At 36.7% G+C, this 248554-nt stretch overlaps 27 protein-coding genes and 5 long non-coding RNA genes across 44 annotated transcripts; 18 read left to right on the forward strand and 14 right to left on the reverse strand.

Annotated features, from left to right (window-relative positions):
• The first annotated feature begins 4536 nt into the window (after window positions 1–4536).
• LOC143452012 (uncharacterized) lies at window positions 4537–9681 on the forward strand. Its single transcript, XM_076952820.1, has 10 exons — window positions 4537–4741; window positions 5033–5266; window positions 5721–5996; window positions 7240–7462; window positions 7821–7938; window positions 8013–8172; window positions 8385–8522; window positions 8656–8759; window positions 8933–9054; window positions 9284–9681. Exons 1-10 carry the CDS (start codon window positions 4687–4689, stop codon window positions 9360–9362), a joined length of 1509 nt encoding a protein of 502 aa, XP_076808935.1. The 5' UTR covers window positions 4537–4686; the 3' UTR covers window positions 9363–9681.
• A 1226-nt stretch (window positions 9682–10907) lies between these two features.
• Window positions 10908–17432, forward strand: LOC143452520 (cleavage and polyadenylation specificity factor subunit 4-like). Its single transcript, XM_076953524.1, has 9 exons — window positions 10908–11035; window positions 13366–13476; window positions 14618–14821; window positions 14978–15073; window positions 15457–15550; window positions 15706–15811; window positions 16109–16186; window positions 16603–16740; window positions 17009–17432. Exons 2-9 carry the CDS (start codon window positions 13374–13376, stop codon window positions 17102–17104), a joined length of 915 nt encoding a protein of 304 aa, XP_076809639.1. The 5' UTR covers window positions 10908–11035; window positions 13366–13373; the 3' UTR covers window positions 17105–17432.
• A 114-nt stretch (window positions 17433–17546) lies between these two features.
• Window positions 17547–25736, reverse strand: LOC143452008 (P-selectin-like). 2 transcript variants are annotated; one of them, XM_076952815.1, is made up of 17 exons: window positions 25528–25736; window positions 25223–25308; window positions 25038–25139; window positions 24268–24385; window positions 23903–24040; window positions 23480–23609; window positions 22917–23029; window positions 22560–22748; window positions 22156–22353; window positions 20543–20740; window positions 19971–20162; window positions 19689–19871; window positions 19344–19455; window positions 19124–19199; window positions 18922–18997; window positions 18513–18676; window positions 17547–17920 (listed from the first exon to the last, which is right to left on the reverse strand). In XM_076952815.1, exons 1-17 carry the CDS (start codon window positions 25577–25579, stop codon window positions 17723–17725), a joined length of 2325 nt encoding a protein of 774 aa, XP_076808930.1. In that variant the 5' UTR covers window positions 25580–25736; the 3' UTR covers window positions 17547–17722. The 2 variants fall into 2 exon arrangements, with proteins under 2 accessions (XP_076808930.1, XP_076808931.1); XM_076952816.1 differs by lacking the exon at window positions 18513–18676.
• Window positions 25737–26406: 670 nt separating this feature from the next.
• Window positions 26407–28196, forward strand: LOC143452937 (uncharacterized). Of its 2 annotated transcripts, none has more exons than XR_013115121.1 (3): window positions 26407–26564; window positions 27668–27794; window positions 27945–28196. It is a non-coding gene; the product is annotated as an uncharacterized LOC143452937 (long non-coding RNA). The 2 variants fall into 2 exon arrangements; XR_013115122.1 differs by lacking the exon at window positions 26407–26564 and adding an exon at window positions 27074–27435.
• Window positions 28197–28822: 626 nt separating this feature from the next.
• LOC143452940 (uncharacterized) lies at window positions 28823–33953 on the reverse strand. Its single transcript, XM_076954098.1, has 8 exons — window positions 32570–33953; window positions 32332–32435; window positions 31742–32049; window positions 31267–31397; window positions 30960–31062; window positions 30110–30327; window positions 29588–29674; window positions 28823–29359 (listed from the first exon to the last, which is right to left on the reverse strand). The coding sequence occupies exons 1-8, from the start codon at window positions 32581–32583 to the stop codon at window positions 29260–29262; spliced, it is 1065 nt and encodes a 354-aa protein (XP_076810213.1). The 5' UTR covers window positions 32584–33953; the 3' UTR covers window positions 28823–29259.
• An 848-nt stretch (window positions 33954–34801) lies between these two features.
• Window positions 34802–42321, forward strand: LOC143452938 (uncharacterized). The gene is made up of 2 exons (XM_076954095.1): window positions 34802–34845; window positions 38189–42321. The coding sequence occupies exon 2, from the start codon at window positions 38222–38224 to the stop codon at window positions 39773–39775; it is 1554 nt and encodes a 517-aa protein (XP_076810210.1). The 5' UTR covers window positions 34802–34845; window positions 38189–38221; the 3' UTR covers window positions 39776–42321.
• LOC143452939 (uncharacterized) lies at window positions 40346–44897 on the reverse strand. The gene is made up of 8 exons (XM_076954097.1): window positions 44145–44897; window positions 43902–44005; window positions 43320–43627; window positions 42842–42972; window positions 42534–42636; window positions 42101–42318; window positions 41551–41637; window positions 40346–40843 (listed from the first exon to the last, which is right to left on the reverse strand). The coding sequence occupies exons 1-8, from the start codon at window positions 44156–44158 to the stop codon at window positions 40744–40746; spliced, it is 1065 nt and encodes a 354-aa protein (XP_076810212.1). The 5' UTR covers window positions 44159–44897; the 3' UTR covers window positions 40346–40743.
• Window positions 44898–45621: 724 nt separating this feature from the next.
• Window positions 45622–57621, forward strand: LOC143452947 (uncharacterized). 4 transcript variants are annotated; one of them, XR_013115126.1, is made up of 3 exons: window positions 45622–45911; window positions 51618–51746; window positions 51972–52320. It is a non-coding gene; the product is annotated as an uncharacterized LOC143452947 (long non-coding RNA). The 4 variants fall into 4 exon arrangements; XR_013115123.1 differs by lacking the exons at window positions 51618–51746; window positions 51972–52320 and adding an exon at window positions 57228–57621; XR_013115124.1 differs by having other exon boundaries at window positions 51618–52320.
• Window positions 48211–52702, reverse strand: LOC143452941 (uncharacterized). Its single transcript, XM_076954099.1, has 8 exons — window positions 52433–52702; window positions 52195–52298; window positions 51068–51375; window positions 50596–50726; window positions 50296–50398; window positions 49492–49709; window positions 48969–49055; window positions 48211–48742 (listed from the first exon to the last, which is right to left on the reverse strand). The coding sequence occupies exons 1-8, from the start codon at window positions 52444–52446 to the stop codon at window positions 48643–48645; spliced, it is 1065 nt and encodes a 354-aa protein (XP_076810214.1). The 5' UTR covers window positions 52447–52702; the 3' UTR covers window positions 48211–48642.
• LOC143452944 (glutathione S-transferase omega-1-like) lies at window positions 52379–115039 on the forward strand. 2 transcript variants are annotated; one of them, XM_076954103.1, is made up of 5 exons: window positions 52379–52391; window positions 112979–113064; window positions 113275–113383; window positions 113510–113729; window positions 114253–115039. In XM_076954103.1, the coding sequence occupies exons 2-5, from the start codon at window positions 113028–113030 to the stop codon at window positions 114604–114606; spliced, it is 720 nt and encodes a 239-aa protein (XP_076810218.1). In that variant the 5' UTR covers window positions 52379–52391; window positions 112979–113027; the 3' UTR covers window positions 114607–115039. The 2 variants fall into 2 exon arrangements, with proteins under 2 accessions (XP_076810218.1, XP_076810217.1); XM_076954102.1 differs by lacking the exon at window positions 52379–52391 and having other exon boundaries at window positions 112907–113064.
• LOC143452942 (ras-related protein Rab-10-like) lies at window positions 53826–56686 on the reverse strand. The gene is made up of 7 exons (XM_076954100.1): window positions 56556–56686; window positions 56273–56398; window positions 56075–56135; window positions 55662–55800; window positions 55286–55375; window positions 54846–54959; window positions 53826–54650 (listed from the first exon to the last, which is right to left on the reverse strand). The coding sequence occupies exons 1-7, from the start codon at window positions 56626–56628 to the stop codon at window positions 54414–54416; spliced, it is 840 nt and encodes a 279-aa protein (XP_076810215.1). The 5' UTR covers window positions 56629–56686; the 3' UTR covers window positions 53826–54413.
• LOC143453346 (uncharacterized) lies at window positions 57750–64181 on the forward strand. The gene is made up of 3 exons (XM_076954640.1): window positions 57750–57787; window positions 59941–63626; window positions 63845–64181. The coding sequence occupies exons 1-2, from the start codon at window positions 57765–57767 to the stop codon at window positions 62339–62341; spliced, it is 2424 nt and encodes an 807-aa protein (XP_076810755.1). The 5' UTR covers window positions 57750–57764; the 3' UTR covers window positions 62342–63626; window positions 63845–64181.
• On the forward strand, window positions 69295–72171 carry LOC143451890 (CD209 antigen-like protein D). 2 transcript variants are annotated; one of them, XM_076952658.1, is made up of 5 exons: window positions 69295–69711; window positions 69777–69897; window positions 70517–70591; window positions 71138–71273; window positions 71559–72171. In XM_076952658.1, the coding sequence occupies exons 1-5, from the start codon at window positions 69634–69636 to the stop codon at window positions 71830–71832; spliced, it is 684 nt and encodes a 227-aa protein (XP_076808773.1). In that variant the 5' UTR covers window positions 69295–69633; the 3' UTR covers window positions 71833–72171. The 2 variants fall into 2 exon arrangements, with proteins under 2 accessions (XP_076808773.1, XP_076808774.1); XM_076952659.1 differs by having other exon boundaries at window positions 69296–69666.
• Window positions 76233–80106, forward strand: LOC143452598 (plasmanylethanolamine desaturase 1-like). The gene is made up of 5 exons (XM_076953633.1): window positions 76233–76490; window positions 76616–76735; window positions 77102–77338; window positions 77470–77662; window positions 79011–80106. Exons 1-5 carry the CDS (start codon window positions 76325–76327, stop codon window positions 79150–79152), a joined length of 858 nt encoding a protein of 285 aa, XP_076809748.1. The 5' UTR covers window positions 76233–76324; the 3' UTR covers window positions 79153–80106.
• Window positions 81739–84411, forward strand: LOC143452022 (plasmanylethanolamine desaturase 1-like). 2 transcript variants are annotated; one of them, XM_076952834.1, is made up of 6 exons: window positions 81739–82098; window positions 82462–82542; window positions 82823–82942; window positions 83082–83315; window positions 83644–83836; window positions 83953–84411. In XM_076952834.1, the coding sequence occupies exons 2-6, from the start codon at window positions 82488–82490 to the stop codon at window positions 84092–84094; spliced, it is 744 nt and encodes a 247-aa protein (XP_076808949.1). In that variant the 5' UTR covers window positions 81739–82098; window positions 82462–82487; the 3' UTR covers window positions 84095–84411. The 2 variants fall into 2 exon arrangements, with proteins under 2 accessions (XP_076808949.1, XP_076808950.1); XM_076952835.1 differs by lacking the exon at window positions 82823–82942.
• On the reverse strand, window positions 91327–96532 carry LOC143452715 (contactin-associated protein-like 4). The gene is made up of 6 exons (XM_076953768.1): window positions 95635–96532; window positions 95284–95365; window positions 94982–95113; window positions 94654–94805; window positions 93441–93570; window positions 91327–92439 (listed from the first exon to the last, which is right to left on the reverse strand). Exons 1-6 carry the CDS (start codon window positions 95860–95862, stop codon window positions 92249–92251), a joined length of 915 nt encoding a protein of 304 aa, XP_076809883.1. The 5' UTR covers window positions 95863–96532; the 3' UTR covers window positions 91327–92248.
• On the reverse strand, window positions 98006–101812 carry LOC143452000 (contactin-associated protein-like 4). The gene is made up of 6 exons (XM_076952800.1): window positions 101535–101812; window positions 101294–101375; window positions 100984–101115; window positions 100656–100807; window positions 99866–100004; window positions 98006–99021 (listed from the first exon to the last, which is right to left on the reverse strand). The coding sequence occupies exons 1-6, from the start codon at window positions 101760–101762 to the stop codon at window positions 98831–98833; spliced, it is 924 nt and encodes a 307-aa protein (XP_076808915.1). The 5' UTR covers window positions 101763–101812; the 3' UTR covers window positions 98006–98830.
• On the reverse strand, window positions 104005–106987 carry LOC143452714 (contactin-associated protein-like 4). The gene is made up of 6 exons (XM_076953767.1): window positions 106685–106987; window positions 106450–106531; window positions 106139–106270; window positions 105628–105779; window positions 105208–105343; window positions 104005–104884 (listed from the first exon to the last, which is right to left on the reverse strand). Exons 1-6 carry the CDS (start codon window positions 106910–106912, stop codon window positions 104694–104696), a joined length of 921 nt encoding a protein of 306 aa, XP_076809882.1. The 5' UTR covers window positions 106913–106987; the 3' UTR covers window positions 104005–104693.
• Window positions 108195–110520, reverse strand: LOC143452943 (glutathione S-transferase omega-1-like). The gene is made up of 4 exons (XM_076954101.1): window positions 110274–110520; window positions 109748–109856; window positions 108943–109162; window positions 108195–108746 (listed from the first exon to the last, which is right to left on the reverse strand). Exons 1-4 carry the CDS (start codon window positions 110308–110310, stop codon window positions 108339–108341), a joined length of 774 nt encoding a protein of 257 aa, XP_076810216.1. The 5' UTR covers window positions 110311–110520; the 3' UTR covers window positions 108195–108338.
• Window positions 115040–115043: 4 nt separating the features above from the next.
• Window positions 115044–116194, forward strand: LOC143452945 (glutathione S-transferase omega-1-like). Its single transcript, XM_076954104.1, has 3 exons — window positions 115044–115180; window positions 115302–115521; window positions 115617–116194. The coding sequence occupies exons 1-3, from the start codon at window positions 115062–115064 to the stop codon at window positions 115968–115970; spliced, it is 693 nt and encodes a 230-aa protein (XP_076810219.1). The 5' UTR covers window positions 115044–115061; the 3' UTR covers window positions 115971–116194.
• Window positions 116195–116530: 336 nt separating this feature from the next.
• LOC143451470 (lethal(2) giant larvae protein homolog 1-like) lies at window positions 116531–133406 on the reverse strand. Of its 2 annotated transcripts, XM_076952046.1 has the most exons (26): window positions 130141–133406; window positions 129625–129722; window positions 129415–129496; window positions 129076–129203; window positions 128807–128953; window positions 128415–128577; window positions 127980–128100; window positions 127381–127432; window positions 126997–127151; window positions 126376–126593; window positions 125673–125765; window positions 125245–125373; window positions 125066–125170; window positions 124547–124691; window positions 124210–124337; window positions 123698–123895; window positions 123152–123320; window positions 122928–123044; window positions 122563–122734; window positions 122071–122240; window positions 121625–121741; window positions 120356–120528; window positions 119826–119988; window positions 119190–119301; window positions 118204–118257; window positions 116531–118023 (listed from the first exon to the last, which is right to left on the reverse strand). In XM_076952046.1, exons 1-25 carry the CDS (start codon window positions 130219–130221, stop codon window positions 118212–118214), a joined length of 3282 nt encoding a protein of 1093 aa, XP_076808161.1. In that variant the 5' UTR covers window positions 130222–133406; the 3' UTR covers window positions 116531–118023; window positions 118204–118211. The 2 variants fall into 2 exon arrangements, with proteins under 2 accessions (XP_076808161.1, XP_076808162.1); XM_076952047.1 differs by lacking the exon at window positions 119190–119301.
• Window positions 133407–134301: 895 nt separating this feature from the next.
• Window positions 134302–139833, forward strand: LOC143451819 (contactin-associated protein-like 4). Its single transcript, XM_076952563.1, has 7 exons — window positions 134302–134579; window positions 134653–134753; window positions 136162–136363; window positions 136526–136660; window positions 137673–137824; window positions 138100–138241; window positions 138398–139833. Exons 1-7 carry the CDS (start codon window positions 134450–134452, stop codon window positions 138586–138588), a joined length of 1053 nt encoding a protein of 350 aa, XP_076808678.1. The 5' UTR covers window positions 134302–134449; the 3' UTR covers window positions 138589–139833.
• On the forward strand, window positions 139833–140264 carry LOC143452973 (EF-hand calcium-binding domain-containing protein 10-like). Its single transcript, XM_076954127.1, has one exon. The coding sequence runs from the start codon at window positions 139833–139835 to the stop codon at window positions 140262–140264; it is 432 nt and encodes a 143-aa protein (XP_076810242.1).
• Window positions 140265–142794: 2530 nt separating this feature from the next.
• On the reverse strand, window positions 142795–146738 carry LOC143451818 (glycine--tRNA ligase-like). The gene has a single exon (XM_076952562.1). The coding sequence runs from the start codon at window positions 145460–145462 to the stop codon at window positions 143270–143272; it is 2193 nt and encodes a 730-aa protein (XP_076808677.1). The 5' UTR covers window positions 145463–146738; the 3' UTR covers window positions 142795–143269.
• A 2621-nt stretch (window positions 146739–149359) lies between these two features.
• Window positions 149360–152229, forward strand: LOC143452418 (phosducin-like protein). Its single transcript, XM_076953380.1, has 3 exons — window positions 149360–149915; window positions 150677–150802; window positions 151099–152229. The coding sequence occupies exons 1-3, from the start codon at window positions 149466–149468 to the stop codon at window positions 151381–151383; spliced, it is 861 nt and encodes a 286-aa protein (XP_076809495.1). The 5' UTR covers window positions 149360–149465; the 3' UTR covers window positions 151384–152229.
• A 90-nt stretch (window positions 152230–152319) lies between these two features.
• LOC143452419 (vacuolar ATPase assembly protein VMA22-like) lies at window positions 152320–154263 on the forward strand. Its single transcript, XM_076953381.1, has 3 exons — window positions 152320–152538; window positions 152823–153079; window positions 153810–154263. Exons 1-3 carry the CDS (start codon window positions 152324–152326, stop codon window positions 153950–153952), a joined length of 615 nt encoding a protein of 204 aa, XP_076809496.1. The 5' UTR covers window positions 152320–152323; the 3' UTR covers window positions 153953–154263.
• A 7409-nt stretch (window positions 154264–161672) lies between these two features.
• On the reverse strand, window positions 161673–214017 carry LOC143451437 (hydrocephalus-inducing protein homolog). 3 transcript variants are annotated; one of them, XM_076951978.1, is made up of 93 exons: window positions 213777–214017; window positions 213553–213678; window positions 213322–213441; window positions 212979–213056; window positions 212572–212828; window positions 211962–212086; window positions 211526–211727; window positions 210825–211008; window positions 210371–210589; window positions 209909–210138; window positions 209553–209695; window positions 209106–209224; window positions 208783–208941; window positions 208509–208622; window positions 208142–208306; window positions 207306–207458; window positions 206889–206992; window positions 206315–206591; window positions 206015–206127; window positions 205560–205818; window positions 205146–205334; window positions 204723–204883; window positions 204106–204409; window positions 203665–203889; window positions 203251–203351; window positions 202966–203074; window positions 202469–202684; window positions 201938–202168; window positions 201532–201683; window positions 201163–201299; window positions 200471–200607; window positions 199884–200078; window positions 199525–199674; window positions 199010–199249; window positions 198669–198834; window positions 198369–198475; window positions 198126–198204; window positions 197834–197983; window positions 197477–197577; window positions 196826–196939; window positions 196282–196423; window positions 195782–195915; window positions 188836–188976; window positions 188341–188524; window positions 185896–186037; window positions 185484–185626; window positions 184880–185027; window positions 184389–184618; window positions 184022–184200; window positions 183507–183650; window positions 182987–183213; window positions 182584–182823; window positions 181979–182269; window positions 180817–180976; window positions 180156–180314; window positions 179702–179914; window positions 178993–179192; window positions 178629–178731; window positions 178092–178220; window positions 177798–177923; window positions 177469–177580; window positions 176865–177031; window positions 176273–176443; window positions 175596–175706; window positions 174996–175169; window positions 174473–174682; window positions 174103–174265; window positions 173730–173899; window positions 173231–173519; window positions 173018–173130; window positions 172730–172825; window positions 172184–172344; window positions 171792–171929; window positions 171438–171602; window positions 170833–171057; window positions 170593–170731; window positions 170187–170352; window positions 169754–169901; window positions 169168–169375; window positions 168382–168639; window positions 167827–167996; window positions 167476–167674; window positions 166861–167130; window positions 166391–166560; window positions 166019–166073; window positions 165495–165659; window positions 164953–165162; window positions 164487–164650; window positions 164010–164160; window positions 163648–163878; window positions 163128–163352; window positions 162422–162706; window positions 161673–162045 (listed from the first exon to the last, which is right to left on the reverse strand). In XM_076951978.1, exons 1-93 carry the CDS (start codon window positions 213933–213935, stop codon window positions 161839–161841), a joined length of 15891 nt encoding a protein of 5296 aa, XP_076808093.1. In that variant the 5' UTR covers window positions 213936–214017; the 3' UTR covers window positions 161673–161838. The 3 variants fall into 3 exon arrangements, with proteins under 3 accessions (XP_076808093.1, XP_076808092.1, XP_076808094.1); XM_076951977.1 differs by having other exon boundaries at window positions 184880–185063; XM_076951979.1 differs by lacking the exon at window positions 196826–196939 and having other exon boundaries at window positions 184880–185063.
• Window positions 214018–218580: 4563 nt separating this feature from the next.
• Window positions 218581–221270, reverse strand: LOC143451591 (uncharacterized). Its single transcript, XR_013114881.1, has 3 exons — window positions 221136–221270; window positions 220443–220522; window positions 218581–220310 (listed from the first exon to the last, which is right to left on the reverse strand). It is a non-coding gene; the product is annotated as an uncharacterized LOC143451591 (long non-coding RNA).
• LOC143451590 (uncharacterized) lies at window positions 220307–221721 on the forward strand. Of its 2 annotated transcripts, none has more exons than XR_013114879.1 (3): window positions 220307–220955; window positions 221126–221472; window positions 221584–221721. It is a non-coding gene; the product is annotated as an uncharacterized LOC143451590 (long non-coding RNA). The 2 variants fall into 2 exon arrangements; XR_013114880.1 differs by having other exon boundaries at window positions 220307–220570; window positions 220715–221472.
• Window positions 221722–224527: 2806 nt separating this feature from the next.
• LOC143451955 (uncharacterized) lies at window positions 224528–231948 on the forward strand. Its single transcript, XM_076952743.1, has 15 exons — window positions 224528–224764; window positions 224938–225164; window positions 225551–225784; window positions 226990–227107; window positions 227529–227661; window positions 227865–227970; window positions 228308–228387; window positions 228566–228635; window positions 228725–228837; window positions 229026–229199; window positions 229510–229626; window positions 229778–229888; window positions 230253–230393; window positions 230661–230787; window positions 231718–231948. The coding sequence occupies exons 1-15, from the start codon at window positions 224665–224667 to the stop codon at window positions 231901–231903; spliced, it is 2037 nt and encodes a 678-aa protein (XP_076808858.1). The 5' UTR covers window positions 224528–224664; the 3' UTR covers window positions 231904–231948.
• Window positions 231949–233378: 1430 nt separating this feature from the next.
• On the reverse strand, window positions 233379–236373 carry LOC143452686 (uncharacterized). Its single transcript, XR_013115087.1, has 2 exons — window positions 235688–236373; window positions 233379–234699 (listed from the first exon to the last, which is right to left on the reverse strand). It is a non-coding gene; the product is annotated as an uncharacterized LOC143452686 (long non-coding RNA).
• A 3737-nt stretch (window positions 236374–240110) lies between these two features.
• Window positions 240111–242633, forward strand: LOC143452685 (uncharacterized). Its single transcript, XM_076953738.1, has 6 exons — window positions 240111–240427; window positions 240551–240690; window positions 240971–241090; window positions 241168–241366; window positions 241506–241626; window positions 242051–242633. Exons 1-5 carry the CDS (start codon window positions 240358–240360, stop codon window positions 241610–241612), a joined length of 636 nt encoding a protein of 211 aa, XP_076809853.1. The 5' UTR covers window positions 240111–240357; the 3' UTR covers window positions 241613–241626; window positions 242051–242633.
• Window positions 242634–248554: the final 5921 nt, after the last annotated feature.

The following is a 248554-nucleotide window of genomic DNA, read 5'->3' on the forward strand; positions in this document are numbered from 1 at the left end:
GTTTATTTTTTAACTACTGTATATGTATAGGTTGTACTTGTCTTATCCTTAATATTGTAATAAAGTAGATAGTAAAAAGACTGTAAAATGCGGTTTTAAGTCTAAATTCTGGAGTAAACAAGTCCATTAAATTTCGCAGCCGGTACACATTTTGTAAAACCTTGACCCATAAAGAATATTTTGATAACAGAGTTTTAACAGTAGGCACGTAAATCTTCATTGACATCTTGCGACAAAAAGTTTTCAAGAAATTAACCGTAAGTGACCGCCGTGAGAAACAACGCGCCGGTAAGTCTTCGCTTCGTGTGTGGGCCATTATTGGTGGAAAACTTGAATGCAAATCTGGGAGTGCTGAATTAATTGCATTTTCGTATTTGATGATGACGTCCACACTATGCTGACGCATTCATCATCACTCACTAATTGGCCTCCTAATCCTTGCATGCCTTGTGGCGCTTTCATCTTGTCTTAGCAAGGTTTGCAACTCGATTGACAAATGGCGCCGCCACTGTCACCGCAGTGATGACAAGGATTATACCTGTCAACCCTGTTTACACTTGAAGTATGAAAGCTACAGACAACGCCGTTTATGTGTGATGTGATAACCCCTATTTAGTCAGCTGGTAATGTTTCAATGCCTGTTAAATCCAGACAGTTGGACGAAAAAGTGAAAGATAAAAATTTCAAACTTGAAGTGTCCCGTCTTGGAGACTGCAGATGCTACAGTAGACTCCCATGTAAAACGTGCTATAAATAGGTTAGCGAAGTTTGTTGTCTGCTATCTCCCCTGACAAGTTGTATTGTTGATTAATGACTGTCATACCATTAATCTTAAATAGTCTGTTATTTACTTTTCAGTAATCGTTTAAACTGAATCCTAAATCATCTTTAAAGTGGTTTATGGCAACGTCGCAAAATGGCGCACTAGTATGTGCGCAGAACGACAAAAAGTTAACGCTTCGACATCAGGTGGAATAAAACTTTTTAGCAGTTGTTACGTAAGGTGGTGAGGCCGCAGCACAAAGTTTAAGCATCGAGGGTTTTATAACTGACCACATTGCATGATAGAAATATAGTAATTCAAAGTTTAGTATCATCTTTATCTTAGTATATTTTCGTCTTTTGTATCACCGCAATATGATAATACAAGCCAAGTTATTAGCAAAAACCTTTAACTTGAATTGGGCTTGTGGTTGTTGGCAGCATAGATTTGTGATAAAAATATTTCAAAATTATTTTGTGTTTTGCCTACAGTATGTACTTAATTCTTATTATTGACAAATTTCAAATTATATTTTGTTAACTCTTAATTTATTGTTTTGCTGATAACAACTTGCGGCAAAAAGCTTGGTCAAATAATATTTGAGAAAAATTTGTTTGTGATTATAAACTAAAAGACGTTTTTTTATGTCTATGTTAAGGTGAGTAAACAAATAAAAAAAGGTATTTTCGAAGTCGCATAAACTTGCAGATAAAATAATTTGTAAACAAACTTTTGTATATCTTTAAAAACGTCAACAAGGGTGTATAAAGAAGTCTAAATAAAAGTTTAACTTTTAAGAAAAATATTCTTGTATAAATTTTTCATTGGTATGAGCTATTGAGATTTTTTGAGCTTAAGACAATAAGCTCTAGTGACATATTAAATATCATATGGAACTGACGACAGCAGAATAACATCGAGTTTTATTTACATTTGTTTATGACAGTTACTTACCGGTATGAAGCTGGTTACCGGTTCCCGGGTTACATATTTTCTTGATCAATCAAAATCGAGGAACATCTTGACATAATAATAACGTAAAGAATACATATGTATACTATATATAGTATATATATACATAGTATCTGATTAAGAAACCACATGACCAATAACCAATATCATGTTTTGAATAAGCAACCAGGTTCACATGGGCCAGTTAATTGTAGCTGACATACAATTAACCCCGTCCTATTAAGAACATTTTCAACACTTGCAGCCTTGCATGGCTTGTGGAAAGTTGCAACCATAGTTGGGCAGTACCGTGGTACTTTTTCAGTACCGATACCGGTACCGTCAGTACTTTTGCAAAAAAGTACCGAATCTCTGTACCGAATTACTTTTTTCAAGAATGTTCAGTCGGTCCCGGTACTCGGTACTTTTCGCGTGATTATTTCAAAATTTTAACAAGTATGTTTTCAGAAATACGACTTAATTAATCCTTAATACTGATTTTACCATCTGTTGATCTTTTTTAATCTAGAAATGTCAATTAAAAATGCAAACGATTAACGTCACATATGTTTTGACCTGGAGTAACTTTTACCGGGGGCATAATAGTGGAAAAACATTGCATTTGCAGCAACATCTTTTACACAAATAGCACCGGTACCGAGTACCGACAAAGTACCGAACTACTTTTTAAAATTAATACTAAATACCGGAACCGTCGGTATATTTTTTGCCAAGTACTGGTACCGTTACCGACGATACATTAAAAGTACCGACCGCCCACGTCTGGTGTTAATATATGTAAGACGAAGGTTGTAAAGCATTGTTTTACTTTAGTTTGGGCATAGTTTAGTTCGTTTTGCGTTTTTATTATCAAGCTTCAACAAAAAGATTTTAAAGTGTCTTGATACTCTATGTCTCTATGATATAGTGTGTTGTGGATCTAACAAAGAATAACATCAAGTAACTCTCAGAGTAAATTTTCCTTTCTCCAAGAGTGGTTTTTTAGTTACTAGGCGTATATAAAGATATACGTTTATTTATCTATAACTCATAAAGGTGTGGCGGATAGATAAAAGGCCTTCCCAAAATGTCAGAAAGCTCTTTAATGACGTAAAAATAGCATAGTGTTACGTCAGCAAAATCCCTGGTGGTCATACCAATACCTACTCTTTATGCATAAGGTCGCAGACGCTATAAAGGCGGTGGCGTAGTACAGACGTCGCTGCCATAAACACGTCGACGCGCAGGCGTTGATAAACTTGCGGTTGAATAGTTCACAGAGTTTCTGCTCAGGCAGGAGTGTTTTCGGGAAAGAAATCTCACTTTTGAACGCCGCAAAGTTTTCAACGTTTTTGGCGGTGTTACGGGGGTGCGATTCTCATGGAAAAAAAACGTTAAACGATAGAACAGCATCGGGATACAAAAACGCCAGTGCAGCCTTAACGTGCTGTGAAATGGAGCAATATTAAGTTGGCGTTTGAGACAAGTGTAGACAAGAAAAAGCATGATAAATTCTGACGCAGAAGGCCTACCTAACAGAATATTTAAGTTTTTTCAGTGTTATGGTGTTCACAGTAGAAGTATTATCCTAATAGAATACATTGCATTCTATATAATTTTATATAACTCGTATAACATATAACATTGTGTTATCATGAAAGTATTTATGCGCAATTTGACATGTTCCTATCCAAACGCTGCCGAAACAAACGAGTTAATACACGCCTTGTGTTGTGCAGGTCATCACTTTTCGTAGTGATTTTAGCAAAGGTTGTCTGCAAAGGTTTATAAAGTTGGAAAGTTGCAAAGATTATATCTCTTTTACCATTGCTATAATTTCACTTTACTAGAATTATTACGTCATATTTCTTTTCGAAAATTGTTCTAGTAAAAAACATGTAGTCTCGTTCGGAAGAACAATTCTAGAACAACTAACTAAAAGAACTAAAGAACAACTAACTCCAAAGCCTTTAAAGTTTTTAAAAGTGAGACAGATACTGAATAAGTTGTGGCAAGAAATCAAAGTACCTCTCGAATAACAACGGCTGTATCATGAAACTTAAATAATTGGAAAATCTAAATTCGGGAAATACTTTAAAAAAAAATCAAAAAATTAAAATAAATATGTGACAATCGGAACTTACACAGAAGCTAGCTCGTTAACCGTGGCACGAACGATGAGGAATCATCGTCGGGTTTAGGTCGTGGGAAGACTTTTTTCAGTCCGAGGGTAAACATCTTGCACAACTCTAGAAGCTTTGGAAATAGATGAACTCTATCGAAGCAAACTAACCGCATTAAGCTTTCTGCTTATAACTTTTAATTCTTTTCAATATTGATATTTTACTCGTATATGTTATGCACCGCTAATCAGATATAATTTCGTCATACGGTCCATTAGCTGGGCTTCAAAGAGCTCGATTACCACATTAGCATTTTGAGCCTATAGACTGCTTTTGACACGGGACACTACGTACAAAATCTATGCTCTGTCTTGCAATAGTCACACAAATCCATAACAGTCATGGCCCGTTATAGAAAGTATCAATTTTTCTCCATATTTTTATGATGTGTAGCTCCTGTGATTCATGCTTAAAACGTGTGAATAACAGCGAATCGTTTGTAAAGAAGTTAAAACAAAATATTTGTGATATTTTAATTGTTCTTTTGATTTTTGTCGTTGTCAGGGTAGACAAAGAAGACCAATTTGGCAATGCGAACGAAGGCGTTTAAAATCTTTGTGATTTTAAGCTTTTATTCTGTGGGTTTAAATATTGACCAAGCTTTTGTGAATTTAATGAATTGTTCTTTAATCTTTAAATACACTATTTTAATGTTTCAGTCAAGTCTGCTTTGTCGTATTTGCTCAAAAAAGTCAACAGCCTTAAATTCTTGCTTTAAGTAAGACAATTGTTGAGGCGGCGTCTTTCACGGAATAAAACTGAATTCATGTACAAGTTGTTCTTTTCAACATGAAACTCTTATCCAAGATCTTTGTTATTGCCGGAATATTTTACTCATGTCGAGGTTTGTTGTGGAATTTTACGGTTGGATGTCCTGGATGTTAGGAATGTTCAAAATATTTGCTTTATGACGTACCGTTATCAATTTGAAATACCCTTATAGTTAGTCTTGTTTTGCTTAGATTAGCGTTTTTACGCAATAGGTAGGACCGTTTTAGCAATTTGTTTTTAAATTTAAGAAAGTAAGCACACACTACAATTCAGATTTTCGCGTTAAAACTTAAATTTTTGGCCAAACATGGCTACTAACATAAATATTATAAAACCAAACTCAAATTTGAAATATAATGTCTAGCCAAACGTAAAAGAGACGAATGCACGGAATGGTCATGTGACTATGGGGCCGAATGTTTGATGACATCATCGCTGGTGCGAAGGTGCGTGTGCCCGGACATGCCCTGCTCAGTGGAGGATCAGGAAGCGGAGCTTTGCAGCACTGAGGGAGTCACCTACGTGAACGCTTGCCAAGTGAGGAAGAGAATGTGCGAGCTCCAACGGTGGATTGAGATCCAGCATGTTGGCTCCTGTGGTGAGATGTCTGTCGAATTTTTGTCTTTAAACTTGACATCTCTGTCTGGCTTTGACTCCTCGACACGTATTTCAGATCTGGCTTTTAAATGAAACGGTTTCCGCAAGTTTTTCTCCTTCGCGACGCTTCCAACGCTTTGTTAAATGAAATGCAAATCTGCACACACATGTAATCGTGACTACGACAAGTCACCGCTTGCGACTGATAACTTGTGTCTGTTTTTGGTGACGTTACCACTACAAATGACGTCATGCTGTCCTATTGGCGCCCCTCCTAATCTCTCTTCCGCAACTTAAACTTTTCGCAAATTTGAAATTGTATTTGATGGGGCGCTGTATATTTTCGTTTGTGCAATTCGTAGTTTGTGCGATTGTGCATTCGTTGAGGAAAATCCTGAGGTGTGGGATCCTGTGATCTTTTGTAAAACTGATTTAAATCTCTCTTTGTATCGCAGGAGTTGAAAGATGCGAAGATCGGTGGGATTGTCTCTTCGACGGCGATTGCATTAACGGGGAGTGCGTGTGTGTACCTTGCAGGGACGTGCTGGACCGCAAGGTGTATTATTTGGGAGAATACGCAAACACCGACGGGGCGGATAGGGCACTGAAGCACACTTCGGTTTGTGGGTCCGACGGGATTACATACGAGTCGGAATGCCATATGCGATACCACGCTTGTATGGCGAAGACCATTGTAGTTCCGGCCAAAATGGGCGTATGCCATAACAAAAGTAAGTCGTATATGGGGATTTAATATCTTACTAAAACCACATAAAAATAGGCTTGTCACTCTTTTCTCTAAAAACATATTACATTTATGGCCACTTTTGATAGCTTTGATGTATTTGTTTTACCTATATATCGTCATATGGGTTGATTTAAAAGTGTGGGAGCATTAACCTCTTAAATCAGGTTCGGTAGAACCATGCGTACCTGTCAGCTATGACGTTTCGTGGGTAGGCCTATGTCCTTTCTCAAAGTAGAATTCGAGTATGACGTACGAACGACAGGTGTTCATACTCATACTTCGCTAAGAACATGGCATGAATTATTACATATTAGCTGCCGAGACTTGCACACCTGGTCTCATGCTGATAGTTGTGTTACTTTTGCTCCTATACTTAAGCAAATGTTAATTTCCGTGTAGGTCGTTAAAGATTTGGAACCGGTTCCTCGTAACTGCGAGCTAATGTAAATACCGGAACGATCAAGAAAAAATGTTCGCTGTGTGGCGATCAAATGTCAAATTAGTATGACTATATTACAGCCAGGGTCACACCTATTTGCTTACTGGGCCGCAAGGTCATTTAAAGCGGTCGTATCAAACCGGTGTATGTAAACAGAGTTTACGTTTTGTTTGTAGGAGGTATGTTGCACGAGTCGTTTTCAGTTCGAAGAAGTAAACGGATCAAAAAATAATGAACATTGCAGGATGTAAAATTGCGGGCTTGGTGTTTACTGTGTGTAGACGCCGAAATACGTATAGGCCTATTTATGTTGTGCTTATTCTGTACAATTTGGAAAATTTTTGCAGTGAACCTACACGTTATCGGATAAAAAATACTCTTGAACGAGACATAAACATTAGACCAACCCCGAGTGATTCGTCTGTTTAAAATGGGACCACACACAGACCACACACCCTTTCGCGCGTTTAACCAAAATTATTTCAACCAGCGCAGTAGACTTTTTTATTGTCAGTTTTCGTCAATAGTTCCTATATCAACCGTTATAAATCTTTTGTGTAGGGTTCATTAAATGCCACATGCTGGAAAACTGTTAAACACATTTCATAGCTTTGTCAATAGATGAAGTTTGCTTTCTCTAGACATTGTGTATAGAAGTTTTAGAAAAAATTCATAATTTTGTTGAAAGCCAATCTAGTTACATTCTTTCACAATTATAACTTTCTTAGATGCAACAGACCAATAGTGCATCATATAACTCAAACGAAACAAAATCTGCAAATTTTAGACGACAGATCTCCTGAGGTCGAAGAGCTTTCTCACATCTCGCTTCCCGCAAACAACGTCCTCCCAAGGTCGGTTGTGAGTAAGAGGTACCCGGATTGCGCCCAAGTCCATTTCCAACAGTGCGTGTCTAAACGTCATCCACGGCTCCGCTATATGGGAACATATCAAGTCGTCTCTAACATGGAATATCTGGAAAGTCCAGTGTACAAGTTACTCTATGAAGGGTAAGGGGTCAGGCGACGGTTTTGGATATGACATCAACTAACTTGAACTTGTTCTTTTTCCACTTAATAAAGGCAAAATGTTAGTTCATGTACGGTTCAACACATTCCTGCAAATACGATGTTTACTCGATTTTAAGCAGCGGCTTAGGAAGTTTTCCTTATATTCATTTTGCGGATTACATTCAAGGGCGGCTTACTTTTTTTTAGCAAACGGAATTGTTGTTTGACAGAATAGAGTACATTAATTGCAAAGGCTTACTGTGCCTTATGTTTCAGTGCTACTTACTGTACTATTATACATGTGGCTTACAATCAATTATAATACAGTATAGTTTCAGTAATTGTTTTATTTTGACAGATCAACCGGCGATAGGTCCTGGGAGAATCGTGTGCGCAGAAATAGCAAAACTCCTGTGTACCTTTCCAGAATGGTTACTAAACGGCATCCGAAGGGATCGTGGGTTGTAGGTTCAAAGGTAACCTGCTAACTTGTTTAAGATTAAGATATCTATGATTTCAATTAAAACACTTCACCATTTCTGCGGCACAGATTGGAAGCGGAAAGGGTTGGCTTGGGAACGCGGACGGAGCGCTGCTCCCCCAGGACGTCTCCCACGTTTGGAAGTCGACCACTAAGGGTGCAAACATGACTTGGGTAAAAGAACCATCCGTATCCTTGCATTGCGGCCCGCCTCCTCAACCGAATATTGGTAACTATGAACATTTACTGAGAACGCTCTTCATGAATAATCCCTAGTCTTTTTGTCAATTTAAACATTATATGTTGTTAACAATGATTGTCGCGGTAATGTTGACAATTGAAGCTAATTTGCATTGTTGTTGCATCTTGATACATCAGCAAGGCCCTTGTTCTTGCCCAAAGCGTTTTTAGAATATTTTACCAGAAAATTTCTTTTTAAAGAATGCGTTGAAGCTTACGAATTTGATAAGAAGGGAAAATCCAACTGGCAGAATGTGGTACCCAGGACTCCCTTGTTTGTATTGAAGGTGACGCAATCGTTCAGAAACAAGAGAAGGAAAAAAGTTCGAAAAATCAGAGGTATGCGAGATTTACTGACCTCTGCTGAAGTGGATTTGCTCATTCTAACGTTCATTATTATAGAAAACCGTATAACACATGTGCACAGTTTTGCCGATCATGTTTGCCTTTATCGGTTTGCTGTTTGTTGCAGTTGAAGTTATTGCGAAACGAAAGACGCATCGCTTTGTTTCTTACATTTTAAAACTTTCCAACAACAGGGCCTCATGCGGCTTGCCAAGTCTAATGGGTGCGAAGGTAAATTTGCTTTAAACACAACAACGAGCATAACTGTAAGCCTCAGTGTGCTGTACAAAAACGCATGCAATTTAGCTCTGTTGCGTCATCACGTGGTAATAATTTTCTTAATTGCCATACGCTTTGAAAAGAGCTGCTTTTGAAAGATAAGCCACTGGGAGTTTTTGATTCAGAGTAAAAAACTACACATGGTGAAATGCGAAGGAGCGGTCATTATAAGAGAAGATAAAAAGAAGAAAATGATGAAAGCAGCGATACGCTTCACTGCTCCGCTATACGGGTGTATTGACGTCAGGTACCTTACAATACATTTTCCTTCACATTAAACTTTTACCCAACAACATCATCCAGTTGTTTTGATGTATACTTTCTAGCGTTTAACATGTCTCTTGGTCTTAAAAAGAAGGTTACCGTACTTACTCTGTCTTCTCTGAATGAGTAAATATCAAAATTGTCCTTTTGTTGTATCAATTGTTGGAAACTATTCCTTGGTTATTGAAACCAAATATTTCGTATGTTCACAGTGCTGCCATTTTGTCTTCCCGCTACTATGCTTACCAGGACGACAGTCTTGTCAAAAGAATTTGCTCCGAAGAACTTTAACAAAGCATGGTGTTTAAATTTGCTACATGCACAACTCAATTAAGCCGTCGTGGTAATAACGATTTGCGCAAGTTGCAGATGAGCAATGACGAAATGATGCGTAGTGCACATATCTTCGACAGCAAAAACACAAGAGCACGTTTTCGTTTCAACGTGCGGCTGTTTTTAGGCTATATTTTGTTTGTTTTTGCCATTGTGTTTAAAAGTTCAAGTTGTTTTTTATTTGAAATGTGCTTTGCTTTTCAACTCCGCAAACTTGTAATTAACTATGCTTGTCTTGATTTTGTATGAGTAGAAGCTGCTTCCAGTTTAATTTTGTAGTATAGGGACATATTTAGAATAAAAACTTGAGATTAGACTAGGTTGAATAACATAATAAATATTAAGTTTAGATAATTACGAGGGTTGTTTACAAAAGTATTCAAGTGTAACACCAGTGTAAATTAGTGCATCACAGGCTACTTGACTAAATTTGACAGAAATAGGTTAAAGAAAACTCGTTTTTATAGTAACTACTTGACTAACTCTGCCCAGAATGATTTTACTCTCTGGCAAGTATATACAGTAGTTTCTGGCTCGGGAAAGAAATATCAACAATTTAGGCTACAAGTTACTATAAACCATCCTAGTTTGCAACAAATAAAAATTGAAATTAGAAATAGGTATATGTGGCCCTTTTCAAATTGTGCATGACTCAAGATTCACTACATTAATGGACGTACACCTTTAAGTAATTAACGTGCCACACGTACTTGCGCCAGTTACGCCAGTTGAACGGGGAACAGATCAACCGAGTGATTTTTTGTCAATATGGCTTTAGAGTCTAGAGTACACAAAAAAATGTTGTTCAGGTTGATTTGTTATCATTGCTAAAACAGTTATTCAGTTTTTTACTTTATTCAATAAATAAATTTTATTTTGATTTTATATAATTGATCAACAAGGATCGATGCATTACAAGACCTTGCAGCACAGTCTTAAAATAATTAATCAGTATAGCTGGCTTAAGTTATTGCAAGACAAAATGTTATTCTTTCAGAGAAATTACGCCTCGAAATGAATACTTAAGTTATTGGTAAATGTTATTTAGGCAGTTGACAGCTACTGCACAAAGCCTAGCTCGGTAACCTGTGCTCTAGCGATGAGGTACCATGGTCTGGTTAAAGTCGTGCAAAGACTTTCCTCAGTCGGAGGATAAAGATTGTCATATCATACCATATTATATTATTGATTAACTGCAGACTTTTTAATGTGTAATTGAAAAATATTTTACATTAGCACTTACTACGCAAGTCGCAAGTAGCCTACACCGTTTCAATTCACCAGTTAAGCGGTCAACGCTTAACCTAAATGTTTTTATGTGAAAATAAAAATTGCTAAGTGTTATTTCATATAAGTTAAACAATCTAAATTTCTAAATTAAGTTTCTCTGCCTTAGTTGATTAGATAATAAGTTAAAGATATCTTTATAGCGATAAAATGCAAAAAAGAATTTTTTTCACAATAATTGTTTAATAATTTTTAGTAAATGTTTTAAATTCATTTGTTTAGGTTGAACATTTTTCATAAGGCTATAACAGCTCCTGCTTTCACGAGCTATACGAAACATCTAACTTCATAAAAAAAATAACAAAATCAAGAGCACGCAAAAGGCAAAACTCAAGAATCGTGAAGTGAGCATGTTTCTTGAATTTGCGTGCAAACCTTATGCTAGAATTGTGCAACATGTGATCTTGTTTATTTTCTTAAACTTCATTTGGTTGGTAATCCTGATTACAACATTGTGTTACATTAATAATTCTACGATACGTTACGTAAGCCTGGCGTTGTGCATTTAACCTTCAAGCCATGTCCTTCTGCCCTTGGTAGCATAATCAATTTGCAATCAGTATAGGCTCGGCTCGGTTCGGTCTGTATTTCATGGTAGGATTCGCCGAAATCTCGTGTGTGCACACGCGCTAACTCAAGTGTACAGGTGTGCAACGGTCAGTCAGGTGTGCACCTATTCTATGTTTTCCCGGTGCATTTCGTAGCTAGCACAGCTTGTAGCTGGGCTGGGCCTGTAAATTTATCAATCTGTCTCTAGACTGAATAAATTCTCATCTAATGTTCGGTTAATCGTGTCCGCTCAATAGATGAAAAGACAGCTTTGCTTATTCTTAGATGATTTTAAACAACAATTTCGCTCTGGTGATTGTGACTTTTACCTGTACTCAGCTATGATAATGTCCTTAATGTTGTAGGCATTGGACTCGCCCGCCACTAGATAATATCCAAACAGTTAAGATTAACCTACTGTCCATGTTCAATTATATATACAAATAAGCTGCATTAACTTTTCATTTGTGGTCCCTTTTTAAACTGCAACGTTGTAGAAAGTTTCACGTTGGTGGGTACCACAAATGCAAGGTCGCAGCATAAGATTAGATACGATTAGAACGGAAAGTTTTAGCCATTTGGCGGCTGTTTAATTTTACAAACCAGTGTGCAGGTAGTTTGAATTTGAGTTAAAATTTATGTTGGGTGTGCAGCTGCCATGAAATACAGACCGAAACCATCACAGACTGCAACAAGCCAACAGACAGACAGATAAAGGATAAGTGTGTCATGTGGAACGCATAGCAGCTGCACCCACGAGCTTTTCAAGTGTGTGCTTGTTGCGTCTGCACCCGATTGTCAACTTTTAGGCTGGGAAAAGACCAGACTGCAGAGTATGGCTGTTTTCAGCAAGATTTTGGGTGCCCCAAACCACCAAAAATTACAAGTGTGGTGAGCAAAAATGCTTGGATGCAATAGAAGTGTGCAATTACACAGTTTGACTTATTCTTGAAAAATTAAATCAATTGGAAATTGAGTGCACATTGCACAGAATTTCTTTCCAAGTCATTATGTATAAAATAATGCACCTTAAGTGCAGCATTTAAGCTCATTAAAAGCAGCATTTAGTACTCATATGCCAAACTCTGCAGTCTGGGAGAAAGGTGCCTAAATAAATAAGTTACATTCTGATTGGAATTTATATACTGTAAATAAACAAAAAACTGAAGCAGCAGTCCGACAGTGCACGCTCTTACACTCCTAGTGTAAAATGAGGAACCTGAACGCACTAGGATCATCAACATGCACGCCAATTTATAATAAATAAACAAAGAAAATTCAGTTGTTTAAACGCCATTAGGCCTATATAATAAGTGTCTTTGCACGCCAAAATATGTGTCTTTGCCCACATGATCCTACGTATGGAAAGTTTGTATGATGAGCTGGAGATCTCCGGCATAGCGAAAGAAAAAAAATCATTACGCCTCTGGTGTAAATATCAGCTTCAGCCTTTCTAGCATGGTGTCACAAAATCGTGTCACAAGAAACAAGCATGCAAAATTTGCAAGTGCCATGCAAACCAACGGCTTTCTTATTGACTCCATTCATCACACTGAGAATCAGGCTAGGCCTAGTTGCGGTGGAAAATAATTAGTTTTAATAGTGGGGAGGCGTAAAACATAGACCCTAATTTTTTGGCATAAATCTCCTTGTACTAAAATGCAAGCTTTCCATACAGGCTCATGATTTTTTGTCGAAAACTGTCGTATTTTCCAGTTGGGACTTGCACCCAGTTTTTAGCATCTGCACAACAAGTTTTGGTGTGACACCATCACCATGCACCTACAGATTAAAGCTTGAATTTGTGCTTAAAAGATAAAACCTTACGTTGTTTGTTTTGTAGGAGTGTGCTTGAAAAAGTTAGATAGTTTTCGTGCTAGAATGTGTCACACTCTCTACCAAAGCAGTGTAGCACGCACAGTTTGTGAGGTCAATATTCTGTCTGAAGTCTGAACGTACTATGACATAAGCTATACTGCAGCCAGTCTTTGCCTTGTCATGCTTCCAGTTGCAGGCTTATAGTCTACAACTGACAATTAGTGACTTATTGTGGTATCTAACTCGTAAATCATACTCCACTCTAAACTTACGAGATTTTGTTTATCTATTTTTATTATTTTATTAGAACAAAACATGCAGGAGGTGGTGGCCAATTTGGATCATGTGAAATTTGAGTTGGAATATGCAATTGAGCAGCAAATTGGAGTACAACCTTTACCATTCACTGGCATGGACAGTAAGTAGCATATAACGTTACTGCTTGTTGTTACCTTCGTTATTTTGGTTTCAGACCTTTTTGTGTCAGCATTATATTATACAATGTACTGGTGCAAAGATGTTAGAGAGTGATTTAAATATGTTATTTTTAAATGTCATGCGCACTGAAATTATGTCAGCTTACTTTAAACTTATTTTTATGTTTATAGTCAATGAATTGTTCTTATTATATATAGGCCTATACCATTTAAATGTATGTGGCAGCTGCAATTCATTGCTTTCTTGTATATATATTTATATATATATATATATATATATGTATATATCTTGTATATATATGTATATATATTTGTTGTGCCAAAACAAATCGAGTGACTTAAAATGACAAAAATCTTAGTAATATACCATGGACCACGGTGTACATGACAGTGAAAGCTCAGTATGTTGACTTTGCTTCATTCAAACTATTGGTAACTGACTAGCTCAAAATTTGGTAACTAATCCAATTGGCGAAATTGACTGTGTTTAGGTGTTTGTATGAAAGTCACAAAATAGTGCTCAGCATTATGAGGTTTTTTGTTACTGTTTTGGGCACTTGCGATTGTGTACGCTGCCAACGTAATATGACTTTATCATCCTGTCTGAGTTTGTTCGAAAGACATCTCTCAGCATTTCACTTGGATGTTAAACTGTTTTTGTACTGTCACCTATCGGGCCTTGCATTATATAGCAACAGTTGTTCTGTAATCTCGGCATGTAAACTACTGTTTGACTTTGCCTTATCCGTTGGTTGATATGATTGAGTTATCTCTACTGTTTCTGTGAGGGCTATATATATAGTTCTTATGAGTTTTGAGTATAAATTTATGATCATACAATTTTATATATATTGGCTTTGAAAGCAGCCCAATAAATGTTCAACTATGCAAGAAACAAAGAAGAAAAAATTTTCAACTTTGAGTTGTCTCAATGCAGGAATTGCCTAGTTTTCTTAGAAAGTGTGGAGTGGAGTGGTGTTCAAGTTAATGTTATGTTTATACAAAAATTATTTAGTCTGGATTGATTTGGCATAACAAAGTATTCAGATATATTGTCATAATATTGTTTTCGTTGTAAAACTTGCGTAATTAATTTCTCGTATCTTATGCAACAACTTACAGAATCAGGTGCGCCCATCTGTCATTTTTTCAAGTTAAGCGTCTGCCAACGAGGAGCTAACTGTCCGTTTCGTCATGTAGTTGGAGACAAGTCAGTTGTGTGCAAGCACTGGCTGCGTGGACTGTGCAAGAAAGGGGATCAGTGCGAGTTTCTTCACGAATACGACATGAGCAAGATGCCAGAATGTTATTTTTACGCTAGATTCGGTAACTAACTGTATTTTCTGGTAATTAAACTAGTTACATAAAAGCAAAGATGCTGCTTGTATATATGTTAGACCTATTTTGCTTTTAGTATAGAGGCTGTTAGTTAGTGTCTACCAACCAAATTTTATCACCAAATCTCATATGTGCTATATACAGGTCGTTGCGACAACAAGGATTGTCAATACCAACACATTGACCCTGCTGATAAAATAAAGGACTGTCCGTGGTATGACCGAGGCTTCTGTAAGCATGGTAATTGCTGCTAATTTTACCATATATATCTCATGCTATCAATTTAAAGGAACTGTTAAAAGTTATTTATATATATATATGTTTATATACATCGTGCAGCATCACGGTTTGGATTTTCCATAAATCATTGTTTAGGATTGGCAGAAGCTTTGTTGTAGTGCAGCAATCATGCTGGCACCATAAAAATTAAAAAATTAGTTTCAGGAATTTTTTTATGTAGGTTCTGTGAATAGAAAATAATTAAGAAATAGAAATCACACTAATTTAAACTTTTAAACAAATGACTTTAGGTGGCAAAAATGTATAAATGATAAAATTATATATTGCTAATATTATCAATCAAAAATGTACTTTTTTAGAATGTATCTTTTTTTTGAAAACAGGAGCAATGTGTAAGCATAGACATCGAAGAAAGATCATGTGTATGAACTACCTCGTTGGATTTTGTCCTGAAGGTTCAAAGTGCAAATTTGCACAGTATGTTTCTTTTACCATAAATATTTCTTGCACTATTTCTTTGTTTTTATTCTAACAAGTAACGTTAACCATTGCACATTGTCGCAGTCATTCATGGTCTTATTAAATGAGTGTCTCGAGTCTCCTTCACGCTTAACCATTGTACTTTATTTTAGCCCTCCTTGGGAACTACCAACTATAGAAAACAAGGGTGTAAAGTGTTTGGTTTGTTCAGAATTTGGTCATCGAGCAAATGCGTGTCCCCGCCATCATAACAAATATGTGAGTATTTTTGGTTACAAGTAATCACTGCGATTAGTAATAATTGTTACGCACATTTAGAGATTCAATAACGTTATGAAGTTAATTTCATGTCAACTTTATGTTTAACTCAAAGCTGATAGGAGCCGCTACATTACTTCGAGTTATGCAAAATTTGAGTTTTAACAACTTCGTGTAATTTAGTTTGCTCAATAGCCATTTGGTGTGACCCACTACATTGTTTCAAGCTATTCAAAATTTGAGTTAAATAAAGCGTAGGTTTTCAACTGATAGAATTCCCTTCTTACAATCTCATAGGAATCCAACGCAGATGCTATGGCAATCGGCGCACCTTCACTAGTCAAGTCATCGCCTCTACAAGTGAATGTATCCAAGGCAAGTATTGTTTCGTTTCTCTGGCCATTTTACGTGATAGATTTAATGAAGTTTACTGTTAGAGCAGGTCTGCTTTTGTGGCCTGCAGGCGCACACAAACAGTTTTTGCCTCCCTCGTTGATGTAATTGAATCTAATTGTATGTGGCGGTTGGCGATTAATGCCATGAGGTTTTTCCAATTTAGACTGTCAACAGGGAGGAAATAAATAATGTAGCCGATTTGACGAGCCAATGCTTTTTTATCAGAAATTTGACATGATTATTTGCAGCCCGCCAAGGCATAAGAATAATGTAACACACTTTTGGGCACCCTTATGCCAGAGCATGTATGTTTTGTGTACTTGTACCAACGACAGGAAAGCAGCAGTTTTCCCCGATAGTTTCTCGCAATAAATTTACCTGTTTATTTCTTACAGTTGGTAGATGAACTTTTCCAGCAGCGGAATAATCGCATGCAAGTAGCGGGTATGCCGCGCATGGACACAAGCAAACCTCCAAACGTTCCATTCAAGCCTCCAGTTTCTCGAGACCTAAGCCACATAACCTGCTTCCGAGTACGTGAACCGCTATAAATAATAAAACTGATAAAAATAAACTGATCCATAGAGTGGCCCGGTTTAGTTTTAGAATCAAGATGTTGGTAGTTCCAACTCATACTTAAAACGAATACAAGAGTTAAAACAGTAGGAAACTGTTCGGCTGTGACTAACGAAATGTTTTCTACTGTTCTATCTCTCGTTTTTGTTCGAAATATCCGGTTCTGTTTCCTATTTGTATTACAGTATGATTTCTTATGCGGCTGTTATTATCTGTTTATTGTAGTGCGGACAGAAGGGCCACTACGCGAGCAGATGCTTGGAAGGTGGCGGAATATTTTCCTCGTTGCCGTTCCGCCCCGCTTCTATCGGACCGTCTTAATAAGACTACCTCTTAGTGTCTTACACCCGAACGACAGTTGTTAGTCTTTCTGAGACGTGCAAGCACGTTTTTCTTGGATGGTTGAACTGTCCTACATATATTTTGACCGTTGCGCTGGAATCAACCTGCCAAGGCGTCATTTTTCCTGTTCTTTGTGATCGCAAATGTTGCTGCGGATGTTTCTTGTGCTATTTGCGGTTTTTCATTCTGTGTCCTTACCACCGCAATATGCTCCTTTAAGCACGAACCTCGATTTTTTCATGGGTTTTGCCGTTTGTTGGTCCAACTTGATGGAGCTTACGCAAATAAAGAAAGTATTTGCAAAGTGTCTGGTTTCTATCGTGTCAAATACTCTTGTGCTTATTCCTGCTCACTGTTTGTGTGCGGTCTGTGGATTTCTAAAGATGTTTGAAATCAATCAAATCAATCCGACAACTTATGATATTTCAAACGCAGTACGATTTGTTTTATCATTAGTGTCAATTACTTTGACAATATTTAACGATTAAAGTTAAGAGAGATGCACGAAACGACCGCAAACAACACCACAAAGCAATAGAAAAAATTGCTGCGTAAAATCCGACGTCAAATATTTTGTCCACCATCGTAAAAGTGATCTTAGTCGTGGTCATGCATCACGTGGTCACACGGATTTCCGCAAATCTTCTCCGTAACTTTGGCGGAAACCTCATCCGTCAAAGCCTCAAACCCGCCCACAATCGCATCATCAATAATGTTTTCGCTTCTGCCGGCGATCTGAGCAACTTGGTTTAAGTCCAGTCTTCCACGAGGCGGTGAAATAGGAACAACGTACACCTGTGAAACCAAAATGTCTTTGTGATCACCGGTCGGATAAGCCTCTCCTGTTTTTAAACAATTTGGGTGGTCGTAGCCTAATTACGTAGCACGAGACAAGCTACATTGGGTAAAAAGTGCGAGACGGGCAACAAAATAGATAATTTAAATGTTTTATGTGGATGAATATGTTAAAACTGGGAACGTTTTCTAAAGGAACTACTTTTACTGACCAACTTCTTGCAGGGTTGTAAACTATAAGTCGTACTTGGCTTTTCGGGTCAAGTTTGGGCTTAAGTTTGAAAGAAAATTCGGGCGAGAATTTATACTCAGACTCTCCCACATTTGCCTCGTATTCGCACATTCTTTTAACGAATGTGCAAAGTGCTATAAACTCTTGCAGGGAGTAAAGCACAACTTAGACAAAGATGACAGTCAAAGGATGGAGTTAAAAGATGACTTTTGATTTATTCAGTAAATTTAACTTACGGGATTAGAATAAATTTTCGGGTTTGGATTTGTTTTACGGGTTAAAAATACAAAGTCCCATTAAGCCACGATTACAACTCTGATTCGATACAACAGGCCTACTCTTTACTCGGTCGTATCGTACCAATGCTCCTGTTTCCCGGAGAATTCTGGAAGGTTCTTGGACGTCATCCTGGGACTTACCATCAGTGATTATAATCACCACATTTTTTACTTTTTCTCTGTCTCCATTTTCAGGCGTCAACATCACCTCGTGTACATGAGTGATAGCATTCCCGGTACGGGTTCCTATATAAACGCCAGATAACAGACTTTACCGCAACGCTCTCAATAGAATATGCTAGGCTAGCTCTCATGTAGTATTGTTTTAGTATAACTATAACCGACTTTTTAACTTACTTCTTATGACTCATGTTGTACCAAAGATAACCGTTTTACAAAAAAAAGATAAAAGTATAGGATAAGTTATGTAGCCTGAGCTACTTTAATGAAAAACGCAAATAAACAGACAAAATGATAAATCAGACTTTTACCTGATCCATCGTACGGGATTTTGTCGAAGGCTTCAGTAAAAGCAGCTCTGCTGTCTGGAAAGTCGTTTAGAAAGATCTGAAAAAAAGATCGAGATTTTTCAACAAAATCTGAAAAAAAAGCTATAGTTTGCAGGTTCATAGGCTATCGTGACTGCTGAAATGCACTTTGAGTTGTGTAGATCTGTTGTGTTTAAGCTTGTACCTGTGTGTCTTCGTCTACTACCGCGTTGAAACGGAACGCACCAATGTAGCTAGCTTCGGGAGATACTTCAAATTTTCTGCAAAGGAAAATAGTAGAAGGTCATTCAGCACTGCCACCAAATTTGTCTGCTTTAGTGCGACGTCATGAAACCTAAACAATTGGTATGGTATGATAAATGATATGATGTTATGTGACATGGTACGATAAATATGAAACTTGCGAAAGAAATCCGCGGACAAATGTCTTTATCTTGACCCAGTTATCTGCTCCGAGTGAAGACGAAGAATCGAGTACAACAACGATGTCCATAGCAGCGTATGGAGGGCAGCTCCCTTCAGTAAAATATGAAAAGTGTCACTAATTTTGACGACGATGGCTTGGCAACTATTCTTAAGATTACAAACCTTATAAAGGAAATTTTACTTCTGATTAAGTCCAGGATAACTTAATTAAATATTTCTAGTATGTTGGTGGCCAGTTTACTATTTTTGCAATCGCTACGGCCGCTTTATTCAAATTTTACTTGAAGCAGCAGTGACTTTACGACACTATTGAACTTTCTTACTTGCGCAACAAGGCGTTGCCGGATCCCATTGCGAACTGTTTTGGCAAACATTGCTTAATGTATTTGCCGGGTAAAGATTGTAGGAATCTGAGCAAGAAAACGAGCACATGGAATCCGGATAATCAAGGTCCGAGCAGATAACCTCGCCATGGGGTAGAGACAACTGATTTGGGCAAGTTATACCTGGGAGGAGAACGAACGGTGCGTTAACAGTCAGGGTGAACGACAAGAACACTGCAAAACGCTATAAAACGAGTCTCAGTATTTTGGTGATGTGCTTACGTTCGCAAACCGGTACTAGGCTATCCCAAGTCACTGAATAAGCCGCATTTTCTGCACATTTGCTGTAAAGCGACCCAACTCTTCTGTACAAGTCGTCGCAGGCAAACTCACATATTGACCCCAAGAACGCGTCATCGCTACAAACAGTGCGTCCGTTGGTTGGTATCCCGGGTCCAGGAGGACAAACCTTACCTGGCGAATACAAGAAATGCAAACAAAAGCTGAAGTTGATTTGCTTAAAAATTGCTGAACTCTACTCGACTGAAATAGTTGAGTCGTACGCCACATTAGCACCTTCACCACTTGTTAATGGTCTTTAATTGGATGTTTTTGAGTAGCATATATAATTAAATAATGTCCCTATTCCCGGAGATAACTTCTAATTATCCTACTTGTTTTCGAAAATTACTTTTGGCTATATAAGTTATTAAAAACGGAAAATTACTGTAGTACAGTAGGCTACGTTTGTACACCTTTGGTTAATAATCTTGTTGCATGTCATGTCATGTATAAATTTAAACCATTACAATTGATTTGGTCTCAAACTAAGCTATAACTTGTCCTCAACTTACGTCGGCAAATAGGGGCCGGTCCACTCCACTGTCCAGCGGCGCCCCCTCGCGGATCATCTTCACAGACGCACTCTGAATCTCCCAATAAATCGTAGCCTTCGTTGCAGTGGAATTTGCACATGCTCCCGTAAAACCGCCCGTTTGTGCAAGTAACGTGTCCGTTGTCAGGAGGCGTGTGAGGAAGAAAACAGGTGATAACTGAAAAGAGAAAGATGACGTCGTGAAAGTGGTCCTCTAGAGTCTAGAACTAGCTGAGGTAATTAAAAGACGACCAAAACCAAATATCATCAGAAGGATAAGGATGGGATATTATTTTAGGACTTATTTCAATGTTATACATACTGTATATATACTAAGGATGGGCCAATACGAACCCAAACACGAATAGATTCGCCGAATATCGCCTTTATGGAAGATTCGGGCGAACACGAATACCAACAATGGCGAAACCGAATACAATACTACTTATAAATTTACTGACTTTCGTAAAAAATGATGATCTAGTTTCCCGACAAAGCTAAACTAAAGTCATCAGTACTTACAATGAAGGTCGTTTTCCAAACGATTTTGCTTTTTCGATTGTTTTTTAAACACTATTTTTCGAAAGAAAGCGAATTGTTTATCGATTATGTCATTTTACAAGCAAGACTGGACAACTTTTGGAGGAAATTTTATTGTTTGGTTGTAATACGAATAGATTCGGGATTCGTTCGTGTTAACCTTCATGATGTTCGGGTTCGCACGAACCCGAATAATCTTTCTCGCGTCACATCCCTAATACAGGGTGGGTCAGAAAAACCTACCACATTTCAAACTAGGAAAAAGAGACAAAATTTATAAACAATCAAAACATTTATTGTCTCATCTCAAAGTCAAAAGGTTACCATTTGATGTAATTTTGTTTTAATTATTCCATCCTGTAGGTGGTGCCCTCGAGATGTAGATGGCGCCCTCGAGGCCTTCCAGGTGGCTTTCGAATTAGTGCTGGACCCGTAGCTCTGAAATTTTTGACCCAGAGCATTACAGATTTTCGATTGGGTCCAGAGTCGTTACGGTTTAGTTTGAAATGAGTCTTAAAATTTCTTAGCGTTCGAGTCACAGATTCCCCATTTCTAATGAAACCTTCCACAATAAATGCGCGGTGTTGGCACGGCACGCCAGTCCAGTCCATTTTACATACAGATACAAAATTTTTAAAAATTGCACAAAACATTATTTACTTATAAAAACTAAAATTTGAAACACAAATTGTAAGTCCTTTGCTGCAAAATTTCAATTCAACCTCCTGTCAGACTGCTACAGCTTTGGTACAGTAACAATTTGAAATGTGGTAGGTTTTTCTGACCCACCCTGTATATACACATATATCTATATCGGACTCGCAAATCTCAAGCTGTCAAATCTTTATTCTATGAAAGCGTAAATCTTTAGCTTCAGCTCCAAAGCTTTATTTTTAGCTTATCTTAAACCCAATGAAAATTTTTGATTTTATAATCAAGATTAAAATCTGCTCTGAAACAAGCAAGGTTTAATTTTTGTAATTTTCTCTCTGGTCAGAATAGCCTATGGCAATCGGCACTTCAAAATCATCACGAAATCTGTTAATGTCTTACTTTGGCAGGTTGCAGGACGATGGCTCCATATGCCGGTGATATCATCATTTCCGTCATCGAAACACACGGTTAGCGGGGAGCCGACTAATCCAAATCCTTCATTGCAAGTAAACCTGCATCTGCTTCTCAAGAAATTCACCTTACTGCACTCAATGCTACCGTTTTCAGGATTGGTGTATTCTGGCTGGCACCTAATAGCTACAAGTCAGATAGTAGTGTTGAAATTTTAACCCTCCTTTGAGTAAGATTACATTTTAAGAAACAAATATACTAAGTTATTAGTAAGTTATTTATGATTCGTATAACTAAACAAACGTTCAAACCTCCCCAGAGGTTGGGGATCGTTACTTATAACAAACTACAAGTTTAAAAAACGTTCGATTAGCTTCTAAAGTCAAGTTCACCTTGGCATACCGGAGGAGTCTGAAGCCATACACCAACACCGTTGTTATCGACGCATAGTGTGCTGACATTTCCAATGGGGGCGTAGTTGGGGTCACAGCTGAAATCACATCGACTTCCTAGTCGTTCGTTATCCGAGCAAATTGCTCTTCCGTTCGCTGGATCTACTTGGACGGGCGCGCATTTGATTTCTAAAACATTAAAGAAACCATGAAGTTATGTCTTGAAACTGTCGCCTAATATCGGAGAATCATCAAAGATGTGTTTTAGCATAACGTGAAAACATCATTACGGCTTCAAACCGTGTTAAGCCTTGACGGAACAAATAGTAACTGCAAAGATGGACCACGATCAAATACCTTCACAAACCGGGGCTGGCGAAGACCATTTTCCTTTAGAATCCCCGTTGTTATCATCTCTGCAGACAGATGTTCGAAGCCCGACCAAAGTATATCCGGGTTTGCATGAAAATCTGATGAAATTAGCGTGTTAGAGTGTAAACGCTTAACAGTGCAGTCAATTATGTTCATTTATTTAGATTGTACGTCACATGCAATCTCCCCGGCGTTTAAGGCATAAACGTGCCCATGCTGCACGTGTGTAGCCTTATAGTTATAATTACGCATGGCTACTGTATCTGCATGTACGTTTAAATCTGCGGCGTAGGCCTATCTTCACAGACCAACTTACTCAAATCAGTATGTTTTGCTCATACGCTTAACAGACAATAAACTTCAGCAAAATGTGCGCTCAAATTTATTTGTCAACTTCCACCACTTAGCAAAGCTAGGCGTAACTGAAGTTTAATTCAAAGAACGCAATAAGCGTACCTATATGAGCGAAGAAGGATTTGGGTTTAATTGCAGCTATGCTTGACTGTGCTTTAGGCTACATTAGAGTTGATGGCAAGTAGGCGACTCACGTGCATTGGCTGGATTCCAAGTTGTGCTTTGTACACTGCACTTCTGCGTTAACAGGCGCTGTATGTGATGGAAGGCATCTGAGAATTGGTTTGCAAACCGGTGCTTTGGCGTCCCAAGTTTCGCTGGGCACTTCAAAACACGTACGGCTAGTAAAACTGGGCTACTAACAGGAATCTAAACTTAGATGTAGTTCTAGGTAGGCCAAGAGACAATACTAAGGTTGTGCGAATTATGTTTCACACCGTTTCAAGGTAATCAGTATAGAAATTAAACTTATTGTTTTCGAAGTATGGAATATTACATATGATGCAGATTTTACAAAATTAAAACACAAATTTTACAAAGCCAAGATATCTAACATTCAATCAACCAAGAAGTCAGTCAGTTTCGCAAAAAGTTTACGGTTAACCACAGTTACTTACTGCAAGTTGACGTGTCGCTGCCTTCAAGATTAAATCCCTTGTCACAACGGAAATGGCAGATACTTCCAACTTTGTTCTCATCAACGCATTGCATTTGACCATTACGTGGAATGTTGTGCGATGGTTCGCATCTATGGGCTGGGAAGCAAAGAATATCTACTGTGTAGGGACTGTAGGCTATAGTATAGCGGTTAAAAGACAGTAAAAAATAAGGTTATAATAATCATAACATAAAAAGCGGTGTAATAAAGTTAGTCATAGTTGGTATCCAAGAATAGCAATTGTGTGCTTATAGGAAGTAAGTTAAAAACAATAATTCGCAAGACATAGCAGTTGCCAGCAACTGCTTTTTGGAGAAGCTTTACCGATGCCCCAGCAGTTCAGTCCTTCTCTGTTGCATTCATCCGTTTGACAGCAGCATCTACAAACTGAAGATGGAGGCTTCAAGTTGCATTGCATTGGTAACCAAGCCTCGCCTACATTCTGCAAGCCACAAACACAGACTGTTATATGCCTTACATACAGAGGTGGGCAGTCGATACTTTGAAAGTACCGTCGGTATTGGTACCGGTACTTTTTGTGTAAAAGACGCTGCTGCAAATGCAATATTTGCCGTTATTATGCCCCCGGTAAAGGTTACTCTAGGTCAAAATGTATGTGACGTTAATCGCTTTCAATTTTACTTGACATTTCTAGATTAAAAAAGAGTAACATATGCTAAAATTAGTATTAAGGATTAATTAACATGTATTTTTGGAAACATACCTGTTAAAATTTTGAAATAATCACGTGAAAAGTACCGAGTACCGGGACCGATTGGAATTTCTTCAAAAAAGTAATTCGGTACAGAGATTCGGTACTTTTTCACTAAAGTACCGACGGTATCGGTACTGCCCACCTTTGCCTATAAATCTTGCAAAAAGGTGATAGCCTATAGGTTGCTAAAGATATGCTAAAGCTTGGTGCCACTTATATCCGGCAACTTTGTACTTTAGTCAACAATTGGGCTGCGCCAACTGACTCAATCAGTCGTTAGACTGTAACCTACGCCCTGGTTTTGAAACTTTTGTACCTCTTGGACATAGACTGGAGTAAAATCTAATGAAAGGAGCACACGTGACGGTTACAACTTAACCTGTTCGAAGTTGTTTTGACAAGCTTTGGTCTGCTTGCAACGTTTGGTTATCATGTATTTTCTGCCCCAACCGCCATGACGTAATTCGATCTGACAAGAATTCTAGGGAAAATAAATTGCAGAGTTTTTTCCTCGTGACAGGGTCAAAGGACAAGTGTAACCTTACCTTAGTTGCAATCATTTACCTCATTGGCGTTGCATATTTGAAGATTTCCCTCCTTTACGCAATCCTCGTGAGTAAACACGTTGTCGCATTCCCAGCATTTCAAACCTAAAACGCTCGAATTGTTTTAAAATTGATTTTAAAATTTAAAAATTGATAGCTGGTGCTCTTTGCAAAGGCAGAAATTTTTATCTTTTAGCCTACTGATATGTTTTAGGTCACTTGTATTACATCATTGGCGGTATTTTAATGAGTTAGCTAAGCAATATTTAGTTAAACAAAAAATGTATTCTATAACGCAGAAGCTTACATATATTCAAACCTCACCCTTTGTAAGAGACATGCGAATCACAAGCAAAACAACGTAAGAAAAATTCATTTCAGCTTTAACCACAACTCTCAACCGCTCGAACAATAATGCAGCTCACAGTTGCACTTGTTGTTGTGGTTCTCTAACTCCATACCCAACGTTATATATCATGATTTACAGGCTTTTGCATTTATTACCAAAGTTTCGTTCTCTCGAGGGCAAGGCTTCGTCTTTTACCAGGTATAAAAATGCTGAAACCATTAATTTTATAAGCATCTGTCTATGTCTCTGTAACAAATTGCAAAAGTTCGACGTGTGTTTATTAGTATGGCATCTAAATAGCGTCTATAAGATTTGTGATTTATGATTTAAAAGCTGACTACGATTTATTGGAGGTGCTAGCGTTCTAAGGAAGATGCGTCATAAACTAAGATACAAACGTTTTCAATTGTCTGCTTGTTTCTAGCATGTCAGTCGAAAGCACGGTTTTCATTTCCAAATTATACGCCCTACTGTATATTGCGGTGTTTGTTTTTCGCCAACTGTTTCTGTGAAAATGCAGCAGACCATTTACCGACGATTTATCACACTCATGCAACAGCATTATAAATCACACGAATTCCCTAACTCAAAATATTTGTCGATGAAGTGTCAAAAATACAGATCAAATAGGGTAGTGTAAGTACTTACAGCAAGAAATATTTCATTTCTTGCCTTTTTGGTTTGAAAAAATTTTCTCGACTTAAGCGGCGTTAAATTTGCTGCAAAAGACTAATTTCTTTCTGGCTTTAACTTATCTTTTACGCCATTTTGAGCCAGGTTTAAACCCAGACCACCGAAAAATGTAACTATTTCATGAATATTTATGGTACGTGTCCCAGTCGGAAATTATACCAGATTATGTATGGCCAATTGATCACTTATGTCTGATTATAACAGATTATGTATGTAATATGTTTGTTCGTAAGAAAGAGTTACATAATCTTACATATATCGTAGTTTATCATAAACAGCCCATCGATGGTTCATGGTACCTTTCTAAACCTTGCCTCAAGTAAGAATTTCTTGCATAATGTTGGTATAAAAATCGAAATTTTTTATGTACGTTTTATCAAAAATATTGGATTGTTATTTACGTATCCTTTTACCAAACTTGAAAGACGTTATTTCTGCATGTCACTGAAAGCCTACCAGGTAATTGGAAGCAATTAATTGTATATGGACTATAGATGATTACCAACATTGTAGGTGTGAAAATTGTAGGCTATAATATGATAATGATCACACAGTAGGTACTGTATTGTAATGATAATTGTGGTGGTTCGATATTACAATAAGTGGCGATAAAATGCAAGGCGCAAGTAGAACAATTAACCGGTTAACTTAATTATAAATTATTATTATAAGATGGAATGTACATTTTCAAAATTTTATGTAAAAACGCAAAATTGTTCCTTTTGGAATCATTTGTAGTTATAAAACCTAACTCACTGCCACGCTTTCAACAGCTTGTACACAATATTCGTTTTCAACATGGCGACCAAATCGCAAACCTTTGTAGTTGTTCTCTTTACGCCGAAGAGTTTCTACGTCATCACTCTACCCATAGTTCTACCGATAAGGTTTTTCCCTTGACCAATCGCGTGGCATTGATTTATTTCGCGCTTTTTTTTACGAAATCTAGCCTCATGGGAATTCTTTTTCTTTGTCTTGAATTCCTGTCCTTAGATCTGATGAGCCCGTGAGGCCGTGACTTGTTTGCTAGTGATAGTTAGCGCTATTCCTATAGTGCTTGTTAGTTAACCCCTAGTTCTTTTGTGTTAGCCTAGCACATCAGTTTAATCCCAGCCAATTTAGTATGAATTGGAAGTTGAAAAAAAAATTGGAAGTTATTTAGCTGCAATGTATTGTAGCCTATCAGTCAAGTGAGTACGTAGGCCTAAGTATTAATTGTTGTGTATGACTATACGCAGGTAATACAAATATTGTTTAGTTGGCATTACTGAGACATTTTTGTGAGGTTTTGTAATCTTGTAGCATGTAACTCGCTAACAGGAGAAACAAAACATCACAGAAATATCATTTTACCCGAAGCAAACCTTTTTGTGTAAACTCATTTAGATTAACGAGACTTACCTGTTCCATTATTTTTATTAGGTTTGTATGAAAAGTGCTGCCGATTAGCGTATACTACGCAGCAGTGCTCAACCAGTGAGCCAGATGCTGAGGAATGTAACCAAAATGCAAGATCACTATCAAGTCTTGTACGAACTGATGATGAAAGGTAAATACTCTTCCATTTACTGTTATCATTGCTGAAAATTGCTGGCATTCATTCTTGGTTCGTGTGTGTTTATTGTAGATGTTTGAAAATGTGAAATTTTTTAGTCTATGTTAAACCTAATGTCAATGTTTAACACCAGTTTGTATTTAGTGGAGTCGGAGATTGGGATGGTGGGAGGGAAAAGAGGGCTGCAGCTTTGACAATATCCTAAAGACCAAAAGAGCCGCATTAGAGTGTCACATTTCTCACGTTTTGTCTGAGGACGATCGAATCTTGCAGCAGTGGGGAAGAAATACACACTCACCTATAAAGAATTCTTATTTTATCTTCGTTTCATTTTCTAATTTCCTGCGTTCTTGCTTTTGTCAAGTAAAACTCTCAATAAATATCATTTAAAACGTATACGTTGCATTAAGCCGCAAATGATCGTAGCTATTAGTAATGTTACTGAAAGGGTTTTATGTCAGGTAAAGACTAGGCCCAGAGAAAAATATAAGATAATTTTTCTCAGGCTCTTGCATGGTTATATAAGGCTTATGATCGGTCGCCATACTTGGCCCAAGCATTGCCCATTGTCAAATTTCCTGACCTCTTTCTAACATATATCTCTGGCTGTTGAATGGCGGACGTACCTTGGGCCAACTTTGTTCTTAACATGTGCGGTAGATATCACATAGTAAGGCCAAAGATAAATTTCTGACTGGGGTAGGTCGCGCTCAATGAAATAGGCGCAGCTTTGACTAACGGCAAGCATCCTTAATACCTGAAGGCGTTGCCATGATGCTCACCGAAACCGAACTCTGTCTACTCAACTCAAAAAGCCTGGAAGCGAATTATCGTGTGGACTGATGCCTCCCTCACAGGCCTTGTTGATGCAGCAGAACACACTTCGCGACTGGAGTAGTCGCAATTTTACTTTCTGTAATATTTTCAGCTAATTTGTTTTTCAGATATTGGGGTAAAGATTTTAGGTTCCTGTACGGTTCACTGTATACACAAACAATAATCTATAAAAATTCAACAAGAGATGTCTTCGCAAACACTGTATTTAAAATGTCACCAATGTTTGAATATGATTTAATGAGCCAATCACCAAATTTTCACAAATAAGCAAATCACTTCTAACATTTACGTTACGCTGATGTGAGGTTAATCTGAAATTGCAATGATTTATATAAAGAGGTTTCATATTTGCACAAGAGCGATAAAAAAAACGGAACATGACGAAATGAGATAATTTTCTACTGGAATTGCACATTAGGTTATTGCAAAGTAAATTTCACCAACAAACTTCTATAAGTGCCATAACAAACATCACAACTGCATAAACAAAACATACCCTACTAAAATCAATACACAACAGAAATCGTTATTGTACGGATCAATTTCCAGTAATATAAATTTTGATTGAATAATTAATCATTACTCAAGTAAGTGCTCTTTGAAAGGATGCCTGTAAATTGTCTTATCCCAAGTTGACGTCATTTTCGTTCTCGGAAAGCTTTTCACGGTACCTGCGAACATCCACGCCTTCCCAGTTGGCATTGTTGAGTGGTTTAAAAAACCTTGGAAAAAATAGGGAATTAGTTTTTTCCAAAAACATTGCAAGTGTTACAACACAAATCAATAAGAAAATATCATTATCATCACATGCTTTAAAACACAAGTATTCGGATATGTTGTGTATTAATCATTTCACGTCAATATGTTTTTTCTTCAGGTTACCATATTCAAAGAAATAATTTTGTGGTCCACTCTAATTGCTTTGAACAAGGATGTAAAGGGAAACTTACTTGTCCATAACCTCATCCGAAACTTTTCGTTCATGGTCAGTGATGCCGTGTTTCAAAACTTCCAAGTTGGTGAGAAGATTTTTCATGCTGTGAATAAGACAGCAAAATTAACCTTTGAAAAGATTTATCAAACGATTTATGCATTTGGTAAAGACAAACCGTTTTTCTTTAGTACTTTTCCTCCCTGGATTAATTTAAACATAACATGACCACAATCAATTAGTCAACAAACATACAGAGTTGTGAATTTTTAGTTACAACACTCTCAACCAACAAACCATATCACCAAGAAAAGAAATGCAAATGTTATTATAAGAGTAGGAAAATGTTTGAAGTTAACACACAGGTTAAGCAGTTTAACTTATATCTAGGCACAGGCTGCGGTGTGGAATCAAATACCAGTAATTTTTCTGAAACCTTAGATCCAGACTATGAACGTAAACGATCATACGACGCTGATATAAGGGCAGCGTATTATGTTAATGTCCACGTTTTTAACCTTTAATCACAAGGACAGATTACCTGGCAGTTCCTATTAAGGTGGTATGTATCCCAGGTTGTTCGAGAGAAAAACGTGTTGCAATTTTTGCGATATCAACATCCTTACTTTGGCAGAACTCAGCTGCTTGTCTGCAAACTGATCGAATATTTTCTCCGGCACGATGCCACTTAGCAGGTCCTCGATTAGTGAGTAATCCCATTGATAAAATGGAGGCATTGATCACACCAACACCTTTAGACTGTGGGAAATATAGATTTCAGTTCAAAAGTTTGTCTGCTATGAAAGTAAGTAATGTTACGCTTAAACAAGAAAACTAGTGTATTAAAAATACAATATGACCTGTGTATACAGTCGAATCCGGTTAATTGCGTAGACAATTTGCCAAGCCTTTTTATGCGATTAAATAAATTATGCGTTTATGCGGAAGTACAAAGTCCACTTGTTGTCTTACTTGACGTGCGAAGCTGGTGACGTGTAAAAACGTTAACACGCAAAACACTAACGTTTATTGTATATCGCGATCATCCTTTCATTCAAACACGCAAAACACACTGACGTTTATTGTTTAATCAAGAAGAATACTGCGCGATTGTTGTTTGTTTAATTTTTATTTGCATACTTTCTTGCATTTGTGTTTCTAAACCAGTGGTTCCCAAACTTTATCTACTCGCGTACCATTTTTTTGGTTCATGCAGCGTTCTCGTACCACCTACAACTGCAATTAACTACAGATTGCAATTAACCGGATTTGACAGTAGTATGATCACACACTATAGGGCCTATAGCCTACATTCAATGCAGAAAACAGTACTGGTAACAGATTAAAACTTGAGAAATGCAAACTAGTTCAATAATAAAGATACATCATACTTGAAAATAAGGAATGTATTCGCCCAATGAATTGTCGTTCATTGATGCATGGCAATATGTAAGGACGGTGTCGATCTTCACTGGTGATTTTTCCAGAACAGTTCTTATTTGAAAAAAATGAGATTATTTATCTGGATGTTTATTTTTTAGATAACAGATATGCAGATTATACGTTTAATATGTGAAAAATTTCAAAATTGTGTCACAGTAATTATCGTTTTCAGAAAGATTGAAACAGTACCTTCCAAATAAATAAGAAAGTTATAGAACTTCGTAACAATAATAGCATAAAAAATATGGTAAAAACCTAAAATTTTCCATAGGATATCCTGTTATTCCAATATGCCGAACTTTTCCAGCATCTTTCACTTTTTGCAATGCGGGAAGAGTTTCATTAATTACGATGTCAAGACTTGGAGCAAATTCCATGTCGTGAATCTGTGTAGAATTTTCAACTTTATGACTACACCATTATACCAAAATGCAAGATAAAATATATACAGTATACTGCTGCAATAAGCCTTAAAACATCAATCATCAAAAATCTGAAATACCTGGAAATTATTTATGATATATATACGATCTAGAAGTTCTTGTTTCTAATGGTACACGTCATATTTACGATATTATGGTTGTAGTATCAGTATGTAATTATGTATTGGCAGAATTTTCGTGAACATTTTAGCAAATGTATAAATGTAATTGACTTAATGGAATGAAAAGATATGCAATAATTAGAGTTGTTAAAAGCTGAAGGTCAACACATTTTTGTGGAAACATACCTGAATTGTATCAATATATTCCACGCCCAAATGATTTAAACTTTCATCTACTGACTGAATCACTCTCTCGGCACGAAAATCAAACATTTTCGACGTTTCTGGTAGATAGCGACCCACTTTGGTATTGAGGTAATATGCTTGTCTTGGGAATTTTGGTAAAATCATCCCAAGAACTTTTTCGCTTTTTGTGTGTCCATACCATGGGGCTGTATCAATCATATTAATACCAAGCTGGATTGCTTTTTCTACAACTTGGACAGATTCTTGATCATCAGTTGCGCGATATACACTTCCAATTGCAGAACCACCTAAAGCAGTATACGTTTCACTTTCATATTTTCAGAGATACCCTTCATTGACTTATAGTATTGAGTGAATATATATATATCAGAATCAGCATCTAGGCTATGTGTAGGTTTTTGCAATTTTTCACTACATATAGCACTAAGAATAAAATAGATCAAAAAGTAGAGGTAAAACCTGAAGTATTTCATTTAAAAACTTGACTGTGTTTTGTGAAGAAGAGTTACTTAAATTGTACATTAATGCACATATCACATGTGAGCACTGTTCTAAAAGCTTAAACATACCAAATGTCATTGAAGATACAATCATATCGGTTTTCCCAAGCTGGGTGTATTTCATCTTCGACAAATCCTTTACATCATGAAAGCCTTCCACAAAAGTTGGAGGTCTGGTTAATGCAAAAGTGTAGTAACTGTCAATCAATATATTTACACTGATAAAGACAAATTCTTTAACCTGTTTGCAGCAATCTTTTATCGTTTCACATTGTGTATGGTTTAATTTTTATTAGCTTCAACTCACAAGTTGGATGACATCTTTTATTAACTTCTGTAAGCTTTTGATGTAAGGAAATACCAAACAGTGATCACCAATCACCTGAGGCGATGAACTGATTCAAATGTAGGAGTTTATGAAAAAGTGATCCCAACTGTCAAGACAAAATTTATAATAAGACAAAACCGAAACCAAATCGTTTATGAAAAACTTACTAGCAAAATAATCTCCGAAACTTTTATGAAACTATACTTTGCAATTCTGGATCAAGAGCTACTTATATCATACACTTATCTAGCTTTTGATTACTAACAATCTAGACACACATGATTTCTTGTGGCACACACAATGTTCTGGTTCAGGGATGTCCAACCTGCGGCCCGCGGGCCACATTGCGGCCAGCCTGAGATTTTTGTGCGGCCCGCTAGTCATTTTCACTCCAAAAGTATGTACTTTATATACCCATTTTTCTTGAAATTTTATAGGTACTGCGGCCCATTGAATTATTTCAAGTGACAATGTGGCCCACTATAATAAAAGGTTGGACATCCCTGTCTAGTTGATCTTGTATGTTTCAATCAATTAGAAACCTGCTTTTGGCAGAGCTACCAACGCAGCAAAATAACTGTCTTTTAGTTTAAAGTTACTTATAATTAATCAAAAGTGTATTTCTCGTCAGAACTAGTCAACTAGCCATTCCATTTTAAACATTTATTGAGCTCCCACAAAAGTATTCAATTGCTCTTTACTTCCATCTCTGTTTTAGTCTCATCAAGCGAAAAAACAACAGGACGAAACCTGAAGGTAAATCCGAATGCATTGTACTTAAAATCACCACTTGTAACCTGTACAATTTTGCTTTCATGGCAGTGAAACAGTTAACATTGCACTATACTATAACGCTTTTCATTTAACTTATCATACAACTTTTTGAAGTAGAAGATATTACAATGCATTAGATCGCAAAACATTATACAACGTCAGCAAACTAGTAGTTAAAACTTAAAAGGTAAACAAAACATCAGCGTTTAGGCCATAGTTCATTACAATCAATGATTAGCATGGAAAAAAATCCTTTTGGTAGAATTCACTAACATGAAAAGTCGAGAAGAACAAGGTAATAATTTCGATTAATTACAATTTGGTTAACCAAGTAGCTTCTTGAAGTTAGATGACAACAACCTTTTTAAACTTATCAAAATGTATTTTCTGTTTACAGTAGTCAAACTTTCAGTCTAAAAATTATATATTCATATTCAAAAAACTTGTTTCAAATAATCGTAGCAAACCGTCACGAGTTTAACAATGAAAAGATAGTCTTACTAAAAGAATTTTTGCAGCCGTTTAAGCAAGCGTTTTCCTGCAAATTGATTAAACAGACTTTCTAATCTTAAGTTTGCAAAACATTAACACGAACTAACCATTAAAATAAACCCGAAACGTGACAGGAAACTAAGTCAGCATATGATTAATTAAAATTAGTTTGTGTATTACTTGTGTCGAGTATTACACAACAAACTCGTCTGTCATAAAGACCGCACACTGGCGGCTATTGTTAGAATATGAGCGAGGACGATTGGTGGTTGATAACTTGTTTTGCTTCTGCTTCAATGATATGAGTTCTCATTTCTCAAAGAGCGTGATTATGCTGTTAGTTGCTTAATTCTGTCTATACAAATTGCTAAATAATAAAGTTCCCATTTTATTTATTATAAGACACAAAGGCTTTCACCTTTTGGCAAAGATTACTGAATGTTACATTGTGCTTGCTAACATGTGAGAACGGTAAAAAGGTTAAAAAGGAAAGATTGCACACATTACATCGGTAGGCCTATATATATGTGGCAAACCAGTTCAAGCGAGGTAATTTATTTGAACGTCAGTAAAGAGAATTCAAGTCCGGTCAACAACTGCATTGCAATATCTCAAAATAAAATTCAAGCATTTCGAAAAATAACTCCTGACTCGTGACGTAACCGTCACAGGGCTATAGCATACCAAAGAAGAAGCTTGGATTAGAAGGATTAGAGCATCCTAATCAAATCTAATCCAATCTAATAGCTTATCATTAAACAAAAAACACGTTACAGCAAAGAGTTTTTGTTTGATAATAATAATCATAACAACATATAAGAGGATGTCTATGAAAGTTACCGCCAAAATGTAACAAATAAAGCTTAGCAGCCCTGCACAGGTAACCATGACAACGACTGTTTTCTTCTGATTCATGCAGGTCATGGGAGCCAATACATCACTAACTCAGAATGCAAAATCGACTGGAAAAAAGAAGAGCTGATGAACAGGTACCGGTATGAGTTTGTTTTACGTAGACTAGCCTTTTTGCCTAACGATAGTACCGTATAATAGCATAATAGCAAAGCAATTAGGCCTAGTACTGTATCACTGATATTACAGACCGATTTTAACAAGGGGGCACCTTTGCTAAAACTTAGCCTTGAGGTCCGCTTAGTCTTAATCCACCCTTGAATCGAAAGAACGTTAATAATGCTGACTGAAAACCTTGATTAGGTCATGACGATTGACACAGCCATTTATCGTTGATCTAAAAACCAATGCAAAATTGATGTTTTAATAGCTTTGTGATCTTGTGGTGGTGTCCATTTCTAAGTGGTTTTGAAAACATCAAATTACAATTCAATTTGCCGAAAAACTGTCATTAATCCAAGCTCTCTTGCAAGATAAAACATCAAGTAATTAGCTAATATGGAAAAACAGGTTACTTCACTTTAGATAGATAACGCAGCGTTGCAACCAGTTGTTGAACATAGGCAAGTAAATTTCGAAAAAGAACATGTAAAATTTAATTTATTTTGGGATGTATTGAAATTAGATTTAAATTTTAGAAAAATATTCAGGTTAGGTTACGGCTTCTCTTTTATATGCTTCAAGATAACGGTAGGTTAACAAAGAACCGAAAAAAGGGATAGAAAGTTAATTGTGTTTTGGTTAAACACAACTCATAAGTAAGAAGCTTGAAGTGCTAAGTTGCATCTGATTTTTTTAGAAAATGAGAAAACGATTAAAAAACCACCAGACAATATAACAAACCATTTGGGAAGAAATAGGACTTAGACTGTCTCAAAACCTGTTTTAATTACAGTTTAGGTTTTTGTTCCAAACTAACTTTCCTTAGATCATTTCCATATTTGTGCACAGCACTCGTGATGCTACAGAAACAATGAACATAAATCTTATTTCGAAGCGTTTTCGTATATAGACTCGACAACCAAGAACCTCTTTGTCGACTGCGTTTATCTGCTGTTTGTTCTCATTACTATTTCAGAACTTGTCCATTGACGGATTAATTTCGAAAGACTAACAGTTCAGACTCAACGTGACTTCCTATCCCACTTTGAGATTCTTATTTTGCAAGTACAGTCGAATCCGCTTAATTCGGACACTGGATAACCCGGACAACCGCTTTATTCGGCCAAAATGCTCGGGAACGGAACAAAAGTAAAAATTGAACGTAAAAAACTCTCGTTAATTCGAACAATTCTCCGCTTAATTCGGACACAGGTTCGCAATTCCTATAGTTAGGTTATGACACAATAAACAGTGTTTCGTCCGTTTTAACACAAGATGCAATTGCATTATGAGTGATTATGGTGAAACAATGACGATCGATGCAGTAACAATCGACAATGAACTGATATAAGGCTGTGCCAGCTTCATAGTCGCTTTTACTTCGGTACAATTGCGTCCATCTTGTAAAACAGAATGGTACAGAAAAGTTTTGCAGAAAAAGTGAAATTGCTCACTAAAGTAAACGAAGAAAAAAATAAAGACGCTTCCTTGACAGTTAGGCAGTTAGCTGGGTTGGTGGGGATATCAAAATACAGTATACAGATATACAGTATTTGTTGAATCGTTTGGTATCGAAATACTGTACAATACAACTAACCTGAAGGTATAACTCTTGTGCTTTTTGTGCGATCAGTGCCAATTACTGCAGTATAGCGCAGCTGCAATTCATTTATTACGCAACACAACAGTATTTTAAATGCGTTGTCTGCCTTTACGCATAACCATGAAACGAACAATTAATTTTCCGCTTAATTCAGACAAAGCCGTTTCTCCGCTTAATTCGGCCAAAAGTAAGCGGAACCAAAGTGTCCGAATTAAGCGGAGTCGACTGTATAGTAAAAAAAAGCTAACTATGAAAATGCTTGCACATACAATATATCAAAAAGTATCACTGTCTCAAACTTTTCCAACGCAATAAAAACAACTATCTCTTCATTTCATTTGTAAGATCGATATTGTAAGACCCCGAAATAAAACGAGTTCGGTTTATAACGCCTCTCGTCAATTGTGATGGCTCCGATAAATTTCGTCTAACGATTTCGCGATAAACAAGAGACAGGTCAAACAACACGAAATGGTAAATTAAATCTTTGCCTCCGAGGAATTGAGTGAAACTGCTGGGCTGAAATTAAATTGAAGATGCATGCGCACTACTGCCGTTGATAAAATTGAAAATTGAAAAAATTTGCCCGGCTTAAAGCGGCATTTACACTTGTTTCAAAAGACTAATTTCTTTATAGCTTTAACTTGTACTTTATGCAATTTCGAGACAGGTGTAAACCCAGACCACCAAAAACTTAACTATTTCGTGAAATTTTACCGCACGTGTAGGTCGCGCTCAATGAAATAGGTGCAGCTGTGACTAACGGCAAGCATTATTAATACCTGAAGACGTTGCCATGATGCTCACCGAAACCAAACTCTGTCTACTCAACTCAAAAAGCCTGGAAGCGAATTATCGTTTGGACTGATGCCGCCCTCACAGGCCTTGTTGATGCAGCAGAACATACTTCGCGACAGGAGTAGTCGCCATTTTACTTTCTGTAATCTTTTCAGCTACTTCATTCGCAGATATTGGGGTAAAGGTTTTAGGTTCCTGTACGGTTCACTGTATACACAAACAATAATCTATAAAAATTCAACCAGAGACGCCTTCGCAAACACTGTATTTAAAATAGGCCTACCATACGTCCTCTTTTAGGAGGATTTGTCCTCTTTTCTCAAGAAAAGTGAATGGTCCTCCGAGGACGCTCAAAAATGCCCAAATGTCCTCTTTTTTTGCATTTCGAGTTAGTTGCTTATACTTTCATCAAGACTTTTAGGCGAGACGTTGTATTTATTTCCAAAAAATTACTGTAGCCATGAAACATGCTGAATTGCTGGTTTAAAAAAGGTTTTCCAACAAATTGCCCTACCAGCCCTACCTTCTTGATTGTTATTGCAAACATTGTTCGACGTTCTCTGTATCATCTGGGCCTTTTTACATGCGAGGATCTGTCGCAATTTTTCTGGCGCAACTTCGAACTTAACAGACCGTAACAAAAGTTCCGCTAGTCGTCTCGACAAGTTCGTGGTTTCACATGTGCGCATGTTGAGTTAAGTTCGAACTTGCGCCAGAAAAATTGCAACAGAACCTCAAATGTAAAAAGGCCCGTTAATAAAGCAAAGGTGTGAGTTTTGTAGGCCTAGCCTACTATTAGTGTTACTGTATGGTAGGCTATGTTCTTATTTCTTACAAAAGCTTGTCTAGTTAGGTTATAGCATACAGGTAGTTCTCAGCAGATGCTTTCATTTTTCTTTATTATTCTTTAAATTTAGACAACCATAAAGCAACATAAGCTATAAATTATAATGCCGAAGAGGGAAACTCTGTTTTCTAATGAGCTACGCCAGAAGTATCCTTGTTTCAGAAAAGGACGTAGTAATTTCGAAGCTGAATGCATTACTTGTGGATATGGCACGTTTATTTCTGTGGCAAACAAAGGTAGTGTTAGCCTCGATGACCATATTAAAACCACGAAGCATAAGCAGGCTATTAGAGGTGAAAATGAAGCCTCATCTTCATCTAAAGTGACCGACTATTTTAGCAAAGTTGGCACAAAGTCAGGAGACGAAGTTGCAGCCGCCGAAGCCACCATGGCATTTCATACAGTGAAGCACCATTATAGCTATAAATCTAACGACTGCACCTTTACTTTGATGGCTAAGATATTTCCAGATTCCAGCACTGCAAAAAGGTACTCTTGTGCTCGCACCAAGATTGAAGCTATCGTAAATAATGTACTTGCTCCCACGTCTGTTCAGTATGTGCTAAATGATATAGAAGAACATGAAATCAAGTATCTCGGAGTAGCCACTGATGGCAGTAATCACAAATCTACCAAACTTTTTCCTATAGTTATACAATATTTTGACTGGAAAAATGGAGGTCTGCAGTCTAAATTACTTGATGTTAGAAGCACTAAAAATGAAACTTCCTTGACTATTGCAAATGAAATTAAAGAAACACTGAAGAAAACAAAACTGTTTAATAAATGCATTTCGTTTACTGGTGACAACTGCAACACCAATTTTGGAGGTCTGCGCCGAAGGAAAGGTAACAACGTTTTTACTCATATGAAAAATGACGTTCCTGCTTTAGTTGGTGTTGGTTGCCCAGCACACATTTTGAATAACTGTTTACACCATGGTGCAAATCAGATCAGTCTTGATGTTGAAAGTATTATCTACAAAACCTACCAACGTTTTTCTATTTATACTGTTCGGACAGAAGAGTTGAAAGATTTCTGTCTATTTGTGGATATAGAGTACAAGAAACTTCTTTCCCACAGCGTAACCAGATGGCTTTCACTTTATCCTAGCCTGTCTAGAATGCTCCAAATGTATCCAGCTTTAAAGTCGTATTTTTTATCCATTGACAAGCCACCTATTGTTCTAAAACATTTTTTTGAAAATTCATTGGGTGAACATTATTTGAGACACATGCAATCCTTTGTGGCTGTTTTTCATGAACAAGTTCAAAACATCGAGAAATCAAAGATATCTCTTGTTGAAGTTGTAGCTAGTCTCAACTATGTAAAGACAACCATTCTAGAAAGGAAAAGACAAATGTTCGTATCGATTCAAGTAAAATCAACACTGACAAAATTCAGAGAAGAGGGAAAAGATCGGGAATGTGATTTGTTCATGTCAGATGTATCTTCATTGTACGATTCTTGTGTTGCCTACTTGGATGAATGGACCAATTCATTTGCTGAATTCAAGTGTTTTGATTGGATGCTTCTGTCCAACGCCAAAGAATGGGCTAACGTTGAGCCATGTGTAAATTATCTGGCAGAGAAAAACGTTGACATTGATGATGCTAAACTGTTCGACCAGTACCAACACTTGTGCAAATTTGTGTAAAGGCGGCATGAAACTGATGCAACCGCATTTTCTAAAATGATGGCACATGAAAAATGGACAGAATATTTCCAGCATTGCAGAACCGAAGAAATGTTTAGTGAACTGTTAAAAATCGCGCAATTTTACTTTAGCATTATGGCCCATAATGCAAATGTTGATTGTTGAACGCATTTTTTCTTTGATGCAGCCACAATGGTGCAAAGAAAGAGACAGCCTATTAGTTGGATCAGTTTCGAGCATCTTGACGGTTGTATATAATTTCAAAGATATTTCGTGTAAACAATTTCACGATCTCGTTAAAAATGATCATTCCTTATTGGCAAAAGTTAAGGGAACCGCAAAGTATTCATGGGCTAAATCTGAAAAATAAATTTATTTGTTGTTTATGTGTCTGTTTTTGTAACTTTTGCTTTGCTTTGTTTTTGTAACTTTTGCCTGCAACTACCAAGGAAATGTAAAACATCATCCAACTCAAACATAACAATTCTACTTTTGTTTTACTTGCCGGCAAAAAAATGTCCTCTTTTTGGGTGCTGAAAATATGGTAGGCCTAATTTAAAATGTCACCAATGTTTGAATATGATTTAATGAGCCAATCACCAAATTTTCACAAATAAGCAAATCACTTCTAACATTTACATTATGCTGATGTGAGGTTAATCTGAAATTGCAATGATTTATATAAAGAGGTTTCATATTTGCACACGAGCGATAAAAAACACGGAACATGACGAAATGAGATGATTTTCTACTGGAATTGCACATTAGGTTATTGCAAAGTAAATTTCACAAACATACTTCTATAAGTGCCATAACAAACATCACAACTGCATAAACAAAACATACCCTACTAAAATCAATACACAACAGAAATCGTTAGAGTACGGATCAATTTCCAGTAATATAAATTTTGATTGAATAATCATTACTCAAGTAAGTGCTCTTTGAAAGGATGCCTGTAAATTGTCTTATCCCAAGTTGACGTCATTTTCGTTCTCGGAAAGCTTTTCACGGTACCTGCTCACTTCCACGCCTTCCCAGTTGGCATTGTTGAGTGGTTTAAAAAACCTGGGAAAAAAATTGGGAATTAATTTCTTCCAAAAATATTGCAAGTGTTATATCAAAAAGCAATAAGAAAACATTATCATCACATGCTTTAAAATACAAGTATTCAGATATGTTGTGTATTAATCATTTCACGTCAATAAGGTTTTCCTTCAGGTTACCATATTTAAAGAAATAATTTTGTGGTCCACTAATTGCTTTGCACAAGGATTTAAAGCATACGTATCAAACTCCCGGCCCGCTTTACAATAAAACTTGGCCCGCGATGCTATTTTATACATTGAACTATTTCCGGCCCGCGAGTATAACTTACTTGTACAGTATAACTTACTTTTTTCAAGCAAGAAAAAGATTATAACAAATCGCACAATATCGCAGCACAGCAGTTGTCCCACCATAAGATAGAATAAATAGATTTATTCTAACGCTTGGAATCTGGGCTGCTTTTTTTCTTTATTGTTTGTTAATTCTTTAATGCTTTTGCAAGGAAATGAATGAAACATAATGACGTAAGAGAAAATAATCAAAAATAGCCCAGTCAAAAATCGTCAAAAACTTGGTGTTGTTTCGCTGCCTGTTTCAATTCGTATACTCGTGTCACGAAATGTTCAATCAAGTTTTATCTTTACGGCCTGCGGCGTTAACTAAGTTTTGAGTTTTGGCCCCTGGTGCGATTGAGTTTGACACCCCTGATCTAAAGGGAAACTTACTTGTCCATAACTTCATCCGAAACTTCTCGTTCATGGTCAGTGATGCCGTGTTTCAATACTTCCAAGTTGGTGAGAAGATTTTTCATGCTGTGAATAAGACAGCAAAATTAACCTTTGAAAAGATTTATCAAAAACGATTTATGCACTTGGTAAAGACAAACAGTTTTTCTTTAGCACTTTTCCCCCCTGGATTAATTTAAACATAACATGACCACAATCAATTAGTCAATAAACATACAGTGTTGTGAATTTTTGGTTACAGCACTCTCAACCAACAAACCATATCACCAAGAAAAGAAACGCAAATGTTACTATCAGAGTAGGAAAATGTTTGAAGTTAACACACAGGTTAAGCAGTTTAACTTATTACTTGGAAATGGGCAACATACTATATCTAGGCACAGGCTGAGGGATAGAATCGTATACCAGTAATTTTATCTAAAACCTTAGATCCAGACTAAGAAAATATACGATCATACGACGCTGATATAAGGGCAGCATATTATGTTAATGTCCACATTTTTAACCTTTAATCACAAAGACAGATTACCTGGCAGTTCCTATTAAGGTGGTATGTATCCCAGGTTGTTCGAGAGAAAAACGTGTTGCAATTTTTGCGATATCAACATCCTTACTTTGGCAGAACTCAGCTGCTTGTCTGCAAACTGATCGAATATTTTCCCCGGCAGGATGCCACTTAGCAGGTCCTCGATTAGTGAGTAATCCCATTGATAGAATGGAGGCATTGATCACACCAACACCCTTAGACTGTGGGAAATATAGATTTCAGTTGAAAAGTTTGTCTGTTATGAAAGTAAATAATGTTACGTTTAAACAAGAAAACTAGCGTATTAAAAATACAATATGACTTGTATATCGTACGAACAAGCACAACAGGGCCTATACATACAATGCAGAAAACAATACTGGTAGGTTAAAATTTGAGAAATGCAAACTAGTTCTATAATAAAGAGACTTCATACTTGAAAATAAGGAATGTATTCGCCCAATGAATTGTCGTTCATTGATGCATGGCAATATGTAAGGACGGTGTCGATCTCCACTGGTGATTTTTCCAGAACAGTTCTTATTTGAAAAAAAAAGAGATAATTTATCTGGATGTTTATTTTTTAGATGACAGATATGCAGATTATACGTTTAATATGTGAAAATTTCAAAACTATGTCACAGTAATTATCATTTTCAGAAAGATTGAAACAGTACTTTCCAAATAAATAAGAAAGTTATAGAACTTCGTAAATAATAATAGCATAAAGAATATGTTAAAAACCTAAAATTCTCCATAGGATATCCTGTTATTCCAATATACCGAACTTTTCCAGCATCTTTCACTTTTTGCAATGCAGGAAGAGTTTCATTAATTACGATGTCAAGACTTGGAGCAAATTCCATGTCGTGAATCTGTGCAGAATTTTCAACTTTATGACTACACCATTATAACAAAATGCAAGATATAATATATACACTATAATGCTGCAATAAGCCTTAAAACATCAATCATCAAAAATCTGAAATACCTGGAAATTATTTATGATATATATACGATCTAGAAGTTCTTGTTTCTAATAGTACACGTCATATTTACGATATTGTGGTTGTAGTATCAGTATGTAATTATGTGTTGGCAGAACTTTCGTGAACATTTTAGCCAATGAATTAATGTAATTGTCTTAATGGAATGAAAAGATATGCAATAATTATTAGAGTTGTTAAAAGCTGAAGGTCAACGCATTTTTATTGAAACATACCTGAATTGTATCAATATATTCCACGCCCAATCGATTTAAACTTTCATCTACTGACTGTATCACTCTCTCGGCACGAAAATCAAACATTTTCGACGTTTCTGGTAGATAGCGACCCACTTTGGTATTGAGGTAATAAGCTTGTCTCGGGAATTTTGGCAAAATCATCCCAAGAACTTTTTCGCTTTTTGTGTGTCCATACCATGGGGCTGTATCAATCATATTAATGCCGAGCTTGATCGCTTTTTCTACAACTTGGACAGATTCTTGATCATCAGTTGCGCGAAATACACTTCCAAGTGCAGAACCACCTAAAGCAGTATGTTTCACTTTCATATTTTCAGAGATACCCTACATAGAATTGAGTAAATATATATCAGAATCAGCCTGTAGGGCTACGCTATGTGTAGGTTTTTGCAATTTTTCACTACATATAGCACTAAGAATAAAGAAGATAAAAGAGTAGAGGTAAAACCTGAAGTATTTCATTTAAAAACTTGACTGTGTTTTGTGAAGAAGAGTTACTTAAATTGTACATTAATGTATATATCATATGCAACCACTGTTCTAAAAACATAAACATACCAAATGTCATTGAAGATACAATCATATCGGTTTTCCCAAGCTGGGTGTATTTCATCTTCGACAAATCCTTTACATCATGAAAGCCTTCCACAAAAGTTGGAGGTCTGGTTAATGCAAAAGTGTAGTAACTGTGATCATTATCAATTTATTTACAATGATAAACAAAAATTCTTTAATCTGTTTGCAGCAATCTTTTATCGTTTCACATTGTGTATGGTTTAATTTTTATTAGCTTCAACTCACAAGTTCGATGACATCTTTTATAACTTCTATAAGCTTTTGGTGTAAGGAAATACCAACAGTGATCAACAATCACCTGAGGCGATGAGCTGATTCAAATGTAGGAGTTTATGAAAATATGAGCCCTACTGTCAAGACAAAATTTATATGACGAAAACGAATCGTTTATGAAAAGCTTACTAGCAAAATATTCTCCAAGGCTTTTATGAAATTATATTTTGCAATTCTGGATCAAGAGCTACTTATATCATACACTTATCTAGCTTTTGATTACTAACAATCTAGACACCCATGATTTCTTGTGCCACACACAATGTTCTATTTGATCTTGTATGTTTCAATCAATTAGAAACCGGCTTTTGGCAGAGCTACCAACGGCCAACGCAGCAAAATAACTGTCTTTAAGTTTAAGGTCACTTATAATTAATCAAAAGTGTATTTCTGGTCAGCACTGGTCAACTAGCCATTCCATTTTAAACATTTATTGAGCTCCGACAAAAGTATTCAATTGCTCTTTACTTCGATCTCTGTTTTAGTCTCATCAAGGGAAAAAAACAACAGGACGAAACCTGAAGGTAAATCTGAATGCATTGTATTGAAAATTACCACTTGTAACCTGTACAATTTCGCTTTCATGGCAGTGAAACAGTTAACATTGCAGTATACTATAACGCTTTTCATTTAACTTATCATACAACTTTTTGAAGTAGAAGATATTACAATGCATTAGATCGCAAAACATTATACAACGTCAGCAAACTAGTAGTTAAAACTTAAAAGGTAAACAAAACATCAGCGTTTAGGTCAAAGTTCATTAGAAGCAACGATTAGAATGGATATAAATCCTTTTGGGAGAATTCCCTAACACGAAAAGTCGAGAAGAACAAGGTAAAAATTTTAACTATTTCAATTTAGTTAACCAAGTAGCTTCTTGAAGTTAGATGACAAGAACCTATTTAAACTTATCAAAATGTAGTTTCTGTTTACAGTAGTCAAACTTTCATTCTAAAAATGAAATATTCATATTCAAAAATACTTGTTTCAAATAATCGTAAATCCAAACCGGCACGAGTTTAACAATGAAAAAAAAGTTTTATTGAAAGAAATTTTTGCAGCCGTTTAAACAAACGTTTTCCTGCAAATTGATTAAACAGACTTTCTAATCTTAAGTTTGCAAAACATTTACACGAACCAATTATTTAAAGATGTCCAAAACATGACGGGAGACTAAGTCAGCATGCTACCCTTGCACAGTAATTACCAACGCTTTTGACACGTATTTAAAAACCGGTGCCAATTGATATATAATGAAAGCCTAAAAGTTTGCCTGCGCTCGGACAAAAACGTTTTTGTTTAATGGCTAATAAATTGTTATGTGATACAAAGTTGAAGCCAACAAACTTGTGTGGCCGGCTTTCCTGCTGACGTTAAACACTTTTTCAGCATAGGCTACACTTGTGGCATATAGCATACCAGAAGAAGCTTGGATTAGAAGGATTAGAGCAATCTAATCCAATCTAATAGCTTATCATTAAACTAAAATCACGTTACAACAAAGAGTTTTTATTTGATAATAGTCATAACAACATATAAGAGGATGTCTATGAAAGTTACCGCCAGAATGCAACAGATAAAGTTTAGCTGGCCTGCACAGATACCTAATACCTATGACAACGACAGTTTTCTTCTGATTCCCGCAAGTCATGGGAGCCAATACATCACTAACTCGGAATGCAAAATCGACTGCAAAAAAGTAGAGCTGATGAACAGGTACCGGCATTATTTTGGTTTACGGTAGACTAGCCTATATGCCTAACGATAGTACCGTACAATAGCATAATAGCATAGCAATTAGTACTGTATCACTGATATTACAGACCGATTTTAACAAAGGGGCTCCTTTGCTAAAATTTAGCTATGAGCTCCGCTCAATCTTAATCCGGCTTTGACCGGCGATAGCACTTAACAAAGCAAGTTATTTAGTGAAATATAGGGACATAATGTAATTACAACCAAACTATTTGTAAAATCACGTATAGTTGTACTTAAATCGAAAGAACGTTAATAATGTTGACTGAAAACCTGAATTAGGTCTTTACGATTGACACAGCTATTTTTTGTCGATCTAAAAACCAATACAAAATTGTTGTTGTAATAGCTTTGTGATCTTGTGGTGGTGTCCATTTCTAAGTGGTTTTGAAAACATCAAATTACAATTCAATTTGCCACAAAACTGTTATTAATCAAAGCCCTCTTGCAAGATAAAACATCAAGTAATTAGCTAATATGGAAAAACAGGTTACTTCACTTTAGATAGATAACGTAGCGTTGCAACCAGTTGTTGAACATAGGCAAGTAAATTTCGATAAAGAACATGTAAAATTTAATTTATTTTGGGATGTATTAAAGTTAGATTTAAATTTTAGAAAAAGATTCAGGTTAGGTTACGGCTTCTCTTTTATATGCTTCAAGATAACGGTAGGTTAACAAAGAACCGAACAAAGGGATAGAAAGTTAATTGTGTTTTGGTTAAACACAACTCATAAGTAAGAAGCTTGAAGTGCTAAGTTGCATCTGATTTGTTTAGAAAATGAGAAAACGATTAAAAAACCACCAGACAATATAACAAACCATTTGGGAAGAAATAGGACTTAGACTGTCTCAAAACCTGTTTTAGGTACAGTTTAGATTTTTGTTCCAAACTAACTTTCCTTACATCATTTCCATAATTGTGCACAGCACTCATGATGCTACAGGAACAATGAACATAAATCTTATTTCAATGCGTTGTCGTATATAGACTCGACAACCAAGAACCTCTTTGTTGACTGCTTTTATATTCTGTTTGTTCTTTTTACTAAAACGGAACTTGTCCATTGATGGATTAATTTCAAAAGACTACCAGTTCAGACTCAACTTGACTTCCTATCCCACTTTGAGATTCTTATTTTGCAAGTATAGCATAAAATGCTAACTATCAAAATGCTTGCAGATATGTCAAAAAGCATCACTGTCTCAAACTTTTGCAACGCAATAAAAACAAGTATCTCTTCATTTGAGTTGTAAGATCGATATTGTAAGACCCCGAAATAAAACGAGTTCGGTTTATAACGCCTCTCATCACTTGTGATGGCTCCGATAAATTTTGTCTAACGATTTCGCGATAAACAATAGGCAGGTCAAATAACACGAAATGGTAAATGAAATCTTTGCCTCCGAGGACTTGAGTGAAATTGCTAGGCTGAAATTAAATTGAAGATGCATGCGCACTACTGCCATTGATAAAATTGAAAAATGAAAAAATTTGCCCGACTTAAGCGGCATTTACACTTGCTTCAAAAAACTGATTTCTTTATGGCTTTAACTTATACTTTATGCCAGAGGTGGGCAAACTTGTTCAATGAAAGTGTCACTTTCGGAAAACTAGAAACACCAGCGAGCCGCAAAATCAGTAATGATTGTCAATTTGGTTATTATATTATGAGTAGTCATTTTGGGATATTACTTTTCAGCTAGAAGACCCATAAAAAACATGTCGGCGAACTTTGACCACCTTTGCCATAGAGTATAGAATCTATACCTGAAAACAATGTTGGATTCTTTGTCTAGTGTTACGTCATAAACGAAATGCTGGCCTAAATAGACAGAAACGTTCATAAACGGTACTCTTGGTAACAAATTGAGTAAGTGAGAAATTGCTGCTTTTGAAGTGCTGTGTGTTTGCAATGCAATCTTGTGTAACTTTTAAAATCTTACCACAATTTACTTGGGTTACAAGATTTTATAAATCTGAATTTTTTCAAAAAATGGTTCGCCTTAAAAACGTGTTGGGAACCACTGCCCTAGGGGGCCATTTACGTTTCGCAAGTTATTGCGCACTAATCACTAGTCCAGGAAAACAGTTGCGAAAATTATTTTCATTTAATGCAGAAACTTTTTGGTTTGACTGTGGGTGCCGCCAAATCTTTTGCTTGTTTGCAGGGTGCCGTAAGCCAAAAAAAGTTGAGAACCACTGCTGTAAGGTGCACTGTATACACAAACAATAATCTGTAAAAAGTCAACCAGAGATGCCTTCACAAACACTGTATTTAAAATGTCACCAATGTTTGAATATGATTTAATGAGCCAATCACCAAATTTTCACAAATAAGCAAATCACTTCTAACATTTACATTATGCTGATGTGAGGTTAATATGAAATTGCAATGATTTATATAAAGAGGTTTCATATTTGCACAAGAGCGATAAAAAAAACACGGAACATGGCGAAATGAGATGATTTTCTACTGGAATTGCACATTAGGTTATTGCAAAGTAAATTTCACAAACATACTTCTATAAGTGCCATAACAAAAATCACAACTGCATAAAAAACATACCCCACTAAAATCAATACACAAAAGAAATCGTTAAAGTACAAATAAATATCCAGTAATATAAATTTTGATTGAATGATCATAACTCTAGTAAGAGCTCTTTGAAAGGATGCCTGTAAGTCGTCTTATCCCAAGTTGACGTCACTTTTGTTCTTGGCAAGCTTTTTATGGTACTTGCTCACCTCCACGCCTTCCCAGTTGGCATTGTTGAGTGGTTTAAAAAACCTTGGAAAATATCGGGAATTAGTTTTTTACAAAAAAATTGCCAGTGTTACAGCACAAAGCAATAAGAAAACATCAATGTCATCACATGCTTTAAAACACAAGTATTCGGATATGTTGTGTATTAATCATTTCACGTCAATAAGTTTTTCCTTCAGTTTACCATATTTAAAGAAATAATTTTGTGGTCCACTAATTGCTTTGCACAAAGATGTAAAGGGAAACTTACTTGTCCATAACCTCATCCGAAACTTGGCGTTCATGGTCAGTGATGCCGTGTTTCAAAACTTCCAAGTTGGTGAGAAGATTTTTCATGCTGTGAATAAGACAGCAAAATTAACCTTTTAAAAGATTTATCAAACGATTTATGCACTTGGTAAAGACAAACAGTTTTTCCTTAGCACTTTTCCTCCCTGGATTAATTTAAACATAACATGACCACAATCAATTAGTCAATTAACATACTGTGTTGTGAATTTTTGGTTACAGCACTCTCAACCAACAAACCATATCACCAAGAAAAGAAATGCAAATGTTACTATCAGAGTATGAAAATGTTTGAAGTTTACACACAGGTTAAGCAGTTTAACTTATATCTAGGCACAGGCTGCGGTGTGGAATCAAATACCAGTAATTTTATCTGAAACCTTAGATCCTGACTAAGAAAATAAACGATCAAACAACGCTGATAAAAGGGCAGCGTATTATGTTAATGACCACGTTTTTAACCTTTAATCAAAAAGACAGATTACCTGGCAGTTCCTATTAAGGTGGTATGTATCCCAGATTGCTCGAGAGAAAAACGTGTTGCAATTTTTGCGATATCAACATCCTTACTTTGGCAGAACTCAGCTGCTTGTCTGCAAACTGATCGAATATTTTCTCCGGCAGGATGCCACTTAGCAGGTCCTCGATTAGTGAGCAATCCCATTGATAAAATGGAGGCATTGATCACACCAACACCTTTAGACTGTAGGAAATATAGATTTCAGTCCAAAAGTTTGTCTGCTATGAAAGTAAGTAATGTCACGCTTAAACAAGAAAACTAGCGTATTAAAAATACAATATGACTTGTGTATAGTATGAACACACAGTATAGGGCAGGGGTCGGGAACCTTTTTGGCGAAGGAGCGATGAAAGCCACATATTGTTAATTTTTTATTTCCGTTAGAGCCATATAATATTTTTCAACACTTAATGCAACTAACGTGTGCATTTTTAAGCAAAACCAACTATTTTAGACAACGGTAAATGTCTGAATTTACTCTTTAATAACATGCTAATTACTGTTAATGCGATTTCTGGTGCTGCATGGTACAGAAATTACAAAACTACAAATAACAGAAAAGTTTTATTCGTAACAATTGTGCTAAGAAATGCCAGCTTAGATTTATCTGCGAGGCAGATGCCGTCATCAAAAGAGCCATATCTGGCTCACGAGCCATAGGTTCCCAACCTCTGGTATAGGGCCTATACATACAATGCAGAAAACAGTACTGGTAACAGACTAAAACTTGAGAAATGCAAACTAGTTCAATAATAAAGACACATCATACTTGAAAATAAGGAATGTATTCGCCCAATGAATTGTCGTTCATTGATGCATGGCAATATGTAAGGACGGTGTCGATCTCCACTGGTGATTTTTCCAGAACAGTTCTTGTTTGAAAAAAAAATGAAATAATTTATCTGGATGTTTATTTTTTAGATAACAGATATGCAGATTAATAAGTAAAAATTTCAAAATTGTGTCACAGTAATTATCGTTTTCAGAAAGATTGAAACAGTACCTTCCAAATAAATAAGAAAGTTATAGAACTTCGTAACAATAATAGCATAAAGAATATTGTAAAAACCTAAAATTCTCCATAGGATATCCTGTTATTCCAATATGCCGAACTTTTCCAGCATCTTTCACTTTTTGCAATGCAGGAAGAGTTTCATTAATTACGATGTCAAGACTTGGAGCAAATTCCATGTCGTGAATCTGTGCAGAATTTTCAACTTTATGACTACACCATTACAACAAAATGCAAGATATAATAGATATATTATACAGTATACTGCTGCAATAAGCCTTAAAACATCAATCATCAAAAATCTGAAATACCTGGAAATTTTTTATGATATATATATGATCTAGAAGTTCTTGTTTGTAATGGTACACGTCATAATTAAGATATTGTAGTATCAGTAATTATGTGTTGGCAGAATTTTCGTGAACATTTTAGCCAATGAATTAATGTAATTTACTTTATGTAATGAAAAGATATGCAATAATTAGAGTTGTTAAGAGCTGAAGGTCAACACATTTTTATTGAAACATACCTGAATTGTATCAATATATTCCACGCCCAAATGATTTAAACTTTCATCTACTGACTGAATCACTCTCTCGGCACGAAAATCAAACATTTTCGAGGGTTCTGCTAGATAGCGACCCACTTTGGTATTGAGGTAATATGCTTGTCTCGGGAATTTTGGCAAAATCATCCCAAGAACTTTTTCGCTTTTTGTGTGTCCATACCATGGGGCTGTATCAATCATATTAATGCCAAGCCTGATCGCTTTTTCTACAACTTGGACAGATTCTTGATCATCAGTTGAGCGATATACACTTCCAAGTGCAGTACCACCTAAAGCAGTATGTTTTACTTTCAAATTTTAAGAGATACCCTTCATTGACTTATAGTATTGAGTGAATATATATATATCAGAATTAGCCTCTATGCTATGTGTAGGTTTTTGCAATTTTTTATTACATGTAGCACTAAAAATAAAATAGATAAAAGACTAGAGGTAACAACGGAAGCTATTCATTTAAAAACTTGACTGTGTTTTGTGAAGAAGAGTTTGTGATGATATTTTTAATATACAGATTGTATAAGATGTAGAATTCTTGTCTTCGAGTATCGAATCAGCGAAGCATAACATGACATATCAATGACATGCTGTTTCCTGCTTATCGTTTAAAGTCGTGGCAATAAACATCATGCCTATATATTACGTGAGTTATACACAGCTGTTCATTCACTTGTTTACTAAGAAAATAGCAGTAACATGGACGTTTTGATGGTGTTGCTGTACTAATGATTTGTGAAAATGTTCTCGTTCAAAGAAGCTTCAATATAATCAGTTTATACGGTCATGCAGTCATTCCTGTGTAATTGTTGAATTCAATTTTGAAGACGTTCTGTATCAAGTTAAACAACTTTGTTGTCTTCTTTATAAGACAATAAGCCATTAAGGTGAACAATTAAGTCCGAGGATGAGAAAAGCAGACAACGACCTTATGAAACTCATATATCATCATCCGCAATAAACATTTCAACAAGCAAACATAGTAGTGAAGTGGGTCAAGCTATCAAGTTCAACAACCATTCACCACCCATTCCATTACAAGTTACTTAAATTGTACATCATATGCAAGCACTGTTCTAAAAACATAAACATACCAAATGTCATTGAAGATACAATCATATCGGTTTTCCCAAGCTGGGTGTATTTCATCTTCGACAAATCCTTTGCATCATGAAAGCCTTCCACAAAAGTTGGAGGTCTGGTTAATGCAAAAGTGTAGTAACTGTCAATCAATATATTTACAATGATAAAGACAAATTCTTTAACCTGTTTGCAGCAATCTTTTATCGTTTCACATTGTATATGGTTTAATTTTTATTAGCTTCAACTCACAAGTTGGATGACATCTTTTATTAACTTGTATAAGCTTTTGATGTAAGGAAATACCACAGTGATCAACAATCACCTGAGGCGATGAACTGATTCAAATGTAGGAGTTTATGAAAAAATGGTTCTCTACTGGCAAGACAAAATTTATATGACGAAACCGAAACCAAATCGTTTATGAAAAGCTTACTAGCAAAATATTCTCTGAGGCTTTTATGAAATTATATTTTGCAATTCTGGATCAAGAGCTACTTATATCATACACTTATCTAACTTTTGATTACTAACAATCTAGACACACATGATTTCTTGTGGCACACGCAAAATTATAGTTAATCTTGTATGCTTCAATCAATTAGAAACCGGCTTTTGGCAGAGCTACCAACACAGCAAAATAACTGTCTTTAAGTTTAAGGTCACTTATAATAATTAATCAAAAGTGTATTTCTGGTCAGCACTGGTCAACTAGCCATTCCATTTTAAACATTTATTGAGCTCCCACAAAAGTATTCCGATGCTCTTTACTTTGATCTCTGTTTTAGTCTCATCAAGCGAACAAACAGCATGCGAAACCCGAAGGTAAATCTGAATGCATTGTATTGAAAATCACCACTTGTAACCTGTACAATTTCGCTTTTCAGGCAGTGAAACAGTTAACATTGCACTATATTATAACGCTTTTCATTTAACTTATCCTACAACTTTTAGAAGTAGAAGATATTACATTGCATTAGGTCGCAAAACATTATACAACGTCAGCAAACTAGTAGTTAAAACTTAAAAAGGTAAACAAAACATCAGCGTTTAGGTCAAAGTTCGTTACAATCAATGATTAAATTGAAAGAAATCCTTTTGGGGGAATTCACTAACATGAAAAGTTGAGAAGAACAAGGTAAAAATTTCAACTAATATCAATTTGTTTAACCAAGTAGCTTCTTGAAGTAAGATGACAAGAATTTATCAAAACGTATTGTCTGTTTACTTTAGTCTAAAGTTTCCGTCTAAAAATGAAATATTCAAAAAACTAGTTTAAAATAATCGTAAATCCAAACCGTCACGAGTTAACAATGAAAAGACATTTCATTAAAAAGAATTTTTGATGCCGTTTAAGCAAGAGTTTTGCTGCCAATTGATTAAACCGACTTTCCTATCATAAATTTGTAAAGAATTTACAGAAAATAATCATTAAAAGATAAGATGCCCGAAACTTCAGGATTATTTCTTTGAACCAGTTTCAAGCAAATCTAACAATCAACGGACTTGAAGCTTTCGTTATTGTTTCCATCGAAAAACACCTGCAGGTTTAATTCGGTATCGTACATAAGCTATCTGTTCTAAACACAATAGAAAGCATCTGTACTTCAATCGACCGTTATACCAGAAATGCACAGAAACAAAGTAGATAAAACCAATGTTTATGACCTCAATTGACAACTGTTCCATATATGTTTATAATTAATATTGAGTTAGCTGTTGATTTTCAGAATTAAATATATTCACAGGTAAAGGGGCGATGTGGGAAAAGTAACGCAAAGCATATATAAACTCCATTTCCTGTGACATTTCCTCACAACAAGAACAGACGAAAAAAGCGTAGGCCTATTTGTCATGAAACATTTCACAGTTCCGTTTTTAAACTACTCGATACCTTTTTGCTTGTTTTAAATGAAATGTATTTCGAACGTGAGCTGACATTGTACGTAATTGCCATGTTGGCGCAATCTTAAGTACGTCATAACTCATAAGTCATTAAGCGTAATTTGGTGAATGGCGATTCTGCAACGTGGTGTCTGACAGTATTGAAAGTACAGAAAGTTGCATTTTTCTGCAGATATTCATGAAAAGATTTGTTTTATATATCTTAAAGTGATCCATAGTGTGATAAATCGTACCCTTGTATAGCTTGGAGAAGTAATTAATATGTTATTGTGGCAGGAAAGACGTAAACCTTAAAAAAACTGTCAATGTTTTAGGTCGCTGTGAGTTGCTAGCCTAACGAACAACATCTGCCTTCATTATTCTCCTCTTCCTTTTGGATTGATGGTGACGGAGGAGTAAGATGTAACGCAGTGTTTCTTTTCCTCGAATGTGCTTCACTGGAATAGAGACTGTTTGTCTTTGAAACTCCCACAGGATGTACATCGTCGGCTTCATTCGAAACACCTCTAGTTTCTTCAATGCCGCTACTCGTTGTTGCTTGATTAATAAATCGTATTTTTTGCTCCTTAAGATCAAGAAAACATTTATGAGTTAAGAAGTAAATTTTTTGCTTAAATATTGATGTTAAATGTAAACAGTTAGATGAAAGAAGATACGGTTTCAAAAATGGCACAAAGCATGCGATTGTAGACTTATGACATTTACATATCTGAGAACAATAACCTAAAAGCGCAAAAATACATAAAAACGTAACACTTACAGCTTGTTTCACCCGGTTAATAATTTTACCGAGAAGTTTCATGAAAACTTCGGTTACATTGACATCATCTTTAGCACTTGTCTCATGGAACATCATGCCCAAATCTTTTGCCAGCTGTTGTACAATTCATTTCAGTTAACGAGTTTTAGGCTATTTCACTCTCACAAATTTGTGTTAAAACTAGACTAAAACGCATACATGTGAGTCCTTCCGCAAGCTGTTGATTGCCCGTGGTCGGTTTTTTACAGACAATTAATGGATAATATGCATCGTAAATTCCTATACACAAGCTAAAAATAGAAGAAGGAAATTGCATCGTATTTATTTGAAAACTGGGAGCCGTAGACAACTCAGCAGCTAGCCTAAGTGTGGCATTCAGTTAAAATATGGTAAAGAAGTCAAACGTTTTAGCCGAAGTTCATGAAGTTATCTACAAGCACCTTCTCGCCTTCCTCCATTTCAACTTGTCTTTCTTCTTCCAAGTCGCATTTATTTCCCACCAACATTTTCTCGGCGTCTTTATCTCCCCACTACACATGAAAACGTAGATTATGATATGCACTTGACTTGTAACCAATAACGTATGAGCGTTACAGCCAAGTGAAACCACAGCCTTGGTAAATATCAACTTGTCAGGAATCAATTAATCACAACGGTACAAACTAACTACACCAGTTCGAAACGACATGATTTGCCTAATTGCAATTACGGAGGAATCTTTTCTGCAAAAGTTAACCAGTCATACTTGTACGGTCCATATATTGGCCAGAACGTCCTAATATCACGTGATGTTTACACAAACTACGCCGTAGCTACCTCGTCAAAAATTCTGCACCAGCTTTTGACTTGCTCGAAAGTCTTGCGCTTTGTGATGTCATAGACAAAGATAACTCCTTTAGCGCCGCGGTAGTAGCCAACGGTCATGGACCGAAATCTTTCTTGTCCAGCGGTATCCCTATAAACAAAGTGGAGAACAGATATGCGGTGTTGGGGGAAGAAACCACAAAATTTTATTGCTCTTGAAACCTGCCAAAAAGACCAGCAGGAAATACGTGGAATATATTATATTATCAGGAACAGGTTCTGGCAACTGTTTTCGATGTCCTGAAGCTTTTGCTGGAGCTTTATTGTTTAGAGTTCATAGCTTGGACGACATTTTAATATTTAGGGATTTCTGTACAATCGCAAAAGTAACTGTATTCGAAGGTCTGCTACGATACCCAACTTACCATATCTTGACTGTAACTAGTTTGGAGCTGACATTCATGATACGGACATGACACTCCATTCCTAAAGAAATATATACAAGTTTAACATATCCTATTAATTGCCATTAACAGTTACGTAATGTTTGATTTTGCGTTCAGATCCAAATAACTAGTGAAAATCCCTGAATTCTGCTTGAAGTTTTGTTATAACGTAGCTACCTATAGTAGGTGTAGCCTGGTAGGAAAATTTATTGTCCGTAAATTGTCTTGAGACGCTTGTTTTTCCAACTTTGGAATCTCCAACTGTAATAAGCTTGCATCCCAATTCCTGCATAACGCCAACATCTAAATAAATATTTTCACTTTCCTTGTAAGACCATTTATCTTTATGCTAAAGCGTTTGCTATAAGAACACATTTTCTCATTTATGATTTGACGTTTGAAGCAAATATTGTTACTTTACACAAGGGCAGCTTATGTACTCTGGAGACATGTGACTCACGTAAGGTCGAGTGGAATATGCTGCGTTTGGTTAATTTTGCTTGTTTTTTAAAGTGGGCTATAGTCACAGTCATAGATTACAAGTTACAACGCTTTCTTATCTACGTAACTGACATTACTTCTACAATCATAACAACAATCGAATATCATCTTAATAATTGTTTCGATGTTTACTTCATTGGTTAATAATTTATTTAGTCTTTTTACCTCTTTACTTTGTGAAAAGATAATCTTATAACTTGCACTGTAGTGTGTATAGGCAATGACTAAAATGTGATAGGCCTGCGTAATACCTCAGAAAGCATATCAGATCTCAGAGAGCGTCATTTCCCTTGTCTCTGAAACCCATTTCAGAGGTATTTATGAGTTTTTCGTCACACTTTGCTTGAAAGCTGATGACATCTATCAATAAGCAAAATACATTGGCAAACAATCAGAACACGGTTGTGTCATGTTGTGGTTATAGACATCTTATTAACAAAGTGTCTTATCTATTGTTCTCAAAGTAAGAAATAGAAATTTTATAAACAAAAGTTCTAAACTCGATAAAACTTTGGTATTAGCAATAGCTAACGTATAGTCAAATACGCTTCGTCATTAGCTTAAGAGTTATTGCTTTGCCTGCTAGACGGTATTTCTAGGGTAAGGCTTGAACGTTTTTTTGTATGTTTAGACCCGGGCAACTCCATCTTCGTCAATTCAACGCCTGATAACTTGAATATTGTTTTGATCATCACTTCATCAAAGGCCTGAGGGTGAATTGAGCATCCAGCAATGGAATAAAGCTTTAATTTCAGTTTTCATAAATTGCTTCAGATATTTTTGTTCAACATAACCAACAGTCTATATTTAAGAAAGTATAAGTCGGCGTTTCGTCTGGTTAAAATTTTGCAATGTAGCCAACTCATTGTGATAAGAATTATCGTACAAATATAACGACGTTTTGTTCTTGATAAAAGGAAACGTACTTTTATTTGGCATTCTGTGCACATTTAAATATCAAAAGCCATTGGAATCACATTCGCTATTCATACTTTATGTTATCGAAATAATGCCTTCAAAAGCACACATCCATTTCCCCTTTTTAGCGCATTATTACAAAAGAGTATATGGGTTACCTATTGTAATGGATATACTGTACATAGAGTACCTAGGTCGTTTCTTACATGTTCGTGCTTCGAACGCTGGTGTTGCCAGAAGTGGAGGTAGAATGGAAAATGTAACATGTTCTCAGTAAGTGATATGATCAGAATTAACATAAGCTTTTTCTTCTGGTGGCCGTAAACGTCATACAGACTCAGTATGATTGCAATTCTTTAGATATTGTTCGGCAAAGAGTCACTATACTACTATAGCATATTGTAGTGGAGAATGCTTCCCAGACATACTAATTTATATTGGTCGCTTAAGTACTTCTATTAGAAAGAATTTATTGCACAATTGAGTGGGTTAGGCTACTGGCGCAAAACGAACTCCGAATACTTGAAAGCATTCACCTGTTACTTGGTTCAGTGGTTCACAGAGTTTTCCTTGAAAACTGTTCGCTGATCGGCGAGGTAGTAAGAAATATGATGAAAAGTTTGATAAAATGTGCTACAGTAGCCAAAGGCCGGGCCCCAGGGATTCTGCAATGCAAAAATTTATGATAAAAATTGAGATATATTTTTTTTTCTATTAACCATTTTTTTGGGGACAGTTAGCATTTCATACTAAGCAATCGAGTCGTTTTAAAACTTTCGCATATGCTAGGTGATATTTAAAATTTAGAAAATGCGTTACAAATACGCTTGAAGGCCTACTTAATGAAATATTACCTTTGTAAATCAAGTCTCACGTTTAGGCCAATACGAAAAGTTGCATGTAATAACGGAAAGTCGAAAAAACATGTGAGTTTTCCTTCGAATAAATGGTTGTTGTCAATTTTTGAAAAGCACGTTTGTTTCCCGGTCCCGGCAAACATGATAGCCTATCCTGGAAGATTGGTATGAGAATCCAGTCAACAAAGCCTACTCCCCGCGAAATATTGAAAACCTTCTGAAGCGTAATAAACGAAGTCATACCTCCGGTGAAAACAGGTTTTTCGTTTCTTTTGCTTTCATTTAATTGTTGAAATATTGAAAACTGCTACGCTTGACTTGTAGGTTGGTCCTTTGTCTTCGGTGGACTCGGTCTTCCTTTATCGAATCGTCAACAATGGGCGATATTTCTAGATGTATGAAAACATGAAACATATATTAAAAATATATTTGCAATATATATAGATAATCCAAAAACGTATACGAAGTAGCAAAAACAAATTTTGGACCATTGTGGAATTCGGTGACATAAAAACATGTTAATGTTAATGTTGGTTGATCAAGTCAACCTCGATCATCTTAAACAGGGAAACGGGAAACATTTTAGAGGCAGTTTTCACAAATTATTTCTTTAAATCGTGATTGAAACTTTGACGGTGCATTTTTGGCATAACCTATAAACGTTTTCTCAAATTGAATCCTATAGGAAATATATTGAATATATATTGATTATATTGAATCCTATATAGGCCTACTATGCAAATTTACGTAGATTCCCTATATAGTATATAAGGAATCTACATAAATTTGCATAATAAAAGATATAACAGTGAGTCCAATATCAGCTTTGAATGTTGGGCGTGGGAAGTTAAGGATTCCATTGCTCTGGACCGGCTATCTTCTCACGGCCGCATTTGACCTTGGCTTCACATCTTTCGATTTCGTAATACCCTGACTCGATGTGAAAATTTCCACAAAATTGGTTTTCTTAATTTTGTTATATTTACAACTTATGAGTTTCATATAAAAAAATTCTAGCAATTGCGATTTATATAGACACATTTCTGTGGTCGGCTGTAAAAATTTTATGGTGCTGCATGACCGTTATAAATCTTGAAGTTTTTCACGGCGCAAACATTTTAGGTACTGACTAAGTCGTTAAAGAAGTCCTAACGTTTACGGAATAGAATAGCTTCAGTTTAGATAGCCGAGTTGATAATTGATTACATGAGCAGAAAAAATGGTTCACTTAAATATGTTAGTCTCATTTGTACCACCAACGGTATTTTTCCACAGTCAATACTCTAGAAAACTCGTTTATTGAAACTTAAAACTTAACGAAACTTGGATAATTTACATACGTACGTACAGTGATCAAACAAAGTTAGCAAATGAGTTACGTTACGAGTTATGAGTTAGCAGTTAGGCTGCTTAAACGTTTACTGTAGTTACTTCTGCGTAATCTTGTAGGAACTGTTTGTATTACAAAGGTAGTAGGCCTACCTGTAACGTAACCTTTGACAATTTACTTGTTTTTTTGCAGCAAAAGTAATAGCTTTAGTTTACACGGATAATTGGTTTATATTACAGGGAATTTAGGAGTGTTCCAACCATGTGTTCGTTCGAAAAGGAAGAACTCGAGCTGGCAAAGAAGCTGAAAAAATGTTGCGATGGTCGAGGTAAAGAAACTGATATTTCCAAGTCGACTCCAATCTTGCAACAATTGGGCGTCCTGTATGGGAAAAAATGCGACAAGTTCAGTCTGGTACGAGCCGTTGGACTTTTGTACGCAGCTTTAGTCAGACAGCCAGAAAATGAGTCCATTGAAAAGGATATTGATCAACTTTGTAAGAATGTGTTGCGAAGAGCTAACGCTGAGCAAGTTACAGCCAACTTGGGTGCAATTGCACTGAAGTTTAAAAAACAACTCGAGCCTTGGCGACTACAAGTGAAAATGTTCTTGAAAAATCACGAAAATATTCCTGAAAAGATCGGCGAGGAGGCACTCATGGCGTTGGAGAAGAAGAAAATAAAAGACGTGCAAGCTATTCAAGAAATGGTCACCAACACCTACGTCGAAATCATGAATGGTATTTCACGAAAGTGTATGGCTGTCATGGGTCAAGCCCCTTGCAAGTTTACTCTGGTTGGTATGGGGTCAGTTGCCAGAGGAGAGGTATCTCCCTACTCTGATTTTGAGAGCATCATCGTGTTGGAAGATGGTGTGCAGGATAGAAAGGACTACAAAAAAACGTTAGAATATTTTCGTTGGTTGGCGGTGATCTATCAGTTCATCCTTGTTGGATTACAGGAGACTATTTTAAGGTTTCTTGCAATTCCGTGTCTAAATAATGAAAGCGTGCCTGGTGGAGATTGGTTTTTTGACGCCCACACACCTTGTGGCATTTGTCCCGATGGCTTGGCTCCACACGCCTGCAAAAATCCGTTGGGCAGACAAGAGCCAACTGAAACGAAGTCATGGATTACTGAGTTGATAAAACCGGTCAGTGAAATGGCCACTTACCTAGACCGAGAAGAAGATTTAAAGAATGGCTACTACTTAGGTGATCTGCTTACTCGAAGTAGGTTTGTGTCCGGAGACAGAGATGTGTATGAGCAGTTTGTACGAGAAGTTAAGAAAAAATTAGTCGAAAACGAAAACTACCACAAATTAGTTACCACTCAATTGGTTCGTGGCTTGCAAGAGTTTGATACTGAAACATGTTTAGCTAGACTCTTTGCGGGCCGAACATGCGACATCAAGCGAGTAGTGTATAGAGCCACCACGATCTTTCTCTCCGCTGTCGGACGCCTTCAATCAATAGACGAGAATTCTTGTTTCGGAATAATCCAAGAACTTGAAAGAAGGAATCTAATTGATCACTACACGGCTCATAATGTCGCTTACGCTGTGGCTGTGGCCTGTCAAGTTCGACTTTCCGTGTACATGTCAGGAGATGGCCAAAATGACATTTTAAGCGAGAGTAACTATTACGACTACAACGACAATCTTATAACACAGAGGCTTATTGAAATAGTTGGGAAGAGAAGTACAATTGACTACTTTGTGACTGCAGTCAACCTCCAGGGTGCTGTGTATAGGCAAGAGATTTTGCAGCAAATAGAAGTTGGTTTTTTTAAAGTTTTTGACTTGCCGTCCTCCAAATTCATCGTTTTACACTTTCTTAAGCTTCATGATGATCTTATTGAAGAATGGAAGACTTACTCTCGCATCTACGGTCCGAATAATTTTCCCGAAGAAGACGACCTGGAAGTGAGATATTTTGTCGCCGTCACGCACCACCTGTTGGGCAACCTGGATGAAGCTAAAGATATGTTCACTTATCTTAATGATTACCTGGAGAACAACGGCATAAAGGAGGCAATCCTTTTGGGAAATATTTTAGTTGAATCTGGCAGATTTTACATGATGACTCGGTATCCTCACTTTGCCATAGATTACCTGAACAAAGCCAAGTCTAAGATAGAAAATTTAGAACCGTCTGTGGAGAAAAAGAACGACTTTTTGGCCAACGTCTGCCACTTTTTGGGTCAGTGTAATTGTCAGGTTTCAAATTTCGAAATAGCACTTGCCTGTTTTCGGGAGACATTGAATTACGTTACTCACACATCCAAACTAGACAATAAACGATTACAAAGGGAAAATATGACTGTTTTGAAGCTTCTCTGTCAGCTGGAAATCGTCCGATGCCTTGTAAATCTCGAAAGGAATATGGAAGGTCTATCTTTGGCCATGGAAACTCTCAACTTTGGAAAAGCGAGAAATGTGCCTCACACTCTGTTGGCAAATTGCTACAATGCTGTTGGTGTCAGTCATCTCTCTGTGAGCAATCATGCGGAGGCATTAAAATACTTCGAAGAGGAACACAAGATTCGATGTGAAGGTGTACCGGATGACGTGGTAGATGAAAACCTTCAGCTGGTTGAGGAATACATGGCCGATTGCCGGATGGCTCTCTTGCGTTTTTGACTGTTTCTGTTTTGAGTCATTGATATCAGTCATTTACCATGCGGTATAAGTTATACTGTACCACATCGAAACTATATGAAAATTAACCATATGTCGATAAAAAACCTGAAAGCTTTAGTATAGTTTTTGAAAATTGGAATTGCTATTTTCCATTTCTTTAACCCGATCTATGCTTAAGTTCACCTTCCATGGGTCAGCAAAACGTTGACTATATGTGAACGACGATATACAATCATAAACATCTTTTTTTATTAACGCTTCGATTTTATTGGTGTTGAAAAGAATTGAATTAGAAATTGTGTAAATTTGTTTAGTTTTATTGGGCCATGATATTCAAACAACTTTAATGTTAGGCTGAAACATGCACGTACCGTTACATTTGGAAAATTGCTCGAATTTCCGTATTTCGACTTCATATGTTTGTAAGCTGACTATAGAGCAACTTAGTCTGTTCACTGGTGATCGAATAACTAGTCGTCAAGTGTGGACGGATTAAGAGTAATTATGATGCTATTAATGTGTTATAACATGTACCTACTGTGTAATATCAAGTTGTCTTTATGGTTAAAGTTTTACTTTAATAATTAGACAGTCCAAATCGTATAACAGCTTAAGTTGCAGAGTAACTGTATAGTCTTCCAAACATCTACATACAATCCGTTGTGCTAGTTGTAATAATTAGCCCTTCCTCCCATTGAATTTTCGTGCAGATCTGATGATATTGTAAGGTTATTGGCCGTGTCTAGTATACGCAACACATTATTACTTTTGATTTACGTCATTCGTAATCACAGCATTCAAAGCGCGTTCTCAATTGTCAGTCTGGTATTAACAGTCTACCGAATGAAGTTTATTCTGTGCCCTGAAATCAGTGATCGTTTCGTTGGTAACCAATAATATATCAATATTCAAGACATTGACAGTCTGGTTTTGGTACTGTGATGCTCAACTAGGCTACCAGGATTAATGAACGCGTTATCAATGGAGCCACACTAACGAACAGTCGATCAAGCATTAATTAACAACAATTAGCCCTTGCAAGTTACAACACGTCTAGTTAGCACGCTGGTGGTCTCAAGAACAGTGCCTTAGCCCTTTATGAGACGTTCACAAGACGAAAGTTTTTTTTCAACACAGAAGCCGAAAGTTTTTTTGAGCGAACTTCTTGTTCCTGAGAAACCATCAAAGAAGTCAATGAAACAATCCAGAACTATAACGAATGTTCATTCCAAGACAAAACCCAAGGTCGCTAAAAAAACGGACAATACCACCCACAACTCAAAGTGTGGTCAGGAACAAATAAACGAACGACCGGGGACATTTCGTCATCCTTCGCGAGGTAGAAACGTTTCTCCAGTCCCAGACTATTCTGGATCTGATTACGAAGAACCAGACGGTGAATTAAATGAACTCATTAGTCATTACTCATTAGTGACGGAATGCGCGATTCTCGTAGCAATGACGAGGAAGACAACACGGTCGGCATTTCCCGAGACAATTCAGGTGGTCAGGAACGCCGTACCTCCAAAATCGTAAGTTTTTGTTCAAATTATTACAATTCTACTCCTCAAAATAGTGAACCTAAACCAGCTTTACAACCCAGTGTCAGTCTGGTCGTACTTTCTTTCCGCTGTCATTTATTGTTTATCTTTATTATGTTATTGACATATTTTAGTGTGAGGAAGAAGGGCTAATTATTACAATTAGCACACTGGGCTGTATGTGGTTGTTTGGAAGACTACAGTTACTCTGAAACTTAAGCTGTTATACGATTTAGACTGTCTAAGTATTAAAGTAAAACTTTAACCATAAAGACAACTTGATATTACACAGTAGGTACATGTTATAACACATCAATAGCATCATAATTACTAGGAGTCCGTCTACACTTGACGACTAGTTATTCGATCACCAGTTAGTAGACTAAGTTGCCTTATAGTCGACTATCAAACATATGAAGTCAACGTTAGTTGACGACGAATTTACAACGTAAACTTAAGCAATTTGCCAAATGTAGCGGTACGTGCATGTTACAGTCTAATATTAAAGTTGTGTGAACAACATGGACCAATAAAACTATACAAATCTACACAATTTCTAATTCAATTCTTTACAACACCAATAAAATCAAAGCGTTATTAACAAAGGATGTATAACGTCGTTCACATATATTCAACGTTTTGCTGACCCATGGAGGGTGAACTTAAGCGTAGAGCGGGTTAAAGCAATGGAAAATAGCAATTCCAATTTTCAAAAACTATACTAAAGCTTTCAGGTTTTTTATCGGCAAATGGTAAAATTTCATATAGTCTCGATGTGGTAAAATCGCGTACATTACATACCGCATGGTAAATGACTGATATCAATGACTCAAAACAATAACAGTCAAAGACGCAAGAGAGCCATCCAGCATTCGGCCATGTATCCCTAAACCAGCTGAAGGTTTTCATCTACCACGTCATCCGGTACACCTTCACATCGGATCTTGTGTTCCTCTTCGAAGTATTTTAATGCCTCCGCATGATTGCTCACAGAGAGATGACTGACACCAACAGCATTGTAGCAATTTGCCAGCAGAGTGTGAGGCACATTTCTCGCTTTTCTAAAGTTGAGAGTTTCCATGGCCAAAGATAGACCTTCCATATTCCTTTCGAGATTTACAAGGCATCGGACGATTTCCAGTTGACAGAGAAGCTTCGAAACAGTCATATTTTCTCTTTGTAATCGTTTATTGTCTAGTTTGGATGTGTGAGTAACATTATCCACTGTCTCCCGAAAACAGGCAAGTGCTATTTCGAAATTTGAAACCTGACAATTACACTGACCCAAAAAGTGGCAGACGTTGGCCAAAAATGCGTTCTTTTTCTCCACAGACGGTTCTAATTTTTCTATCTTAGACTTGGCTTTGTTCAGGTAATCCATAGCAAAGTGAGGATACCGAGTCACCATGTAAAATCTGCCAGATTCAACTAAAATATTTCCCAAAAGGATTGCCTCTTTTATGTCGTTGTTCTCCAGGTAATCATTAAGATAAGTAAACATATCTTTAGCTTCATCCAGTTTGCCCAACATGTGGTGCGTGAAGGCGACAAAATATCTCACTTCCAGGTCGTCTTCTTCGGGAAAATTATTCGGACCGTAGATGCGAGAGTAAGTCTTCCATTCTTCAATAAGATCATCATGAAGCTTAAGAAAGTGTAAAACAATGAATTTGGAGGACGGTAAGTCAAAAACTTTAAAAAAACCAACTTCTATTTGCTGCAAAATCTCTTGCCTATACACAGCACCCTGGAGGTTGACTGCAGTCACAAAGTAGTCAATTGTACTTCTCTTCCCAACTATTTCAATAAGTCTCTGTGTTATAAGATTGTCGTTGTAGTCGTAATAGTTACTCTCGCTTAAAATGTCATTTTGGCCATCTCCTGACATGTACACGGAAAGTCGAACTTGACAGGCCTGACAGAACTTACACAGCGTAAGCGACATTATGAGCCGTGTAGTGATCAATCAGATTCCTTCTTTCAAGTTCTTGGATTATTCCGAAACAAGAATTCTCGTCTATTGATTGAAGGCGTCCGACAGCGGAGAGAAAGATCGTGGTGGCTCTATACACTACTCGCTTGATGTCGCATGTTCGGCCCGCAAAGAGTCGATCTAAGCAGGTTTCAGAATCAAACTCTTCCAAATCACGAACCAACTGAGCGGTAACTACTTTGTGGTAGTTTTCGTTTTCGACTAATTTTTTCTTAACTTCTCGTACAAAGTGCTCATACACATCTCTATCTCCGGACACAAACCTACTTCGAGTAAGCAGATCACCTAAGTAGTAGCCATTCTTTAAATCTTCTTCTCGGTCAAGGTATGTGGCCATTTCACTGACCGGTTTTATCAACTCAGTAATCCATGACTTCGTTTCAGTTGGTTCCTGTCTGCCCAATGGGTTTTTGCAGGCGTGTGGAGCCAAGCCATCGGGACAAATGCCACAAGGTGTGTGGGCGTCCAAAAACCAATCTCCACCAGGCACAGTTTCATTATTTAGACACGGAATTGCAAGAAACCTTAAAATAGTCTCCTGTAATCCAACAAGGATGAACTGATAGATCACCGCCAACCAACGAAAATATTCTAACGTTTTTTTGTAGTCCTTTCTATCCTGCACACCATCCTCCAACACGATGATGCTCTCAAAATCAGAGTAGGGAGATACCTCTCCTCTGGCAACTGACCCCATACCAACCAGAGTAAACTTGCAAGGGGCTGGACCCATGACAGCCACACACTTTCGTGAAATACCATCCATGATTTCGACGTAGGTGTTGGTGACCATTTCTTGAATAGCTTGCACGTCTTTTATTTTCTTCTTCTCCAACGCCATGAGTGCCTCCTCGTCGATCTTTTCAGGAATATTTTCGAGATCTTTCAAGAACATTTTCACTTGTAGTCGCCAAGGCTCGAGTTGTTTTTTAAACTTCAGTGCAATTGCACCCAAGTTGGCTGTAACTTGCTCAGCGTTGGCTCTTCGCAGCACATTCTTACAAAGTTGATCAATATCCTTTTTGATGGACTCATTTTCTGGCTGTCTGACCAAAGCTGCGTACAAAAGTCCAACGGCTCGTACCAGACTGAACTTGTCGCATCTTCTCCCATACAGGACGCCCAATTGTTGCAAGATTGGAGTCGACTTGGAAATATCAGTTTCTTTACCTCAACCATCGCAACATTTTTTCAGCTTCTTTGCCAGCTCGAGTTCTTCCTTTTCGAACGAACACATGGTTGGATGGTACGGATTCAAGAAATAACAGAATTGCCCATCATCATGGTTCAAGCATCGACCTTTCCTTGAAAATCAAAACGTAGAATAAAAACCTCTTGTCCACTAAACCACAGCACAATCAACTGCAATTACGGCGCGACATAGAAAAAATAGTAATCTGCGTAATATGTCTCGGGGAGGAGTTGCAGATAGCCTAATGGCGAAAACTGTATACCTGTGTAAATAAATTAATTATTAAAAACAATAAAAAGAATCACAAGTGGCATATCGGTAAATTATTTATTAAAGCACAAAGTCACACATTGTGCACAAGAATTGCCGCAACAATATAAGTGGAATACAACGAAATATACATCTAAAAACACATCACAGTACACAGTGTTAAACGGACAGGCATGTCGGCATATACACAAATATACACAAAGACTTACAAAACGTGAAATTTTTGGACAATTGCATCTATAGTGAATTTCAAAAAGTTCAATATGTGTTTTATATTTTTAACGCAAACTCCGATAGAGCCCAAATCAGTAAGCTTCTTTAAAAACCGAATTAAGCCGAATGTTAAATTTTCCAAATCAATCAAAGTCATCTTTTCACTGTTTTGCTCTTCTTGTAAGTTGCGCTTTGCTCTCTGCGGGAGGTTCTTAGCACTCTGCGCGCATGCACATTTGTATAAAGAAAGTGACATTACGACGCAAATGTGGCAGAATGTGAGCATGACTTCGGGCCCGAAATTTTTTCAACCTTTTAAGCCCGGCCCGACTTACAATTCCGTAGGGTGGCATCATTTTTTCATTCTCTCACCCCAAATGATCACTGAAAGAGGAATTGTACAAGAAAAGTTGTTGCATGTATAGCATATACAAAGTCAACCAAAAAAAGCAATGATTGGAAACAATCTGATAAAGCAAAGTCAGTCACACTGGCTTGTATACTCGGTTATAAAATATTTTGTACACCCCCATGAAAGTTTTTCATAGAAATCTAATTTTTGACTGCAACGCCGCATAAAGATAGATAGCCTAGGGCATTTAGTGAAAGGTAAGCACAGGCAAAACGAATTTACCTTGAGATTACTATAGGATGGGTGGACTATGTTATATGTAAACTGCAGTAGGGCAAAGACGAACACGAACAGCCACAAACAGAGTATATTGTAAGCGTAAAGATTTTCTTCACGTTTAACCTCATGCAACTATTTGCTGCCGAGTAGGGATGACGCTATATGGAAACATTATATTTAGTTATAAGCTTGTTTATAGTTGTTAGCTTATGTAGCTGAACTTGTATGTAGCAAATCAGACAGAAACTGTGGTTGTATCAGCAATATATAAATGTTTCCATGAGCATTTCTACGGTTGACCCATCACAGTTACCAAAGTTTAGGACATGGCAAGCGCATAGCGGCCTAGCTAGGTTGATTGAATGCCAACATACAGCTAAAGAAGCAATCTCGCAGTAATGATTCTCTACGTCATAACGTCATTAGAAATGATAGACAGCTTTGGCTATGTTGTCTGTAAATTTGACAACGACCATAATCTACTTTCCAACCATCAAACAGGTAAACATAAAACAAATTTCTGGTTATCATATCAAAATGGCTAGTTATCACAGTCGTGAGCAAGTCATCAAACTTGAGTCGCAAGTAAAGTCAAATTATTTACCTTTTAAGACTCAGGTCGAGTCGAGTCTTTGCAAAAATGTCACTCACAGGGTCAATACGACTCTGCTTGTTGGTAGTTTTGTAGCAAACGAATGGCTAGTGTCGTTGTTAACTCTAAAAATGAGAAATGGTTTTGAGTAGAAATCGATTTCTCTAACGAGTTTTCCCATGATAATCACGCGTCACGCATGATTTGAAGTGGAGGAATTTGTTTACCTGTGATCAGCGATCCGTTTATGCAGCTCAAATCAGCGAACCCATCAACCTCAGCAATCGATTTTTTGTGATAACGCCAAAGTCTGCTGCATGAGCAAGCGCTGTGGTACACGAGTAAAAAATCCACATTGTTGGATAAAGATCATCGCCGGATTGCATAAACCCAAGGCTGTATTCTGTTACGTATGGAAGAAATACGAAACGTGTTGTTTTGATGATATTACTCGGGCCATTTTGAACCTATTTCGGTGATGCTATTAATCTGTTCGTGTCTGAAATAAACTGGTGTCTTTTTGCTTTATTGCTTATGTAAAACATCAAGTATAGTCTGTCGCAAATCAATATTTTTAAGTCTATCAGGCAATAATTTTCAAAGCTGAAGCTTTTATTGTATTACAAAAGCTATGTTGCCATATTTTTTATGTGTTAGGCCGATCACTTTTACTAGTTTGCAAACTGCAATGCTGGTTCGGATTCTTGTCATAGTTTCCTGGATTTCGATCTCCGTTGCCCAGGATTACTCGGCTTGTGTAAGACAAACGGAAGCTTGTGCGACCCTACTTGATGCTCAAAACCAACCCCGACCCCTAAAAGGGTTACAAGGCCAACCTGGAAGATGAGGCCCGAAAGGAGATGAAGGTTTGCCCGGGGCAAAAGGGGATAAAGGTGAAAGTGGGGACCAAAATAATGAAAAATTGCAAAAACTTGGAAGTGAGAAAAAACTTCACTCATGCTTAGATTTCTGTTTATTTTTATTATACTGCATACTTTTTTAGACTGGCATCGCGCGACAACCTTATTGCTTTTTTCTGTTAATCAGTACAAGACGATTTCGTTTTATTGCATTTGCAGACTACATCATCTCATTGGAGCAAAGACTAAACAACACAGTTGCAGGTATAAGGTCACAAAGACCGTAGAGTGCAGTTTTAAATAGGTTGGCCTACCAACCAGCCATGTGCTTTCTGCTGCCTCGAAATACTGATGGCTTAAGTAAATATGTCGATTTTACCGATCTATATGTTGATTATCCTCTGTACACGTTTTGCACTTGGAAAATGTATCCCCAGCACCGATGAATAGTTGGTCATAGTTTGCTTGGATATGATTTCAGTTGCTCATTCATCATCGGTAAATTGATATCGTTTATTATTATTATTATTATTATTATTATTATTATTGTTGTTACAATAATTTAATTTGTTTACGAATAAGAAGATGAATGATAACAAGTAACATGTGAACAAGAAACAGCATAGTACATTGCGTGTTGCCAAGTTCATTTTAAAATGAATAACAGAATGAGAAAACACATATCGAGCGACCAAAATCCAATAATTAACCAGCAGAAAGCCGGTACCCAAAACTTCACGCCGGCATCCCTGCCATCGTTTGCACAACACTATACGCTCTTTTACGTAACTTATCAAGTGAAAATAATTAAAGTTATGTAACATTGTGTTTTGTTTTTTCAAAACGTCTACCTTATCGATGACAAAATACGCGATGAAATCAGAACTCCAACGCACACTTGTTCAACATGAAGAGATGATCGTCGCACTGCAGAATCGCCGTTTAATTCCCTGTGCAGGTTAGATATACTTGTATACAGGCTTGATGGAAAGTCGTGATATTGCAAATTTTACATTCGGAGTGAGATAAATCTTTTAATGACTTAAGTTTGGCGATGATTCCCTGCTACTTGAACTCCAGTTAACAATCTTGTCTCCGTACTTTTTCTGTTCTATTCATTTTGACCTTTTGGTTTTGTTTTTATGTGACCTTTTCCGAATTTGGAGTTGGTTGGTTGGTTGTTCACAAAACCAAGGAACATAACTCCATGAGATACTATCGAATATTATGCCTATAGCGGCATTACAATAACTGTATCTTTGGGGATCAAACACGAACCGCAAAAGAAGTCCAACGCTCTAACCGGTTAACAACAGAACCGAGTAACTATAGTACTAGGATTCCGATCCACGCCATGAGCAAGGTTAAGATTTTCCCGGGGCAAATGAGTTCATTATAGCCCCCGATCGACATGTTGTTAAATGCAGTTTAACATTTAAAAATGTTTTAAAAATGTAAAATAGTCACTCTGTTATTACTATAGTTCATTGGTCTTGATTTTTAGGTTGGTATAGTCCGAACAACGGATTCCAGTACCAACTTTCATCAACCAAGCAAAACTGGCAAGAAAGTACAATGCTATGTCAACAGATTGGAGGTGATCTAGCAGCTCTGGGAATAAAGAATTTCCACATGAGAAAGTAAGTTGTATTAGACCGATCAAATCCTTATCAAATGGCCATTTTGTAACCTTGTAGATATAGCCTATATGCTACTCTGGTCACAAAAGTGGTAAACCGTTCACACGATATTAATAAAAACAAAAAAAAAGGACTTTTGTTAATGAGTATTTTTATAAGGCTTAAAGAAATACACTGTTATGGGCTTAAACTACATAATAATTAACAAAAAACTGTTCGGTACAGTTAACATAAAAGAGTTTTGAAACATGTATTAATAAATTATTTTTACGTATTAATTTTTAGAAAAGTAGCGGACAATTTGTTTCCCACTACTCAATGGATTTGGATTGGAATGACCGACCTGGACAGGGAGGGTCACTTTAATTGGATCGACGGGAACCCATTTAATGATCCAAGTCCCGGCTGGAAGAACAGTGACCCAAACAACGCAAGAAACAATGAACACTGCGTCGGGATCAGCCATGCCGGGGATCCCCCGCACCTGATATATGATATTGCCTGCGACGCTACTTTATATGCTCTGTGCGAGAAGAGTGCGGCAGCTGCATGCCAGTGAATCTACAAACCAAGCACTGTATATAGGATTACTATGTGCTGTATAGTACAAACGCTACACAACATGTCCAAAGTATCTTATTGCCCTCAGTGTTGTATATCTGCAAGCCCTTGTCCCACAAACACAGTTTTCGACAACACACGTGGAAGCACCACCTTTGATCAAATATGACAACTGTATAAACTGATTAATGTGATTATATTGAAGCTTCTTTGAACGACTACATTTGAACAGAACATTGACACAGCAACAGCATAAAGACGTCCATGTTACAGCGCTTAACTTAGTACACTGTAAACATTGAACAACTGTGAATAATAAATCTGATAGTAAAAATAATGCACGTAAAATAGACAGGCACGATATTTATATCACGACTCAAAACGGCAAACAGGAAGTCATCGAAACGCAATGTTACGGTTGGGTAAGCCGATGTCCGAAAATGAGAACTCTATATCGTGTTTGATCTGTATATTATAATATTATCACAAGATAATACAAAACTATTCAATACTAGACTTATGAAGTAGTAAGCAAAATAGTAGGTAACTGATAAATCAATTCTAAAAACTCTGAAACCGGAAAACAAATACGGAAATGTTACCGGTAGCCTAAAGAATGTGCATGGAGTGATGTGAATGATGTTAAAGTTGTTTGGCTGATAACCATCAGGCCAAGACTAACACATTTTCAACCGTAAATAATAAAATACTAATTTTTGCTTAAGCTTAATTACCACAATACTATTTTTTTATTTTGCCTAAGTGCATACTGCCAAACCCAACGAATCAACTGCTCTGTAAACCCAACATAAATACACTCAAATTAAAGTGTAACAGCATTTGTGCTACAAGCCATCCAGCCGTGACCAGTCTTTACAAGTGAACTCTTTCTAGGGGCGAAACAAAATTTATCGAGATGCTTTTTTGTCAGTAAAAACAAATATGTTCAAACAAAAACTTTATACAAAGTTTATGTTCATTTCATGTATAAGTTCAGGTGTCATATACCCACTTTCCGTTACAAGTTATTAAGTTATCGGAAAGTTTTTGATGATGACGTCATTACATTTCCATTCCTTACTTAGTAATCTTTGGATGCAGCGTTTCATTTTTCTCAACCCATTCAAGCTTTTAGTGAAATTCCGCGGATTACGGGACCTTTCTAACACCCGATTCGTCAAGAATTAGCTCATAGGAAAGGGAAAAAGGAACGAACGGATTAGCCATTCGTATGAGCTAACGGTAATAATTCCATCTTTTAAACTTTAAAATAATCGTTGTAAGGCTAATCGTATGTCGAATGAGAAATCCAACCGAACGGCTGTGGCTGGTCATTGTACCTTGATGAATGAGGTGGGTGCATGGTGGGTGCATAGATATCTTATATATAATAACTAGATATCTAACTCTCGCTGAAAAGTGAAGCAAGCCTGCGATGACACATGCGCCCAAAAGCGTTGGGAGAGAGTGAGACAAAGGCTAAAAGCCAATTGTAAATTAGTTCTGTATAGGCAGGGTTGCCATCAGTCTCAACTCAAAAATAAGGACGACTAGAAAATGAACGAGGAATACCACCTTAAACAGTGTACAACAAGAGAAAGCAACCAATGTTCCTAAAAAAAAAAAAAAAAAAAAAAAACAAGACACTATCTGTATTTTCATAATTTTGGTATCTCTTTGGTACAAAATGGTGTCGTAAAGGTGACAAAATGCCCAAAATAAGGACAAAAGTGCCCACCTCCGCCCTAAAAATAAGGACGAAAGTGAAAATAAGGACATTTCTTAGAAATAAGGACAAACATATTTTCTAAGACACGGACCTTTAAAATAAGGACAAATCTTAGAAATAAGGACGGTATGGCAACCCTGTGTATAGGCCTAATTCTATTGAAGTTTTTCGAAAAGCCGAGCTGTTTGCACTGCGCTATCACCGATTGTTTTTGTAATTATTTGTATTTTAGCTGTATCAATGAGTAAGCTTGCCTAGGCTAATTGCCTACCGGTACCGTATAGGCTTAGCATAAGGCAATGTTGTAGCCTTTCATTTGAGTAAGAGTTGCATGATCCAAAGCAAATGATTGATACATAAAAAATTACTTTCAACAATTTATTGCCAGAAACATCCTACCATTCGCACAAACTGCTCGCTAATGATCCCGGTACTGTACCGGCCGTTCCAGTATCTAGGCCCATATTTAAACGCCAAACACCCTTTAACTATGCAATTGAGCTTTAGCAATATTGCTTAGCATCGTCTGCATCAAAAAACGTCTTTCCATTTCATAACTATTCGCCAATGTCGCATAATCCTTTCATATGTTGCATTCAACACATACGCGCCAGACCATTTCTGGTCGCATATGTTGACAAAATGGCGGACCCATACTGGCTTCACTTCTTAAAGCGCAAGCGCAAGGTAGTTGGATATCTAGTTATTATATATAAGATATCTATGGCCTACTGCTAGAAGACTAAGAGAACGAAGTATGTATGCCAGTATGCCATAGACATCTTAGATGCCCTTAATTGCCCTCTTAATCATCTCTTGTTCTCTAGACTTCAAGCAATATTTAGAGTTTTTGCAGATTACCTGGCAACACTTGCTTTTGTATTGTTTGGACGGACCATAAGCCCATTAGCCCACCAGTGCAGTCCAGGATGGGTCTAGCATACAAGTGCACGACCAAAGGATACCTTTTTATACTATGTATTGTATTGTTTATTTTTCGCCATGAACTGTGCGGAGTGGAAGTTAGGATGCTTACAGTTGTAGTTATAGCACAATTAAACACATGTTCACGAACAATTAAGCTAATAACGAGCAGGAAAAAGTGGCAAAAACCAAAGGCTTAAACTTTATTAAGTTCAAAAGAAGTTCCGTACTGCAGAGTAGGGCAGTTTTTGCTAAGATTTCGAGTGTGCAAGGAAGCATCTGGTGTGCACTGCGATTTGTGGCTTTTGTGCAGGCTCGGGCGGCGCTTTACTACATAAATCGAGGAAGAAGTGTTTTCCTTTTTATAATTCTTTTTTATAGATATCGCTTTTAAATACCAATTTTGGAGTATAAATTGGAGCAAAAATGAGTGACTCCTTTTTTTAAAGACACTAGTTTGTCCTGGTTTGCAATGTCACTTTCGGGTGTACTCTTGCTATATTCTGCAGTTTGGTAGAAAAATACACGATATTGTTGAACCGCATTCAGTTGGTGTTAAGCCTAGCCCGTAGGTTGTTTTAAACCCACCTGGAAAGTATTTCAGTTTTCGACAAGAAATCTGACGTGCAAAGACGCAAAATTTGGCGTGATCAGGTGATGGTGTGCACTGAATCCTCAATTCTTCGTTTATTTGTTATAAATCAATGGCGATCAAACAGTCAGTCTTGTTTATTGTAAATCATTGTCATTTTACACCATGTCATTGATGAATTCTGTCCAAGTAGGTGCCACACTTTCCACTATGGCTAAATGTTGTTTAAAGTGTTTGTATTTTCTTACTTCAGGAGGAAGTGCTTGTTCATTTTTTTATTCCTCCTGCCGCAAAGTAGGAAAATGCTAATTCCATAGCCGTTTACTGAAGTAGCCTTTCCTACCATTTGGTAATTGCCCCTACTGGGAAGTTGGTTTTTGCGTCAATTTTCTGGCACGGAACTGCTATTTGCCCCTATACAATCTCTGTATTCTATATCCAGACTGCAGAGTATGGCAACAGCACACCCGAAATTTATTTTCCAAAACAGCATTGCACACCAGGGAAAACCGGTGTCTTCAAAAAAGGGGGACACTAAATTTTGCTCCGATTTGTATTGCAAAATTGATGTTTAAAACCGATATCTGTAAGAAACACTGATCTTTTCCCTGATTTCTATCGTGTAGGGCCGTATCCTTGCCTGTACAAACGCCGGGCAGCCTTGTGCCACTAGTCACAGTGCACACCAGCTGCTTCATTGCACACCGGAATTTTGCTTCTGAACACTCGACATCTCAGGAAAAACTGCCACACTCTGCAGTCCGGTTCTATATTGTAAGTGTTATGTTAGCATGGTACAAGTTTTGGCATTACACTTATTGGGGTATTTAGTCGGTGCACTATAAAAGCCAACTTTTCAATAGGGGTAACCAACAAATAGACCACTGCCCTTTGGTTTTATGCAAACTGATGAAGCACTTCGAACTGATATATACCAGAACTCATAATAACTTTATGTTGGGCCCAAAGCTTTATAATAGTTAAACCAACGTATTCAAAAAAATTAGCAGGTCTTTTTTGATAATGAAAGTCTCGCTCAGCATCATAAAAGCAATGTTCATTCAATACCTTGGTTAATTCAGAGCTTTCGAGCAGCAATGGTAGAACTGTTGGGAGAAGTATCATGTTTTTTATTATTGTGATATTTTTCTCTTCATTTTATATTTTAGGTTGGGTGTAAGGAAACGGTTATATGGGGAAAAGTTTGTCATAAAAAAAAATTTTCCAGTTACTTATATTAATGTCATGGAAAATTATGCCACTACTGAAATGTCCCTTGATGAGCCCATTAAAATGGATGCGATGATCGAGGAAGAGGAAAGTGTAAGCCAACAAAATTCAATTTCGAAAACTGCCAGATGGGGCCCGAATCATGAAGGAGCAAAAGAACTTGCCCAGCTTTATTCAAGAGGTAAAATATTGCTTGCACTTTGGTATTGAGTTTTGTTGCATATATGATTGATACATTGTGAAACAGAATAAATACAATTCCCAGCTTGTTGAGGGTTGTACAACATTTAGTTGTAAACATTGCAGAAAAAAGACTCCAAGAGGTTATATGCGTCGTTCTTAGCACAATTTTAACATCAGCTGACTTCTGCTTCTTAGTCTACCACTTCAAATCTTCCCACCTGCTTTATATGATTCCTTCAGTCTGTGAGTTATGAATATACAATAATATGCATCTGGTTTTAAAATGAAGTAGTATATACAATGTTATTTTATGTCATATTTTCCTCTGGTATATACCATGGTATAAGGCAACTTTTTTTATTCAACATAAAAGAAAGTTGGAAGTTGCTGATTAAATTATATATGTATTTATACTGGTTTTGTTTGATAAGTATGACTATGTGTAAGTATGGTAGACTACATGCCAGCATGGTTTATCATGGTATGTATACATATGGTACAACAAATTGCTTATTTGTGAAAAGTCGTATACATTCTTTGGTTTTGGCTAATTTATTTGTCAGTTGGCATTACAATTAAAATAATTAATTGGTGGCATTATGTTGTTAGTTGCTGGTATATTGACCGCTGACTTTGCATCCGGGTTCGTTCACTGGGCAGCTGATAGCTGGGGCTCCATTGAGTTACCCATAGTGGGGAAAAATTTTATTCGGCCCTTCAGAGAACACCACATTGATCCCACAGCCATTACTCGCCACGATTTGATTGAAACCAATGGCGACAACTTCATGTTGACCATCATTCCTATGGCTATTTCTGTGTACAAGTTTTGTACGTTATCGAATGGTACGTTGTCTTAGTGCTGGGTTTATTTGAAGCGCTATAGAAATTGGTAACGAAAAATACGTTGAGATCTGTAGTTTATGTGCAACCAATGGGTAATGTAAACAAAATCAGCTAATCAATTTTTTTTGCAGATGAGATCACAAGCAATTACTCTAACGAAGCATACATGTTTGCGTTGGTTTTGTTCGTGTGTCTCACCAATCAGATCCATAAGTGGTCGCACACATACTTCGGCCTCCCAGCATGGGTCACTTTTCTTCAAGATCTTCACATTATTTTGCCTAAGCAGCATCACCGTGTCCATCATGTTGCACCACATGAAACGTGAGTGAATTTGACTCAAAGTAGCCTTGTGCAAAATTGAAAATGACTTTTTTGATGTCAGCATCACCTATTTCCATTGTTAGCAGTAGGTTTCAACTGTTATGTTTAGATGCATTTTTGTATTTTGTTGAATGCTTTTAGAATACAGTAGAAGCTTGTTAATCCAAAGTCGAATGGACTAGTTCCAAAGTTTTAAGTAGCTCAAGTTGGTAACATTGTCAGCAAATGACCATGAAAACATAATTGGGGTGTAAAATGTGTATTTTATAAATTATCATAATTAATTCAATCTTTTGGCTTTTTGCACATCCAATTTGTTGAAAGGATTAAAGTTTGTTTGATCTAAAAGCAGAATAATACAATGTGGCATAAAACCTGGCACCGGTAATGCCACCAACTGTTTAGGTCTAGTATTCCTACCCACACTAGCCTACTAATTATCAAAATTGAAAGTACCATAAGCCTTCAGGAGTGATCTCGCTTATGGTCTAATCTTTTTATCTCATTTCGTTTAGTTGCTTTGATCGTTTGCTTTACACTTGTTGCTTTCCACTGTTGTGTGTATTTTAATAATCTTTTAACTGCAGGGTTGTGATTGTTTCGACTGAGTTTCCTAAATGTTATTGCTACAGCCCACTTGAAGCCATTAATATACTTTCAATTAATATTGGTGGTTTTTGAAGCATGTATAGGCATTCGAGTGATATCGTTTAAGACATTATGAGTTTATCAAAGTTTTGAAAAAGAACTGTGAGAGAGCTGTGACATACCTGTTAGTCTGACTGTTAGCTTTCGCTGTAAGAGAGTTGCGCTAATGGTATGTGATAAAGTTTTTGCTATATCGGTTTTTTGTTATGAAACCTTTGCATTCAAGAGCAGAATAACAGCAGATTTTACCTAGCATTCTATTACCTGTGTAAAGCGAGACAACTGAAGTTGGACTTTGATTCATGGTTTTGTTTGAACTGTCTATTTATTTTACTTATGGCACTTCGGTTTGAGTTGCTATGTGTCCTATTGTTCAACCTTAAACGTTCTTTAAATATAAGCAATGTCAAGACTCACGCCATGCCCATACAGCACAAAGTATCATTGAGTGAATGCTGGTATAGATAGCTTGTTTTTTTGTCATTATACTGTCAACGTCAAGAGTTTTTGTTTATGTTATATTTTGTAGGTTTGTATTTATGCTGATGATTTCTATATACTGTATTTTGTGCTTTTCCAATCCGATTCAAAATATTTAGTTGTAAAAAGGATAATGTTTATAGTAATAGTATACTCTTTTCAAAAGTTGCAGCAGTGGTTTTGGCTACCAAAAAGTAAAATGTTCTCTTAATTTTTCCAGTTACTTCTGCATAACGACCGGCTGGTTGAATTACCCATTAGAGAAGCTCAAATTTTGGACTACACTGGAGAAGATTATCGAAATCACGACTGGAATTAAACCGCGGTCAGATGACTTAAAGTGGGCTAAAAAGAGTCACTGACCAGCAAAAGGCATTCTGATTGGGTCAGTGGGTCATTCTTTACAATGTCGAAAGGTTTCATTTTCGTTTTTTTTGTATTACACTGACCATGCTGTATTTCTTGTTGTAATCTTTAGCATCATTGTAGTGTAATTTTGTGCATAATACCATGCAATTTTAGCATTTGTTAGTTTCAATTTTTAGTCTTTTTTGTATATTCATGTTACTTACAGCAGCGTATGCCGCATTATTCCAAATTACCTTTTTTCGCATAAGAGAATGGTTTAGTGCTTGGTAGTCTTTTTGTTTTTACTGCATGTCATATAGTCAAAGTAGCAACATTTTTGTGTTTTTCATTTTCATAATTATAAAGTTCCAGTACTTTCAAAAACATGTAGGCCTGCATTAGGTTCATTATATGGCAACTTATTTCTTTAAAGAAAATTATACATTTGAACATTAATTCTGCTACCGTTACACGTTACTTATTTTTAAGCTCAAATTAATAGCGCTCCGTATGTCCATTCTTTTGTATACGCTTTACAGTATTCCATTGTTACTGTTGTATTTCGTTACAATTGATTTGGCGGTTCTCACGTTCGATATCATTTTGTCGATTCAAGTATTGTTTGTTATGAAATATTTCCCTACGTCCTAACTAAAGTGTTTTCGCGTTGTTCATATAAATAGAATATTAAATATTACGTAACATAAACATTGCTACCATTAGATTTTGTACAAGGTTCCAATATTTACTGTGAAATGTAGACTGTGGATGAAATGTTACTGTAAAGGGAATTTTATACCACGCGATTGCTGCCCGCCTCGGACAACATTACAGTGCGATGCAAATATGTTTGCCTCACAACGGAAGTGATGTAATTAAGACGCTTTGCATGACGAAAGCTTGCATTATTCCTGGAACTTTTAATAGCTATCTTCGAAGATGTTGTATTACTGGCGTGCGGCAAATTTCGCACAATGCGAATTTACGGTTGACTCGAGCGTGTTTAAGTGGCGCCTCATAATGTATACGGAAGTAACAGTTTTAGGTTAAGCTGCTTCTATTTGACCTAAAAAGTCGTGCGTGCAAAACTTTTTTTCACAGTTTCTTGTTAATCTAACTTAAATGTTATAACATAGTAACCTAAATCTATCTTCTAATCTAAATATAACTCCAACAAAACCTTAAATGACTAAGATCAACCTTTTGCGTACCCATTCTCCTAACCGCCTATCTTTAACACCTTAAGGTTATGGGCGACAAATCTATACGATTCCGGCTGTGTTTTATCTTTAGGAAAGCCATATATTTTGGATTGTACGCTGGGCGACGGTGAAAACATTAATTCTGTTTCTATTTTTCATTTGCACAGTTATTAACTCCTTACGAATGCAATCTATATTACGACAAAAACAGATTGTTGTATACTTTTCTGTCAGTGTGTTGTTCCTTTCAACTTCACTATCTCCAAAGTTTTATTGTATGATTTTGTTACGCGATGTATTTTGCAGAACGAAAAATGCGAATACTTTACGTATGATGCAAGCACGTTCTGCGTAAAACAGTTTAAAAACCTCATTTTACGTAGTGTCACAAGCATTAATGGGCTGCAAATATTTGTTGCAAATTTGTAGAATGACGTTTTCGACATCATTTCGACTTGACAGTGTGTTTGCAAGGATAGAGGTCGTACCAGCATTCGTGTGCGGTTCAAGCGCATATTTCTGGCTGCAAAGCAATTTTTAGTTCGCATACATAGCCTACACTTTTGTCTAATGTCCACGTATTCATAGACAAAATTTGCTTGCGAACAATAAAATTATTTTACTTGCAAAAAGGGTTGTCAGAAATTCGGCCGATTATATTCCAAGCGTTCGTGGTTTGATTAACCTGCGGCGCTCGAAAAGTTATGATATGACTCCGTAATAACGAGTAAAAGAAAGTTGCGTTTGCTCCCAATGGGCACGACCTGTCCCGAGCGTAGCCTACTAAAACAATCTGGACTCTTAAAATCTCAACTTGTATTGTTGGTATCGTCTGCTCGAAGTACATGTACGCACGATATATACATAGCGAACAAATACCACCGATAGCAGTAATCAATGCAGACACGATTTTCGGTAATATGTCCAAACGACAGAACCACTGCATTGTGGCACCGTGGCCGCTACAAGTCTTTAGTTTTATAAGACCGATTTTTATCGTCCAAATATGTCCAAACGACAGAGTGGTGGCACCGAGGCCACCGTTTTTTAAGTCCGATTTTTACAGTGCTTGTGCTAAATAAAGCAATTAACTAAAAGCGTGAATATACGCTCTTTAGATAACTAACTAAACATTGGTATTAAGCAATTTCACGAAATTTGCAAAACGGAAGCCTTAATTGGGTTACGCGGAAGCACTTGCGTATACCAATAACGCAAAACTGCATCACATGATTTACCTCAAATAAGATCTTGTTTAGCAAAAACGGGGTGTTCAGTTTTTTTACCTCAAAATTTGTACTTAGAGCTGAATAGAACCTATATTTTAAGTATTTTTCTTTTTTACTGTAGTTACCTTTGACATAAGATTGTCCCAAACTAAATGAGAGCCCTACCTATCATCTGCAGTGGTTCAAACTTTTAATAAAACCGCTTTAACCTAAACTGAATATTTTGCGTGCCCTTTTTCCTAACCCTGCTTAGCTTCGCATTTTGCCTGTGCAATATGGAAATTTTGATAGTCTAATACAGGGAAGTTGTTTTGTCTTAAGTAGCCTAAACGTTTGCGCAGGACAGAAAGCGGACCTATACTCCTAGTATCTACCGCTTTAACCAAGAAAATGATAAATAGAACTTATGTTAGCCTAAAAGCTTTTTAATATATTTAGTTTTGTCGTTGCAGTTGTTGTAATTAGCACTCAGACAAGGCATACGTTTTAAAGAGTAGAAGGTTTTCTCATGTTTGCCCGCTTGTTTAAGGTAAGCTGAAATCTACAAAATCTTTGACTTTAGCGTTAGCTTGTGTCTTCTCGAAGGTTTGCGAATTCAAAATCGCAAGAAAATATTTGTGTTTGATAAATGGTAGCATTTATAGAAAATCTACTTTTATACAATGAATTACTTTTTGATGTTAATGGGCTACGCGTTGCTGCTTTTTGTACGTTAAATGTCAAAAAACTGTAAGACAACGTTATAGTTAAGACTGTCAGTCAGCTTTTTGTACGCCCATTCGACTGTTTTCAACAAAGGGATGGTGACCTACTTATGACGAAACACTTACAGTACCATACAGATTGGTACAACGTTAGCATTCAAGAAAATTTCTGTTGATGTTTTCTTCAGAGATGCTTTGAGTAGATGTCATTGCCATGGCTAGAAGAAATGAAAATGTTAACGGGAGAAAAACAACATCCGTTTCTAGAGGTAGGCCTATAACTTTCTTGAAAAGGCGAAACAAATCACCTCATACTCTAGTAAAAATAACTCATTGGCTTTATAGGCCTAATTTGGAACGCTTTTTGTCAGTTTTCGATAAGAAGTAGGCTATAAATTGAAAATTTATAATTCCTTTGTTGTGTTTTTTTTTATTTGGTTATTGTACATAATCTTACTAAGTTATTTTTTATATAAGCTATACGCTTCTTCTCTACAAGCGAATGTTTTTGCTGATAGGTTGATTGTTATTTGTTACTAACACTTGCAGGAAAAAGGTTACAGGAAACCATTTCCTTGGTTCTGAGTTTGATCTTGATGACAATCGACTTCTCCTTTCTCGTTTATCACTTTCGATGGTCTTACACATTTTACTTAATTCCCTTGATTTGTAAGTAGGCTAATCCCGATAAAAGAATTGAGATTGCGCCCTGTTAGCCCAATTAAAAACGTCGCGTAGGCGTATTTTGCACTTGAGTTAATACGTAGACTATTATGCATGCAGTTTTACAGGCTATTTTTGTACTCAGGTACCGGCACACTAGCTGCCGATTTTGCCACTGGACTGGTTCACTGGGGTTGTGATAGCTGGGGCTCTATACAGTTGCCCATACTTGGCACTTTTATCCGTTCATTCAGAGAACACCATATCGATCCAACAGGGATTACTCGTTGGGACTTCATAGACACAAACGGCGATAATTGCTTGCTTCCCATCTTTCCAATGACCTTTTCCGTATACAAATGTTTTACATCATCCAAGGGTATGCACTTTATTCAAATGGTAGGCTGTAAGCGCTTTTTTCAACGCTACTAAACTGCCCCATAAAACCTACTATAATTAATATTAAGCACCTTTGTTAATTTAAACTTTTAAACTTTAACCCAACGCATTTTAGCTTAACCAATTGCCTTCTTCTAGAATCTAGACTCTACTGTAGATTCTAGAGGATGACATAGAAGTTGGCATAAATTTTTATATACATTTATTTTTATAGTCATAAGCATAACAACTTTTTGAACCCGCAATTAAGCCTAAGTGCAATTAATAGGCTATAGCTTATTTTGACCATTTCAAAAATATATTTGCAGAGGAAATCGCAAGCAACTATTTCTTTGAAATATTTTTATTTTCGTTTTTCTTCTTCGTGTGCTTCACCAATCAGATCCATAAGTGGTCACACACATACTTCGGTCTTCCAGCATGGGTCACTTTTCTTCAAGATCTTCACATTATTTTGCCTAAGCAGCATCACCGTGTCCATCATGTTGCACCACATGAAACGTGAGTCGCTATTTCCTACATGATGCTGTGTTTGAATCTGGTCTATCTGCTGTAGGCTAAGCATAATTTAACCAACGATTTTCTACACATCTTTTAGCTTATGTCTTTCATTTTAGCCACTACTGTATAACAACCGGCTGGTTAGATTATCCGTTAGAGAAGATGAAATTTTGGACCATCTTGGAGGCGATCATTGAATACCTTACAGGAGCAAAACCAAGAACGGATGACATGAAATGGACCTACAAACGTTACTGAACTTTACTATATTTCACTTTCATACGCAAAACATGAACGATGGTCTGTTCAATGATACTGGTAAACAGTTCTAAATTCCGGCAATACGTTTTTAAAAAAATAAATCAATAATGTGTGTGAGTGTGATACTCAAAAATTGCTTCACAAAACAAATTAGCTAATCGGGGCTTAGGTCAAGTCTTGCAAAATTTCTATCATTCGGAGAATAAACATTGTAATTGGCATGTTACTTCAAAAATAGGATAAATTTAACTGCTTTTTTGTGTCTCAACGCGTGTTGATTATGTTGTTGAATAAACCAAATGCTTTTAATGTTGGCCATGTTATGTTAATTTTCAGGTCTCAGGCTACGCCTTTATGCCATTTTATGAATTTGTATAACGCATATAATTGACACAAATTGTCAAGCAAAAATATTTAGTTGGTAAATAAGTTCAGAACACTAAACAGCAACAACAACGCATCGAATCACGATTGAGTAGATCTGCCCTCATTTACAGCTAAATTCGACTACATGTACTCATGTTCTCTGTTTCTGTCTGCAAAGCGATGTACGACGTCACATTCTTGTGACGTTATAATTGGTTGAAAGTACTGTTTTGATTGTAGCTTGGAGCCAACCGCCTCAATTGGTTAAATCAACTGTGCCCGAACTTTCTGAATTTTCGAATTACCTTTGCAAAGGCAGATCAAAAAGATCCACTAAAAAAGAAATTATTGGTTTAATACCTAAATAATACCAAATGCTAATTACATTTACGTTCTTAGTAAATTAAAGACAATACAAATATAAAATAATATATAAAATATTAAATCATACATATTACACTAACACGTTAATGTAGTCTCTATAAATTTAATGTAGTGTAATGCAGTGTAATGTATGTGTAATATCGGTTTATGTAGTGTCTATGATTAAGTAAAATATTCAACGATTTTGACTTTGATTTAGATTCAACGAAGCTTTAAAACACAACCTCCCTGTAGAAAAATAAATACAAACTTGGTTCTGAAGCCTAAGTGTAATTTTCTGAGTTTTGAATGATGGACGATCGATTTTAAGGGGCTTTGCGATCGTCGTTTTAGGCACCCCTGGTTTTATTGTTGTCTTGGTGCCTATCGGGATTTGTTTGCCCAAACGGCAAATAAAAAGTTAATCTTCAACCAGCGCAATACAACGTGGCACAGGCAGGATGGTAAATCGGAAAATTGTTGACTTGCAATTTCTAGGCCTAGCAGTGCAGTACTGTTACCGTAATGTTTCCAATGGCGTGAGAAAAATTAATTTAAGTTAACTTAGCAAAAATCCTGGAAAACGTTTTTCCGTGATACTGATGAATTTGACTGGACAACTGAAGCATTCAGACAATAATTCTGTAACTAGGCTAGGAATAAGTCAATGTTCAATGAATCGTTAATTCTCATTTTGCAATTGCTGTCACTGGCTTGTTGCCCTATTTTACTGAAAAAAATCGTAAAGTCAAAGCTATTTTTTGCAATTACTTGTAAAGCTAAATGAAATGCTATTAGTAAGACAATGACATTGCATCATAATCATAATCATAACTTTTAAACCCAACCAGAATCTACCTTTAAATCTTAATCTAATTTCTATTATATGAAATAGCCTATAGTTGTTTTCAGTGTGTTTCGGACGATTTCGCTACACAAGTAAATGAGTAAGCGCAGGGTGTATAATATGACCGTTAAACATCTTGCAATTGACAAAAATGTTACGAATCGCAGCTTTATTAACTTGTTAACGAAAGGCAAAAGCCAGATTATTGCACCTATTTCAATATGGCAGGTAGCAGTGTAAAAAGGCTTATTGTAGGACACCTCAAAAAAACAGATTTGCTTGATCCACTAACTTTACTTGGATCACTTAGACAACTTGTGGATAGGTTGAAAACTGGAAAATTCAATTGAAGCCTAAAGTGTCGCTTTGATAATTAATAACTATCATACATGTTTAAGCTGTAATGAAATTTAAAGTAGTAATTTTGAGTGTGCAGACATGGAGCTATTGTTTGAGTCATGTTTAAAATAAATCAAACGGGTGTTTTTTTAATGCATAATATATTGTTAATGTTAATTGTTGCACTTTTAGCACCACGATTATTTTCGCATGTCCATTGCTTCTGCTTAAGTTATATAGAGCCGTTAACTGATTTTGCGGCGTTTTGTGCTCGCCTTAGTCATATCTAATTTGATTAGTGCAATTTTTAGTGGAAAAAAGTTGAAAGGTCTCTAAATAAGTGAATGGTTTCTATTAAGTTTTCCAATTTCAACCTGTCCACAAGCGGTCCAAGTACCTGAGATCAATGTATTATCATAGCACCACCTTCGTACCTTGACTTTAATTGAGTTTTACAGTTTTAACCCGTCCACAAGCAATCAAAGTTGCCAAACGATCTAAGCTGTCCAAGCAAATCTGTTTATATTTTAGAGGTATCCCTTATTGCGCAGGTGACTAGATGTATGTTGACTGAAGTAAAATTTTGTTTGTGAGTCAGGAGTTACGCTGATCTACTAAAGTAACAACATTATTTACGGAAATAAGGAAGTAGCAACACCAATTTGTGAAAGTGAGGAAAAATGACGGGGTAATTTAATCCTGATAAGTGAAAATTGGGGTAGGCCGAGATTAGTTTCAGACTAATTTTGTCTTGTGACTTTTGCACTTCTGTAGATTAGTGTTGTTACTTTCGTAGATTAGCATTGTCCGAATTAGAAGTTCACCTGCAAACATGAGATTCATCAATGTGCACATCAAACTTTTTTATCTTCAAGCTGAATTTTATTAAACAAACAAAGAAAAGTTAATTGTTTGAATGTCAATTTATAATAAATAAACAAAGTATTCAGTGCACACCATCATGCTAAAATGTCCATCTTTGCATGCACGATTTCAGGTTGAAAACAGCCGTACTTTCCAGTCGGGCAAATTAGGTATAGCCAATCACCATGTAATGTCTAACGAATGTGGCTTCTAAACCTTTTCAAAAAGTGAGAAGTGACAGAAATGAACAGTAAAATCAGCCAAAATTTTTTAATTAACGAAGTCAGCTTATTGTTAATCGCTTAAAATTCTGTGCATATTCTTTGAAGTAATTGTACCATACAGCAAAATCACAAAGATATTTATATATAGTGTTTCTATGTATGAGAGCATTCTGATTAAACTATATAACATTCTAGATTGAAGAAGTGTAAATTTTGCTAGTGCCATCTTTTTACATTTCTTGTATATCCTACCTAAACTACTTACCATTGCACTGTTTCAAATTTTTTATAGGTGGCTGTTAGTGAATCTGTGCAAGAGCCCTGACAAAGACTAAGGATTGCTTTATTGATCAAATGCTCGTGGTTCAACTATGTACTGTAAGTTCCAGTTAAATGAGTTAGTATCAGTTATTATAAAATCATTTACTTTCACCAGGTTGTTAAAAAACACCCTACTCACCATCACTCGGATCATAGCATTCTGCTGCGTTTAACACAGCAGAACTTTTGATCTATGAAATGGGTTGATGGGATGTTTTCCACCGGCCACTGCAAATTAGCATGAACTTACTTAATGAAAGGTTTATTAATGGTCTTTAGCATTTTTGAGGTTTTATGATGCAGACCAAGATAACAGAAAATGATTTTTTTTGCCGTAAAATCGTATGGAAAGGTTTGTGCAAATGCAGTGCATGCTGGATATAGCCAGGAAATTTAAGGTGAAAGAGAGAAGTTATTTAGATACGGAATTATAAATCCACTTCCACCATATGTATGAACCAAGATGACAGATATGCCTCAATCCTCATGTAATCATGTTCAAATCTTGTTCAATATGATATCCTTAAAATGTTGTAACCTTGTAATAACCTTGTTTTTGTAGTTTTTGAGCAAACTTACCAAAAAGACATATTGCATGCAATAGCAATACATTTCATTTTGTGCTAATGTGCCAAGCGTTACGTTTTGCAACTGCCTATATTCTCAGGTTGAAACATATATATACATATCTTTTCGTAAATTTTATTAAATTCATGTAAGAACAGTGATTATGTTTTATATCTCATCTGATTCGCAGAGAAAAGTGACATTCACTATGACCTATGTAATGAAGGTTTGCAGCATGTTCGTTTCTTCAAGAAGCAGTCTCACTTTCTGTGACTTGGATCATAACATTCTGCTGTAAAAAAATGCAGCAGAGTATTTGATCCGAGGGATGGAATGATGAAATAAATCCCTGGACAGAAAACCTGTATCTAAATAGAAATCCTGATACATTGACGATGTTGTGAAGAATGCTGAATCTGAGCCACAATTTGTTTCGTGGAATTGTTGTAACGATTTTGACATTAATAGCATTTTGCTGTTTCACATGACGTCATTTGAATCTTCTTCATAGAATCAGTTACCTTTTCTTCTACTGTAAAAGTTGCCATAAATTGAAAAAGGAAAATTTCACGATCAGGTGGTACGACAAAGTTGTTTCCTTCCAATGATGGAAATGCAAGTTGGTTTGATTAATGTTGCTGAAAATTAATTTGTAAACCTATGTATTAGATTTTATATAATGGGCCATGCTGGTTGTTTAAGGAGGCGTCAAACCCCTAGAACTAAGATCTTTATGAATTTGTTGTACTTCCTACGTAGGGCTTTAAAAAACCTATTTAGACCAATCAGAAGGCAGCACTGTTGGTGTTGTTTTCTAGCCTGGGAATTACCCTAGCAGTTGGCGCGCTTCAATGTCCCAGGTCGCATGCAGAATTAGGCTAAAAATTAGCATGAAAGTAGCTAAAATTGGGTTTTTTAGACCAAAAATTCTAGTGTTTATTTTGCGCCTCTGTAAAAAAAGTTTGAATCATGGTTTTTGATGGCATTTTATGGAATGGTAGTTCAATGCATATTAAATTGACAAGCAAAATTTGAGAGAGCCCCATGGAAGATTTTGAGAGTAATCAGTCTTTTAGTAAATTCACTCTATAATAAAACAAACAAAGATTTTATGGAATTTTTTGGGGTTTGACGCCTCCTTAAAGGACCATGTAGCATTTGTGCATATCCTACAGTATATTCTGATTGCCGTTACTTGTGATGAAAAAAGTAACCTCGCAGATTAATAAAGAAAAACAATACCACGAACCCGAATAAACCTTTTTTCAATTTTATTCAGACAAAAGTCTTTATCAAGTTTTATGTGCTATTCAGGAACCTTTTAAGCATTTGTCATCCTGGTTTGCACTGAAAAAATGTAGTTATGTTTAACATATAATTTATGAAGTGCATAACAATTTATTTGCACAATCATTTAATTTTCTTCTTCATTACTCTAGTTCAGTGGTTCCCAAACTTTTTCAGCTTGTGGCACACTAGAAAAATTAGAAAACGCTCGCGGCACACTTACAAGAGAAGAAAAGTTGCTTTAAAAAATTACCCTACTCTATCGACAATGCCATAATTGGTTTCATCGTCACATGTGCTTATTTCTCAGCTATTGAAGTAGCTAGAAAGCTTTTAAGTCGCATATGCTTGTCTGCATGCCTTATTTTAAATATTTATACAGTTCTTTTCCAAAATTCCGAAAAGATTCGAGGCACACCTGAGAATCTGTGGCGGCACACAGTTTGGGAATCACTGCTCTAGTTGATAACTTAACGGAAAACTGAATAACTTGTATCATTTATACAAAAACGTTTACAGAGAACATACTTTTGACTCTTTATTTGCCTCAAACACTTTTCTTTTACTAAGATCTCTATGATTTTATTGGGCTTCAAAAAACCTGTATAGAGCTTAGACCAATCAGAAGGCAGCATGGTTGGTATTGTTTTCTAGCCTGGGAATTACCCTAACAGTTAGCCTGCTTTAATATCCCTGGTCGCGTGCAGAATTAGGCTGAAAATCAGCATGAAAGTAGTTTAAATCAGATTTTTTAGACCAAACAATGTATTGTCGATTTTGCGTCTCTGTTAAAAAAGTTTGAATCATGGTTTTTTGAAGGCATTTTATGGAATGGTAGTCCAAAGCATACTAAATTGACATGCCAAATTTCAAAGAGCCCCATGCAGGAATTTTCGAGTAATCAGTCTTTTAATAAATTCACCGTATAGTAAATCAAACAAGGATTTTAGATCACAACTAGCCCCATTTGGCAATAATCCTTTAACTAAACACATGCAACCCGTTATGACTTCTGAGTCTGTTGCACTGTGCACATGGATTGCGGTCAGATAACAGACAATACTTAAAAATATTTTTATATATTTAAAAAGATTTCTTTAACACAAAAGAAGTTTTTTCATTATCATTGCGCTGTCTGACTTGTTTGTAGAATCTAGGACTTACAAACTAAACTGATAACAAAACTGCTGTGTTTCTACAACAAATAATCTCTGCATTTGTAAAAGGGTTTTGTAACGATTTCAGTGATTGACTTCATTCTTTTTTCTGTTTTCTCCGTATCTTTACATTATACAATAAAAGCAATCACTGTTGCCATTGCTAACTGTTATTGGTTTGAACGAGTTAAATCCAGCAAGGTTCTTGGGTGATTGCACAAGAATGTTTCACAGCAAATATACAGTGACAGACAATTATTCTTTCTCTCTGGTCTTGGGAAAATCCTTTGTAACGTACTTGAGTGTCACAATAAAGGAGCGATGTTTATTTCTGTAATGGATTGTGGTCACGGGAATATCATATTTTGGCAATATCATTTCCTTTATTGCCTTATCAAATGCGTCAGTTAAAATTCCACTTTGATAAATGCCAAGATAACCTTGCTATGCAGAAATCACGAGTGCTTGATAAATTAATTGGCACACTGAATGATTGATTTTGGTTATGGTAAGGTGTTAAATTTAAGATTTTTTCATATGAAACATCTCATTCATGACGTTTTAATATAAAGATCGATTGTTTATAATTTTACATATGAGCATTCTGACGTTCAGTTTTATTATGTCTTTACACTTATCTGGTGTGCAGTATATTTGCTGAACCGGTACCTAATTTATCTTAATCATTCTATAAGCCGCTGACAGTTTAACAGAAAGCTATTGAAGATTTTCGTTTAGTGTACATTATAACGTATGATATAACGTTATATCATACACCGTATAGTAAACGACATAGTAGGCCGACCGTCTTCTGTTTCTTGGTTTTCTTATTTCCATTTCTCATCACGCACGAGTGAAGGCATCCTTTTGGTTATCACACTTTTCTGATTTATAATTTTTGTATCAATTTTAAGGAACTAATGTCGCTGCAAAGTTCAACACAAAATTACTTGAAATTTGCGTGGAAGTGTTTTTCTGTAATCTGTGTAAGTTGAACAAAATGTAATAACAAACAAGCAGATCCGTAATGTACACAAAGCCATAGTAAGATAAATTATAATAACAAACCCCAATGTCATACCAATATGCAATAAGAGTATTTATTTACAGCAGGTTACAATCTCGTCACTGTTTGGAAAAGAACTGAACAACAAACAAAGCAAAACAGAAATATGCTTTTCCAGCATATGAGTACAGCATATGAACACTTGGTTGTTGACTTCACGCAAAATTCATATGAAATAACTGTTGGATAATGAGCTTAGAGGACTCATGCTGGTGGATCACGTGAGCCTCCGAACCAGCATTGGCCAAGAATGCAATATTTTAGCAACATATGGAATTCAGTTTAACACTTTTCAGTGTCTGGAAGAAATATACCAAGCCTGAAGGATAACTTTGATGAGTTTAAGTTGACGTCATACGGTATATTTATTACGTATACCATTTTCAGAGAAATGAGATTTGAGGCAGAAATGAGAAAACAGGCAACGAACTAATTACGGCTATGTACAACTAATTACTTCACTAATAGTTTCTCTACCAGTTGAATTACTTATAGTATATAGTATAGTATATAAGATATTGATTTTTGGAACAAAAACTTAGGTTAGTGACATTTTGTGGAACTTGTTTAAAGCAAAAATTAAAAAGTTACTAAAGGTATGTAAAAATTGAGAAAGTTTGTCAAGCGATTACCAGCACAATGAAATATGTTTAAATTGCAAAAGCAGTCAAGTCGAAAGCGAATGGACGAAAAGTTCAATTTAGCAATTTTATCATGAAAATGACTCAGCAAACTTTTTTATGACGTTATTTACACCGAGCGTCCTGTGCATACAAGTGGACCAAGTGTGTGCCATCCATACTCTCCAGTATCACCAGCATCACCAAACTGCAGTCCTGTCACTGGCAAGGTGTCCTTGTCAGTTAAAAATCCTTCATCTGATGTCTCTGGACTAGAGTTTTTGTCGCAGTTGCATCTTTTGGTTGAATCAACGCAAGTTCCTTGAAATTATATTAAACTGTTTTCATGAAATTAATACAATATTGATCGATTTTGGCAATTTTTGCAAAACAAAATATAGTATTGTGATATGTGTTATAAGAAGTGTAAATGTCTAAACCAGGTCTGCAGCTCCTTTCACAGCGAATCACCACACCGAAGTCACACTTGAGTGCTGGTGAAAACTTATGTTTAAAAACTGCACACAAAATAGGCATAGACTCAAAGTTAAAATCAAGGGGAGGAAGGATCAATGTAAAAGCATAGAGTAGAGAAAACGCCCTGTTGCCAACACTCACTAACCGAAGTGGCCGACTTACTCTGAACATTTTAGGAGGAAACTCGATGGTGAATTTGGTAATTAGCGGGAAAAGCCGGAGACAATACTGGTGCGTGCAACAAATGCGACAAGAACAGATTTCAACAGTGTTAAATACTAATACTGTAAAAATAAAAGCAAACACAACACCCACACGTGGTAAAATAAACAAATCATAACAATGCAATGCTCCAAGACAACAAATACAAACGCAAAACCAGCAAGTTATATTAACAAAACAAACCTCTTTGAGTGCAGAGAAAAACTAAAAACAAACAAACCAACCAATTGATAAACCACATAACACATAACCGCAAACGATGATCCAAAAGGTGCCAAAATCCAAACAAGTGCTCAAACACGGAGTAAGTATAGTAACAAGAGTAAATATGGTGTAGTTACATTTGTTACTTATGTAGGCCTATGGTTTAACGCTAGCCAATGTCATAACTGGGTTCATAATCTGTCGGAAACAATGGTTTAAGTTTAAGTTTGGTTTCGCTTTCTCAAACCCCAAAACAGACTAGGAAAATGCATGAACACCACATATGTGTAGGAAATTGTATCAAATTTTTGAAAAAATGACAAGCGCAGGAATCGATTTTCTTGATGTATTATCTTGTTCTCTTAACGTTTGTAGAACCACGAACCTTTATTATCACATTATATGAAATACAAATTCACCTGTTTCACCACAAGCACAATAATCGTTTCGTTGTGACGTAGCTCCTCCCCAGTATCTCATGTGAGTTCCATCACGTGATAGCCAGGTTGCATAACCTCCTTCAAGCAACAGGCTTGCAATGCAGCGATACTGAAAATTGAAAAACTCATTTGAATTAAAATGTTGATAAGAGTTTACGAAATACTCAATGTAATCAAGTTGTCTTTATAGTTATCAGAATGTCAAGGCAGCTTTTTAAACAAAATCAATAATCGCTTTGCTTCTCATTTTCTATTTTATATACTACATACCAGCAATAAATCGAAAAAACTTCTGGTACAGTACAACAATGTTGAAAAGTAGAAAGTGGTAAATTGAGAATTCTGTTTATAAATTAATGTTATAGTTTTACTACCCTATTCTGGAAATTAACGTATAGTTACCGCTGTGATTAATTTAAGAAGCAAGCAATAATTTGTGTTTAATGGGCTAAATAAGCTCTACACCGCAACACGTATTAAAGATTTTCCGGTAGCAAATGGAGCCAAGTTTGCATTTATGGTAAATTCCAGACGTACTTTTATAAAGTTCCCAATCCGAGAAGTGTTATTTTTTCAACTTGATTTTTACAACAAGGCATTTTTAGTTCAGTCAATACCTCAATAAAGAATATAAAGTTTGGCTACAATAAAGCTATTTTTTGTAAGATAGTTTGATATTCTGATTGGATTTATTAAGACAGATTATTGTGTCTGTTTATAGCGAGTTATACGCTATTGTAAGTGCATTTAGCTCGCAATTATAGAATTCATCATGGTAGAAGTTTTCTTTCTCAATATCAGCTGGGCGCTTTTGCATAATGATGATAACATTGTTTTGAAAAATTGCTATGATTATAACGAAATATTAGGTTATTATTGTTGACAGCATTATTATTGTTACAGATTAACCACATTACAAGATCAAAGACTGCTTTCACGATATAACCAGATACGAATACGAGAATATCAGGAAACATAGCTTGGCTTCCATTTGGTTATCACAAACGATGAAAAATTTGATAATACCGTTGATCATGGCAGTGTTTGACAAATTTATATTGAGAGATCAAAAGTTGAACCAGTTTAGTCTTGATTAAATTTATTCATTTGCGAACATATATTTTATACATTCTTCGATATTTTAAGTATTATGATCTAATTGATAACATCGATGCAACGCATTTAAACATACCTTGATAAATTGACGACACTCTGATGAACGCTGAATCAGAGCCACAATTTGTTCCATGGCCACGTTGTAACGAATGTGACGTTTATAGCATTTGTTTGGTTCACATGACGTCAATTGAATTTCGTTCATAGAATCATGTTCAATGATGGTTTCTGTGATAAAAAATTGCATTGTTATGCGACTAAGGAAGTTAGAAACCAATAGCTGCCGTTCAACGTATATTTCTTGACGCTGCTTAAGGTATAATCTTTTTACCATAAAATGAAAGCTTTTAACAAATTTTCTCATGCAAAAATTTCCATAACGAATGTGAACTTGGAAACTGGACCTGTTTCTCCGGTAAAATTGCAATAAACTGAAAATGGTTGTACTGTCCAAAGGTCAGGTGATATGACGTATGTTCCGGAAGTCTTCTCAGTCCGGTTGATGTAATCACAAGATGGCGGTGTAAGATAAATTCCTAAGAAACCGTAGTACAGGAAGTGTAAGAAAACAAGTAATCTTCGACGCTATTTTTTCACAGCAATTGCTTTGATAAAAGTCAAATGATTATTTTGACATTGACAACATTAATTTAAATTTTTCCATTAAAATGGTGCTTGTTTAACATTTGTCTCTAAAATTTCACACCGAGTTTTGCTTTCATTTCAGCAACTTCTTCTTTGAGCATTTGTAGTTCTTCTGCTGTATCATCAGCTTGTCCTGGTTCACCCTGATAATGAAAACAAAAGCATGTTATGTAAGCATAAATCATACATGAAATTTAATACTCATTGCACAATAAAACTATCGTTCGGCGTCACGATTATGCTAAAACTATCCACTTTGTTTTCGTATTATGGTTATCATGGCTTATACAGTACAGTTACAGTTACAGTAAAGTACAGTTAGTAAGTTAGTTAGTAAGTTACAGTTACAGTTTCTACATCCTAAATAGAGTACAAAAGTGAAGTACTACAAAGTCTTTTTGCAGGCACATACCTTCGACCCTTTATTTCCCTTTAACCCAGTTTCACCCTGGGCACCCCGTTTTCCCGGTTTCCCTTGTTTAGAGGATTCCCCAATATTTACTGTTGGTTGCATTGTGTAACCATCCGGTCCTAAGATGTAATTGTTAACAGTGGATCCAGGACAATTTTCTTCGTTTTCAGTAACTTGGCTTCTTCCGTATGCGAGGATGATAACAAAAACACTTATAAATCGATTCATAGTTATTAAACGTTGTGTTTAATAGTTCTGCATCAGTTGTTTGCATAACAATATAAAGAATTTTTTGATAAAAATTAAGACGTCGATATGTTTATGTCCATTTGTTAAAAAACTGACTCTCCAAGTAGGTAGTAAATGTGCGCTTGAATTTGTCGCTCAAAACTATAATTTGGCAGTGATAATAATTTCTTTTTGACAGTTTTTGAGTAAAACGCAACCCGTCTGCACAAATGTAGTGTTTACTGTTGACTTATATGCTTTGTGCCTACGTGCTTCTAACGATCCGACAAAAATACCGAACAAGTAAATACAAGGCTAAAGTTTTGGAATAAATGTACATATAGAACAACACTTTGGTCTGCAGATTTAAATGTTAGTTTATTTTGTTGAAAGTAAAGTGACATAACACATCAGCACTACTTTGGCCGCTAAGTCAGCTTCGAAAAGATTACAGGAACCAATAGCGCATGGCAGGGCAACAGGTGGACGAGCCCCATGGTCCCGAGCTTATATGTGCCCCGCCTTTTAAGCCTCTTGGCATAATGAGTAAAAGACAGACCACTTACGCAAACACTTATTTGAAATTTAAAAGAAAAATAAATTTAATTATTATTTACAAAAGTATGCAGGCAAAAGTAGACTGAAGCTACAGGAGTCATTCAACGAATCGTACATTATTACATATAAATATTAAACTGAAAGAAATTTAACTTATCCTTACTAAATTAAGAAGAGTTTATAATTTTATACTTAGATTAGACAGCTCAGTCTTCGAGACGGCTCGCATAAAGTGATATATGGAATTTGAAAACATGAAAAGCAGTTCGAAAATATATCTTCGGAACTGCAAGGATAAATCATTTCAGCTATAACACATGTTCCAATTATCAAAGGCTTTCACAGTATAGATTACAATTACCTGTAGAACACCTAAAACTAAAACATCTGGAAAAAATAAGTTGCAGTAACTAGATAGTAGATAGGCTAATTGGCGAACATTTGGGCTTTCTGGGTTTTTGACTGTTTTGAAGTATTTCTGATTTTCATGCTCACCTCACTTCGAAGGAGTAACAGTAATTTATTTTGTTGTGCAACTTAATCTTTGCCCTTGCCTAAAACTACGTCCTTGACCTTAAACCAAGGAAATATAATCGGCATCGTTACTTGCTAAATATAGTGGTTTTCTGCTCTGATGCCTGTAGACCCAATTGTTTCCTGTATTTGTCGTTGTGTGCAAGTAAAGGCACTTCTCTTGAGTTAAAGAACTTCACTATTCAGCAAAATTATTCACATCAGCAAACAGTTCCCGGAAGTTTTCGAAACAGCTAGTTATGATTCACAGTTTTCCGAGCTACCGTTAGCAATGCCAATCCCAATTAGCAATGAAAACCATACATCACTGGTTTTACAATACAAGCATCTCGCTTTTGCAGGATTCAATTATATATAAACCCTCAAAGTACCTGTAAGTGTTCTGCCTTCCGCTGCTGTCATGAGATTTGTGTCCTCATTCGAACCTAAAGCAGTCTAAACGAACATGAACCTAACCTGTTGATTGAGCAAGTGTATCCTCGCCAACAGCACAACAGCGGCCAAATAGACCAACTACGCTCGATCATTCTGTCACGGGATGTTTTTGCGCACCTGCTTTTTCAGCGCTGCATTCTGGTATTGTATTGCCCTGTTTTCGATACGTACTAGTTTTGTGGGAAAGGCTGTTTTTTACTATTTACAATTTGTTTTTATCCGTACTGCTCCGCAAACTGTAATTAAGTTTATGTTATAGTGTATGCGTGCACTGTTTCTTTATATGCGTTAACAACTTTTTTATTAGCGCTGTGCATTGCTTCATTTCGTTTTTTTAAATACTCTCACACTGCCGCACTTTTTCATCGTGACGTGACGCGTGAGCTAGTTCAGGCTTATTTAACGTAGAATGTTCCTGTTACATTTAATTACGATACAGATTTTTTCAGCAGTATGCCTACTGACGACTACTCTTTAATAAAAGTCCAACTTGTTGTTGGACTTTCCTCTCTCTAACAAAGTCGTGCGATCAAATGTCCTAATAGAAATCTAAGCACATGGGATTTCATGCTGAGGTCTGCCATCTTATCTGCAGTTTTTAAGAAGATACCAAACGAAGATTAGGAATGAGCTATGTTTGCAATAAAGGTGGTAAAATTGCATCTTTTTGCAACAACTGTTGTTTAGAAAGTACCAGAGAAAATATAATTGTGGTAATTTTGAGCAAATTTCTAATGTAGAAAAAAATTCTTTCGACATAGTTCATAAATTAGGATGACAATAAATGTTTCCTGTAGAGTGTAGACGTATTTTAACATACCTTTTAAATTACGATTACAAATTATTATAACATACTTAATATGTAATGTAATCGTGAAGATTACAATTTAGTAATCGAGGCTCCTACAAGTCGGGCAAATACTTTGCTTTGTCCGATGATAAAATCTATTACATCGTATCAAAATTTACCATTGTAAGTCTTATTAAGCCGGGATTTTGTTTTACAAATTTTTACAATTTCTTATCGCTTAGATAAAAATGAAACTGAACGAGAAAAAATGAATTTTGAGATGAAAATAATTAGACTGCATGGTTATACGCGCACAACTTATACCAACATTTGAATTTAAGAATTAATTTGAAGAAAAAAATTACACAAAGCCTTTTCACTCAAAGCCTATAAATACAAAATAACCGATAAAATAACCAGTTTACACAAAAATAATTTAAACTAGGTTCCAAGGCTTTAAACCATGTTTGTCAACAAGTGTACACAGCATCCTAAGTAAAATTCAAGAGTTGACTTATAACTTACTGTTCTATACATATAAGCCGGTTGTTTAAATTTTTAAAAATAACCAGTAAGAACGCAAAATAACATTAAGTTTAATCAGCGATGTCATGACTAAAATGACCCGGCAAATATTTTTATGCGGTTTAGTTACTCTGAGCGTCCTGTGCATATAAGTGGACCAAGCGTGTGCCATCCATACTCGCCGGGTGCAGTGGCATCACCAAACTGGAGTCCTGTCACTGGCAAGGTGTCTTTGTCAGTCAAAAACCCTTCATCAGCTGTTTCTGTTTGAGAGTTGGCATCGCAGTTGCATTTCAAGTTCGAATTAACACATGTTCCTAAAATTTCAATGTAAATTCCCAAATTGAGTTATAAGTTTTATTTTTTGTATTATTGATTGATATCATGGCTTTACCTTAGTATAAAATTAGCTCTACAAAACGTCACCATTTCAGTTTGCTCTATTTTGGAGAGGAAACTGCTTTTCTGTATACTGTACCAAAGTATTGCAATCAGCACCAGGAACGCAGAAAGAAACGTATTTATTTACGAAAAAAAATTATCAACATGTTTTGGACGACACTCTAAGAAAAATGAACATCATAACTAATTAATTGCTGAAAACAACAATATTGGTCTAGCACAGAGGTCGGGAACCTATGGCTCGCGAGCCAGATATGGCTCTTTTGATGACGGCATCTGGCTCGCAAATAAATCTAAGCTGGCATTTCTTAGCTCAATTGTTACGAATAAAACTTTTCTGTTATTTGTAATTTCTGTACCATGCAGCACCAGAAATCGCATTAACAGTAATTAGCATGCTATTAAAGAGTAAATTCAGACATTTACCGTTGTCTAAAATAGTTGGTTTTGCTTAAAAATGCACACGTTAGTTGCATTAAGTGTTGAAAAATATTATATGGCTCTAACAGAAATAAAAATTAAAAATATGTGGCTTTCATGGCTCCTTCGCCAAAAAGGTTCCCGACCCCTGGTCTAGCAGAACCAAGAAAAAACGCGATGTGAAACTATAGGATCCAGCATGAGTTGTATGATATAGGCTATAATGTGTTTATCTGTACTTTTCCTGCTTCATGCTTACTTAATCAATACTTGATTATTTGTACCTTATATGGACAATAGACATACTTCTTACCAGTTATATGACTAAACATCTTATACCTGTTTCACCACAAGCACAATAATCGTTTCTTTGTGACGTAGCTCCTCCCCAGTACTTCATATGGGTGCCATCACGCGACAACCAGGCTCCACGATCACTCTGACTTCCATATAACAGGACGCTGTCTATGCATCGGTACTAAAGGTTGTAAAAAGCAAATATAATTAAGATAGTTATTACGAAATGTTTTAAAGTTTAACACTTTTTTATCTTTGAACTGATAATTTCACAACAAAATATTTTGTCTATTAAGTCTGGTTATATTGTAAATTACAGCGAAACAAATTTGCATTCGATTTAAATGGATCCAAATGCAAAAACATCGGCCAACTTGCTAAAACACTTAATCAAATATTTTGTGAATATTTCAACGTCCACAAAGTTGTTTTGTAAACAAAAATACGATCATTTCTGTTATGTTTCATCACCTTATGTCTAATAAGTGAAAACAATTTGACTTTAATTATATTCAGTGAAAAGTAATTACGAAAGTATGCGATAGACATAACTACAGTACAATCTACACCAACATCGAAAAAAATGTTATCGGTTTTTGTGCAACTGTTATGTTCAAAATTCAAGAGTTTAACTGATCAAAACTGTACTTGATAATAATCAAGTTTGTTTTATACATCAGTATGTGTCATGCACATTTGAATCTCTGAAATACCTATACGATAGATTTTTTTCGACGCAAAAATAATCGAAACTTGTTGATAAAATGTATGGTAAACAGAGCTTGATATTTTGACAATACTTAAAACTTGTAGATTACGTATTAGATAACACCTTGATAAATTGACGACACTCTGATGAGCGCTGAATCAGAGCCACAATTTGTTCCATGGCGACGTTGTAGCGAATTTGACGTTTATAGCATTTGTTTGGTTCACATGACGTCACTTGAATTTCGTTCATAGAATCGTGTTCAATGATGGTTTCTGTGACAAAAAATGCATTGTTATGCGACTAAGGAAGTTAGAAACCAAAAGCTGCCGTTCAGCGTATATTTCTTGACGCTACTTTAAGGTATAATCTTATTACCAAAAAATTAAAGCTTTTAACAAATTTTCTCATGCAAAAATTTCCATAACGAATGTGAACTTGGAAACTGGACCTGTTTCTCCCGTAAAATTGCAATAAACTGAAAATGGTTGTACTGTCCAAAGGTCAGGTGATATGACGTATGTTCCGGAAGTCTTTTCAGTCCGGTTGATGTAATCACAAGATGGCGGTGTAAGATAAAATTCTAAGAAGCCGTAGTACAGGAAGTGTAAGAAAACAAGTAATCTTCGACGATCTTACGCTATTTTTTTACAGCAATTGCTTTGATGAAACTCAAATGATTATTTTGACATTGAAAACATTAATTTAAATCTTTCCATTAAAATGGTGCTTGTTTAACATTTTTCTCTAAAACTTCACACCGAGTTTTGTTTTCATTTCAGCAACTTCGTCTTTGAGCATTTGTAGTTCTTCTGCTGTATTGTCTGCTTGCCCTGGTTCTCCCTGGAAATAAAAGGTTCTAAGCTTATATTTCAAAATAAATATAAATCTTAATGTATGTTATTGAAACTTCCTTGCATTAGATGCGTTAATTTCATTATTTTCTATATTCTAATTAGCATTGAAAACGTAAAGCAACACATAGAAGTGCAGGGAACATACCCTTGTCCCTTTATTGCCTTTTAACCCAGGTTCACCCTGGGTACCCCGTTTTCCAGGTTTCCCTTGTTTAGGGGATTCCCCAGTATATACTGTTGGTTGCATTGTGTATCCATCCGGTCCCAAGATGTAATTGTTAACAGTGGATCCAGGACAATTTTCTTCGTTTTCAGTAACTTGGCTTCTTCCGTATGCGAAGATGATCAGAACAACGCTTATAAATCGGATCATATTTGTGACGAATTCAGGTTAGTTCTACACAGGCAATCAACTGACACGCTAAAAGATGTCTTACATCAAATTAAAAATGAACGGTTTTTGACGTTTTGAAGTTAAATCACACCTTTGATCAGCAGATTTTTTGCAGTAGAGATATAGCTATTTTAGGCCTTGTTTTCAATGAAAAGAATGTACAACACGCTTTGGTAAAGTGTGGTACGGTAGCGTAAATTTTATCCTTGGACAGAGGAAAGTCTTTGCACGAATTATAATTGTTGATGATTCGTCATCGCACGATCCCGCTTACCGAGCGTTCGCTTTCATTCAAAACCACTCCGCTATATGCTATAGCTTACAACTCAGCAAAGAAAACGTTTGCACGACGTAAGAGAACTTATTAAATTTACCTGATACTTGGTGATGTAACCTTTTGAAGCAAAGTGCGCGACATGGACGTAAAATAGTTACCTTGTAGAAAAAGAGCCTTGGGACATTGCTGCGTGTTCTAAACTAACTTAACTATCAAGAACTACACGTCTGCAAATGACGGTTGTGTGAGTAAGCAGAATATCATCACACAGTAGCCTACAACTACTTTGTAAAGCCTGTTTATAGGCTACCCGCTATATTTAATACAAATTGTTTTGCAAACAATAACTTTAATAACTGACCTAAAACGACACGTTTGTTTCTGTTGTTTTATCTGTGCTTCAAGCTGTTCCATGTGCCTGATAGCTTGGTTTTCGATAAAGATTAACGCTTCTGTAATTTTACAACAACGGTGATACGTGGCACAAATTATAAACCTCAAGTTATGCTTCATTGGTTTTGATTACGAGTAAGACGCCCTGAAACTTCAAATTAGGCAGTTCGCTCAAGATTCACTCTTAATTGTAGGCTATAAACGTAACAGTCTAAAAGCCAATAGGTGATTAAGACAGAACTCCCGAGAACTGTTGTTCAAGTAAAAATCAGTTTAAATCTGGGCATCAGATTACTGATATTATACTTAAAAGATAAATCAATTAAATCATAAGACTTTGCAGAACTGGATGGAAACAACCGGATTTGACAGACTTCTGCATATTGGATTTTATCTGATGATTTAAAGCTATAAGGTGTGAGGTATAAACATGATTTATTGTAAACGTTATAGATTGTTTTTGTGATATTCTTTACATATTAAAAGTTAGGCTATTACAAAATACTATAATAGAAAGAAATCATTGCTGTCCAATGTCCATTCAGCCTCATAGGCAATAGTTTTCACGCGAAGTCATCTTACTTGATAATCGTCCCGTGGACGATTCAACCCGCGGACGAGTCAACCCACGGACGATTCAACCCGCGGACGATTCAACCCACGGACGATTCAACCCACGGACGATTCAACCCGCGGACGATTCAACCCACGGACGAGTCAACCCGCGGACGATTCAACCCACGGACGATTCAACCCGCGGACGATTCAACCCGCGGATGATTCAACTCAGGACGATTAAACCTGCGGACCTTTCACGTACTTATGGCTTAGGTTATTACCAAGTAACTTGGTAGCCAATGGTAAGCTTATTATTGGACAATCTAGAGTCTAGACTCTAGAGTTAGGCCATCCTGAACAGGACTGTATTGTAAGTCGTGGTTAGCGGTTATGGTACCATTGCAATCGTACCGTATATACCGTAAACTGAAATTGGTTGAACTGTCCAAAGGTCAGGTGATGTGACGTATATTCCGGAAGTATTCTCAGTCCGGTTGATGTAATCACAAGATGGCGGTGTAAGATAAATTCCTAAGAAGCCGTAGCACAGAAAGTGTAAGAAAGCAAATAATCTTCCACAAATAAACAAACAATATTGTGCTTTGTTGGGATTGCAAGGAATAAAGGCAACCATCACAAACCAACAAGAACCCTTTATGATAGAAAGCCGTATACCTAAGAAAATAAGCCCACAAATCTAATCAAATAAAACTTATTTGAAATAAAAAATTGTTTATTGTTAAAAGTAAAATTCGTTTATCTATTGAAATAAAATTCTTTTTTGCGATTTTTTGAAATTATTTTTTTTTGTGCTTCATAATATTTTCTAATACTAATTAATTATCTGCGTTAACAAAGTATTTCCTAATGTTAACAACTTAAGTTAACTAAAGATGATCTAAAATTGTAACTGATATAATCTGTATTTTGCAAACAACGTTTCTGTATCAAGTCCTATTGATAAGTCTGTTACGTCGTATTGATAGTCAGCGCTCTTAGATAGCCTACAGGCATTGTTGTATTGAAAGCAGCATTAAAATATACAATGAGACCAAACCATGGCAAAATAAATCATTGGCCCGCAACCTAACTGTGCAGCAACGCACGAGTTTTTGAGCAACTGCACCAGGTTGAAATCAGCCGAAAGAGGATTACAAACCTAAACGAGTCTAACACATAATAACACAAATACTAAACGAGATTAATACATGTTTCGCATTTTGTAAACTGCTATAAATTAGTTAGAACATTTGATATTTGACCTATGTCGAGACCAGAATATAAGCCACACGGAAAACTAAAAGAAAGCTGTACTTCTAAGTCCTAACTAATAGAAGTCGTATTTACAACAAATTTGACACATGTCATAAAAAATAATGCTAACAAATTTGTGGACAAAATTATTCTTGGCCAAAGAAAAAAGCCTTGTAATAAAAATCAAATTTTACAGCTGCCGGTTTAACAAAATTTTTGGAAAGATTCGAAATTATTAACTTCAATTAAATTTCCAAATTAAATTGAAGTTATAAAAAAGCATGAACTGTCATATGCTAAAAGCAAAAAGAGAGAACACTTAATCAACTCACACAAAAATGGCAAACATTTTACAGACAAAACCTCATTAAACTGTGCCAGCGCTTTCATAAATGTAAATGAGGGGGCAATTTTTACTGAGGTGTGCATTACTCCGAGCGTCCTGTGCATATAAGTGGACCAAGCGTGTGCCATCCATACTCGCCGGGTGCAGTGGCATCACCAAACTGGAGTCCCGTTACCGGCAAGATGTCCTTGTCAGTTAAAAATCCTTCATCTGATGTCTCTGGACCAGAGTTTTTGTCACAGTTGCAATTTGTGCCTGATTCAAGGCAAGTTCCTGAAAACGTTTGAAAGTGTGAGGATTCAAGATTATGTAAAAATCGGTTGAACTTAAATTGAAAACCTAATTTGAACAATGTTTTAAAGAAATTAAAGTAATTGCAGTAGGTGTCAGTATTATTAGTATGGTACAACATGACAGTTATTAAAATAATTATGTTCTATGCGATATTTTTATGAGTACAGTGTTTTTGTTCTTCGCATATCTAATTGAGTCTAATTGAGTCAATTCTTATGTCATAAATCATTGAGTTACTAAACTTTGAAAAGATTTTTATAATTAATAATTTCAACACAATAATATTACAATTACAATTTCACCTGTTTCGCCACAAGCGCAAAAATAGTTTCTTCTTGACGTAGCCCCACCCCAGTATTTTATATGAGTACCATCACGTGACAACCAAGCTGCATAGTCAATATTTCCTTGAAACAACACGCTTCCTATGCATCGATACTAAATTTATAAAATTCAAAAAAATAAAAACTTTTAAAATATTTTGTAAGTTAATAAAATGTTTCGCCAAGCAAAACGTTTGTTAATTAATCTTAAAATTCAAACAACCTTGTAAAATTTTTGATATTATCCCATTTAAGTCCAGAAATTTTGCCTTATTTAGGAAAAGCATATAACTTAGTCTATACTACGGTACGTTTAATTAATCTTTCATCAACATTTGTTTGCGAGATTATTTTGTATCAGTGTAAACATACAGCATGAAATAGCGCTTTTAAATATACTTTTATATATTGACGACATTCTGATGAACGTTGAATCAGAGCCACAATTTGTTCCATAGCCACGTTGTAGCGGATTTGACGTTTATAGCATTTGTTTGGTTCACATGACGTCACCTGAATTTCGTTCATTGAGTTATGCTCGATGATGGTTTCTGAGACGAAAATTTTCATTTAAAATCGACCACAAAAAGTAGAAATCAACAGCTGCCATTAAACTTATAGTTTTTTGTTGTTGTTGTTTATATTTTGCTTGTTATGAAATCACATTTTTAGCATAAGCCAACTTTAGGCAATTTTTAAAAAAAAAACTGCAAATTTTTCCAACGTATAAGTTAATGAAAGTGGATTTGGAAATAGCAACTGCTTCTCTGGTAAAGTTACAATAAACTGAAAAGGTTGCACTGCCCTCGGATGCTGCTTAAGGTGTAATCTTTTTACCATAAAATGAATGCTTTTAACAAATTTTCTCATGCAAAAATTTCCATAACGAAAGTGAACTTAGAAACTGGACCTGTTTCTCCCGTAAAATTGCAATAAACTGAAAATGGTTGTACTGTCCAAAGATCAGGTGATATGACGTATGTTCCGGAAGTCTTCTCAGTCCGATTGATGTAATCACAAGATGGCGGTGTAAGATAAATTCCTAAGAAACCGTAGCACAGGAAGTGTAAGAAAGCAAGTAATCTTCGACGATCTTACGCTATTTTTTTCACAGGAGTTGCTTTGATAAAACTCAAATGATTATTTTGACATTGAAAACATTAATTTAAATTTTTCCATTAAAATGGTGCTTGTTTAACATTTTTGTCTAAAATTTCACACCGAGTTTTGCTTTCATTTCAGCAACTTCGTCTTTGAGCATTTGTAGTTCCTCTGCTGTATCGTCTGCTTGCCCTGGTTCTCCCTGGAAATGAAAATTTTTATATTTCAAAATAAATATAAATTTTAAGGTTTGTTATTGAAAATTCCTTGCATTAGATGCGTTAACTTCATTATTTTCTACATCCTAATTAGCATTAAAAACGTAAAGCAACACATAGAAGTGCAGGCAACATACCTTTGTCCCTTTATTGCCTTTTAACCCAGGTTCACCCTGGGCACCCCGTTTTCCTGGCTTCCCTTGTTTAGGGGATTCCCCAGTATATACTGTTGGTTGCATTGTGTATCCATCTGGTCCCAAGATGTAATTGTTAACAGTGGATCCAGGACAATTTTCCTCGTTTTCAGTAACTTGGCTTCTTCCGTATGCGAAGATGATCAGAACAACACTTATAAATCGGATCATATTTGTGACGAATTCAGGTTAATTCTACACAGGCAATCAACTGACACGCTAAAAGAAGTCTTACATCAAATTAAAAATGAACGGTTTTTGACGTTTTGAAGTTAAATCATACCTTTGATCAGCAGATTTTTTGCAGTAGAGATATAACCATTTTAGGCCTTGTTTTCAATGAAAAGAATGTACAACATGCTTTGGTAAAGTGTGGTACGGTATCGTAAATTTTATCCTCGGACAGAGGAAAGTGTTTGCACGAATTATAATTGTTGATGATTCGTCTTCGCACGGTCCCGCTTACCGAGCGTTCGCTTTCGTTCAAAACCACTCCGCTATATGCTATAGCTTACAACTCAGCAAAGGACACGTTTGCACGACCTAAGAGAACTTATTAAATTTCCCTGATACTTGGTGATGTAACCTTTTGAAGCAAAGTGCGCGACATGGACGTAAAATAGTTACCTTGTAGAAAAAGAGCCTTGGGACATTGCTGCGTGTTCTAAACTAACTTAACTATCAAGAACTACACGTCTGCAAATGACGGTTGTGTGAGTAAGCAGAATATCATCACACAGTAGCCTACAACTACTTTGTAAAGCCTGTTTATAGGCTACCCGCTATATTTAATACAAATTGTTTTGCAAGCAATAACTTTAGTAACTGACCTAAAACGACACGTTTGTTTCTGTTGTTTTATCTGTGCTTCAAGCTGTTCCATGTGCCTGATAGCTTGGTTTTCGATAAAGATTAACGCTTCTGTAATTTTACAACAACGGTGATACGTGGCACAAATTATAAACCTCAAGTTATGCTTCATTGGTTTTGATTACGAGTAAGACGTCCTGAAACTTCAAATTAGGCAGTTCGCTCAAGATTCACTCTTAATTGTAGGCTGTAGACAGTTAATCAGCCAATAGGTGATTAAGACAAAACTTCCGAGAATTGTTGTTCAAGTAAAAATCAGTTTAAATCTGGGCATCAGGTTACCAAAATACTATACTAAAAAACATAAATTCTTCAAATCGTAAGACTTTGCAGAACTAGATAGAAACACTCGGATTTGACAGACTTCTGCATATTGGATTTTATCTGATGATTTAAAGCTATAAGGTGTGGGGTATAAACATGATTTATTGTAAACGTTATAGATTGTTTTTGTGATATTCTTTACATATTAAAAGTTATTACAAAATACTATAATAGAAAGAAATCATTGCTGTCCAATGTCCATTCGGCCTCATAGGCAATAGTTTTCACGCAAAGTCATCTTACGTGATGAGGGTAAATGAAGTCAGAAGGGATTTGTTTATTGAAACGTCATAAAACTATTTCGTCATAACAAGGAATCATTTAAACACTTTGTAAATTTCACCAAAACGACAATCAACCACAAAATTTAACAGATACAAATATCGGGCTTTAAACTCAGAAATCACATCTTCGATTTTAGTTTTCCTCCAGTGGAAGACACAAAATGGTACTCCTCAACTGTTCCGAGATCGTAAACCCAGTTTCTGCTTTTGTAACCATCAATAAACTGCCGGTGCAACTCATCCGAATGCCGGCAAGCTTTGACAGCGTCATCCTCCCCCATTCTGCCGAAATAAACCTGAATCGCAGGGTATAAAGCTAGTATTTCAGGCCTAGTGGCTCCTATTCTTTCCAAGTGAGGCCATATCATGTAATCGGTCATGCCTGGTTGATTTCCGCACAGATAAGGGTGCGCGTTGGTTTGCATGATTTTGTCAAATTTTGCAAAACCTTTTCTGGCCTGGATCAAGTGCGTGTTTTGTTTTTGATCGTTGGATGTTTGAATGAATCCGTAAATTCCGGACATGCCCTGAAATATGGAAAAAAGCATTTTCTGTAAACCTGTGGTAATAAGGTTAAAGTTCTCTTTTCGAGCTAAATTCGAACACAACAAACTGATAACAAAAATGGAGTTGAGAGATTTTTGATGATTCCTTTTGTGTACTTTAGCCTAATCTTTCGACTTTAGCCTGCTTGAAGCACGCTTTTGTTTAACATTCCCCGACCTCGGTAAAGTCGCCTAAGGCAATCATTTCCTTTGCTCTTCGGAAGGGATCCAATGTCCGGAGTCTTCTTCCTGGATATACTTCATCCACATATTCTGACGTGATGTCCGATTCATAAAGGATCTCTCCGTTCTTCTCTATTACTGGAACTTTACCGCGAGGATTTTTCGCCAAAAACCACTTCGGTTTCTTAGCGAGGTTGATGTTCACAGTTTCGTGCCTGTTGGGAGTTAAAAAAGTCACTGTGCAGTAGCAGATCAAATAACCAATGTATTCGTTGACGTAAACAGAAAATTTTGCATGGTGAGTGATTTGTGAAGACACAAAAACGGCAGTTACATTTACGACACACGTTTTGTGACGTAATGCGGTTTTTATCACAAACCTTATCCTTTGCGTGCAGCCTATACGGTACAAATTTTTTATGCCTATTGAAAAGACATTAGCTTAACAACTAAATGACAAACACGATCTGTGTATTTGCAAATCGCGAAATGCACATCTGTGTCGGGTTGGTCTTTATGTAATACATTGATCCAAAAAGTTGCTCTCTAGACCAGGGATGGCAAAATCTTTTTTAAAATGAGCCTATTGGTGCAATGGCATGCATAGTCCATCATAACGAAGTTATTTTAGACCAGTTTTGCTGTCAGTCAGTTTTGCTTAACAATTTTTAACAAGTTTGGTTTTTAAAAGTGGAGGGGCCTGGCCTTCCCAGTAAAATAATTGGGAAGCTTAGAATCCCCTGGGCCCGTCCTGTCACGCCATTTATGCTCTAGAGTCTAGAGTCTAGACTATATCTCACTCTATTCCTTTGGCTGTCAGCACCAGCTTCAGACGTTGAACGTACGGACAAAACTTCATTCCATAGACACGGAGCACGTCTTGAGCTGGTGGTGGAGGTTCCACTTCGCCTGACGATCAACACATTACGTAGCGATTAGCGTAACGACAAAATATAATACCGGTGTATTAATGCTGTTAGCTTAGGTCTACTGTTATTGTTAACTGTATGCTACTGTTCGGCGTTCAGTGATACAAGCAGAAAAAGTAAAAATATAACGTCAAATGTCTACTTAATAGACATCTTACAACCAAGAACTAAAATGCCATCACGTTGCGCTGCATACCTTTTCAATCATTTTAATTTTCGCGGTCAAAGTGCTTGTTAAAGCAGTGACTCTGATATTTTACTACACACAGTACACAAACAGTAGTAATAGAGTTAGCCTAGCGTGACGCTTTCTCAATATGGCCGACAGCTGAAGCGTGCTCTAAAATGATCTGCATTCAGATAGTTTAGTTAGGTTGAATAGCTTCGATCAACTTACCGCGTTTCAGATGCCGCAAATTGCTCATCGCTGCCATATTTTTCTCTAATGATGTTTCTTTCGTTTTGATGCTGACAACAAAAATTTCCAGGCCACACTGGCGAAATACTGGAGGATTTTTAAGTAGGTTTAATGCCTATATAACCTAGCTGTCCGCGATTCGCCTTATTGCGAGCTTTTTGAAGGTTGTTTGCTCTATCAAGCATAACGCGAATGAGTAAACAAAACTATGTAGGCTATGGCAAATACAGAGGCGACGCTTTAACACCGCTTCATGCAAGTTTGTAACTAATATTGCTTTGGAAATACTGGGTTGTTATAGTACGATGAAGCAATGTATGTATGCGTTTAATGTATGCGTATGTATGTACGTACGTATGTATGTTTAATATTTAATGTATGCATTCAGTGAAAAAGTCTTTGCCGCTATTTATGCTGCGTTTAAGGTAATCGATGGGTTTATATACGGAAACGAAATGTTGAAATTTGTGATGTCAAAGTTAACATTTCTATGGACAAGTTTTGCAGAATCAAAAGCAAGTGATATAATATGAAAAATCTGACTGTGGAATATTTCACAGCAGATATGAGACTTTATTCAATATACAGCCAAAATTTCACAAGCACTAAAATTGCACTAACCACTAGCATTAGTCAACCGAATAACGCACTTGACCGTCTCTTACAACAAGTAGGCTTATTACTTGCTACAGTTACAAATTCTAATATGTCGTGCCGTGTTTTATTGCCGATGGCTAAAGTTAGTTACGCTCCGTTAAGCGTGAACCGGATATACCGACTGATGAAAAAACTCTCACCATGACTCAGCGTTGGTTCCACGACATATGGCCGCGGGAAAGTGGCCGCGAACAAACTCACCGGGGTCAACTGAACGTGACGTAAATTGACCGCAGACAAACTGACTGTGACATAAACTGGCCGGCGATCAAATTAACCGTCGATAAATTGGCCGGCGATCAAATTAACCGACGACAAATTGGCCGTCAAAAGGTCAAAATTCTAATTCACTATCTAGTCGCTATCTAGTCACTATCCAGTATGTGTATTGCAGTCAAGGTTGCCACTCGTAGAGTTTTTTGGCCCCTTGTACGGTGACCCATATTCATAGATTTCTTGTCTCTTCTTCAAAATGTCAGGAAGCACATGCAGCAAATCGGACTTCAAAGAAGGTATCAAAATGATCAAGAATTTGCACTACTGCTGCGTCACATACCGGCTTTGGCATTTGTTCCAATACAGCATCTGATTGAGGCTTTTGAAACATTAGAGGAATTTGTGCCTGATGAAATGCTTCCGCTTCTCGACTACTTTGAGCGTACTTACATCGGGCGTCGCTTTCGAACTCAGCTCCGAAGAGACCCGCCATATTCACATGACTTCTGGAACGTCCATGTTCGGTTGTTAAATGGCGAAGCCAGAACCAACAACAAAGTTGAAGGTCACCACAGTCTAATAAACAGGATGTTATCAATGCAACACCCAACCATTTGGAAATTTATAGAAGCTTTAAGGAAATTGCAGAACATAAACAAAAAGAAGATTGAGGAGCTCTGTGCCCAAGGGCCTCCTGCCAAAAGGAGAAAATACAAGGATCTGGATGCGCGACTTCAAACCATCGTTGAAGATTTTGCAAACCGTGACATATTAGATTTTCTCAGAGGCATCGCCCACAACCTACAATTTGCGCAATAAACTTCCTTGTTTGTCAAATAACAGCTTGTGTAAATTTTAGTGCCCATATTATGTAGTGTCATATGTGTTTTGCAGTGAACGTCTTTTAATGTTGTTACTCGTATTTCTCGTATTTCCGGAAATATTTCTGTTTATTTCAATAAACGTTTCAATGTGTATTGAAATAAAAAACAATTTTGTTAAAAACAAAGGAAATAGTTACAAACAAATATTTACTTTACATATCATATACTACCGAGTTTAAAATTTTGACCTTTTGACGGCCAATTTGTCGCCGGTTAATTTGATCGCCGGCCAATTTATCGACGGTTAATTTGATCGCCGGCCAGTTTATGTCACAGTCAGTTTGTCTGCGGTCAATTTACGTCGCGTTCAGTTGACCCCGGTGAGTTTGTTCGCGGCCACTTTCCCGCGGCCATATGTCGTGCTCCCCTCAGCGTTGTTGCATGATTGCGAACTAAACAAGCGCTTTGTTTTTTTTGACAACTAGATAGATAGGTTTTAGCTAGCTGCTGCAAACTGGTTACTTAGACGTGAGAGTTAAAACAACGGCATGTAAGCTGGATTATAGATTTTTGCACAGATAGGGACGAAACCGGAATGAATATTTTGCTGAAAGTTTGATGGCAAACCTGGTTTTTAATGAACAAACTTTTTTATTTTATGTATTTTATCTGCTTTGCACGTTGTTAATTGAAAACGATGTTACGAAACTTTAACAAAAATTTGTGTCGTTTACGTCTTTTCTGACCACAAACATGCAGTGTGAATACCGTTTATGTACATTTATAACTTGTGTGCCTTTCGTGTAAATTTTGTTGTGTTCCTATTGCTTTCCGTTGTTGGTTGTTGCATTTCAACTTGTTATTTCGATATTGGGACTGATGTAGCTGTTTTTTATTTAGCCATTTTAAACTTGATTGTTTTTGTTAAACATAGGGCTCAGTTGTTAAGCAAAAGTTATTTTGGCTTATATTATAGTTTCGATCATATCACTACACATTACAAGGAGGAATCAAGTTGTGTACATGAGATAAAGCCATGGCTGGAATGGGAAACGCAAAACACTTAAAAGCGGGTTGGTATATTACAAAATTTTACTTAGTAATCTCATTGTAACACATCTTATTGCTTAACACTTACAGTACACTATAGGCCTATTGTTACGATAACATGTTATTAGTACAAACTACAAACAGTGCTGATTAGGCTTTGTCTAATAGCTTTTGGTATGTTTGCTATTGGCACTGTTTAAACGCACTTAACGTGAGTAACACTTGTTTTCTAGGAGATGCTGAACCCGCGCCACCGGCCAAAGACGTTCTCCGCGTGTATGGCATGGAGTTTTGCCCGTACGTCGAGAGACTGAAATTAGTGCTCGCTGCAAAAGATATCAAGTAAGTTTTACAGCTTTGTAACTTTGACGAACAGTCAATTGCATTCTTAACTTGCATTGAAGCTGATTTTGCTGGAAATGTGTTACCCTTATAATTTAGTTTCAAGAAAATTAATTTATTCATTAGACATGAAACTGTGAACATCAATATTCAAAAAAAACCGGATTGGTTCTTTCAAAAAAATCCTCGCGGAACAGTACCAGTGATAGAGAAGAACGGAGAGATCCTTTATGAATCGGACATCACGTCGGAATACGTGGATGAAGCTTATCCAGGAAGAAGACTCCGAACTTCAGATCCCTTGCAGCGGGCTAAGGAAAAAATTGTGCTCGGAGATTTTATGGAGGTAGGCTATAGGCGTAAGCTTTAAGAAAAAAGGAAAACATAGATTGTGGCTTGCCTTCAATTGCTTACGTTTGGCGGTAACGTACATACATAATAAGTGATTGCTTAATATCCCCTCACTGACAACTAGGACTAGGCTATGTTTCAACGGAAACGCATCACACGTGCTGAGACTGAATGGCTAGCGTCATTGGTATCAATCTGCAAACTAACACTTGCTACGGGTTCTTTATGTAGTTGAAGGTTATGACCTTTTAAACGATTTTCCCCTCTTAAGCCGGTTATTTACGAAATGATTAAATGGTACCGTTGCCTGAATTTTACATCCAATATCCTACTCATTCAAGAGCGTATTGTACTTATACTGTTCAACGATTGTTTGTTGTAATGTTGCATTGTTTACCTTACCGTTATTGTTACCTTATTGTTACCGTTATGGTTACCTTATTGTTACCTTATTGTTACCTTATTGTTACCTTATTGTTACCTTATTGTTTACCTTGTATTGTTTACTAACCTTACAGGTTGTGAGCAATTATTACGCCTTAGTGAAAGAAACTGATGAAGGCAAGCGATCATTCCTGACAGCGGCAATAAAGGCAAACCTGGGCAAAGTTGAAAACTTTCTCGGCAACACTCCCTACTTCTGCGGGCAGCGACCAGGCTTTACAGATTACATGATCTGGCCGAAACTGGAGAGAATATTATTATTCGATCCTGAGTTTATTAAGCAAAATCCCAAAATCGAATCTTATTGTGACAGAATCGGAGATGACAAAGCGGTCAAAGCATGCAGGCATCCGAACCAGCTCCTCCTGCAATACTTCGAGGGTTTCAAGGCTGGTAATCCAGTATATGACATCGGTACCGTCGAATAAATTCTGAACTGATTCTTTGGTACTGGAAGTTTTTGAGCATTGTGTTTGTAGGGTGGAAGGAAATTATAATTTGCAAAGTTTTATTATTATTTTACAATTACCACTCGCCACTGCAGGTAAAAATAACGCTCGGAAACGGGGACTCCTGCCTGTCTGTAACAACAAAGCTCATTGTTAATAGTATATTCCACCTTATAAATGGAACAGCTGATCTTTCCTATGTGATGGGGCACTGTTTGAAGTGTCTGTTCAATTTTGACGTTAAATTTGTGTATGTGCGATTTTCCGCGATTTTCACTGCCTTCTTCTGTCGTAACGTGAAATTTTATCCTTATTTTTCTGGGGTTTAGCGCTAGTGGACTATTTATATCGTTATTGCGACCTATCTAAGTTATATCTTTATTTGGACCGTTAATTAAATTGATCATTCAGATCTTTGTAGTCTATAAGCTACAATGTGCATTCAGCTGATGAGCCCCGCGCCACCAGCCAAAGACGTTCTCCGCGTGTATGGCATGAAGTTTTGCCCGTACGTCCACAGACTGAAATTAGTGCTCGCTGCAAAAGGTATCAAGTAAGTTTTACTGATTGACAAACTGCATACAGTGTTACATTCTTAACATGCTTTGAGGCTGATGTTGCTATAACAATATAAAAGTTAATTATTTTTCAAGAAACTTATTTAAATTGTTTAGACATGAAACTGTGAACATCGATCTTCAAAAAAAACCGGATTGGTTCTTCCAAAAAAATCCTCGCGGTAAAGTTCCGGCAATAGAGAAGAACGGAGAGATCCTTTATGAATCCGACATCATGTCGGAATATGTGGATGAAATATATCCAGGAAGAAGACTCCAAACTTCCGATCCTCTGCAAAATGCTAAGGAAAAGCTCGTGCTCGGTGATTTTAACGAGGTATATACTTTATTTGTTTTCATTAACCATAGCTGTATGTATTTATCAAAGATTTTTCATCAATCTTTTCTTTACTTTTCCCATAAATTTTCCAGGCTGCAAACAAATGTTACACCTTATCTAGAGAAAACGATGACAACCAGCGATCCGCTTTAAGTACGGCAATACAGGCAAGCCTGGACAAAGTCGAAAAGTTTCTAGGCAACTCTCCTTACTTCAGTGGGCAGCGACCAGGCTTTACGGATTACATGATTTGGCCTCACGTGGAGAGAATGCTGTTGTTTAATTCCGAGTTTATAAAAGGAAATCTCAACATCGCATCTTATTGTGACAGAATGGGGAACGACGAAGCCGTCAAAGCATGTAGGCATCCGGCCGATCTGCAGATACAGTTCTTTGAGAGTTACAAAGCTGGTAACGCAATATATGACATCGGTACCGTCGAATAAAGTCACCTGTTTCCGTTCGAATATTCTGACCTGAAGTTTTGTTATTGGAAACTTCTGGTTATTATGTTTTGAAGTGTAGAAAGAAATCACAACTTGCAAGTTTATAACAGTTATCATTCAAATCTTTACCTTATAATTGCAATAGCTTGCTTGGCAATTTTTAACGTGTTAAGATAACAGAGAATACGCAGTAAATGTTATGGAAATAAACAAACTAACTAAAATTGGCGGTGATGCACAGTAATAGACGTTTAGTGGCTAAGACGTTTAGTGATTAAGAACAGCGTAATTTATAACAAGATGAATTTAAAACTCTTTGCGTTAGATGTGATAAACATGGCGACCACAAAAAACGGAAATAAACTCGATGGAATGCTGGATACATGACAGAAAGAAACAAGGGCCCGAAAGATTTTTATAACATAACATAACCGTCCTTGTTTTAGAAACAAGTATGTAAAGATTGCTTAGGCCAGCAGTCTAACAGTTGGCGTGACCATGAAAACAGACTTAAACCAAAAACTGCATTCACCGCATATCACCAGCAAACAGTGACCAACTTAACATTAATTTAGTTTATTACAGTATTACAAAAATACCATCACCAACGGAGATAAGCACAATGTTAGAGCGTTATACAGAACATCTTCAAATGATTTTCTTTTAAGATTGAGGTTGAAAAAAAACACACTGAGTTGGAGGAAATATGATATATTTAAGGGTTTAAATTCATGTTGAAAATCATCCCAAGAATTGACGTGATAACTTATACAATACTGCTGAGCGTGAGTCAATATAGGCTGAGTGCTGAAACTTTTTATGGCAAACAGCATCCTGGAGTTAGTCATACAGCACACTTAAGACGACAGAATAGATTAATTATTGCCACAAAAAAGCACGCTTAGATTAGTAAAAATTATTAGGTAAAGCAAAATAGTTTTTCGCCCTGCGAGCGTTTGAGAAAACTTCCAAATCAAAAATGTTTTAAAAACATGGTTAAAAGCGAACTAAAAACAGAAAAAAACTGGCGAGGATTTCTAAATTAGTGCTGTTTCAACCCACCTAACAACAGACTATGATATAAAGTACCTTCGCATAATGACACAATTTACAAAACTAAAAATGCAAGCGAAGCAGTGATTTCGAGCTCGGAGCCCAAGATTCTGATTGACGATTGAGTTGCATTGATACACCCTAAGCATGTATGATTTAAAAACCAGGAGCAAAATATTTGCTTTGTAGCCTGCATGCATCTGATTTTGCCATCCGTCAAAGGTATGTGTCATAAGACGGCAAAAATTCATCTAAAAGAATTAAAACCAACGAAAGTTATTAAGTCACCAAGCTAAAATACGGGTATCTCTGGGATGAAAAATCAATGTAGCAATACAGCCCCTACACCAAGCAAAGTGGAATTACGCATCAACTCAGTCCAAAGTTCGACGTGTGAGTTGATAAGACCTTTACGGGATATAACTTTACGCATAAGCGTAAATGCTATAAAAGTCTTGTTGTGCAAACAACGCAGGGGCAAAATGTTTGCTTTGGGGATGGCTACAAACACCACAGTCAGTTATTTCTTATAGCACCAATGCAAGTTAAGACCTTAATTACGTAATAGCACATACCGAGCGCACAAATATCGTCTGATGATAAAATACAAAAAGATCTAAAATTAGGATAAAAGATTAAGAGAAATTGATCAATTGCTAACGACAAAACAACAAACACACGAGAAAAAGCACTTTGCAAATATGCATTTCGTTACATCGGTGAAAATTACAACAGCCACAAAAATTCACTGAATGCAGAGTAGTTCATTTCAATTGGCCATTTGCTAAAAAGTACATAGACTAACGATAATACAAAGTTATAATATAAACGTAGCCCTAACCCTTCATTTGTACAAAAATAAAACCTTTCCGTTAAAGGTTTTCGGTGGCATGCTGTCATGTACTATCCATGGTAAGAATATGAAATTGATTGCAAATTCAGTTTCCTTTGTGTCAAAATGGACAACACACGAAAAAGAATCAGACCTTTTAGGAAATTTCTAGAAAACAAAAATGCAAAGTCCGAAGATGCAGAGTCCACTTGATCAAACAAAAAACAAGGCAAGCTCGAACTACAGGTCAACGGATTACAACTATTGAGTTATTGTTGAGCTCAAACGAGTTGACAAGAAGTGTTTTAAATTTCTCTATTTATGCAAATGGAAGGTTTTTATACTTACATGGATAGTTAAGCTGTTCCTTCGTTCAACACTTTTTCTGCTTCCGCTACCGCCCTAGAAGAAGTTTCGATGTTGATAAATTGCTTTCATTATATTAAAAGGTTCATTGCGTATAAATAATTTGATACATAAAAACATGAAACTGTGCTTTGGTGCTCAACTAGCAAACACTATACAGGATAGTTACTACCCAGGGTAATCAAGTGTTTTGTAAATCAGTGAAATTCTAGCGAATGTTTTGCTTTAGCATGCACACACCAGTTAACTTCATGCTCTATCATCAGAGAAAGATGGCAAACATGTCACCTAATGTCATTTGGTTTTAGTTTAACTGACAGCTAACAGTAAATCATGTCATGCATGCTGGTTCGTAACACAAAAAAGAAAAAGTAAACAACAAAAAACACACAGCAAACAAACTTTCTTTAAAAAATTATATTTCTAAAGAATCCAAGGATTCAGAAAGTAAATTAATACCTGAAAATGCATGAACCATAAATTTTTAAGTAATTTTATATTTTTTAGTAAAGAAGTAGGTTATTGGTACTGTACTGCTGTTAACAGCAATTATTTTAGCAACAGGATAGTAAAAACTTCTGTTAAAAAACTTATAAAAATATTTCTATTTAAATACTGGAAAATGATTTATTAACATACGAAAACTAAACTTGCATTAAAAAAATTCTGTAACTGTTTGAGCAATTGGGCATGTTATAATATAAAAGAATTGTTTGAAGTTATGTACAAAAATGTAAGACATTAGCAGAAAGGATTAATGAAATAAAAATATTGATAACAAAAAATGCCTATCCTTGCAAAGAGTGAGTTGTATTTTACAAACATACACTGCCTCTTAGAAAAGAATCGAAAAAGTAGGTAGTGTTTTTCCAACAATAAACCTACTACCTACCACACTGACTTCGCAGTACCAAAAATAGTAAAATTAAAAAAAAAATAACTCCAAGTGCCCTCCACCTGTAACTTACCCAAGCAGCTCCTGGATGTTGAACTCTTCCTCCTCTTCATCAGAGTGAGATGTCATCACGCTAGCATCACCGGCTGCTGCAGCCAGGGTACGTTCCGCCTCCTCAAGGACACCTTTGTTGTTTGGTTCGCGTGAGCGCAGGCAAGAAAAGCAACAGGCGTAACGTTAAAAAGGAAGTTAGTTCATGCATGCAAGTGATTCCTTATTAAGACAAGAGTTTTGAGCGTTTTGTGGGGCAAGACTATTAACAATGTATCGCATGCATGTTCTTCTTTTCGGAACGTTCAAAAAATTACTGTATTACTGCTAAAATCTTTGATTATACTACGTGATACCAAAAACCTATTAATTTGGCTAAAGATCGGTCAGGTGATATGAATTAAAATATGTGTTACTGATATCGCATTTACTAGCGTCATATGATAAGTGGAATTACCACATTACACATGCATTACTTTGTGTTTAAAATATCAATATTTCCAACTGAGCATTATGACGACATCAACAAAACAATTAATATATTAAGCCATTTCAACAATCAAAAACAACATAACACAGCACAAGAAACTAGCTGGGAATTAATTGATGTTAACTTGTAAAGCAAATGAAGTGAAAATCAAAGTGACAACAAACTTACTTTCGTGAATCTCAACATGTCTATGATCATCATCATCGCTGTGTTCATCGTCGTCGTCGCAGAGCAGAGGTGTTTTCGGAGACGATGGCTCGGTGGCCACAACGGCGTGACCTATTGTTCCTCGACTCGATTTCGAAGGTGACCGCTTCTTATCCAAGGCATTCTACAGTGAGACAGTTGTGGATTTGAATGTAAATAGGAACTATACCATCACAAAAACTCGAGTTTCTATGATACAGGGAAAAATGTTTAACACATTTTTTTATCACCACAGTAAGCAGACACTGGTTGAACCAAGACATATTCATCTTCTGCTAAAGCAAGATATGTATTTGAACATAGCATGTGGCTTTTTATACTTGGAAAAGTCTTATCTTGTTATTCAGATTTAGTTATGATGTATTATGTATGCTGCACAGAGCATACCTGTAAAAACACGAGTAAAAACTGCAATGGTATACTACAAAGATTATAATAACTGCAGTACTAAATAGGGCAAAAGGTTTTTTTAACTGGTAAATAAGACTTACGGAATTCAATGATACAGCGTCTTCAACTATAACTTGCACAGTTTTCTGCTTAAGACTGCTGCTTGATTCAACATGCTTGTTAAATTTGGTGGGAACACAACAGGTTGGCTCAACCTGGTTCGCAGCAGCCAATGTAAAACGTGTGTACTCTGATGGCGATATAAGATAGAAACCTGCAAGAAAACGTCGACAAAGTTACTTAAATACAATCCTACTATCATGATGTTAACTGAAGTGTATTTGTCTCGTGCCATATTTAATAGTAGTAAGTTGACCTGCATGTGAAGCTTCACTGGGTTTGATTTTAACATTGAGTTTCTAATCAAATAAGCAAAATGTAAAACAGATTGAGCAAAGCGTTACCGGCTGCGGGTTATTCGAAGAACAAACACAAGAGCAAAGCAAACATCCATCATTTTATTTAGTACACGTTTTGACTTATGCTTAACTCATTTTCAAAGCAAAACGAGCAATCTATATGGTCGGTAATCTATAGAGTGAACTGGCAAAAAAGTATATGGTTTCCGCAAGTGGAGTAGAAGTAAAGTAAAGATAATAGAAATGGGCCCAGTTATAGCTAGAAGATGTAAGTTAAACAGTGTCAAGTTAAGTGGACGTTGGTGTGAAGGGTAGCTCGCCAGTTGTGAATTTGTGTGCTATCATTCATTCTTAGATTCCTGTCAGGGCATAAAACGGTGTGGAATGGAAGATGGAACAGAAACATTGGTATGGAAAATGGTAAATTAAAGTTTTAAATGCAATGGAAGATTTGCAGAATGAGATGGGAGAAAAATGTCATCCTCCATACTAAGGGAGTATTGATGCAATGTCTTTGGGAAATTTCTACTTCACTAAATTACATGTTTTGAATTAAAAACTCCAAAACTTTTCTAGTATTGTTTTGATTTTAATGCAAGTGGCTACTGATCCGATTATGATTATAAATGTTTTTTGTCTAAATGCTCTATAGGCATTGCATGGTTTATCGATCGTGACATCTAATTTTAAATTTACATATGGAAGCCGTGAAGAATATGGAATGAAAGATTTTCGATAATGGGGAGAATGTAAAAACACCATTCCATTCTATATTATGCCCTGCTGCGTAGTCTGGCTGGCTGACGACAATATGATCGAGTTAGAGAATTTAATTTAAGAATTAAAAGTGTGTGGGTTTTCGTGAAGCTGTGTAGTTTCTTACGAATTAGATTTGTTGTTTTCCAGACTGGACACAGATTTGCTGTTTACATATCAAAATCTCCCACTTACCTTGACCTTGTGTTGATAGTACTGCTGATGACATGCCGTGGGGATCATCGCGTGATATACAATGGTAAGTTTCCTGCGGCCTTAATGAAGGAAGTTGGCCAATGATATGGATTTCACCTAAAAATATCAATAACGTAAGGAACTTCTTGTGGAAGTTGTATAAAATTAGATTCCTGACAATGGGCGCAAAGTCGTTATGTAAGTTCTCTGTCAATCGAGATTCATGTTATAAGTGTAAGGTGGTAATTTTGATATCACCAAAAAAGCAGATGTAAGCTAAACATATATAAACAACATATAAACAAAAATCATAAAATAGTTAGTAAAATCAGTAGCAGACATAAAAGTAAACAGTCAGTTCAATTACAAAAATAATGGCGAGTGTATCATGAAAAAGTGTATACTGTATATGCTAGATATCTGCCAATGCAAAATGATAGTATCACCTAAGTTTGTAAGACAGACAAGACTGTGCTCATGGTAGTCTGGATTTTTTGTCGAGACAAATCGACTGTAAACAATTCGCCTCACGAGGGAGCCATCCACCGCTGTCAATTTGAACTTGCGTTTGGCTGAGATCTTCGGAAGAGCAAAAATCTTGATTTGTTCTTCGGAACTGAAAAATATGCACAGATTTGGTGAACAAACAACAGATGAGATATTCCATAAATTCCAACTGACTTCACGGACAATTGACAATCGAAAAAATGGTGAATCAAGGGGCAGGACAAAGTTAAGGACTGTTTTCGACGTCTTCTACAGCATAACTTAAGTGCTACAAGGAGGAAAACCTTGCCATGTGTTGGGCTTCATAAATAAGATAAAAACAACACAAAGCAGTGAATTAATTCAGAGCAATGCTACGATTACGATATAGCGTTTATCTATTAACAATAAATCCAGTTAAGAATACAGAAAATCTGCATCTTCATGTTTACCTGATGATAAGAGAATGATGCTGTGCTCCTCCAGATGAAGATTTGTGCTCTCCCGCACTTCCGTTGCTCGCCTTTCCACCCTTCCTTAGATGGGACTGGACCGGCGTTCCGTGACTATCGAGGACAGTGATGTCGACAACAGGTGCCCGATGCATAAGTTGAATGTGCTTGCCTGTTTACGCACGTTAAAATAGAGATCATATACCATCTGCGCCTTGTACAATGCCACAGGAGCATTGAGTAAAAAACTTATTTAATTATATTGTTATTAAATTGGTGTCAAGTTAAATTCTGCACTTGACTTGAACTGTGTGTTGGAAAACGCATGAACTCAACAAAATTAAACGTCTTAAACAGAGGCTCACCCACTACTGATGTAACCTCTTGGTCCTGTCGAAGGCTGTAATCTGGAACGTGCAAGGCAAAGACGTAGACAGCGCCAGAGTTTGTGCCTGCCCAGAAGGTTGGCCCAGAGCTGACAGCTAAAAATAAATTATCAAATGATGACATCACATGAAAGCAGAGTTTCACCAAGAAGTGAATAAACTCATTCAACATGCCGGTGAGTTTCTGTTTGTAAAATGCTTACTGTCTCGAACAAATGTTGTTGCGAAATATGTGCATCGGACCATGCCCGTCATTCCGTCCTCCGATGATCTCGCTTCTATCCTCCGCTGTCCAGTTGCTGCTGGCGACCAGCCACTAGCAGATGCAGTTTCCTCCTCGTCGACGAGAGCCGCGTTAGCTTCTTGTAATTTCTGATGAAAGTTTGATGTTTGTTAACAACAACACAAGTAAGTTATAGATATTTACTCATCGATAGAAATGCAATGTTGTAACACGAGGTACTTTTCATTACATATAAATTACTGGAATTCTTACATTACTTTTGTTGTATACTAAATCATAGGATTAATTATCAATAAGTGACTTAATCATACATGGCAAAAAGAACTGAAAAAAGTTCACACTTTACCAGTATTTAAACTACAATGTTAGGTAAACACACTACAAAGTTTACAACATTTTTAACAAAAACTACTTGTTACATACTTGTTGCATCTTAGTCAAAGCAACCAACGCAAGACCAAGATCACGCAAGACCAATTGTATAAATTCTGCAATGAGCTGTCACCTGTGCCATGTTCTCTCTTCTGTATCGTCTTCTTCCAGATGCTCTCTTCCTCTTGGATCCTCCCCCTCTGAAACTTCCCCGGAGTCTGCGCATCGACTGACGAAGCGACATCTTGAAGGATTTCGCTCGAGAGAAGTTGCCCTCCATGGCAGAATGATCCCCACTCTCTAAAGTACATCGAGACAGGACCGATTTGTTCTGTAAAACGAAATAAAATTGAAAAAATAAAAAGTGCGATGTAAAACAAGTAAAAGCTAAAACTAAAACTCTGCAAAATCGAAGGACAGCTATGTCGACTGTTATGTTAGAGTTGCAGATAAAATCAAACTAATGTTTTTTAAAACAAAAACACAAATTATATCAAGCACAAAACTACTGTAAATATAGTTTTCACATCACATACAATATTAAGAGTGACATATGACAGTGTATGTGGAGTTGGTATCATTAAAGTACCAGCATTACAGTATTTCATCACCATGTCAGGTAGTCACAGTGTGGGGTTTACTCACCTGAAGATAATCAAACAACGCAAATCCATGCCCTGTTCCAATCCCAACCAAACTCCAGTTTGAATGGATGCTTAATGATGTAATGCTGGCGGGAGGTTGACACTGGATTACATTGCTTAGCTGATAACCTAAACGGAGGGGGACAAAATTTAATATTACTTGAATGTAATCGTGTTAGTTGTATGTACAACATGCCTTTTGTACAATGCATCTACTATGTACAAGGGTATATAGAAAAACCTTTGATAGGTATTATTATATGTTTGAATCATTATACTTGGTTGTTATTATTACTGTGTTATTAGCAAAAGCCTTTAGGTTAAGATATTTTCATTACCAGGTTCCATTGTAATATGACTTTCCTTTGTTGCCAACTGCTCATGGCCTTTCCAAGTGAAGTCTGTCCGGCCTTCAAGTATGTCAACAAGATGACTGGGGATCAAACTTTCGATGGGGTTGCTTGAAAGCATGATGACCACCACCTGACCAGAAATTAGGGAGTGAAGAAACACCGTTCTCTGTTTTCTTTATGCTTTGTTTAAGTTAGTGTGTTATTTCGGTGCCACAACAAAAATAAATATTTAGCATATAAATCTATTTTTCAACTTGAAGTCGTATTTAAAGCCGACTTATACTCTTCCTAAGTTACAAATATATTTTTGTTCTTTTTTCAAGGTTTCCAGGGTTCCAAATATCATATAAAGATTAAAAAACTCAAAAAAAATCTAATCCCATGATGAAACTACATTGATTTTACAACTTTAAAACGCCAAAGAAGAAACAGCCAGACGAAGAAACTCTTAAAACCGAGCAAGTCTGCCAACTAAAAACATTTTCACCAAAACAAAGCACACACCTGACCAGCAGTGCCCCCAGCGACAAGTGTACCGCTAAGCGAACACATTGCGACCTTCCGAATGGCAAGTCTTGGGTCATCACTGTAGGGGTCAAACTCGCCAACCTATCAGAGAATGGGTGTATTAGCAACAGTATGATGAAAGGTAAATTGATACTGCAATGACAAACAACGGTAACCTTTCTGAAAGGTGGAAATTGTTCGTCAAACTGATCACCATCGTGGGCATCTTCTGAATCCGTTATGAAAACGTTTGTTGTTTGGATTTTTAACACAAGGCTCATAGATGCAGTGGACACGTCCCACAACTGGAAAAAAATAAATTTTTTTGATTTGAGAATTGAAAGAGTTTTACTTGTTGTAATCACGTCAAAATGAATGATGGTTTAAGAAAACGTTTCAAGGTAAGGGCTAAAACCAACCTCCATCTTGCTAATAACTACACGGTTTTAAAAAAGAATAATGCGTTCATTCCACAAGCCACTTATGTAAAAAGCACAGCATTGGTATCAAGTGGAATAAAATAAACAGTAAATTCGTCAGTGAACTGAGTAACACGCTTAGTGTCAAACCTGTTGGTGTGAATTTGTGTTAAATATTAACCAACCTTTATGCTTCCATCTTCGTGCCCAGTTACTAACAGATTGTGTACTGGTGATGCGGTTTCAGTTAAATCGATTCCTCCTTTAATAGGCCAGGACTGCATAAAACAAACAGTAACATAACATAGCAGTTTCATAACTACAGTAACTGTAGTTTTCATTATCAATTATAAACACAGTTATGACATAACATTAGGTAGATATCAAACTTTAACGAGCTCAACAATAGCTGATTATGATGCTTTGTATGTTGTATTCAATTTTGTTCCTTTCAAAATTGCACCTATATCAATAGCACTCACACTGCCACTTAAAAGCAATATCTCAAGTGGCTTAGAGAAGTAATTTAGGAACTGAAAATTGCCAGTTTGCTTACAGCAGTTAAAACCTATTTCAAACGAAACATTAAGTCATACAATTAGTAATAGATTACTGTCAATCAGTGAAGGGGTTAGTGGTTATGGCAATCACTCTTAATAGAGAGTGTGTATGTTAACAGATGATTGCACACTTTTGATAATAATTGATTTGTATAATAACTTCAATTTTTAATATAAATTGTTCCAAACTATTAAGACTAAAACTAACGCACATGCACCGTTTCTTGTCAAATTTGTAACAAGTTCATTTCAAAATAGTAAGTATGTTTTAAATGTCTATAAAATAGTACCAAATGTAATAAAAACGGCACAAGTAATAGGAACTTACTGCATTTGATTTTGATTTATCACAGTTCTGAGCAGCTGTTTGTAATTTGTCCCAAAGCTGGGGTGAGATGTTGTCAACATTCGTTGAACACGTTATGGCGGACGCATGGGGGGACACAAGGTATGGAGGTTTCAGACAAGGCCAGCCTTCTTGAGTTAGGTCGATTGCGATTAATTCTTCTTCAGCAAGAACAATAAGAAATTCTGGTTCTTCCCATTCTAGAGCAAAAAAGTAGAAAAACGAAATTACAAAATTTTACGCCCAGGATGCTCTTCTTGCATGCAAACCTAATGTAATTGTGCAGAAATGGAACTCCGGATGAAAGGTTTAGAACTTTTAAAATCTTATTTCAGTATTTATGCATTTTTCTATTTTATTCATTCATATTACTGCAAAAACTTACTCAAACTTACAAAATTATCAGAAATTATCAAGAAACTTTTATTTGTATGATATTTTTATTTTGTGTGGTGATATTATTTCGGAAAAATATATTTCAAAGTAACTATTGATGCTTTCTTAAATATTACATTTAAACTTGGTGGTACTTTAAGAGCTACCTTCCACGCTTCAAAAATCTTGATATGTTTAATCAGGATAAACAACAACAAACAAAACCACCTGCATTTCTTTTGTTTTTGCTCACTATGAAGAAATCAATGACTCGTGACGTGAAGTCAAATGTGACGTGTTTTGATCCATGAATAACCGACACACAATGCCGGTCACCATAGTTGGCACGTGGCATGCCACCACTAAATACGGTGTGAGGTTCACTGAAAAAAACATTACATGACAGCATGGTTTAAAACACATCAACACAGATTAGAAAAAAGGGTATTATATTTTATACAGTCTTTTTAAAGTCGTAGATATATACTTTTACAAGACAGTAGAGCAATATTCATGTTTAATTCCATATGAATTTAATTAATACAAGTTCTATATTTCCTTAACGGACAGTTAAAGAAAGCGTCAATATTAATATGTCAGAAACATACTTACTTTCGTGAGGATTTCCACAGGATTTTCGTAATTGCTTTACAAGGAAATGGACCTAAGGAAAATTAAATTTAAAATCAGACAAAAATGTATATAATATATAAAACATCAGGAGAAAGAATGACCAATCCACAGGCTTTTGTGATAACCTACCAAATGTCAGCTAAAATAATAATTAGATTAATAGAATCCCCTAAATCCCAGTCCGGAAAAAAAGAAAAAGCTAGCCATCTGCATAGGACAGATTGTTTGTGCAGCTTATCATTTCTCTAATGCATTGAATTATTCATTCAAACCAAGGAGTCAGTAACTCACAGTGCTGTGGTATGTGTGTGTTTTTGTAACTGTTGAAACACTAATGGCTATTAACATTAATAGAAACTTTCAACCTAAAACCACAATCCTACATTTGGCAAACTGAGTTAACAACGTGGTACATACATACGCAATATTTACAATCTTAAAAAATTTAGTGCAAGCTTTTAAAAGTAAAGAACATAAAATGAAATAGTGTAAAAATATGTCACAGTTTGAACATCTGGCCTACATATAGTCAAAAATATAGTTTTGATACTCAAAAATTAGTAAGTGCAGTGACATACCATACGGAGTGTACGTTATGTGAGGGGACGATGTTCCCAACCTCCATGTACATAGACTGCCATCTATGTGCGAACTGACAAACTCCTTGCTGTTTGAATGCCAAGATATCGCTTCCAAAGCCTACAAAGACAAAGGCGAGACTGCTTGCAGTGCACTTTTGACACAAAAGATTAATGAAAGAAGGTTGTGGTTAAATTTGATGTTAAATGTGTTGCTAATTGAAACGTTTGTGTTTAAATTTTAAGCTTGTTTTGTGTTATACATATATATATATATTGACAATAATAATTAATCAGACTTCAATAATTAACTTTACTACATTTAGAAATCATTTATGTAGCATTGGAAGTACATTTTGTAAGATATTGTACACTGTACAGCCTCTAACTCATGCACAAAGAAATTAACAAAACGACCATATAAATAGGCCTAACCTTTTCACCCAGGTAGTAGCTTTCAACACTTTGTTTCCCACAGTTCCATAATACGGCCAAACCTCTGCTATACCCGACTAACATCAATGTTGAGTCTGTTGGATGTTCAGCAAACGCTTCTACAGGACCCAAGGCCTTACCAGTTTTGTAACTGTCAGGAATGCTAAAAAGACATCAGATAAAGTTTGTGAGTAACATAGCATCAAAACCTTTAGATCCCATTTTAAAGTTCTTACAAGTACAAAAGTTGTAACAAGCAGTAATACATGACAAATTAAAACAATTGATACATACACAGGTAACACAGCAACAATGAAAATGTACACAACAATGGCTGCAAAATTAATGGAATGGATGAACAGTGAAAGCAGAATAAAGACTTAAAAAGTAACCTTTGCATGACTTGGTCCTGGTGTATGATGGAATTGTCAATTGGCTCAAACTCAGGGAGGGTGAGTGAATAAATACTTCCGCCCTCCGTCCCCACCCACATCAATTTATTCGTGGAACAGACGGCAACCACAGTGATTTGGTTGACACTGAAACATGTTTGAAGCAACACTGGTGTTTGGAAAAAAAACAGCGTATGGAATCTTATACATTGCACATACAAAATACTCGGATTTTAATCATGTGTATACAATATGTATATATAGTTTACCCTGGTCGACCAGACAACTGTGACGCGCCTATTTCAACCAATTCCTGTGCACCCCTGTTATCATCTTTCACAGCTGATAGTTCCCACAAATGCATAGTGTTGTCATCTAGGATGCTAACAAGACGGCCCTAGCAAAGTATAAATGTCAACGACAACCATAGATGACGATGAAAGTTATGAGTGAGGATATTGAAACTCCATACATATTTTATACTGTTTATATGTATATATATGTATTGGAAATGCAGATACTGCATTTTAATGTCCAACACACTACTGTAACAAAACGTTGACAAGTCAGAAATAACATTATTGTAAGTTACATATTTATATTTATACTTCTCCATGTAAAAAATGAAGTTGCAAGACTTGATTGACATCCGGGTGAATGCCTGTGAATTCTATACCAGGGCCACCAAACCTAAAACATAGTAACACTAAATCAAAACTTCAGTCATCAAAATGTATGTGACTGTGCTTTAAACAAACAACAGAAATGTTGCCACATGCAACATAGAAGTATTACGCTCAGCTAAGTATTACACTCACACTTTGATGGCACCAGTCTTGGTGCCAATTGCCATCAATTTCAGAATAGGGTCGTACGCAAATGCACAAGGGTGATGTGGAAAGCCATGTTCAACAGTCTGAGAAACAGAATGAAATGTCAACATATGCGTGTTTCCTGACGACAACAAAGCTGATGTATGTAAAACAGGGTTACATTTCCTTTTTCCAGACACAAATTCAGACGAAAAATATTTATGTGCACAAGCTTCACAGGCCATTTGCGACAAGTAGGTTGTATTAATGTTTCAGTTGTTATGCATTGTATGTGCAGTATAAAAAAATTCTCAACTTATATCAAGTTTGGAAGTTATTCAAATTCAATGCATTTTACTTAGAACTACAATTTGACCATGGTTAGCTAGCTTCCATAAAATGTATGTAAGTCGAAAGTTAGATTAACTTAATGCTATGATAGAAAAAACTAGCTAAGTTGCATTCACAGTAACAAATGCTATATATAAAATACTTAATACACAGCACATTAGCATACAGCACCTTTTTAAAGGTGTAAAGTTCTTCTTTGATTTTTTCTCTCTGTGGGTCTAAGTGCGTTCCCTTCTTCCACTTCCGAAACATGATTAGTTAAAGTGTTTAAAGCCTAGTCGACTTTAGCATTGACCCACAATATACCTGCTGAAGTACCTAGAATGGTAATTACCATTTGTTATTAATAACAAGTAAAAACAATCAGTTAAATATTAAATAAACATGTGCCTATATATAATTAATCCATGCACATATAGACCTATTTACAATATATCAGTGTTGCATCTATCACGACTAATGCAAAAACAAATTTGTAAAAGCAACGAATCAGATAAAAAAAATGCATTTCAATAACTAGATCATAATATATTGAAAGTTTGTTATGTCACAATTCATATTTATGTTTAATTTTATTCAAATTCAATTTAGTTCATATTTAGGCCTTCACATGGAGAAATATTCCTTCACTTGATCTAAAGCAGTGAGGAGTGCACATTTAGTAGAACGATACAACAATATAGCAGCCTAATAAGTTGGTACAATTCTTCTATGAAATTGTGTAGAAAATATTTTGTCTGCTATACATGAAATAGTGTAACATTTCATCATATATAATTTATTGGGCTACCATACCGACTAACGATATAAAACCAAAGTTTAAGTATCAAAAAGATTCAAAAGTGTAGCAAATAAAAACAAAGTTTTTTTAATTTTCATCCATCCTTTTTATGCCGCTTTTTTGGCCTCAAATACTTCTGCAGTCCTATATCGGGATGGAGTACCAGGTATTACCTCATACTTCAATAGGTAGAGAAAGGCAGTTAGATTGGAGAATGGACATGCAAAAATTGGGCTTTAAGCTTCAAGTGTTTAATTAAAGTGCATGAAATGAGAAGGAAGATTTACTACAGTATATACCATTTAAATTTGGTTAACAAGAAGCCATGAAAAACTGCTTCAAAAGTTTGACTTTTTCATTAAAATAGTGATAGCCAATGGAATATGCAATATAACGGCAATTTTGCATCGAAATAATGCCATATAAAGTTATAAACTCAAGTTCTTCACCAAAAAAATCTGGTGCATCATGCAAACTTTCCAGCAGTGCTCCAGTTAGCTACGAATACCGTTAGCAAGTTGGCTAAACATACAATTTTTGACATGCTCTGCTGTGTGATTGGATAATTTCACATGAAATTTTGCAAGCATAAATTGCATAACATTCTATTATGAAGATTTTTGCACACTATAAATCATGACACTAGCAATTTGTTTATGCATGAAACTATGACACAAAACAATGTTGTTCCAGCAAATAAGCAAGGTAACTTTGATCACTTTTCAGCTTCTACAAGTTTATTCACCAAACATTCATTTCAAGACAGTACTTTGGCATTTGTTTGAATGCAAGTATCAACTTCTACTTGTTTATATACAGTATACTGAAACACTGCGACGGTTGGTATATACTGCATGCAAAAAGGATTGTTAAACTTGCTTAACTTGGAACCTATTCAACTTTTCTCATGCTCCCAACTGGAAAGTACGGCAGTTTTCGACAAGAAATTGTGCAGCCAAAGACACAAATTTTGTTGTGACAGAGTGCGCTAAAGCTTAAATTTTTTGTTTGTTTATTATAAATTGGCATTTAAATATCCAGTTTTTTGTTGTTTGGTTATTATAAATCGGCGTGAAGATAACAATGTTAGGCGTGCAAGTTGATTTACCTGGTGCATGCAGGTGCCATACTTTCCAGTATCGCAGAATGCCCATGTACCATACCCAGTTCAGTTGCAATTCCCTAGTAACACCCTTGAACAAGACATGAATGACACTTGCTCATGTTCAAGACTGGAAAGAACGACTTTTCGATTAGATCTCGGGGGTGCAGATTCACCAGAATCGAGTTAACCAGGTGCAAGGCAAAGAAAATTAGGGTAAAAATGGTGCAGTTTGCAGTCTGATAGGCAAAAGGCAGAGCCTGTGGACTATGCTTTCCAGACTTGAAACGTTCAGGTCCAGGAAACAGTCTTTAAAATTCTCGAGGATGCAATTGCTATGCTTTCCACTATGGCTCTTGTTAATATTTGATGCTCATTTGAACTTCAAATGAACAGTTCCAAATTCAGGCAATATAGAGAATAAAAACGTGCGTGTCTATACGAACTTGCACAAACACAAACTAGGTAACCTGGGTTCGAGCAGTGAGGAATCATTGTGGAGTATAAGTTTAACAAAGACATTCTCAAATTTTGAAGATAAAGATTATACTATATAGGAGACACACACCACACTAAACTCAAAAACAGACCATCACAGCAAACACTAACAGTAGAACAGGATAGCCTAAATTTAGAATGGCCTTAATAATTTCATCAATGCAATATTTTCTCCTAGTCTGCATAGGCCTAACTAGCTATTCAGCCTTATTCTTGGCCCTGACTGGAAAAAATTTCAGTTTTTGACAACAAATTAAGGTGGCACGCAAAAACAAAAATTTTAGCATGATGGGGTGAATTGAAACATTAACTAGTTTTTCTGTTTTTATTTAAAAATTTTAACTCGGCGTAAAGATGAAAAATCTGGGTGTAGTATACAAGTGCACATCCAGATGACTTCACCGTTTGAGTAGCTGGGGTCTAGTACAGGCTATACATCACAAAGGCATCCTGTACCTGTGCACTTGTATACGGTACTAGACCCAAAAAGTTCAGCATGTACGTTGATAAATCTTGTGCGTTCTGGTGCCACCTTTGCCGGTTTTATAATACAAACGGCTTTTGGCCTTATTCCATTTCTTGAGCTTCCAAGATCTCATTCCTTATTTATTTTGAGGAAATTAGTATGGATACCTACTACGCTGCCTTGACAGAAAGAAGAACGGAAGCCATGAGCAGCAAAGGCAGGCAACTCTTGATGCTTTCATTTATGGCAAAACCTAAGCGCAAGTACGTCACTGCATAATGCGCTAGTTAATCTATAGCAATAAAATTCAGCAGGAAAACCAGGTCTACGCGCACTACACTATTACTATGTCCTATACTCAGCTAAGCGTGACGTCACTATTGCGCTTTCACATGATGCGTGGACTTGTGCTTTTCCATTAATTATTGACCCAGATTCATCATTTGCGAGGGTACCTAAAACTAGCGAAGTACCTGGACTAAGCTGCAGTCAAAACAACACAAAATCAGTCTCCAATCCTTTCAGCAAAGAGCTCCATGGTATAATTCATGAAGTCGGCCTCGTATGGTTCGGATATGTGCATAGCCTTATTGTCACTTTTATTCTTGAAGATTAATTCTCAAATTAATCTTACACACTTTCAAACAAAACAATAGACATCTAATGTTTGGAAATACATTAATTATTACTATTACTATTACTGTATATTAATAATTAATGTATTGCTAATAGTATTATTATTATTACAGTAAGTATTAAATTAAACAATACAGTAAATAGTGTAAGTACAGTTCTGTGTCAATATTTCACTCGAATCATTTGACTTGAATCGTGAATCAAGTCGACTCAAGTCACATTTTCAAAAAGACTATATTGACTGTGAACAATGTTTTAAAATGAATACAATTGACTTAAATTAGATAAGACCCAGCAAATCACCCCATTCGTCTACTTTCCGCCCATTCAAATGGTCCAGAGTACGGGAATTTTTTCCCATTCGAATGGCAGGAAGTAGGCCTATGCCTTTCTTACCCTAGAGTAAGATATATGCCTTTGGAATGGGGAGAATTTTACTTTGGCACAAGCATGGTTTGTGAACCCCATTCGTCTATTTTTTACGCCCATTAAAATGGACCTGCTTTCAGCAATGGGGTTTCCCACAAACCATATTGTGGGAAAAAATAGGTAAATTCGAAAAATTGCCTACTTCAAAAAAAGGTGTGAAAGACCGTAGATATTCAGAAATTAACACAAAAGCTTGTTTTAAACAATGAAAAAGTGACGTCAAAGTGTTTTGGCCTTACAATCTCCGCGTCAGCCGAAATGAAGGAAGGATATACTTTTTACGGGGGTGCTGTTTAAATGTTTAAAGTGAGCTTTTACGTGGGTATGTAATTATCACATCTGCATCAATACGTTATTAAGTTGGTATTAGGCGTGTATTGGTAACACTGCATTCCTTCTATGCAGATACGGTTTTTACTGCAAGACGGCGTGTATAGTCTATACAGCCAAGCGCCGTTATTGCTTTAGGATAGAAGTCTTTCAGCGAATATATATATGCTGTAAGTTGCAGTTTTAAAAATCAAGCAATTAAAAAGTGTTAAGGTTATTTCAGAGACATAAAAGAGATATGAGTTCTCCAGAGCAGGACCCGGTATATGAGGTAATGAAGAACCATAGCGGACGCAAGGCTGACAACCATACTGTGCAAAACCCGACCTATGAAAATGTTGGAATAAAAGAAACAAGCAAAGATAAAGGTTTAGTAGAAAACATCTCACTTAACAATTTCTTTAGCGTGATCAGAAATTGAGTTCTAAGACGTTTTTGCAGTTCCGTGTTCTTGGTTGATGCTTTCTATTCTGCTACTTGCTGTGCTTGGGCTGTTAGTTGCTTTTAGCAGTTTGGGAATTTCGGCGTCAAGTTTTCACAAGGTGGTTATAGGATGTGTATTAATTAGTTATAGACATTGTTTGATGTCAAAAAAATACAATTATTGTTTGTAAGTTTGCAGATGACATTCATAAAAAATAAAGTTGTGGTATAGGTTGTGACGATTACGTCACGAGTCACGAGTTGTTTTCGAGATGTTTGGAATTTAATTTGGGATCTTGTAATTCAGTTGTTTACCAGACTTGAGTTTTCCTTAATGACGTCAGATAAATTTCCTCGATTGAACTAGTTTGCCACATATATATACTGTTGTAATGTTTACGATCTTCCCTTTTACCGTCTCATTTGTTACTGAGCGCGATGTAACATTCAGCAAGATTTGCCCGAAAGCAAAAGCCTTTGTGTTATAATAAATAAAATGGGAACTTTATCATATAGTAATTTGTATAGACAGAATTAAGCAACTAACAGCATAGTCACGCCGTCTGAGAAATGAGAACTCAAACATCGAAGCAGAAGTAAAACAAGTTATCAACCAACTATCGTCCTCGCTCATATTCAAACAATTACCGCCAACATATGCGGTCTTTATGACAGATATGTTTGTTGTGTAATACTTCACACAAGTAGTACACAAACGAGTTATTTATTTGTCATAAGGTTTCGCTGGAACAGTAAAAGCTTTGTTTGAAGTCACTCTACCTGAGAATGTTGCAGTGCCAGATTTATTTGGGAAGTGATAAAAAATTTAGGTCAGTACATGCTTGGAAGAAAGCAAAACCGGCTAACCCAACGAAAAAAGCAGAATTAAAAACGTCAAAGTTATTTTGACTTTTTATGTCTTACAAAAATTAGCATATCGTTTAACATAAAATGACTCCGCCAAAATGAAGCGGTTGTAAAGCATCTACACTCTTTAGCGGAGGAAGCTATTTTCACCTGTACTATTGAGTAAACGTACAACGTAAACTTCTTGCTTACTGTGCAAAATCAACTGGCGTAGAGATGAAATGCATATAGGCTATTGAGAAATAAGCTACTATATTAAAAGCATAGCATTTCTCTAAGGAATAAAAGAAAGAGAAGAGATTAACAAAATATATTAATCTTCATTTTCGATCGACCAGGACACTTGAACGTGTAGTGAGAATCCATGTAGGCTACCTTAGGTAAAAAATACATAGCCTAGGTTAAACAAATGGCACGAAGTAGCCTATGTTTTTCTTAGTCACTCAGCGATTTACTTGCACCGGATTTTACCACCACCGGATATGGCAAAAATAAAAACTTGCCTGTACCTCCAAAGTTTTAGGATAATCTTGGTAGTTTGGGTTAGTTTAAGCAGTATTTTGAATAAAATAGAAGACATGGCCAGAACAATTTGGTTAGAACTATTCACAGACTTTAAGTTCATTGAGCTAACAAAACCATCTGTTTTCAAAATTCCAGGGCGAACAGGCTGAAAACACTGCGATTGATCTACAACGGCTCAAACATGACACAAATAAAACAGCAGAAAAACTTCAAATTCTTAATTATGAAGCCACTGGCAACGAGGAGAATCTAAAAACGCTCAAGCTTGAAAGCAATGAAACTGCGGATGAGTTACAAATGTTAAAAAACGAATTGGCTGAAATGAAGTCCAGAATAGGTGAAAATAGATGTTTCTAGAATTTAGCTTATAATAAGTTAAATCGTCATCAATTCATCAGTTAAAAAAAAATTCCATGCAAAGTAATGAATTTCTTTTTCCACAGATGCCTCAATAACATTACACATGACGTATAAGCTTAACTTTTTGTTCCATTTTTAGCGATAATTCTCAAACATCCGCCATCTTGTGATTACATCAACGGGATCACCAGTGATTCCGGAACTTACGTCATATCGCCTGATCCACTAACGGTTTTCCCTTTTCCAGTTTTTTGCAATTTTACCAATGAAAAAGGCAAGTTAAACGTTTTTAAATGAAAGATGTTATGTTTTCTTTTTTTTCTTGGGAAGAACATTCAACCAATCTATTTAATTCAATTAAATTTGTTACAATGCAATTTATAAAATTTAAAAAACTAATATAGGCCTACTCTGCCCAGCATGAAATATTTATATAAGCTGAGTCGCTAACATGTCCGCATGAAATGCATAAAATAATACGAATCAATAAAGGAAGTGTCTGCAAAGTAAGTATTAGAATACGATATTTTCTTGCTTATACAAATAAAATAACAAATAACATCGCAAACGCATATTTAAAAGCGAAATTATTTGAAAAACGTTCGAGGTATAAGCGAAAATTAAAACTCTGAAATTAAAACATGAGACAAATCGAGCAAATGCTTAGGCTATGAATCAAGATACCAAACAAATATATAAAATGATTCAAACCGTAACATACTGTTGGTTGTTATCGGCATTACCGCCGTGTGTACAATATTTTTTAATTGCATAAATAAAACTCATCAACACACCGAAAAAAATAAAGCTAAAGAACTACCTAAATACTGTAAAGTTTTCTGGTTTGTAAATGTTTCTTGGATTGAATTGACCACGAAAATGTTTCATAACACAAAGTTCTGAAAAATAAATACGCCATTCATACGTGAGAAAGAGCTAAATTTCTAATTTTGCCATTTAAATTTTAAATTATATTCTATACTGTATAGCATGCAACAAAGTAGATAATAATATAGTAATTTGTAATGCGTTTGTAATGTTTATTGTATGTTTGTATTAAGTTATATATATACTATAGTTATAAAAATTATATAAATTTATATTTATAGTTATATTACATTATATAGTTATATTATAGTTATATTAGGTCATATTGTGTGTGTGTAAGGTGTAGGCTATTATGTGGTTGTAATATTATGAATATACGTATTTGTATTAAGCTATATAAATTACTATCATTTAGTTAATGTATTAATGTATTAATGGATATGGGAATGACTTCGCAGAAACCATCATTGAACATGATTCTATGAATGAAATTCAAATCACGTCCTGTGACCCCGAGAAGTGCCACGAACGTCACATTCGCTACAACGTGACCATGGAACAAATTGTGGCTCTGATTCAGCGTTCATCAGAATGTCGTCAATATATCAAGGTAAAAATAAGTTCATTAAGATTTGATGATCAGTTCTAAGCTATATTAAGTTAACTTTAACGTAATTGTCTGTTAAAGTCATATATGCAAGATACATATAGACTAACATCTTTTTGCAATCCTACTTCAGAGTCGTTTAGACGACTATAACGGCGAAAAACTTTCAGCAAGCCTTACATAATTATATGTAGGAGAATATATAACCTGTGACTGTGTTCCTTCAAAATTTTTCAAATAATATATGTTTTAAATTTTCTATCTTTTCCTGTACTTAGTATCGATGCATAGGAAGCATTTTATTTGAAGGAGGCGGCTATACACAGTCTGCAACGTGGTTGTCACGTGATGGTAGTCATATGAAGTACTGGGGAGGAGCTACGTCACAAAGAAATTTTTATTGTGCTTGTGGTGAAACAGGTGAACATTTTCGTGAAATGGTTTAATCAAAATAATTCTGAATGTAGAAGAAAACGAATAAAATTTGAAGAAAGTGTTAAAACAAAAATAACGTAGAATATACAGTACAAAAGGTCTACATACGTTAGGCCTATCTAAAACTACAAGAAAATTCAGAAAGCTGCGTTGATTCAAATAAGAAATGCAACTGCGATAGCAACTCACGTGACACAGAAACATCAGATGAAGGATTTTTGACTGACAAAGATACCTTGCCAGTGACAGGACTGCAGTTTGGTGATGCTGGTGATGCTGGCGAGTATGGCTGGCACACACTTGGTCCACTTGTATGCACTGGTCGAAATTAAAATAATTATATTAAACTTTTCGTTCAGTTTACTCTATTTGTTGCCTAAAAAGTAATTATGTGTTCGTTGACTGCACAGTTTTTTGTACTATAACTTTTCGTACTTTTCTGCTTTAGCCAGTAATTCCTATGACATTTTTACTACTTTCATTTCATATAATATCTTGCTAAAGATGTGAAAAACATTAACTGTATTCTATGCATAACTTACACTATTAATGCCATTTCGTTTTAGGTACCCGTACTTTGCCAAGTCTAATCACGTGATCTAACACTTTTTAAATGTAAAACATATTACGAAAATCATCAGTGTATTGTGATGATTGTGAATCAATAACATAAAGATCATATACGTTTCAATAAGAGTAGACTATTCCTTATGGTCTCATATTAGAAATAAAACTCATCGCTAAAATTCTGTGTTTGTCTCTGATTGCCTGTTAATTATGAAACATCAATTTCCGAAAGGGTTTTTCCTTCTTTTCATTTCTCAACCAAACACTTCCTCTTTTCATTTCAGCGTTTTTGCTTAACTTCTCTGTATACTATAGCCATGGTGCTATAAAACAAAAAGTATAGAAATCTAAAAAAAAATTGGGTGACTTTTTTATGTAAACTTTGTAACTTTGGCTTTGTAAAATATTTAACAGTTTCAATGCATCAAGTTTAGAGTGGCTAAACGGTCGTAGCAAAAATAGATCGGACAAGATTGACAAAATTAAAGTGGCATAATGCTTTGATAAAGGTAGCATTGAGATGTTATGGCTATGCTATGGATATGTTAAAATCAGGTCTTTATAACGTTACAGATCATTTTTGTTGTTTTCCACAGTTAATGGCGAAAAATAAACGATACGCTACAATACGTGTCCAGAATTCGGACGATGTGAAATAATAATTGTAACGATGTTCTCAAATTTGTAATGTATGTTACAAAAAACGTCACCTTATAGTGGCTTATACCATCATGTTTCCGAATTGCCTGGTATTTTAATTTAAACTTTACTGTATTGTAGTTTTGATAAAAATGTGTAGTAAAAATGCATTTTCAGTCAAGATTGCCACTTTAGCGCCATCAAGTAGTAATAACATGTAACCTGGACAACATCAGTTGCAAACTCAGTTGCTCATGGAATTTCAGCAACGAATTAGTCCAACTTAGATTAGAAGTTGTTATCAGGACGGTTGTTATCAGAAATATATGTGATTAAGAGAGTCATCAGTGATTGCTAACATTCGTTGACCATGGACGATATACAAAAAGAAGAACCAGACCAAGAAAATCCACGGGAAAGTGATGTAAAAACTTACTTGGAAAGACATCGTATTCTGAATTTGTTAGACAACATGACATCCATGCTAATTTTTGAACGACCAGATGACCCAAGGAGCTACCTCGTACAGCAGTTGGAGAAACTGAAAATTGCAAAACAAAACGGAATGTACTACCCATGCTTGTTTAATGACAGCAATCTCAATTCAATTTTTGGGATGCTTGACCCCACAAAAAGAGGTTTTATTACCAGGGAGCAATTTGTGGAAGCGTTGTCAACTTTGGGTATCACGGACTTTGAGCAATTCCCGGCAGGGTCTGATGCAAATAGAATAACCTTGGGCACATTTTTAAAAGAAGCCAAGAAAGGTTTATCTCGGGCATCAGCTACTTTTAAAGAGTAGGTTAACTACATAAGCAGTAAATTTTAAGTTGCGCTGGTAAACATTGTTATTGTATATTTACTCGTGTATTGTGGTCAACCCTTTTTTCTTATTGGTTATAATAGCAGTTAATTTTTTTGTAGAAGTGCATTCTATGGAGGTTTTTCTGGGGTTGCTTGGATGATTTTTTCAAAACATATGTTTAAAAGTTTCGTAAAACTTACTGATAGTTTACATGATTTCTACCACTCTGACAGTATTTCAGACATGTTTACTTATCTTATGTTGTATGATTTACCTGCTATGGAATCGATTGCAGCACCAGCACATTTTTTAAATGCGTTTATTAAAATATGAAACATTGTTGATGAATATTTATATATATGGCGTTGAAGAGACTAATTCTTTGGTAAATTTTACCAAAGCCCTATTTATGAGGATTTTTCAAGAAAATAAACTGATATAAGACAAAGCTGTAACTAAAAGCTCAGTTCATTCTCAGATTATAATTTTAATTATTTATGTCAAGCCACAGTGTTTAGAGTGCCGGGCTCATATTCTTTGACCCAGCTTCGAAACCAAGTGGTGCTACTTTTGTGATGTCCTAGAGTAAGGTATGAACGATGCTTAATCTTGTTGAACCATTAAAAATTTAGGCTGTAATTATATAGGATATAAAAATTGTGTGTGCCTATCAGAACTTGCACAAAAACAGACTAAACCAGGATTGGAACAATGAGCATTCATCACCGCATTCAAGTCATGCAAGGGCTTTCCTCAGTTTGTGGATAAAAATTCAGAAACCATACTGCCAATTCTTAAAATTTCATAAAATCTGCTAAATTCCTTCAGATGATTATTATTTATGATTATGTTTATAAACCGTAATTAACTAGGTGTGTAACATACAGTATGATAACCACTGTAAACAATTGAAAAGCTGTGTTTTCAGACCACTTGGTCTTTGGTTTATCTCATATGATGTGTGTTTTCAATACTCTAAAACTCTTGTCAACATTTATACACAAAATAACTTTATATTTTTTTTTTGTTTTATTGCTTTTTTTTAAACAAAAATGCAACAGTTCATTCTAAGGTTTTTGCTTCAAGGTTAAGCACCCCCACAGTAGGCTATAAGTAGCGCATATCCATGGAAAAGTTTACTGAGCTACCATTTGCTGCTATTTATATGTAGGCTAAATAAAGTTTCCAATTATGTAAATAAATTGGAAATACTGAATATTTCTAAAACGAGTTACTGGTATGGGATTATATAGCAACATAATGATATTAATTGCTATCTGGTGCCATCTGTTTACATAAGCCGTACAAAACGAGGTTTGTCGTCGCCGAGTCTTTGTGTTTTAATTGCAACCAATCGTTTCTTATTCTGTAACCTAAAATTATGGTAAATATTCTGTAACCTAAATTCGTATATATCAATTAATAAGATATGCAAAAAAATCAATAAATAGTTTAAACGTCACATTATTACCTAGACTTCTTAATAATGCCCTGAAAATATTTCTAAAGAATGTGCTCGGTGCAGAGCAGGACTGAACCTTTAAAATGGTTTGAGCGGATGTTTCATGGGACTGAACCGGAACCTAATATATTAAATTTGTCTGAACCCAAACTGACCCAGAACTATTGAAAACCACGAGAAAAAACCCGAATCGGAGCCGAACCTTTTCTCAATTGTAACCACTTTTTTAACACAATTATTTTAGTCATAGAAAACGTGTTTCTTTTGCTTATTTGAAAACCTTTACCAACTCACAATGAAATCCCTTGAGCTAACGAATTGCTACTTGGGCATTGCATTTGAAGAAATTGAAAAAAAATGAATAGCTGGATATTATTTGAACCCGGAGTGAACCGTATGTTAGCAAGCTTGCTGAACCTAAACCCAGAGTGGAATGAATGTGTGCACCCGATGCGAACCTGAAACATAGTACCTGAAAAATAAAACTTTGTAAAACCTGAACCAGAGTTTTACACTACGGTTCGACTCCCTGGTGCAGAGTTTAGCATCTAGATCAGTGGTTCACAAGATGTCAAACTTTTTGTAGCATATGAGGCACACTAATAAAATCGTTAAGTTTTTTTGTGACACGTTGCATATTTTGAAAATGAAGACACAAGATTGCTTCAATTTGAATGTGAAGAAAAATTTATTACCACCTGTAAACATGTCAAGTATTTTGTCACAACACCAATTCTCATGCCATACAGCCTACACTTTTAACAATCATGAATTATTGCACCAATAGTTACAGCATTACCTGACCAATTCTTCGTATTTGTACCAACGTTATGATGTATGATATATGAATTTTGTGGGATCAGGTAAAAAAGTGCATTATATGAGCATTAGTGGATTATTTTGTCATAAATCCTTCCTATTCAGCCCTTCATGTGGGTGTGAAACTGTTTTCTGGACCAAACAGATGTTTACAACAAATTACTTTTCAAATCCTTCACGGCAAACAGTTTGAAAACCACCGAAGATTAATTTAAATTAATCCTTTGTGTAATAACTAATAAGCTATCCTTGCAAATATCAAACAGTATGTTAGTTGAATCTTATATATGTTTCTGATAGTAACAACATTTGCAGTTAAATTCAGAACAGAGAGAAAAAAGGCATTACACACTAACATCACTATGCACTCACCACACCATGTTCTTAGTTATTTACTAGCAGTAACAGTATTATATACAAAGTTAAATTGCTTCGTTTTAAATATGCAAATAAATATTTTGCCTAAAATCTGCTAATTACACCAAATATTCCAAGGAAATGTTGCAACATGCCGAGAAAAAAAATGAAAATTTCCAAACAATTACCCTAAATCATATCATTTTCCTAAGAATACCACTTTGTCCTACAGACAACATTACATCATTCACAGCCTTGAACTCGAGAAAATAGAACTTAGTGGGTTGTCGAAAACAGAACTTATCGCAGTGGGCCCACTGCGAGTGGGTAAATTGTAAGATAAAAAACATGTATCTCAACAGCCTCATTTATTAATCTGATCTTCAAAAATGGGATATGTCTTCATGGCTTCATCCCATGTCACCTCTCCGGAGACAAGTTTTCCAACGAGAAGAGGAAGTTCTTCAACATCGACACGAATTTGAACAAGAGTGTCTCTCTCGCGAAGGGTGGCTGAATGAGGCTCAATCTTCACCGTATCGAAATCAACCGTTATTCCGTACGGGACAGCAATCTCGTCTGTTCGAGCGTACCGCTTTCCTATTGATCCAGATGAAGTGTCGACTTTGTGGGACACTCCAAGCTTGGTGAGGGTAGATGATAACTTGTTAATAAATGGATCAAACTCGGACTTGTTACTTAGAGGAAGCAAAGAGCATTTGTAAGGAGCGATGTTGACTGGAAGAGAGAAAAAGGTTCTTTGCTCATCAGCCGCACGAATCTTAAAGTTGTGCTCTAACGTGGAATACAACAAACGTCCGAAGCCAAATGAAGGTTCAATAACAGAAGGTACTATCTCCTCTACTTGGACAGTTTTCTTGCTGCGTTTTATGCTCAACATTCCTGGTAGGATGTCAAAAGTCGCACCATCAACCTCACATGCATATTTGGAGTTTGTTGCTAATTCTGATTCTAAATTTTCAATTTCTGTTTCACCAAGGGACCCTAGATGTTCTTGTATAGCTTTCGATTTTGCTTTAAATGCCTTTCCAATTGCCTGTTTGTTGCAAACCAGTTTCACAACTTCCACTTCCTTTGGTTGTGCGAGATGACGCTCTGCTGCCAAATTGACCTTAGTGGCGCGTGCATGACAATGAAGGTCGAAACAGGACCTATCAGCACAGCCAACACATTCTACCCAGCCATAAGAAGTCTTGCATTCAGCATCCCAACAATCACAAGCATAATGAGCCATTTCGTTATCCATGTGTTGCCGGAACCTAAACCTTGTAGGGTTTATTCCGATTTTCAGGCAAAACAAGTAAATTCTTCCCAAGAAATATCCAAGTGTTTCGCTACTAATAAGTCCCCCTTCAACAGCTTCTTTTAGTGAGGTAAATTTTGGAGGTTCTCCGTTTAACTGAGCTTGAGCCGTATACAGTGGTATCTTTAAATCAGAAACACTAGAAAACTTTACATGTTTCTTGTTCTGTGGGTCAACAAAATGCTCTATTTCACCGAGTTGAAATTCCCTTACTCGAATTAATCCAGATCTTGGAGAAATTTCATTGCGAAAAGCCGTTCCAATTTGTACTCCAGCAAAAGGTAATCGACCTTGATTGAATTCTAAGAGACGCTTAAAATTTAGGAATATGCCTTGTGCTGTCTCTGGACGCAGATATCCAGGCATTCCATGACCAGGCCCAATGAACGTTTGAAACATAAGATTGAACTCCATTGGATCAGAAATCGGATTCTTTGTTAATGGAGAAACAACTTCAAATTCTCTCATCAGTTTCGTGAGCTCTTCCTTTCCGTAAGTTTCAATTTGTTTCATGACCTCTCGACACCTCATCTTTTTTTCTTCTGGAAACTTCTTGTCCTGGAGAAGTTTTTCCAAGTGAGCTTCAAGTAAATGATCTGCTCGAAAACAAGCTCCGGTCTTCTCATCTTTCACCATGAGATCAGCAAATCTTTCAACATGACCAGACGCTTTTAAAACATTTTCTGGAGTGAGCATGGTACAGTCAATTTCAAGCATCTGTTCGGCTAAGATAAAATGTTGTCTCCATTCCGCTATAACATTGTTTTTTAGCATACACCCGACTGGTCCAAAGTCGAAGAGACCACTCACTCCACCATAAATCTCGAATGACTGTCCATAGACAAATCGACGCTTGAGAGTGTCCTCCATTTTCGCTCGAGGAAAATCTTCTTTTGCCACAAGCTCATTTTCCCTGTCTTGTAACTTTTTCTTTCTTACTTTTAATTCCGCAACAGCCTTCTGTACATCTAGTGTAGGAGCTCTGGATTCCTTCAATGTCCGAACAGCATCTCCTTGCTCTTTAACTGATAACCGAAGAGGAGCAAGTAACTTCTCAATGTCCTCCATGAGGCCAAGTTCAAGAGTCCTTAATTCCTTTTCAAAATTTGTCCGATTTTGCTTTAGTAAATCCAACTCTTTTTTTCGTAAGATGTTTTTATTAATTCTACTGTGACTTCTTTGACAGCAATACAGTGACCTTCCAGTAACTAGCTGACATAAGTGTTTCAGCATGAGAAGTGATACAGCTTAAAGTGCCACCTGTCAAAATACTTAACGGACATTAGTGAAGGCACTACCAAGCAATGGATAAAAGATAAAAGCAGTAGCATAAAATAAAACAGAAAAGCACCAGGTGAGAGCAATTATAACAACACTGGTTAGGCAAAAGCAAAGCTTTTGGAACATACTGGCATTGGACAATTATATATATGTGACCCAAGTAGCTTTAAAAAATGGCACTACTTTTGCTATAGTCATTACAATGCCTTTGGATTGGGCTATGATAAAAGGCATGGCAAATGTACCTTGATATTTTCAAAGACATTAGGGGAAATTGCAATTGTAGTGGTGGGTGATTGGGTTAATATTATGCTAGCGATGTCAAGTTCAAACCATGCAAGTAGTTGACTTCTGTTATTTGTTGAACTTTATTTTTGATGTAGTTAGACATAAAAGGCGAGAATTTTGGTAGAAGGAGATTAGTTTTAAATTAATCTTGAACTTGGAAAAACAAAATTGTCATATTAATTTGGAAATTTGCATTTCTTCCAATTTGCAACCTAACTTAGTACCGTACATTTAATCATCAGAAGCACAGAGTTTGGGTCAGAGGGGATAATTTTCAGGTTAACATACACTTTAGAAAAATTAGAAGGTCGATTTAAGTTAAAAACGAGCATACAGTGCAATTAACAAACTAGCCTAATTGCTATTTATCTTATGCGCATTTTTCTACTTTGATAAACGGTAGCCGATAAAGTAAGTCACTAGGCTATTTCCTTCACCAACAGCAATTTAACAAGCAAGAAAATCCTAATCCTAGCCGTTTACCTAAATAGGCTAGGCCTAGTTTATGCCAAATTCGGTAACCGGCAGCTGGTAACACTGATAGACCTACTGCCTTTCTTTAGTTTTGCCTATTTTTGAACCTCAGTATAATATGCATTTGAAGTTTTAACCAGTAAAATAAATCGTGTGTGCAAATTTTAACGTGCACATAAGCCTTAATTCTTCGTTTATTCATTATAGGCTAGCCTAATTCAGCGTGAAGATAAGAAAAAGTTTGGCGTACGCATTGAGGAATCTCGGATTTCAACCTAGGGAATATTTAACCCAAAAACGTTGGTTAGATCGTCCTCTTCCTAGGCTGAATGACTTCAGTCCTGATGAATTGATTGTCCATGGGTTGAATTTGAATCAAAGATTATTAAGTACCTCTTAATAATCTTTGGATTAACCGACCAAGAATCCTATGAATTATACAAATTCTGTGGTCTTGAGCCTTGTCTCTTGAATCATAGTGATGCAACGTGTTCACATAAACATCATGTAATGCTTCGCTTCGTCAATTTGTGCGGTAGCTCCGTTTACGCATCATTCAGAACAATCAGGAGGTAAAAGGTGAGTACCATGTTCCGAGTGGTGGAAAATAGTTTTACCAAGTTTAAGCCTATAGGGTCAAAATCATCCAAACATTACCATTTATTCTTTTGCTTTCTGAATGGTGTGTAAAAGGCTTTACCAACTTTAGTACTGGTGTGACGGATGTTGTACCAAATTTGTTCCGGGCATCGTGACGTAAAAATGTCCCATGACGCCGTGCAAGTTTTTCAATCAAAATCCTTGTATTCCCGGTGTGACCCAAAGTTAGTAGACCTTTGTGTTACTAAATATTACTAGGTACTTAGTAATATTTGGTGAGACCACTAGAGATGTGCCGGATCCAGAGAGTTAATACAAACACTAGACTAGATGACCAGACTTTTTCGATCCGCTATTTATAGTCGTTTATGATGGCACCATTTCATAATTTGGGTTTGGTGGCCGTGCTGATACTAGTACGTTTTTTACGTTTTCAGATTATTCCGTAATATACGTTTTTGCCCTTGAGGCCTTGCCACATTTGCCTGTATAATTTGTAGAAATTATCACCATAACTGCTAGGCTAATATGTTTGCGACCGCCTGTTTCAGCACAATTTTTCGACCCCCACACTGAAAGTGAAAAATAAGCTGAATGAAGGAATCTATAAATAATAGCACCACGATGATATGGCACTCGAGGTGGTTATCGATTTTACTGGCTGGATGAGCTGATCTTCAAGCTTGAATTTCATTTATAATATAATACAGTATAATAGTAGGCTAAAAGTATGACTAACTGAAACAGGAAAAGCTAGGTTGTTGGTGTTTTAGTAAAGCTTTTTATCCATCAGCATTCAGAAGGTGAAAGAGAAAGTGGTTATAAATGCAATTAGGAAATATTTTGAATCTAGGTTATTGGCCGGAAGGCTTAGTAAAGCTTTTTTCCAGAAACATTCGAAAGCAGGCACGAGTTCTCTTTTTCAATTTCTAAATTGTATTTAAAAGGTGCTACCTTTTTTGTGCGAGTTTAAGCTTAGGGTTAAAATATTGTTTTCCCATCGTAAACATTAGTAGTCTTGCAGTCGGTCACCTTGATTTTGGCCGTACCTGTCCGCGAGATCTTAATGCTTTTCAGTTCATGTATGAACGCACGTGGAAATTTTGGTTGACTTTACTGGAGCCACAATAGACCCTTTCGGAATTACTGTCTGGGTAACAAGGTTTTGTCATTGGCCTGGCTTATCCTATATTTTACAATGGAAATTGTCGACTCCCTTTGATTCTTTTTCAAATTGCAAACATGTAGGCATCAGATTGTAAAGATTTTGCTCAGGTCACTGTGAGATGCTGTGCTCTTTTTCATCTAAACAAGAAAAAAATGGAAGAGCAGAGTCAATTTGCAGTTGCCATGGTTGCTCCAAAATAAGAATTGGCTCCATGTCAGTCTTGTATTTTATGTATTTGTATTTGTGTGTGTTTTACATGACATGTTTCGATGACCATTTGTTCAGACATAATATCAAACAAGTCTAGTGTGTAGGATTCAAACCGCTGTAAAATAAAAACTGGGCAACATATTTTCAAAATATTTTTCGTTATTGCACTAGGGAAATTCATATATGCTACTCATCTGACTAAAATCTTCACAATCCGATGCCCAAAACGCTTGTAATTTAGAAAAGAATTAAAGTCTTTTGACAATTTCCCTTGTTAAGTATAAATGATAAAAAAATAGTTGCCACCCTTCACAAAGTGGCTGTAACTTGGAAAGGGTCTATTTTGGTTAGGATTAGTCTTGATGTTTGGCAAAAACTAAATCGTCTGCATAAATTGTGGCTTGATAAGTGTAAGGACTTGTGTTACAACCATTAAGACTTTGGGTTTAGTGGCCGTGCTGACCATTATTACCATATTTTATGCACGTTTTAAGCCTAAGTTAGGCTTTGCTGCTTTTTCCCATTCGTTGTTTGTTTGCTGAGTTACTATATGTCATCGCATATTATGGTTGACATTTTACATTTTACTCCCTCGCTAGAAATGATGAAAAATATTCGATATGATACGACACGTTTCCATCACGGTTATTTTATACTTTTTGGAAGATTTCTATCTAAAATTGATGAGATAAAGACAAATTCCACAAAACAGATATTCTTGTGATGTCAGTTTAATTCTACAATGCAATGACTTTAAGAGGATGTAAATATTTGGTAACTTCAGGATGACTTCATTGACATTATTGTTGCATTAAATGTACGATTCTATGCAATCCCAAAAGAAAAAAATGTCAATAATTAATATATATGTGTGCTAAGCAATGTTGAAGTTTTTCAATCCTGAAAGTTTAAAACTTTCCAATCTAGCGTACAATCAGCAACCCTGTTTTCATTGAGTTGTGGTATGTACCTTTAGTCCTGCACACTATTTAGGGACTTGTAAGATAACATTATTTACTTGCAACAGTCTTGATTTACGTTATCCACTCAGTGCACTGATGTGTTATGCAACTTGTGGAGTCATCACTTAATAGAGTAGCTGATGTATATTTTTTTTGTTTTTATTGCACAGTTTACTTCGTATAAAACTTTTCTAACTAAAGTTAACGTAATCGTGCTTTTGGCCGAATTGGTCTATTAAATTAGTCAGGAATTATGGCACTGAGCTCAGTAGATGACAAATTTTTAGGAGAGAAGATTGATTATTACTGTAGCTCTTCAGAAAATGAATCAGAAAATGAACAGATCGATAGCGACGAGGCAAAACCAAAATCAACCAAGACTGTGCGCTCTGCACAAAAATTCGTCGCAAACAACGAAATAAACAGTTCAGCAAGAAGAAAGTCATCTGTTCAAACTGGTCCAAAAGGAGTAATACGAGATTGGAGACATTACAAGAAGTTGGAGAGCGAAGAGCGCGAGAAGACAGCTCTCGAACGGAAGCAGCTAATCAACAAGCTCTCGTTGACTTGTGATCCAAAGAAAGACTCAAACGAGGATCTTGATGAAAACGATCAGGAATTTTTGCAGCTGTACAATAAAAAGAGAATGTTGGAATTGCAACAAAAGTTTGCTTCCAGATGGGTTGGAATAACATTTGGAAAGGTTTGCTTCATTGCTTTTAAACTGGACCATGTACAATATATATATATACTAGGTTCTGGTATGATATGATTTGTTTGCCTTTAGTTGGTGTAGCTGTAATGTAAGATTTTTCATATAAATAATATAAACATATAAATAGGTGTAATAATAATAAAAATATGCCAATTGGCTGGCTTATTGACAGAATGCTTTTTCATTTAACTAATTAGCAGGTAGATATGGAATTTATGTATATACAGTGAGACCTCGTTAATCCAAATCCCGAACAACCGGAATCCCCGTTATCCGACACAAAAATGCTGGCAACGGATTTCTTCCTATGCATTTTACCCCTTTAATCCGGAAACCCCGCTGTCCGACACAAAAGTTTTGGAACAAATGTGCTAAATCAATAGCAATAAAATCCGATAAACCGCATTATTAAGATTGAAGCGAAAATAATTTACGATTGTCCTAGATACAATAGTTAGTTGACGAAGACAATAGCCGATTATCTACGCGTAATAATGTTGCAGTTTCACTCTTTAAACTCCTACACATACTCATACTTTGAATTGGAGTAAGGTTCATAGTACTGCTTTTTGAACACAGTGCTACATATTCAAGATTGATTGATTTTTCGTTTTCCGATAATCCGGATACCTGGCTAAACCGACATTTTATGACGAAACAAAGTGGTCTGGATTAACGAGGTCTGACTGTATAACTAAATTATTTAGCTTGCCTGAAATCAGTAATTTTTCACCTGTGACTTTTTACAGCTAAAGGAACTCACGGGGAAGAACTATGTTGAAGAAATTGAAAATGAAAAACGTTTTGTCACAATAATAATTCATATCTATGACGAGTCTATACCAGCTTGTGAAGCCATGACAGGCTGTTTACACGTGGGTTAAAATGGATCTAGCATTTATAAACATGCCTGTCATTTTCAAATGTATGTCAGTTGTCAGAAAATGTGTCATATGATATGTCAATCATATGACAAATTATTTTTTACCTGGCAAACACAGATAATGCTGATGCCATTGCATCTGTCTATGTAATAAAATGCTATCCCTTCATGACTTCACACATTCAAATTCTTGGTAGCAGTGCAGTTCTATGTAACAATTCTGTATCATTTCAAATAATTACATTTCAGCGTGTCTATGTATCTAAATAACTCTTTTTTTGATTTTAGATCCTTGCCGCTGAATACCGGACTGTGAAGTTTTGTCAGATTGAAGCGTCCGAAGCGAGATTATCTCACGGCTTTAAAGAAAAAGGTTTACCCGCTTTATTGGCGTATAAAAATAACCTCATCATCGGTAACTTTGTTCACGTTTCTGATACATTGTCCGATGATTTTTATGCCACTGATGTTGAGAAGTTTTTGAACAGCTATGGCCTCCTGCCAGAAAAAGACGGCTCTAATATGTCAGAGCCTAACCCTGAGATAAGAAGTGACAGTGACAGTGATTACTGATTATACTTAATAAGGGACTAACAAGTAAAAATGAACTTTGTTAGCATAGTGCAATATGTCGTTTGATTTTAACAAGAACTAGTTAAATGTGTGATTGTGTATTCAATTTTTCTTGCTTTTTCTGAGAATTTGTTTTGATACCATTTTGATGGTTTTGTGCTTTCCGTAACGTAAGCTTTTCAGGGAAAAATGGCATAGAAACATGTGACAAGTTTATGTAACCATTAGTGAAAGCGATATGCCATAAAATTCCAGTCTCTTGTTTAAAGTTTAAATCGACTTTGTTGAGTGCAGACCTGTATATAATTCTAATATTTTCAAGTTTTAAAGGTTTTTGTGTGATGTAAATTGAAAGAACTTGAGATTTTATATTGTATTGTTCTGAAGCTGCTTTTTTATGAAGGACCTTTGAGATTATTATTACTATGTCTTGTCTTAGACATTTGCCGTACATTTACAAACACTTGAAAGAATCATTTGAAAAGTGTTGTTCGACAAAGCTTAATATTCGGTGGGAAGATAACTTGCTGTTGGAAATACTATATCCTAGTTAAAGGCTGTTTATTTAACGGACATTGTTCTTGATACGTTTTATTTGATAGTCAAATAGTATTGATTAAATTGATGAAGTGCCCCCCAAACAATCAAGAAAATCCGTTGTTAGCAACATTGCTTTTGATGAGCTGTGGACACATATTTTTGAAATTTCTTCAATCAGTAATTTGAGCAATACCTTTCCTGTATTGGTGTCTGTTGTATGATAATTTATATTTTGCCTATAGGGTTGTGAGGTTGCTATTATTTTTTGTTCATTGTCGTCTGTGTTATAACATTGTCATTTTTAGATATATACTTTTTAAGTCAATAAACTGCAACTTCCTAGATCTGTCTTTGATGTGTATTACATAGACACACCTAATGCCCAACAAAGTGTAGGAATATGGTTGATAAGAAACTTGAAGCAAAACTGGATCTTCTATGCGTGGACTTACTCGAACTCGTTCATGAGATTGATAAAACAAAACGGGAGCAAGAAGACCACATGAAGGAAGGATACTTGTGTCTTGCGAAAGCTCGTTATGAAATAGGGGTTGATCGGGTTTCTCAACTGCAATATCCTTCGGAAATGATCGCTTCGGTGACAGTAGATCGAAAGTCAGTTGTGTTATTTACAGATATTTTTATGTCATGTAAGCGTGGGATATTGTCCAATCCATGTCCATGCTTTTTGTGCAATATCCTGTTAGAATTTCTATATAAGGACAAATAAAAATATTGCTTTTTTAAAGCTTTGTTATGTTTTATGACAAAGCATTGTCATGTATTTAAAGCTAAGTATACTCGTCCGTGTACTGTATATTCTACCTGAGGTTGGGGTCCTTGTATAAACCATGGTTTTTATTCGTTGATTATTCATACAACTAACTATGCTTTGCCAGGACCGACCAAGAAGTTGATCAGCTTGAAATCATTCATGGAAGTAGGTTGGAGCAGAAGCAAGAAAATCCCGAGGAGGAGGCAACACTGAGAAAACGAAACAAAACCAATGATCGCAAGGAGCAGGAAATTGATCCCGTGAAAGAAGGAAAATCAATTGGAGATGTTTCTCAGCTTACCCCATCCATTAACCCCATTCATTGGTTCGGTTTTCTTGTTCCGAGGGCATTAAGGCTAGCCCAGGAATCGTTTTCCAAAGGTATGCAATACTTAGATGTGAAACCAGTCTAAAGTATAGTGTTTAAATAAACTTTAATGAAAAATGAGCGCTATAGGATTATATGCACGTCTGAAACTGAACTGTGGATTTTCCGTTGGGTCAGACATTTTCCTGAAATAGTACTTTGGTTAATTTCATTCAAAAACAAAGGCACTACATGAATTAAACTGATCAGCGCTTAACAGAACCAGTGAAGTGACTTTTCGGCGTGATATGGGACAGGCGTAAAATGTAATGGCGAAATAAATTGAATTTTCCCATTAATACAAAATTTAGTGCTAAACTATTCGTGAATCAAGTGTATTTCGAGTTACGTAACTCATCTGTGTGGGGGTGGAGCCGACGAGTGTTTTGACATAAAAAGATCGATTATTTTTTAAGTGTTTTGCATAACCATTTATAGCCGCTTTAAACCGGGCGTAGATCAATAAACGATACGATTCACTGTGCAGGGAATAGTTGCCAGCTGTCGATCGATCGCTTTAACATTTGTTGCCTCAGTAATCTTTATCTGCAATCTGAATTTAAACGCGTGTATTATTTTTGAAAAATATGATGATGTGACCTTATATTTATATCTTATTTATTATAACAAGCCGTTTTCATCACATTAAATTACTTTTGAACAAAGACGACATCAATAACCATCTAATCTAACATGTTAGACGTTGAGGTGTTACCTTGTCATCTTTTTACATCTCTGTTTTAGCAATCGAAGACAGCTGCGCTTTGTGCAATCTTCAGTCAAGGTACGAGCACACCTTGACTGAGTATCGAAAAAGTCGAACACGTCAAAAAGAACTTGACGACAAGCTTACGCAAGATGGCGCACCGGAGCCAGAAACAAGTTGACCGATCGCGAAAGAGGTCAGCACAGCAATCAGGTCACATTGAATCAAGGAGAAACTTCTGATGGTATGACCACTGCCTTTTATGAACGAATTTGTTTCAGCAATCTGCATACACTGGTTATCGCAGATGTTACAATTACACAGTTTATCATAACCGCGGAAGTTTATATTTCAATGTCGTTGCAGTTTCTTTGTCGATCTTCGTTATGTTTTATTGTTGTTCATATCTTATCGTCTCTGCGCCCTTTAATCATTTGTGAAAATCTTCACTGATTTGGATCGATCTCTCGTAATAAATTGCATCCAACGTAATGGCTTCTACACAGTACTGTACCCACGAAAGAACCCCGCTTAAGTCGAGAACAATTTCCGAGGTTATTGCTTTGGAAGATATTTCCCACCCATCTTTACAGAATGCAATGAGTGCTACTTGTTTACAATGCATTGCGACGTTGCAAAGCAATAAAGGATCATTAATATTTCAAGCATTTCAGTGCGGGCCCATTTGACGATTGACCAGCTGCACCTTCGGGAGCCAAGCTGCCAGGCGATGTTTGACATGTTGGCAGATTGTTAAGAAATTAGTGCAAAATTACTTGTACTGTACAGTACCACTGCAGTTGTAGAAATTTGTTTACGTATTTCACTTTAAACGCTCATGGTCATTCCATTTAAGGGGTAAAATTTACACTGAAAACATTACGCAATTGCGATGAACTTATTACTATATGTTATCCAATGAAATGGTAGAAAAATAAAAAAGTCCAACGTGACTGTGATCTTCAAAAACATAGAATTAGAACAAGATTTTGCTCGTAGGCATACAGCGAAAAAGAGAACACATTCCCAAAAAACACGCTGTACTAACCGGTACGTCAAAATAATTTATACCTTGATGTATATAGGCTAATCTAAGTTATTTCAGAGGTGTAGTGCAATATAAGGAAAGAAAGATCGTGTAACTTCATCAATTTAAAAATTTATCGATTGTGCAGTGTTGCTCGAACGGCCCATGATGAAATACATAATTTTTTTGTTTATGTATTCCATTAAAACTTATATTTATTTGACGACGACGATTAACTAGTGAATGCAAACACAAAATGTGACATATACGAAGCATAAGCTAAGTTATAAAAACACTATTTCCTTAGTATTTTCCTAAATTTTAAGAAGTGGCAGGATCGGTCAGATCCTACAGAGCTAAGGGACCTACAACATGTAGACACTGCACTCCTGGTCTATTTCAACCATTGTGCGCGTGTAATAGCCACTGGCGTCCCGGCTATATATGCTGGGATATTAATCTCAAACCCGGATTATTTATAACCAGGGCGTAATTGCAACTCATATAAACGCAATTTTGTAGTTCAAATTTTATTCCAAGCATGTTACACAAACCTTCAAAATTATCCTAATTATTTTAGCTTGCAACAAGTTTAAATATTTGCGAAGCTATGTTTGCGGAGTCGGATTATGTCGACGTATTTAAGTCAATCAACATTCATCTGTTTTCTGATAAACACATTATATACATAGGATGCGTTTATACAAACCAAAGCTTGTTTGAATAAATACAAGTTTTAGAGATTGCGATATAAAGTTTGGTATGTGTAAATTAATCAATGATTCCAAACATAAATACGTCAGTTCTTGTAACTCTTCCGAAACAAGTCACTTGCATAAACTCCATGAGCGAAAGAAATCTAAAAACCTTGCCTTGATGACGTCCCAATAGGATACAAATGATCAATAAAATTCATCCATTGCGGTGATCATTGTCTTGTAACTGAAAAAGGTCAGTTTTATGCACTGTAAATCCCATCGACTTGCGTTTACTCTTCGCTTCGATTAAGCTAAACCTAATAAAAGGTTAATCATAGTGATGTAGTCTAGCAGAGTTAGTCTACTCTATACAATGCTGGTTGCAATGGTTAAAATAGAACGTTATAAAAAACTTTAACAGTTAAATTATCTTATAAAAGATTATAAAATTATCCTAATATAATTTAAATATATAGGCACATAGAACTGGTTTTCTCTCGGTAAGCTATCAACATAGTTTCCTAAAATTATGATTCATTTTTGGGGCAGATCGCATTCTTACAACGATACTGAATGGCGCTTCCCAGCGATTGAAGATGGAAAAGAAAGGTTAGGTAGCATATGTATGATCTACCATGATTTATGATAAAAAAGCTATTTATGAAGTTTTCTACTGCCGCTTTACATTAATACATCCAGTTAATTGAAGTTGATAAGTCTTGCGTAGTAATTCACTGGTGCACCAGTTATTATTGGGCCTATAACTTCATTGACGGAGAACAGCCACATCACCATCAGCAAACAGTAAACAAGTCTTAGTTATTCATCTGAAAACTCTGCGCAAATGTTTGGTGGTAACTCCGGTAAAACCAACTAAAAAACGGAACAAGCTTCCTATAATAAAACATGCTAATATATTATATTATACCGAATCGTTACAACTGCAGCAACCGCTGCTTGCACTAATGGGGCTACAGACAACGCACACGACAGCCGGTCGTGATATTTACAGAAAAAGATTACGGAAAATAACCAAAGAACAAGCGTCCATCTCGTCACATGATGCCACAAACACTTACAAATCGAACTGACATAATATTTCCAAAGATTTACGGAAAAAGAAGAAGAGGAAGAGGCGAAACGAAAACGCCATTAACGTGGTAAGTCGCGTGTGCATCACTCGCGCACGCGAATTTACTAAAAAGAAACACTGACAAAAACTAAAAAAGTGGCGAAAGAAAAAAATATCTATATACTGCAAACAAACGATGTAGCCTATATCGACTAGGTGATAAGCTTCTACGAATGTTGCCCTTTAAGCCTTCTATACGCCGGTAGCCAAAATGCGTAAACATCAAATTGCTGAAACAAAATGATAAATTAAATAACTAATATACATAGTGATGTGCTTGTCACATAGGCATTAAAATTCTGTTTGGAAATACAAAAAGAACAAAACTTTGACATTGAACATTGTTCATATGCATATCTATACCGGTTTTGATTTTTTACAGATTTCTTAATAGATATTTGGCTGGATTCTTTGTTGGGTTGTCAATAGTATCCGGAATTTTACTATTCTGCTGCTACATCAAGTACAGTATCAGTTTCTATGAGAGAAAACGACTTTGCAAGAACCTAATTAAGAAAGCACAGCAGCTGGAAGCATGAGGCCAACACTGGTGGGACTTGCGTAGAGCTAACTATGAGGAGAGCTCTTTGTAAAAATATAATGCTTGAATAAAATTTACAAACGTCTTTCGTTTAGTTTTGTTTCGCTCTTTTGAAGAATGCATTATTTCCGTGCATTTATCACTGTTTAGGCCGGTTTGCTTTACGTTCGCTATATAGCTGCGCTACAATCAATTAATTTTCATGGGAATTAGCATTAAGTAAACAACAATTGATCGATTGCATAAGAATTAGCTTCCTATGTTAATGAGGTTGATTTGTATGCATTAGCATTGCAGTCGCTTTGTTTCGATCTCGTTGCTGCTAGTTGTCGTAGCGGAAACTTCAAAACTGAACTTCTAAAAAATAAACCAATTTCTGCGGGAAATGAAGCTTTACATCCCCGCCGATAAGATTTGTTTGGGTCACCGAAGAAGTGACGAAATGGCATTAGACGCCAAATTCTAAGAAAAAGAGAAATGCCATGAGGAATGTAACCTTGTTTTGAAAAATGAAAAGACAAAGATCAAACTCAAAAACAAAAACCGTACAACCAAGACCTATTGAGTCGTACGAAAATGTACGTTCTTGTTCGTCATATTTATTTTGGTCCAGACGGCTTAAGTACATGAGGATTTACCCATTTGTAAACACACCCCCAATTGTGACCCTGGGTGGCGAGTTGCATGAACTTGAAATTAAAATTGGCAAAAAAACAAGTATTTTAGTAAAAATCACAAAACAACGTGGGTTGATTATATTTACATTTGTCCGGCTTTCATGGCCTTTGCAATATTTCAATGACGATTTAAGCACAATGAAACTTTTGGGTGTAGACCACTGGGCCGCTTGCGCTTTAAAACTATACGTCATACATCCCTATAACACGTCGTTTGTCACTTGTAGCATGACACGTACCTTTGTGTATCTTAAAGTCAAGTCAAAAGACCTACGCAAAACGAAGCGTTTAAAAGGCTGTTTGGGAAATTGTCGGACAACGGCAATCTACAGCTAAAGAGCTGTTAAATGTATTAACGAAAGGTTAACTCTCCTATAGATTAAAACTTTTTTTACTAAAATAAGAGAATAATAGGATTTGTACAGAGCGCAACTGTATAGATCAGTGAAAATGTATAGTAGACTGTAAATTACAAGAGTTGAAACATCATCTTGTCTATTAGTGGCCACTTGTTTGTAGAAAACTTAATTTTATTTTAATGGAACCTTTTTGAGCCTATAAACCTAAAAGTTGTGTCTCTGCTAAAAATGGAAGCCTATTTCTAAATGCTTCCAAAAAACTACAGTGTTTCATTACGCACTTGAATTTTTGTTAGAATTAGTCGGCAGTAAAAGTTAAAACTCCCTATTTCTATTTTGGTCCAGAGAGCTGAAGACCACCCTAAGGGAATTCACCGGTTGGTGAAGCACAGTGATCATCGATATCAAAGCCACTGTTCTAAAAATAAGACAAAAATAAGGACGCAAGTCAAAATAAGGACATTTTTTTATAAAAAAGGACAAAAATATTTTCTAAGACATGGACCATTAAAATAAGGGTAAATCTTAGAAATAAGGACGGTATGGCAACCCTGCTTATATGTCACGTACGTTTCTCGACGCGTATGAAACACTACACGCCCCAACAAGCGTCTAGCACTGTCACGTAAGACATTAACTTCAGGTGCCTTTGCTCCCATTTTACTAATAGAAGGAATGAAACGTTTTGAAACACTACACGCCCCATGCCGTGTCACGTACAACAGCGCAACAGATCAGCCAGATGCGTCCATTGTTTGTTGGTGGCGTTTACCGTTGCATTCAGCATGAGGGCTGTTCCGTGTTCAGTGTGGAATTATAGGCGAAACGTAGAAGTTTTCTAAACGGAACCAAAGGAGTTTTGGGACACTTTTGGAATAGAACAGCGTAAGCGTAAGAAAACTGAAGTTTAAATGCGTTGAAAGACTGGGTTGTCTTTTAATGGCTGTGACCACACTTAATTTATCGTTTATCTTTAATGGTCAATTTTAAAAACGCCATATCAGAGTAGACTGTAATTAGTTACTTTTTTCGTTATCCCGAACCCGAAAATGTATTTGGAAGTCCGAATTAGTGCCAAAGATTAAATTTACTGAATGAATCCAAGTCTTCTTCTGATGCCATTGTTTGACTGTCATCATTTTCTAAGTTGAGCTCAGCGCTCTGCGGGAGGATTTGAGCACTCTGCGCGCACGCACATTCCTGTAAAGAAAGTGAAATCACGACGCTATAAAGTATATGATGACAGAACGTGAATATAAATTCGGCCTCGAATCTGGCGAGAGTTTTGTTCAGATTTAAGCCCGAACCCGTCTGGAAACGCCTGGTCCGATTAGAAATATAACTCATTTACATTGCAGTAGTTGCAGTTGAGATTTGAAAAATAGAAAAGTGTTATGGAGTCGATAAGCAATCATGAATCCGCCCTTCAATAACCAAATTGAGCGGGATCATTGACGGAAATTTTTTTTTTCAGCGCTTGTTAAACCATATCTACCTCTTTTTGTTAACATAACTTATACCAAAATGCCTCTTAGTGAAACAGTTGTGGTGAATAATTTTTTTGTATTTGGACAACCTGCCGGAAATAATTACGAAATACGAAACAACATTTCGTATGAAGTCCTGTTCCTATCCTCCGGAAACAATCTTCTGTTCATAACAAAGCGAGTCCGAGCATTTGTGGAGGATGACATCCAGCATCCAGATTCGGAAGTTGATGATGAAGAGTTTCGTGATGAGGACGGACGCACCGTGATTCTCATCATGGAAGCCTGGAGTGGAAATGTCAGCGTGAGAATCTTCACAAGCTCTTCCAACTAAACTCGTCATGTTGTTAACGTATCAGCGGCCCATCAACAGTTTTAATATCGTCAACATCTGGATAAATTCTTTTACATTTTTTAGTTACAAAGTTTTGATTAATGTTATATAATTACAATTACAATTGCTGATAAGAAGTTTCGAGTTGTGCACATTATTATTCTGCGGTTTTCTCCGAAAACAGTTGAGACCAATTATTGGAAAATAACGTTCTTCATATAAACTGGTTTTATTTAGCTTTTAATAGGTTCTCTATCTGTAAGCATTTGCCATGTAAACGTATAAGGTGCATAACTTAACACGGCTCGGTTGTTAACTTTTACACGATGCAATAGTCGCCAAAATGCTTCATTTATTGCAGTAATGGTGTGATCGACCTCTTTGATTTTCTTCCCGAAATATCTTGAAGCACAAAGCATTGCACCGTGGAGGTCAATCTCCTCATTTATCTGAGCAATCTCCGTGAAGTCTGTCGCGAACTGTGCCTGTTTTTTAAATTAAGCTTGTACAAGTTCAGTCGTAAAATGTTCCACATTCATTCTTTTATAATCGCTTATGTTTTGTACCATAGCAAGTTGTTTGGTTTGAAATTCGCCTCTGTGTTTATTGAATATAAAAAGAATGTCATGAAAACATTTTTTACGAGGAACGTTTTTTACGAGGAACGCACTAGGAACGTTTTTTCCCGCCATTAATTCCACTGACACCATTTCGTATTGACACAAGTGTCGAATAGGCGAGATGGGACAATCCACAAATAAAACACATGTGTTGTAACAAGCGGTCGACGATTTCTACGTGTGTTTTAGTTGCCAACACGTAGATATGTAAATGTATGGGTCATGTACACAACACTTCATGACACGCCATACGGCCGCGCCCCAGGTTACGCATTAGTCGTCATGAATTGGTGCATTACGCCAGCAATGATTAAGGACGACACAATTTTCATCTGGGAAGCGCCAGCTAAATTACAACAATGCTTTTACGGTACGCGCAATAACGCCTTAATGTCTAGCCACCTTACGACATTTTAAGAGTGTTGGTTAAAAGTAACTGTATAAGGAAATAAACCAGGGTGGAAGCAATTTCATGTCTTACTGGGATGTTCAGCATTTTTCGTCAATTGACGCATCCGGTCTTTCTAGGTAGGTGAAAATCGCGGTCCTTCTAGTGTTAAACATTGAATTCAGAGCTTGAATTTTTTAGCTACAGAACTTATTCAGAACAAATCGAAAACGAAACTGTCTTAGAATATTTGAAAATAGCTAGGGAACTATTCTACAATGCACATTTCTATATAAAATCGCCGTCGTCATTATCAAAAACAAATTTTTTAGGGGAAAATTTACCAAAAAATAGCCCAATTTACGGTATTATTCGAGTAACTTATACCCTTAAAGCAACTTTCAGTTACTCTTTGCGTAGGCTGTTCTATAGTAATCCAACTACAAACATATGTGATTGTTAAACTTTAAATGGAAGGTTCATCGCATTATAAGACTTCTTCACGACTGAACCAACTTATCACGATGCTATTCAAACAAGCTTTTTTTCACTAATAACCTTGCGCAAATAGCCTTTGTCACCAAGGCGTACACCAATCTACGTGCAAACATATGGGCTACGTAATTCAAAGAAACCAGTAGTGCAGGTGAATTTATTTACACAAGAATTTGGTCAAATCTAAACAAAACTGTTAAAACGAAACTACTATTTTTTAAAATATTCATTAAAAACTCTACAAAAATAAAAAAATCTATTTTAGACGCAAACAACCTCTATAAAAACAAACATACAACAACAATACATTCAACCCATGCCGTGTTCCGGGGTAATACCCTTTAGGTAATAAACCCAGGACATGACCTGGCCGGCGGATCTGACGCAAGACAGGGTGAGTTTTCCGGTTATGACGGACCCCGGCGAAGTAGCCCCATCAAAACCGACAGAGATGTTGTGTGTCTTCTTCGAACGAATGGCCTCGCCCGGTTTAACAGTGAATAAGGGGTTGTCAACCTGGGTAATAATGGGGTAAGTTAAGTATGGGTATCTCTTAATCACCCTATTCTTCGAGTTCCACTACTGTTATGTACTAGGTAAGGTACATGGCTGGATAATAACATTAATAACTTGTGCAATGAATTTCAACAACAAATTTTAGGGCAAAATGATTATTGCTTTTAAAAAAATCATTATTTAAACAAATAGTGAAATAAAACACGCGCATAAAATGAAACATATTAAACTACGCACAAAATAGATAATAATTAATGGAAAAATTCTTCGCTAGCAAATTATTTAGGAACATAACATAAAACAAGATTTAGGACGAGAGATTTATTTTAAAATCCTCAAAAAATAAACAAAGAAATAACAATTGATCAAAAAATACCTGGAAAGTGAACACCGTCGTGGTCGGGAAGACGTTCCGGAAAAGGACAGACACGCTTGACTTGTTGCGAACAACAAATGGACCCTGAGGCCTAGGAGCCAGGCATTTGCCTTCAAGGGGGAACAGGTACTCGCCCCCTATCGATGACGTCACGGTTAGAATGGCCTGTGAATCACCGAGCTGCATGGGTTCATAGGTCACGTCAATTGTGACTTCAGTTCCGCTTCCGGATGACGCAGGGGCAGCTGTTATGCTTCTCTCGCAGCTCCACTCGTTGCTGTTGACCTGATGACGTAAAATGAGATCATGATAGGATCATGATAGGAATTTACGGTGATATAATAATTAATAAGATTCATAATATTAACAGTAAGTAATAAAAAAAGCATTTGATGTCTTTAATGACTCAAATCACAGAGAATCCGCGGCCGTTTGTGAGGCCCAAAAACACAAAACAAAATAATACGAAATGTTTCATAACATTTAAAATATGATAAATAAATTACTAATAGATCAAAAAACATAACTGGCAAAAGGATAAACCTCTTTGACTTCAAACTAACTTTCAATAAGCAACCAATAACTATATAACGTAGTAAAAGATAAAACTTGCAAGTGAAAAGCAAAAATGACACGAAACTTTAAATTTCTTTTAGCTTTCTTAGAAACGTTTTTTTGTTAAAAATAAGAAAGAAGTTATTCTCACCTTGCAAATGTAATCAGTCTTCTGTCTGGCATAATTCTGGAACTTAATGGTGACAACATGGTTGTTGCCAAGCCAGGTCTTGAAATGAGTTGTCTTCTCTAAGACTGCTGGACTCGAACGAAGCGCGAGGTCATAGGTGTAATTGCCCAAGTCACCGTTTGAAAGAGTCAATTTTCCAGAACTTTCCCCAACCTTAAGCGGCTGATACTCGAACATACACGTACCCTGGTGAATGTGGAAACATGCTTAACAATATAATTTGGGTATGTGTTGGACAACTAATTAAATAACCTGGCAACAAAAATGACAGAAGGTATATTACATGATCATACTTCCTGGCAAACGCTGTTTTTATTTCCACCATATATCAACGCAAATAATAACCTATGCAAGATCACCCCATCCCCCAAAAAAATCAAAAAGACCACCCCCAAAAAAATCACACCACCCACAAAAATTAAAACCCCATGTCAAATCGAGCTTAATAGTTGCTGAGTGTCCCAAAACAAAAACTCCTTACCTCGGAATTAGGGGGCACGGTGAACTGGGGCGGGAGATTTATGTCAGCCACCTTGCATTCTGTTTGGAACGTCAGAGGGTATGAGAGCGGGTTTTCAACCCTCAAAGTATGGATGGCACTTCTGCGGACCGGGGTCTCAAGTTCGATTGTTCCCATAACGCCCGGTGTCGTTGCTCGAAGCGTGACGTAATAAAAGAGGTACTCGTTGGTGCGTTCGTTCTTGAAAACAATCTGCAAGAAAAACCAAAATAAACTAAATGTAAACTGACATGAAAACGAGACAAAACATTAAATTTCTAGAGAAAACAGTACAACACGTTAGCCATCGTATAAATCACAATAAAAACACTTTAAAAAAGTACTTTAGCCCCAAAGGTTCCTTCTTTGTGCGCGTAGAAGTTCAGCTTGTAGTCTCTCTTCATAGAACCAGGTACATCGATATAATCGAGACCTTTCAACGTGGTTCCAGCGTCTAATCTATCAGGCTTGATCATTTCAACCGACACTTTGAATCTGTTTGAAAATAAATTTTTGAACGTTAGAAAAGTTATGAAATTACCACCTACGAATGAAATTAAGGCTTATACTAAAAAGCCGGAAAAGCAAGCGCATATAAGTTTTGCTGCATCTGTATTTGTCAGAAAAACTGACGTTTCCAGGCTTTGTATGATGTTGTATCCGCCTATTATTAACTACTGAGCGATATCAGAACAGAACTCAACCAAAAAAAGAAAACAATAACGAAAATCTAGCCTACAGATTTCTTCTCGTAAAAAATTCAAAGAACATTGAACAAGCTTTAAAGTAAAAAACAAGAAATATTATAGCAATGATGTCACCTCTGTGGCTTCCTCAGCCAATTTCCCACATTGAGTAACTCTACGTAAGCGGTCTTGCATGGCACGTCACGTGATACGCTTGCCACCGGTTTCGGGGGATCCCCATGACCTAGCAAGTTGTACAGGAGTCCGCTCCCGTCGGGAAGTGGGAAAAAGACGGTTCCCTGCGGAAAGGGAGGGGGGTGAAAAACGGAAAACCCATTTACTTCGGTTGTCACACATAACATTATACAACACATAACCGCTAACACGAGATTTAGTTAAGCTTGTTGAGGTTGAACCAATCATTAAAAATTCTGGGAAAACGTTTGGAAAAAACACAAACAGCGGCAAAACAAGATTACGAAAGAGATTAACTCCAGAATATAAAAAAGAAACTAAAACAAAATGCAAAAAAACTAAAAAAATATTGACCGTTACATAAACAAATTATATCGCTGTCACAATAATCGAGATAATGCAACACCTGATGCTTCTTCCCGTCTGTGGTCATGGTCAAAGGGCGGTAAGTAATCTCATAAGGTCTGCTTTGTTGCGCGTCCACCACCAGGGTGTCTGCCCCTGTCCAATAATCGCCATCAATGAGAGGTCGCAGCGTCCACCGCTGGTTCGACCGGTTTGGTATCATGATGCTTCTGACGTCACGTCCGCGTACGTGGCAGTTGAAGGTCTGGACCTTAGTGAATATCAAGGAAATAGAAAGGATGTGACGTACAATAAAAACAGCAAAATGAAGGTTTAACTTCGAAAAAAAACAACTGCAACGGTGACACAAAAAATAAGACTTAAAATACGAGACACTGGTGATGTCAAGTTAGTTGATAATAATAAAATAATAACAAATAAACTTCAAGTTACCAAACAAGAAACACTTTAAAACGATACTGTTTAGTTTTATCGCAACAAAACAAACAATAATTAGACAGAGGAACAATAACCTACACACGTAGCACTGTTTAATCACAACGGAACAAGAAAATTTAGATGGGACAGAATACTCTAAAATACCTCTTTGGATGGCGGCGTCCCAATGCACATTCCAGTCAGTGTGAATTTGAGTGGTTTTCCTCCCTCTATCTTACACTTGAGGTCTTCATAGCGAATATCCTGGGATAACTCACGGGGGTGGAAGGTCAGGGTGAACGACACCTCCATTCCGGGGCTTATGTAACCCTAGATTTTGCAAAAATTCGTACAATTAATTGGCCCTTTGATAAATGTGTTAGTTTGCAAGGAAGTACCATGATGAGAAATCACTTCAACAATGGCGTTTCAGATGTCTGCCAAGACATGTAATTTATGGAACTCATGATGGAAAATATTGAAACGTCACATGCTCTGGCACTCAACTCAGAGGTGTTTTAGTGAAACAAAAGCAATTATAATTAGAATAATAAAATAAACAATATTACTATTACTACACTATTACTAGCTCATTAATAACCGTCCACATCTCGACAATAATGAAAAAATTGAAAATAAACCTAACCAAAGACTTCTACAGGTGAAGAGCTGAACAACGTCACACTTACCCTCACAGGTGAAACGGAAAAATCCGGTGCAAATTTTTCGGCGTCCCATTGAAATCTACAAAACGAGAAACGTCAGTAAACTGGCGATTTATTACCGATAATACACAACCAGGTTATTTAAAACGCTAATACAGCATTAAGCTGGGGTTTTACCCGACTTTTACAATGAAACACTATTCTTTTGAGAACCCTGGGAATTATACTTAAGATAATTGGTCGTTAATTGGCAATAGACTAGTTAGTTGAGAAGATAATAGCTGAAAGGCTGGTACAGAAGCTACAAAAAACACATAAATCTATGGTAAATACTTAATAATATAAACAGTGTTTATTAAACACCCACCATTACTTCAATAATATAAAAATACTTACCCAGCGCCGATGTCCCCAGTATTATACATAACGAATCTCTTTTCGCTCTGGCTGCCCTGAACGACGGCCCCGAACGGGATTGAATCCTGGTCCAGGTTGATCTCTACACCTTGGCAGCTCCCACTTACTATGAAGATAGGCTGGGACAGATCGGCGCATTCCATCATTATCTATGGGTTGATATTGGAACGTTTATCAAAAGTTTTAAAGTGCTTAGGAATTGGAAGAAATAAGAGAATCCATTCCGTGATTGTTTTGGGTCTATCTGGGGGCTACATCAGCTTAAACTAGGGATTAATTTCTCTAAAGTGTTTACCATTGGAACCTTATGCAAAGCTAAAACATAAACTAAACAATAGTTTACAACAATAACAGCGTAATTCACACAGTTACGTAAAAATGATATGGTCTAAGAGAAGTTAGTCTGCGGAAAAACTTCAAAAATAAACCCTAAATTTATCACAGCGTACCTCCTCCGTAAAACAAGGTATTCTCGACTTCGGTGTGAAATAGACCTCCACGTCACGTGACCCGCCTTTCCCGGGCAAGGTCACCGGTTCGGAGGGCAGGACCCGAAGCACGTCACCGTTCTGTAGGGGTTGACTTTCTGGGGTCGCGGAAAGAGTGAGGGTTATTGGCGTGGGGCTGCGGTTAACGATGGGTACAATGTGTTTGGTGGCCTGCCCGACTCTGAGAGCTCCGAATTTGACCAGTTTCTGACGTGGGTTGGCGACTTCCACCTGTGCGGTATAAAAGTAAATTAGTAATTAGTAATTTAGTAAAATTAGTAAAAATTAGTAAGCAAAGGAAATGTTCGGTTGTGGTAACGTTCACATTTTCTGTCTACTTTACAGTGTTTCATTTCAGTAGAAATCTTCGAAAAATCTAGTAGTCAGTAATGACAAACATTCCTCTGTTTAATGAAAATTAGAAGCAAATCATCATTACAACATGCACAGTTATTCTATTTAAAAAATATGTCTTGCTAAGCTTTACCCAAATCGACAAATTTTCTATTGATTAAACAAAACGAACTAAAGATTTCAACAATTTAAATAAGAACCTGGCGCCCAGAACACACTCACCCTCATTTCCGTCCCTTCTCCTTTCAATTCAATGCCGTGCGTTGAGAGTCCGTTCACTTGGAACTTGACGACCTCTTTGTAGCTGATGGCATCTCGTGGATAGAAGGTGATGACAGCATCCGCATTTGCTCCAGGAGCGAGAACATTTGCTCCGAAAGCGACGTTCAAGTAGTTTGTGTTTTGATACAAGCACTCGACACTGCAAAGGTGACGAAGAAAAACTTTGGTAAAATTTTTTGCTTTTACAACAAATTCTTAAAATGGTAAAGATTTTTGCGAATTTCCTTGTAATTGTAAATTTGCAAAAATATTTTCCATTGGTGGCCAGCGATGAATCGTACAATCACTCACCTGATTTCTTTACTATCTTTGTTCGTGATTGTCATAGTGGCCGAGTTAGTTGGCATGCCAGCCCTGTAAATGAAGCAGGCCCCAAAATCATGTTTATCAAAAGAGAATTCAATTCCAGGATTGACTCCAGATCCGCTCACGTGACACAGGTAGGTTGGACCGTCAATAACCTTTTGGGTTTATATAAAAAAGAGAATAGCTTAGTTCTTGAATACATTGAAAACGGTATCGACCGAAACATCTGACTAACTAAGTGTTTTCTACGGATTTGGCTCTTTATATCGTCCTGTGAAAGAATAGTTTTATGTTTATGGTCGGTTATTTTAATACTTTACAATATGCGTTGGTCTTCCTGTTTAAGATTGTACGAATATATACCAATACATTTTCAAAAGCAGAAACTGTTTAACGCCAACATAATTCAAAGTATCTTAAAATTAACAGAAAGCTGAACACGGTACTATCATTTTCTAACTTATAATTAACTTAAAATATTTTCATCAATCTAAGCACAAGATTTGAAGAAAGAACTAACTCGCTATTTACAAGCTTTACCTTCAGCATAAGTTCTACAACCGGAATGGCTCCCAGTCTGTTGGGTTTGAAAGTAAGCAGGCAACGCTTCCTTGATCCAGACGCCACTGCGCCCTCTGACGGCGTGACGTTCACCACTGCTTTTTTCTTGGGCTTAGCACCGTCTTCACTCGCTGAGAGAATTTTCCCTTTCTGTTTTACGACGCATGTGTAGTTGAAGTTGTGCTTTCCACTGTTGACCAAGTGCAGTTGTCTGACTGCGTTTTCGCGGATTTCAACCTGGAAAAAGAGCAGCCAAGTTTTAACTTCGAAGAATTCTTGGTTATGCTTTGTAAAGCTAGGCTTTAGCAGCAAAAACCAACAAGATAAAATGAGCAAAAAACAACTGGTCTCACGGCGGCGTTGATAAAAGTGAAAAGGATTAAGCTCCACTTGAAATGAGAAATTTAAAGCAATATTACTAGTTTTAGAAGTTTGTCACACTTTCCATCTGATTTTCAAGTTAATTTAAGTTTAGTTTCGTTGGAGGCAACTATAGGTCAAATAACAATGTTTCACAATAGTGACACATGTCAAGGCTATCAATCAGCCATACTATTATCTGAGGTATCTCATAATAATATTCTAGGTCGTAGCCACATTGAAGCAGATAAGGCATTTGTCTCTTAACTTTTAGCACAAAACGTTTTCAGTGATAAACTGCATTTAACAATATACTTGACCTCGAAGGTGACTTGACTTATTTGACAAAATTCTATACTGGCCACGGCCTTAACAGGTTAAAACATCCAATCAACGGCACCCTACCTCTCCTAAGTTAATTGCGTTGAGTCCGACAGGAGATAACTCCACTTTGATCCCTTGCGAGTTTTCGCACAACAATTGAGCGGACATCGAATGACCACTGGCTTTGACGTTCAGGGTCAGCGGTTTAGTTTTCCTCATCACTTTAATGGTCACGTTGAAATTGGCGTCTCCTTTTTTCTTGGCCTGGTAAGAGACTTGCAGCGGAATCCTAGATGAGTAATGTAACAAATCATGTAAAAGTTGCTCGAAAAAAATCAAGCCACACAATAATTTCTCGCAAGTGGATTTTAAGTTTGTTTTCCTTGACCGAACGGGCGAGCGGTTAAGTTTTAAAAAAACAACGTAAAATCCGCTCTCGAGCAATCTATGCGCGAATACAACTTCAGCCACAGAAGGCTTGAGATAAAATGTCGAAGTTGGATTTAAAACGAAACAAAAATATTAATCCAACGTTAACCTACAGGAAAGTGGTTTGGTGATCTCTACAGAAAAAATCTAAATCCACTTAAAAACAATATTAAAAGTTAAAAACTAAAAATAACCACATTGGAAATTTAAAAAAACTAATAAACATAAATATACTGACCTGGACTTGGCATCTACAAAACCCTTCATGGGCGATATATCAAGATTCGTTGAGTAAGCTTCTGAATAACAGGAACTCTGTGTGACGTCATAGTTGAATCCAATTGACTCGTTGTTGACCAGATAAAGGGTCTCGGAAGCAATGTGGCCTAGTCATGGACAATTTTTTTATTATTATTGTGTTAAAGCAGAGAAGGACATAATACTCAGGTTTCAGTTAACAACAGTTGGCGGTTAATTAATCACTAGTTAATAGTTCGTTCGGAAAACCTACAGCTTTAAAATTACTTTCAACTCAGAATGAAAAATTAATATTTTTTAAAATTTAAATTAATAATTTAAGCTAAACAAGGTCATACACAGTCAAAACCACCCAATATTAATAACAGGCTAACAATATCAGAAATTTATAAAAAAAACAACTTAAGAACTACCTAAAAGTATTGATTTGAAATTAAGATGGGACGCATTGAGGGAGACACTCGGCTCGTGAGTGTGTCCAACCAGTAGGAATGGAATCGAGATGTTTTGCTCCAAGATGACAAACTTCCAGAAAGACTCGCTGATTTCAAGAGCTCGTGGTTTGAACTCAAACGACATCTAGTGGGCATGAAAGATAAATTTTTACAAGAAAAATAATGGCGTTGAATTTAATAATAATTAATGAAACAATTATAAATAATTAAAGTTAATATAATTCAGTTTAACCTTACCATTACCGTCTGTTTTGCAACAGCAAATATATCATGTCAACCAGACAATAAAAAAGGTCTTTGTACTAGTCACAATACTTGCAATTTATTTATTAAAACCAGTAATAGTTGTTATTAACTTAGTTACCTCCAGTTTCTTTCCACTGAGGAGTTGGCCGCGTGTGACGTTGCACGTAAAATTGGACGGGACCCTGGCGTCGGTGACGTCATCACAAAACCATTGGAAGGAGTAGGTTGAAGCGGTCGGGTTCATAATCCAGAATTTTCTAGACGACGTCACACACAGATTACAACACCTGACGTCATTTTCTGCGTCACCATGTTTACGCAGCGGTATGACGTAGCAACAAATCTAAAGAAAACTCACTTGACATTCTTGTTGTCGATTCCGATCGAATTGAACTCAATGACCCTTGTGTTGGGGTCAAGGGTCATACCGGGAGGGGCACCCCCGGGTCCGGCAAGGTCGGGGTTTCGACGGGAATTGGAAATATAGTCGGAATCTTCAAGATCAAAGTGACAGTACGGCATCAAACTTCGCCCTTTAATCTTAATCGTGGGCCCCTGTAGCCCAGGTTCAAGGTTGGGTATGCTGTAAAACAGGTGGCCGATTACAGTAAGCCAATGGTTATTTAACTGTTGCTGTAACTCGAACTACCCTTCAGTTAAATTCGTTTCGATGTAACCACTATTCGTTAATTTGAAATTCATCAACGCCGGTTTTGCCAAATAACAATAACTTCAATCAGAAATTAAGTTAAATTTCTACAAGCAAAATTTCTAGTGAGTGACAACTCATTACAATTACTGACAATTAGTTTTAAACTGAGTGATTTTACGTTGGTTTGGAGAAGTTTCGCAAACCAATACTTCTATACCACCCACTGATATACTAGCACAATTAGTCGTACATGATGGACCACAGAGCTAGGCCGAATTTTTAACTTAAAGTGAAAAGTCGACTTCAACCACCTGCACAGCAGCCTGGCCTGGTACTCGGTGACGTCATAGGGTGAAAAGCGAACGAAGAAAGTCTCTTTTTTTCCGGCTTGTATCTTCCCTTCAGATGGCGCTATGGAGAAGGGTAGGCCTGAAATTTCATCAGTGATGAGTGAACGAAGCGACGAACCCGCACTTCTGGAAGACAAAGAATAAAATATACAAAAACTATTCTAGACTAGTTTTAAAGCTAATCGAGTGATTGCGGATAAATTTGCTTTGACTAACCCATGCGCAGATGGCATCAGCTGAAAATCGTACCAGTCAGCTTGTTACAATTAACCTCGAAATATGGTACATACTTCCGGGCGAAAAAAGAAATAATACCTCGCCGAATGTGTCGCAGTAGAAGGTCTGCCTTCCATATCGCCTACCGCAGACGCGCCATCTCGTAACGAGGGAGTCTCCAGTACTAGCTGCCAGTTATATTCGAGACCTATTTTGCCTTCGTTGGACAAATCAAACCTGGGACGCGTGAGAGAAAATTTCCCATGTTAATATCGCGTCATGGCCAACTTAATAGGTATTGAACTTAATCGTATACTTTATGTATAAAGGTGGTTTGAAAATGATGAATTTTATTGATAATTAGCTTACAAAGGGTAACTTCCCGGTAAAAAATTTCTAGATTACACAAACGTCATTTTAGCATTGTTAAACAGACTGAAGCGGGTGATAAAACAATAAAAAATCAAAAATATAAACCTTTACAAACTCACTCAAAAACTCGGCTTTGGAACATGAGCGTATCCTTGAAACTGATGGAAGATGTTGTGGATTTGAACTTGGCGAAACCCACATTTGCTGATAAGAATAATTCCAGTTGTCTTGCGCTCTCTTCTGCCACCGTATACCCAGGCTCGGGCTCGGTCTCCACAACCTGGAAAAGAAAAAAGGAGTTCAATTGAGAGAAAGATTTTAGAAGAAAGAGAATTGAAAAACATTTTAGAGAAAAGCGTTTTGAGACTGTTATCATGTCGAGTATTATGGACATGGTCACAAGCAGTGTTTTTTTTAAGGTGTTTTGGGGGACCGAAACGGTCCCCCAAATTTCTCCAGCGGTTTCCCAAAATTTGGACTTGCAACTACAGGCTATTTTTTGGTATTTAAATAAAACACTTGCGGTCTCTTAAAACTACTTAGCGGTCACCCAAACCAAACCTTAAAAAAAAACCTGGTCACAAGGGTTAAAGACGAAGCAGTGCTTGTTTGGACAATGATGAATTTTACGACCTAATCAAGGCATATAATGAAAACATGGATACCTTCTTTTTGGCCGGTCTACTTCCAGCCTTGGTCGGGTCAGCAGAAGAAACGTTAACCCATTTCACAGTACGCATTCTATCGTCCCAGTCTGTAACCTGAAGGTAAAAAGCAAATCAAGATGAAAAAAAACGTTTTTCGTCTCAAATTATCGCCTAAAACAGCTTCTGAACACGAAGAACCGTCCATTTAAAACTACGGCTGGTATATCAAACAAACTGCCAAAACAAAATACCACAGTTTCTGGTAACAAATAGGACATGACAGTCATGCACGAGGAACGAAATTACCTGGTCTATCGGTTTTATAAACTTGATCTTTGTTATGTTGCATTTGACCAGAGATTTTAAAATTTCTGCTGGCTTGTCACTTTTGAATGTTACAGTGACCTCTTTTGAACAACCTGCATAAAACATGGGTTACGTTTTGGGGAAATGAAGTGTAGGGACCTAAGAAAAAGGGTTGCAGTATACATTAAATTACGAAACCCAAACTTTACCCACCTGGGTGCAAGTGACCAGCCGTTGGCACAAATTTAAGATTAAGGTGCTGGTTCCACAAGAACCGAACTGTGTCCGACCCAGAATGGTTAGAAAGGGTAAAGGTGCGGTCCTTGGGTACTCCAACGTCGCCCTCACCAAAAAAGAGAGTTTCCCCACGAATCCCGGTACCCCCATCAGAGGGATCGGAGATAAGTCGTTGGGGTAACACATCGGTGTCAATGACCCCATCCTCCCCGGCCAAAGCGGCCATGTCTCCGTCGCGTAGGAGGTTATCGATAGTGATGTCATCCTGAGTGACGTCATCAACGTTATAAGCTCGTTTTAAACCAATAGATTGTGCATCACCGACCTCGCCTTACGCTTAACCTCAGTTTCACCTCAACCCAGTAGTCCCAAATCACACAAATAACAACAATTTTCAAACAATGTGCTCAGGTATTAAGCGCATTTTAACTCAAAACAATTCAAGATGAAAAACAATTATAAAGTGATCATTTACCTTAAAACCTTCGCCATATAATTGAACCTTGTGTTCTTCGAACTGATTATCTACGACAGAAACTCTCAACCGGCCGTGGTAAACTCGTGACGTCATCGGTTTGAAAATGACGTCGAACTTGGCAACTTCGTCAGGCGCAAGGATTACGCTCGCAGTGTACGGATAACGGTCTAGAAAATAGTTTGGATAGTTAAGAGCATATATATATATGCCAATATATATACTTGCACTTATCGAAAGAATGTGTATAGTACACAAAATAATAGCATTTCGTAATAGTTGTTTATATTTAAAAGCGTAATTTCGATCGCCTTGTATAAATTTATCGTTTCTTTTCATTCATTATTTATTTTTCGTTGTCACCAAAACTTACTTGTTTGGCCTGGGAGGGTCATAGGAACGCAAGTTTGCGTACCGGCAGTTGGCACCAGAGAGTAGGCGAGTTCAGAGGTAAAAGCAGAATATTCTGCGTCTTCAGTGACGTTAGAATCAGCCTCGTCTTCCTGTTTCGTCATTTGCTCAAGAACAAGATTGATCTGCATTTAAACAAAATCACAAATAAATAAAAACCCAAACAAAAGGAATAAATCACTTGTTAAAACGAAATCAATTTAGACGAAAAAAATATGAATAATGCAACATGTAACATCTTGAGACAACGTGAGTAAACCGACACAACAACAAAAGTCTTCACAAAATAGCAAAAAAAATACACATAGATCTCAAAGCGGCCTACTTTATACCTTGCTAGGGAAAGTCCCGTCGTTCTTAATAACGAGCGGCAAGACTTCCCTTCTGGCCAGCAACAGTCGTTGAAATACGAGCAAAGGTTCACCAAGTTTGTTGCGGACCAGCGGTTGCTCAACACTCACGCGAGGTAAGTTGCCTTCGCCGCTGATTTCGAAGAATAAATTTCGCCCTCTTACGCTGGTTGGCACGCCTTCGACAGCCGCCTGTTACGAACAGAATGTGCTTTGTTAAAGTTTATTGAAATTTGAGGGCAACTGTGGTCAATAAAATGGCCTCTTTGATAGTTATTTGCTAACATGCACGCTACATCAAAGTTCAAAAATATCGGCATAACGTATCTAATACTATGAGTTTACCTGACTTACTGTGTTTTATATTCTTTAAGAATTTAAGTGTAAAATTGTAAAGGTAGATGCACTAAAAAGTTCTAACGATAAAGGCACGAAAAGAATTTCAAACTACTAGACAACTTTATAATAAAACAAACAGGGTAAATGAGAAAAACGAAAATTGTACCTCGAAGTTACACATGTAGTTGTTCATTGCGGGCGGGGCAAACGACACAGTGGCGTATACAAAATTGTGGGGAGCGATTTGTGTTCTGGTAATTTCGAGCTCAAAGATGTCGTGTATTCTCGCCGCTACCTTGTTGGAGATTGGCTTCACGCTAAACGTCACGTCCACTGGCACCTGGGTGATAGAAACTTTTGTTTATCAAGTTGCTTACGAAAAGCGAAACGCCACTGCTAAGCATGTACAATATAGGTGAAATCAGGATCTACAAACGAAACAGGCCGCATGTCCAAACAAAAGCGTTCAAGAATAACGAAGTAGTTGCTTGAATGCGAATAAGAAATTGGTATCGAATATTTTTGCATTCGGTTCTTAAAAACTTATCATTTTAAAATGTGGATCACTATACTAGTATAATAACAAACCCAAGTCTTGTGTATAAGTACAACAAAGGATAATTGTTACATTGTGAAATAATTAAACGTCTAAAACACAACTAGTCGTCACAAAGTTCTTAAACTAAAATTGCTTTACAGAAACGCAGACATGCCGAAGCCTTGTAACCAATAGCATAAAAAAGCAATCTAAGAATTAAGGTCATACCTTGTTTGTATTTAAAACTTTGAATCGGGCATACGCCTTTCTTCCAACGATGACGTTGCAGAACATAAAACGGTTGTCTTCCTCGCCGAACACGCCACTGCCTTCCAACAGCTGCACAAAATAGTGATATATCAAGTGACAGAACGACCACGTTTGGCGAAAGCATAATATTGAAAAGCTAAACTCCTACTTGTAAAAAGGTTACGTTAATGCGGTCAAAGGACACGCGTGGAGGTGATGTATATTATTCTGCACAATATTCACTTTTACGACTGTTATATTAAGTAATAAAACAGCAAGATAAATAGGATGACACTCTGGGGTTAAATTTTTTTTAATTTCTCAACACGAGCTTTCGCAAGCATAAGCTTACTTCATCAGGCGTACTGAGAGATCTTTTAGAAATAACAAAATAAAGTTTATATATAATTATATATATATATAGTTAGTTTATATAGATTAGTTATTAGAAAGCAACCTAATATACACATTTAACATAAGTTTATCAACTAAAACAACTGCCTTTTAGAAACTTTCCTCTACATTCACATATATTTGTTCTTTGAAATAATCCTAATTACTACTAACAATGCAATCAATCGTGTAATGAAACAATCCCAATTACTAACTAAGTTACTGGAAACTAATTTCCTTATTAAACTCAGTCCATCTCAAACCTCTTTATTGTCGGTGTAAACGCTGAGATTCCTGCAAATGCGATGCTCCTCGAAAATGGAGCAAACGTCACTCGTATTGATGCTGGGTATGCAACCCTCGGCCAAGACTCGGTATGGAATTCCCGAAGCGTTGTCAAGAGGGTCTCGGTCGCTTATGTCAATGGACAAGAACTTGAACAAGAAAAACAAAATTATTCCGTTTTTTTTTTGCACAAACAACATTTATCCAGTTGCTAACAGCGTACAAAATAAGTCCAATTGCAATGCTGTCGAAAATAATGCTCCCATTAAACGCGTCGGTGTAGCATTCACTTACGATCGTTTTAATTTAATTGATAATTTAAGAAAGCGTTTCCCAACCCAATCCGAAAGATATTGCAATACTTTTACATTAAGCGCCATTGTAAATTTGTTGCAATATCTCTTGACAAAATATGTATTTCTAATAAAACAACGTTCTGATAAATCCAAGAACTTTGCTGATTTTTTATTAATTACACTGATATACGGATCATCATATCCACCCTTGATTACATGAAAATCTTGGATAAAACCATATTTTTACTTTTTACATCATGAAAAAAAATTCTACCTCTTCCGAGCGTCCGAGGCCTTCGGAAACGTTATCGATCGTGATGTTTTGGACCCCACTTGGCAGAATAGTCCCGAAACCTGGGTAAATCGTGAACGAACCCACCAATAATCGGGTTTGGTTTGTTCCAAGGTCTTGTCTAATTGAAGCCGCTCGTCCAACGCGTGCTGAAACAGGTTTAAACTGGTCACAGCTAGTTACAAACGGACTGAAATTGATTTCAGCGCAGTTATACAGTAGTTGCTTAAGGGTCAATACTTTACAAGTCTAAAGTACAATATCAACTTGGTACTGTACCTTCTGTATTTTTTAAGGTTGTAAACGTAACGACTGGTATGAAGATAAATAAAAGCGTTCTTTGCTGTGGCTTTATGTTTGCAAAGAGAATGATATGTACATTGCCAAGGGCATATTTCGAAAAAGTACATTTATTTCATTAACAATATTGTTACATACGTGAGCACTAAACGTGCTGCAGAAGCGCCTAATTAATGAAAAGATTGTTCCGGGCTATGTTGAGTAAATCAATTTTAGACTAACGTACAAAGCTGATGAACTCAAGCGACATAATAACGACCCAACAAAACTTAACAGATGAACAAACCAATAGAGCGACTTGAACTGGATCCTTCGCGCGACTTGGCTCGTTTCCCAGCTAGCACCATGGGGCGTGGTCGAATCGCCGGTGCTTCTCGTATCATCTTTGTGATGGTGTACTGGAAAAATATTACGTTTCAAAGTCATTCATTCAAAACAAGATGGTTTCAACATCTCCGTGACAGCCTTGTGACAGGTAGACGAGATACACGCATAAAGCATAGGCTGCTACTGGTATATTGTGACAACAACAAGTGACATTCAGAATAAAACAGTAATATTGCATATTTGTACTACAAGTTAAAGGTATAAAAACCTACTTTGACAACCACTCACCTTGAAATCGAATTCTCCTTTGTTTTCAATAGTAAATGTCCTGGTTTTCTTTGTATTTATCACCATGGGGCCGAAGTTGATGTCATTGCTTGGGAAGATGGCGTATTTGCTGAACAGGCTTCTCACCTAGAGTTACAGCGACGCATCTCACGTAAAATGCTTCAAAACGACATGGATCGTAAGGTAACGAACCGTCTAACTTACCACAAATGGATCACGACACCAATATTGTTAACACTGTACAGTAGTATACGTACGAAGTGTTATTAAATGAAAATGAAAGAGTCAAAATACCGCAAGTCGAATTGGAATGGACGCTATCACTTCCCGGCCGTCGCCTATGTTCGGTTCAATCACGTGACATTTGAGCAGAGCGAGGTCACGGATGGTTACCTCTGTACGGGATCTGAAGATCACTTGAACCTGGAATAGAAATCATACAAAATAGTTCGCAGATGAAAAATAGAAATAAAACAACTACACGTCGTCATTTTTATTTCCCACCGAATGACAAAAACACGAGCTTATGAATTATCCTGTTATCTGGTCAACTTTGTGTTTGTTATTACCGGCACATTTTGTTGCGTATGCATTTATACGCAACTTATGTTAAAATCTTTTATTTTTAAAACTTCCTATATATACTCTACGTGCAGTATGTTCATGTTCGTCGGTCAATCCAACCCACCGACGATTTAACCCGGGGAACGTTCAACACAGGAAGACTCTTCAACTTACAGTTTGTATTGGTTGGGTCGTCCTGTGTTAAGCCGTCCTGGGTCGAATCGACCGAGAACGTTGTATAATGTTTAACGGTTTAGCCTCAAATACCTGCGTTGGGCGATCATTCGGTATGAGAGTCCCTTTCTGCGGCAAAACACTGAATAAGTCATCAATCGGCGGACAGTTTGGTGCTGACTTGTCAAATAAGAAGCTGAAGAAATCAAACAAATAATGGTAAAACGTTATATGCCGGTTAAACACTTTTATGTTATCAAACGCTTGTCAATGGAGTTATTACAAACAAAATGATGTTTAAAAGGGTTGGTGCTTAAATATTTGAGTTGGCGCATTTACAACGACATTCAGATCAACCTTATTTCTGTAAACAGTGGAGTATTTACACACTAACCACTAAGCAGACAAGATTACAATAAAGTAGCATATTTTTAACGACTATCCCTATATCAATTACTTGAAGCCAATGTCGTATTTCCCTTTGTTCTTAAGCGAGCAAGTCTGCTTTGATTCATCCATTACTCGTATCGTGCCAAAGTCCAAGCCACCATCTGCGCCCTTTGGAAAGCTCATGTCCAGTGCGACGTCATAAGCCTCAGCTGTCACTTGTATGTTGTCGGCCTGAACTAATCCCATTATGTTTTCAGCGTCAGATACCTGTAAAACGGGATAGTCTCAAGTCCGAATAAAAGAGATAAGGAAGTATCAAAAGCAGTTTATCAATGAAGTAAGAAAACGTAGCGATGTAATCTTAAGTGCTTTGTAAACAAGCCCTTTTGTGAACAAATACCCAGACCATTCAGTTTAATTCGCACGCTACTACTTTGACAGTTTTTGATATTTCGATTTTTCGTATAAACAACCGCTTAAAAAAGATTCAAAGACTTGTGTAAAATATCATGGGCGCCGATTATTTAAACCAAATCGGACCAGGACAAGTAACGTGCTAAAAAGTCCACAAAAAATGGGCCATAAAAGATATAACTACTGAAGTACAAGCGGTACTATAGGTTAAACTATGTACTTAATGAAAAGCCATTGCCAATATAGACAGTACATAGGATTGATACGATGTGAAGTAAAACGGCTTAAAGAGTTTCACTGAGTATTGTATAACAACTTACAACCAAACACAGAATATAAAAAATATCAATAAATCTTTTAACCTCAAGTCTAATGGTCTTCTTGATATTCATGGCTTTGGTTGCTCTGAAATGAAGCTGTAAAGCAAATTCACAGCGAGGTTCAATAATTCCGCTATCTTGGTTGAGTGAAAAATCGTCGCCCATGTTTTCCATTCCCGCTATACGCCAGGCCACGGGCAGCATCGAGCTATTACGCAAATACAGGGTTCTTGTGTCTTTACGGTGAAGTAAGACCTGCAAATAAAGAGAAATTCGTTTGGATCAAAAGACGGTTCAGGAAACTGATGAAAAACCTCAACTCTTGCCGCTATTTCTCACTTAATCTCGTATAGTGCGGCTTTGACTTAATTTAAAGCCCACTAGCCTAATAACAGTTCGATCGTAAAGTAGCAACCAATGCTTTGATTTTCAATTATGACTATGAGCCTTTTGTTAGAGCTAAACGAGCATGTATCTCACGCGAAACGAAACTTACTTTATCAAAATGCAGATGCTTCCTGTCCAGTTCCAGTTCCGGTCTCACGCCGTGGCAGGCTACGTGGAAACAAATCGGTTCCGGGTTCTCACGGACGCAGCATACTATGACGTCAGAAAATCTACCGGCTACTTTCGGGTACGCCCAAATGGACAACTCCTAAAAAAACAAAACATAACATTGAAATCTAATAAATGTGAAATGAACAAACGAACATATAAATTGCATCAGGGACTAGCGCCATCGAGATTTGAACCCAAGACCCGTCGTAGTCGGGCTCGATTTGGGAAACTATAAAGCAAGCAACCTACAGAGAATTGAGCTTGCGTTGTCACAACTCAAAGGGGAGCTTGGCACAAGAAATGCAGTTGTCAGACATTTCGTTCGTGCTTATCTTATATAGAAACTGAAGATGCCTTGCAGGGCAAAATAAACTGTACATTTCTAAAACAACAACTTTGTGGTTGGTCCGATAACTAAACTTTGCCGAATTTCATTCATGTTAATAACTAAATACAGACTTGCTTCAATAATAATTCGTCAGAGTAGATAATTATATAGCGTACACACCGTATATCACACACATCATGTTAAAAAATCCAAACCAAACCTATTCAAAACACTATTTAGTCCTGGCTTCGTCATTCAGACAATCTCTCACCTTGACCTCGTTAGGTTCGAGGCTCATGTTCGGTGGATCAAGAAGAAAAGTGGTCGCATTGCTGTCGTGCTGGAAGCAAAAGCTGACTTGAGCGGGAAGAGGAGACGTGTTCATGATGTTGATCTTCTCCCTATTTTCGAGATACTTGCCTTCTTTGTATCTATGAGGTCATAAAGAGCAACTGTTGACGTTATAACTGAAAAGCGTTGCAAAAGATGGTAAGAATTTCACAGACTATGGATAAAGTATTGTGTTAAGTTATTGTCATATAACATTTTGTTGGTTCATCATTAGTTTGATTTAAATATGACAAACGAAAGGACATCGTGCGTCACCACAAGGCTGCTTAGTTGATCAATGGGTGATGAGATTAAGATGAAAGCAAACACCAACAACCATTGTTATTCGCGTCATATGGGGCGCAAAAAGAAGGAAAATAAAAGTAAGAAAGAAACTCCAACAAAACGCCATCTATCAAACTTAGTTTCTTATCGGAACTTTGTGCCATTTTTCCATGTTATTTAAGATTAGGAATCAAACTGAATAACATTCTTTGACATTTAATCGAAAAGACATAGCCGCCGATATCGATACGTCATGTTTTCCGAAAAAATTGCACTTTTTGAAACACAAACGACCTCATCAAAACAATCTGATACAATAGCAGATTCATAAAAGCGAGAAATTTAAATTCAATCCACATTCCACAGCGAAACACGACGTACAAAGTTTGTCTGGATGACGTAACCGTGTATCAGGCGATAAAAATCAGCCCATAAAAGACCGTACTCTTCTATGCTGAGCGAAACATTACTCCACCGGTGTGCGTTTTCACGACACAGACAATTTTAGCACGAAAAAGTTCAGACGTGTTTAAATCTTGTGCGCTGTACGTGTGCAGTCGAGTAAACTGAACTTTATTATCATATACCGGTATGTTTCATAATATAGAACTTAATATAAACTATTCGAGGTATATATCTGCGTGCTTTTGGTAATATCCTCAATAAATGTACGGGAAGGTCAAGAAATGCTTGCTACAACGTAGTGATCACCATTTGCCTACCGTCTGATTTAACGAAGCTAAAAGAAAGTGCAAAAAACAAACAGATGCAACAATTCCCAACAAAACGCAAACCATCTAGTTAATTCATCTCCGAACCTCTCCCTGGTTTTGCCGCACAGCAGAGGTCCAAATTCGAACATTTCTTCCTGGATGAGATACTTCTTCATGACCATGTCATCCAGTCTTGCTCTTGACTTCCTACGATGAGGGAAAACCACTCTCGGTTCGCGGCTTATCGTCGGGAAAGAGCAAACTCCTCTACAGAAGAGCTGGTAGCGTCTCCTGGTTCCAGTTATTTCGAAGCTCAGGGTCTGGTCGAACTGGCCGAGATCTTCTGAAGTAAATCGGATGCGGATCACCGTCTCCGAATGGGCAGGAACAACCCACCTAGGAAAAGATTTATCAACATCATGTGGAGGAGAACTCCAGCGAAAACTAGGCAATTTGAAGCCTAATGTGAAAGCCCATGGTCAACATAATTTGGTCAAGTTTTGTCTCTTGGTGGGCAAGTTAATGCAATACAAATACAATGCACTTAAACCACAACGTCGTCTTGTTAATCATTTTAACTTAATGCTGATATAAGTCTGTTCTACACATTTCTATTTCATGCATTACATGTACGTGGCAAACATTTTTCCTGCAACATTCTATGTAACAAAGAAATGTAGATGATATAATGTCATTATTCCAAAACCTACCTGAAATGACTCAGCTTCAAAATTTTAAGCTCTCCTGTCGATTCTCCCATAACGCTGCTCTGATCCGCCTCCGATCCTGGAGTTTGAGGAACTGGAGGAGAGATTCTGCCTTCGATTGATCCTCTCCTGCTTCTTCGAGGTGAAGATTTCCTTACTCCTGCGTTCTTCACGCTCTCCGATCTTTCCTTCTTCCCTTTCCTGCTCGATGGAGGAGGATGATCTTCTTTTTTGGATTCAGATCTGCCGGAAATGTTAGTTCGGATGAAAACGTTTTCCGGATCTTTGAATTTGCAACAAAAAATGAAGCATTGGAGCATGTGCGACAGTCAACACGACCGACAAAGTGCAGCATAAGCAAGAGTTGGTCACAACCAAAAGAAAAAAGCATCAACCTCAAACAAACCTGGGTAATTCAGGAACACTCTGCTCTTCCAACTGTGCCTCGGACTCCTTGGATGCTTGCTCCTCCATCCCGATGTTCGGATCGTCCGGAGAGGAGGCGATAAATTCGTAGTGGCTTAAGGGGTCACCATTTGGGGGCTTGCGCTTGACAGGATACGGAACTACGGAGAATATGGCCGGTGGGGGTACGGGTGGCCCCTTGGGACCCAATCCTAAACCGTCAAGCACCTAAATTCACAAAAAAAGAGTTATTCAGGAATAGTGGTTATACAATACAAAGATAAAAGAGGCAGGCGATTTGGATGTCATGACAGCCGTAACAATTTGTTAACGTATGATAAGTTACCAACACAATATTAAGACATGAAGCCTTACACGTTCTACTCCACATATTTATCTATCGTTACGAAGTGTATGAAGGGGCAAAATTCGATCAGCATTGTTATTTCATTTCACAAAATACGATGAAACGGAACAATTGGTAAGATCTATTCAAACTGGATCCTTTAGAAATATCTTACTTCATCTACGCTTGGTAGTTTGTTCAAATCCAGAATATACTTGCAGCAAGGGTTTTCAGGATCATTGGCGTCGAGTTGTAAGTGGGGAACTCCCAGTTTTTCTAGGTCTTCAGCCAACGTTGAACCATCAACTTGTTCAGTGCCCTGTGTGAAAATATAACCCTGAACAACCAGGCCTAAGCTCACATAGCAACGAGCTGGAAAAATTGACGTACTGCTCCACGTAGAGCAAACAAAAGAAGGTGTGTCATTAGTTTCAATTAATAAGAAGCTAAACCTATCAAGATAACAACTTTGTTACGCAAACATGGCGTATTTGTTTGCGGTTATAGGTCGTTTCAACCCACGGACGACTAAGCCCAGGGCTACTCAACCACAATTTGTTGTACGCGTCTTGCAGTGCTGAGTTGCTGGGTTCAATCGTAAGTGGGCTGAATAGGCAACAGGTAACAACCTTTAGTTATCATATCATTGTTTGCTAAAAGTTTTGTTTCATAAAATATTTGATCGTCCACCTCTTGCTGTTGTTTCTCCCTGTCCGCTTTTTCTTTCTCCATTCTTTCACGGTCCGCCTTTTCCTTCTCCGCCTTCTCCTTCTCCGCTTTCTCCCGCTCCAAGCGTTCTCTTTCTCTCTCTTTCTTTGATCCCTTCCTGCCGGAGGGAGGAGCCTTGTCACGTGTCGTGGTTGTGCCAGCTGCGCAGAACATTGAAAGAGAAAATAACGGAAAATGAAATGCTAACTGTGCTATGTTAAGATAGGCTAATGCTAGAACACAAGATACGTCACTACCGATACAACCACTTTAACAACCAATAAATCAGTTAAAAAAGACGAGAGGTTTGGTGTAGAAATGTTGCAGTTTCAACAACACTTCATCTAACCTTCTTCTTCGGTTTGAGAAGTTCCCTCCGGTGTGGCAGGCCGGTTCACAATCAACTGCGTGCGGTCCCAGAAGGTGAGGACATGGTTGATGTCCCGCAATGAGACGTCGAAAGCTTTGAAGCGCTGTTGTAGTTCTTTTTCCTCTTCAGACAATTCTTCCTTTGCCTCTTCCGACGCTTTTTCCTTCATTTCGTCGTCGGATACCGGCCTTGCCTTCTGTTTTTTGCCCCTAATATGGAAGCGTGCCGTTTAAGATTGGTTTGATCATAAAAGAATGATCCTGAATTAGACTATTGTTAAAATATTACGCACATTACAGTACAAAGCGCACGTTATGGTTGTTGTGCAAATTTTCCACTACAACTTACATTACTCTATAAAACGTTCCTTTAAGACATTTACAAGCCAAAAGCGCAACATAAGGTAGGGGACCATCTTAAATACAAAATATAAACACAATCAAAACATTTTCTAAACGCCATAAGTATACTTTTTGCTTTCTTCCGGTATAGATTCGGGCCGGTCAGTTGTCCGAGACTCAGGTCTTGCCTTGTCCAGCCCATCGTGGGACGATGTGTGGCCGGCCATGGCCAGTGAGACAACTGTCTTCAACCCTCCGCCGCCCTTCTCTTTATTGCCTGGGACAGGGGGAGCATTAGGGTCACCGTGTTTGCCTGCAATGTCGGTTATTGTGAGCTATCTACAGCTGTTTAACGGTCCACGTTTATTGTAGCCATTTTAGCATTAGAACTACGAAAGATCAAACAATAGGAAAACTTTCCGAGATTTCTGTTAATAATAAATTGATCTGCATATTGGTCACCAAAACTCGTACAGCGCAAGCTCTTAACTGGAAGCTGAAAGGTTGCATTAAATTAATTTCGGTTAACCAAAGTTTGGGATTTTTAAAATTTGTATACTAATTCAGGTATTTTACTCAGACCAGTTTAGTTACTTTGACTTTTCCAATATTTGCTTTTTAAGAAAGTAGAATGAACGCTTTTGGATTATCACGTCTTAGAAACGAAACACACAAACACTCGACTTACCGTCGTCACGCCAATATGACGAGTTATGACGTAAAAACACACTACCTGAGATGCTTCGTTTTCCCGTCTCTTCTCGTTTGCCTTTTCTCCCTTTTTTCTTTAAATTTTCTTCTTCTAACCTTCTTTCTTCCATCAGCGCCATTCTCTCGCGCTCGATTCTCTCTCTTTCTTGTCTCTCGATTGCTTCCCTGATGAAAGAAGAGATTATGCTGATAAACGAAACCAAATTAATGGGGTTTATATCACTTGTATTGATCGCACTTAGTCCACTTAAAAAGTAACATCATTATTTTAAGCAGGAAAATTAATTTATTAATCAATTACTGGAATCGCATTCTGGTTGTTTAACGACACCCTGGTATGTATAAAGACTGTTACTAACTTATAAGTAAACATAATTGTTAACTAACAAATTTCTTAATAATTATTAGTTACAAGTTAATTAATCACAAGCTACCTTCTGCGTCGTTGCTTCTTTTCTTCCAGCATCTTATTTTCAATTCGCTCCTTCTCCTCCTCCGAGAGGGCATCGTAGTCATCCTCATCCATATCATCCAGCTTCGTCCTCTTTTGCTCTTCTTCCTCTTCCGCAGTTTTTGCTGAACAAATGTATGAAAAATTTTTCAAATCATTGACATTTATATTGTAATGTTTTCTGATACGCTTGGTCTGTCGTGCCGCAGTGTTGTCTGTCTTCGGCATAAGCGCTTATTCATTTGGTGACGCATTGCCCGTTGTACAACGAATTATCAATCCACCGTTACCAGTACTGCTGTGTAGACGTGCCTTGTTTTTACCGTTTACAACACAATATGATATAGTTAATTGCAGATGTCTTCGAACCAGCACTAGGAAAAAGCCGGCAACGTTTGCCGAGAACGGAAGGACCTGCAGTTTCAAAACGTTTCAAACGAAAGTGATATGGACAAGGTTCTATCCACGATGAGTTTTTTACCATCTTCTAAAGTTTGAGTTTGGAGGAAATTTTAGCTCGTTTTTATCCACGTTTGAATGTTTCTGCGACATTCTGTGGACGCAAGGGCAGTTGCTCGAAAACATGATTTTATGCTGAGTTTACTGGAAGAGATTAAGTTGGAAATGAAACGCAATGGTGCAGAAGTACAGTAGGTACAAAGAAGTACGAAAAACTCAAGTCCAAAGCTGAGGAAGTTGCTGGTAGCTCACTTTGATGTAGCAAAGCCAAACAACAGCTTATACAAAGAACCCAAGCTTTAGGTCAGTGGTCGGCAAACTAATATTACGACGGCCCAAATTTTCAACATCGCATGTGAAATATACTTAATTTCCCAAATTTCCAAATAATAATTTCAATGTGATTTTCTCTTATTGGCAGCAGACATTATTTGTTGAAACTCGGAAAGTTATGACTCCGTGATAACGAGCAAGGAAGGTTGGATTTTTTCCCAGCGAACACGACCTGCCCGAGCGTGCCTATTTGTAAACAATCTGGACTCTTAAAAACCCAACTTGTATTGTTGGTTTGGTCGCTCGAAGAACGAGTACCACGCATAGCAGGTGTCACTGCAGACACGATTAACGTAATATATCCAAACGACAGATTCACTGCGTGATTCACGGCACCGTGGCAACCACAAAGCGATCAATATAGGTAGCCTGTAATTAACAGACAGTTAACATATGAAAATACACTTGCGTCACTTATGTTAAGTTGCATTGCGACATTGAAACTAAACGTCCATTGGCTTGTGCGAGCATGGGTTGAAATCCCACTAGCTGACGATAACAGTCAGTTCTCGCTACTTTAAATTTAACATGTCAATTATGAGATATGTAATTTAGGTTCAGCTTTCACATTATGTTTGAAATAATCGTTTTATCGTAACTGATAAAATAAAGCTTGAACCTCTGTATAAACTGTTCGATGACTGAAGTGTGACTTAGATATCCTTCGAACACCCACTGTGAATTATTCAATTATTGTCCAAGTCACAACTGGTAAAGATAAAGGGTAGGGTAATGAATTAATAGCGTTATGAATAAAAATAGGTTTTCATTCTCAATATGACGTAAGAATTAACGCTATGTGAGTGGGAGGTTACTGGTTGCGGTTTCCAGATGTTTGCCGTTATGGCTGTAGTTCCTTTGATTAAGATGGAAAAAAACATCAAAAAGAGGATTGTTAGCGCCTAAATTAACCAGGTTAATAAAAAGAAACACTTAAGCTATCACTCAGCCCACATTTACTTGACTACAGGATATAATATGCGGCCAATCATATTTTGCTTGAAGGTCCGCATTTGGACCGCTACCCACAGTTTTCCGATTATTGCTCTAGGTGAAACGAATCGAAATTACGTCTCCGCTCTAGTCCATTTGGGAGAAATTGCATACCCGAGAACTTGATTAAGATTTAAGCATACTTAACATGGCAAACGTGAGTCTAAACTAAAAGGGAAACTTGTGCGTTAAAGCATGCACCCAATGGCGTTCTTGCGCCACACCAAATACACAGTTTGGGGAGAGCGTATTTATGTAGCGCATTTATGACAATCACATAAGTAGTGTATGCATATTTACAGTTTGGAGCGAATGAGCACGGGAGGTAGAAAGTCAATATCTATACCTCATAAATGTGAAATATACAAATACCTAATAGCTCAGCCCACTTTCAGCCTTTGTGCTTTAATGAATAACTCAGTATATGTTGTTATTAGTTGTGCTGTCTCAAACGCGTGTTATTAAGAGGTTTGAATCAGTATCGTTCTGCCAGAGGTCAAGTAGAGATAACATTTTCGAACAATATTGTTACACAATATTTTAACATAATGGTTGTTTCGAAGAGAATTAATATTACAACCGCTACGTACTCAACAACCACATATCAGGTCTCAAAATGAGTTTACAAACAACTTATTTTCACCTGATTCTTCTTCTTTCGCCTTCTGTCTTTCCCTGACATTGTTATAATCCAATTTTTGTGAAATAAAGTAAATATGTTTCCGGTTATTGATCGCTTTCAAAACAGCCAGTGCTGTTGCCTGAAGATTGGGACTGAATAGGGTTTCAAGACCGTCAAATACCACACCTTGGTGGCAGTCATTAAGCTGAAATTTTACATTGCATAAATCACTTTAAAGCTGGCATCCGAGCATATTACAGTATGTATTTAATATACGTAAAATAAAGTTTTTTTTTATAGCTAAGTAATGGTAATAATGTTTTTATAGCAAAGAATAATTAGTTACAGCATGGTCACTTGAGTTATAACGCACTAATTTATTTAAAAATATCGGTGTTGTTATGTACATTGTTATATAAATGATAAAGTATTTCCATTATGAAGGTTGCCATTGTAAAGGTTTCCACGTGTATACCTACATTTTATAATATAAAAGGTCAAATGAGAAAAAGTCACCTGCAGCCTTTCAGCGAGAATTTCAACGAGCAAGTCCTCGGGAAGAACGCAACTGACCAATCCTTCCTCCCCGGCAACGGATGCGGAAACACTCAATCTGCGGGCGATGGGAGCTGCTAGTGGCGGTGGACTGCTAGGTACCTACAGAAATTAGTTAAAGGTAAGATTGCCTGATATCAAATCGGGCTTGTCTGTTTCTGCTGTACCGCTCACATCCGTAAAAACTATGCGAGGTTCATACAATCCAAAAAACAAAACGCATAATAATGAAACGCTTGTTAACTAAACTTTACTCTACTAAATAAACTTTACGGTTGTGTTACTATTGATGTTCACCCACTAGACGATGAAAAACCCGTTATAATTTAAATATGCATAAATGAAAAAATATGATAGCTGTTACAAAGCAGTCACGCATAAAAACGGGGGAGTAATGTGAAAAACTAAACGATGTAAACTGGCTAATTATAATTTACGGTTAAGGTTGTTTGCACGCGATAAAATAAAAAGTGACCTAACTCAAAACCATGCATGGCAACAAAAGAAAAAAGGCATATTGAGGAATATTTCCGTTTCGCGCTTTAGAGAGCATGATTCGTCGCGCTTCGCGCCAAAAGTCCAGAAGAATCACAAACGAACAATATACAGGCCTAAGTAATAGAAACGACAAACACGTGACTAGTATACACCCACACAAAATCGCAGCAGAAGAAAAAAGGAGAAAAGAAAAGGAAAAGAGAATCCGGACCCTTCGCCCGGGTTATTCATTCGAGTTTCGGCGTTGCTAGTTGCGGAGTTTACGCAGAGGCGGTGAACAAAATAGAGTTGCAAACAGCAAGCTATATTGTTGCAATATGGCAAAAAAATTACTTCTACGGCAAAGTACAAAGTTAACAATTACGCTTGCCAAGAAAGAAGCGAGAGAATAGAAGTAAAGTTTGAATTTGAGAGCGAATGCAAAAAAACAGGCTTTTTTATGCAGGAAGAGCAGAAATAAAAAAGTAACCTTGTTACGTTAGGTTTTAATTTTGCTGTCTATTGCTATAGTGAGTTTATTTGGGCGTGGGTACATCCACAACTCTATGTGAAATCCGGTAAAATACAATTTGATCAAGCCACGAAAAAGATCGATAAGCGTATTAATAAATCTCGCTATGAACAATTATTAAGCTTTCGACAAAATTTTTAAAAATGTGACTAAATTCTCTAGAATTTGTATTATTTTACTGCTTTCAGGGGATTAATCTACGCATTATACAGTAATTCATGAGGGACTCTATACGCAAATAAGCCTATGCGCTGAAACTCGCCCATTTCACAAAGTAGTCGCGTATTAAAAGTCAAAATTTCATAGAAGTGTAGAATATTTTATATAGCCTATTAAACTTATCCCATGTGCTTGGATGAAGAATGCAACATCTGGTCCTTAAACCTTCGTTTCAACTTTCTTGCAGAAAGCAATTAACTACAAGACGAGTTACATTTACCCCGGGTCGGACGACAAGGAGAGACAGGTTTATTAAAACTACAACAGGAAACTAGTTGAGATATAAACATTGTGCCGTGATATTAGATTATTATTAACAGACTAACTAACAGACTAACTACGATGCTGAGACGTTCGATCGACCGTTAGTTACCGCTGAGTTTCCCCGCAGATTCAATACCCATGACCGCAGGTTACTTTACCCCTCGAACACTGGTTACCGAGCTTGTGCTTGTGCTTGTTCGAGGCTGTGCGTATTGTCCGATGAAAGCATTTTTTGATCTGTTTTTACAAAAATAAAATCGCAAAAAATAGAATACGATGCTTTTGATAGATAAAATCAGGAAAATGGACAGCCTAAAAAATTCACTAAAATCAAGAAGTTTCCAAACTCAAGGCTCGAGTTGACAAACCTTTTGCGCGGGTATGCCATTGACAAATTGACCTAGAATTTCGAGCATTTTCCAAATCATTCGAATGATCGAAAATTTGGCTCAAGTTGTTAGTACAGTATATTATACTTTAAGTCATAAAAATTGCAAATTAAAAAAAAAATCAGCGAAAAGGTTACAGAAAAGACGTAGAAACTAATATTGAGGGGTTAAAAGCAGCTTTGCGAACAAACGCCTTTGGTAATGTAGCATACATGACATGAAAAATGGTTGTTTATTTAAATACTACTGCTATTTTACAGGAATGCTTTTGGCCGTAAACTCTTAAAGTTGAATATCGTAACCTTAAATGTTCCCTATCAACTGTGAAAAATAGCATCAAATACTCTGCAAGCAAAAGGAAGCTGTTTCAATCAGACAAAGTCTCCAGCAGTGTACGTAAGCCCATCAACGTATACGATACAAGCATACATGTTACACAAAACCTAAAACACAGAAGCTTTCAACGAAGAATTTAGTGGAAAAAAGGGACTATTATTCTGTGGTAAGTGGACGTTAAGGATAATGGCTGACCCGGAGAATTGCGACAGGCACAATGCTGCGAATCATGACAACCATCAACAATCAACAAGTGTCGTCTGCTACTATGATCGTTGGAACAACATCGTCTATCACGTGACAAGAATAACAGAACACAACAACGGCTTCACCACTCTGGCAGAAATCAGAGCATTTGTTGAAGACAATCCACCAATTTAAGTGTATTGGGAGCTTTTTCATCGAGCTTTCTAAGTAAAGCTATATCCAAAGACTTTGTAAACTAGGGTTCAGTGTGGCCTTATACATGCCCGGTATGAAAATGTCGCATTATGCTTCTGGGGGCAATGAACTTAAAAAACTTTCCATGAAGAGTCACGAAAAAAGAATATACAAACCTACGTAATGTGTCCAAATTCTGGGTACGACAAACAAGAGGTTTAAAATCGTTTAAACTCGTTTAAATCTCTGTTTGCTTTTCTTGTTTCACACTTGATATACTTGAATGAACAACGATCGCTATGTATATTATTTAAGGTATGTGGAAGGTAGTGCCATTCATTATTGCCATTTATGCAGTTCGCCTTCCGATTCCCGTAGTGTTTGCCGCATTATTAAGCATTTTAAAAATGACCGTCACTATTTCACCGAAAAAAAATCGTACGTTCAAAACTATTTTAAACCGATACGACGCCATTACACGTATATTTTGCTGCATTGATGAAGATATGATCTGAGCCGTTCAAGCTCTGGCCGCTTTCCCCTAGTAAGGCGATGATATACGCGAGAATATTTGCTTTTTCATGCGCGTTTAATAAATACTTTTGTTCTCATCGCTGGAAACGGAGAAATGAGACGAGTAAAGTTGAGGCTGATAGTTAAAGAGTTTTCGTGGTGTAACTAAGACAAAATAAGATTTGAAATATACATATTTATGTATTTACAATTTTTGCTAAAACTTTGCCGCACTTTACAGTACAGATGATATTACCGACCGCGTTCAAGTGGTGGTTGTTAATCGGAGTTTGACTGTATATGGATTAACAAGTCTGCGTTTAGCTCGATCGCTAAGTCTGCCTTTAGCTGAGTACATTCGATCGCTGAGTCTGCGTTTAGCTCGATCGCTGTTGGCACGCGTGACGTAATTGGCGTTATAAATAGTTCAATATTTGGATAGCGATCTGCTGAAATTTCTGCCGGTTAATCCGTCACTAGCATCTACGACGGCGGAACCAGGGCACTTCTACAAGAACTTCACGGCTGAAGTCAATTTTTAAATTTGATTTGTCAACATTTATTTATAGGAATATTTCGCCGTCGGAAGGAAGATAAATCCAGTACCGGACTATCGGGGCCTGGAAAAGTGTTTCACTTATATTTATGCAGATTTTGACTTCAATAAAAGTAAATTCTAAATAAACAAGGAGAACTGAACTTGATGCCGCGATAAAGGTAGCAAAAGGACGAAAATAAGTAAAACCGTTAAGGTCGCCATAAAACGTATTCTACATCGCTCTTACCCATATTTCGAAAGTTTCAGTGGCGTCACCACAAATAACAGTGACTTGTTATAGTACATTTTGGTGTAACACCGAAATCAACGTCAGAAGGCGACGTTACGTATCAGCTCGCGTGTACCCACCCAGGCATTGTCGTGATATCGTATATCAACGAAGAGCGTCGTGGTTGTCTATTAAACATTCCTTCCGACTCATTACCATAAATTTGTAATTGATCGTTGTATTCATATCGCTCAGTTGACCGTTCCCGCGGATATTTGACATCGTGGTAAAATCAATCGCAACAAAATATTTGTCTGGATAACTTCGCTATCACAGCTTACAGTCACACCGGGTCGAAAAAACTTGTAGATTCCCAACGTCAACCAACTGCGGGTTGCCTAATTAATGCGCTTACAATTATGCTACCAGCTCGTTCTTGGTGGTGGTAAACTGCTTTGTGTCTACAGAAATTACAGTAATTAAAAAAATTGCTTCTGTCTAATCGAAGTCATAACTGGTGTTCATATATCGTTTGCATCGATGGAAACTGCGTGAGCTCGATATAGTGTGGAACATAAAGGAGTCGCGTTGTAATGAAACGTTTGTTTGCGGCTTTGCGGTCGAGCTTTCACTAACCACTGCTTCTGTGATGTGACGAGTGTTGATGGTTGATGGTTGATGATGTGGTTGACACTCTACTCAACTCAACCAACAAAGTTCACCAACCACCGCTTCTCCATCACATTCTATCAAAGTTCGTGAACACGCGTAACTAACATAATTGTTTCATGCGATACAAAGCAGTACACGTATACGTAAGTCAATGTGAGCCTACTTGAGGGAAAATATCTCACATATCATGTACCACAAAGAGATTAAACAAACGATTTACGACCAAGTGTCAGTAGGCAGACGCTGTTTCTAAAAATAGAAGCGCGCTAGGATTCCCCTCGCAATTCCGACATACACACACCGGCGCAGAATCATAGGAAGCAAGCTTAGAAGTAATTGATGAAACTATAAAGGAAAATAACACAAGTTTCAGTGAATCTCGCTATTGGATATCCTTTCCCTGTAAAACCTGTTCGTATAAGGCTGTAGTACCTTGCACGCAAACCTCAAAAAACTAAACCACATTAGTATTTGATGAGATGAGATTTCTGATGGTGTGCGTTAGAAAGAAGCGGGATCAGCAAACAGACGCAACTGATTGGACGCCACAGGTATTAATAACTGAATCTGGCGGAAACATGACTGATGTTGCACTATTGTTACACTATTCTATTGTTTATTTATGAATCCATATTGATTTTGTGAAGGTCTTTATGTAAACTGCGACCGGCGCTGTGTAAACAACTGCAACAGTTTTTTCGAATTATTTGAATTTGGAGGCCTTTGGAGGCCTTTGGAGGCTTGCCCTTTAATGTTTATGAAAGGGGACGGCCCGCGGTCTGCGGCCTTCTACAAATTTTTGACTTTACTTCACTTGTTAGACTTTACTGTGGGTGAGCGAGTAATAACTCAAGTGAAAATCATTCATACACATGAGCTTCTGCGATAGGTTAAAAGGCATCCCTTTGAGGCCACCGCCCTTTACCTATAAGTTATTCTATTACCTATTACCTATATGTGATGACGTAACCGTCCAGGGCGTAAATGTGATAAATGATAAAGGTAAAAGAGTAAAAGGTTGAGAGACCCCAGCTGTGGTACAGCATTATACTGATTCAGTAGCACAATTGTTTGCTGCACTCGTAGAAATTAATGCCATATTTGACGCGTATCACATATCAAATATGTGACCACTTAACAGCATAGGATCTGATGTTAGAGAAAAAATCTAATTGCTATAGGTCTGTAGGCAAACCTGTAAATATGTGGTGATCTATTGACATATATTGATGTAAATGTATTGTGACATATACGTTATCCCGTCATATGTGACACCGAAAAAACGTTTCGTTTTTGTTTGTAATAACCAATGTTATTTGAGAATGAGGCGTTGATGAGCCAACTGGAAGATGTATTTGTTTAATTATACATTTGTGACAGTTTGCGACAACATACTACCTGTAAGTGAAACAATAATTTCCGTTGAGGGGCATGACGTTTTGTTGTTTTTCACAGAGATTTTGGTTTTGTGTTATAATTCTATTGTGTGTGTATTTCTGTGTAATAATCGCGATTTGGATTGTTAAAAATTTACGTTGGTGCTTTTAGCCGGCTTGTTTCCAATATTGTATTGTTTATATTATATTCGTTGCTTCGACTAGTATCGGATCACATGACTTGGCACACATATCACCGTGAGCGTAATCCGATATCATCCAAGCGCACGTGTCTGACTGGCATAGAGTAGGAGTCTGCCCCAAGAATTTGTTAGAGTGTGTAATTGTATATACACGGCAATGTATGTTTTCGCTAAGTTATAAGATATGTTGTTATGTTCAAAGTTCATTTTCTTTTCGGGGCTTTTAAGGGATCTCCTTGAAAACGTTGAAAATTAACCATTGGTGTGGTTGCCTAAATAATACGCTTAGACTGCATACAGTACATGTTTCTTGGCTATTGTCTGAGATATAGCTATACAAACCGAACTTTTTGCCACGTATTGTTCCCCAAATCAGAGCTTTTTATCTCCGCTACACACGCAACAGAATTGGTTTAACTTTGAGCTTTCGAAGGAAAACCGTCAGAAACATAACCAGTTTAAAATAGTTCGTATAGGTTACTTTAGGTTAACCAAAACTGTAGAGAAACAACCCGTATTTGTCAAGAATACCTTGTTTGCCAGCAGGCATAATGTCAATAACAAAAGGTGCTCAGTTGGTGAATTAATTCCTTTATGAACCAAAGTTTCGCAAACAACGTGTTTGTTGAACAAGTATTTGTCAAGGTTGGCGAACAGAGCTTATGACATTATCAAAGTTTTAATATTAATTGCAAACTCATAATAGTTTCTAATAGTTCATAGAATCAGAATGAAACGACGGTTACGACTACGGCTACGCAAACAAGAAAGTACATACGTGGGAACCGGTGTGTTCTGACATGGTAGCAGCGCCTCCTGCCTTGCTCCCCATAGTGCTGTGAGCCTGCTTGCTTATCACGCTTGTCTTCTTTGTCGATATCACCGACGCGCCTCCGATTTTACTGTCCGTGCCTATACACAGAAAAAAAAGATAAAAATCCTTGAAATACCAGCTTTTGTACGTTATTTATATTGTGTCTTCTCGGATTGAAGAAAATTTTATGTATTCTGCAAGCTTCACTGCACAGTTTAAAACAGTTGTCGTCAGGTTTAGTGATTTAGCCGTCACTGACAACCGTGTTTTCCAAATAATCGATAAGCTTTTAGTAAACTGCTTAACATTTTACTTTAAATGACGCAATACTAAAATCCATAACGTCATCGCCTTACTATTCAAAACACATTGAACAGAGCTTGTTAAAGGTGCCTTAAACCTTTCAACAAATCAAGTTATTAAAAATTCGTTATAGCACTCATTACACGTCAACGTTTACTTACCGGCTACGGACGGTCCCGTAGCCGCGTGAGCCGTAACCGCTTCAACGCTTAATCCTCCAGCAACTGCAGCTCCGGTTTCTGCATCCTCCTCCCGGAGTCCACGAGCAGTGAGAGCGCAGAGCTCACGCGCTTTTAATCCGGCCTGAGGATGAAAAGACGATCGTTTTGATGTAAAAAGAGCAAGAGTTAAAACTGAAAACTTAAACAAAATGAATGAAAATTAAATTAGAAACAAAGAAAACAAATTACAAGACACAGCTAAAAATCAAGCGGACAAAATATCAGAAGATTATAAGCAAATCAAGCAGAGAACCATCATAAACATCGGCTCACAAGCATACCAAGGCTGGAAAATAAAATATAGATTCCAAAAAGTAAAAACTTAAACAAAGAAAAGTCAAAAGTAACAACAACAAAAAGCAAATGAAACCCAAAAGAAAACCAATGAGAAAAGAACTGAAAATTTTAAGACTATGAAAGAAGAAGATAACGAAGCAAATATGACAAAAAGCAAGAAACCAAATTGCCGGAATCACTACTTAACCCTGGACTGCTTAGAAGTTGCTTTCTGTGAAGATTCCTTTGTTTCAATCTGTCGCGATGACGTAGTATGCGCTAAACGTCGATCTTCCAAAACTTGCCGGGCTAGTAAGCCAGCCTGTAGCGTAACCGGTAAGCAAATATATCACTACGGAAGCTAACTACGGAAAATGCTTCTTTGTGGCTTTTAGAATGCAAACAAAAGCATTGTGTTGTCTGACATATGCAAATAAAATTTTATTAGGTAGCCTGTCTATCTGTAATTATATCTCGATAATTTTAGAAGTGAACCTGCTTCATAAGTAATATTAAACTGTGCTTTGTTCAACGCAGATAAGTTATAAGCTGCAATACTCAAGAGAGCCTTTTATTACTCAGAACAGGAAGTATATTATGGCTGCTTGTATTTATCTACCGGTTGTAAAATTTAATTTGAAATGCATGCTACTAAAAAGCTCTTTTTATCGACAATAACGTCGACGTTAGAGAAGCTGGCTTAACCTTGCGTTTAACCAACCTAGCCACTCACAACTACTTTGAAGAACAGAAAAACAAAATGGCGGGCATCGGGTTTCAAAACGATCCTTTTGCCGAAAAACAAGCGTCCCCTGACGGCGAAGCGGTGACAAAAAGTTAAGACGGTATTTAGACTTACCTGTGTGTTGCCGTTAGAGATCGCTTCTAGTACAATTCCATCGACTGTCATTCGGGCAGCGCCGTAATTTTTGGCCAGAAATACTGCCGTGTTAGTTTTGCCTGTGTTATGACAACAATAAGTCATGTTAATTGTGAAACCAAAGAAGTTTCGTGACAAAAAAGATACGACAAAAAAAAGTTTACTCCTATTCGGAAAGACAAAGAAGAAAAATGACTACAAAATATAAAGCAACTTGCAAGCTTACACAAGCATTATGCAGAAGATATTAAAACAAAGATATCTGGGAAAGTTCTATAATATAAAACATAAAACACTAAAATACTTTTCCGGGGTAACACAATGAAAAGGATATACCTGACATAGGTGGTCCATGTACAATTACAGCGATCCCTCTTCTATTACGCGCAGCTCTGCCTTCGTGGGTTAAGTCTATCCCCAAATGACGAGCGATTGCCGCGGAAACCGGGGTAATTTCGAGGTCCCCTACCCCTATTACACTTTCAGCTGTTGAATGAAAGACAGTGGTTCAGAAATCCTTTATGAAACTAAAGAGTTATTATGTAGAGATTCAAAATGGTTATAATTATCACTTCGGAAAGTTTTTAGTTTAATTTCGCCCCCCTCATGAAATTGAGTACACTTTTACCTTGGTCCTCATCCATTTTAAGGTCTCCGTTGGAGTCGCTTAGTTTATTTTTTCCGGATTCTGGCGATGCTGTACCATCCTGAAAAAACATGATACAAGTGAGTTTATACGCTGGAAATTTTAAGTATTTCACAGCAAAAAAAGTAAAACTGGAAAAATAAATAAAGGGGGAAAAATAAGTTACTCATCTTATTACGTTTGATTGCCAACGTTTGACAAAGAGTTTTTATTACATGACAATACCTGTCCGGCGTCGTCTTGCATTGTTACTGTTACGTCATCATGAGGTAGGTCATTGCTCGAAGGTTCGTTTTCGGGGTCCATGTCATCGGTTTCAGTTGCATCCTCGCCTAAAAGTACGTCATACGTTGCCAGGGAAATGCAACGTGGTCAGTCAGTGCCAAACTTATTAGTATTAGTAACACATAATTAATATGGAATACTAACAACATACGATAAATTAACAATGTTACTTATAATCAACTAACCAGAAAAGCGTCTAACTAACCACTATGTAGGTTTAATAAAGGTGTTCTGGCTAACCTTCTGTTTTAGTGGCTTCCGTATCCGCTTTTTGTTTTGCGGCGTCCGCTTTTTCCTCAAATTCCTGAAAAAACTGGAGGAGCTCCGGAGGCATGTCTTCCCCGGCGATCCTCGGAGGTAAGAGAAGATTCCCGTGTTCGTCGTATCCTTTCATCATCCGCAAGATCTGGGAAGAATGAAGTGCCGGTAGATGCAAGAGAAAGTATTTTCCGACGCGTTCCGACTACTACAGACTTGGCGCGGGCAAAATCTATCTTATTAGTGCATGAAGCAAGATTAACACGTTTTAAAAGCAGATTAGCTTTAAAATAAAAACTCAGAGCGGAAACAACAGAGCTTACCTTTTCCTCTTTCAAGAACTGCTTGTCGAAATTCAGGGAGTAAAATTCAACAGCAAGGGGAGTGGGATTTCGCACAGTAACATCTACTTCGTCACCAGGACCGTGAGGTAGGATTGGTCCAAACTCGACCAAGTTTGGTTCAAATTCGAGCCTTGCTTCTTGACCCTCCCCTCTCACCGAGATTGAGACTCTCGATGTTCCTTGCATGATGTGGATCATCATTCGTTGTGAATATAAGCGCTGTATGAAAATGTATGCGGTCAGTGAGTTGCGCTTGTACCAGAAGCAGGTATAATAATATGTTTTTCGCAGATTTAACTGTTGGTATTTTTGATGTTTGATATTAAACAGCAAAAAAATGTTTTCAAAGTTAATTTTATTGGCTTACAAAAGTCTTTCGAGTGAAACAGATACGGAAAAACCCTAGATGGTAGATACACGTGATATATTTATTATTTCGGCGATATACTCTCAAGATAGTCGAATTCACAGAGCAAAAAAAGTTTTAATCTTACAGCTTCAGTTGGCATGAATTTAATTTGAACATTCATCCTCTGTCCAGGAGCGAGGAAGCCTTGGGCGGGCATCATCTCAAAGTGGTTCGGTTTCGGTTTATTTTCACGGCGAATTTTGCGACGTAAATGCATTGGAATGTGTTTGTCCACCTGCGTCAAGATATCGCGTTAATTTAAAACTAAAGTCGAAATTAAATCAAAAATAAAAGATTTCCAGGTGTTTAAATCGATGACAAAATATATATAGGCCTAGTCAAGACCGTTATTATTAGATTAGAGCGTTTACCCAACATTTTTTTAAACACACTGAAACAAACAAACAAACAAACAAACAAACGCATCCTCAAAACTTTACGAACCGAAACTTTGTTACTGTCCGGGTTGATTGACGTCCATTCGCAACGGACGTGCTGTTCGTTGTGCAGCTGGACAGTGACCACCTTGCACTGTCCACATTGGACCGATTCGAAGTCCACCACGTCAGAGCTGACTGACAATTCGGGAACGGCAACGTGGGCACGCAGACGGACACACAACTGAGGTCCGTTGACGATCTGCGCGTAAGAACACGGTTAAATGTGTTTTTCCTAAAGATTAACACCAGCTGGTCATCTCAAGTAGCCCAAAGATTTAATAATAGTTAATGTTAATGATTAAGTTAATTATTAATTATTAATTAATTATCGAGGTTAATGATTTTGGTTATGGTTATGGTTATCTACATAAAGGCTTTTAAAAATATAAAAAAGTTTGAACAATCTTAATGAAATGAGGGTTTACTGAAGTTAGATTTATTACTTTTCAGTATAACGCTTCGTAATACTGCACCCAATTTTATTTTAATCTTTACTTATAATCATATTCACAGGTCAATCACCCAATACTGTTACAAGAATGATGATATGTAATAATGATAATATTCAACTGGTAAGTCAATAAATCTTACATTGATAGGTATCATGGCTTCTACCGGTCCAACCCAGAGATTTACTCCTCTTGGATCGAAAGTGATCTTAAAATCTACGGTTTCATGATCAGGATGTCCTGGAAGTTGCTTGACTCGATCAAGTTCGACGTTAAACCCTTTAAAAACGACAAACGTTAAGCGGGAACTTTATCTGCAAATAGCCGTGATGAGAGTTCAACTTTCCGGCGAAAATAGTAACATGTACCCGATGTTGCCATTTTGTTTTTTTGCCAGCTCAAAAAAGGTGGCACTTTTGACTGAAAAGTTATAAGTTATAAAGCCCAGCCTACAGTAACGGTGAGCCTTTGACCTGTTTCAACTGAAACTTTATGTCAAACAACGTCAAAAAAAATTACAAAAATGATAAAAAAGGTTCTTTCCGCTATATGCAAAATCCTTTTGTTGAACCTTCAATAAGGTTGAAAAAGTGAGCAAACAATAGGCGGGGCAAGATGTTTGAAGTCGTTCCGAATTTTTATAAAAGTTCCAGTTCAACAAGAAACTATTGGTTTGAGCAATACATCATGATCAATCTCAACTTACAGCGATGAGTCGAAAGGAACGCTTTGTGAAATAATCATCTTGCAAACATACTACACGTGAATCCCCGTAACCCACACGGTCAAATCGTCTTCAAAATACGAAAGTAAAAAATCACCATTTATACCAACCTGTGTTGTGAAGACCGGATCTATCGGCGGAAAAGGAAACCGGAGAATGCGACGTATTGGTCGCCCTGACGATGTGTGACCTCACGTTGCCAAGGACAACGTACCCAAAGTCGAGCACGTAGTCAGTGAGTCGAACCCTGAAAAACAACGGTGCGCTTTGTAAATATTAAAGAGAAGGAAGCACTGCCATGTACCAAAAGATCACGGAACGCAACTAAATCTAGATTGGCGTGACGTAACTTATAAATGCGTCATTTAGTGGTAATAACACTTCGTCCGAAATGACGCCAGAGGGCGCATTATGACCAACGTTATTGTAATAACGTGACCGTGACACGACACTTATCCTAGAAACGGTAGATCGACTACCTTGGAAATTTCCTCTTCTTCTTCGCCTTGTCTTTAGCCGAAGGGTCCGGAGCAATCCCGATACCGGAGAAGAAGTGCTGATTCTCCGATGCAAAGTCTCGCAGGAGGAGACGTTCCACTTCCATCTGGATCTCCAGATCCGATGGAAGATCCTGTCAAGATATAATAGGATAAGGATTGACTGAAAACCTTTACAAATCATGTATTTAGTGAATTGATTAATAATTCTAAAATGTAAGGTAATTGCATCCGATCCTTATTTCCATTACTCAGTCAGTGGAGTTTAGTGATAAAGAAAAAAATGGTTCCAGTTGAGCAAGCAGCAGAAATGGCAGCAATAGTTGCCAAGACCCAGCTCGGTTTGAAATCGCCACAACGTCCCACAACGGCAAGCAGTGTTACCAACCTCAGTTAAATGAAATTGACTCTCGTCCTCTTCTTTTCGTTTTTGCGGTGTGGAAACCCCGCTATGTTCGTGTTTGACGGTTTCGTGTTCCAAGTTCTCTTTGGCCTCTTTGAGCAGTGATGCGTAATGCTCGTCGTGCTCAGTGAAGCGTGGAAGGTCAAGCGATAACCTTGGGAAAACCCCTTCACCGAGAACACTGATAATGGTCGGTTCAAAATGCGCAATTTGGATCTAAAGCAAAAATGTAACACTTGTGTAAGATCTAACAAAAAATGCAATATTTTAAGGAAGTAAAAGGAGTGATTTTCAAATTATAATAGCTTGAAATTTCCCATTGTAAAGAACCATTGCCAAATATCTGACTAGCGTTGCATCTTATTTATAAGTAACATTAAGATGTACGCCTATTTATGCCACAAAAGACTGATATGAAATAAAGTTGACTGACTTACCAACCTGACTCGGTCATTAAAACTAAAATCCAGACTAAATAAAGTCACAATTCATTTGCATTAATCATGTAAGACTTACCTCAAATGATTTATGAAACTTTTCAGGAACACCAGGTAGGTAGTGAACACGCAAAACAACTTCTTCAAAAGCTGGGACGTACCCGGAGTTTGGTTTTAACGTGGGAATCCCCGGGGTTGGATCTTTTTCGCCCAACCCGGTCATTCCGGTAAAATTAAATCCGACTCGTCCGGTGTTCCGTAGAATTAACTCACCGCCCGCCGCTTGATCAAACATCTGGCGACAATTAGAAATGAGTATTATCATAACAGGCATTGGTTATCGTTTTGGTTATCATAATTAGTTATCATTTTGGTTATCATAATTGGTTATCGTGAGTCCCAATATACTGGACCATTATGCAGTTACAGTTATAAATAAAGTTTTGGCGTGTTTTTTTGGGCCAAAGAACAGCGGGTCGAACCTATTTAACTAACATAACTGATCATAAAGGCTATTGAACACTGGACATTAATTTTAATAGAGCGAATTTATTAAGTCGAAGTTGTCCACTTTACCTGCTTCCCGAAGTCGACGATCGCTTTGTCGAACTTGTATTCAATCAAAGAAGCTTCTCCTTGAAGTTTAACTTCGTACTTGGGGCCACCCTGTACCTCGCATATGGCTCTAAAAGAAAGAGTTTAACCGAGGATAGATTATACCAATTTCATCTGAATTTCTCATTGTCTGTAACCGTCACATATATAGATCTGTACGGAATTGCTTGTATGCTTCGAATTAACTGCGTATGATATTTTACGATTCAATCAAAAACTTGCACAGCAATTTAAGCTCAAACTAACCTGGCGTTACAGCTGACGTCAGCATGGCCATAGTAGGTGAAAGTGACGCGCTGCGTTTCACCCGGCTCAAGGGTGCCATACAGCGGCAATATATCGAAAACCTGTGTAAAAGAAATATGCGAATTAATGAATTAGTTAGTCAAGAAAATCAGATGCAAATAACAACGTCGTCTTAAACCCGAAAAGATGATTATCAGTTTTATTAGTAAAAAATGAAGTTTGTACTTCATCAAAAATATAAAACGGGTTAAACTAAGTTACTAGTTGACGGCAACCAAATACGATCTGCGTGAATACAGCGTGTGCGTTTTCATGATTAATCTGCCAATACAAAGTCGCTTCACTAGAATGTTAGTGATAAAGCCACAGTTTATGGCAATGCGCTCTTCACGACCAAGTCCAGTCATCTTCTACCTCTTCCACTCCGTTAGGAACGTGACTGGCTCCAGGTTCCAACCAGGGCAGAAGAGGAAGTTCGTTGATCCTGGTGTTGACCGGATGTGACGGTTGATGTCGGGATGACAACCGGCTCAAAGAGCGCGTTCTTTCTTCCTCAATCACTCTTTCAACGATCTCGCCATGCTGGGTCATGTCTTCTTTGCTCCATTCCACGCTCAGCCCAAGATCAGTGGTTTCATCCTGGAAAAATTTTCTTAAACCATTGAATTTTCAAGTAGTTTGTAAAAACTTTGGTTAAACCGATTAACTTGAAATTTAGCCAAAAGAATGGTTTATTTTAAGAGAAACTTTTTACAGTAATAGCCCATCCTCAAAATTAAATTAGCTTCTTTCTTTTTTGGGTGTTTTAATGACAAAGTTCCAGCACAAAAGGGTTCATTATGACGTAATACTCACATGGTCGCTGGTTACTTGATCGGTACTTCCATCCGCTTTCGTTTCGTTTTCCTCCTCCGAGTCTTTCTCTTTATTCTCTTGATTACTCTCGGAGGCGTTTACTTCCTTATTCTCTTCTATTCTCTCGTCAGGAGCTTGCTCTGGATGAGAACTTGTAATCTCGACAGCGGATTGCTTCTCCTTGGCTTCTTCTTGTATTGTGGCGTCAGAAAGTTGAGGTGCGTTGTCATGGAGATTGACTTTAGCAATGGGTTCATCGGGAAGAACTGGTTCAGGCTCCGGAGGCAAAATCTCACCGATGTATCTGATAAAGGAGGAATGATCATCTTATAATTGAAGTGAAATATAAAGAGTTCGATATTTTCAGAATCAGAAAAAGCAAAGTTCCGAAATGAAACCCTCCGATGAAGTTCTCACAGTAGTTTGCCCAGTATACAACTGATAATAATTTTACATTATGAATCTAGATTAAAAGAACCAACACAAAAACAATCACTTGAGATACTTTTACATTTTGGTCGGCCAATGTTCAGTCCAAACCTACATTCAAGTAGGCCTACGTTTAGTTTACATTTGGTTTTACCTACATTCAAGTAGGTCTTCATTTAGTAGTCTACCTTATATTTTGTTCGCCTTCCACGACCAAGAAAGACCACCGGTACGATACAGGCAGAGGACTGGTGTTGGTGATATCAAGGAATCTTGCCACCTCTGTATCGTTCAAGATGCAGCCAAAGTCTATGTCGTTGCGATTGAAATCGAGATTGGGAAAATTTACCTGAAAATATCAGTGAGAAAAGAATTGTCGAAAAAACGTTTTTTACCTTAAATGATTATTTCCAAACGGTGTTTAACAGAAACGTCACTTAGACTTTCGTCAAAAACTACAAATTACTTATTTTATAATGATGACGTATAGCTAATAACTATGCTAAAATCAACGGTTTATTGATTTAACGATAACTTAAACAACTTAAATGAAGAAAAGTAATCTTTACAATCTGGATAAAAACTCCACAATGACAATGGCTGACAACTACCTCTCCTCTGAGCTTGATAAAGTCCGAATGCGGATGTTCCCTGTATGTGATGATGACCTCACCCTCCGCGACCCTTGACACGAGGTCATCCTTGAAGGCGGGGTCAAATCGCACGGTCATCTCAAGGTCCTGCCCCATGGCCAAGTTCACTTCAAGTACGGATTGTGGACTCCCGTAGAAGTCGAGGAGCTAAAGAGAAGTTAGAAAGTTGCACTTGAGCAACTTAAGGCACTCTACTGAAGTCAGTGGCTATATACGAGCCACTTCAAAATATATTTGCATAGGATAAAATTTCGTTGAAGAAAGTTAAATTAAATCATGTTCGGAATAGAAAGACAAGAAAAGACAACTTAGTCAAAAGTATTGTTTAACTGACTAAAAAAAATCCAAATTTATGGTGAAATTTTAAGCTACCTGGAAAGGATAGCTAACTCTCAAAATACACGTCAGAGGAAGTGACGAAACGTTACGTATGGCAAAAGTGCGGTTTTGCGGCGTCAAAGCCGTGACGTCATCGGGACGTTTGTCAACGCGGAAGTCGATCCGCTCTTTGGAAAGTTCTAGAACAGGTGAAATGAAGTCGGCGCGTACAGTAGCGCGCATTATGCGTTCCTTGCCGTTCGCTTTGCCAATGATGGCGTGACACAGCAAGGTCTCTGTCACTTGTTTTGGCCTGGAAATGAAAAAAAAAAGTTAATTTTGGACAAACTAAAAACGAATGTTTATATTTATGTAAGAAACTCGAAACTTTATAAACGTTTTACTTTTGTAAAATAGATTTCCTTTTGTGGTTTTTCCGTACAAAAGCTAAGCTTTTTATCATCGTATCTATGTTGATACAATCGGCCTAAAAAAGTAACAAAACTAACGTGTCACAAATTCCTTCCAATGTCACCCAAGCACTTTGACCAGATTCCAGAGCAAGCCGGGACGGTTGTAATCTGAAAACAGGTTCAGGGGACGCCGGTGGAGCTGCCAAGTTCTGTTTAATTGAAAGAAAAAACGTACAGATATTTAACACGTGAAGAATATCTAGTTGTAATCACTCTACAGACCAAGCCATAACGTAAATACCACATATCAATTTACAAAACTGCAACCAGGGTAAACAGCTAATAAATATACAAGGTTTCACCGTAGATATTACTCAAAAATAGGTAAAATCATACTCGATATTTCATGTCTTTTGGGTTGAAATTTATCGTATCCCGTCGCGCTTTCGGTTTGGCAAAGCCATCTGACGTCCATGTCAATGACTGATGACGCCTGCCCCGGTTGATCAGTTTAAATCGTCGAACAAACTTTGATTTAGCGAAGTGGGGTCCAAGGCTGATAGCCGGGGCCAGCGGGGGCTCAATGACGATCGTGGTACCGTAACCATATGCTTGTACCGGTATGGTAGTTAAGGGGCCTTTCACTACGCTCACTGTAAGTTTATCTTGAAATCTGCAAAAAAAAAATTAAATTTGGTAGGGAGCAGAAATTTAAAGTTGGTTAGTAAAGTGTTAACCTTGTTAGTTATTTTGCTAAAGTTCATCATTTTTTGTTTCGCAATTTTGGGTGATTTCACCGTTTAACACACTATAAATGACCAAATAAAACTTGGTCAAAAACTCACAATAAAATAGCAATAAGAAAACATACCGCAAAGCTATTAACAAATTCTGTCACAGTTACCCTGTTGGTGCAGATCAGATTCTTAAGTTTAGATATATATGCAGAGACTAATCTATTGTCGCTGACCTTATACAGTCATCCAGAACTGCGGTGACTGTGACATGCATCACTGATTCTGGAGGGATTGTTCCTTGCTCTGGATCCAACTTCCAAATCGAATCCGGTCTCATCTGTCGAAATGAGTACTTTATCCTCACAAGCAAATGTTAAGAGATGTACATAAACTAATGTCTCATTATAATACATTAATATCTAATAAATTATTATTTACCCAATCCCAATAACCAGTATTATTTTTGTTTAAGTTTATTAAATCATATCTGAGCGCTACTGCACAGACAAACAGCTTGCATAATATTTGCTTTTGCTAAATAACTGGGTTTTTAACTAACATGGCTCTGTATTATGCTATTGTTGTTTTCAAAAATTATACTTCCAATGGTGCCCAATATTTTTGCCGATAGCAAACTCCTACATACATACCATCTGTGCGATGAAGTCTGCCGGTATAAGAGATTCATTTGAAAGTTCCACAGTTTTGACGTTGGGCACCAACACCTCAACTTGACCCCAGTTCAAGCTCTCCGGGGTGATGTGTACTACTGGACCTTCTCCAATGCAATTTAGCAGAAGAGACTGAAATGCAATATGTCGAGCATAAAGTGTTGTTCATTATTTATTTTAATTGACAGAAAAATGATTTAACTGCAACGAAAAAAAAAATGAAATGAAGAATTGTTTTTTGGTAATTGTAATTTTATACAAAAATATAAATGCTTATCGTTAATTTGTGTATGCATAAACACAGACAATTAGATATAGATATTCTGATGCAATGTTGTGTATTATATCTAGAACCATGAGATATTACTGGTCAAATTCGTTATTGTTAAAAGCACTATCAGTAAAGATGTTTATTGTACATTGAATGCAATTTATAGCAGGTAACATGCACTTTCTTCGGAAAACACATCCCAAATATTGCGTACCACAGTTACTTTCTATACACTACCAGTAATTATAAGCAATGTTCCCTCTAAGCTGCGCGCGTGCGCAAATGCGCACTGCTGACACGGTCTCCGCGCACAGAAAATCTGTGCTGCACACAAGAAAAAAATCCAACCTGAATTGAAAATAGAATAAACGCATAATAATGGCCACAGTGCGCACGTGGAACGTTTGATGTTGCTCACAGTGGTCCAAGGGACCGCTCAGGGAGTTAATGTGTTTGCTCAGACTCGTGAAAAATTAGAGGGAACATTGATTATAAGATATGCCACAAAGCTGCTACATAACCTCATATTTAAACACATAAATACCAGTGGTTGATCCGGGGAACCAAATATGGTAAAATATGCTGTCGTCTCCTGCTCATCAAGCTCGAGAACCTGGATCAAGATCGGCACCTCCACCATGGAGTGGGGCTCTATTAATCCTTTCGGTGCTGAACTCCCAAACATGATGGCGGTCAAGTCCTCACGAACCTGGAAGTTTTATCAACTTAAGTCAATTTGAAGTTTTACGATTTTCAAAATTAAAACAGCTGAATAATATTCCCATACCAGTACGCACCATGACTAGGAATAAAAGCACCGGTAACTTAGCTTATTTATTCTTTTCACGCAAGTGAGCCAGTCTAGTACATGTACATTTTAATAACCAGAAAAGCTGTTTTTTCTAAACTACCTGAGGTTGTAAGTCATATTTTGCAGGAAGGTCTGAATCATTTGCAAGTTTGGCTTTCAGCTGATAAGAGTGATTGATAAAGCAACGGCCAAAATGCAGTTGTGGCATCATAACCTGATGGTAAATATGGAAAATAATAAAAAGTTTACGCCACTTTCAATTGTATTGTTTAACAATCCATGCACGCACTGACATATAAATTCATGTAGCTGCAATAAACAGCTTCAATACTCCATATATGTATTTGTATATCACTTTGTTACATATTCGTTACCTGAATACTAGGCACAACAGTCTTGGCTGTGATGGGCAAGGTCAAGATATTCTTTCCTACACCTTTTACATCCACTACTAGAGAGCAGTCATAACGCTTCAGAGTGTTGGAGCACAAAGTAACGTGAATTTTGGCTTCACTTTGAGGCCTTATGATGCCCTGCAGAAATGAACATACAAAATGTTAGAAGTTTGTGATATAAAGTCGCTTGAAGCTGTAGGAGAAACGTCAAAACAAAATGTAAACTTGATGCCACTTGCCACCATTACAGAATTCTGTCTAAAATTATCTACAGAACAATTTTACGAGTGTTGCTTTATTACTTGAGCGGGTGTTATGTCAAATTCTTGGGGAGATTTGATGGCTTTTAACCCTATTGTGCTCAATAGACCATCGCTGAGGTCACTCATGCTAGATATACTCGGTTCTCCTTTACCATCATCTAGAAAAGGAAAAGTTCACGGTCAACATGCTGTTTTAAACGACTTTAAAATTAATTATATTTTGCATGAGTTAATGGACAGCTCAATCGTATGGGTTTATTTATCACATATATAACTCATTCTCAAACCAAACTGAAGTTGTTAAATTGCAAAGTCATTTCAAGCAAATGTAAACAGGCATCATTGTATATAAATGACAGTGAAAACTTCACCAACGCAACCACGTATTAATCAGATGTTTCTCAAGCAATGTCTTAAGCATTCATTACATATGTTAACAGGGAGCGGGGCAATAAGTTTTCACTTCATGTTAAAGCAAACACTAACCAGGAATTCTAAGTATAAACGTCATGGGTACAAGTGAAGTATTGATTAGTGTGCATATCTTGGTGTGATTGAATCCGTACGAGACAGTGCCGAATCGAAGTCGGGGAACATCAAAATGAAACGTCGGTCCGATAACATTTGCTCTGAAAACAAAGAACTTCAGTTTATATTTTGTAAAACTTAGGTGGCAGGGTTTATAAAAACTTCTATGAAGTTAATGATGATCAAGATGGTGTGGTGAAAATAGTTTCGTTTACCTCCGACATATTTTATTACAAAACTACTTTCAGATAGATTTAAATTAATATTCAAAGTTACGTACACAATGATTACAGTGGAACTATTTTCAAACGTACTTCACAGTTAGCTTAAGCGGTTCAGGAGTACCGTCAACACTAAAGTAAAAATCTTGGCTGAAACTGCCCAGACACTCAGAGCGAAATGTGATTTCTATTGCTTGATGTCCATCAGGAAGAACGATGCCTTCGACTGGGTCAAATTGAAACTCATGAAACCTCGACTTGGTGTCAGTTACTGGCACCAGATTGAAAATGGCATCAATGTCACCTTTGTTGACCAGAATGACCTGGAAGTGAATCAAAACTGAGTCAAACAAAGTCAAACAAAGTCTGTAAACCTACAAAGTCATTAAATTTAAAGCTAAAGTGAACATTTTACCACTTTCACAAAAATCGCAGTTGCCCAAAACCCTAGGCCCATTATATTTAGAAATCATGTGGATAAATTATTATAGGTATGTGTAAACAGAGAGTTGTGACATGCAGAATATTATTGGAAATATAAACGTAGTACAGTACCTCATAATTGTGGGTGGAACTTGCAAATACGTTTCCAATATCCAGTGAGTCAAAAGAAAAGACAAGTTTTGGTCCCAATCCATCTCCGCGAATCTTTAAAGGAAGCCGACTTTCACGTCCAGTAATATCACAGAAGACCGTCTGTTGGTAGGATCTTGCCACAGTTGGTTTGAAAACAATAGTGATTTCTGCCGTTGAGTTTGGCCAGATATCTCCTTCCTGAAGAAAATAATGTCTTTTTGGTAAAAACATTAAAAATGAACTTTGTAACATTTGAAAGCAAACTTAACTAAAAGCTTTAATTATATTTTGTTTATTAACTTTAGTATTCTGAATAGCAGTTAACTTCACGCAACTGTTAAGCCTGAAGACAAAGACCAAATATGGAGCACAAATGGGAAGACATTACATACATTGTTATTCATAGGAAGCTGTACATGCATGATCTACTCACCAATGGATAGAGATTGAAGGTTTCATCATTGAAAAGTATAGGATCGTTAACAATAAGATTTCTCCTGTTCTTGAAAGTCCTCGTCAAGATGGACAGTCTGTCTCGTAACGTTGGATCTAAAGCGCACTCGCTCAAGAATCTTTCCTTCTCCTGTTCTTCCTCCTCATTTACTTCCGCACAGAAACTAAGCAAACACAGAAATGAAAGATGATTTTGCTGAAATCGCAAGCTCCACCCAATAAAAGTGGTTAAACATTAACAGGGAAGGACACTGGTATTAAATTCCTTAGCTACGTGACTCAGAATTAAACATATTTTTCTCGTATTGAGAGCTCATATCCAACAACAGGTTATCTAGTTAGTAAATGTTTAACTCGGGTTAAAAATTAAGCCATGTTGTTTAATGCATCGCTGGTTATGACGCAAAACCTTTCTATATCAGCAATGCAACAATGATGATATGGTAGTTGATGAACTGAGTGACAGTTCATTTGAGTGACACATTGGTAAGTACTGTTCAAACTACAGGAATGGGTTAGGGTTAATTATGTCACTCAAACGAATAATTTATGTCATAATTATGTCACTCAAATACTGTCACTGAAATGAACTGTAACTCAGATGATATACAACCGATTATATCATGAGGTTACCACAAAAGAAACTAATAAAAATATGAACGATCAAAGTTAAATGTTAACCTTTCTTTTTGACTGTCTTCTTCACTTCTGGTGGCAAACGGTGACCATTTAAAATGAGCCATCACATCACTGCGATTGTGGATGGTCACAGCCCGTTGGTTTGCCATAGAAATGTAAGTGTTGTCGACCCGGAGTGTAGACTTATCCAATCTTACATTAGCATCGATTGAAGCCCCATACAAGGTAACGTAAATATTTTCTCCTGTAATTAAAAAAACAGAACTCAAACTTCATAAAAAAGATCAATGATACGAATTTAAGGAATTACATTCCATGACAGGTTTTGAGAGATTATTACATTTTTTTCAACATCACTATACAACAATTAAAACATTAACAGAAGAACGATCAGCCTAACATTATAAAACAACATCCAGTTACATATAGAAAATGTACGACAAACTCGGCAATGTGAGATGTTTGATGTTTTTTTTACCGGTGTCATATTTGAGAATTAAATCTTTCTGGTGATCTCCAACCTTAACCGGCTTAAACTCAAGAGTGGCTTGCATGCTGTCACCAACTGCTAAATTGCCACTGGCTGAACTCACAGCAAATGGCCTGTAATAGAAAAGTGGGAACTTCAGGTCTGGTATACAAGTGCACAACCAGATGACGGCACAATTTGAGTATCTGAGGTCTAGTATACAAAGGCATCCTGTGGTTGGGGGCTTGTATACTAGACCCGAAAACTTCATAGTTGGTTGATTTTGTATGGAATGGTGTTAATATGAAATTTTTTCATTTAAGTTATTGATCTGCACTAAAAAATATAAAATAAAACGTTAGCAATGTTTTATTGCATATTTCTAAGCCCTTTCAATGCCTGGAATTGACTTTAACCTTGGTTATATATTCATGTTGTTTTAACTAAGAATTGCTTTGAATTTAATGAAACTGAGTCTGATATAAAATGCAGGTGTAAGCCACATCCAGTTATACCATGTTCATTATAGCAATCTACATTAAGGACTTCTACAGTTTGCTGCATAAGAAACGTGTTTTATCTTAAATGTCTTATCACCAGTCTTAAAAGGCACACTTACTCATCAACAGTAAAAGTGCATTTTGCCTCTCGGTTTCCGATATTCCGAACAAATAAGATTTTTGATGAGTTGTGCTTGACCGGGCAAATGCCAAAATTGACTTCATCTGGAAAGTCGAGTATGGCACGCGCACCTATCGCTTGCACGGGAACAATAAATTTTTCTCTTTCTGTCATGCATATCAGCTCATGTTGGTAATCTTTCCTGTCTTCCGGGGTAAATTGAATTTTGAAAACTGAGGCCATACCTGGCGCAACCTAAAACAGAAAACTTAATGTAAATGGTGTCTGGAATTGAAACTTTTAGGTTACTACTGATTGTAGATGCGTAAAAGACATGCAAGACTAACACTAAACTAAGCAGGTTATAATACCATACAAACAGGATTATAGCAACAACATATCTACCTTGTGGCTAACATCGTCAGGACTAATTATTTTAAAATATGGTGAGTCATTCTGAACTACTTTCACGAGTCTTGGAACCTGCAATCAATAAACCACACTTGTTGAAATAAAACACGTTCAAAACCTAAAGCAAATGATCTGTGTAAAAATGAAACTTTCATAATGGCAAGGTGCTAAAACTTCACTGGAAGAAGGATGAACGCAGAGTATTTCAGGGTTATATTAAAACAACATATTAAGCGACAATGTGTTGAGTGACATGTTGTGCACATCTAAAGTGACTTTGGTCATTTTGGTGCATTTTAGATTAAAAAAATTCTGATCAAGCATTTTATCATTATACCTTATCGTTATTCCTGAGCAGTAGTGGAAGTTCGTGAGTGCGAAATGGTTCAAAATTCTGGAAGTACATTTCCGATGGAAATGGTTGGAACATCGCTTCCTCAACATCAACATATGAAACCTATATAAAAAAATATTCATGGTTAAGGCGTTATACTGCGATTGCACAGTCAAGTAAAACGACCGGTAATTTACAATTAAAGTAAAAATGCTACTACAGTAAAAATTAAACCTTCTGATGAGTAGTTTCGGACATATCCAGCAGTTCAACAATGCGCGGTAGTCGCATGTTATGAGTGTCAGCAAGCTTTTTATCAGTGTCCATGCTCATTTCATGAAGGTACATTGATGGAGTCATCTACAAATGTCCGTAAAGCATAAAAACCAGATACTAGTATATAACATACTTAACAAAAATCTTTCAACAAGTACGCTAATTTAATTTTAACCACAAACCCTCTCTGCCGTTTTTTCAGTTGTCTTAATAAGCTTAGGATTCCTGGGAGCAGTAACTTTGCTTTCAAATTTGTTGAAAACATCTTCGCTCAGATTACTGATGTTCTTCGTCGCCATGAAATTAGACGAACCAAGCCCAGACTTACTTGGGCTTGGCATTATGTCTTACGTAGATTTTTTAACAAAATAACACTACACAATTTCTATTTGGTTACTTTTAACATTAAAATACATTGCATCAATCATTATTAATGAGGATATAAACAGAATATCACACAGAAAATTTGAAAATCGTTTTTATGTAAATTATAAATTTTACATTGTAAAATATGGAATACATAGGTTATATATTGTCAAATAAAGCAAATGTAAATTAACAGTTCGAAAAATTTATTGACTTCTGGCATTAGACAGCTTTAAACATGATTTGTAACAGTCTATTGGTACAAAATCATTTTAATTTTGTGAACAGATCAGATATACTGTAGCTTAGGTTACAACCAGTTCAGACATTTCGAAAAAATGTGTTTATCAAACAAGTTAAAAATCTGACATATATTTACGATACACCTTCCACTTCTGGACCATGCTGCAGGCTTAAAATGTGGTTTACATACCAGGATCATCAATGAAATTAAAAAAATATAGCTTTATCTTGGCATAAGTAAGCCATATAAAAAAATATATACATATATAAAAACACAATATACATATATAAAAATATACCTACCATACAAAATATACTTGATCAGCTTTCATTCTACCTAAACTAAACTTAAAATATGAATTGTTTTAATTTATCAAGTTGATGTCATGATAACTGTGAAACTATGTTTTAACTCACTGTGTACTTATGCGCATGCAATTTTTTTGAAAAAGTTTAACATAAGAAATTACACTTGATAAAACTAGTTTACTCCATAGAAGCTCTAGAAGAGTGGGCCTACCAACTTCTAACTGGCACAATTGTAGGTCTATGTAAAGCAGGGTGCATTCCACATGAGTTATGCTAAAGTTATGCCAGCTGCAAGTTTACATTGTTCTTCTGATTCACTTTTGTTTACGGAAAAGCATGCAGCGTCTCATTGTTTTAGACATCACAGTTAGCATATGCGTAGCGTTTTCAACGCATTTGTACACATCGTATGGCATTCACCCTGCTATGTACAGTACTGGTGGGCTGCTTTGTTGGTATGTTGCAACGTAACAATACCTATAAGCTTGCTGTAAATGGTGTGGCAGTTGGGAGTTGCCAAGTTGAAAAAGTATTGTTTAAGCACAAACCTGGCAGCTAACATTTGCAAAATCAGAGAACTAAATTCACAGGCTTGCCAATAATATTTCAGCACGCTACACTGTAAAAAATCTTTTCTAATTGTAAGTCAGTGAGACAATTGAGACTAATAGTTAGTCTTCCAACGAAAAGTATGGCTTATAGTTAGTCTCAATTGTCTCACTGACTTATAATTAGAAAAGATTTTTTGCAGTGTAGGCTATTGCTATAGGCTACTTTAGAACTTAGTCACCATATGGGCTTTTCGATATTGCGACTAGGCCTAAATATTGTAAAGTTTAACAAGTGTTTTAGGTTCTTAATGTTAAATCGAATGGGTAGTAATGTAAAAGTATACGTTACACAAACCAGCCATCAAAAAGACTTAGGTCTAACTGGCTCAAGCTGAACTACCACTAGCCTAGTTTCAAGAATCTTACAGCTCCTTTGGAAGTATTACCAAAGCTATCAATGAAACTTCCCTTATCATAAATTTTTCAATTAAATATTATTCGCCTGGTTATCTTCGTAATACGATTTTTACATCATTCTTGAAGCCTGGGATATTCCAAAAAATGCAGTGGATTATTCAAGTTAACCCTTGTGTAATGGTTTCCATGGAAAACAACGTGTGGTGGCGCTATTGTGTTTGAAGTTTGAATCTCTTATAAACAGTATTGTTTATTTTTTGTCACAGTTTGTACAGGAACAAAAAAAAAATGCTAACCATTATAACAGGATAAAATAACAACTTCACCCTAAAAAAGTAACGAGAAAAGCAGCAAAACCCAAGCGGTTAAAACGAGCAAAAATTATAAAACGGATAGTTAGTACGGTCACTAAACTCACATTGAAAAACAAAGGCTTAAACATTAGTTTAACATTCAATGTTCGACAACATTATTTAAGGTTCTTTCATACCTAGTTTTAATGTGCCATGATAACCAATTTATGTAGTAATAAAATGGAATTGTGACGTCAAAAGGATTATGACGTCACCGAAATGTGACGTCTACGGTACAGAGACTTGCGGCAAAAACGGGTTTTACTGCCGCAGATAACAAAGTAGTGCAAGCATCCCTCTGTTTGGAGTTGCTAAAATTTATTCCACTCTTTACATTGCTCATTTCGTTGTTTAACTGCAAACACCTGCAAGTTGTTTTTCATTCTTTGCTAAAGTTTCAAAGCACAGCAAGTGACAGCACTTATATTTATATTTTTGACTGGAGTGAAAAATTTCGATTACTATTGTTACCGATGGTATTATTATAAACTGGAGTGTAGTTCTTCATTATCATCGTTGATTGAAGTCACAATTAGACTTTTACTTCGAAGCTCACATTATAGCGACCTCGACTTATCTATTTTATACAACCCAGTTCCATCAAATCTCTATAACAGAGAGCAGAAATTTATGAAGATGAAGAAAGTGACTGTTGCCTCTCCATGGTTGTGTTATCATCAGCAAATACAAGCATTTGGTATAAATTTGTGGCGATTGGAATCACGTCACCTCCCCGTCATGGTCATTTTTCTTTATTTTCTTTCTATTACCAAATTCAGTAATTATTTACCAATTATTTAGTAGCTGGGAAGGGCACCATCCGTGGACAATGTGTGTTTCCAATAACCCTATAGACCTATTTATATTGTAATCAATACTTCTCTTCAGTTTAGGCTATAGGGCCTACATAAACTTACAGCTTTCAAGAAAGGAAATTCTTACAATCTGTGTTTTCTTACGTCGTATAGCACTGGTCTTCAACTTTTTTCGTGAAATCACCCCCTTTTCAGAGTTCTGGATCAAAATCGCCCCTATAATTATTTTTTTACGAATGTATTTGCTTCTTGCCATATATAATATGTATTGAAATTATCACAAAAAAGAAAAAACAATCAAAAATAAAGCAAGTACGATGTTATGCAATAATAGCGAGGTAAATAAAAGATACATAATTATAAAATCACAACTTGCAAGAAAATGGAAACAACGTCTTCAACCCACTTAGAAAATAACATCGCCTTCCAACTTCAAAAATTGTCACAATTGTCCCCTTTAATAGACAATATCGATATTCTTCGTATACGTTACGTTTGCACGTTCGTTCTCTTGTCAAACAGTCTTCTATCGTGAAAGGGTCTAAGCCGACAGCCGACATAGCTTGACTTGAGTCAGAAAACACTGTCTTGGTTATCACAACTCTATACCATGCTATGATTCAATCAATGGTTGCTTTGATGAAAATTATATGGGCTTCCAACAAACTATTTTTTATACCAGCTAAGAAGTGAGGACAATTCAACATAATTTTAAAGCCGGGATTTTCCTGTTGGAAAAAATATATAGCCATACGTATGTTAGGCCAAAAAGTAGCTATGAATATCCCCAAAAAATAGCATTTTTTTCACTTTGAAACGAAATAAATAATGGTTTAATCAGTCAAACGTGCAATTTTCGCTATTAGGCAAAAGGTTGGGAAGTTATTTCTTTGTGACCTTTGTCAAAAACAAGATTGCTGAGACCAGGGTTATAATTTAAAGATTTTGGACGGACGGCGAACCTGTGCTGGTTGATAAGAGCATGCGCTAATGGGCGGGAAAATGCGGCAAGCCTAGATGCGCATTAAAATAATGACGGTGTTAGCTTATCTGTTACAACTGGCACGGTCACCAAATGATGATGGTTATGTATGACCTTAAAGTGGATTAAGAGTTTGCCCCACTGGAAAACTCGTGTCGGGTTAAGGATTAAGGAAGTTCCGCTGCTTGGTTTCGAAACCACAAAGAGATCATTATTATTATACATCATCATCATTATACACAATATTTACCCATTTGTCATGTTAAGTGTTATTTAACAAACCATTATTAAACTATTAAATAAATATAATAAATTATTAAAGAAATATGCCCAAAGAACAAAATTTACCATGAAACCATGTCGGCAAAAACGCAATAATTTTAATGGAAGATTACCAAGGCGTCGCCGCGTCCACAGACAGACTAACATTGAACGGAACATCACCCCAAATATAGATTTGTTACAGTCAAGTTTAAGTTGTGATAAATATATCACTTAATGTTATATAAAATTGTGTACTACATAGAATTCTCATCTATGGAATCAGTGAAGCATAACGTGACGTAATCGATTGTTCCCTTGTGCGTGCATTTCGTTTCATTCAGCCTCTTTCAGTCGTACGTTCAACGCCGCAACATGTCTCTGTGCTGTTGCTGTTATAATGTTCTATCTTGATGTATTCGTTCAAAGAAGCTTCAAATATAATCAGATTATACAGTAGTCATTCCTGTGTCATTATCGCTGAAGTCTATCAAAGTTCACTGTTAAGTAATACACAAGGAAACAGACTTTGTAGTGTAGGTGGGTAAACCTTCCAGGCTAAGGTAAAATACACCCCCTTTCATTACAAACTGATGCAACCGAGTGAGGACGAATTGACAATAAAAGAAGACATTTCCATTATAAGTGTGGTGGAGCCGAAATAGCTGAGAACTACGCTTTTCTTTGCGGAACAACCTATGAACAATTAAATTTGAGGTTGAGAGAAGTCTAGTGATCTCAGACTAGAAGATATGTCTCATCCACAACTCATACAACACTCATTGGATCTAGCCGACAGACATCTCGACAATATGACATTCGAACAAATCAACTACAACGACGGTGACGAAGAATCGCCTGGACTTCAACCAACTTCGAATGCAAGAATGACCGACGAACAAAGCACTCCAGTGAAAACACTTTGTCGGTATTTGGACATTCAGTAATGATTTTTTGTTTGTTTTTTTCTCTATGTAATATATATTATAGCGTTATTGTGTAGTTTACCTTAATTGATGGTGGCTTAATTGCCACACTCTCTAACGGTTCAACCATGCCGGAGAGAAATTTTTCTTTGTGTTATTTTGTTATGCTTTAAAACATAGCGGTTGTTTTCGAAGGTTAAACAAATGCCCAAGGCTAACACCGATACACTATGTTGAATGTCAATTACAAAACGTATTTGACTAATTTTATATATATTTTGTAATACGCGTATTTCCAAGTGAAATATTCACACAGCTATACTGGTAAAACCAGATGCTGAAATCGCGTGAGCATAAGAGAATTTCATACTGAAGTTGTTTACGGAAGTCGGCGTCACGACATGTGAGATGAATCATTTGCAGCCGTTTCCTCATTGTGCTATCCTGCGTAAGAAACCGCAACTAGCGTAAAATTGTGCCAGCTGGCATACGCGTGATGTGTCACATGACATCCTGTGCTCTGTTTTCTATTTAAAGTCGTGACATAAATGTCATTGTTTGTTTTGTATACTAATTTTGAGTTAACAGAAAACATATTACTGTCTTTTTGCGAATATATTGCCAATATGAATTGCATTATAACTATGTTTCAACGTTTATTGTTATGTGATCTACATTTAACGTGTTATATTGACTTTTGTTATCCACACTATTGTTTTAATTATTGTTCACCGAGAATTGTTTTTATTATGATCATGAAATACCGTTCATTTTTTTTCAAAAAACTTACGATATTTCCTTGGGGAAGGTTATGTGATAAATATATCACTTAATGTTATATAAAATTGTGTACTACATAGAATTCTCATCTATGGAATCAGTGAAGCATAACGTGACGTAATCGATTGTTCCCTTGTGCGTGCATTTCGTTTCATTCAGCCTCTTTCAGTCGTACGTTCAACGCCGCAACATGTCTCTGTGCTGTTGCTGTTATAATGTTCTATCTTGATGTATTCGTTCAAAGAAGCTTCAAATATAATCAGATTACACAGTAGTCATTCCTGTGTCATTATCGCTGAAGTCTATCAAAGTTCACTGTTAAGTAATACACAAGGAAACAGACTTTGTAGTGTAGGTGGGTAAACCTTCCAGGCTAAGGTAAAATACACCCCCTTTCATTACAAAGTCTATTTCTTAATATGTCTGGAAAAGCAGCCAACAGATCGATTGTTGCGCAACGTCTATGATCGAACAATGGCATTTGCATGAAATAGGCCTACTACTAGTTTCAGATTGCAGTATCGCCTCTATGTTTAACGTATTATTTTATACGCAGATACGAGGTTGACATGGCATGTTGATATGCTTCAGTTATCTTTCTGGATGTTGCCGATATCTGCTTTGTTTCTATGATATTAAGGACGAAAGTCTCTATCTGGTTGTGTTGCTCCACCCCATCAACTATATGACAAAAATGGCAGATTCGTCAAGTCCTGAAAGAAAAATTTAATATTATTTTATTATAACGTATTATTTTCATATTAGTGTACATTATAAATACCCAAAGTGTTTATTGTTGCTTGTAACAATTTGTTTACTTCCAGTTTCCTGTTTGATACAGTTACCTGTTGGGGAAGGGACAAGTCGGTATATCAACCTTGAGGCCTTGATGTCACCATAGCATCCATCCAACCGTGATGATCACCTGTAAAAGGAACAACTTCAAAGTGAATATCTCAGTGAAAGATGACCGGTTGAGTAGCGTTGTGTGATTTTTCGTCGATTAATAGTAAGCTAAGCGTCGATAGTTTAAAGAATGTAAATATTGCCTCCATAGAGCCGAAGAACGTTATTGTAATGCACATGTCGTATGGTTTGTTTTATTTTAACTCGACAGAACTTGACTTAAAATGAACGACTATAGAGAAAAATGGGATAAAGCGCAAAAAATAGCATATATGGAACATGCTGAAAACAACAGAAGAAAAGAGTAGAAGCAAACCATTTAGCCATTGATAGCAATCGCTTTGGTTATTGATCGTGACATTTCAAAGCATATCAAAAATACTTAGCAGATCCATAAATAAGCTTACCACGTTCATCAAGAAAGCAGATATAAAATAGAGTATATAATTAAGGTAAACGTTACGAGTAAAAACAAAGCCAGACCAACCATTTCGATGGTTTTTGACAGTTTTCGTATGCAATTGCCAGCAAATGTAGAAAATAGAACAATAGAAAAGCCTTTACAAAGCAAAAATAGCATTTAAAAGTGTTTTTTCAGTATTGTACCGCAAATGTTTTCTAGGACCACTTACCTGATTTAACCTGACAAGGACAAGCAAACTTTTCTACTGCCAAACGGAACATCAACAAACGTTTGCTTTCGTCATTAAAAACTGTTTAATTTGACTTAAGCGTTTACTTAAATGGCTGAGCAGGAAAATTGCGACAGGCACATTTTGCCACAATGCCAGCAACATCAGTTAGTTGTATCTGTTGTTTGTTACTATCAACGCTGGAACAATACCGTCTATCACGTCACAAGAAGAATTGAACCTGACAGCAGCATCAAAACCCTGGCAGAAATTCGAGTATTTGTCGATGACGTACAAACACAAGGGTACGGAGACGTTTGCCAACGCACTTTTTAAGGTATAGCGAAAAACGTGCTCTGCTAGTCTGCTTATTGAACACTTGTACGTGGTCCAGCTAATTCCCAAACTTCCAGTAACTTCTGTTAAAAAATGTATTCATTACTTGCAGGCCTAACTGAACTAACATTTCGACAAAGAGTTCTGCAAAGATCTCGGAACCAATACGGCAAATAGCTGAGAAAATCTTGCTGAAAATACTAAAAGTTGACCTTACAATAACCTCTTAATCTTGATATTTTGTTAGAAATTATTTTTTGATTTATTGCTTTCTTCTCATTTGACAATGTTGCCTACTCAGGCCTCAGCCAACACTAAATACTAAGCTCAGTAGACCGCGGGATCAACGTAAAGCGTACCATATACCTGCTACCAAATACAAAGCAGATGTGATTTTAGTCTTCAAACTGATAAGCGGCTGTAATCAGTCATAACTATTTGTATGGACATACAGACATCGTAAGATAAAAAGTAGCATTTTGTTGTGTGGTAAGGGAAAGTATGGTATGCTGCAAGGGGTCCCGAACTGATTGTTCTGTGTTATGTTTCGTGCGGATTAAATATATTTCACGACATTGTTCATTGCCGAACAGCAGCATTGTGTGTGATTTCTTTGTATGAAGATTGTCAGCACGTCATTATCTTTCGCTGGATTTACATATTCTGAATTTACATATACTCGACGCGCAACATTGGTATAAGCCTTATCAACCTAAGCTCTTAAAAATCTTGATGTGCCAAAATCAAGATGTGTTCAGTATGGAGAACAAAGAAAAGTTAGGGCAAAACTTAAGCCCAACAAGTTGACTAAAAAGACAAACGCATTAAATATTCGACCAACACCATAGCGTTTTTTAGCGTTTTACCATAAAACCGTTTACGTTTGCGACTGTTAAAACTTTAAATGCCTGTTAATAGTTCATGCATTAATTAATTATTATCGACACTACCACACAATATTATCAACTGCAAACTAAAATTACCAAACTACGGCCTGCCGACTCATAAACAATTTTTTTACACAGAAAGCTTTAAAATAGAGAGAAAAAGAAACATAGCTTCATGTAATGTAGGATAATGTGGTTTTTGTTTCGTCAGACAGCGTTGACCGAGACCAAGTTGCATTTATGATATTAGAAATATTATCTTGGGCAGCGTCAGCCAAGGAAACCACTGATTGTTGGAGAATACATGACAACTCCGTCTACAGATTTGAAGTCAGCGCCAATTTTGGGCCCCACGCACTAACTCAAGCAGAGAATGCGATAATACTGTAAGTGTAATATGATGCGATAAGAATGCTTTGACGGTTGATCAGTTGCGCTAATAAGAGGAAAAGTCCCGGGGTTATTACGTCAAAATGTCGGTGGGTTGAGTTGAAAGCTTTGCTGTTTTTTTTGGCATTTGCGCAACTTTCGAGGTCAAAAATTGCAATAAATAAATTTTTCATGAATATTTCTGTGGATCGTAACACATTTTAACATTAAAATCGTTGTAGTCAACGGGCAAAACGGGTCTACCAAATTTTTGTATTAGGCGTTTCAAAAGTGAACACTATAGCTATTGTAAGTATAAATATAGGAATATGTGTTCTTAAAACGAGTATTAAAGCGCTTTTTTAAGGCATGGAATTCCAAAATTTTTGCGCTTTGCGCAATTTGGGCATAGTGGGAGGAAATTTTAGCGCCGGTATTTAAAAACTTTCCTCAACGCAATCCTAAATACGTCATCGTCTTTCTCCAATCCTTTTTCAGCGCGAGTAGCAAAAACAAAATGACCATTGGCGACGTGCAATAACCAAAGAAGGAAATGTTGAATTTCGAATAAAAAACAGCGATTAGTGATGTTAAAAATCCAAGGTTTAGCTGTTAAATGCAGGGTCTGCCTTGGACCCTTGCGAAGGAAGGAACTGCGTAGGGACCGGCGGTACTTAGTAGACGGTACCGGGACTTAGCACCCAAACAAAAATATAATCATTAAGCTTTTTTTTGCCAAAATTTCAGTGTTATTTTTCAATTGTGTTTTCAAAAGATAACGTTCGGTTGAGAATATATCACGAAGCAAAGTTTTACAGGTAGCTGATCTGCACAAAGTTGATTTGTATTATCATTAATTATTATTAAATCAAGTTAACACATTTCAAATCGGTAATCGAGCCCCCGCCATCAGCTCTTGCCTTGGGCCCCAGCATGCTTACTTGGGCCGGCCTTGGTCGCGTGGAGGATACGAGAACGCTGAAAAGATCACTGGAAGTTTTAAAAATTAAGCCTAGTATGTAATAAAGTACAAGTGTGCAATGCATCAGGGCTTCTCAAACTGTGGGTCACGACACCGTTTGGGGTCGCAAAATGTAATTTTGGGGTCGTGAAACAAATTTAATTTTTAGAAATTGAATTGTTTTTTGCTCACTTTTTATTCGCTTTACTGTTTCCATTACGAGATTCTCTTATGAGAATGAGAAAAATGAGTCGCAGAACCAAAAAGTTTGAGAAACCCTGCAATACAGTACATATTTATACAAGTACAATCGCTGCGCTACATACACACATACATGACACTTGAAACAGCAAAGAAAAAAGAAGTTCACCAGTCATACCGGATGTTCTAATTGTTCTTCAACAAACGAATACACACAAAATTTATGACACTAAATGTGACTAACATGCGTTAAAATTCCTTATAAAATTTACCACACGCCATATAATAAAACCTGTCAAAGCTGGTTTTGTTGCCTGCTGTATTGTAATGTAAATACAAAATAGCATTATATGGGCTTCAGAATTTGATCTCACTACTGGCCTCAGGTAAAAGACTTCTGCCGTAGATACGTCTCAAGTTAAGTATGTCATCAAAAGTAGTTTAGCACCAAAAGTTTTTGCGCCAAAATTTCAAAACATTTAATGAAGCAACTGCTTCATATGCCTCACTGTAGCTACGGCCTTGGTAGGTATGCAACCAGCAAAAGGTAAAGCCATTATTGCGAACAATAGAACCATTGTTTCTCATAAAGTTTAGTGGTTTGGTTTACAAGAAGAATTTCTGGGTTTTTTAGCAGAATGTTTAAACAGCAGTGCATTATTGTGAGTCAAGTTGGGTAGGCAGTAGTTGTGCACTTGTCCTGTTGTAGTCATAGTTTCGGGGTTTGCAAGCTAACTTTGTTCCTCAAAATGGTGTAGGTGGATACCGTTAAGACATGGCTAAGTTACCTTTACTCGTAAATCCAAGCGACATTTATACAGAAGACGTTTTGAAGTGTATCAGGGAAACCATACGCAAAAAAGGAAACAAAATACGTAAGTTAATTTTCTATTCTAAAGTGTTATTTTATGCAAACTTTCGATAATGTTGCAATGGCTTGTGAAATAGCTGAATGTACTACAAAAAGTACGTTGCGTGATTACGTTTAATTATACGGTGCTAGTGACGCAAGATAAACTTTACAGTCAAAGATTTTGCAATTACGCAGGTTCCCGTTACGATGCTAGCAAGACAGCTTCGCGAAATGATCATGCGTTTGTGACTTGCGTTGCTGACGAAGAGAAAGCTTGGCGTGCTAAGTTCGAACGGCGTAAAAGCAACTTGACACATGGATTCTTCGCTGAGAAAAGCAAGCCTTATCAAAGTGTGGGGACCGTGTACTTGGAGGCTGGAGACTTGGTTTTGAATTCTATTACTGAAGACTTAAAATCAAAGGTGAGCGTGTATACTTATTTAGTTTGAATACGGCAAGAGTGTAAAGTTGAAACTTGAAGATACTTGCATTTGCTAAACAAAAAGAAAATTCTACGTTTTTGACCGCTTTGAGATTAAAATTATGAAATCTCAAAACTTGCATAAAAGTGATGATATAATCATTCACTGTCTAGTATAACAGTTTGAAATAGGTTTTGCATTACAAGGTACAAATGCGATTGGTTTTCGAAAATGAGCGCATTTTTCAATTTTAAACTAAGTTATTAAAAAGAGAAGGTTCTGTTTTAAAAAGGACATGGTTCATTTTTCGTCAAGTAGTAGTTAGTAGTAAGTAAGTAAGTAATAGTTAGTAGTAAGTAAGTTAGTAACAACAGCGATCATTTCAGATAACCAGATTACCGCGACACTTCAAACAACAATGGAAAACCAGCCTTCCAACTCGCAAACCAGCTTCACAACAGAAAAAAATCCAAACAGCGACGCCAGTAGTCAGCCATCCTGCTGATTTGGGTGAGGCTACAGCTGGTTACACGGCAATCAAAGATAGGATAAATGAAGTGCATGAAATGAAGAAAGGTGTCCTGGCTGAACAAAGCTTGTGCGGATACCTGATGAAAAAGGTATTGTGTTAATCTGTTAACAGTGCTTTAATTTTATGAATTTGCGATAAGCCGTATTGTTGTACAAGAAATAAGCATGTGGTTAGCATAGCCTATGAGTAACATTTAACTGAGTCTAAGCATATCGTGCGTTATGTTTTTTAACCTGCTACCAACAACCAGCTATTGTAAGCTCTGCATGACAACAATAGACCACCTGCAGTTATTATCAAAAGTACTTCAGCAAATATAAGTTATACGCATATCTTGTAAGTTATCTAGAAAGTGCAGATCAATCTATGTATGACCACATGTTACGCAGGAAGTATGATTTGTTTGTATGGTGCTTCCTCAATTATATAGTCTAATTGGGACAATTAATGGTTTTAGAAAACTCAAGCAGAAAACACGGTTAATTGAATTTTTACATATAGGCCTAAGAGATAATATGAAACCACCTCAAAATTTTAAGATAGGATACAGGATTTAGTGTTTAACAATTAACTGCAAGTAGGCCTGCACTAACATTAATGAGAATAGGCTATATCAGATACAGTGTAGCACAGGGGTGTCCAACCTTTTTGGCCAAAGGGCGACATGCGATTTATGAATGATTGTGCGGGCCACTTGATTGTTTACTGCTAGTTTCTAATTAAGTCGCACGCACCAAAATTCTAATCTTATCAATACGTATTATCCTCTTACAATTATAAGAACAATAAACATACCATGATATAGTAAATTCAACAATGTTTTTACTACACGTCGACATTTCAATGTTAAGTTTAACACTGTTTTTCTCTAACAAGTTTGGCAATATTTTGTGAGATGGACGATGTAGCAATGCGAAGCGAGTTTTCCATATGGGTGTCAGAAAGTAGTAAACAAACAATAAATGCCAATTTCTCAGAATGTAAGTTTGCCATAAATTACGTAGGCGTTTCAGTTGATAATATAAATCATTTCGAAAAATAATGCGCGGACCACTCAGAACATTCCCGCGGGCCACGGGTTGGACACCCCTGGTGTAGCAGGTAGGATAGTTGCGGGAGGATTGATATTTCGTTGATTTTCCTCTATTGTGACGTTATGAAGCCTCTTTATAAGGCGACTGGATAATTAAATGCCTGTTAAATGAGGCACGGATAATTAATCAAGGAAGCGCTGTACTAACTAACGGACAGCGATAAACCTAAGGCTTTAGCTGCATTATTTCTGTTTCTAAGGATAACGAACTTTACGTCATCGAGAAGAAAGTGCAGTTTGAAATGAAAACACCAGCCCGAGACAACTGGAAGATAGTTCGAAGTTTCGGAAAAATCTTAGGAGCAGTGAAAAGTAGAGGTATAGGCTGTTAATTTATTGAAGTAAATCTTTGAATTGAGTAGCTTTATCCATATTTGAGCACCAAGCGACTTGGACGAACGTGAGCTATCATACATCTTATCCAAAAATACTCCACACGTACATGGCCCAGCTATAGTAACTACCAAGGTCAAGGTTTATTTACTATCACAAACTGATCCTATCTTTTCCAGGAAAATGGTAAATTTTCCTATCTCTTAAAACTGACTGATTCGAGGGTATAATTACATTCCAAATTTTGTGAACTATTTCATTTGATCAACAATGTAGAGTATTTAAATATCCATTTGCTTTTAGTATGTTTTACAGCTACTCTTATTGCTATTTTTGCTTTGATAACCGTGAACGTGTAAGTTATAATGTTCGGACGTTTTCAATTATTTACCTTGTTATTTTTTAGAACCAGCTGATTTGGCGTCTATGATGGGCACGGGAGGTTTGATTGCTCGAGTTTTTGGAAGTTCCCGAAAGAAAACGAACCTCATAAATAACGATTTGCCGGAAATGGAAGATAAAGAGGAGACGATGCAAAAGTATAAAAGCGATGAAATTGTGCAAGCATAAAAGCGAGCAAACTAAAACATGGCATACAGTAAAAATACTTCAAAAAGTCGTGTTATCTCATATCAAATTTTGGTCATATAGTTAATATCTTTCCTGTATATGTTCCTGGTTATAAATAAAAATGTTCCCGACTAATGTTTTTGTCCGTATTATGTAATTTTTATATTTGCAGATGGAGAGTGGAAAAGCAGCAACAATACTTAACACAAAAATTGCAATGCGTCAGATCTTTGCTTTGTGCTTTGTTCAACATGAAAACCAAACTACTGAAACTTCAAGTAAGCGCAGGTTAAAGGAAGAATTGTTACAGCAAATCATATAGGATATAAATTGTTAATCTACAAATAAATAAAATAGGCAAAAACATGTTATTTTCAATAATAATTTTCTTATAGATTATTGCTATAATCCTTTAATGACTATGACTACTTTAATTCTCATAGACTATAGCTCCTTTAATGGTTAATGTTTTTAATGATTCATTGTATTTGTGATACCTCGCCCAGAAAAGCTAAAGACTGCAGGCATATGATTTTGTGGTGTCGTCATTTGAAATTTTGTTTTAGTTTCTACCAGCAGCTTATACAAACCATTAAAGCCAAAAACTTTTTTTAGAATCCACTTCCTCATAAAACGGTAAAGGACTTGCTGCGCAGCGAAGTCACTTTGGACTCAAACGGGAAACCAGTTTTAGGGTGAGTTCACCTTATTCATCATCCATGGCGTCGTCCCATGTCTTCGAACGTCACCAGACGAAATATTACTGTATAACACATAATTAAGTTGCATGCCACATTTACGCTGACTTGTCTCGCAAATTCATGTTTTAAGTTCGTGTAATGCTCTAAGCTTAACAAAATTTGTTGCTTGAAGAAAAACACAACAACAACCTAGTGGAACGGAGGAACACAGCAACATGCCAGATGGAGCCGGGATGCCTGCAGTAATGTTTTTAATGAATTTACGTGCTATTCGTGATGTAGATTTTTTGCATTTGTAATGTCAATATTTAGGCAATTTGCGTTTAATCAGGATTTGGCTGCTGATGCAAAACCATTAACAGCAATTCCAGCCTCACTTCAAAGGAAAGGAATTTCTAATATGTATTTAGGCCCGAACCAGCTGAACAACAATAACGCCAAAAAGTGTGTATTGTCCTATTTGGTCTGCGGCTTTATATTATGACGCACTGATTTTTTTAGTTTTTTTTTTCTTTTGTCGAACCGTGTTATTATTATTATTAATATTTATTTATTTTAATAATATTTTTAAATTTTTTAAAGTTTTAAAGTAAAAACCCAGCTGGTTTATACTTTTGTAAATTTTTACCTAGACCAAAGTTTGCGCAAATCGCGTCCAAAATCGCCTTCAAGACTTTAGGCCCGCCGAGTCCGAAAGTAGACACTTGGGAAGACTTGCTCGGTACTGGAGAGCGCAACAAACCCAACTTAACAACTAAGACTAACGTTCCTGTTACTCCTGCTAATAAACATTCAAGCAAACTGAGGTCACGCTCACATTAAGTTTGTTTTTGATTTATAGACTTACATAGAAATCTTACGAATTTAGATTTCTATGCTGGATTAGGAGTTTTAGAAGTTTGCGATTTCTGATGTAGAAACAGTAGATTATCTCGTTAGGTTGTAATATTTGTAAAACATTGTATTGACCTGACTCTTGCTTTTCGCTGGTTATCGTTTGCATGTGATCGAGATATACAAAAACTTTAGAACTAAGTCCTCTCATGGTTCCGTTTTTGTTTGCAAAAAGTGTAAATTTAAAACTTAGCAGTCTTACAACAAACACGATGATTTTAGGCGTAGAGATGTTGGACCTGCACAAGGCGCTTCAACTGAGATTGCCACACCATGGACCACAGTCACTCAAGTAGAGGAGATGATTAATGAAAAGAAGCGGATTTCCGTGTTAGGCAAGTGAGTAATTGTCTTGTTTGCAAGATGAGAAGCTTAGCGATTCTTAATTTTAAAAATGCGAATATAGACATACTTATTAACTTAAAGCCATTAAGATCTATAATGATTAGGCCTACTGTATATAACTTATTTTACAACGTCATTATTATAGCGCAACTAAAAGAACGCCCGATGATATTTTGAACGACATCAGATCAGATTTTTCAAAAATGCAGAAGAGGTTATCAAGGGAAGCCATTTCTGAATTGCAACGACAAAGAATGTAAATGCTTCAGCACGTTCAAACTTTTTTTATTATTAAGTTATTGTCTTAGAGTTTATAAATGTTTCATTAAAACCATTTTTCGGGACGTTAAGAATATCCTCAAAAGTAAAACTCAAGATAATGTAATGTTTATGATTTTGAATGTGAGTACAAATTTAGATTTAAAAAGAGGTTGGTTTTGCTATTATTTGTCCTATGAGAAAAAGTTTGCTCATACAGATAGTCGCAAACGTTGCTGCAACAATAAGTTTTATTTTTAAAGCTCAACTTCGTTCGTTTTCAACGAATTAAAACTGTAACCAGTTTTTGTCAACTTCTTCAAAATCCTTCTAAAGGAGATTTGCTGTTTTTGTTTCTCCAGAGAACAATTTAAACTGGTTCAAACAAAATTCCACACAGTTCATCTCGGACCAATTCCAACCGTTGCTCTTGAGAAGATGAGAGTTGACGCAAACGCGAAAACCAAAGACAGAAAAGACAGCTTCATTAAACCTCAGAATTGGTTGGTATTTCCACAGATATAACCTATTTTTCGATCGAAATAGAAAAACTTTTAGGCTCATACCCTTTCTTCTTAGCCAAACAAGCTCTACAATACAGAATCTATACAGTACTGTATACATGTCTCCATCCTCTATAGACTATACATTCAGTATGATTTATACATATATAGCTTATTTTTTGTGGCGTTTGTTTTGTACTTGGATTAAAATTGTACGCCTTTTTAAACAGTTTTTAGATGAGTCGCACGTTTTATTTTTCGTCTCAGGTACGTGGAATTAGAAAACGAAGTATGTCATGAACCAACGTTAAAGGAAGATATCAGTATTAACACAATTTTAAAGAAAGTAGCAAGATTTCAGTACGAGGATAATAAGACCATCCCGTTTGGAAAGGTAATTAATAGAAGTCATGAACTAAATCATAGTGTTCCGGACGCAGCAGCTTACACTTTAACAGCTACTAATTAAAATAAGACTATCTTAGTCTCTTAGGCTAGGGGTGGCCAACCAGTCAGAGACTAAGAGCCTCACTTCTTACTGTGTTAACCGCAAAGAGCCACAACATACACATTATGATTTATGACGCTTTTTCTTTTTACGTCATAATACTGCATCTGATATTGTTTCAGTTTCATAATCTTTATTCTGGCTCGAAATCTGATGTAATCAGTCATTATTTAGCAAATATCAATTGAACATTTGCCAGTAGAGATTACTTTACTGTATTAGTTATCTGCCTGAAATGGGTAAAATGTGCTCTCTTTCGGAGGTTTAATATGAACGAAAGAGCCGCATAACACCGGGCAAAGAGCCGCGGGTTGGCCAGGCCTGCCTTAGGCAGTGTAAACTGTTTCTTTTATAACACCCAAGACCTGTTTACTGTTTGTTAAGACCAAGTTGTTTAAGCTTGAAGTATCTATTGACTGCTTCTAATCCATCAAATGAACTTAGCTGCTGCGTTATTTCATCTACATTTTGGTGTAAGCCGTAATATAGGATTTTGAAATTTGTTCCGCGAACCATACCTTAAATGCTCACACCTTTTTTAGCTGTTCATGATAAACTGTTAGCTGTTATGTTAACATTAACTGTTTTGATTCTGCAATGGCTGGATTTTTCTTTTGGCGAAGTCTAATTGGTGATGTTAAATTTAGTGTCGTGGAAAATTGAGGAAATGGTGGTCTTCTTGTTTAGGAACAATAAAATTTATCGAACATTTTTGGTGCTATGCAGAAGTTTAATTTTTCTCGTTGACATCATACACATGATGCGCACACTTGCAGCACAGTTGTGGTGAATATTTAAACAAAATAATCTTTCTAGGAGAAAATCTGTCTCCTGGTGATGTCCATGCCGGCGCATCTTCTTCTGACACGGGGAATGATGAACGCCGTCTCTTTTGTCCTGGACAGAATTCTCGGTTCTCCGTCCGAGCTTGTACAGCACTGGTTAGTTGCGCGCAAGCTCCATCACATCAGTGCCATGCTGAAGTCCGGCCGGGTCTCCTAATGAGCTGACAACGTCATCATTATGGAATAAATTCGGTTTAATGCTCTCTTGTGTGGTAAAAATCCATAAACATTTAGCAAACTATAGGTCCATTAAAATTTCAATTTTGAATTTATATTTACATTAATCGACGCGTGATTTGTATTAATTAAATTGCTTGCTTTTTCCAAGAACCAAGCATTGGTGGGCGCAAACGTATAGTTGAATACGTTTCTGATGAGCTTATATCATAAATTCAATGAAGCGTCCTTCACGAGCCTAATTTGTAAAGACGAAGATAATAAATCAAAATTATTAAATGTAGAAAAGGTTGTCCAGCGCGGTATGAGAGGCAGACATCTGTTTATGCCCGTGTCAATTTGATGTCTGTGTGAGTGTGTATTGCGAAACCAGACAGGTGTGCAATAGGTTACGCATCAGTCGAGTAGACTAGAAGCAGAGCTGTGGTATATATGAAGAGCATTAAAGTTCCAGTGCCTCGGCCTGAGCCAACTTGTTGTCTTATCGAGGCTGCCCGAGTTTATTGCGTAATAACTTAAATTATGATGTCGGAGAAACGTGATCGATTTCTTCAAAATTAAACCAAGGTATTCGGGAACTGGATAGAAAAGCACAGATTGATAACAACTTTAAGCTCACGTTTTGCTTGTTGTTAACGTGGAGAGCTGACCATTACATGTTGGTTTTGTAATTGTCACTGTGGAAAACATATAAGCTATAGTGCCTTTGACACACTGTCTGCGTGCAGACGTCTGCGTAGACTCCTAGAGCGTGGAGCTCACCTTGTTTGCTTTTGTGGTTTTGGACGTTATCTCGACCTTATATGTATAGGTCTGTCCGGTTGCAGAGGTCTAACTTTGCCTTCTTTTGAAGTTACAAATATTTTGTTTTATCTTTATTATTTGATCTTTTATCATAGGTTATCTCCGTTGTAACTTTGTTCAAGCTTAATTAAAGTGTTATGAGACACTTGCAGGTTTTTCTGGGCTTCAACCTTCATTTCTGGAAGTTAGCCGATCATGTATAATTTAGTGATTTTAGGGCAAAGAGTTCCCTTTATCATTTCCCCCAAAAGAGGACTGAGATCTACTATTTGAACCCTCAAGAATGTGAAAAAGCACTGCTGTGTGTAGAGACGCATGCTTCGGGAATAGATACGACTTACACGAAAAGAATTCAGTTGGTTTGGGTTTGTTCGTTTTTTTATAATACTATTTTTATGTTACACGACCTTTTTGGTTGGCGGCTCCTGTTTTCTTGTGTTTATCGAATGTGTGTTTAGACTTTTCACTTACAAACGTTATTATGAGGACACAACCCGGAACTATACTTCATATTGGCGCAACAAAGAAAAGGGTAAAATTGCATGCCTTAGTTTTTACCTACAGTACAACGTTTTCGTACCGAAATCAATATGTAACATAGTATTATGTTTTACGAGATTTACACTACTTTCTACTTTCATGCTCTTACCGGATTGCACAATTTCACAGCAGGGATGAAAATCCCATTCCGTTGAAGCGAAGATATCGGCGGAAACAGAAAAAATCGGGCCACAGTTATGTCAGAATGTGGCGAGAAAACAATTGTAGAAATTGCAATGAAAATATTCAAACTTTATATAAGTTTATTCATTGAGCAATCGATGTTTAACTCGTATAGGGGGTGCATTGTCTTTAAATACAGGTACGACTAAAACACGAGACCAAAAAAAGCGGTACAGCAAGTGCAGACACAGCACCAATTTATTATTGGGTTTAAACAGCCTTTAATATACTATCTTTACACACCTAATAGCTGATCGGTTAACCATATATTCACCAACACATGGCACAAAATCACAAATGCACGAACACGACACAACATAAAAACCCGAGCTTCATTTACTTCTTAAGCCTTTCACATGATATGTAACCAGCAAACGTACATACTGCTGATCACGTGAGAGGTATCCTTAAGGTATCCTGAATTTCAGTCTATACTGGATAGTACAAATGTACATGACTATAGACCATTTCTTTGTGAAGTTTCTTATTAAACAACTTGAACAAAATTATAATTGAAGTCAAGCTATTAATACCTTTGTGAAGCCGATTACCGAGTCTCTGGTTACTTATTCGGAGTTGAAACCGGTTACCACTTGACAGTTTCCAAGCTACTTATTCAAAACGCGGAGTTGCTACCTTTTACTCGGTTAAACTATTTTTTCAGTTACTTTTTCTCAGTTAATTCGGTTTACCACAATCACTTGTTATCTGTCTTAAACGCTATGATTTAAAATGAAATCATAAAAAATAAATAAGTTAAAAAAAATAAGTTTAAAAATAAGTTAAGTTAAATCCAAATAATTTCGAATCAGTTTATATCCGACCAAATAACGTTTATAAAAATTAAAACACATTTAAAACGATCCGTTTGTCTGTTCTGTATTGTGCGCAAGGCTCCCTCTATCGGCATCAATAACCTGAAGCCTCTCAGGACATCCCTGTATTTCTTACTGTGCTTTGAGCAATAAGAAAATGTTTTTGTGTGACCTTCGTGGTTCAAACCAAAACGTCATTTGCTGACGTAAATGCATGAAGCTAACTTGATAATAGACATGTATAGACTGTAAAAATTTCTTTACTTGTTGTTTTCCATCGTTCTACAATGACTGATATACGTGGTGAGAGCAAGACTCCGAAGGAGCACAATTCCATTATGTTACCATCCGCTTTGCATAAGTTAAGTTTTCAATCTTCTTTCTTCTTTATTCCGTCTATCTATCTCCTTTGTAACTTTAGTCGATAGCATATACTGTAACAAATGACCAGAGATGTGGAACTGCAATTACTACATGGTTAGTTAATAATTAATTTATTAATTGATATATTCTATTATTATATTATATATTAAGAGACAGGCGAAGACCTGATGGTTTTAGCGATTTCGTGTAGGCTACTAATAGGCCTAATTAACCGATAATTAAGAACTATGTTGGAAGTTTTTACTAAAAGTGTCTACTATTGTATATACTCAGTGATTATTATTATATGCTCTCTTGCTAATACCTTTTTTGTAATCATTACCTTTATTTTTTTGTAACATTAACACTTGTATTCATTTGTTTCATATAGGCACTTAAGTCGTAGAAAATATATGGCTGATTTTCTTTGGTTGTTATAAGAGTTCAGTTAAGCAGGTTACAACAACGATAGGAAGCAAAACTTGTTGTCTATTATCAGGTTACCTTCATGCATCTACGTGAGCAAATTACATTTTGGTTTGAACCACGAAGGTCACACAAAAACATGTTCTTATTGTTCGAAGCACGGTAACAAGCACAGCGCATGCCCTGAATAATATGGTTACACAGAACGCCGATAGAGGGAGCCCGGTGCCCGATAAAGAACTATCGTCACCTGTTGCTGGTCCATTTTCAATTGTAATTTCATTCAAGTTGTTTAACATAAAACTTCAAACAAAACCGTGTACATTTCTATGATCCAGAATAGAGTTGAAATTAGACTTTACTTTTCAGAAGGATAACTCTTCCGTGATCAGCTTTGTGCATGTTTGCTGGATAGGTTATGCATGTCAAGTTAAAGATTAAGAAGTAATTGAAGATCGGGAAAATGTTCCACGTGTCGTATTCAACTGTTCGTGCTTATTGTGATTCTGTACAGTGTTGTGGTGAAAATACGGTAAGCCGATCCGCTGTTGGGTGTGAAAGATAGTATACTAAAGGCCGTTTAAATAAATAATAAACTGGTATCTGCACTTGCTGTAGGCCTACCTGTCGTACCTGCTTTTAAAGACAATGCACCTCCCACGAGACTAACATCGATTGCTCCACGAACAGGCTTACTCGGAACTTGCACATTTTCATTGCAATTTATGCAAAAGCCTTTTCGATGTGTGTGCAGCGTTGTGATTGGTTGATTGGTAAACGCCCCATTCTGACGACAATGCACCTCGATTTAATATGTTTCCGCTGAAATATTTGCATCTTATGTTTGAATCATTGCATTAAGGTTTCCGCTAAACAATTGTTTCAGGCATGTTGATTGAATTGTAGCAGCATCTGTGCTGCGTATCTTATCTCCTATACCAAATAATTGCGATTGTATATACGTTTAGTAATACGTGTATATGAAATCATACCATTTACAACAGAAAAATACCATATACCTAATTTGAAAAGCTGTACTAATAAAGTCAACCGAAAGTAAGAAGTGCTTTTCTGTCGAAAACTAGTCAGATCACAGCGAATAAACTATGAGATGCTATGGACACCAATTTCATTTTTGTCATCGTATACCTTCCCTTTTCGATGCCAGCTAATTTTGACGGCATACATCAGCGGCTTAAAAGGGAATGGTAATTTCATCCCAGCGTAATATTTCGGGTTCTGGTAATTCCTTGTTAGTAGAGCCTCAAGCGCTCCTGTGTGCAGATATTCAGGGTAGTGATTCATTTAAACTTGTTGTTGTTTATGCACTTTAGATAATCACTGGTCTACAAAAGCAAAAAATTTTTTTGTTGCATGAACTTTGATGATTGATTTAGGCTAAGTTTTGGTTGCTGAATCCAATTCTGAGCTCAGAATTGCTCTATCACGTCAGGTTTTTTCGCTGCGCATTTTCCCCAATTTCATAAATTAATCAAATTTTGACTTTCGTTAGTGACGGTACGGTGAGCGTATAACAGCAACAGATCAAATATTGTTATTGAAATCACCTATGATGAAACCTTGGCTGGAAGTTTTGTTGTAGCACAGAATGACAGAGTTTTCAGTAAACTTTAATCTAGGGGTTCTCAATCTTTTTTCAATCACGGACCTCTTTTCGAATTTCGAAAATATATGTGGACGCATTCATTTTTTTCTTTCGTATCTCATGACTTAGTTACCATCTTTATACATCGCGCTTGGTTTATACATCACGTTTGGTAGCTCATTACTGAGTTACCGTCTTTATCTGTATACATCTGCCCTGGAGACTTAAAAGGCCAATGCTTTTTGTGACAGCACCCTGCTCTTTAGTAAAACGTAAACATTGTCAACAATAAACATAACATTGTTCGTATAATGTAAAAGAAAATTGACAGCTCAAAACGAAGCCTGAAGTGCGTGTTACTTCACAATGGAAATAAATATGCATCGATTCCAGTAGGACATTCTGTGACACTCAAAGAAACGTATGAAAACATTAAGGATGTGCTGGAAACACTGAAGTACAGTGATCATGGCTGGGGATTATGTGTAGACATAAAAATAATGAACCTTCTGTTAGGACAGCAAGGTGGTTACACCAAATACCCTTGTTTTCTCTGCTACTGGGATAGCAGAGCCATAGATGAGCATTGGATAAAAGATAAGTAGCCAGAAAGGAGCAGTTTAACACCTGCAGAGAAAAATATCATTCATAACCCGTTAGTAGATACCAAGAAGATCATCCTGCTGCTACTTCCCATCAAACTTGGGGCAATGAAATGGTATGCTAAGGCTCTTGATCACAATGGAGATTGCTTTAAGTACATCTGCTAAGCCTTCCCAAGTCTCAGGGAAGAAAAGGAAAGAAAAAGGCTGGAGTTTTTAGTGGCCCACAAATAAGGAAGCTGCTCAGAGATCCAAACTTTGCAGCTCATTAATGAACACAGTTGAAGCAAGGGCTTGGAATGCTTTTTCTTTAGTTGTTAGTAACTCCTTTGGCAACAGAAAGGCAGAGAACTATCGAGACCTCTTAAAATAAATGTTATCCAGCATGCAAGAGATGAAATGCAATATGAGCATAAAGCTACATTTTCTGAAAAATCATTTAGATTACTTTTCTGAAAACCTTGGGGACTTAAGTGAAGAATAAGGTGAGCGCTTCACTAAGACATTAGAATTATATGAAAGAGCGCTACCAAGGCCGATGGGACTGCCACATGATGGCAGATTACTGCTGGAACTTGAAGAGAGAAAATTACACCACTACCCATAAACGAAAGCCATTAAAACGAAAATTTTCGAGCTCTTAAAGATTGTGGAATTTCTGTATCATTACATTGATTGTTCAACGGTTAGTTTCTAGTGATGTTTTTTAAATGATTTCGAGGCTTTGTGTTCGTGTTTTGCATGATTAAGCGTTCCAGCAGTTTTGATTAAAACAACCTCTACATTTCTAGGCGGTTTCTGATTTGCGGTATTATTTATAATGAACATATATATTATCTCAAAAACGTGATGTGATAGAAAAAAAATAATGCCAGATTCGGATTCAGCGCCCCAAAATTAGGTAAAAAAGACCCCAACACAGTCTGCCGCAAAAATCGTGTTGACCAGTGTAATTAGTAATGCCACCCTGATGAGTTCGGCGTGGAATATAATCACAAAACACACACCTGCTTCTAAACGCATGGGTATTGATTCGATGGTTCGTCACCTGTTGCTGTGCTGTTTTCATTCATCGTTTTGTTCAAGTTAAACTTTAAAAGAAAACCGTATACATTTCTACTATCCAGAATAGAGTGAATTTCAGGCCTCACTCTCCAGAATAATGTCTCTATTGTCATCAGCATTATGCATACTTTTGCTGGATACATGCCATGTTTAACATTAAGCGGTAAATGAAGTTCGGGTTTGTACGAGGTGTCGTGTTCGTGCGTTCGTGATTTTGTATATTACATTGTAGTGGTGAAAATATGGTAAGCCGATCCGCTGTTGTAAATATGTAAAATACTATATATTAAAGGCCGTTTAAAACAATTAATGAACTATTTTCTGCCCCGGCTTTCTCGTTTGTTGCCCCCATGCTTTAGTCGTACCTGCTTTTAAAGACAATGCACCTCCCACGAGACTAACATCGATTGCTCCACGAACAGGCTTACTCGGAACTTGCACATTTTCATTGCAATTTATGCAAAAGCCTTCTCGATGTGTGTGCAGCGTTGTGATTGGTTGATTGGTAAACGCCCCATTCTGACGACAATGCACCTCGATTTAATATGTTTCCGCTGAAATATTTGCATCTTATGTTTGAATCATTGCATTAAGGTTTCCGCTAAACAATTGTTTCAGGCATGTTGATTGAATTGTAGCAGCATCTGTGCTGCGTATCTTATCTCCTATACCAAATAATTGCGATTGTATATACGTTTAGTAATACGTGTATATGAAATCATACCATTTACAACAGAAAAATACCATATACCTAATTTGAAAAGCTGTACTAATAAAGTCAACCGAAAGTAAGAAGTGCTTTTCTGTCGAAAACTAGTCAGATCACAGCGAATAAACAATGAGATGCTATGGACACCAATTTCATTTTTGTCATCGTATACCTTCCCTTTTCGATGCCAGCTAATTTTGACGGCATACATCAGCGGCTTAAAAGGGAATGTTAATTTCATCCCAGCGTAATATTGCGGGTTCTGGTAATACCTTGTTAGTAGAGCCTCAAGCGCTCCTGTGTGCAGATATTCAGGGTAGTGATTCATTTAAACTTGTCGTTGTTTATGCACTTTAGATAATTAGTAATGCCACCCTGATGAGTTCGGCGTGGAATATAATCACAAAACACACACCTGCATGGGTATTGATTCGATGGTTCGTCACCTGTTGCTGTGCTGTTTTCATTCATCGTTTTGTTCAAGTTAAACTTTAAAAGAAAACCGTATACATTTCTACTATCCAGAATAGAGTGAATTTCAGGCCTCACTCTCCAGAATAATGTCTCTATTGTCATCAGCATTATGCATACTTTTGCTAGATACATGGCTGTCGATTCAGGAATGTCGATTGTACAACGGTAGTACCTGCGCAATATACCTGCTGTCCCACGTAATTGCGGTTGTTTAGCAAAACGCGTATATCAAATCAGACCATTAGCTTATCTTGCATCTTATGCCGCTTACTTGCGTTTTATTTGTGGAAAAAGGGGAAAGGTCCGTGGTTTGCCGCATAATTGCGGTTACACGATTTAGTTACATAAACATAACATGTGGGTTTTTGAGAATAATTTGCCAACACAAGGCAAGTATCTATTTTTCAATGGTTCTTTGCAGTTTGCAAATTTTTTCGTAGTGTTATCCGCAAGCTGTGGTTTACCATACGATTTTCTATACCTGTGCGAAATTGTGATAGGTTGATAGGGTAAGCACTCCTTTCTGATATCACTGAAGCCTTGCTTCCCATGTTCCCGGTGAACTATTCTCTTCTGTTTCAAAACGCTTTGTTTGATTGCGGTCCCGGAAATTAACTGATTAATTGATTGTGTTTTCTTTTTTTCAAGGATGTTGCGATTTCAACCGAATTCTTATTAAAACGCAGTGTACCTTACTGCAAAAAGAGAATATAAAACTGGATTTGTTTCATAACGCTTAATTCAGTCTTCGTTAGCGGACGATTTGGAAACAAAAAATACCCGTACAAGGTTAGTCGAGGCTTAAATTATTTCAATAAGCGTTTAGAATTAGATCTAAAACTTCAAGATGGAACTGTCGTATTTTCTTCCAGTGCTGGTAATGATGCTAAGCTTTGCTGACAATGGTATTGCTCAAGGTAACTTTCTTGCCGCGTGCTCTTTATAACATATAGAAGAGTTTTTTGTCTTGTTTATATGTCGAATAGGCTATGCTATTAAAAAAGGCAAAGCTGACTTTTCAAAATTCTGCCTTCATTCAGAATTGAGTGGAAGATGTTACGGTGACATTCACGTTGACCAGTACGACGGTGCCAAGTTTATGGACCAAACTCCAGGCACATATGTCTGTTCTAAAACGGTCGATGGCTTCGCTGATAATGCCAAAGCTTTCGAGTTACAGGTACATTTGTAAGCAAGAGTATAAGAGAAGTTATAAACGTTTTGGTCTAACAATGAAAACTGACTGCATGCCTGGCTGTTTTGATCAGTAACTTTGTTAATCGGAGGTAAAACGTTTACAACAAACGCATCAAAAACTAATGACTAACAATAAAATAGTAGATGAAATAAATAAAATAATAACTTTTGGATAAAATAATAAAAATGACTTTGGAAAACAATCTGTCATTAAAATTTACACAGTATCGACGTGTGCAACAAATTTAATCGTTCCTTTTCAGGTTACCACAGTTGCAGCCACAAGGCGCGGAAAAGTCATCAGTGTAATCAGTTCAGTTTCTCTTACATACGGAGGTGTTGTCTTCGACTTCAGTAGACCTACGACTGCCGCAAGCTTTACGGTAACCTATATCAGCATCAAATTTATTTTGTCACTTTTTCGAACCACAGTTATTAAAATTGTTGAATGTGTTTTCAGATAACTCCAGCCGATTTTTCGTCATCTGCACTGGCAAATAACCAACAAACGCACACGGCAGATGACGGGTCATACGTCTTAACATACAACAACGGGAAGTTTGAACTTACTGTTGCAGGCGGTACGTTTAAAATGACTTTTAATGGAAGGGATTGCAAGCTAACGACCGATGCAACCACATACTCTGGACAGCTGGAAGGTATTATTTAGGTGAACAGTACCTCAAAAACATAATAGCCTACATACAGAACAACTTTTGTTGTCAACTTGCATTTGTAACACCACAACTATAAATCCATAGTACCGTATATATGTCAAACGCATATCGATAACTGCAGGTCTTTTGGGCAATCGTGACGGAGTAGGTGGTAACGATCAGAAACTTCGGAATACGAACACACAGGCTACTTCCACCGAAGAGTTTGTCCAGAGCTGGAAAGAATGATTTCCTTTGTTGAGGTAGTGGCTGCCAGACTGCCCATTTATTTTCGACCTTATTCGAAGCAAGGACTCGAAACCAATTAATAAATGATTTAGTTAAAACGCAATACTTTTGAGAAGATAGAATGTATAAACGACACTAATTATGAAACTTAGTATCATGAGACGACCTTCGGCATATGGACATAGCCTAAACAAATATTGGTATTGAAATAACCTAATTACCTAGAACTTCTATATACTATAGTGATGAAGTGTAATATTTTGAATCGCGTACCTTAATTTAAAATGTGTATCAAAAATCATGTGTGATATCAAACCTTTAATCTTCTGTGGACGATAAAATCTCCATGAACTGTCTGTCTTAACGATTTCCATTTATATTGATATACGGTTGTTCGCCTTTTCCACCTTTGATTTTAACCTGTTCTTTTGTATGCAGGAAAGTATACAAAAAATATCCAAAAACTTTGTATCCAAGAAAAAATCCTTACCAGATGACTACACAACGGCGGCCGACCTGATTTTCGAGTTTACCACATTCTATACATGTAGCGGTTCCCAAACTGGGGTCCGCGGACCAACTGGGGTCCGTAAAGCAGTTTCAGAGGGTCCGCAATGTACAGCAATGATTGTGATTCGATAATAAAGCTTTCTCGGGTGTAATGCTTGCTTTATATTAGTCACCCATCCCATTAAACGCTTACCGTATTTGATAGGTTTTGCTTTTTCTTTTATTGGTGTGGTTTTTGCATTTTTCCTATAGCATTCTTTGATTTTTATAGGGCCGCGAAATATCAAAATAATTGCAAAGGGTCCACCAGGCAAAATTTTTAGAAAAGTTTGGGAACCGCTGAAGCTAGCCCAATAAAACTTCATGTATATTCTTTTAAGTATTACTGTAATGTGTTTATGTCTTGGAAATCAAGGTTTCACATTGCCGCTGCTATGGTAGGATTTCATCTAAAGTTGTGCGTGTATTTGGAAACTCGCCGGTGTTATGGAATAAAGAAGTACAAATTCTAGCTTTGCCTACCAATTTTAGTGTAAAAGTAAAAGTAAAAGTAGTAAAAGTTCCATTAACTAAAATATGCAAAAAAGTGACAGCAATGCCATTCTGCAAACTTAGCAACTTAGAAAACAAAATGTGCAAGTGAAACCAAAACGTTTTTAAATTTCCTTGGCCCAAATGGATTTAACGCTAAATCCAAACGGGTGATGATATCACAATCACTTTACGCCATCGTATCACGTCAAGAGTACAAGTGATAAAAAAAGCAAAACGCTGATTGAATATACTTTGTTTTATGGGCAAAATAAAAATTTTTGTACAAAGAATTTTGCTACAAATTTAAGCAAAATTGGTCGAGTTTGTAAAAATCAAACAAACAATTAATATTATGACTTAGACTTAGTCCTATTGGCCAACATATCAATTACACACAAAGCCCAGTCAAAAATAACGAGATCTTAAAACGTACAAGATTTTAACTATACTGGGGTGTTGAACGATGAAAAATTAGCAAGGCCATCAAACCTAAATACGTTTAAGTTAAAACTGGACAAAAACTAAACAACAAAAAGCAAAAAATAGGTAATACATGCCGCAATAAAAACGTTAGGACATGTTGCATTATGCGCACATATATAGTTAAAATAAAATCCCACCAAAAAGTCTATTTCAATGACAAGAATCCGGTTTTTGTGTGCAGGCAGATGACAGGAAATTAGGCCTTCAAAACACTATCATTTTATGCACGGATACATAAAAATATAGGCCTACAAGATGTAATGTGGCATGCAAGCATAACAGCAGGCATTGTGCACAGGTACTGCCACAGTACAATCGACAGCCCTGAAACAATTCTCTGGCGAAAACTTATGAAAATGATTCAAACAGAAGACGCGCAAACAGATAAAATCAGGCTGCAGTGATGTCAGAATTGGGCGTTCAGCAACGAGGTTAGGCTACTTTTTCAGTTACTTATTCTCAGTTAATTCGGTTTTCCACAATCACTTGTTATCTGTCTTAAAAGCTATGATTTAAAATGAAATCATAAAAATTAAGTTAAATCCAAATAATTTCGAATCAGTTTATATCAGACCAAATAACGTTTATAAAAATTAAAACACATTTAAAACGATCCGTTTGTCTGTTCTGTATTGGGCGCAGAGCTCCCTCTATCGGCATTATGTATAACCTGAAGCCTCTCAGGCCATCCCTGTGTTTGTTACCGTGCTTCGAACAATAAGAAAATGTTTTTGTGTGACCTTCGTGGTTCAAACCAAAACGTCATTTGCTGACTTAGATGTGTAAAGGTAACTTGATAATAGCCATCAAATGTTGCTTCTTTTCTTTGTAGATGTTGTAACCTGCTTGCTTAACTCTGCTCTGATATAATTAATAAACAAAGGAAATCAGGCTTTTATTTCCTAAGAAGTAAGTGCTTATATGAAATAAATAAATAAATAGATAAATGAAGATGTTAGCAACGAATATATGATAATCGATATACATACAATATACGGTACTAGACACTTCCACACAACCCAACACGTAATGATTTGTCAATTAGTCGCCTACACAAAAATCGCCATAACGATCAGGTCGTCACGTGTCTCTTTGTGATCTCTGCGGAGACTTTGACACATTTACCACGGTAACAATCTTTACTAGCTCCGCTACGATTGCAGTATCATCCGCATCAATGCTTGTCTGTTCACATCTTGTTCTTGATAGTTACCTGAGCTCTCAGGTTCCTGTGCAAGTGTGTGTACAGCTAAGTCAGAGGAAGACAGAGTGGTTTCTCCTCCGACAGGAAAACGAACTAGCGCAGACTTGGGATTTGCATCTAACAGTTCAACCTCCTCGCATAAAGTTTCGTGCTTGTTACGGACAAACTTCCGCCACCATAGATGAGCCAGGCCGGTATAACGGAGCGGAGTCCCATCATGGAGTGCTTATGGGGAATGGTAAAAAGCGTTCGTGTGAGGTCATGTTGATGGCAATGCACCGCGATGTCCTAACTGCATGAAGTGCATCAGGCAAGCTATCTTTCCAATGCGATGCTCGAAGGTTTCGCCCTTTTATCATCAAAGAGATGGTCTTTCAAATAGTCTGATTGGATCTTTCGCACTGAGATTTGCCATTAAGATGAGTGTCGAAGGTGTCGAGTGACTTGTGGCAATTCCATCATTTGTGCAAGTGATCTCTGAGGTCTCTGCTTATGAAACAAATTCCTCGGACACTGTGCACATCGTATTGGAAGGCAAAACTTATAAGAGCAAACAAAAAAGCAAGGCTTGTTGTAAAGGAGCGGTTGAAGTATCTTAGCAAGAAAAAGCAAACGCGGGGAGTGCACTGTAGGAAAGCCAATTTTAGCTGCACCGAAAGGTTTGATTTTACACGATTATAAGACTTTTTGCCAGCAGAGTATCTTAAATCACCGGTAATGTTGATAACGTTCCCCGGTTTCTTAACTATTCCATCGATACGTTCTAAAGGTATCTTCCTCAGCATGCCGTAAAAATTTCTTTACTTGTTGTACAAAAACTTTATGGTAAACTTTATTAGCACTTTATTTAACTCACCTTTACTTAACTTGATAATAGACATGTATAGACTGTAAAAATTTCTTTACTTGTTGTTTTCTATCGTTCTACAATGACTGATATACGTGGTGAGAGCAAGACTCCGAAGGAGCACAATTCCATTATGTTACCATCCGCTTTGGATACGTTAAGTTTTCAATCTTCTTTCTTCTTTGTTCCGTCTATCTATCTCCTTTCTAACTTTAGTCGATAGCATATACTGTAACAAATGACCAGAGATGTGGAACTGCAATTACTACATGGTTAGTTAATAATTAATTTATTAATTAATATATTAATAGTAGCTATTAATATACATATGGCTATGTTTGTTTACAGTTCTTTGATAGAGTATATAGCAAATCTACGCAACAAAACATAAAAGGGGTGAACAACCAGGATGAAAGTTAATGTACTGGTTTACTGTTGATAAATCATGAAAACAAAAAGCCCCCTTTACGGTATAATTCATAAAGAAGTGTCCGGGAAGACGTTCTTCCAGGTGGGACAGAAACCTAGATTTTCTTTAGTTGTCACACAAGTAGTATTTTTGCTTTTCCATCCATAATAGCCTACCTAGATTAGGGTTGCCATACCGTCCGGAAAATTCCGGACATGTCCGGAATGTAGGGTTAAATTTTGCGTCCGGGAGGAATTTAAAAAATGTTCAAATGTCCGGAATTTTATGATGGGCGTTTTGGGGGAATTAGAATTGCGGGAATAATCCTGTAAATCAGGGGTGTCCAACACGTGGCACGCGACGTGTCTGACCTAGACCCTAGCCTAGAGATCACCATAGCCTAACCCTAGCCTAGAGATCACCAGAGGTCAAATCAGAAATAGCCCAATAGCCTAGTGAATTCACGACACTATGTTCAAAAATCCACTCCGGTATACAATGGATAGGCAAAGCATTGCTACTGTGACGTCATATTGACAGACAATGTGTTTATACCTCATTTTTAAAAACCGCTAGTGGGCACTAAAGAGTGTCCGGATTTTAGGCCACGAAAATATGGTAACCCTAACCTAGATCCTTTCACATTTGTCACAGAATTCAGAAGATTCTCCTCCGTTCAAACGTACCCCATTCCCAAGTGGAGTCTATACCACAAGGCTGTTGTTAAGTCTAGTTCTTGCATGCGACTGCCATTCAACGAGACACCTTTAAAACTTGCAGCGCAGTAGAACACGGAGTTTACATGACTTGCGAGTTACAAGGGTGATACACTGGATGGTAAAGTAAATGTTTTTTTCTCAGGTTTTCTCTGTACAGCAAATGTTTTCCTGCTTTATTTCACGATCATGGGTACAATCGACGTATTTTAAAATGTTTGTAATGGACCACTTTCGCGAAGAGCGTCGTCACGGCCGAGCCGCCTTTGTAGATATCTTAGACGATTCTCAGCAAGTCTGTAACTTCCAGACCTTAAGTCCATACCTGGTCTCCATGGCAACGGCAAATAGAAGTGACTTGACGTCCTCGTGTTTGACGGATGGTTGGTGTTGCTTTTTAGCCTGGGAATTCCCCTAGCATTTGGTTTGTTTCAAAGTTTCAAGTTGCGCGGAAACCTTGGAGAAGAATTGGCATGAAAAAGTCGGAAATGTGTGTTTTTAGGCCGAAAAATCCATATAATTTTGGGCTTATGTAACGAGATATAGAGATATGTTCTTTGCAATATTCCAGTATGAGATAGTATCAGGCAAGCCTAGTTCACATGTAAAACTTCAGGGATCCCCATGGAGCGATTTTTGAGTAATTGCATTTTTAATGATTCTACCACATAAAGAAATATACAAAGAAATTGACCCTGTTTTGAAACCCATACGTCTCCTTAACGCGTGACGTGTAGATGTTCAAAATAAATAAGCGATTTAATGTGATCTCATCAGTTTTTTAAACTTTTAAAATCTTACCCTAGGCAAACGTTTTTAGTTATTGGCAACTCAAACATGAGATTCGGTAATCATAAAACGTTGAACTATAAGATGATTGCTGTTTGTTTAGTAAACGAAATTGAAGATATAATTTGTCGTAAAGGTATATTTACAAGCTGTAACGCATCAAAACAAGGCGAAAACCAACAGCCACAATTCTAAGCAAAGTGATTAAAAGACTTCGCTATTGGATCAATTTCCGATTACAGCAAAGTTTTTATTTTAGACAGATTAGCAAACGTGTGTGACAAAACCTAGTTTTCATAGAAAAGTATCAAAATTATATTCTCAAATTTGGAAAATACAGAGTGTACTTACAAGCATGTGGCGGAAAAGGACTTTTTGTATGCGTTAAACACTTTTCGCAGAAACGAAAATATCGAAGCAAAATTCGAGGAGTTTTTAGATGAATATCTTTTTCCGGATCCTATCAAAGACCCATTGCTAAAAATGCTTGGTATCAAAACCCTAGAGTAGAAGTGTTAATCCGTGAAAATCTGAATCCAAATTTGTTCGAAGAGCACAGCACAAAACTAAGGGAAATGAAGGAGATGCTTATGAGGAAGACGCCAAGGAAGAAGGGAAAGATGAAGAAGAAAAAGAAAACTGTGATGATATTCTGGAAAAGCTCTTTAAAGCTATGAAAACTAAAGTAGTAACCAAGTAAGAGTACATCTCTAAACTTGGCCGAGACCTTATCATAGAACAAGGTGTCGATCTCATTATCGGAATGAAATTTGGAGATGATGGGTACCTTGTTTGTCCAGAAAGTGAAAATGCTGCATTGTCTTTACGAGACAAGCATCTCGAAAATATTAAAACCGACGACCGATACCTCCTTTTAGGACGACCGAGCAAGGTAATTTCAGAAAATTGGATACATTACTACGAACTTGGCATGGGAAGGATTCCAGATTTTGAGCATACCAGAAAATGGATGTTCTTTTTTGACAGAATTAATGAAAATAAAGCCGGTTTAACAGACTTAGATATTCATTTTCGACTATTGCGTGACAACATTACTTTCCGTTTCGAGTTTCTACATGTCGGCCGAATCCAACCGCCTCTAGCTACAGACAAGGAGTGATTATGACAAAGTGTGGCAGATTATCGTGTGCTAAAGTGAGAAAAAATCGCATCGAAACTCTTTTGAAAGTGGAAGATATTTGAAATTTAGAAAAAAATAAGAGATATCACTGGAAAAAGAACACCAATGACAAATATTTGGTGGACGGGGAAAAGGCGTCCGACTATTGTTGTTGGCTGGCTAAATTTTATTTTTAATAGACACAACAAATACTCTACTGGAGTAGTTCTCAATCTTTCACGGTTCGTGGCTCCTTACAATTAATCTCAAAATTAGTGTCCCCCTGCTCATCGATAAAAAATATAGATTGTTATTGCAAAACACATTTTA

Source organism: Clavelina lepadiformis, chromosome 4 (assembly GCF_947623445.1).
Source record: "Clavelina lepadiformis chromosome 4, kaClaLepa1.1, whole genome shotgun sequence".
NCBI classification, from domain to species: domain Eukaryota; kingdom Metazoa; phylum Chordata; class Ascidiacea; order Aplousobranchia; family Clavelinidae; genus Clavelina; species Clavelina lepadiformis.

Coding starts and splice junctions, on each gene's coding strand:
- LOC143452714 (XM_076953767.1), bottom strand. CDS start 106,912: ATGATCCGATTTATAAGTGTTGTTCTGATCATCTTCGCATACGGAAGA. Junction 106,532..106,684: donor AAGGCAATAAAGGGACAAAG/GTATGTTGCCTG, acceptor TTTCATTTCCAG/GGAGAACCAGGGCAAGCAGA. Junction 104,885..105,207: donor TTGCGCTTGTGGCGAAACAG/GTGAAATTGTAA, acceptor AAACGTTTTCAG/GAACTTGCCTTGAATCAGGC.
- LOC143452008 (XM_076952815.1), bottom strand. CDS start 25,579: ATGAATTTTTCTTACGTTGTTTTGCTTGTGATTCGCATGTCTCTTACA. Junction 18,998..19,123: donor TAGTAGACGAAGACACACAG/GTACAAGCTTAA, acceptor TCTTTTTTTCAG/ATCTTTCTAAACGACTTTCC. Junction 18,677..18,921: donor AATCCCGTACGATGGATCAG/GTAAAAGTCTGA, acceptor GCGTTTATATAG/GAACCCGTACCGGGAATGCT.
- LOC143452419 (XM_076953381.1), top strand. CDS start 152,324: ATGGTTGATAAGAAACTTGAAGCAAAACTGGATCTTCTATGCGTGGAC. Junction 152,539..152,822: donor TCGGTGACAGTAGATCGAAA/GTCAGTTGTGTT, acceptor ATGCTTTGCCAG/GACCGACCAAGAAGTTGATC. Junction 153,080..153,809: donor CCAGGAATCGTTTTCCAAAG/GTATGCAATACT, acceptor TCTCTGTTTTAG/CAATCGAAGACAGCTGCGCT.
- LOC143451818 (XM_076952562.1), bottom strand. CDS start 145,462: ATGCTGAAACACTTATGTCAGCTAGTTACTGGAAGGTCACTGTATTGC.
- LOC143452939 (XM_076954097.1), bottom strand. Junction 43,628..43,901: donor TGTATCTTCAATGACATTTG/GTATGTTTATGT, acceptor ATACTGCTTTAG/GTGGTTCTGCACTTGGAAGT. Junction 42,319..42,533: donor AATACATTCCTTATTTTCAA/GTATGAAGTCTC, acceptor TATTTCCCACAG/TCTAAGGGTGTTGGTGTGAT.
- LOC143452941 (XM_076954099.1), bottom strand. Junction 50,727..51,067: donor AATATATTGATACAATTCAG/GTATGTTTCAAT, acceptor AATTCTGCACAG/ATTCACGACATGGAATTTGC. Junction 49,710..50,295: donor AATACATTCCTTATTTTCAA/GTATGATGTGTC, acceptor TATTTCCTACAG/TCTAAAGGTGTTGGTGTGAT.
- LOC143452685 (XM_076953738.1), top strand. CDS start 240,358: ATGGAACTGTCGTATTTTCTTCCAGTGCTGGTAATGATGCTAAGCTTT. Junction 240,428..240,550: donor TGACAATGGTATTGCTCAAG/GTAACTTTCTTG, acceptor GCCTTCATTCAG/AATTGAGTGGAAGATGTTAC. Junction 240,691..240,970: donor CCAAAGCTTTCGAGTTACAG/GTACATTTGTAA, acceptor GTTCCTTTTCAG/GTTACCACAGTTGCAGCCAC.
- LOC143452942 (XM_076954100.1), bottom strand. CDS start 56,628: ATGACTGTGACTATAGCCCACTTTAAAAAACAAGCAAAATTAACCAAA. Junction 56,399..56,555: donor CATATTCCACTCGACCTTAC/GTGAGTCACATG, acceptor ATATTTATTTAG/ATGTTGGCGTTATGCAGGAA. Junction 55,376..55,661: donor GGTGCAGAATTTTTGACGAG/GTAGCTACGGCG, acceptor TTTCATGTGTAG/TGGGGAGATAAAGACGCCGA.
- LOC143452022 (XM_076952834.1), top strand. CDS start 82,488: ATGGCTAGAAGAAATGAAAATGTTAACGGGAGAAAAACAACATCCGTT. Junction 82,543..82,822: donor AACAACATCCGTTTCTAGAG/GTAGGCCTATAA, acceptor TAACACTTGCAG/GAAAAAGGTTACAGGAAACC. Junction 83,316..83,643: donor ATGTTTTACATCATCCAAGG/GTATGCACTTTA, acceptor ATATATTTGCAG/AGGAAATCGCAAGCAACTAT.
- LOC143451890 (XM_076952658.1), top strand. CDS start 69,634: ATGAAGGTTTGCCCGGGGCAAAAGGGGATAAAGGTGAAAGTGGGGACC. Junction 69,712..69,776: donor AAAATTGCAAAAACTTGGAA/GTGAGAAAAAAC, acceptor ATACTTTTTTAG/ACTGGCATCGCGCGACAACC. Junction 71,274..71,558: donor AAGAATTTCCACATGAGAAA/GTAAGTTGTATT, acceptor ATTAATTTTTAG/AAAAGTAGCGGACAATTTGT.
- LOC143451955 (XM_076952743.1), top strand. CDS start 224,665: ATGGCTAAGTTACCTTTACTCGTAAATCCAAGCGACATTTATACAGAA. Junction 227,971..228,307: donor CCAAACTACTGAAACTTCAA/GTAAGCGCAGGT, acceptor AACTTTTTTTAG/AATCCACTTCCTCATAAAAC. Junction 230,788..231,717: donor AGACCATCCCGTTTGGAAAG/GTAATTAATAGA, acceptor TAATCTTTCTAG/GAGAAAATCTGTCTCCTGGT.
- LOC143452945 (XM_076954104.1), top strand. CDS start 115,062: ATGTGCATTCAGCTGATGAGCCCCGCGCCACCAGCCAAAGACGTTCTC. Junction 115,181..115,301: donor CTCGCTGCAAAAGGTATCAA/GTAAGTTTTACT, acceptor TAAATTGTTTAG/ACATGAAACTGTGAACATCG. Junction 115,522..115,616: donor TGCTCGGTGATTTTAACGAG/GTATATACTTTA, acceptor TAAATTTTCCAG/GCTGCAAACAAATGTTACAC.
- LOC143452598 (XM_076953633.1), top strand. CDS start 76,325: ATGGAAAATTATGCCACTACTGAAATGTCCCTTGATGAGCCCATTAAA. Junction 77,339..77,469: donor GTTTTGTACGTTATCGAATG/GTACGTTGTCTT, acceptor TTTTTTTTGCAG/ATGAGATCACAAGCAATTAC. Junction 77,663..79,010: donor CATGTTGCACCACATGAAAC/GTGAGTGAATTT, acceptor TAATTTTTCCAG/TTACTTCTGCATAACGACCG.
- LOC143452000 (XM_076952800.1), bottom strand. CDS start 101,762: ATGATCCGATTTATAAGCGTTGTTCTGATCATCTTCGCATACGGAAGA. Junction 101,116..101,293: donor TGAAATGAAAACAAAACTCG/GTGTGAAGTTTT, acceptor ACGGCTTCTTAG/AATTTTATCTTACACCGCCA. Junction 100,808..100,983: donor CAATTTTACGGGAGAAACAG/GTCCAGTTTCCA, acceptor TTTTTGTCACAG/AAACCATCATTGAACACGAT.
- LOC143452012 (XM_076952820.1), top strand. CDS start 4,687: ATGAAACTCTTATCCAAGATCTTTGTTATTGCCGGAATATTTTACTCA. Junction 5,267..5,720: donor CCAGCATGTTGGCTCCTGTG/GTGAGATGTCTG, acceptor TTTGTATCGCAG/GAGTTGAAAGATGCGAAGAT. Junction 8,760..8,932: donor CAAGTCTAATGGGTGCGAAG/GTAAATTTGCTT, acceptor TTTTTGATTCAG/AGTAAAAAACTACACATGGT.
- LOC143452418 (XM_076953380.1), top strand. CDS start 149,466: ATGGCACTGAGCTCAGTAGATGACAAATTTTTAGGAGAGAAGATTGAT. Junction 149,916..150,676: donor TTGGAATAACATTTGGAAAG/GTTTGCTTCATT, acceptor GACTTTTTACAG/CTAAAGGAACTCACGGGGAA. Junction 150,803..151,098: donor CCATGACAGGCTGTTTACAC/GTGGGTTAAAAT, acceptor TTTTGATTTTAG/ATCCTTGCCGCTGAATACCG.
- LOC143452943 (XM_076954101.1), bottom strand. CDS start 110,310: ATGGCAGCGATGAGCAATTTGCGGCATCTGAAACGCG. Junction 109,857..110,273: donor TTTGCGGCATCTGAAACGCG/GTAAGTTGATCG, acceptor GTTGATCGTCAG/GCGAAGTGGAACCTCCACCA. Junction 108,747..108,942: donor CCTTAGGCGACTTTACCGAG/GTCGGGGAATGT, acceptor TCCATATTTCAG/GGCATGTCCGGAATTTACGG.
- LOC143452944 (XM_076954103.1), top strand. CDS start 113,028: ATGGCTGGAATGGGAAACGCAAAACACTTAAAAGCGG. Junction 113,065..113,274: donor CGCAAAACACTTAAAAGCGG/GTTGGTATATTA, acceptor CTTGTTTTCTAG/GAGATGCTGAACCCGCGCCA. Junction 113,384..113,509: donor CTCGCTGCAAAAGATATCAA/GTAAGTTTTACA, acceptor TTTATTCATTAG/ACATGAAACTGTGAACATCA.
- LOC143452940 (XM_076954098.1), bottom strand. Junction 31,398..31,741: donor AATATATTGATACAATTCAG/GTATGTTTCCAC, acceptor AATTCTACACAG/ATTCACGACATGGAATTTGC. Junction 31,063..31,266: donor TATCCTATGGAAAATTTTAG/GTTTTTACCATA, acceptor TTTTCAAATAAG/AACTGTTCTGGAAAAATCAC.
- LOC143452973 (XM_076954127.1), top strand. CDS start 139,833: ATGGACGATATACAAAAAGAAGAACCAGACCAAGAAAATCCACGGGAA.
- LOC143452715 (XM_076953768.1), bottom strand. CDS start 95,862: ATGAATCGATTTATAAGTGTTTTTGTTATCATCCTCGCATACGGAAGA. Junction 95,366..95,634: donor AGGGAAATAAAGGGTCGAAG/GTATGTGCCTGC, acceptor TTTCATTATCAG/GGTGAACCAGGACAAGCTGA. Junction 94,806..94,981: donor CAATTTTACCGGAGAAACAG/GTCCAGTTTCCA, acceptor TTTTTATCACAG/AAACCATCATTGAACATGAT.
- LOC143451819 (XM_076952563.1), top strand. CDS start 134,450: ATGAGTTCTCCAGAGCAGGACCCGGTATATGAGGTAATGAAGAACCAT. Junction 136,661..137,672: donor CAATTTTACCAATGAAAAAG/GCAAGTTAAACG, acceptor ATGACTTCGCAG/AAACCATCATTGAACATGAT. Junction 138,242..138,397: donor TTGTGCTTGTGGTGAAACAG/GTGAACATTTTC, acceptor AAGAAAATTCAG/AAAGCTGCGTTGATTCAAAT.
- LOC143451470 (XM_076952046.1), bottom strand. CDS start 130,221: ATGTTTCGGAAGTGGAAGAAGGGAACGCACTTAGACCCACAGAGAGAA. Junction 129,723..130,140: donor AACTTTACACCTTTAAAAAG/GTGCTGTATGCT, acceptor TCTGTTTCTCAG/ACTGTTGAACATGGCTTTCC. Junction 124,338..124,546: donor TCATATTACAATGGAACCTG/GTAATGAAAATA, acceptor CCCTCCGTTTAG/GTTATCAGCTAAGCAATGTA.
- LOC143452520 (XM_076953524.1), top strand. CDS start 13,374: ATGCAGGAGGTGGTGGCCAATTTGGATCATGTGAAATTTGAGTTGGAA. Junction 15,074..15,456: donor CCGAGGCTTCTGTAAGCATG/GTAATTGCTGCT, acceptor TTTTGAAAACAG/GAGCAATGTGTAAGCATAGA. Junction 16,741..17,008: donor GCCACATAACCTGCTTCCGA/GTACGTGAACCG, acceptor TGTTTATTGTAG/TGCGGACAGAAGGGCCACTA.
- LOC143452938 (XM_076954095.1), top strand. CDS start 38,222: ATGCCGAAGAGGGAAACTCTGTTTTCTAATGAGCTACGCCAGAAGTAT.
- LOC143453346 (XM_076954640.1), top strand. CDS start 57,765: ATGGAAAATGTAACATGTTCTCA. Junction 57,788..59,940: donor GAAAATGTAACATGTTCTCA/GTAAGTGATATG, acceptor TTTATATTACAG/GGAATTTAGGAGTGTTCCAA.
- LOC143451437 (XM_076951977.1), bottom strand. CDS start 213,935: ATGCCAAGCCCAAGTAAGTCTGGGCTTGGTTCGTCTAATTTCATGGCG. Junction 171,603..171,791: donor ACTGCGACACATTCGGCGAG/GTATTATTTCTT, acceptor TTTGTCTTCCAG/AAGTGCGGGTTCGTCGCTTC. Junction 167,997..168,381: donor TTGTAGAACTTATGCTGAAG/GTAAAGCTTGTA, acceptor TAAACCCAAAAG/GTTATTGACGGTCCAACCTA.